Source organism: Onychomys torridus, chromosome 8, assembly GCF_903995425.1.
Source record: "Onychomys torridus chromosome 8, mOncTor1.1, whole genome shotgun sequence".
In the NCBI taxonomy this organism is placed as follows: domain Eukaryota; kingdom Metazoa; phylum Chordata; class Mammalia; order Rodentia; family Cricetidae; genus Onychomys; species Onychomys torridus.
The window spans coordinates 70,996,024-71,267,252 of NC_050450.1; the positions used below are offsets into that span (position 1 = coordinate 70,996,024).

Below are 271,229 nucleotides of genomic sequence, written 5' to 3' on the forward strand. Positions count from 1 at the left end.
ATTCATAATAAATAAAACATAGGCAAGATAAACAAGGTTCTCTTCAAACTTCATATTTGGAGTCCAACTCTTCTAAGTCACTGTTCAACACAGCTGGTATCATTCCTGAATCAAGAGATGGTAACTCAAGATTTCTTGGGAGTCTTACTATATCTCTGGTTTGTTCCCCACTAATGCATTCTTTAAGGGTTGTTTATTTGTTTTTTGTTTTGTTTTGGTTTTGGTTTTTCAAGACAGGGTTTCTCTGTGTAACAGCCCTGGCAGTCCTGGAACTCACTCTGTAGACCAGACTGGCCTCAAACTCACAGACATCTGCCTGCCTCTGCCTCCTGTGTGCTGGGATTAAAGGCATGTGCCAATTCTCTAAGTTTTGATGCTGAAGATGTCTTTGACTTGCCAGAAAATGACAACAGTAAGGCTTTGGTCAACCAACATTCATTTTCCTTCCTCAAATGGTCTGTAAGAGATCTGCCAGGGATTACAAGTGACCAAGTTTAAGAGGAATTAGTAGATGCCATTGTCAGTAGAGTATATCCTAATTACAGAAATGATGAAGTATGAAAAATATGCATGTCACAACTGATGAATATGGTATATCATAACAAATACAGTTTATCTCAGGAATGAAAAATTAGTTTACTAATGCATTAAAATATGCCAGATGTAGTGGCATAAATATGCCCTTAATTTCAGCATTTGGGAGGCAGAGGCAGAGGCAGGCAGATCTCTCTGAGTTCAAGGCCAGCCTGGTCTACATAGCCAGTTTCTGACCAGCCAGTGCTACATAGTAAGGCCTGTCTCAAAAAACCCTATTAAAACAGGTGACCACATTACTACATTAAAGCAAAACATCTCACTGTATGGAGAAAATCACTTAAACTCAAAAAACAACAACAAAAATTCAACTCGTAGCAAAATGGAAGAAACATATTTCACCTTATGTAGCTACCTGCCAATATCTCACAGCAAAAATAGATGGAAGGAAGGAAGGTGTCTTAGTTAGGGTGACTACTGCTGTGAAGTTTTAAGAATTAAAACCATGTAGTGATGATATGACAACAATATAACAGAAAAAAAGGAACAAGAGATTTAAATCAAAACAAACTCAAAATATGAAAACTTAGCTTCCCCAGTGTCTAATGCTTAGGACTGGTGTTCTCTCCAATCATGAAAATCTGATCAAGGTCAATGACTTATCTCCATGGGTAAGGACACCTGCTGCCAGGCCTGATGCCTGAGTTTGATCCTCAGAACCCACGTTGTGGTAGGAGAGAAGTGACTCCCACAAGTTGTCATCTGACCTCCACATGCATGATGTAGCATGCACTCACACACTCTCTCTCCCTCCCTCTCTCTCAATAAGAAAGAAAGAAAGAATTTTAAGAAGAAAAGGTCACGGGCCCAATGGAATACAATAAACCTTGGTATACAACAGGGTGTTGTCACACGTAAGTGGGCAGAAGAGCACTTGGTGGCATCATATCAAGTATTTAGAGTCACATCATGTCATGTACAAAAGCAAATGGGAAAAAACAAACTAATATGAAATATAGACAACTTCTTTATTATTTAAGTAGAGAGAAATTTCTTGAGGCAGAATATCAAATTACACACACACACACACACACACACACACACACACACACACACACATCTTCCCATATCACACCATTTATGATGATTTAAAAAACCAAATGGCCAAGAGTTTATGAAAAACATGTTCAGTAGAATTAGTGACCAAGGCAATTTCCAGATGTGAGATGTAACCATTACCATTCACATTGGAAAAAAAATTAGGATTAGGACTCAAAGGCTGTAGGTACAGGAAATTGCAGAGAGACTAAGAAACTTGAGAAGTTACTTAGTAAATATAAGACTAAACTGACACTTCGCTTCCCAGAAGACATGTACAAAGGACTTCACCATGTGGTTATTAAAGTTATGTAGAATTAGAAATAACCAAAAAGATGAACATGAAACACACTAGGGCACTCCAAAATTCCTAAAATAAATGAATAAATCTCAAAACCATTTAGTGCTGGTATTATAACCCTGCTCTTTTCAGCAACCTCTGCTCTGCCCTGGCTCTGATAGCCCTGACTGGACAACAAGGTAGTCCTCTGGAAAGGCAGGGCTCATTAGCATCGGCTCTATGAGAACATTGCTTTTGGTTCAAATGTAGCTAGTCTATAGATATACAGTCCTGATATCCATCTGTTTAAAGCTCTCCAGTTAATCTGTCATACCTACCATTGGTAGGTTCTTTGTCCATGTTCTTTGTCTGGATCCAAGTTGATAAGATATTAAAATGTCTCAGGTGTGTTCTTGGAACTTGTTTATAGCACTTAGACACTAAGGCAGGAGGACTTTAAATTCCAGCCCAAGCTACACAGAGGCTAAGCAAACTATAACAAACTATATACTAAATAGCTTGGGCTAGGGACTGTGCATGAGAAACCTATATTATTACACATGATGCCACATTCCTAAGAGAGTGGCAGCAGGAAATTACTGAAGGGCTTTGGAAAGAAAAGAGAACATTTATCTTACTACATTTAAGATCTCTGATAAACTGGAAATTGACTTGGATACTCTAAAACCTGTGCCAGAAGGTATAGGCATCATGACACATTTTATTTTATGAAAGCAGAAATAACATATATTATAGGGTGGGGAGTTAAGACTCAGAAAAATATTACCATTATTATTCTTTTACTGGGAAAATTTGTGTGTTCTTTATACTTTGATTAAGTGTTTCTGAAACAGTTGAGACCAGAAGATACACACCACATTTATTTTGTTAACAGTTAAGGCCAAAAGACGGTGTTGGATATGACATGCATGCTCTCTTGTCTTCCAGATGAATTGATCTTGAATTCAATCACTCTCTGAGAGAAGACATCCCCGCTCGCATAATTTCATCAACCAGGAGAATGTTGGTGGCAATCACTGTGCTAAGGATGAGAAGGTGAGAGTGAGTCAAGCCTCCCAGCGCATGCCTGTGTCTCTCCAGCAATCTTCAGGCAGTGCTGGGCACTTTTTCCTTTGGTTATGTTGGTGTGAGAGTTTATGAAACAAAGACATCGTGAACGAATGAAGCATCCCTCCTCACACTGTAATTTTGGCTGCTTTGTTGACTCAGTAGAAGTCTAATTTATACCCCAGCAAAGCTGCGCTTAACTGTCACATGTCACTGCTCCTCCCTGCCACACAGACGGTACTGTTGTAGGACTTGCTGCCTCCCCTCCCATTCACACAGTGAGGGTTAGGTTAGCTTTTCCAGGGACTTACACTGCTGCAGTACTTAGGGGACTGTAAGAAAACAAAAGCTAGTCTCAGCAGCTGGCAACTACAGTGTCAAACACTTCACAATGTCTTCAAAACAAAGATAACAGGAAATGTTCTAAGCTACCAGGTATATCCCTGAAGGTCTTTCTCTTCTTTGCCAATTTACCATGAGTGGAGAAGATGTTTTTTCACACAATAATTATCCCAAACTCCTGCTTCTGCTGCTACCATCGGCTCCCCTGCAAAGTAAAAACAAACCTCTTAATACAGCAATCTTGATATACCCTGTCAATGTTGACTGGTAGAGTCCAACAATATTTAATCTCTTACAGAACTACTTTCGTCAAGATCACCAATGACCTCTGTGCTAAGTGCTATGGGCTCTCGCCAGCCTTATCTACTGCTTGGCAGCTCATCATATCCCTCTGACAACTCCTTCTTGCCTTTCAGACACCATGCTCCCCTTTCTTTTCACTGTGCAACCCCCATCCAGTCCAAGACTCTTCTGTTCTCTCACTATACATACGTCTTAGTCAGGATTGCTATGGCTGTGATGAAACACTATGACCAAAGAAACTTAAAGAGGAAAGGGTTTATTCAGCTTATGCTTCCACACTGTTCATCATTGAAGGAAGGCAGGACAGGAACTCAAGACCCTGGAGGCAGAAGCTGACACAGAGGCCACAGAGGAGCGCTGCTTACTGGCTTGCTCAGCCTGCTTTCTTATGGAAGCCAGGACCATGAGCCCAGGGATGGCACACCCACAATGGGCTGGCCCTCCCCTATCAATTATTAAGAAAATACCCTACAGGGTTATCAACAACCTGATCTTATGGAGGCATTTTTCTTCACTGAGGCTCCCTCCTCTCCATGACTCTAGCTTGTGTCAGGTTGACATAAAACTACCTAGCACAACATATTTCCCAGGAGGTCTCATCCAATTTTCTGGGTTTAAACTATCTACATCCTGATAACTCTCTTACCTCCAACATGTATCTTTTTCTTGAGCTCAATATATCAAACAACTTTTTCCAAAAGACCATAAGTACTTCAAACTAGACTTTGCCAAAACTGAACAGTCCCTCAGTCCACAACCAGCTCTATCTAGTCTTCTCCCACTGTTAGTGCAATTCTAATGTACTAGTTGTTTAGCTAACTCCTCTCCATAGGGTGGAGAGTGGTCGGAGTGATCCTTTTAAATAGACTATGTCACATCACTGCTCAAAATTGCTCCCATGTCACTGCAAGGATTAAAAAACAAAAGCCCAAGTTCTCAGACTTGCCCACATGCCACTGTATCTGACCTATCACCTCTCCTCCCTCCTTCCTTCCCCGTTGGCTGTGCCCTCTCCTGAGAGAGCACTTAAAGCTGCCCCGCCCCCATGGCTAACTCTTCATTTCCTTCAGCTTCATCAGTAGATGTTTTCTTAGTGTATACTGAACAAATGTTGTAATTTTCATCCCTTTCCTACCTTCTTTAATTAGCATTCATGATCATCCTCACTGTGCTCTTTTATTTATTCAACTTTATTGTTCTCTTAGAAGCTAAATAATTTATTTGTTAAAGTTATTGTTTACAGCCTGTTTTCACTCACTACAAGAGAAGCTCTATTTTGCCCAGTGTGAATCCAAATAATAAGCACTCAATAAGTATATCTTTTTAAACATTGGCAAGGGCAGAGAGGACTGGAGATGTAGATAGTTCAGTCATTGACTGTTCTACAAACACAAGGACTGAGTCTGAGTTTGGTCCCCAGAACCCACATTTAAAAGTTCTTTTGTTTCAGGGCTGGTAAGATGTTTCACCAGTTAAGACCACTTGTTACTCTTGCAGAGTACCCGGCCGGGTTCAGGGCCAGTTCCAGAGGATCTGATACTCTCTTCTGAGTTCCATAGGTACTACATGCACATTGTGCACAGACATACACGTAGGCAAAAACACCTAAACACATTAAATATTTTTTGGAGTAAGCTAGATGCAATCAAGATTGATGTAACAAAATATCCCAACCTACCACTCTCATTATAAGATTTGGGTTCTTGAAGAACAATCTCTTGAGTAAAGCTAAGTTTCCTTCAATCTCTTACCTGTATTCAGGTCTATGCCCACAAGCTCTTTTGATTCTGCATGTTCAGTCTGAACTTTTATCAATGTTTCCTGCAGGTCATAACCAGAATTCTGAGCAAGAACCTTCATGAAAAAAACAATAAGTATGTGTGGAATTCCTTTACATATGTATTTGAAAATGAAGTACAAAAGTAAGGTACTACTCTTCAGTCTTGTGAAAACACAATCGCAATACAGTGCTCACCTCTTTTAGAAGAATCCCATGCCCAACCTAAACTAAATGATTGCTTTATCTCCCTAGCACATTTTGTACTTGAACAGCTCCCCTTGTGTACAGAACACTAAGTTCCAAGGACCAGACTTCCCCACTCCCACATATTTTTCAGGCAAGGCATCATGTGGTCCAGGTTGGCCTCAAACTCCTTCTCCCCTCACGGAGCAGGAACCGCCTTGAGCTCCCAGTCCTCCTGCTTCACCTCCCAAGTGCTGGCACTAGGCACATGCCACCACACCCAGCTTCTTTCTTTTCTTAAAAAAGATTTAAGATCCCTCTTGTTTCCCCTGGCCTCTTGAGCTGCATGTCCTCCTGTTCTTCCCAGCACTCGCTAGGGAGAAGCAGAGCATCCACAGCACTGTGTGGCCCTTGGCTTCAGAAGGAGAGCCATGAACTACAGCAGCTTGAATGGAGATGCCTTACTCCATAACAGCCTAATTTCCCTACTAACAGCTGATAGAGATAAGGGCCACTGTGTGCCAGGGCCACCAATTCATGTCAACATCATTACTTAATGACTTTGCTGCTTGGAGGAAAGAAAAAAAATAGACATCTGATTCACAAGCAACCCACAAATTGTGAGTAATTCTGATATAAATTATTTGAGTCTTTGCTAGGATGGTTAATAATGGTTTAATTCATGGTAACAACATGCTGGGAACAGCTTTCTATATTTCTACATGGCTGACAACTAACAGAGGGCAGAGAGGAAGGAAGGACAGTTCTCTATCCTCTAGCTGCCTCTCTCCTTGTCTCGAAATTACAACATATTCAAGCTGGTCGTATTTGGGAACGCTAAACATTTCGAAGTTCTTCTCTTCTCACAACTTAAAGTAATAACATGTTGGATGCCCCCAACAAAACAAGAATCTATGTTAAAAATAAAAATCTCACAAAACTTAAGTTCCAAACTGTTCGTTAGGATTGGTCAGTAATGAACTTTCTGCACTGCCTCTGGACCCAAGGAAAACCTGACTGCTTCAGTCCCCACAGTCGCTCTGCTTCTGGGTTTGTAAAATATTTAACACAACAGGAAATGCAAATAAGTACATTTCTAACTCTGCAAACTGCTGGGCAAGATGGGCAATTTGTAATCAAGGATCTTTCAGCATATCCAGTTGTTATCTGGCCAGGAGACAGTTGTACCTTCGGGATAATAAGTAAGGAATCCGCAAAGGCTTGGATTCCAAGGCGAGTTCTTCCCTGCACACGGTGCTTGTGGTTGACAAGAGCTTCGGCTATTGCGACTTCCACTGCTCCAGCCCCTGGAACCACACAGCCTGCCAGAGGGAAGTAACAGAAAGTTGTCAAGCAAGGAGAGAGAGCGAGAAAAGCAACTAGCTAGAAAAGCAAGTGTGTTTAATTAGTTGACTACCTCTGAAATGTTTTGAATATATATTTAGAGATCAAATAAATTTCACAGTTCAGAAATAACTAGGTTTCCCCATAAAGCATTCTGAAATCAAACAATTAAGCACAGTACAAATTCTGGTCACATACAGTTTGTTTCATGTTTATCCTCTGGAAAATAAAAATGGGATTTCTGGGGTAGAGAGATGGTTCCCAGCACCCACATCAGACAGCCCACAACTAGCTATAACTCAAGTGCATGGAATTGAACACAGTCTTGCATTAATCTGCATTAACATAGTGTACATAAATTCACACAGGCACACACACAAATAAAAAATAAATCTCTTTTTAAGTAGACATCTCTTTTACCTACATCTTACAGTTCTATGAGTACATTGAAAAGTTGTTATTTATAATTTATAGAAGCAAGTAGCTGGATACACTGTCTCATCTAGAAAAATTTAAGAGGCATTAGAATGATGTATTTCAACCTTTGAAAGACAATTAACTGCTAACCCAGACTACTTTAACTACAAAACTATCTCTCATAATTGAAGGGCAAAGGAAAAACTTTCCATGAGTGGATCAGGAATTCATGGTCACTAAGCCCGCTCTACCAAAGATGTTCAAAGGGATCCTGAGGTCTGAAAAGAAAGACATACTCTGAGACTACAGGAAACAACAGGTGATGCTAGAACAGAAGAGAAGCCAGTGAAAGACAGGGCTCAGAAGATCAACAACATAACAGGAGCCAATGCACACCCTTCAATGGGAACGCTGCACATCAATGGTCTCAACTCCCCACAGAGAAGACAGATGGATTTGCAACTAACCAGGGCTCATAGGAGCTCACAGAGACCAAACTGACAACCAGGGAGGCTGCATGGGACTGACCTAGTCACTCTGCATATATCTGACAGTTGTGTAGCTTGGTCTTCTCACAGGACTCCCAACAATGGAAGCAGGGGCTGTCTCTGACTCTTCTGGTTTGGGGGATCCTATTCCTCACACTAGGTTGCCTGACCCAGACTTATTACAAGGCAAGATGCTTAGCCTTACTGCAACTTGATAGTTATGCTTTGTTATGTCCGTGGGAGGCTTGCCCTTTTCTGAATAGAAACAGGGGAGGAGTGGATGTTGGGGGGTTATGGGAGGAGGACTTGGGAGAGAGGAGGGAGGGGAAACTAAGGTCAGGATATACAATAAATACATAAATAAAATAAAAACATGAAGAGAGAAAAAAGTTTTTACAGAGACTGGATTTATAACAGAATCCTCATATTGACAAAATAAACTCCAAACCAGAATTAGTCAAAAGAGATGAAGAGAGTGACTTTATACTGACTAACAGAATGCTCTAATAAGACAATACTAGTGTTGTGAACACATATACACTGGCCACAAGTGCACCTGGCACTACTAGAGGTCAAGACCCAGACGAACCCAATACAAGAATACCGCGTGAGGCCAGTGCCCCACTCTCTTCAGCAGGCAGGTCGTCCCAATGAATCACAGAGAGACATCTGGACTCAGTGATACCTTAGATCACATGGGCCTAGCAGACCTCCACAGAACATTCCGCACAAATACTGCGGAATACTCATTCTTCTCTGCAGCCCATACAACTTTCCATAAGGTAGATCCTATTACAGGACAAAAGCAAGTCTCAGCAAATACAAGGAAATTAAAAGTTTCTTGTATTCTGTCTGACCACAATGAAATAAAGCTAAAAATCAGCAGCAAGAAAACCACTCATTCATGGAAATTAAACAACTGGCTTACTGAAGAAATCAGAAAGGAAATACATTTTAGAGTTAAATAAAAATGAAGACATAACATACCAAAATTATGAGATATAATGAAAGCAGCCCCAGTGCAAAAGGGGGTTTCTAACTACTGCCAATAGGATTCAGAAAGTCCTAAGGACAAACCTTGAAAATGTATATTCCACTAAATTGGAACATCTAAAAGAAATGGATGGGGCTAGAGAGATGACTCAGAGGTTAGCACTGGCTGCTCTTCCAGAGGTCCTGAGTTCTATTCCCAGCAATCACATGGTGGCTCACAACCATTTGTAATGAGATCTGGCGCCCTCTTCTGGAGTGCAGACATATACGCAGGCAGAACACTGTATACATAATATAAATCAATCAATCAATCAATCAATCAATAAATAAATCTTTACAAAAGAAAGAAAAAGAAATGGATGCCTTTCTAGAAACATGTGACCTATGAAAATTTAACTGAAATAAGCAATTTGAATGGCTCTATAACAAGCAATGAGACCAATGTAGAACTAAAACAAACACTCAGTCAAAAGAGTCCAGGGTCAGCCAGAGTGGTGGTGCACGCCTTTAATCCTAGTACTTGGGAGGCTAAGGCAGATGGATCTCTGTGAGTTCAAGGCCTGCCTCTACAGAGTGAGTTCCAGGACAGCTAAGGCTACACAGAGAAACGCTGTGAAGAAGAATAAGAAAGAAGAAAGGAGAAGGAGAAGAGATCCCAGCTCAGATGGATTCACTGCATTCTACTAGATCTTAAAAGAAGTAATACCAATGCTTCCAGACTATTCCATACAATGGAAAATGAAGGAATGCTCCAAACTCACATTTGAGGCCAGTACTACTCTGATACCAAAACCAGATAAAGACACACACATACAAAAGAAAATTATAGGCCAATTTGTCTTATGAACATAGAAGCAAAAATTCTCAGTAAAATACTTGCAAACTGAATTGAATACATCAAAAGAGCATCCATCATTATCAAGGTCACTCCATTCCAGAGATGCAGGGATGATTTAAGATACATAAATCAATAAATGTAATACAGCATATAAATAGACTCAAGGACAGAAATCATGGATTGTTTCAACAGATGCAGAAAAGGCCTTTGGCAAAATCTCACATCTTTGCATGGCAAAACATTGAAGAGACTAGGAAGAGAAGGAACATATCCCAGCATAATAAAGGCCATATATAATAAACTTAGAGCCGGCACCATGCAGAACAGGGGAAAACTCACAACATTCCTATTGAGGTCAGGAACAAGACAAGACTGTCCTCTCCCCTATTCAACAGAGATGGCAGGTTTAGCCAGCGCTTGTAATAAGATAAGAGAGGAAATAAAAGGGATACACATAGGAAAAGAAGTGAAAATATCCTTATTTATAGGGGACATGACACTACAGAGAGACCCTAAAGACTCCACCATAAATTCTTACATCTGATAAACACTTCCAGCAAGACAAGATGATACAAAACATCATACCAAAATCAAGTACCCTTCCTGTACACCAATGGAAGTACCAAAATCAAGTACCCCTCCTATACACCAATGGAAGTACCAAAATCAAGTACCCCTCCTGTACACCAGTGGAAGACACACTGAGAATCAAGGAAACAATATCATTCAAATTAGTTTCAAAAAATAAAATGAAATATCTTGGAATAAACCTAACCAGGGAAACGAAAGATAATGTAAACTTTAAAGCACCACTGAGGAAGACACCAGAAGATAGAAAAACAATCTTCTCATGATCATGGATTGGAAGAATTAATATTGTGAAATGTCTATCCTACAAAAAGTAATCTACAGATTCAAGGCAAATCTCATCAAAATTCCAGTACTATTCTTCATAGAAATAAGACAAAATCTTAAAAGTCACGTGAAAACATAAAATTCCCCCATACAGGCACTGAGAGATGGCTCAGTGGTTGAGAGCACTGCCTCTCTTCAAGATCCCCTGCACCCACATGGCAGCCCATAGCCAGCTGCAACTCTAGTCCCAGGGCATCTGGCACCCTCTTCTGGCCTCTGTGGGCACTGTACATATGTGATACACAGACAAACAAGCAAAACACTCATACACATAAAATGTTTTTTAAAGACCCCAGACAGCCAAAGCAATACTCTGCAACAAGAATAATGCTAAAAATATTACAGAAATCACATGAAAAGGCTTTGACAAAAATCTAACATCCCTCATGATAGAAACATTGAAGAAACTAGAAATAAAAATAATATATCCCAAACAAACAAACAAACCAAAAAAATCCCCAAAAAACAAAAACACGAGTGGGTGGCTGCAGTGCACGCCTTTAATCCCAGCACTCGGGAGGCAGAGGCAGGCAGATCTCTGTGAGTTAGAGGCCAGCCTGGTCTACAGAGCGAGATCCAGGACAGACACCAAAGCTACACAGAGAAACCCTGTCCTGAAAAAACAAACAAAAACCCCCACAAAAATAACATGCATGCAGGCCAGAAGAGGGCACTGGATCTCATTACAGATGGTTGTGAACTACCATGTGTAATTTGCTGGGAACTGAACTCAGGACCTCTGGAAGAGTAGCAGGTGCTCTTAACCACTGAGCCAACTCTCCAGCCCAATATTGTCAAACTTAAAAGAAAAGAAATAATTTACTTTAAAACTACTTTGGAGGAGCTAGAGAGATGATGGCTCAGCAATTAAGATCACTGGTGATTTTCCCAGAGGACCTGGGTTCAAATCCCAGCATCTACATGGTAGATCATTACCACTTGCAACCCCAGTTCCAGGGAATCTGACACCTTCTTCTGGCCTCCACAGACATCAGGTACATACATGTGGTGCACAGACATACATGCAGGCAAAACACTCGTACTCATAAAATAATAATTAAAAAAAAACCCTTAGATTCCATCTCAGCCCCAGAAGAATGGTAATCATTATCAATTATCCAAATAAATGCTAGTGAGGATATGGCCCAAAGGGAATTGTATACACTGCTGTAAACTTGTAATGGAGGTCCTTAAAAAACTAAAAATAGATCTACTATGTGATCCAGCTACACCACTCTCAGTGATGCCTGAAGAGCTCCAAGTCAACATATCACAGAGATGCTTAGGCATCAAGATTTGTTGGAGAACTGTTTACAACAGCTAAGTCAGAGAACCAACCAAGATATCCAATGAGACAAGAATAGATAAAATATGGCATATATACACAATGGAAAAGTTTTCAGTGATAAAGGAGAAAGGTACATCATCTGCCTGGAAATGGGTACTACTATAGATATTCATATTTTCAGTCTCAGACAAATATTGCATTTTTTTCTAATTAGTGGTTCCTAGATTTTATTAGGTACACAAAATCCCATGAGTATACACTGTCAGACAGTGCAGCAGAAGACAAAAACCAAAACTGCACCCAGCAGTATGAAGAATTCTCTTTCAGAGACCTCCATTCAGGTGATGATGAATCCTTGACTTCCCCACAGGGGAAAAAAATAAGACTGAACCCATTTGAAGCAGAAATGGAATTCATTAAGGAGAAAGTTTAGGACCAGCAAGATTGTTTGGTGGGTAAGAGTATGTGACAGCTAATCTTCATTGTCAACTTGACATGCCTGGGAAGAGGGAACCTCAAGTGAAGAATTACCGCCATCACACTGGCCTGTGGGTATGCCTGTGGAGGGTCAGGATTTTTTTTTTATTGCTAATTGATGTGGGAGAGTCTAGTCCACTGTTGGTAATACCACAGCTAGGCAAGTGAGCCTGGACTATAAGAGAAAAGTAGCTGCCAGGTGGTGGTGGTGCACACCTAATCCTAGCACGCAGGAGACAGAGGCAGGTGAATCTCTGAGTTTGAGACTAACCTGGTCTACAGAGTGAGTTCAAGGACAGCCAGGGTTACACAGAGAAACCCTGTCTTGAAAAAGAAAAAAAAAAGAAGGAAAAAGAAAAAGAAGAGGAAAAGAAAAGACAAAAAGTAGCTGAGCATGAGTCTGGGAGCAAACCAGTAAGGAGCATTCCTCCATGATTTCTCTGTCAAGTTCCTGCCTCAAGTTCTTGTACTGGCTTTCCTCAATGAACAGTAACTCGTGATATGAAATAAACCCTTTCCTCCCCGAGTTGCTTTTGGTCATGGTGTTAATCACAGAAATAAAAAAGCAACCTAGAAATCGAGCACTGGCTGCTGTGCCTAATGACCTGAGTTCACCTCTCAGAACCCACATGGTGGGAAGAGAGAGCCAGCTCCTGCAGTTGCCCTCTGATCACCATGCACTCTGTCATGGCACAAGTGCCCCTGCATTTAACACACATATAATAAGTAAACAAACAAACACAGACTTCAGCAAGGGGCTAATAGAAAGAGAGGTTCTTAGGGGAAGAATAAGACACACCCAAGAGCCTAGGCATGAGCTTCTCGAAAGAGTACTGCTTAAGTGTCTCAACAGTTATTATATACTATTTTAGTATATAAATTATAACTCTTAATGGTTGCTATAAAAACTTTTTCCAGGAGTTTTAGCTCAGTGGTAGAGCGCTTGCCTAGCATCCCACCGTGATCACTGGAGGTGGTCAGAGGACAATGTTAGGAAGTCAGTTCTCTCCTTCCACCATGAGGATCCCAAGATTGAACTCGTGTCATCAGCCTTGGCAGCTAGTGTCTTTACCTATTGAGCAGTCTTCCCAGTCCTACCCCACTCTGTATAATAAGTGAGATTATAGGGTAGCTCCAAGGGTGCCTTGGATGGGATTAAAATCTAATAAAGACAAAACCATGAGCCACAAGGGTTGCACAAGGGGGTTAAGACATGTCTTTTATTGTAAATGGAGAGTCTTATGAGAGTTCTAGAAGATTGCAGGTTTACAGATGAGAATGGGAAAAGGTCACCTACACTTTGGCCTCAGGCATAGTCCATTGCTATTAAACACTCTTATTTGAATCACCACTATATAAAAGGAAGACTGTCTCCATGTAGATAACCTTCACAGTGCATGTTTTAACGATGCTGGAACTCTCGACTCTCAGCTGGAAAGAAGCTTCAAGCAGAAAGGGGAAAGGGGAAGGGAGTCCTTTCCCTCTCCACCTCCCCATAATTCCACCATTTCCCTTGACTTTCATCTTGCCCCACATATGACATAAAAGTCTAAATGACACTGGATAGGGGAACAAAGAGGACTGAGGGGAAGGGGGAGGCAGGAAGGGATATGGAGGGAAGTATGTTCAATATACATTATATACTTGTATGAAGTGTCCTTATGTAAGTAACATAGAGCCATGTACAATGAATATGCATGATAAATCTTTTAATTGAAAAAGAATTCTCCAGTGTTTCCTGGAGCTGATATAAGATGTAACAGTTCTGGACCGCTGTTCCTGTTTCACCACAGCAGTTCAGTAGTGACATCCACAGTGTGTCCACACTGCTATTTAACTGAAGCAATGCATAGAGCCGTGCCACCTTGAATCTGCCTGATCCCATGTAATCTCACTGTGTGACTGTCATTGGTGGGAACAATGACTTACTGACAGTGTATTATGTTTTCATTATGCTTTGGAAAGTGATTACATTGTTACATACATCTAGGAACTAGTCTACATAGTTTCTAAAAAAAGAAAAGGAATTGAAGTCATGCAAAATTGTGTTTGTTTTTATTTAAAATCAATTTGAAAGTGTGACTTTTGGACCCTTTCCCTGGGTTGAGTTAGTGGGAAAATGTACTAAAATGAAGGGAGAATTAGGCAAGTAATGTGGCCAGAGATTTTGGTATAGAATTCCTGGGACCCAATGAAGTATTTGTTTTCTATATTGAAGCAGAATCTAGACTGCTGCCCAAGGAAAACATTAGGTGTCCTTTATTCTAAGCCAAGAGCTTTGTGTTAAAATGGACAACCTGGATAAGGCATTACCCCTGCTTGTACAGCTTTGGGTAGTTGTGCTGTGGTGCTGGAGAGTAAACCTGGGCCTTGCTCCTGACAGGCACGGGCTCTACCATGCAACAAAATATCCCAGTCTTGCTTGTATAGTATCATAAGGCTTTGGACTTGTTGAAATTGTTAAATTGTTTTGATTTGTAAGTAACTATGATTGTAGCAAAACAATATAAAATCAATTATTTCTCAGCTCAACATTCTTATTACCACCTTCCTTTTCTGATTCATTTCATAACATAAGTGCTGAAGGAGTTATTCATCTGTAAGTTGGCTATATCCTTATGTGTCATCATGTTTTGAAAAGCTCCTTCCTAAGAAAGAATGCACTCAAAATTAATATTTGCATGTGAGAGGTATAAAAACTAAATATGCAAATAAACACGTGTACCCATGTATGTCCCACCCCACCCATCTTAAGAAAGACATTACTGTACCTCTGAGAGCTTCCCCAGAGCCCATTCCTCATGAAAGCATTTCATAAAGTTGTGGGATGCTGTTGAAGAGAAATTTATACAACTACCTACATTAGGAAATAACAGAGTCCTTAAACCAGAGAGCTGAGAGTCCTCCTTAAGAAACTAGAGCGGGGAGCAAACAGCATTCAGTGTGAGTGAGGGAATGGAAACAGGAGAGATCAGGGTAGAAAACTGAGAGGTAAGAAAACCGACAAATGGAGCTCACACTTGTAATTCCACACTAAGGATATTGGTAAGACTTCAAGGCCAGCCTGGGCTACACTTTGAGTTCCAGGCCAGCTTGAATTAGAGTGAACTCTTGTCTCAAAAAAAATAAATAAATAAAAATAAAAAGGAAGGAAGGGAGAAACAAAAAGGAGGAAGAGGAAATTGCATCCTTACAGATAGAGAGGAAGTAAGGAATGCTATAAACAACTTTATACCAATAAAAGTTGGCAACTTAGATGAGTGCCGGTGAACTTTATGCAAAAGGCCAGGTAAGGGCCAGCAGGATGACTCAGTGGGTAAAAGCACCAACCATGCAGGCCTGAATTTTGATCCCTAGAACCCAAGTGGAAGGAGAGAACCAATTTCTGAAAGTTGTCCTTTGGCCTCTATACGTGCACCAAGGCATGAGCACATCCTCATTCTCTCTCTCTCTCTCTCTCTCTCTCTCTCTCTCTCTCTCTCTCTCTCTCTCTCTCACACACACACACACACACACACACACACACACACACACACACACGATTTTATTTATCTAGGAGTATAGTTAAGTGGTAGAAAGCTTGCCTAGAATGTTCATACCCCTGATTGCATCCCTAGTACTGAAAAAAAAAAACAGTTTAAGCTAGCTAACAACCTAGGTTCTGTGTGTTCTACCATTCCCTTTAAAACTATTTCATCCCACCACTATAGCACAAAACAGTTACAGTCAATACACACAAGGGGGTATGACTGAGTTACAATAAAACCTATTTACTAAAAACATGAAGCAAATCATATTTCATTCACAAGCAATAGTTTGGTGCTCTCAACTTAGATAAGTGGAAATTTTCTTCTTTGGATTAGCACAAAACCAAACACACAAGCTAAGAGAATGGAACAGAGGATCCTGTGCGAAACCCACACTGCAATAGCCACTGCTATAGCTTTCTTTCTTTTTTCCAAGACAGGGTCTCTCTGTGTAACACCACTAGCTTCCTGGAACTCTACCTGTAAATCAGGCTGGCCTCAAACTCAGGCCTGTCTCTGCCTCCAGAGTACTGGGATTAAAGGTGTGTGCAGCCACACCTGGCTACCACCAGCTTTTTAACAAAGATGTCCAAATATATATAAAGGACAGCTTCTTTAACAAATTATTCTGGGGAAACTAGATATCCATATGTAGAAAAGTAAAACTAGATCTTACCTCTCATCATGTACAAAGATTAATTCAAATAGACCAAAGACATCAACATTAAGACCAGGAACTTTGAAACTACTAGAGAAAAAAAAAAAAACCACTCTTCAAGATGTAGGCATATGTCAGGCATGCTGATGCCATCTATAATGCTATAATCTCAGGAGGCAGAGGCAGGTAGATCTCTGGGAGTTCAAGGCCAACTTGGCTATGTGGAGAAACTCCGGTCTCAAAAAAACAAATAAATAAATAAACAAATAAATGGTACAGGTAAAGGCAAGTCTTTCTGAATATATTCCTCAAAGCCCAACCAAATAGCAAGGACTGATACATGTCACTTCATGAAATTAAAAAGCTTCTGTATAGCATAGAAGATGGTAAAGAATGTTAAGAATGGGAGAAAGATTTCCTAGTTACTCCTCTGCTGGGGGGAAAATATCCAGAACATGTAAAGGACTCCAAACCAACAAACAACTAATCACTAAAGAGATAAATGTATCATTTCCAAATAAGTACAAATGGCCAACAAATACATAAAAATGTTCACCATCCTTATCCATTACTGTAATGCAAATTCAAACTATACCCACATTCTCCCCCCCCACCCCGTCAGAATGGCCATCATCACATGACAACAAAGGCCACTCAAGTTGTGGGGGGGGGGGGGGACAAACCTTAAACTCTGGTAATAGAATGTGCTAGTACAGCCACTACAGAAATCAGTGTGTGGAGATTCATGAAAAAAAAAAACGAAAAGACAGAACTACCGTATGGTCCAGCCAGGAGTACCTGTCACCCAACAGTTCTCTCAAAGTTCCAGGTCTTTATGTCCTTGCCAAAGAAGGACACTTAATTGTTATTTAACTTTTGTATTGCAGCCATTGTAGAGGATGTAAAATGACAGGCACCTCCTTGTGCTTTGATTTCCATTTCTTAACGACTGATTTTTGAACATCTTTCCATATGTCTATTACTCAATTTTAAAGGGATGCTTTTATTGAATTACCTCCCTTAACTCCTTTTAGATACAAGCTAGTTCTAAATTATCAATAAATTTAAAATGTTAAACATCCCTTCCTAACCTTTCTTTTTTTGAGCTGCGGATCGAACCCAGGGCCTTGGGCAAGCGCTCTACCACTGAGCTAAATCCCCAACCCAACCTTTCTTACAATTACTCTACACCTGAGGTAAAGGAGTAAGTTCTGAGCTATAAAAGCTCTCTCATGGTTTGAAAAGTAAATTCCTAAATATAAAAAGTAAAAGCATAGTATTAAGTTAAGTGGTTTTCATCTCCGAGAGAGGGGCTAATTAGTAAGGCAACATACCTTATTTTTATTCTTAACAGATATCCCAAAGGAAAATTAAACAATTGTTTAAAGTGAAATGAAAGAATAATCATGTGTACCTTAAAAAACTATACATACCATGACTGATTTATTACTACTTAAAAAGCATGAGGCTGATACCCACCACAGAAAGAGCTTGCTTACCATCTTCAATGGCGTTTTTGACTGCACGAAGTCCGTCTCTTAGAGCATCCTTGATCTGTGTGAGAGTATGCTTGTTTGGTCCTTTGACCAACAAGGTGACAGAGAGAGGATTCACACAGTCCTCAATAAAAGTAAACTTTTCTTCACCCTAACGGGGAACAAGAAGAGATACAGCTGTAAGGCTAGGAATGTAGCTGAGGGGTGTAGGAGGCAGAGCACTTTGCCCAGCACACATAAAACACACACACACACACACACACACACACACACACACACACACACACACACACAGGACAAGTATAACATTTGACACATTGTATTATTACATTCGTATAAAATTACAATGTCATCATGAAATCCAAATTTATATTCTATTAGGATCAAATATTCATGTAAATTTTTCTTATCAAGCATAACTAAAGATGTATTTTAAAGTGGTTAAGTGACCACACCATTTGGGGAGGTTGGATTAGGAAGATGGTTCAAGACCAACTGGGGCTACATAGCAAAACCCTTAACACTTAGTTAAAAAAAATTGTAAACTCTGTCCTGTCAGACCTCAAAATGTAAAATGTGAATTAAAAGATATAAAATACCAAAAATAGTTTAGGAATCATGTTACAACCGCTATTCACAGACATACTCACTAATGTGAGTGCACACCCTTTAATCCCAGCACTTGAGAAGCAGAGGCAGATCTCTGAGTTAGAGGCCAGCCCGGTCTACAGAGTGAGTTCCAGGACAGCTGGACAACACAGAGAAACCTTGTCTCAAAACATAAACATAAAAATAGGAAATACTCACTAATGAATACTCAAATACAAGGCCAGCATGCCCCAAGCAATCTTCATTAAGATCTTCAAAGGAGTTCACAGCTATTCCTCCACAAGTAAGGGCAAGCCTGGAATCACATGGTATCACCTTCACTTTGGTTATGGAAAATACAAAGGCTAAGTTCTCTTTTCCTTTTTTTTCCCCCTTTGGCATGATCTCACTTTAATCCAACCACTAAGAAAGCAGAGGCAGGTGGCTCCCTGTGAGTTCAAGGCAAGCCTGGTCTGTATCTGAGACCCTGTCTCAAAAACACACATCTAACAAGCATAGTTATTTACTACAGTGCCCATGCTGCACAACAAACCCTTAAATATATCTTTCCTCTCTAATGGAAGTGTGTATCCTTTGACCAACATCTCCCAAACTCTTAATCTTCCCTAGCACCTCCAGCCTCCTGTAACTATCATTCACTTGTCTATTCTGAAAGTTTAGTATTTTAAAATTCCATATACAAGTGAGATCATACAGTATTATAGTGTTTCTAAAATCTGTTTTGTGTGGGGGAGGGAATGTATGTGTGCCCATGTACATAAGGGTGCACTCACTCACCCACGCAAGTAGGGGTGGGCAGAGGTTGACACCAGGTTGTCTTTTGTCAGTCACTTCTGTGTCTTACTTTTTTGAGGCAGGGTCTCTCACTGAGCATGAAGCTTGAAGTTTCAGCTAGACCAGCAAGTCCTAGAGCTGGGAGTACAGGCACCCAGTGCTGCTGCTCCTGCCTTTCATGTGGGTTCTGGAGACCAGAACTCAGGTTTTCAGGCTTGTTCAGCAAGTACTTCATACACTGAGCCATTTCCCAGGCCCAAAATCTTATGGGTTTGTCGTTGTTGTTTGGTTGAGGGTTTCTCTGTGTAGCCCTGGCTATCCTGGATCTTGCTCTGCAGACCAGGCTGCCTCCAACTCAGAGATCCCTCTTCCTCTACCTTCCCAGTGCTGGGATTAAAGGCATGCACCACCACACCCAGCAACTGTTTAAGAAGAAAGAAAGAAAAACTTAGAAAGCTTTGGGTTCAGTTCCCAGCACTACAAACAAAAAAGGACAGAGGGGCCAAGAGCAACAGAAAACACTTCGGATACATAATTTGCACTTACCTTTCGAGATTTCTTCTTTTTGCCCTGCGAAGAGCTACGATATCATGTTTTGCCAGCATTTCTAAGGAGAACGGATCAATGCCCTGTAGTCAAGTTAACACAAAAGTTAAGTGGCTTTTGTTTTTGTTCTAGGCAAGTGTTCTACCCCTGAGCTCTACTCTTCACCTTAAAAAAAATTTAAGCTAGTATTTCTCAAGCTCGTTGTTGCTGTTGTTGTTGCTGTTGCTGTTGCTGTTGCTGTTGTTGTTGTTGTTGCTGTTGTTGTTGCTGTTGCTATTGTCTCAGCACCGCTTCACAGTCTTAAAAATCAAGAAGAACCAGGGCTGGGTAGGATGGCACACACCTGTAATCCCAGCACTCAGGAAGCTAAAGAAGGAAGATCTAAAGTTCCAGGCCAGTATAGACCACATAGCAAGCCTAAGCTATATAGTGAGTTGTATCTGTATCATATCCTAGAAACGGGGGCTGGAGAGATAGGTCAGTGGTTAAGAACACAGGCTGCTCTTTCAGAGGTCCTCAGTTCGGTTCCTAGCACCAACGTGGGATGGCTCACAACAGCCTGCAACTCCAGTTTCAGACATACACTCCCAAACATAACTTAAACAGGAAAACATTTTAAAGGGTTTTTTAAAAATCATTAATCGTATGTTTTAAGTGGGTTATTTATTCATGCATGACTTTTTAAAATCATGCGGATTTTAGTCAGTTAGAAAGTTCTGGTTCATTGAGTTGAGCTCAAATGTTACTACTGGCAGCCCACTCTGTGAGCTATCTTCCTTGGAGTAGTAGGATTGTTCCATTTGTTTTTCAGGGAAAAAAAATCCACTGAACATCCAAATCTAGATAACTATAGTTTAACTGTTGGACCTTCTTTCAACTGAAAATGGCTTTCCCTGAAAAAAGTAGCTAGTTTAATTCAAAATCCATTATACATAGGCTTTCTTCAAGACAACCATCATGTTTTGCTATAAAGAAGTGCTTTATGTATATTTCATATTTTATCAAACAAAATTATAAAAAGATGAATCCTTGGGGCTGGAGAGATGGCTCAGTGGTTAAGAGCAGTAGCTACTCTTCCAAAGGATTCAAGTTCAATTCCCAGCACCCATATGACAGCTCACAACTGTCTGTAACTCTAGTTCCAGAGGATCTGGCACCCTCACACACACATGCATGCAGATAAAACATCAACATACATAAACTAAATAAATAATTTTTAAAAAGATGAATCCTTAAGGGTCAATTTTTAATAAAATCAATAGTTAACATTTCAAGACATTCTTTTCTAAATTAAAAAAATTATAGGTGTGGTATGTCTGTGTGTGGATATGTACCCCTGTGTGCAGGTGTGTGGAGGTCTGAAGGCAAGAGTTCCCCCATGGAGCTGCAGTCAGGTAGCCATGAGCCATTCAACCATGAGGGTGTGAGAGCTGAACTCAGATCCCAAAGAGCAGCACACGCCCTTACCTGCTGAGCCACCTTTCCAGACCCACCATCCAGCCACCCCTGAATGAAGCAGCTTCTCCCCTGGTGCTGTGGTAGTGAAGAGGACAAGGGTAAGCACAGCTTGTGCTGCTCTCCTCATGTGCAGGAGGAAGTCAGCAGCTTTACCTCTCCTCACAAATGTCCACACAATACAAAAGGCATTATTACTATGAAAAGAGTTTCCTCCCCAAACTCCCTGAAAATGTCGTAAGGTCCCTTCAGGGTCAACAGCCACACTTTGAGAAATGCTGAAAAACAGTGACAAGCACTTAAGCTGGAAACTTCTCTCTTACCTTTTGATTAACGACAACAAATCCTTTATTGGTCTCAGCACAAACTTTCTGTTTTAGGTCTATTATTTTCTGCACTCTATCTTCAATAAATTTTCTTTCAGCTTTCACCAATTTCTCTTTCTCTTCTACAGTTTTATAAAAGAAACCAGAGCTCACTTCTCTAAAGAATTAATAAGAACAAGTTAGTAAACCAGGTACGGAGGCTAAAGCAAGAGGTTCACAAGTCTGAAGTCACCCGGAGCAATGGAACCTGGAGCAATGGAACCCGGAGCAATGGAAGTCCCTTTCTTAATAACTCAGAAACGGACAAATGAAGAAAGCTAGCAAGGTGGGCGTAGAAGAGAAACAGAAGTTACAAAACACCTTTGGAGAAAAGAGAGCTGGGCATGGTGGCTCATGCTTGTTATCCCAATACTCAAGAGACAGCCAGGAGGAGCATGCATGTTAGTTAGAGACCATCCTGGACTAAAGAGTGAAACTCTTGAGAGAGAGGGGTGGGGGAGCTGTGAAAGAAGGAGGGGGAGATGGAAAAAATAACTTAAACTAAAATTGGGGTTAGAAAGATGGTTCAGGCTAAGGGGACCTGAGTTCAGTTCCCAGCACCCATGTCAGGTGGCTCACAATTGCCTGGAACATCAGATCAGGGGGTGGATGGCCTCCTAGGGCACCTTTATTCACATGGACATATACACATAATTAAAAATAAAAACAAATTTACAAAAAAGAAAAAGAAGTGTTAAAAGAGTTTCAAATGTTAGAAAGACAAACTGACACGCACGTTTTTTCATACTCTAGTGACACATTGCAAATGAGGATAAATGCATCTTGCACTTGCTTCTTCATGCTTGGATGACGGGCACCATGGTCCAAAACCAGTCCTCGAATCAACCTAGTAAAATACATAATGTTTCATGGAATACACATTCTAAAATTAGAATTTCAAAAGCTAGTCAAAGCTAGGAACAGCCAGGACACACATTGTTTCCTTGTATAACTTCAAACCTAACATATAATTAGTAGAATTAGGGAAAGAATCTTTTAACAGCGTGACCATGAGTTAAAATGAAAAGACAGCCCAGAATTACTCTCTAAGTTATACAGCTCCAAACAGGAGTAGCTGACCAAATAACAAAAGGGAGGCACACAATGAATTTCTTAGGGATATTTGTTCAAAATAATTATATAGAATAACTAAAATTGTTAACCTAAATGTCCAGCACAACAGGATATTGTTCAGCAAATAATGGCTCAGCAATTCAATGGTTGTGAAAACCATGTAGCAACATGAAAAATATTTACAGGGATAGCCAATAAGTACAGAATAATATTGTGTGTAAAACATGATTGCAACTATTCTTTTTTTTTTTTTAATGTTGACAATTAAAAGGAAATGTAGCTTGGTTGGTAGACTACATGTCTAGCATTCTTGAGAGTCTACATTCTTTGAATTCCAGAACCACAAAAATAAACATATGAGAGCTAGAGGGATGGCTTAGCAGTTGAGAACACTTGCTGCACTCCAGAGGACCTTTCGGTTTCCAGTATTCATATGACCCCTTATAACCTAGGGATCTGATGCCCTCTTCTGGCCTCTGAGGTCACTAGGCATGCACGTGATACATATACATACCTGCAGGTAAAACACAATACACTTAAAACAAACTTAAAAAGAAAAAAAAAAAAACCTAACTAGATAGCTAGGTAGATAGATACACACATACACACATACACACATACACACATACATACATACATACATATATACATACATACATAATTTCTTTTGAAATTTTTAAAAAGAATTATTCATTGCATGTGTGAGTGTGGGCATATACTTGCCACAGCACACATGTGGAGGTCAGAGGACAACTTTGTGGAGTCAGTTCTCACCTTCCACCTTGAGGAGGCATGGTCTCTCCTGTTGCTTCTGCCACTGAACACCATACTCCTGGCTAACTAGCCTATGCATTCAGCTTTTTACATAGGTTCCAGGGATCAAACCCTGGTCATCAGATGTGTACATAGCTAACACTTTACCTGCCAAGCCCTCTCCTTGGCCTGTAAGAATCTTTTCTGAGTATGTATGGTGCTAGGGATTGAACCAAGGCCTTGTACATTGCAGGCTAGTGCTCTGCCATTGAGCTATACTCCCAGCCCCTTAAGAATTGTTTATACCCAACATTTGCTATGTACTAAACAAATACATTTTAACCAGGAATGGTAGCACACACCTATAATCCCAGTATCTGGGAGGCATAAACAAGAAAATTTCCACAAGTTTGAAGTGAGCCTAGTCTACACAGTGAGTTCCAGGACAGCCTGAGCTACAGAGTAAAATCCTGTTGGAAGGAATGAATGAAGGATGGAAGGAAGGGAAGGAGAGATGGAGGGAGGGAGGAAAGACATTTTTTAAATGTTCAACACAAATATAAAGGAGTTTTCAAGTTTTTAATCTGATTAGAATGCTCTAACTCCCAAATGAAGATAAAGACCTTATTTAGGAAAAAAAAAAAAAAAACCTATACATCCAGTATTTTTTACCTTTCATGTTTGCTCTCTTCTCAACCTCAGCAAATGAATTTCCTGCTTTGAGAAGATAAAAACTGCCCCATCACCCCTCCACAAATTCCCACCAATCTCCAATTCTTTTTTTTTTTTTTTTTGAGACAGGGTTTCTCTGTGTAGCTTTGCGCCTTTCCTGGAACTCACTTGGTAGCCCAGGCTGGCCTCAAACTCACAGAGATCTGCCTGGCTCTGCCTCCCGAGTGCTGGGATTAAAGTCGTGTGCCACCACCTCACGGCAAATCTCCAATTCTTTAAAACAAAGAATTCTCACTCCACCCTCAAGTTTCCTTCTAGCACAGAATGCTGTCCCTATTTCACTGCTCTTGTTTACAGCTACACTCTGAATTGTCTACAGTTGCAATTACACTTTGTATTAGTAAAGGTTTCTCTGGAGAAACAGAACCAACGGGATAAATATATTATTTAAAGAATTTATGAAGTCAGCTTTTGTTGGAGCCCATTTAGGTTTCCTGGTAGCTTTACCCAGCAGGTCTGCATAAAAAGGATGATTAGACCACAGGCCTGAGTACCAGGTGTCTGAAATGATCTGCACTTGGCTGTGCTGAGGGGCAGTCTTATGCTCCAGCCCTTGACATTCCCTTAAGAGCCCTTTGGCAGAGACAATCGGGGGCCGATGGATTAGGATCCAGGCCCTCTCAAGGCTATTTTGTATTTTTCATCTGTTTCTCTCCCCTCTAAATTTTATCTAATATTTCCTTCTGCTCCTGCTCAAGAGTACCCTGAGGAAAAGTTGGGGTGGGATGGCCTCCCACTAGCTTTAAAATAGGAACAACAGCAAAATCACACCCCAGAGCTGGGAACCCAGCAGTTCTTGGTCCTGAAGATTGGGTGCCTGAACCAGGTGTGGTGGCATACTCCTTTAGTCCCAGAGTTCAGGAGGCAGAGGCAGGTGGATCTCTCTGTGAGGTCAAGGTCAGCCTGGTCTACAGACAAGGTTCCAGGACAGCCAGGGCTGTTACACTGAGAAACCTTGTCTCGAAAAACAAGCAAAACAGAAAAAGAAGAAAGAAAGGAATGAAAGAAAGTAAAGAAGGAAAGAAAAAAACAGAGAGAGAGAGAGAGAGAAATACTGGGTGCCTTGGTAGTCAGAGTGGTCTCACTGAGGGGAAGGAAACAACACTGGGTACCTCAGCAGTCCCAATCTGGTACCAGCAGCTCAGAAGGCTTCTGGGAAGCCTCTGCTCCAGTCCAGGATGAAAGCATGGAAACAATTTCTGATACTGGCAAAGACTCAGCAGCTGCAACAACAGGGCAAACTGACTCTGGGGGAGAGGGAGGCCAAGCAAAGGGCTGGATGACCTTCCTGCTGACATACCCTTTCATCTGCACTGCTACCAGAAGGTGCCACCGACAGTCAGGGTGAGGCTTCCCACATCAATCAAAGCGATCAGGACAGTTCTTTAGGAGGGGCTCCCTGCTCAGGTGATCCTCATTTGTGGCAAGTTGGCATCCTGAGCATGCCTTCAGTCTGCCGTCCATCTCTGCCTCTTTACTGAATCAATATAATGATCAGTTTTCAGTTCCCAACAACACACTTCAGCACCATTGACTCTGCTTTGACTCCCCACCTCCCTGGTCACCCAGTCTCATCTCAGTCTCCATCGGTGGATTTTTAATCTCTTTTCAAGTTCCAAACATTGACGTTTCCTGAGTTCAGGGTTTTTTTGTTTGTTTGGTTTTTTTTTTCTTTTTCTTTTCAACTGACTAAGTCAATAAATTAAAATAGTTGACTTAGGCAGCTGCAATAGTAACTTCAGCCTCCGCTCCTTGCTCAATACTGATGGAAGTAATCACTTAACGATCTCAGAAGGACTGTGTAAGTTGCTCAGTCGCCATAGATTCTCATCTGGAAACAATCCCGTGTCTTAGAACCTGCACCACAAGGGGTTTTTCCTGTAGTGGTTACTGTTGTACTGGCTGCCAACCGGTCCTTTCACTTTCAGATTCTTTTCCTTTGCACCTCTCATCAAGTCAGAAATTATTGCACATCATGGCTATGGGGGGATTTGATCTTGGTGGATCACCACCTCCAGTTGTGTGGGTATCCTGCTAGGTTTTTGTTTGTTTTTATGTGTGTGGATTTTTGACTGTATGCATGTCTGTGCACCATGTACATGCAATAACGACAGAGACCAGAAGAAGGCGTTTGATCCCCTAGAACTGGAGTTACCAACAGTTGTGAGCTACAAAGTGGGTGCTGGGAATTGGACCCAGGTCTCCAGGAAGAGTAGCCAGTGCTCTTAACCACTGAGCTGCCTCTACAGCCCCTTTCTGATACCTATTTTTGTAGATCAGGCTGGCCTCAAACTCAGAGATTCACCCTCCTCTGCTTCTTAAGTGCTGGGATTAAAGGTGTGTGCCCATACCCAGTGGTTGCTTTCTGGTACCTTTAAAAGCTACTGCTGCAGGTGTCATACATCAATATTTCCCAAATATGTATTTCTCATCCTGACTCTATTCTGAACTCATACCAGGATCTCCAGCTTATTTCACCCACATATAGAATGGGTCTTCTCTTCTCAGTTAAATCTCTTGAAACACTCTCACAGGTACATTCAGAGATTTGTGTCCTAGGCCGTTCTAAATCCCACCAAACTGACCATCAAAATTAACCATCACATGATTACATTCCCAAAATACCCATCATAAGTTGAAACAATCATGTCATATGCGTTTAATTCACCTAACCTTCCTACCATCATTGTTTAGCAATGCTGTATATTGCAGATATCGGCTGTTTAGTTTTGGGATTGCACAGTTAGCTGTGAGCTATGGCTCACTCCCACTGCTCAGCACCACAAGAAAGAATCATACAATATACTGCTGAGGGAAAATCAAAATGTAAAATTCAAAGTACAGGTTCTCCTGAATGTGTATCACCTTCGCATCACTGTAAAGTTGAAGAACTGTCTGTCAGAATGGTCTATAACTGTAAGCCTAGTTTTATGTACAATAAAAACACCAAAAAGTGAAAATGAAAGCAAATCAACAGTATGCTTCCAGCAGACTATGAGGAGAGGAGATCTATAGGATGGACAGCAAGCAGAGGAAAACACAACAGCGCCCCCTTGTCCCAAAGGAGGTTCCTTAGTTTCAACTCTGGTCTCAGCGACCCACTGTCACATCAAAGTTATGTTAACTATGGAAACTGATGAACTTGCAGAGTCATCCACAGAGCAAAAGGAAAGTGAAAAAGAAGAAACTGAGCTGAATGTGTTAGTGCAGGTATGCTGGAAAGAGCCAGGGAAAAAGAGGGTTGAACACTAGCTGAACCATTAGATAGCCACCGAGAATCCTGGAAAACATCCCCGGCAAATAAGTGGGAGAGAGCTGCAATCTCAAGAGGAAGCTGAGATGCACAAAGCCATAAACATCAAAGCAAGTTGGAATTATGAATATAAATTTTTGCAAACACCATATGAAATAGCAGTAGTATCAAGTGGGATTTTAAAAAACAGTAACAATATCATGCTTCAGGAAGGAGTAAATGGGGATAGTATCCAGAAAAGATATCTAGATATTAAAGCTAGACTCCTATAAGTTACTATAATTACATAATTTCTACTAATCAAAAAATAGTAGAAGTGTGAAATTTGCAAATTAGTAGAAGGGAAAAATATAATGATGAAATCAATAAAATGAAAAGTCGATTAAAAGAAACAGGACAGGGCTGGAGAGATGGCTCAGAGGTTAAGAGCACCAACTGCTCTTCCAGAGGTCCCGAGTTCAGTTCCCAGCAACCACAGGTTGGCTCACAACCATCTGTAATGAGATCTGGCACTCTCTTCTGTATACATAATAAATAAATAAATCTTAAAAAAAAATAAAAAGGGTTGGGGACTTAGCTCAGTGGTAGAGTGCTTGCCTAGAAAGCACAAGGCCCTGGGTTCGATCCTCAGCTCAAAAAAAAAAAAAAAAAGAAAAGAAAAGAAAAAAAGAAAAAGAAAGAAAAGAAAAAGAAAAAGAAAAAGAAAAAAAAGCCAGGCAGTGGAGGCACACACCTGTAATCCCAGCATTCAGGAGGCAGAGGCAGGTGGATCTCTGTGAGTTGGAGGCCAGCCTGGTCTACAGAGCTAGTCTAGGACAGACTCCAAAGCTACAGAGAAACCCTGTCTCAAAAAACCAAAAAAAGAAAAAGAAAAAGAAAAAGAAGAAGAAGAAACAGGACAATGGGAAATAAATAGAAAGTAAAAAGACAGGAGATTTGAAATCAAATATACTCATAACAATGTTAAATGTAATAGATTAGTATTTCAATTAAAAAATAAAGACTATCTGATTAATAATTTCTATTTGTCCCAATATGTCACTTACAAAAAAAATCTTCTAAAATATAAGGACAAGAAGATTGAAAGTAAAACAAAGAAAATATGACAGACATATACTAATTAAGAGAAAGCTGGTGGGAACTGGAGAGATGGTTCAGTGGTTAAGAGCATGTGCTGCTCTTGCAGAGGACCATGATTCAGTTCCTAGCACCCATGTAGTGGATATAACAACAACCTGTTGACTCCAGTTCCAGAAGATTCGACACCCTCTTCTGACCTCAATAGGCCCCAGCTATGCACATGTTGCATGCATATAAAACACTCATAAAATATAATTTTTTAAAAAATCTTAAATGAAAACATATTCACAGTTGAGCAGTGGTGGCACATGCCTTTAACACCAGCACTTGAGAGGCAGAGATAGGTGGATCTCTGAGTTCAAGGTCAGCCTGGTCTACAGAGTTCCAGTTTAGGGCTACACAGAGTCGCCTTGAGTCCCCTCATCCCCCCCCCCAAAAAAAAACCTTAAAAGAGAAAACTGGTATAGCAACTGTATCAATGTGGGATAAATTCTACTTTTAAGACATTTCTAAGCAGATCTGGTAGTACAATTCTGTAATCCCAGATACCTGAGAGCCTGAGAAGGGGCATCAGATATCAAGACCTACTTTGACTACAGAGTGATTAAAGGCCAGTTCTCATAAATCAGTAAAACCCTATCTCATAATTAAAAGTAGTAGCATACGCACAGCATGTGCAAGATCCCAGTTCAATCCTCAATACTGAAATAAAAAGATATTATTAGAGAAAAGATAGCCACTTTTATATCAGTACAAAAAGTTCATTGTGTGAGGAACAAATGCTATGGTAAAAGCTGGTCACACCTAAAGCTGGCCATAGTGATATAAACCTGAATTCTCAGTTCTTAAGAGGCTCAGGCAGGAGCATCCTAAGTTAAAGGCTAGTCCAGGGTACTCAGCAAGACCTTGTCAAAGAGCAGAAACAGCAACAAAATCCTGTATGCACCTAATAAGACAGTTTTGGTTTTTTTGTTTGTTTTTCTTTGATGAGGATAGAACTCAGGGCATTGAAGATATTAGTCAAGGGCTCTATGCTCAGATATATCTCCAGGCCAAGATAGTCTCAAAATATATAAAATATCTAGGCATGGTGGCATAAGCTATTAATCCTAGCATTCATGAAGCAGGTCGATCTCTGTGAGTTCAAGGCCAGCCTGGTCTACATAGTGAGTTCCAGGCCAGCCAAGGTTACATAGAGAGACCTTGTTTTAAAACAAATACATATATGTGTTATATGTGTGTATGTGTATGTATATATATATATATATATATATATTTGATTAATATACATTTAACATATATTAAAGCTTTCAAAACTAAAAGAGAATATAAACAAATCTATGATGATTTTACTATAATATTCAAAGATATCAACATGTCCATTAATTGACAAAATAAGCAGTCAGAATATCAATAAGGATACTAAAGTCTGAACAACAGTATTAACAAAGTTGATCCCTCGATAGAAAACTCTACCTTACAACTACAGCATACCTGCTTTCAAGTACATGAAACATTAAAAATAAGTTCTCACTGGGCGGTGGTGACGAATGCCTTTAACCCCAGCCCTCAGGAAGCAGAGGCAGGCGGATCTCTGTCAGTTCAAGGCCAGCCTGATCTACAGAGCAAGTTCCAGGACAGCCAGAGCTGTTACACAGAGAAACTCTTTCTCCAAAAACAAACAAAAATCTCTTAAGTCAAACATGGTAGCTCACATCTGTAATCCTAGGATTCATGAGACTGAGGCAAGAGGATTACTGTGAGCTCAAGGCCAGCCTGGGCAGTAAGTATAAGATCCTGCCTACCCCCCCCCAAAAAAAATAAACATAAAATAAACTAATTAATTGGCTGTATACTAAGACTTAAAGCAAATCTCAACCAATTTCAAAGTAGTGTAATCTTATAGAATGTCCCCTACCATTATATAATTAAACTGGAGTCAATAACTAGATTCTTCTATTTATTTTGAAATTAAGACACATGTTGAGGGGATGGAGAGATGGCTCAGTGGTTAAGAGCACTGACTGCTCTTCCAGAGGACCTGGTTCAATTCCCAGCACCCACATAGCAGATTACAGCTGTCTGTAATTCCAGTTCCAGGGGACCTGACACCCATGGTAAAACACCAATGCACATTAAAAATTATGGGGTTGGGTATTTAGCTCTGTAGTAGAGTGCTTGTCTAGCAAGCACAAGGCCCTGGTTTCAGTCCCCAGCCCCAGGGGGAAAAAAAACACACACATGTTGAAAATAGAAATTGAAGAGCCCCCAGTTCTCATCCGGCTGGAGCTCCCATCTGGACCAGAGACACCCCCGCCCCCAGTGGACCATACAACCTACACGCCCTGCCCCCACACCCATACCCATCCTCCCGAGACCTCCACCCCCACTTCCTGAGAATTGGAGACCAGCCCCCATCCCCAAGCTCCCATCTGAACCAGAGGTCCCATCGGACCAGAGGTGAGTGTCTAGAGTCATATCCAGGGAGGCCTGGCCCTAGGTCCCATCCCTGGGCACCAGCCGTCCCAGGAAAGACTGGCCCAATTTGGCTCCAGTTGCTGGCCAGTAGGCAGGGCCCCTTCAGGAAGGTTCCCCTTCTCCAAGACCACCCCTCCAGCAGTCCCTGCAATCTATACACCCTGCCCCCACACCCATCTGCCCCAAACCCCTACCACTTCCTGAGACTTAAGAGACCAGCCCCCAGCTCCCATCAGGCCCAGAGAAAGAGAGAGCTCTCATTGGACAAAGAGCTGTCATTGGACCAAGAGTAAACTCAGGAGACAGGGAATCTGCCTGCCCTGGTTAGACCAAGAGTGGCTTTCTGAGAAGCAGAATCCGCCTCCTCTCATTGGACCAAGAGAGGCTTCCTGAAACGCCGAATCTGTCAGCTCTGACTGGACCAAGAGCGCTGATAAGACCAAGAACGAAGATGGGCAGACATCAAGGCAGAAGTACATACAACAACATAAAGAGCAATACAGCATCCCCAGAACCTAGCTCTCCTCCAACAGCTAGACCTGAACATCACAAAGTGGAAGAAGCAGAAGAAAGCAGCCTTAAGAATAACATCATGAAGATGCTAGAGGCTTTTTAAAAAATCAAAAATGAAATTGAGGAAAAGATAAACAAAAAAAATGGAGGAAATCAATAAAGAAAATGAAAAGTCAAACAAAAAATGGGAAGAACACTATAAAAAAAACTAGAGGAAAAGACAAATAAAGCAGAAGAAAACAATAAATCCCTTAAAGAAAACCATGAAAAAGCAATGAAACAGGTGAGGGAAACAGTCCAAGACTTGAAAAGGGAAATAGAAACAAAGAAGAAGACCTAAACAGGGGGAATGCTGGAAATAGAAAAATCTGAGTAAACAAACAGGAAACACAGATGCCAGGATAACCAATAGAATGCAAGAGATGGAAGAGAGAATCTCTGGTGTAGAGGATACAATAGAGGAAATGGATTTGTCAGTCAAAGTAAATACCAATGCCAAAAAATTGATAACACAAAATGTCCAAGAAACCTGGGACACCATGAAAAGACCAAACCTAAAAATAATAGGGATAGAGGAAGGAGAAGAATATCAACACAAGGGCACAGAAAATATATTCAACAAGATCACAGAAGAAAACTTTTCCAACTTAAAGAAGGAAATGCTTATGAAGATACAAGAAGCCTACAGAACACCAAACAGACTAGATCCCCCCAAAAAAGTCCCCTCATCATATAACAATTAAACAACTAAACGTACAGAATAAAGAAAGAATATTAAGAGCAGCAAAGGAAAAAAGCCAAGTGACTTATAAAGGCAAACCCATCAGAATAACACCGGATTTCTCAATGGAGACTTTGAAAGCCCGAAGGACCTGGACAGATAGATGTACTGCAGACACTACGAGACCATGGATGCCAGCCTAGACTAATATACCCAGCAAAACTTTCAATCATCACAGACGGAGTGAACAAGACATTCCAAGACAAAGCCAGATTTAAACAATACTTATCCACAAACCCAGCCCTACAGAAAGCACTAGAAGGAAATTTCCAACCTAAGGAAGTCAGATACACCCATGAAAATACAGGCAATAGATAACACCACAGCAGTAAACCCCAAAGAAGAGAAGTACACACACACTACCACCAAAAAATAACAGGAATGAACAATCACTGGTCATTAATATCCCTTAATATCAATGAACTTAATTCACCTATAAAAAGACAAAGGCTAACAGAATGGATATGAAAGCAGGACCCATATTTCTGCTGCATTCAAGAAATGAACCTCAAACTCAAAGATAGACACTACCTAAGAATAAAAGGCTGGGAAAAGTCTTTCCAATCAAATGGTCTTAAGAAGCAAGCGGGTGTAGCCATCTTAATATCCAGCAAAATAGACTTCAAACTAAAATCAATCAAAAGAGATCAAGAAGGGCATTAGATACTCATCACAGGAAAGATCCACCAAGATGAAGTTTCAATTCTGAACATTTATGCCCCAAACACAAGGGTACCCACATATGTAAAAGAAACATTACTAAGGCTTAAATCACGTATAAAACACCACACATTAATAGTGGGAGAATTCAACACCCCACTCTCACCACTAAATAGAGCTGCCAAATCAAAACAGAGAAATAAAGGACTTAACTGATGTTATGACTCAATGGACTTAATCGATATCTACAGAACATTCCATCCTAACAAAAAAGAATATACCTTCTTCTCAGCACCCCATGGAACCTTCGCTAAAATCAACCACATACTTGGCCACAAAGCAAATCTCAACAGATACAAAATAATTGGAATAACCTCCTGTGTTCTATCAGACCACCATGGTTTAAAGTTAGATTTCAACAACAAAAACTACAGAAAACCTACAATCCAATGGAAACTGAATAATGCTCAACTGAATCACCAATGGGCTAAGGAAGAAATAAAGAAAGAAATTAAAGACTTCCTAGAGATCAATGAAAATGAATATACCACATATCCAAACTTATGGGATACTATGAAAGCAGTGCTAAGAGGGAAATTTATAGCAATAAATGCCCACATAAAGAAATTGGAGAAATCTCACACTAGTGACTTAACAGCACACCTGAAAACTCTAGAACAAGAAGAAGCAAAATCACCCAGGAAGAAAAGGCAACAGGAAATAATCAAATTGAGAGCAGAAATCAATAAAATAGAAACAAAGAGAACAATACAAAAAATTAATGAAACAAAGAGTTGGTTCTTTGAGAAAATGAACAAGATAGACAAGCCCTTATCCAAACTAGCCAAAAGGCATAGGGAAAGCATCCAAATTAACAAAATCAGAAATGAAAAGGGGGACATAACAACAGACAATGAGGAAATCCAGAGAATCATCAGGTCATACTTCAAAAACCTCTACTCCACAAAACTGGAAAATCTAAAATAAATGGATAATTTCTGGATAGGTACCACATACCTAAGTTAAATCAAGACCAGATAAACTATTTAAATAGTCCAATAACCCCTAGGAAATAGAATCAGCCATTAAAAGTCTCCCAACCAAAGGAAAAAAAAAAAAAAAGCTTAGGACCAGATGGTTTCAGCGCAGAATTCTACCAGATCTTCAAAGAAGTCTTAATACCAATACTCTTTAAATTGTTCCACACAATAGAAACAGAAGGAACATTACCAAACTCCTTCTATGAGGATACAATTATCCTGATTCCTAAGCGAAACAAAGATGCAACAAAGAAAAAGAACTACAGACCAATCTCCCTCATGAACATTGATGCAAAAATACTCAATAAAATACTGGCAAACAGACTCCAAGAACACATCAAAACAATTATCCACCATGATCAAGTAGGCTTCATTCCAGGGATGCAAGGGTGGTTCAACATACGAAAGTCTGTCAATGTAATACACCATTAAACAAACTGAAAGAAAAAAAATACATGATCATTTCACTAGATGCTGAAAATGCATTTGACAAAATCCAAAACCCCTTCATAATAAAGGTCTTGGAGAAAATCAGGAATACAGGGAACATACCTAAACATAATAAAGGCAATTTATAGCAAGCCAACTGCCAACATCAAACTAAATGGAGAGAAACACAAAGCGATTCCACTAAAATCAGGAACAAGGCAAGGCTGTCTGCTCTCCCCATACTTATTCAATATAGTACTTGAAGTTCTAGCCAGAGCAATAAGACAATATAAAGAGATCAAGGGAATACAAATTGGGAAGGAAGAAGTCAAGCTTTCGCTATTTGCAGATGACATGATAGTATACAAGAGTGACCCCAAAAATTTGACCAAGGAACTCATACAGCTTATAAAGACCTTCAGCAATGTAGCAGGATACAAGATTAACTAAAAAAAAAAAAATCAGTAGCCTTCCTATATACAATTGACAAACAGGGCTTAGAAGGAAATCAGAGACACATCACCCTTTACAATAGCCACAAATAATATAAAATACCTTGGGGTAACTATAACTAAGCAAGTGAAGGACCTATACGACAAGAACTTTAAGTCCCTGAAAAAAGAAATTGAAGATGTCAGAAAATGGAAAGATCTCCCATGCTCATGGATAGGCAGGATTAACATAGTAAAAAATGGCAATCTTACCAAAAGCAATCTACAGATTCAATGCAATACCCATCAAAATCCCAACACAATTCTACACAAACTTGGAAAGAAAAATACTCAACTTCATATGGAAAAACAAAAGACCCAGGATAACTAAAAGAATCCTGTATAATAAAGCAACCTCTGGAGGCATCACCATCCCTAACCTCAAGCTCTACTATAGAGCTATAGTAATAAAAAGCAGCTTGGTACTGGTATAAAAACCGACATACAGACCAATGGAATCAAATTGAAGATCCTGACATTAATCTGCACACCTACGAACATATAATTTTTGACAAAGAAGCCAAAAATGTACAATGGAAGAAAGAAAGCATCTTTAACTGATGGTGCTGGCATAACTGGATGTCAATGTGTAGAAGGCTGCAAATAGATCCATAACTTTCACCATGCACAAAACTTAAGTCCAAGCGGATCAAAGACCTCAACATAAATCCAGTTACTCTGAATCTGATAGAAGAGAAAGTAGGAAGTAGTCTTGAACGCATTGGCACAGGAGATCACTTTCTAAATATAACACCAGTAGCACAGACACTGAGAAAAACAATCAATCAATGGGACTTCTTGAAACTGAGAAGCTTTTGTAAAGCAAACGACATGGTCAATAAGACAAAGCAACAGCCTACAGAATGGGACAAGGTCTTCACCAACCCCACATCTGACAGAGGGCTGACATCCAGAATATACAAAGAACTCAAGAAATTAGACATCAAAATGCCCAAGAGTCCAATTAAGAAATGGTCTATAGAGCTAAACAGAGAATTCTCAACAGAGGAAGCTCAAATGGCTGAAAGACATTTAAGGAATTGCTCAACATCCCTAACCATCAGGGAAATGCAAATCAAAATGACTCTGGGATACCACCTTACACCCATCAGAATGGCTAAGATTAAAAACACTGAAGACAGCTTATGATGGAGAGGATGTGGAGCAAGGGGAACTCTCCTTCATTGTTGGTGGGAATGTAAGCTTGAACATTTGGAAATCAATATGGCGCTTTCTTAGAAAATTGGGAATCAATCTCCCCCAAGACCCAGCTATACCAGTCTTGGGCATATTCCCAAGGAATGCTCAATCATACCACAAGGGCACATGCTCAGCTATGTTCATAGCAGCATTATTTGTAATAGCCAGAATCTGGAAACAACCTAGATGTCCTTCAACAGAAGAATGGATAAATTAAATGTGTACATATAAACAATGGAGTCTACTCAGCAGAGAAAAACAATGACATCATGAGGTTTGCAGGCAAATGGATGGATCTAGAAAAAAACATCCTGAGTGAGGTAACCCAGACTCAGAAAGACAAACATGGTATGTACTCACTCATAGGTAGATACTAGATGTAAAACAAAGGATGACTAGACTGCTACTCACAACTCCAGGGAGGCTACCTAGTAAAGAGGACCCTAAGAAAGACACAGGGATCACCCAACAACAGAGAAATGGATGAGATCTACATGAGCAAACTGGATGAGGGGGGAGGGGTAATGAAGGGCAAGGGTTGAGGGAAAGAGAGCTTAGGGAAGCAGGAGAGCCCAGCTGGATCAAGAACACAGAAGGAGAACAAAGAAAGAGAGACCATGATAAATGAAGAACTCATTTTTAAGCCAACTTCTCATGACAACAAATAACTTCTGCAGACAGACAAAAAGAGATGCAGAAGGGAAAAAACAAGGAGGAAACTGGACGAGGCTCTAAACAGGAAGAAGCAAAGTGCTAGAGAGGTCCCCAGAAATCCACAAAGATGCCTCCACCATAGACTACTGGCAATGGTCGAGAGAAAGCCCAAACTGACCTACTCTGGTGATCAGATGGCCAAACACCCTAACTGTCGTGGTAGAACTCTCATCCAATGACTGATGGAAGCAGATGCAGAGATCTATGGCGAGGCCCCAGGTAGAGCCCTGGGAGTCTAATCGGTGAGAAAGAGGAGGGATTATATGAGCGAGAATTATTGAGACCATGACTGGAAAAAGCACAGGGACAAATAGCCAAACTAGTGGAAACATATGAACTATGAACCAATAGCTGAGGAGCCCCCAACTGGATCAGGCCCTCTGGATAGATGAGACAATTGATTAGCTTGAACTGTTTGGGAAGCCCCCAGGCAGTGGGACTGGGACCTGTCCTTGGTGCATAAGCTGGCTGTTTGGAGCCTGGGGCCTATGCAGGGACACTTTGCTCAGCCTGGGTGAAGGGACAAGGGGACTGGATCTGCCTCAACTGAATCTACCAGGCTGGGCTGAATCCCCTGGGGACTGCTTGGCCTAAAGGAGATAGGAATGGGGGGGGGTAGGGGGGGGCAGGGAGGGAAGAGGGAGGACAGGGGAATCTGTGCCTGATATGTAAAATTTGATTAAATTATAAAATAAAAAAATAGAAATTGCTCTCTCTTCTTCTTCTCTTCTCTTCTCTCCTCACTCATGTGTGTGCTTCACACAGGCCTGTCACATTCTCTTTCTATCCTATATTAATAAACAGCTCTTCTGTGGATTTGTCGTGTTCGGGACATGTTCCTCACAGGGTAAGAGCACCAAAATAAATTACTAACATTGGTGCTGTGAGGGAACGGGTGCTTCCGGGCGCCCTGCACCTGGAAACCTGGGAACCGGGGATGGAAACTCTGCGCTGCACAAACTGGGAACTCTGCTCTGTTCGTGACAGATCACTGTCCATTAGCCTGGTCGCACAAATCCACATGCAACACCGCTGCTGTGATTGGTGAGTTTTCCCCTTTTCGGCTAGCTTAAACGGATTTCTGAATCCATGAGATAGACCGTTGAGCCTTGCTGGGTATTGTTTAAACCAGGGGAACCCCCGGCCAGCCACGGTCTTCACTGGCTATGGTTGACCCCTATTGCAGGCCCAAATTTCCAGCCACCTCCCGCTTCTGCAGCTTGTGATATTTTTCACGATAGGACCACCACGGTCAGGTGTGTCCTGGGGCTGTGTGAAGCTGGCACGTTCTTCGTGCCGGATGTGGCGGCTGGGCATTAAGGGCTCCTGGGGAGTCTTTGCTTCACATATCGCCCCCCCCCCATGAGCTGATAAGGCGGCTTGTGTCCGAGATCCGTCCGACCTCTGTGAGGTCTTGGCTCCGGATCACGTTTATTTTTTTAATTTTTTACTTTTCTGCCTCTGTGCTGCAGACATGGGAAATAAGGCTTCCAACCCGATCAGTACTTCCTCTCCCTTAGGCTGTCTTCTTGCTTAAAGATTCCTAAGCTTATCCATCTCTGTACTGAGAGATGGCCCAAGTATGCTTTAGAAAATAACAAAAAATTCCAATCTTTTACGGGAGTTATCTAATTCTGGCCAGTGAACAGGCAAAAAGAAAGAGCTGCTCTTTATCTTAGCTTTCTTTCTCTCAATGTTAAACTGTCTCTTCATTCTCTCCTGCTCATGTGCTCCTAGCTATGCCTAAACCAAAAGATTCTCTGCCCCTATCTCTCTTTTTCTCTCAATAAAGCTCTAGAAAGGTTAAAAAAATAGAAATTGGAAAATATTTTAAATGGATTATATTTTCCAGCAAGCTTCAGTCAGCCTGTCTGCCAATGGGACCAACTCCACAGCCACAGGAAAGCATGCCAAAAAAACCTCATTTTTAAGCCAACTTCTCATGACAACAAATAACTTCTACAGACAGAGATGCAGAAGGAGAAAACTAGACAAGGCTCTAAAGCATCAGTTCTCAACCTGTGGGTTGCGACCCCTTTGGGAGTCACATAGCAGATATCCTGCATATCAGATGGTTATGTTACAATTCAAAACAGTAACAAAATTATAGTATGAATGAAAATAATTTTATGGTTGGGGTCACCACAACATGAGGAGCTGTATTAAAGGGTTGCAGCATTAGGAAGGTTGAGAAAGGCAGAAAAGCAGAGGAGGAAAAGAGCAGGGGCAGATGATGATCTGAAACCAGGTAGGAAACAGAAGAGGAAATAGAAGAAGGCACTGTTCCAAAGGCTGGCTGCACTGCTGCGCATGGCTCATGCCTTTAATCCCAGAACTTGGAAAGCTGAGGCAGGAGAACCAGCCTAGGCGACAGAGACTTTGCCTCCAAGAGAGGTTCACTGCAACGCCACTTTCTATTACACCTGTACTTTTAATACTACTCTTGTCCTTAAAACAGTCTTGTTATACCAAACCACTCTTCAGTAAAATCTTTGGAAGGCAAAGAAGAAAGAAAATATTTTAAACATAATTAAAATGCAAATGCTTGTAATTTCAGCACACAAGAGGCCAAGACAAAGGGAACAGAAGCTCCAGGGTAGCGAGCTATGCAGTGAGAGCCAGTCTCAAAGGCAAAAATACATGAATAAAATAAAAGTTAAGGGGTGTAATTAAGTAATACTTGGAGGAAAACTGAAAAGCCTCAAATACTGCTTCACAAAAGCAGAGAGCTAAAAATGAATGACCTGAGTGCTATTTTAAAAAGACAAAAGAAGCAGAAAGCTCCCCACTCCCATAACCCAAAAATAAAAAAAAATTAAAAGGCTTTATGAAAAAAGCAAAAACAAACACTCAAACAAAAGCCTGGGCAAAATTAGATGGAAGGTGGGAAGAGAGAATAGGGGTGGGATAAATCCTTCAAACAGGATCTTTATGACCAATTTGTTCCAAAATCTGAAGATTCAAAAAGAGATGGACAAATTCCTAGAAATACTCATGATTCAAAAAGAATATAGAAAACCTAACTGATCCTAAGAAAATGATGTAAATTGCATATGGAATATGTAGATAGTGTTTGCATCCCAATCAAAATTAAATTCACTGGAAAAACATTAAAACTGAAATATTAATTAAACATATAATATATTAATGAGTTGTATTATTTTAGTTAACATTGATAATATTTATATTATATCTATTTCTAGATAAAATATTTGAAAGTGAAATATTATTTCAAGATTTGCATCCAAATAATCTTGGTTAGTCCTAGCACTTGGGAGGCAGGAGGATCTCAAGTCCAAGTCTGGGCTACACAGTGAGGCCTCATCTCAAATGTGAGAAAAAATACCTGTGAAAAGGAAGATGAAGAGGAGGAAGGGGAAGACAAAGAAGGGAAGAGCATATAGTTGAAATTAGATTGAAAACTGATAAAGATAAACATCAGAGGTGCGTGAGAGATCTCTATACTTGGGGTTGAACATTTAAAGAACTAAATCCATAGTCATCACAGCCTCTCTCAGCTCCTGCCTCACCCCTGACTGCTGCTTCCTCTCACCTGTTCTGCAGCCACTCTGGAGCACTCCAAGCCCACTTCTACTTCCAGATACTTCCAATGACTATTTTCTCTGCTTAGCATGCTCTTTTTTTGACATGGCTAGCTCCCCCATTCAGTTTCTTATCAGAATGCTTCTCTCTGAATGCCATAAAATCACACATGACTACATTTCACCCACCAATTCCATTAGAAATGTAAGTTTCCTGAGGAGTGTGTGTTCGGCTCACTCCTCATTGCACCATCTGAAAGTGACGGGTTCACTGTAGCTAACTCATATGTGAAATGAATACATTGATGTTGATTAAAATCAATAAAATCAATGAAAGAACATTGGAAGAAAGCCAAGTATTTCAGAAACTGTGTATTGCCCAAGTGTGGCTGGTGAGATGAATCAGCAGGTAACAAAACTGACAACCTGAGTTTGGTCCCTGGAATTTACAAAGTGATGAGGGAGACCTTCTTCAAGTTACCATTTAACACATGCGCATGCGCGCGTGTGCGTGCGCGCATGCGCGCGCACACACACACACACACACACACATACACACACACATACACACACACATACACACACACATACACACACACATACACACACACATACACACACACATACACACACACATACACACACACATACACACACACATACACACACACATACACACACACATACACACACACATACACACACACATACACACACACACGGGGGCGGGGGTTGTAAATTTTTGTGATTTACTGTGTATCTGTTTCTGATTTGTGCCTCATCTCCACAATTTCCACCATGAAGAGATCAATAGGGAGACCTGGTCTTCTAACAGCCAGGACAGAATCCACCACAGCCTGAAAGAGAAGTATGGGGGTAGGGAAAAGGCATATTACCCGGACTGAAAGAAACTCCTGGTCCAAGCGACCTATCACCAGACTAACCCAGGAAAGGGCTTCAGGTTTCAAAGCCAAAGGCATGGCCACCAAGTGCCACACTTGGCACATTTGTGTTTCTTAATGCAAATTAATAGCAGAGTGTTCTGTTTCACATGGCACTGCCTAGTGGATTTGGTTGTTGTGGATTTGGTTATTGTGGATTTGGTTGTTGTGGATTTGGTTGTTGTGGATTTGGTTATTGTGGATTTGGTTATTGTGAATTTGGTTGTTGTGGATTTGGTTATTGTAAATTTCTCACTCCTGATTTTGAGAAACAGCAGAGCTGAGGAACAACAATATAGTCAAATGATAAGCACCAGATACAAAGTCTTCCAGAACTGCCCAGGCAGTTTTGTCTTTACATTGCATATAGTTTAACTTTGGTAGTCAATCAAATAAAGATGAGAATCTTATATATATCAGGTCAATCTTGCCACATTAAGGAAGCAGCCCTAACTACAAGGCAATTGCCAAAACAGCCCGCTCATGTGTCACCTGATATAGTCAAGTATAGACCTTTAGGTTTAGCTGAATATATTGTCCAAGAGCTTCCATAAGAGATAAGCCACAGGAAGTCAAGCCTCTCCCAACTTTCAAGTCATGTAAGCACTAATAAGACACCTTAGGAAAATTAGTGTTGTAATCATTTTAAATGCTTGCCTTCTTCTTTTCTATTTCTGAAAAGTCATGTGCAACATTTGGTTGTCTTATAGAAAAGAAGAAGAATATCACCACATGTCTGGCTATCCGTGCTAGACAACAGTGGCTCATATACCTCTGTTAACACGTCAGCCAGTTCAGCATGAACTTTCGTTCGCAGGGATGTTCTAGCCACATCTAAGAGGATTTCTCTCTTCATCTCCTTTTCCACTTTAATTTCATCCAAAACTTCAAGTGCTTTCGTCTTTGCAGCATCAAATCCTTCAGCTATGATTCTAGGGTGCAGGCCCTGGTGTAACAACATAAATACACAAATTACACAGCAACCATGCAAAGTAAAAGGTAGCTATGCTCTCTTTAATAAGTATGTGACCCACAGTGATGACACTAATGTAAGTATGTATCATTCATAAATTATTTCTCAGGCTTCATATCTGAAACAATATTTTTAAATGTATATGAGTGTTTTGTCTACATGTATGTATAAGTATGTATATGCACCATGGGCATGCTGGTACCCATAGAGGTCCAAAGAGGGAGTTGGGCCCCCAGAAACTAGAGTCACAGATGGTTTTGAGTTACCATGAGGGTGCTGGGAACCAAATTCGGGTCCTCTATAAGAGCAACAAGTGCTCTTAGCCACTGGGCCATCACTCCAGCCCCTAAAACAATCTTAAACCTACAGAACAGTTGCCAGCAAAATAATAATAATAATAATAATAATAATAATAATAATAATAATTCACTCATTTGGAGTTAGGGTCTTGATGCATGTATAGTTCTGTCTGGCTTCAAATTCACAATCTTCCTGACTTAGCTTCCCCAGTGCTGAGATGAAAGGTGTGTGGCACAATGCTTCGTATAACAGTCAAAGTATTTTTTCAAAAGTTGCAACTACATGTAGGCACAAAATATTCCTTTGAATGTAGAGGGAAAGAGGCTGCAGTGACTTTGTGAAAAGTGCACCCCAGCAATGGGTCAGATAGTCATCTCATGGCCCATAGGATACATTCAGATCACCACAGAACTGCTCCTGCAGTATTGCCAAAAATGAATAACCTGAGCCTAATCATGAGGAAATGGGCATTACCACGCGAGGCACTATCTACAAAATAACTGACCCACCACACAACTTAAAAGTAGCAATGTCAACCAGGTGTTGTGGCCCATGCCTTTAGTCCCAGAACTACTTGGGAGGCAAAGGCAGATGGACCTCTGTGAGTTCAAGGCCAGCCTGATCTACATAATGAGTTCTGGGACAGCCATGGCTATGTAGAGAGACCCTGTCTCAAAAAAAAAAAAAAAAAAAAGGAGCAATGTCAGGATTGGAGAGATGTCTCAGGAGTTAAGAGCACTTATTGCTCTTACAGACAACCTGGATTCAGTTCCCAGAGCCCACATGGTGACCCACAATCATCCATAATTCCAGTTCCAAGGGTTATAATGTCCTCTTCTGAATTTCAAGGGCACCAGGCACACATGTGGTTGACATACATATATGCAGGCAAAATATGCATATAATAAAATAAAAATGAATAAGCCTAAAGTATTTTTAAGTAGCAATTCCAGGCCAGCAAGATGGCTCAGGAGGTAAAGGTGCTTGCCACCAAGATGGACAACCTGAGTTTGCTCCCAGGACCCACACAGTGAAAGGAAAGAACTGACTCTCACAGGTTGATCTCTGACCTCCACATACAACTAATAAGAGTAATTTTCTAAAGTAGCAATGCCATGAACTATAAAAGGCACTTCAGGAACTATTTCAGCTTAAAGGAAACTAAAGGGTCATGACAACTAAACACAATACATTAGCCTGGAGTTTCCTTTTTCTGTGAAAGACACTCTTATGACAAGTGGTGAAATTTGAAAGAAATCTACAGACTAGATAATAATATACTCTGTGAGCTATTGATGTGAAGACTAATTTCCTCTTTTATATACATATGTTGTGACTATATATGAGAATTCAGTGATGCTAAAAATTATACACTAAGTGCTGGGAGGTCATGGCTGTAACATCAGCACTTGGGAGGCTGTGGCAAGAAGGTGGTGAGTTAGAAGTCAGTACCGGGATTGGAGATTTAGCTCAGTGGTACTTGCCTAGCAAGCACAAGGCCCTGGGTTCAGTCCTCAGCTCCAGAAAGAAAAAAAAAAAAGAAGAAGAAAAAGTCAGTCATTTAATGTGTAATATTAATTATTAATACAATAATAGTTTTTTTGTTTTGTTTTTTTTGTTTTGTTTTGTTTTATGAGACAGGGTTTCTCTGTGTAGCTTTGTGCCTTTCCTGGATCTCGCTCTGTAGACCAGGCTGGCCTCAAACTCACAAAGATCTGCCTGCCTCTGCTTCTGGAGTGCTGGGATTAAAAGCGTGCGCCACTACCGCCCAGCCCCCAATAATGGTTTTAGAAACATGGATAAATGCTATATGCTGATTCTTTGCAATATTCTTGCAACTTTTCTGTGAGTCTAAAATTCTGACCAAAATCAATTTTTCTGAGACAGTGTCTCATCATGAGCCCAAACTGCCCTCAAACTTGTAATCTCCCTGCTTCTGACTCTTGAGTCCTAGAATTGCAGGCATGTACCACCATGCCTGGCTCACAAAATTAAAAGTTTTTCAAATACTGTTGAAACTGAGGATATAGTGTAGGGGTAGAGCAATTGCCTAGGATGAAAAAAGTCCTTCAATAGTCCTTTGAAATAGTCATCAAAAGAAATAGTAGTATTATTTATTCTCTTTTCTTGGTGTGTTTGTGTATATTTTCTATCTTTTATGTATGGTGTATGGATGCTGGTGAATGTACGTGCCACAGCATGAGTGTGAAGGTCAGAAGGTTGGAACCTTAGGTTTTGGTCATTGCCTTCCACCTTGCTTGAGGCAGGGTCTCTTTTATTGCCATACTTTCCAGGCTTGCTGGCCTACGAGTTTTAGGGCACTCTCCTGGCTTTGCCCCATCTCCCATAGGAACACTGGGGTTACAGACACATGTTGCCATGCTCAGTTTGACAAGAGTCGGAAGATTCAAACTCAGGTCCTCACACTGTAACAGCAAGCACTTTACCCACGAAGCCATCTCTCCACTCCCCAAGTGTTGTTTATTTTGCAAAATAATACATAAACATTGTGAAAGCATGAACCACACGAAAGGCATACCCCAAGTTCCTTCACTTCAATTCTTTGCGTTACTTCTATAGTACTTAAAAGGTGACACTGAGTATTTGTGCTGGGCATAATTCTAAGGGCTCTATGTGAATTATCTCATTTGATCCTCCCAACAACAGTATAAAGTGGGTCCTATTATTGCTCTACACAGGTAATGTAATTTGTGTTACATCAGCAAGCAGTTCAGAAATGGAGCCAAGATTTAAATCTGTAAGACCCGAAACTCTAATCCATTTGTATTATCTATTATCATTTGTAAAACTTTCCTCAATCTAGGTCTTCATAATCACTCATCTGGACTACTAGGAGAACCTTGATTGTGGATTCCTTAGAATTGTCCCCAAATATTTAAAATGCCAATCTGTCCACAGCAGTCACTAATATGCTACTGTTTGGTCTGCTCACTATAACAGTAAATCATACACCTCTTGACCAGCTGGTGCTCCTCACCCTCTGAGATTGTCTTCCACTTTCTTCCACAACCTCTTCACTCTCACACACATCCCCTCAAACTCCAGTAACACCAACTGCTTCTAGTTCTGTACCAATTTGAGGGTGGAGCTTTGGCCTGGAACACCATGTGCCTCATATTCCATCCTGAAGACTTTGTGTTCAAGATCCTCACCTGGAAGTTTCCTGGCTATTGCAGGATAACTTAGCATCTCCATGTGTCCCTGGTGTTTCTATCATATACTGTGCCTCACTTTATTAATGTTCAGATATACACTGTGGATCTGGCAACATCTCACCACTGACACTTTCCTTTCTTCCTCACCTAACCCTGATTTTCAGAAGATGTCCATCTTCCACCTTTGCTTCAGGGAAATCTTAACCCTAGCTCAAGCAGTGGAGTCTAGATCAGCCTAATCAACTCTCCTGACAATGGTTATCAGTTTAAGATGAGCAGAAGACTAAGGTTGGCCCAAGGAAGGATTCATATGCTATAGCTGGAGGAATGTCTTTATCTTGACCTCTCCTGCTGAGTCTTACCAAGGGAAATAAGTAGCCCTGACTTCCTCTGATAGTCTGACCTTCAAGATCTAACTTAGAATGAAGCCATATTATGTGCAGAAGTGCTTAGAGACCAAAAGGACCTGGGTACTTGATGGCTGATTGAATTTTTAAATTTACCAATCACAGACCCTACCTTATCCCTCACTGTTCTCTTGTATGAGATGATGATTTCTGCATAGTTTTAGTCGAGAGTTTTAGTCAAGTTTCCACTGTTTAAGCCCCAATCATTCTAAATGAGGTAAGTTACAGACACTGAATGGATAATTCCCAATACTAAATGGAACACAAAGAATCTCACTTTCACCAGGTTATGCTTTGCCAAGATAGTCTCTGAATGAGAGGGAATACTCAAACAATTCTATAAAAGACATGCAGTGTTGAGAAAAGAATACGACTGAACAAAGGCACAGACATAGAAATTCGAATGATGATTCCATAGGCTAATGAAAGAGGAGTCCAGCTAGGTGGTTTATAAAGGAAAGAGGAATTAGAAAATTAAACACATGCACAAGGTGAAAAGCCTTCAGTAATTTTTACCCAGTTAATTTTAAAGGAACATAATTTTGTTTCAACTTTTATTAGTTACATTTTCTTTTGTAAGTATAATCCATGGGTATATGTGGGTTTTTTTTTTAAAACCTTTCTCTACATCTTTAAATATTTTATATTTTTTAAAGTATATAACTGCAATAAAAGCCATTACTTTGACAGAAAATAAAAATCAGTTTCCACTAACAACTGCCTAAGATTATCTTAATTGCAATTAGTTCTTATTCTCTAAAATTGAACTAAAAAAAAACAAAAAACAAACAAACAAAAAAACTTCCTTGGAAATAGTTGAAATTTTAATACCTCAGAAATGTAAAGGTCGGCTTGTTTGAGCAACTCCCCAATGATCAGGACATTCGAGGTGGTGCCGTCTCCTGTGATATGGTCCTGGGCTGCTGCCACTTTTGCTATGATGGAAGCTGTTGGGTGTTGAATTTGCTGTAAAAGGTAAACACCAAATTGAAAAAGACAGAGACTGTGATAAAGAAGGCCACTACAGCAAAGATAACCCAAGGGTCAATAGTAAAATTAAGAAACAAACTTTATGCTGCACATTTACAGGTTTTACATTATCAATATTTAGTAAATGTCAAATTCAAAATTTTAAAGTTGAGAATTAATGAGGTTTGAACATTTTATGAAAGTCTTTGCTTCAAAACGCAATGACATTTCCAAGAAAAGATTAAGCCCTTCAATCTCAAAGATGAATACATTTATGAAAATGGCAAAGGACTTCTCTTTTTCATGATCACAAAGACTATAATGAAGTGCTCCAAAAATATTAAATTGTAAGTATTCTTAAGCTATTAGACTCTCTAAACATTTGAAAATAGCCAAAATTCAGTTTGTTGATGTTTAATCCAACAACCATATCTCAAGACTATAGTTTTTAGCTGATAGCCTTACCATTTTGTTTTGTTTTGTTTTGGTTTTGGTTTGGTTTGGCTTTTCAAGAGAGGATTTCTCTGTGTAGCTTTGGTGCCTTTCCTGGAACTTACTTTGTACCCCAGGCTGGCCTTGAACTCATAGAGATCCACCTGCCTCTGCCTCTTGAGTGCTAGGATTAAAGGCTTGCACCAGCACCACCCGGCACTGATAGCCTTATCTTAAAAAATACAAATTGTGATGCCAGACAGTAGTGGTACATGCCTTTAATCCCAGCCCTTGGGAGGCAGAGGCAGGTGAATCTCTGTGAGTTTGAAGCCAGCCTTGTCTACAGAGTGAGTTCCAGGACAGCCAGAACTACACAGAGGAATCCTATCTCAACCCCTCCACACACACACACAAAAAAAAAAAATTGTGGGGCTAGAGAGATAGCTAGCCATTAAGAGTATTATGTTCTATTCTTCCAGAAAAGTGGAGTTTGGTTCCCACCACCCATTAACAGGTGACTTACAATTGCCTTAAGTCCAGCTCCAGGGGATCTGACACCCTTCTCTGGCCTCTGCAGGCACCAACATACATTTGACATACATTCATATACATAAAATTTAATAATCAATAAATCTTTAAAAATACAAATTATAAGGTTGAAGCTATCCCTTAGTGGTAAAGAGCACTTGCCAAGCATATGCTCAATCCCTAGCATTGCAAAAGTTATTTCTTAAAATTTTTTTCAAGACAAGGTCTTCTGTGTAGTCCTAGCTGTCCTGGAATTCTCTCTATAAACCAGGGTGACCTCAAACTCAGAGATCTACCTGCCTCTGCCTCCTGGCTAAAATATTTTTTTTCTTTCATTTTATATGCATTGATGTTTTCCCTACATGTATGTTTGTGTGAGGGTGTCAGATCCTCTGGAACTGGAGGTACACAGTTGTGAGCTGCCATGTGGGTTCTGAGAATTAAAGCTGGGTCCTCTGGAACAGTGCTCTTAACCACTGAGCCATCTCTCCAGCCCACAAAAAATATCTTTAAATACACTTGCATATGATATACAAAGCATACCCTCCCCCACCCCACAATGTTGAGTCTAGAATCTTGCACATGCTTAGGGGAAGTGCTCTACCACTGAGCTGCACTCTCAACCCATGTGCCATTTCTTAAATTAAGGCTTATTAGAGCCAGCAGCAGCTGGTCATTGTTTGGCATGCCTAAATCCAACAGCCAGGAGGCTGAGGCAGGATGATAAGTTTGTGGCCAGCCATATTCTGAGACTATTCTGTCTCAGAAAAGAAAATGAAGAAGAGCATTAGCTTACCATCTCATGAAGCAGTACATTGCCGTCTTTTGTGAGTTTGATGTCCCCTGCCCCAGAAACAAGCCTGTTCAAAGAACAATGGTACTTATTAGCTCCACAAGTCAAGAATCAAAGAGCACTCACTCCCACTTCTTACCATCCACTGTCCTAAACACACATGGTTGGGCTTGGAAATTCTCCATCGAATGAGGTGATACTGTGGTAATGACTGTCACTTGCATCTCATAGAATTATTTCTCCCAGGTGACCTTCTAATGATTTCATTCCAAATGTAGAATTTATAGGCTTACAGAGTAGCTGATGGGTTATAAACATTGGCTAATGAAAAGTATAAAACAAAGCACAAGTCTGCAAATTTCCTGTGGGTTTTTTATTTTGGTAAATGTCATAATTCAGTCACTGAATTTAGTTGCCTCATTCCTGCATTTATTAAATGCACCAAGCTCTGTCAATTCCACAATTTAAATACCTTTAAATCTTCACCTCTTCTCTCCAATTTTATTATCATTTCTAGACTGCTTAGACAGCCATCTTGTCTCCAAATTTGAATAAACTCTCTGCACTCTATTTTTCTAAAAGGCAATGTGACTCAGTTTCCTGACCAAGAATCATTCAGTGAATTTATGCTCTCCACCATCTTCAGGATAAAAGTCAAAGTAATTTAAGAGTGACATGCTTGGCTTTTCCCCAAACTCTCCTGTTCCATCGATCATCATTCCCACAGTAGGTCTTTCAGTCCCTTTAATGCATTATACTGTTAGTTTCTGATGGATTTACACCACTGGGAAGCCTTTATTCCCTTCACCAACTGCTCAATTCATTCTTCTACAACTCTGATCAAACATCACCTGTTATCTGAGAGGCTTTTCTTTTAGCCATAGGTAATTGGACCTTTTCCTCTGTAAAATTGATTACATCTATCTATAATTGACACACCTGTCACTACTATGTCACCTTAAGAACAGATGCTATCTCAAGGGCTGCAGAGATGGCTCAGTAGTTAAAAGCACTGACTGTTCTTGCAGAGGATCTGATCTTGGTTTCCAGCACCATATCAGATGGCTCACAACTGCCTCTAACTCAAGTTCGGGGGATCTGACACCCTCTGACCTCTGCACACACCTGATGGACATAAACTCAGACAGGTGCACACACATAAAATAAATCAACCTTGTTTAAAGAAAAGAACAGAAACTATCTCATCTGTTTTCCCAGCATCTAGTGTTAAGTGGCCTCATTTTCTATTAATATTAGTTTGCTCATTCCTCTCGGGGTGTCACTTTCCTAAGAGACCTTTTGTTCTTTCCACTCTCTTCTTCCTATGTAAAACAATGGTGCTAAAGAAACCTATGTCCAAATAGATGAATAACTATAAAGAACTCTAGGTACAGAGAGTTGCAAGAACTTATTAAGTACTAACAGATGGAAGATGATAGAACCTGAGTTTGAACCTATGCCTGCCTAGCTCCAAAGTCAGTACAACACACTGCCAAGTCAAAACAATCCTGTCTATGGTGGGTCTGCAGTCCAACGTCGGCTGAGCACGTGCACAGGGTTAAGTTCATCCCCAACAGGACAGGGGTGGAGTGAGCTCCAGAAGCGTTCAAGACTTAACGTTTCCAGTGAGCCACTGTATGAATAGGCTGTTTATGAACCCTACTGAAAAGGGGAGAGTGTCACAGCTTCTACTGGCAGGGCCTTTTCTCCTGGCAAACAGGCTAGAGATCTCAGAGAGTGGAATGTGAGAGGGAGGAACACCGGGCGCCTAAGCGCTGCAGCTCTGCCCGAAGGTCTCCACTGAACATCAGCAGCAGCCTCAAAGGGCGCCCGGACACCCCACACACCCTAGCGGCATCTCACATTTTTAGTGCGCCCTTAGGACCCAAGCTGGGCCGCAGCACATCCTGCAGCCCTCGGGCGGCGCATATGTTCACAGCCAAGGCCGCCTGGCTGCGCGTCACCTCAGCCCCAGGGTTGGCGACTTTGATCGCAGCCATGGGTTCAACGGTTCAGCCCTCCACCTGCCGAGTCAGAACCCTGGCGCCACGCCCACACTCCTGAGCTCCGGCCAATCGACCCCATAACAGGAAGTGACGCTATCACGCCTCGCCGGGACGGAAGCCAGAAGCGCCTGAATCGCCGGCCCAAACATGGCGTCCTCCGCTTCTGCCGGGACTCCGGCGGGGAAGCGGGTGGTGAATCAGGAAGAACTGAGGCGGTTGATGAAGGAGAAGCAGCGCTTGAGCACCAACCGGAAGAGGATCGAATCCCCGTTCGCTAAGTACAACCGTCTGGGGCAGTTGAGCTGCGCACTTTGCAACACTCCGGTCAAGAGCGAGCTCCTGTGGCAGACCCATGTTCTGGGAAAGCAGCACCGGGAGAGAGTAGCCGAGCTGAAAGGCGCCAAGGGAGCAACCCAGGGCCCGTCGGCCAGCGCAGCGCCTCAACCTATCAAGAGGAGAGCGACGGATGCAGAGAGCCATGACGCCAAGAGAACCAAGGCCTCCGTGGGGCCTCAGGTACAGCCCTCCACCTCGGCCTCGCCCGCCAACTTTGAGAAATCAGGAAAGGAGGCTGCTAGGGCAACCTCCAGTAAACCTTCTGGACTCGGTTTACTCCCTGATTATGAAGATGAGGAAGAGGAGGAGGAAGAAGAGGGAGGTGGAGAAGGAAGAAGGGACAGCAGCAAGCATCTTCTAGATGCACAGGGCAAAACCAAAGAACATTCTCTTGCCTCTCCGACAACAAGCAATGTGCTGCCAAATGATCCCTTTAATACAAATCCTCCCAAGGCCCCCTTAGTTCCTCATTCAGGGTCAATTGAGAAAGCAGAAATACACGAAAAAGTGGTGGAAAGGAGAGAGAACACCGCCGAAGCATTACCGGAAGGGTTCTTTGACGACCCTGAGGTAGACGCAAAGGTCCGGAAGGTTGATGCCCCCAAAGATCAGATGGACAAAGAGTGGGACGAGTTTCAGAAGGCCATGAGGCAAGTCAACACTATTTCCGAAGCTATAGTTGCCGAAGAGGATGAGGAGGGACGGTTGGACCGGCAGATTGGAGAGATTGATGAACAGATAGAGTGTTACCGTCGGGTGGAAAAGCTGCGGAATCGCCAGGACGAAATAAAAAACAAACTTAAAGAGGTCCTGACCATAAAAGAATTGCAGAAGAAGGAAGAAGAGAATGTGGACAGTGATGACGAGGGAGAATTACAGGATTTGCTGTCTCAGGATTGGCGAGTGAAAGGGGCTTTGCTGTAAGGTTTTGAAGACCCAAGCTTTCCATTATTCTCCGCTGCCCCATAAAAAGTGCTGTGCTCTAGTACTTGTGTTGCTCTAGCCTTGGGTACCCTGAGTTGTTGAGATAAAATAAGCTAGTGAGCAGTAATACTTCGGGGAAAGTACAGCGGTGCTATTTATTATAAAATGTTTGAGGTAAACCTGTTTTTGACATTTTTGAAATTATAACCGCAAATTGCCAACTTTTTCGTGTTTACAGACTTAATGTTGCTTTTCAGTTGTAAATACTGTGCATAGCTAAATATATATTTACATAAGTCACTGTTTTGAAACTTATAAATAGAAGTCAGACCAAAAAGACACGTTTCTATGACCTTGATGTACATATATATTTTCAAGCCTTAAACTCCAGGGTTTGGAGCTTTGGTAAGGTTGTTTGTAAAGGCTACTCATAAACACATATATTTTTTTCATAAAGCAGTGAATGAGTATTCTGTTTTCAAAAGCATACTTCATGAGATCACTGAGAAAAACATGCCCCAAATGCCCAACCTCCTTAAGCCAACATTTCTTTGGACAAGACCAATGGTTGTCAGAAATGTAGGTCAGTATCACCTGTGAAACTTGATTGTGCATGGAATGTCAAATCACCTATGCAGCATTAGTGCCTGAACCCTAGCCTTAGAGTCCATAAATCTAAAGGGGTCCAGATGACAATACTCCTGAATGTTCCCAGGTTATTCTAATATCTGCCCACATTAGAGAGCAGCTGCCCTAAGTCCAGACCTATTTGTATATTATTTCAGGGTTGGTTTTCCTCTAATATGTTCTGTAAATTTGCTGTACTCCCTGCCCCGCAGTGGTGCTAGGCATCCTATCCAGGGCCATGAGTACATGGTTACCTGCTAGGCACATGCCACCACAGAACTGGTTTTCAAGTGAAGGAAATATTACCTTTTATTTCTACCCCATTGAGGCTGGAATTTGATTTTTGTGGTAAAATAGGCTTGTATTTACAGGTTCTTTCAATTGCAGGAAGATGTTTATGTTGCTAAGAAAGCAATGACAATTGCCTTATACTAACTGTTGATAGTTTAAAGTACTCCACATTTTGGAGGATGAGTTGTTAAAAAAAGGAAAATCAATAGCAGTGTTTTATATACAGCATGTTCAAATTTAATAATAATAATAGCTAAGACATACTATTTGTTCTAAGTATAAGCCAGACAGGATTCTAAATACTTTACATATATTAACCCATTCTAGTTCAGACTTTATAGGGGGAAACACCAAGAAAAACAGTCTGAAAAGCCTTAAAAACTATGGGCTGGAGAGATGGCTCAGCAGTTAAGAGTTCTGGCTGCTCTTCCAGAGGACTCTGGTTAAATTCCCAGCAACCACCTGGAAGCTCACAACTGTCTATTTCCAAATCCATGGGATATGGCACCTTCAAGGTATACATGTAGGCAGAAACACCAATACATATAAAGTGAAAATAAATCTTAAAAAATGTTTTATTCAAACAAACAAAAAAGCTGGGTGTGGTGATTCACACCTGACACTCAGTTTTTGGGAAACTGAGGGAGATGGCTGAAGTTTGGGAAACTCCTGAACTACATGTCCAAAATGGGGGGAGAAAAAAAAAGCCTTAAGTTTTAAAGAATTGTTCCTCCAGGCAACATGAAACTATATGGAGGGGTTTTTTGTTTTTAAACAGAAGATTCTGTGATGATTAGGTGTTACTCTAGTTGTCGTATATGGTATAGACAGAGCACAGAACAAGGAACTGGGAAATTACATAGATACTACTTCCAAAGTAAAGTGACTAAAACTGACTAGTTATGGACGAAGTGGGGGGGAAAGTAACAGAATTCCTCAGGAAAAGCTAACATATTAAAGATGCGTATATTATGTATGAGTGCTTTGTTTTCATCTATACCAAAAGAGGGCACCAGATCTCATTACAGATGGTTTGTGAGCCTCCCTGTGGTTGCTGGGAATTTGAACTCAGGACCTCTGTAAGAACAGCCAGTGCTCTTAACCTCTGAGCCACTTCTTCAGCCCCTAAGAGCTAACATTTTAACGACTAGAAGTAGAAAAAAAAATGTAGAATGTAAAGGACAGGCTGTCAAAGGATCTTTTAGGTGTGGGTACCACTGTCTGATTTGGTATGTGCCACACATTATTAATAATCTCGCTGCCTGTGACACAACTTCTGAATTCTCCAACTGCCTACTGATTAGGGATAGCCATTTCCGTTTGATAATCACAAACGGTGAACCTGCCTCAAATGTATTCTCCCCACACTGAGAATTTTCAGTTTTAGCATGCAAGAAAGTACCTAGAAGGGTTCAAAGGTGAGTGATGATCTGCAAGAGCAGCTTCATTAGAAATACAAAGCTGGCTGGGTGGAGGTGGCGAATGCACCTTTAATCCCAGCACTCTGGAGGCAGAGCTAGGTGGATCTCTGTGAGTTCAAGGCCAGCCTGGTCTCCAGAATGAGATCCAGGACAAGCCCCAAAACTACACAGAGAAACCCTGTCTCGAAAAACCAAAAAAAAAAAAAAAAAAAGAAGGAATACAAAGCTGGGCATGGTGGGTCATATCTATAATGCTAGCAAAAGGATTCCTGTCATTTTGAAGCCATACATTTGACAGGAAGACACTATCTCAAAAAACTGAATCGCAAAAATAAAATATAAGCTATTAAATCTAGTAGCCATTTTAAAAAGAAACAGGTGGTTAGTCTCAATGTTTTTAATTACCCTGCTATTTCCAAAATATTAAATTTCAGTAAGTGATATTTAAAGACTACTGAGTACTCTTGCACACATTTTTGAAATCTTGAGTGTATCTAACAACACACACATAAGTGCCCAGTAGCCATTGGTGACCTATGGCTTCCTTAAAGGACAGCACAGATCTAACATAGGTGAAAAAAGGAAACATGTTGAGGAAGTAGGCATAGAGGGTTAATTCCTGGCATCAGTGGAGGTTAGGTGTGATAAGGTAGTTTATCACTGTATGTCAAGATACAAAGAGTAAGATTGGTTTTTAGTCGTGTGTGTGTGTGTGTGTGTGTGTGTGTGTGTGTGTGTGTGTGTGTTGATGCACATGAACTACTACTAACTTTTAAGAGGGCCAAGAACACCACAATCGGATCTCAGTGGTCCTTATTAAGAACAGTAGGGAAGGACTCCTATCATAACCAGTGCTCAATGAGTCCTTGTTGAATTTGAGACCAATGGAACAGCTATGGGAGTGAGTAGCTCCACACACTGCAAAGATCCTTACATCCCCTGAGCTGAGTCGGAGGTCTGATGTTCAGCTGTGCTGTTCCTTGATAGAATTAGTCCCAAGGATTCCTTCTAGCTGCATCTCTTTAGAGAGGTCCCTAACTCAGCCATCATCACAGTACATAATTATTGTAAAGGGCAAAAGATTTCTTCTCCATTTCATTGAAAACACCCCATTCACCCTAACTTGGAAGAAAAGGAATGCTAATTTAACTGGACTTCAAATAAACATTTGTCCAGTGCTTTACAGTTAGGAAATGCTTTCACCTGTATTTCACTTACAGAAGTAATGGCTGCTTTTCTGGTATTACCGGGGAAAGAAAATAATATAAAATTTAGACCTAAAACCTTTAATAGTAACAAACACCAGATTAATCTGGACTAATAAAGCAAAGCAGTTGGCAACAGAAAGCCCATTTCAAGCTCCTGCTCTACTTTATGTATTTCTTTTGCAGTACTGGGGCTTTAAACCCAGGGCCTTAGGCATGCTGGGCAAGGGTCCCATCACTGAGCTGTATCCCCAGCCTGCTCCACCTTTAAGTGGCTAATGATCTTAGCCAAGTCACCTCTAAACTTCAGTTTGCTCAAGTGTCAAATGAAAACACATAGGTCGTCCTCATGAGTATGCAGTGGGAGTCTATGGGCTCATTCTAAATATAGAATAGAAAATCTTAAGGAAAAAGACATTTTCTTATCAGGATTTACAGAAAAACCTTGTCTCAAAAAACAAAGGAACAAACAAACAAAAAAGTCACAAAAACATTTTCTGTCAGAGAAGCACCAGTTGGCTACAAACTTGGCAGATAATGCAGAAAATCGAGTTTATCAGTGGGCATGATGGTTGGATGGACATTAGTCTTTTTAAGACTAAATGTCTGTGTGATACCAAGAATAGGTTTAGGTTTCAATGGGAGCAAAAGTCATGATTCACTGAATTTCTTTTTTTTTTTTTAAGATTTATTTATTTATTATATACACAGTGTTCTGTCTGCATGTGTGCCTGCAGGCCAGAAGAAGGCACCAGATCCCATTACAGATGGTTATTAGCCACCATGTGGTTGCTGGGAATTGAACTCAGGACCTCTGGAAGAACAGTCAGTGCTCTTAACCTCTGAGCCATCTCTCCAGCCCCTACTCTTTTTTTTTTTTTTTTTTCTCAGAGCTGAGGACTGAACGCAGGGCCTTGCGCTTGCTAGGCAAGCGCTCTACCACTGAGCTAAATCCCCAACCCCTTATACACTTTCTTTTTTTTTTTGGCTTTTCGAGATAGGGTTTCTCTTTGTAGCCTTGTCTCTTTCCTGGAGCTCACTCTGTAGATGAGGCTGGCCTCGAACTCACAAAGACCCGCCTGCCTCTGCCTCCTGAGTGCTGGGATTAAAGGCGTGTGCCACCACCGCCCCACTGAATTTCTTTTCTTGTAGATTTTATTGTATCTGCCTTGTGTTTTCTTATATTTCCACTATCAGCCCATCTTATCCATTCATGTGGGTTTGAATATCTATTACCTTTGTACTGAAGGGTCCAAGTTTATATCAACTTTGACTTTTTTTCAAGATAAGACTTCAACCTACAGCCAGGGCAGAGCTAAGAGCATTACAGAGATGTAGAGCCAAAGCCCTGATCACACCTTATCACACTACCAGTAAATGCCACTGTTGTTTAAGTGCTTGAGAATTCAGTTTCTATATGTAGGTATATTCTTAACTAATGAAATGGTGGGTTTTCTGCCTCTTCTGGTTTACCGCCTTGCCTAACACTGTATTCGTATGTTTTATAAGTGTTCTAAATTTAGTGAATCTCAAAAAGCTTTCATTCTTTCTAAAATTTCTCCTTCACCTCTGGGAAATGGAGCTACCAACCTATCCAGTAGCTTAAGGCAGCCCCTGGGAGTGATCCTTTCCTCATCTTTCAAGTCTAGGGCATTAGTTAGATCTTGTTCTACTCTAAAGTATGCCCAGAATCTCTGCTGCTATCTGCCTTGGTTCTAGCCATCCATATCTCTTAGTCCCTGTTGCCTCGCCCTGCTGCCCAGCCACTTTAACAAAGTATAGTAATCCTTTTTAAATGTGCAATTGTCACTCAAAGCCCTTTATTATGTTTCCATGACATTGAGAAATAAAAGGCCAATCCCTTATTAAGCCTACATGGCCTTAAGGGGTAGCTAAATGTTCCTTACAAATTGACTCAATGAGCCCCTTTGAGGACAGAAGGGGACAGGAAAACATAATTGTCCTACACTGGAAGCAGTAATATAATGAAGTGTCAGTTCTGCATATTGAATGTGTGTGTTAGAGGGTGTGAGTGACTGGGACAAGGGGTGAGAAAAGAGATTTAAATTGTGAGCTAGCTATGAGGAAAGAGAAGGACCAAGACAGAGATAGGTAAAGTGTACAGATTTCTCAGCAAATAGTAGCTTCAGGTGCACAGAAAGAAGTGTGGGTTAGGACAGATGTCTGTAGGGGTTAGATTATAATAAACCTTATGTGCTTCACCTAAATTTAGTATTTAGACTCCTATTCAAAATCAGAATTCCAATGTGGTAAAGAAAAGGGCAGAAACACAATTTTTATCCTCAATCAGAAGACAGTGATACTGAGAATGTGGAATGCTCTCTTTATCTGGACTTCTTGAAGTTAAGGATTGCCTCTCTGGCCACAGCTTCTAAAGCCATCCAGAGGAGATTGGGGGGGAGGAGATAGAGAAGCCTTCCTTTTTAAAGACCCTAATACTTAATTAGGGGAATACCTTGGAATTTCACTTCTAGTTCTAGAAGCTATTTAAGAAGTTTTCATTATGGGGCAGTGGTGGCACACACCTTTAATTCCAGCATCTCAGAAGGCAGAGGCAGGTGGATCTCTCTGAATCTGTCTGTTCTACAGAATGAGTTCCAGGACAGCCAAGGCTACACAGAGAAACCTGGTGGGGGGTGGGCAGACTGGCATAGTGCTGCATGCCTATAATCCCAGAATTTGGGAGGTCCAGATATGAGGAGAATTAGGTGTTCATAGCCAACCTTGGCTATAGAATGAGTTCTAGGCAAAGCCTGGGCTATAGGAAATCCTGTCTCAAAAAACAAAACAAAAAAGTTTAAAACACAAAGTCACAAAGTATTTTACAATGGGTTTACAACACAAACCCAACACTCAAGAGGCAGAGGCAGGCAGATCTCTGAATTTGAGACTGCCCTGGTCTACATAATAAGTCTCGGGACAGGAAGGGCTATATAGTGAGATCCTGTCTTTAAAAAAAAAAAAAAAAAAAAAAAAAAAAAACAACTTCCTAAAACGGATTCAATCTTATTGTAAATAACGTTAAGAGATTTGGTAGGACCCAGGTATTTACTAATCTACCAGTATAGGCAGTAGAAAGAGGGGTAACTATATCATGTTGGCAGGGCATGGAGTGCTGCATGGCTATAATCTCATCACTCAGAAGGCTAAGGCTAGAAGGTCATATATTTGACATTAACCTGGGCTACATATTAAGACACTGGTTTTAAATAAAAAAAATTAATCTAGGGTCACAGTCTCACTTCTACCCTCCCTCACTTGGTTATGTGATATCTACATATCCTCTCTTTGTTTTGTTTTGTTTTGTTTTTGTTGGCCTCAAACTCACAGGGATCACCTGGCTCTGCCTCCCGAGTGCTGGGACTAAAGGCGTGCGCCACGGCCACCTGGCTCTACATATCCTCTTGAAGATTACATTGTCTATGTACTCTCTCAGGGCCCTCCCATATATGTCTATCACCAAGACCAAATGAGGAATTACCACTGATAGGGCAGGGAGAGCACAAGAGGCTGCAGGTCTGGAGCCTTCAACAAGAGCTCAGAGTGGTGGAGAGAGTGGAATCATCAAAACACTGAGGAAGGGGAAGGGCTCTTCAAGTATAAGGAAAGTGGCACCTACAACAATGGCAGAAAGTAATCCCAGCACTCGGGAGGCAGAGGCAGGCAGATGTCTGAGTTTGAGGCCAGCCTGGGCTACAGAATGAGTTCCAGGACAGCCTTCAAACTACACAGAGAAACCCTGTCTCAAAAAACCAAACCAAACCAAACCAAAACAACAAAACAAAACCAAGAAAAAAAAAAAAAAAAAAAAAAGCAGCAGCAGCAAACTCTGCACCCTGCTGATGCTGACGGTGAAGAACAAGGCTGAACTGCATTACCCCATACTCCTGCATGCTGCTGCTCGCTTTTAAATACTTTTCCTGGCAAACCTATCTACCGAATTTCTTTAAAATTTCTTTTAATTATGTGACATTAAGCAAACCAAACTGTAAGATCAGATCTTGCTGCTAAGATTTATGTGACTCATCGAGCAGAACTTATTAAAAAGGAAAGCCACTGAGACCAAACCGACTTCCCAAGTGTCTGTCCTCTCCGGGACAATGGGAAGAGTTCCACTCTAGTACTGTCTGTGGCTTCTAAGTGAGCAACAAATAACAGTCTACACATCTCCCTGTGGGTCCTTGTTTGTTTCTCTTTTCTTTTAAGATCTTTTTTAGCTGGGTGGTGGTGACATATGCCTTTACTCCTGGAAGCAGAGGCAGGTGGATCTCTGTGATTGAGTTCTAGGACAGCTAGGGCTATACAGAGAAACCCTGTCTCGGAAAACAAAACAACAACAAAATCTTTTTATTTTTATGAGTATGTGCACATTGAGTGCAAGTGCCTGCAAGTGGAAATACAGGCACTGGTGGGCTGGCTGCTTTGTGGGTGCTGGGAATTGAATTCAGGTCCTGGACAATGGCACCAAGAGCTCATAACTGCTGAGCTGCCTTTCTAACCCTGTTTCTCTTTAATTAATAGGCTTGATAAGCCTCAACTGGAAGTCAGGGATGGTCATATTAAAGTGAGTGGTGGTGGTGTTAGCTCCAAGACAGACACAAATAAGATCAATACTCTGGAGGATTTGTGACTAGAGTCTGAGGAATGGAGTTAATTGTGGGCTTCTGGGTAGGCAGAATGAGCTGGGATGTTCTGCTCATTATTCACCACTAAAGGTCTTAATATCTCCTGATTTAGCTCAGAGAACTGCTTTAAGACTTTGACCAAAGTCCTCCTCTCCAAAATGCACTCACACAAAAACGTTGATTTTAAAATGTTAGGAGATTCAAAGATGCCCGAGGCCCCCCACAGATCCTCTAGGGGACCATGAGGCCCTGTTACTTCTCCCACTTTCACTTCTGCTAGGGAAGCTGCCCTCCTTTCTCGCACAGGTAATTACTGTTGGCCACCTATCATCTCCTACCTTCTCTACAGGGCAGCCAGACTGACAGGGATCTTGTTAAAATCCAAGTCAGATCATGTCTCGTCCCTGCACAGTACAATCCACAAGCTCCCCATCTCGGCTGGACTAAAAGCCCGTCTTTTTACAATGGCATACAAGGCCCTGCAGGGTATATCTCCTTGTAGGCTTCATTTCTGCTCTTAATCTTGGGCTACTTGAGCCACAGAGCTCTCTTTGCTGCTTTCCCAGCAGATCTTTGATGCCCTATCTTAGATCTGCAAGTGACACTTCCACTCCTTTAAGTCTTCTTCTAGCTGTCACTTGGCAGACGAGACCCTGACAGCTATTAAAAACTGCAACTCTACTTCCAGTGCCCCACACCACGTACCCTGCCTCTTTCTCTCCATGATATCATTCATATCTTACAGTCTACATAGTTTACTTATTTTTTGTTGCCCACACTAACCTGCTAACTCCATGAGGGCAAGGATTTTTGCTGGATTCCAGGTCTTGGAATTTTGTCTGACATACCATAGGCATTCAATAAGTACTCGAGCCTGACTGATGGGATCATTAGAGACACTGCAGTGACAGAGACGTATCCAGGTTTGAGGTGGAAGAAAATGAACATTTATTGAAATAGCTGCAATGAACAGTTTACAAATTAACATTAGTCGTTTGATTTGCCACAATCCTGGAAGGTATTTTTATCCTTATCTCATCATCCCTTTGAATGAAATTTTAAGCTATTATCTAACAAACTGATGAAAAAAAAATCAAAGGACAAATTAAAGGAGAGAGCTTGGGAAATAGCTCAGTCAGTAAAGTGTTTGCCTTGCAGGTGTGAAGACCCAAGTGCAACCCCCAGAAGCCACTCCACTACCCCCAGCCCACAAGCAAGCAAGCATGCCAAGTAATCCTCCAGTTGGCCTTTTTTTTTGGGGGGGGGCAGTTATTTGAGACAGGGCTTTTTTGTGTCGCTTTGGAGCCTGTCCTGGAACTCACTTTGTAGCCCAGGCTGGCCTCGAACTCACAGAGATCTGCCTGGCTCTGCTTCCCGAGTGCTGGGATTAAAGGTGTGCACCACTACTGCCTGGCTGAAAATTCTAAAACAGAGCTGGAGAGATGGCTCTGTAGGCAAAGAGCTCACTGTGCAAGCACAAAGACCTGAGTTCAAAGCCCCAGCACCCATGTAAAAGCTGGTCACAGTGGTGCATACATCTGTCATCTCATGGGGAGTGACAGAGGGGCAGAGACAAGTGGATACCAAGTGTTCACCTACCTACCAGTCTAAAAGAAACACTGAGTTGAGAAACTTTGTCATAAAAATTAAAGTAAACCTTCAACTCCCAATATTTCTGCCCTCTACCTAAACCATGATAGGGTGGTAACAGATAGGAGATGGAGTGGATTAAGCAAAAAAATTAAGGATGTATGAAAAATCCCTATGAAAACCCAGGACTCTGTAAGCAAATTAAAAACAAACAAACAAACAAAAACATTGAAGCCAGGTATCATGGTGCATGCCTTTAACCCCTCAACTTGGGAGTTAAAGGCAGACAGATATCTGTGAGTTCAAGGCCAGCCTGGTCTACATAACAAGTTCCAGACCAGCCAGGGCTACAAAGTAAGACCCTGTCCCCTACCTCCCAAAAAAGGAGGAGTGAATTTGAACACAAAGACCCTGCATGGTGAACCTTAGAAGACATGAGTTATTATATGAAAATCTCAGTACCTAGTAAGGGATACTTCCCTGAGTTACTGGCTGGGGAGGTCCCAGAGGTCCCTAAAACAATACAGGATATTACCATTGTTCTTGGTTCTGGTGGGCAACCTATTGCTAAAGGGTAGACCCTATTGCTAAAGATACAACACTCAGGCTGTAGGACATAGAAACCAAGCTGGAACTGTCCTGAAGACTTCCTCCCTGATGACTGACTACTACCATCATAGTACTGGAAGGGGCTATGCAGGATGCTGAGTGAGAAAAGGCATCAATGGTATCCCTGCAGCCAACCTCACATGGTACAATACTGACCCTCCACTGGTGCAATTGTGGAATGAAGGTTATGGGGGTAACCAACTGCTTTTGGGTTGGATTTGAGACCTGCTTCTGGGAAGGAATTCAGGCCTGGTAGCATCAAACTGGTCAAAGGTCCAAGACTCCAGAGGTCATAGGCCCTACAGGAAAATCTACTACTGTTGTTTTATGAAATGACATGTTGTCCAGCTGCCTTCTAAATACTTATTACCCCCTGATAGTGCTGCCCTCAACACTGGCCAGGGAAGCTTCTCTGTGGTGGTCAGGGGTTAATAACTGGTCAAAATGCTAAGAGTAAGTATCTAGTGAGGACTGGGACCTAAATGGAGCGTGTATATCAACCACCACCCCTCCCACGAAAGCTCAGGGAACACTGGAGAAAACAGGTAGAAAGAATGTAAGAACTGGAAGATGGGGGGCAGTGCTGTGAAATGCTGTTTTCTGGACATGACATGGCTACCGAACCCAATAACTAACTCACTGGTGCTATGGTGATCTCAACACCATCAGGTCAACAAGATCAGTCCATACCCCAACAGGCAGCAGTAACTGGACTAGGTGGGTTACGTAACAAAAAAGGAGAAGACATAAAGGTAGACAGGGATGTGTTGGGGGTTCCTAGGAGGAAGGAAAGGGGAGAGCTAGGGGTGTTGATGATCAAGATGCATTGCTTACATGTATAAAATTGTCCAAAAATAAGATATTCTTTTATTTTCATCTTTTTGTAATTTATTTTTATTTTAAATGCATTGGTGTTTTGCCTGCATGTGTCTGTGTGAGGGTGTCAGATCCCATTACTGGAGTTAGACAGTGGTGACCTGCCATGTGGTAGCTGGGAATTGAACCTGGGTCCTCTGGAAGGGCAGCTAGCGCTCTTTAACCACTGAGCATCTCTCCAGCCCTATTTTTTTTTTTTTAAGGTAGAAAGTCACTTAAGGAAGACATGCTAATATCACCTCCATGTTTGTGAGTGAGCATCCACACACACACATACAATTACACAAATAATAAATAAAAGGGAGAAAACTTTATGCTCATGGAGAGGAAGACTCAAACCTATCAAAATGTCATTTCTTCCCAACTTGATCTCCAATTAGTTCAGTCTCAGTCAAAATCCCAGCAAGTCACTTCGTAGCTAGTAGATTGAGATGATTCCAATGTTTGCATAAGAAAGCAAAAGGCCCACAGTAGCCAACCTAACTACTAATGGAAAAGAACACAGCTGGAGGACGGATGCTGGCTGATGCCAAAAGCTCACTCTAAAGCTACAGAAACCAACATGGTGGTATTAATGAAAGAACAAATACACCAATGACAGAAACACAGAGCCCAGAAGCAGACCTTCACACAGTCAAACGTTCTCTGAAAAGGAGCAAAAAAAAAAACAAAAAAAAACAAAGACAGACACTGCACTTTTCTCCCATATGTGCAACCTAAATTTAAAATTATTCGTATGTGTGTGTTTGTAGGTCATGAAACTAGAAAGGGGATGGGGGCGGGGGAGAGATCTTAACGGTGGGAAACAGGGTAATGGAATACCTGTAACAGGGAAGCAGGAGGGGAAACTGACGGGGGAAGGGATCTGGCTGGAGGTGGAGAGGCGCAAGAAGAGCAGTGGGGAGGGTAACTAGAGAACCATGTATAATCTACACCATGGTGAAATCCCGTACTTTGTACATCAGCCTCACAGAACCCAATATAAAAACGAGATTGACCTCCAACTCAAGAGATCCACTTGCTCCTGCCTCTCAGTGAAAGGCATGTACCACCATTTCCTGCTTTTTTAAAGCAGCAAAAGCAATAAAAGGCAGACAAGACAATCCTTCAAGAATTGGTGCTTGAAGAATCATGTGCAAAGAGAGAAAGGGGCAGGAGGGACATGAACAACAGCCCTTTTACACTCTTCGAAAGAAGCAATTCAATGGATCGCAGATCCAAATGTAAAATGCAGAACTCTCCCAGTTCCCAGGGAAACTAAAACCCAGAGAATAAATTAAATGAAGGTTACACAGATCAGGATAGAACATAATTCAGACCTGACTGTGCTATTATTCCAAAGCCCTATTTCCTCACCAAACTTTTATCTTTCCTTGACGGATCACTCCTCACCCTTTATAAAGAAATGAATGTTTGGCACAGGAGCACACACCTGAATCCCCAATACTACAGGCTGAGGAAGTGGATGGTACATCAGAGACAAACCTATAGCTACAGTGAAACTGCCCATCCCCCACCCCCCCAAAAAAACGCAAAACAAAAGTCACTGCATTTGGATTCATTCTAAATGAAATTCCAGTGTTCTTAACACTAAAAAAGAAAGGAAGAAAGAGACAGAGAAAGGAAAAAAGAATGCAATTGCCAACTTTCATCTCAGTTCTGTTTCACAGCAGGGGGACCCTAGCCAGAGATCATTATGGGTACCATGTACTTCTAATCAGACCATACATTTAGAGCCTGAGTCTGTAAACTTACACCATTGTCAAAAACATAACGAACTTCCTTCTAAGGGTTTTGAGCATTCTTATTATTATCCATTCATTTCATTAGCTCATGAATTTCACTTTTCTAAAGATATGTATTGCTGTTTTGCCTACCTGTATCTGTGTGAGGGTGTCAAATCCCCTGGAACTGGAGTTACAATTGTGAGCTGCCATGTGGGTGCTGGGAATTGAACCTGGGTCCTTTGAAAGAACAGCTGGTGCTCTTAATGCTAAGCCTTCTCTTCAGCCCACGGATTTCATTCTTTTAGAAGTATATACCGGCCGAGTGGTAGTGTCAGACATCTTTAATCCCAGCACTTGGGAGGCAGAGGTAAGCAGATCTCTGAGTTCAAGGCCAGTCTGGTCTACAGAGTGAGTTCCGGACAGCCAGGATTACACAGAGAAACCTTATCTCAAAAACAAACAATAAAGAGTATATGCTGGGTGCCTATTATGTACAGGCAACTTTCTGTACTCTGGAGGCAGAGGGAAGCAGGAAGATCCGGGAGCTTCAGACTAACACTGACTCCAGACAAGAGTTTCAGACAAGCCTGGGTTTTACAGTGAGAACCTTTCAAGATATGGGACACAGAGGTGCAGATATCCGCCGCTTGGTACCAGAAGCTTTAAATCTGTGGAGTGCTGTACTCTAGAGTACAGTGGGAGTCAAGCATACAGTCTCCTATTTTTCTGATGTCACATTTTCAAAAAAGTAAAACAGGTGAGTGACATAAAAATATACTTTATTTAACTCAACATATAAAAAATCACTTCAGCAGATAATTGGCTATTTTACACTCTTTGGGGAAGGGTTGTGAACTTGTCAGTGTGCAGTGGTCACTCACAACATCTCTCGGTTCAGACTGGTAGCCACATTTCCAGTGCTCAGCAACCACATATAGGGCTAGGGGAAAGCTGAGTACGGTTAAATTCTCCAGTCAAAACGTTCATCCTTCCTCACTGGAGGCATTGAACTTCCTAAGCCCTTCTGATTCTCAAACCCAGGTTCATCCAGCCACAAGTTAAGAGAAGACAAAGAGCCTTGGCCTCATTTCAAACACAAGGACCTAGCTGGCCTCAGCACACCAAACACTACCCATCCTTTCACTCCACAGAGCCTCCCTCAGCTCTCGTTCTCCAGGTCTGTAAACGACTTTATTGTCATCTTTATTTTATCAATGGATTACTGAGCATCTCACACAGGTAATTTTAAAGTGTAAATTATTTCAAACATGCACCTTCCTCTCCACCCCAAGGCCACTTTAATATAAAGAACAGCTTTGGAGCGGGTTCGCTTGCCTTAGCATCTCCCCTGACCAGTTTCAACTATAGTTACTATTCTCTAGGTTCTTCATAGGGTTCTATCCCTATGGAATAAAGGCTAAACTCTGTCACACAAAACAGAACTTCGCTCCAAGATCTGCGCTTTATTTATCTAACAAAGCCCAACTGTTTGCCCTTCTTCCCAGACTGAACAAGGCCACTTACCTTCTGGCCTGGATACTTTTATTTTTGTAAAAATTAGCCACCTCAAAATCACAAAGCCGACTTGAGGTTTAGGAGCGGTAGTACACTAAATGACATATAATCGGGGCCACCGTCCCCGTCGCTCCTTCACGGTTCCTAACTACCTTTTTAATTAAAGCAGTCTCTTTTTAACTCGGCAAAACGCGTGTGGACAGGAATACAAACTAAAGGTGCAACGCCTCGATCTTTCCTTCCCTGGGCTCACTGTGATAATTTCTCAATTACTGTCTTCACTCTCTAAGAATCTGAGACATTCTAGGAAGTTCAGGTCCGCAGCGCCCCAAGCCGCCCCTGAACCCCACAACGCCTCAGTTCAAGCCCCGCAGACCGGAACGGAACAGCGACACACGTGGCGGCCGGAGGGGGCGGGGTCGGAAGGCGGAGGCCCGGCTCGGCTACTGCGCCTGCGCGCTGCCACTGGTTCAAGGACCCGTATTTAAAGAGACAGGCGGTCTAGTCATCGTGCGAAGCCCGCGGCCTTGTGGGCTCCTAGTCGGGAGGCCCGTGTGGACCGTCGGAGCCTGGACAGCCGGGAAGGAAGGTGAGGGGCGGCGCGGCTGGGCGCGGGGCGCGGGGCGCGGTGTGGAGAGGGATAGGGCCGGGGCCGAGAGCGGCGTGGCTGGAGAGCCGGTGGCTCCTCCCCCGCCCGCCGCTCAGCCTGGGGGCACACCCTCCATGACGTGGCGGCCCCCGGGGAGCCCACGGGAGGCCCGCGGCCCCTGAGACCCCAGGCGGGCACCGGGGAGGGCAGGATGCCACCCGCGCCGGAGTGGGCGTCCCCCAGGGCTTCGGGGTCCAGCCTTGGCCGGTCCCTCCCCGCGGCGGCGGCTCCCCGGCCGAGCCTGTAGGCAGAGCGGCGTGCTGTTCTTCCCGGCCCGGGCGCCTCCCCGCGCCGCTGGGCCCCGGTGGTTAATTGTCCTGTCCCGGGCTCTTGGGATGGGGGCTGCACTCTGTTCTCCACATTCTGCGGAAAGTTGAACTCCTACCCGCCCCTAGCTCCTCCTCGGCCCTGCGGTTCTTCAGTTGCTTCTCTTAAACGTGGGGCTTGTGTGACCCACTATGAGCCTCCCAGAGTCGTACATCGTCAAATACACAAGTTTGGTATACATTCTCCGGGAATTCAGAACTCCACACCAGCCCGCCCTCGAATTCTTTGTAATTCTCCTAAACACCCCATGCGGTAGTCCTAATGCTGGGGATTCTTTTCATTTTGAGACGGACGGGCTTGCTATGTATCCCTGGCTAGACTTTAAATTTACTAAGTAAACCAGACTATCTGGCTTCGAATGTACACAGCAACCCTCTGCCTTTGCCTTCTGAGTGATGAGATTACAGGTGAGAACCACCATAATTAGCTCGTAGTCCTGTTATAAAAATAAAACTGGGCCCGGGTGTGGTGGCACAATGCCTTTTACCTGCACTCAGAGTGCCACCCTGCTTTACAGAGTGACTTACCGGACAACCAAGGGCTACATAGAAAGATCATGTCTCAAAAAACAAAAAATAAATAAACATAAAATAAATGCAAACCGGGTGTGGTGATGCATACCATTAATCCCATCAGAGGGAGGTGGATCTCTGTGTGTTTGAGGCCAGCTGGTATACAGAACGAGTTCCAGGAAAGCAAGGGCTGTTACACAGAGAAAACCCTGTCTCAAAAAATAGAAAAATAAATAGATAAATAAATTGAAGTTAGGCTTGGTGGCTCATACCTATAATCCCAGAACTGGAGGCAGGAGGATTGGCTGTTTGTGGTCGGCTTGTTTACACAGCAAGTTGGAGGAAACTGAGCCACCTGGTATCTGTCCCCTAACCCACGGCCTCCCATACTATTCCTTCCACAGTACACCTGCTGTGCTGTGTGCTGTGTAACACTGCAGTGAGTAAAGTGGGCTTTCTGTTGACATAATAGCCATTTTGCTTCACAGAAGTGTGTAGACTAAAAATAGTTTCTAGTATATTGGAATTTAAACTATAAAGCTACTTAGTAATTATAAATATAAGAAGGGGTAGGTATAATCAGTTTCCACTTGGATTGATTCATCCATCACTTCCTTTGAGTCTTACAGTTATTTCAACTTTCCCTGATTCAGGTTGCTGAATTTAGCAAGCGAATTGCTTATCCTGTTTCTAAGGATTTTACTCTTAGAACAACTACAGATGAAATAGGAGCAGATGGGTAAAGTACCTTGCTCAGGGTCACACTGCTGATAAATGGCTGAGCAAGGTTTTGAACTCAGGCAGTCAGTCTGATTATAGGCTCTGATGAGTTGCTTCTCAAAGGAGTGCTTCTTCTGAAATTCCAAAGCTGTTATAGTGGCTTAATTATTTTCTAAAGGTGACTCATGTGTTATATTTCATAGGGAAACTTCATAAACACGATGTAATTTTTCTTGGTTATTAAGACAGTGCTTCAGAATTTTGGTAATATTTAAAGGGCACCATCCATTATTAGTATCTCATGTTGTTGATGTAGCATGTCCCTTTGGAAACTGGTGTTTCCTGTATTGGAACTCTATTTTAGCCTAGGTGAATGCATTGGGAAGTGCTTGATTAGTCACAAGCTCTGTATGAGATTATGGCCATTAAGAAATTGGAAGCCTGTCTTCTTCATGTCTTTGTGTTTGTATTCTCACCCTTTCATGCAGCTATATGACTTTGGCGTTCAAGATCCTCTTCCCAAGAAATCTTTGTGCCCTTGGTAGAAAAGAACTGTGCCTGTTCCCAGAACAGGATCACTGGCCTGTTGTTAGACAGTTCAACCAGTGGTCGGAAACAAATCTCCTTCGTGGGTACTGCCTCCTCCAAAGAAGAAAGCCTGTACTATCTTTCCAGGGAGGTCATCTAAGACTGCGTGCCACCCACCTTGTTTTCTTCCCAGGGTCGCATGTGGGACTCTGTACTGGCCCCTGTGAGATGGCAGAGCAACGGTTCTGTGTGGACTATGCCAAGCGGGGCACAGCTGGCTGCAAGAAATGCAAGGAGAAGATTGTAAAGGGCGTATGCCGTATTGGCAAAGTGGTGCCCAATCCCTTCTCAGAGTCTGGGGGCGATATGAAAGAGTGGTACCATATTAAGTGCATGTTTGAGAAACTGGAGCGGGCGCGGGCAACCACAAAAAAAATCGAAGACCTCACAGAGCTGGAAGGCTGGGAAGAGCTGGAAGATAACGAAAAGGAGCAGATAAACCAGCACATTGCAGGTAGGGTGGAGAGCCTGCTTTCCCAGCTTGCTGGTGCTAATAGAAGAGGGTACAAGGAGACTAGTGTCTAGGAGATTTCTTTCTCTGTGTGTCTTGCTTGGACATAATTTCAAATTCACAGAATAGTTATAAGAATACAATTAGTAACAAGAACACTCACATTCTCTTTACACAGATTTCCCTCTTGATACTAGTCAGTTTACTTTATCATTTCTGTATATGTACTTGCTCTCTACATATCTGGCTTGTTTTTATTGAGCCATTCAGAGAAAGTTAGGTCATCAGGCCCAGGAGGTACTCCACCATGTATCGTAAAAAATAGGATCTTCTCTTACATGACCATAGTTTATCTGTCAACCTCAGTAAACTTTACCTTGTTGCAATACTTTCTTAACTGTATACTGTTTTGTCAGTTGACTGGATGCTATAATTTAGTAGTACATTTTCTTCTGTTCCAGGATTCAGGTGTAGAATCAGATTAGGTACTGCATTTAATTGTCATATCTCTTTGGCCTCCTTTACTCTGCAACATTTCCAGAGGGTCTTTTGGGGTTTTGTTTTTTGTTTTTAGATGTATTCTTGCCATGCCGTGTAGCTTGGGCTGGCCTCACACTTGGAGCAATCATCCTGCCTTGTCTCTACAGGACTAAGATTATAGGCTTGTGTCACCAAGTCTGGTACTCTATGGTCTTTCTTTTTAGATGTTGATTTTTTTTTTTTTTTTTTAATTAAGAATAAAAGACTGGCTACCACTATTTTAGCTGTCAACTTGCTGTCTTTATGAACTTGTAGATTACTACGTTTTGTCAGGGACCTAAGTTCATTATGGTACTTAATTGTCTCATATTTGGCTTCTATATCCTGTATACCCTAGTTTCTCCTCTCTCTCTGTCTCTGTCTCTGTCTCTCAGCAGTCTTGCTGGTAGCCCTAGCTGACCTTAAACTCTCATTCATTTCTGCATCATCCTCTCAAGTCCATAAGTTACACACATCTGCCAACCACACCTGGTGCGTCCTTCTCCTTGAGTTTTAGCTAGGTGAGGTAGCACAAACCTGCAGTCCTAGTTAAGGACTCAGGAGTGAGTTTAAGACCTACTGGGCCACATTTTGTAAGTGCTTATGTATTAGGCATAAGAGGATGCTCTTGACTTTCTTCTATATGTCCTCCCCTAGCTGTGGCAGTAGCCATTCCTCTGAGGAGTCCAAATTCCCATTAATGGAAAATAGTTTCAGAAACCAAAATCTGGATACTGTATGTCTCATCATCTTAGGGTATCTTTGCTTCTAAGTCCTTGGAACAGACAACTAGAAAGATATATGCATGCATATACACAAAATCACATATATTTTATATATATCACAACACATATATGCTTACTCCTCTATGCATATCTGAGGACTCTTAGAGTCTCTAAAGTAATAGATCTAAAGGCTGTGGCTCTAAAGATGGACCTCTATTCTTATTCTCAGCCTCTATTACTGACTATCTCATTAAGGGAAGGGAAGTGCAGTCAATAGGCGTTTTCCTCCCTGTGCCAAACAGGCATGCATGGTTCCTGTGCTATCCCACAGAGTTAGGTCTAAGTTTTAGCTACCAAAATGTGATTACTGGGGCTGGAGAGAGGGCTCAGCATTTAAGAGCAAAGGTGGCTTCTTCTAGAGGACCTCAATTTAATTCCTAGAATCCACATGGCAGCTCATAACCATTTGTAACTCTGATCCCAAGGGATCCAATGCCCTTTTCTGGCTTCCCTGGGTGCCAGGCACAGACATATGTGCAGGCAAAACACCCATTCATATAAAAATAAAAATCTTTAAAAATAAACTATTGTTTTCCCAAATCTGTACTTTAAGAAATTATTATATATTAGATAAGAGGTGGGGAATTTTGATGAAATATCAAGTTACCAGTAGAGGCAAATGATCACCAAAATACCCTTTTCTTCTCTCTGTCCAATACCCTTTTTTTACCTTCTCCCAACACTCAAAAAGACCAGCCAGCCTGGGGTCATAGTACAATAGAAATTTACCAACCAAAGATTTGGGAGCTGTTGATAAAATCCCCAAAAGCTTCCTCAACGGTCTTTCTCTGAAGGACATTTTTGTTCTTTGTGGGTCCTGTAGAACTGTCTTCTAAGGCAGCTGGCACACCAAAGAAGAAGACCGCTGTCCAGGCTAAGCTGACAACCACTGGCCAGGTGACATCCCCAGTGAAAGGTGCTTCGTTTGTCACCAGTACCAATCCCCGGAAGTTTTCTGGATTTTCCGGTAAGATGGGTTAGGGTTACTTTCCCTGTTAAGGCCCTCCTTTGCTTGGCGTCTCTCCTGGTAGTATAGCCATAGCTAACTCAGTGCTCCACTGGCATAGCATTTCCTTGTGTACTTTGATCTCTGTTGTAGCAAGGAACATGTTGGTTTTGTCAGTACTTCTTCCACTGGAAGTTACTACCTGGGTCAAAAAGATTTTTCTACCCAGCTCTTTGCTTCTTGGTGTTTTGTTGTTTGATTGCTTGGATTAAGTTGGTTTGGTTTGGTTTTTTGGTTTTTGGTTTTTTTGAGCTGAGTATTGAACCCAGGGCCTTGCACTTGCTAGGCAAGTGCTCTACCACTGAGCTAAATCCCCAACCCTTGGTTTGGTTTTTAAGACTGGGTTTCTTTGTGCAGCCCTGGCTGTCCTGGACCTCACTCTGTAGACCAGGATGGCCTTGAACTAACAGAGATCCGCCTGCCTCTGCTTCCCGAGTGCTGGGATTAAAGGTGTAAACCACCACCGCTTGGCTATTTCTTTTAATGACATAATTCTGAGAAGTTGTTCTCCAAACTTGCCTGAACTGGAGATGGGAGTGTAATGCATAGAACATTTTTCTTTGATTTTTTTCCTTGATAGTCATTGCCTATATATTCTTATGGTGGAGATGTACAAGCTAGGACCCAGAAGGAAAATCTAAACAACAGGTGTCTTGTTCTTTTAGAAGACAGTAGAGCCCAATGATAAAGCAGGTGGACTTGGGAATTAACAGGCTCTGGATTCAGATTCCATCTCCTATCTCTTGTTTATGTCTCAGCAAGATAAAGAGTAATTTGTAAACATACACACACATGGGTAAGTTATTTCTGTTGTATAACAAACCACTGTTCACCGACATGGAATCTGTACAACTTTGCTAGAACCTATACTGCTGATGGGAATAGAGAGGGGCCGTTTATTGGCTATAGGTAAGAGAAAGCATTGGCCTGTGGACTTTTGTTCTTCACTTAACCTGAAGAAATGCTTTTCTATTATGCTCATTATGCTCATTTTATGAATGAACTGAAGTTCAGGCTCACAGTGGAGCTATTATTGCACTGATGTCTGTTTGTCCCAGTGGTGTGTTATTTTTCCTATACACTGTATTCTGTTTTATTGTCTGAGATTTAAACAGTTCTTATGACTGGCTCAGTTGAAGAAAATAATAAAATGAAACCCTTTGGAGTTTCATTTACTTGAGTAGTTTGGAGGTTCAAAGAAGCCTAGATGTGAAGTCAGGAGAATTGAGGTTTGGCCCATGCTTGACAGCTTGGTGCTTTGAGCAAGCCTTCACCTGTTTGAGTCTCTGTGACTTTGGCTGTGAATTAAGACATTAGTCCTGCCATGAGGACTGTGGGATATGTTACAAAAATTATGCCTGGATCCGTAGGAGTTTTGCATGTACACACGGTTAATTTGTTCTGTTTAAGAGAGAGAGTCTTGGGCTGGAGAGATGGCTCACCTGTTAAAGGCTGGACTCACAACCCAGAAATGTAAGAGAAAGGGGTTTCTGTCCAACCTGTTCTGAAATTAAGATCTTCCTGCTTCAACCTTCTGGGTGCTAGAAATAGAGGCATGTCCTGGTCTTTGGCGGTTTTATTATGTAAACACTCAGGTTTGTTTGTTGGTGGTAGTAGGCCAAGTCAGGGCTGCAGAAGAGTCCTGTGACAGTAAGAATGACCAGACTCTTGAAGGACTCTGGTCTTGTGCATGGAGTTTAGAAGAGCTGGAAGGAATAGGGTGCTCTCCTGGAACCTAGCTAAATACTATGCTTTGGAAAGATCCCTGCCCCACAGCAGATGTAGATTCCAGGTCAGAGGTGACAACAGATTTACAATGTACAAAACCCAAACAAGAAGCCTTGTTAACAGCTCCTAACGCAAACAGCTTCTACCTTGGCCTTGTAAAGGGCCACAAAGAGGTGAGAAAGAATCACCAAGGATTCTCTCTCTCAAAATAAAACTGCCTTTTATTTTGATAATAAGAAAAAACAAACTAGAGTGCACTGGTGGGTCCTGACTCTTGCTGGCATCCCTGTCTTGGCTCTTTTACCAAAAAGGTAGGTGGTCTTGAGAGTGTCTGCTCTCAGGCCTTGGTCTCATCCTGAGAGGACAGTGAACTCTAACCTGTCAGGTTTGCAATGCCTCTGACAACCCACAATGGCAATAATTTCAACATGTCCTTTAGTTTCTTCTCCCTTTCTCATCCCAGCTTTCTGGAGTCAGAATCACAGTTGTTCTGAGATCCCCTCGATGGATTGTGGCATGAAGCAGCCTTTGTTCCTATGTGAGATGCTCACATAGGCAGATGCTTCTCAGTCCAGTCTTCAAGCAGTGGTATTTGAGCCAATTACTTGCCCTCCATATCTGTACTTGTGACATGGGTCCAGTACATCTACTTCCAGTGACTCATTGGGAGAATTAAATAAAACTACATACAAAGCCACAGCAAAATTTTCATTTTCTTCCTTCCTCTTTGTGCTTCATAAAAATGAAAAAAGTGAATCATGTGTATTGTTTCTCTCTCTAGCAGCCAAACCCAACAACTCTGAGCAAACCCCCTCAAGCCCTGCCCCTAAGACAAGTCTGTCTGCACGTAAATGTGACCCTCAGCACAAAGATTGTCTACTTCGAGAGTTCCGGAAGCTGTGTGCCATGGTAGCTGAAAATTCTAGCTACAATACAAAGACCCAGATCATCCAGGACTTCTTGCAGAAAGGCTCTGCAGGAGGTAAGGCTGTGAGCATCTGAGTATGTTTTCTCTCTGAAAAGCTCAGAACCATGACCAGCTTTATGGGCATACACATCGGTGTCTTAATTCTTGATAATCTTGAAATGGGATCCTGTAGTTGTAATTGTCACCAGACCTTGCATATTATATAGCCAATTCTGTGCAGGGTGCTTGGCCATTTTCTTCCTCAGCTCTTTATTTTGTCCTCAGGAGGCAGAAGAACCCATTTGCCAGTAGAGAGTCCGCTTGCATATGTGATTAGGTGAACCACATGCTGAGTGTAGAGTAGAATCTCCTGACTGTTTCTTTCATAGATCCAGAAAATTGTCACTTAGTATCTGTTATATCATCACAAATTGAGAGTCAGGGCTTTGCCAGTGGGAGATCATAAGGTAAAAAGGTGAGGCAGACCAAAACCATAGCCACTGACCACCGCTACTAATACATGCAAGGAGTTGTGGGAAGCAGTCCCTGCCCTTTTGTGTGTGTGTGTGTGTGTGTGTGTGTGTGTGTGTGTGTGTGTGTGTGTGAGAGAGAGAGAGAGAGAGAGAGAGAGAGAGAGAGAGAGAGAGAGAGAGAGAGATAGATATTTAGGTAGGGCTGTCCAGGAATTGACTATGTAGACCAGGCTGGCCTTGAACTCACAGATCACAGAGATCTGCAGGCTTCAACCTCCTGAGGGCTGGGATTAAAACTGAGTACCACACACCTGGCAACTCCATTTCTGAATGGAATTTTCCTTCCTTTTGTTTTCAGATGGCTTCCGCGGTGATGTATACCTAACAGTGAAGCTGCTGCTGCCGGGAGTCGTGAAGAGTGTTTACAACTTGAACGATAAGCAGATTGTGAAACTTTTTAGCCGCATTTTTAACTGCAACCCAGATGAAATGGCTCGGGACCTAGAACAGGTCAGAGGCTGGTGTAGGGAGGCCACGCCCCAGGTGGGACTCTGCCGGGATAGCTTTCCCACAGCCAGTTTTAAAAATAACTGAGCACATACTGGTGTAGGGAACTGAAACTTATTGAACACGATTCTGTTAGACTAGGGAAGCTGAGTGTGAGGACACAGCTGTTCCTTTCTTAAGTTTGATAACTGAAAAAACGTACCACTGCCAAGCCACAAAAGGCCTTATTTGAAAAGTCAGGACTTAAGACTTCCTTTTGTATCTCCTGGGGCTATTCTGGGCTTTATTTGCTTGCTTGCTTTCCCTTGTTCTGTGGACTTCCCATTCATCTTTGGCTTGTTTGTGACTCCAGCCTTGGTGCCATGGACAGTTTCTACCCAAACGTCTACTATTGGAAGGACTGTGCCTTAGGTCAGATTCTTAAACAGGAATCAAATTGGCTTAGTGCTATGTCTTTACTCAGCTAAAGCAAGTGGGTGTGGATAGATAGGCCCCTTCTAGGAACTGGCTGGGAGAGAGTTCCTGAGAAATACTTTGGGACAGGAGCTGTGGTTGAACTCTTGATTAGTCCCGAGCTCCCTGGGGTTGCAGCAGTGGCATTTTGGTTTTTGGAGACAGGGTGACGTGTCAGAGACGATCAGAGTCTTCTTTGAGCAGAGCAAGTCTTTCCCCCCAGCTGCCAAGAGTCTCCTCACCATCCAAGAAGTGGATGCATTTCTCCTGCACCTCTCCAAGCTCACCAAAGAAGATGAGCAGCAGCAGGCCCTGCAGGACATTGCCTCCAGGTCGGGGAGCTGCCCTATTCAAACCAGACCCAATGGGGATAGACTGCTCTGGGAAGGAAGGTTTGGGGATCAGAGTTCTTCAGAGATCAAGCAGACTATGCCTCTTCTCTTTAGGTGTACAGCCAATGACCTTAAGTGCATCATCCGGCTGATCAAACATGACCTGAAGATGAACTCGGGTGCAAAACATGTGTAAGTACCATAGCTCCCCTGACAGGCTGAACTGCCAACTTCCTCATTCTCCACTGCTCTCAGGACTTGGGAGACCTGCTACAGATTTGAACCCTAATTGTTATTTCCTGTAGGACCCTAACTCACCTCAACACCCATTTTCTCACATGTAAAGTAGAGATAGCTATCTTTAACACAAAGCTGCTACAACTGAAAGCCTGAAACAGGCTTCTTGCCCATTCCAGCTCCATTCTCTGCCAAGGCTGTACCAAGTAAGGCACAGGGTCTCAGAACCCTGAGTGTTCTGTCTTTTCCTGTGCCAGCTTTGATTTCCAACCTTTTGACTTTTTAACATCTACAAAATTCATGCTCAAGAATTGTTTATTCAAGTTACAAAAAAAAGGAAACTAGAAAAAAACCTTAGTGTTTTAAATAAATTTAACCATTTTGTGTTGGAGCACATTCATAACTCTCTTTGGTTCCATATGACCACTGCTGTAGGTTAGAAACATCTTCAGGTTAAAGGATGGAACAAGAATACTTCCCCAGCATCTCTCCTGTCTGTGACAGACTGCTACCCTAAGCCATAATGTCAGATGTAGAGGTTTGTTTCCTTTCTCCTGTCGCCCTTGGCAGGCTAGATGCCCTTGATCCCAATGCTTATGAAGCCTTCAAAGCCTCACGCAACCTGCAGGATGTGGTAGAGCGGGTCCTTCACAATGAGCAGGAGGTGGAGAAGGACCCAGGCCGGCGACGGGCTCTGAGCGTCCAGGCCTCACTGATGACTCCTGTGCAGCCCATGCTGGTAAGGAACACTGCCTTGTCCCTGTAATTCATGTCTCCAAGTTGCTGGCACCTGAAAGGGGGTGGCAGGCAAGGGCTTTTTCTTGTAGGTTGCCTAGAGAAGTGTGGGAAGAAGAGTGGAGATGAGCAGAGCAGGGCTAGGCTGGGAAGTAAAGGTGCAGAAGATGACAGTGACCTAGTACAACCTCAGCCTAGTGTCCAGCACTGCCACCAGCAAGCCTGGGCGGGGCACCCGGCTTCCTTTTGCACTCTACTTTCCTGTGGGGGTGGCATGTGAGACTGAGTAGTTTAGTATCGTACTTGAAGACAGGGATGTGCTCAGTAGCCCCCACGGCTGTGACCTCCTGCAGGATAGCTCAGAGCTGGCAACAGAGCCAGGCCTCTTGTGGCAGCAACAGCTCATGGAATAAAGCCTCACTCCAGTACATAACTTGGACCTCTGCGCCTTTAGTGAGGATGGCTGTCCCTTCTGTTTTTCTGTGTGCAGCAGAGTCAGCATCTGCTGCTATGCCATTGCTGTGAGTCCGCTTGGGCTGTTCAGGGGTATACAGAGAAGAATTCTTTTTCTTTTTTTTCTTTGAAACAGCCTTGAATACTAAATCCTTGTGTTAGGCTTTTATGTTTGGGATAGGGAAGAATTCTCTTGCTACCAGAAATATAGGATAGCCAGTGCCAGAATAGTGTGGTCTCCATGCCAGGGACAGAACCACCTCCCTCATCTGAAGAAGAGTCTTCTCTGTCTTCTATGGGAGTGCTTCCTAGAGACCTTGTCACAGCCTTGTCTGAAGAATAGTGTGGATTGCATGCTTAGTGTTAGCACACAGGCTTGGGAGGAGGACATATGCACATCTGAGTCTGACTGTTTACTGGCTGCCTGACCTTCTGTGAGTGCATAACCTCCCAGACTTCCTGTTCTCTCCTGCAGCATTTGTCATGTATGGTGTCATCAAAGATGAAATGACATTGTGTTTTGTGGCCTGACAAGAACTCTCAAAATGGTAGTTACTGTTTGGGTCTGGCTGGTGCCAGTATGTGAGTGAGTGTGTCTGTGTCTGGGTATCCTGTCCTATCAGTCTCAGATTACAGTCACCCTGCTAGCCTCACTGTCACCATCACTTACACTGTGATAGCAAGTATGTTTAATAAGCCAGGTGCCTTGTAAGAGCCTAACCATTGAGAAAAAAAATCTTACTTCAGAAGAATTTTATTTATTCTAGAATGGATAGCATTTATCTTTTTCAGAATGCAAACTGTTAAACCAACTCTGGTGATGGATGAGCTATTTTTTATTTGAGACAATCTTGCTGTGTAGGCCAGGATATCAACTGGTGACTTTATAATCAGAATATAGCATTGCCCGGCCTTTTGCAATACCATCACCCCTTCAGCAGCAGTCTGTCCTGAGGCAGTTCTGGAACCCAGTTCGGTCCTGACAACCCCAGCCCCAGGCTCTGCTAAGGAGTCCCAGTTGAAGGGATCCAGCATTTCCTTTCTCCATCCTAAGGCTGAGGCCTGCAAGTCCATCGAGTATGCAATGAAGAAGTGTCCCAATGGCATGTTCTCTGAGATCAAGTATGATGGTGAGCGAGTCCAGGTGCATAAGAAGGGGGACCACTTCAGCTACTTCAGCCGCAGTCTCAAGCCTGTCCTGCCTCACAAGGTAAAAAGCCTGCAGCCAGGACTTTCTCCTTGCCTCTAAGAACCACCAGGCCAGAATCGCGGGGTCTTTCCAGCTGTGCTTTATAGAAGGGAATTTGTTTCTATCTGTAAATGAATGGAGGGAATTCATTCCTGGACCCTTCCAGTTTGAAAGGCTGCTCAGCTGGGACAGCCACAGAGCCCAGACTTGGGTTAGTGGGCAGGAAAGAGCTCCCTGGATGATGCAACGCAGACAGCGAGCTCAGTGCAGATCTAGTGTTTTCTGTGTCTCCTGTGCTCCTGGGCTAGATGGTTCATGTAAAAGGGGCTGTTGTGCTATCATTTGTTAGCTTGCTCAACAAGTATTTCTCAAATGCTATGCACTGTTGTAGTTAGTGGACATATAAACAGTAGTTATACAAACAATAGGTGAAAGTTCTGACCTTCAGGGAGCTTGTAGTTTAAGTACACAATATTGTGGGGCTCTCTGGAATCCCTGATTCCTGCCCTAATCAGAATTGATAGAAATTAGGAACCGCATTCATTCCTCAGCCCTTCTCAGCTCCCAGGGCCAGTCTTTTGAGGTCTATGGGAGAGAAACATCTGGGTTATATGGCCCTAGTAGCTTGTGAGTAAATGGAATTTCTAGCTTTGCTTCCCCTTTCTTTCTCAGTTCTGACTTGGTTTCTCAGAGTCTGTACATTGGGGAATGTGTTGTATGGTCCATTAGAGACCTGTAGCTAGGCCACTTGTTTTATGGGTTCAGCAAGAGAGCTGGGCAGTAGTGTTTCATGGAGCTGTAAGTGCAGTTCATTTGTTCCAAGGGCACTGAAACTGATCAGGAGCTGCTGTGATCAGGATGGTGTTAGGCAGAGCCTCTTGTGACCCTGGGACATTTGAACACAGCCTTCTTGAATATGTCTTCTTTACCTTTCTAAATATTGCAGATTGAACCTATGCTTACAGAAGCTAGGCAAGGGCTTCACACTAAGCTATGTTCCCACCTCACAGTCCTTTGGCTCTAGAAGGGCTGGGTTGGGGATAGAAGGGAATAAGGACAGACGATCAGGTCTTCCTTATCCCACTCCATATCCTAGGCAGTGACTGCTCTCAGCTGAAGAAGTAGACCATTGTCAGGCTCTTTGGTATCCTCTGTCAAGGAATACCTGGGGTTGCAATGGGATCTATCCCACTGAGCAGTCAGAAATTAGGGCTCTGCTTCTGTTAGGAAACATCCAGTCCCAGGGCCCATACTCTGAAGACAGCAGGGGCTTCAGAGCTCCCATTTAGAGAAGACTCTGTTCTCATTGCTCACTGTTTGAGGGCTTTGTTTCCCACATTCCTGTCCTCCACCGATAACACCAATCTTCTGTAATGGACACTAGTCTCTACCTGCCCATTGTTCCTCTTCCCTTTCCTCCCATATTTGTCTACCTCCATGTCCTCCTGACATACTGTTTCTTCCTTTTTCCTCCAAACCGTCTGTATAGCCCATAAACCATGACTCAGAGTAGGCTGACCATCTGCTGGGTCTAGACAGAGGTAATAAACAGATAGCCTGGTCCCCTTTCAGGGAGGACTGACCCAGCCTAGCTGTGCATTTCACCCATTGCTTGGGCTTCCATATGCTCTCTGTACTATTTTGCCTGGGCTTTGATCACTATGGCTTGGTTTTAGGTCCTAACTGCCAAGTCATCCTTGCCAAAGCTACCTTTCTACTTCCAGGTGGCCCACTTTAAGGACTACATCCCTAGAGCTTTTCCTGGCGGTCAGAGCATGATCTTGGACTCCGAGGTGCTCCTGATTGACAACAACACAGGCAAACCACTGCCCTTTGGAACTCTGGGAGTGCACAAGGTATATACTCAGAGTCCTGTGTGCAAAAATGTGCTGTTAATCTGAAAAGGGGGTGAAGGATAAGTCACTTAGGACAGGGCCTGTTCCTTTTTTTGTTCTTCTATAAAAAGGAGTTGCGGGTTGGGGATTTAGCTCAGTGGTAGAGTGCTTGCCTAGCAAGCACAAGGCCCTGTGTTCGATCCTCAGCTCAAAAAAAAAAAAAAAAAGGAGTTGCTTATTAGGAACCAACTTAGAATTGAGTTGGTTTCAGTTCAGCATGTTTTTCCATCACTGTAACAAAATACCAGAGGTAACTATTCTATAAAGGAAAATAGTTCTAGAGGTTATGGTCAGGGAATACAGGGGCCCATACCCTTAGATCTGTACTAATGCAGGACATCATGGCAAGAACGTGTGGCTGAACAAAATCATTTACATCATGAACGGAAGAGCACAGAGAGGGAAAGTGCCACAATCCCTTTAAGAGTACACCCCTCATGACTTAAGACCTTCCCTACTTCACCACCCTGGGGGCCAAGCCTTTAACACTTGGGCCTTTAGGAAATGATGGTGTTTTGAAGTTTAGTGAGCACCATCTATGGAATGTTCTATGGCCCGGGGCCTGCAGAGCACCAAACAGGACTGTCTACTGGGGGCTGCAGAAGTGGACTGCTACTCCCCTGATTCCATGCCCACATGTACCTACTGCCTCATTTCCTCTACAGAAAGCTGCCTTCCAGGATGCTAATGTCTGCCTATTTGTTTTTGATTGTATCTACTTTAATGATGTCAGCTTGATGGACAGGTAAGTTAGTGTTGTGATGTTTTCTGTGTGTGTGTTTTTCATGTTTTGCAGCACTAGGGATGAAATCCAGGGCCTTACATGTATTAAGCATATGCTCTACCATTAGATTTTACTCCTAGGCTGCCATCTTTAAATCCAGACTCTATCTGCACTGGAGATTTATATGATTTGGACCTATAGAAGCTTCAGTTAGGAAAGAGATAGGCTAACATTTGGGCATCTATCAGCTTGTAGGGGATGCCATGAGTGAAGTATCCAAGGGAGAACTGGCAGTCTGGAGTGAGCTGCATCCATAGGCTTAGACCTACACAGCTGATACTTGTCCTTTACGCATTTAAGATGTCTCCTTAATCTTGTTTCTATAGCTGCTGCATCCATGATTAAGAAAGAAAATGGAGAGAATTGATGGAGAGGGGTCTTGAAACCTGTACCAGCCTTGTGTTATGCCCCACACCTATTAGGCATGGTGTAGAAGTGGTGTCAGGCTGTTCACTCAGAGGCTAGCCACCCTGGGGGTTAGGGTAAGACAGAGTGGGGCATTGGCACAAGAGTTGTAACATTATTCAGGTAGGACCAGAACTTGTAGACTGGACTAGAGACTGGTGTTCTCTTGGCTCAATAGAGGAGAAAGCACAGCTATGAACTGGCTGTGAGCCATAACTCACAGAGGTCCATCTCCAGTGTTGATGAGTCCTTGCAACCCTTGACAACTGAACTGTTCATATAGGAGTTTGAATCCATACCTGTCCCTCTCCTGAAGCATCAGTTTGATCATTGGGCACTGACTGTCCTGTGTTAGAATTCCTGCTAGGGGTGGAAGGGAGGCTCTTTCCCTCAGCTCGGCTGTTTCCCTTAGGCCTCTTTGTGAGCGACGGAAGTTTCTTCATGACAACATGGTTGAAATCCGTAACCGGATCATGTTCTCAGAAATGAAGCAAGTCACAGTAAGTGAAGTTCCAATCCTAGGCGGGGATCTGATGGTTTTTAAACAGCAGAGAACCCCATGGGGTGTGAGAGGATGAGGCTTGGGTATTCTTTTGTGGGGTCAATCTATTGCTTAATTGTCTTCACTCTGAAGGGCATGGAAGTCTTTTCCTAGGTAAGCAGTCTCCATCTCAAAGCCATAGCAGCTCTTTAGTACCTTTTCCTTACATCTAAGTACGTTCCTACCTACGTGTATAGAATTGAACACTGTCCATTCTCACATTGTCTGCATGTCTCCTCAGAAAGCCTCAGACCTGGCTGACATGATAAACCGAGTGATCCGAGAGGGCTTAGAAGGGCTGGTGCTGAAGGATGTGAAGGTAAGATGGCTACACCCTTGTCTTCTCCTGCTGGAGATGACAGAGGCACTGGAGGGTGGAGAGAGTTAAAGCTACATGGGAGTCTTTCCTACTTAACAGGGGCAGGCCAGTCCTGGATCTGAAAATGGCTTTGTGTGTCCTGTAGTGCCTGGATACAGAGATCTGGCTGGGCCACAGTGGTGAAAAGACCTACCCTCATGGAATTTCCATTCTCTGTGATCTATTTATTGTGTCCCCTTAGGGTACATATGAGCCTGGGAAGCGGCACTGGCTGAAAGTTAAGAAAGATTATTTGAACGAGGGGGCCATGGCTGATACAGCTGATCTGGTGGTTCTTGGGGCCTTCTATGGGCAAGGGAGCAAAGGTCAGTGGCTTTTGGTCCCTGTGGTGGTACTCTATCAGAAGACACACACTGGCCTCCTTGCTAGCTTGATCTGCTGGTCACGGATTGCTTGGTCCTTGGGATCGGGGCCCTGATCACATCAGGCAGTGATATCTGGGATCTACAGGCTGACACACAGAGGTCCGGTAAGAAGAGCAGATGCCCCTCCTAAACCTTTTACCCTAAATTGATCACTAACACCTACATGGTGCAAGAAGAGAAGTGACTCCCACACGTTGTCCTTGACCTCCACACACACTACACTGAGCACGTTTGAATATGGGCATATGATTGGCTACACACAAGTAGACACTCACAAAAAAATATAAAAATGTTTTAAAAAGGGAAAGTAATGAAAAATGAAGTTGGTCAGGAATACCTTCTGCTGTCCTGACACAAGGAAGCTCAATACCAGCTGTTTCAAGGCCTGACAGCTTCCTCCTCCAAAAACTCAGTTTCCTGACTGGGAAGAAAGATGAGGTCTGAGGAACAGACACTTAAGGTGGTATACCAGGCTGTGTCTGCTGTGTGTTAGGCACTGTCCAGTTCCTCAGAGCCCAGGAAATTATTGAGTGTGGTCACTTTAACACCCCCTTTTTTGGGGAGGATAGAGTTTCTTTGTGTAGTTTTGGAGCCTGTCCTGGAACTCACTCTGTTGACCAGGCTGGCCTCGAACTCAAGAGATCCTCCTGGCTCTGCCTTCTGCGTGTGGAGATTAAAGGTGTGTGCCACCACTGTCCAGCTACTCTTAACACTCTTGATGCTAAGGCCCTTCTCCAACCAGCCTATTATGGGCCCTGCCCATTCTAGCCCACACTCAATTCATGTTCCCCTCTCAGGTGGCATGATGTCCATCTTCCTCATGGGCTGCTATGACCCTGACAGCCAGAAGTGGTGCACTGTCACCAAATGTGCTGGAGGCCATGATGATGCCACACTTGCCCGACTGCAGAAGGAGCTAGATATGGTGAAGATCAGCAAGGTGAGGAAGGCTTTGGGTTGACCCTGGCTCTGACAGTCTTCACTCCCAAGACACAGGCTGTGCTTTGGGGAATGAGGTCTTCAGGTCTCATTTTTAATTCAGTAAGGAGCTTGCTTCTTAGCCATAGGAGCAGGATTAGGCTTTAAAATCTCAGAGATCCTACCTTGTGGATGATGGCCTGTGTCCTGTGGGCCACAGCCTCTCTGGAAAGGAAGGATCACCTGGGGTGAAGGGTCATCCTTTTTAGCTAAGCCACATTTCACAGTGTCTTTTCTCCATCAGGATCCCAGCAAGATACCCAGTTGGCTGAAGATCAACAAAATCTACTATCCTGACTTTATTGTCCCAGACCCAAAGGTATCAACTTGATAGTTTGTGGCCCCCACCCCAGAAGTAGTATGTAGTTCTCCAGTGCCACACGAAGTTAGCCCAGAATGGGACTTGGTTATTCAGCCATCGTTGAGGACTCTTAGTAGAGGAGAAGCAAATTCACTTGTCCAAGGGCCTGTTGTAGAAGGACCTTAAGCAGACATGTCTCCTGGGTGCCAGCGAGAACCTGTGTGCTTTGACCTGGTTGACACTGTTTCTGGCTGCTGAAGACTTCCTTCTTTGCTATAGATAATCGACCTGTTTTATTCCTGACAGAAAGCTGCTGTGTGGGAGATCACAGGGGCAGAATTCTCCAAAGCTGAAGCTCACACTGCTGATGGGATCTCCATCCGATTTCCTCGCTGCACACGAATCCGGGACGACAAGGACTGGAAATCTGCCACTAATCTCCCCCAACTCAAGGTGCTATCTCCTTGGCTTTCTAAATGTCCTCCACCCCACTGTCTTGCTCTTATTGGGCATCTGGCCTATTCATATGTCATTTGGCTTCTTATCTCTGTGACAGAACAAGGAAAGCAGTTAGAGTTGAAACTTCGTCCCACCTCACCCTCCTCAGGTCTCCTAAAAGGCCTTCTAGCTCCCCACAGCCTGTTTAGGAGTTGCCCCAGGCCACAGTCCTACTTTACTAATTAAGAACTGAGGTTTAAGGGCTGGAGAGATGGCTCAAGGTGGCTCAAGGGGGTTAAGAGCACTGGCTCAGCTTTGATTCCCAGCATCCACACTGCAACTTACAACTGTCTGTAACTCATTCTAGGGAATCCGGTACCCTCTTCTGGGCTCTGTAGGCACCAGACATTTACATGGTACATAGACACACATTCAGGCAAACACCCATACTTTTTTTTTTTTTTTTTTTTTTTTTTTTTTTAGAAAAAGAACTGGGATTTAGGCAGAATGTAGTATTGCACACCTTTAAAATTCCAGCACTCAGGAGGCAGAGACAAAGTTTCTCTGAGTTCAAGGTCAGCCTGATCTATATGGTGAATTCCAGGCTAGGCAGAGCTACACAGTGAGACTCTGTCTCAAAAACAAAAACAAAACAAAACTGTGGTTCATCTGAGTCTATAATCTTAGCACTGGAGAGGCTAAGACAGGAAGACCTTAAGTTTAAAGCTAGTCCAAAAAAATAAGGTAAAATAAAATAATTTGGGGGCCACAGAAGGTCACTTGCACCACAATTACTCAGGTTCCAGGGTCCTACTTTGTTCTCCAGCTGCATGTGCCAGGTACCACTCATCTCAGACGCATCAGGTCAGGGAAGGGATGACAGCACCTAACATCCCCCCCACTTCTTAGGAACTGTACCAGCTGTCCAAAGAAAAGGCAGACTTCGCTGTAGTGGCTGGAGATGAGGGGAGTTCCACTACTGGAGGTAGCAATGGCGAGAACGAGGGCGCTGCTGGATCTGCTGAACCCCACAAGGCCCCCAAAGCACCTCCCAGTAAGTCCTCTGCCAGTGGCAAGAAGACCGAACAGAAGCTGAATAACCCCACTAGCAGAGGTGGTAAGTAAGAGGGCCTGAGGTGATGGAGAGGGATGTGGGTAGCAAGAGATGGTAGCGCACAGGCATACATTTTGATTCTGCCATCCTATGAGTAGGTGTCCATTACAACAGACATTCAGTGCATTTCTGGCATGTGACTAGCCATGGGCCAGAAACTCTTTTACCAAGCAGCCACCCCTTAACTATTCTGCAAACCTGAGTGACAGAGTACCAGGGAGAGCTAGGCTGGCTGGGGAATGAGCCACCTTGGAGCTGAAGGGTCTAGCTGATAACCTCCTCCCCCTTTTTTTCATGGTCATAGCAGAAGTGCCTGACCCATCTCTGGGCTCCCCCTGACTTCCAGGACCATCAAAAATTCCCTTGCCCACTTCCTTGTTCTTGGTTTAGTATTAGTTTTGACGATTTTTGTATGGCCAGGTTTCTACACCAGGCTGGCCTCTAACTCACTATGTAGCCCATAATGACCCTGAACTTCTGAGCCTTCTGCCTCTACCTTTTTAATGCTGCTTGGATTATAGGCATGTCCCAGTTCATGCAATGCTAGGGATTGGACCTAGTGCCTCATATATGCTCAGCAAGTACTTACTAATTTCATGCCCTGACCTCTGCTGTTCTGCAGGAAACAGGGTGATTCCAAAGTCTTCCCCAATGAAATCAGGAGACAAGCCGCCCATAAAGTCTTCTCCAGTGAAAGTGGGGGTAAAGAGGAAAGCTGCTCATGAGACCCAATGCCCAACAAAGGTGAGGATAAGAATGGTGCATCAGACAGGCCGGTTTGGTTGGCTCTGGGTCTGGAATTCTAAGTTCCCATGTATGAAGTTGAAAAGATGTCTGTATTGGTCTGGGGGAAGGCTACTGGAGCCCTTCCTTTCCTGTTCTGGGCAGATGAGCAGTTCTGCTGCTCCACCCCATGCCCTCTTGTTGCCTTGCAGAGGCGGCGGGCCAGCCAGAAGCAAAGAGGAAGGCGAGCTGTGTCAACAGGCAGGAGATAGAGCCGGCCTAGCAGGAGAGGCGGCAGGGGCCCAACCAGCTGCCAGTGTTGTTACAGTTCACATTAAAAAAACGAAGCCCAGTCTGGGTGTGGGGTGCAGCAGTGTGTTTGTGTCTCTCGGAGCAGGCCCGCCCAGCAAGGAGAGGGAGAGTGCCATGGCATAGACAACTCCCAGCTAAGGAGCCTATTTTCCCTTTTGTTAGTCCCTGGTCTGGCAACATGTTTAGTCAGAGTCAATGGAGAAACATCAACAGAGATTGCACCCCTGCCCAAACAAAAGTACAGAAGTTGAAATCTCAGGGCCTGAAGCCACTTCTCAGTAGAAATCATTCCCATCTCTCTTCCCTTCCTGAAGCCCTTGAACTCATCCACACTGATGAGCAAGACTCCTAGGCTCTCTATCTAGGTAACTGCAGAGCAAACTCATCTTTGGGAGGTATTTTGCATTGGGTGGCTCCTGGAGACTCCCCTTTTCCATATCCTGGCCTCAGATGTTAGAGCCCATCATTTTTTCTTTTTCTCCTAGTCAGGGACAGGAGGGATTGTCAGACCTGGGTCAGGCAGAGTGGCTAGAGGATGGGTTAGCCATACCTCTGCCTTTTCTTCAGGAAACCATCTCTGTCCTAAATCCCAGACTCTGTGAATCCCTGGCTGTCCTGTATTCTGGTGGTGAAGTCCCACCTGCACCCAGTATAGGGCTCACTCTGCATGGACCACTCTGTTTGCAGGTGCTGTTGGATGTCTTCACTGGGGTGCGGCTCTACTTGCCACCTTCCACACCAGACTTCAAACGGCTCAAACGCTACTTTGTGGCATTCGACGGGGACCTGGTACAGGAATTTGACATGGCCTCAGCCACACATGTGCTGGGTAACAGGGACAACAACACTGAGGCCCAGCTGGTCTCTCCAGAATGGATTTGGGCATGTATCCGGAAACGGAGGCTGATAACTCCCTGCTAGAACTTTGGTCTTTCTCCTTGGACTGTCCTCACTTGCCCACTCTACTGCAGGAGGCTCTGCCTGGATGGTAGGGGCCTCTTTGCTAAGCAGTGTACCTTTTATACCCTCCAACTCTTCACGGTCCTTCTGGACCAGGAGTTAGTTGCTGTGGGCACAAGCAATTCTCTTGCTAGTTTAACTAGATCTTGCAGATCTGGGTGCTAGCTTTGCCTTCTTGCTTAAAAAGAAGCCAATCTTAGTCGTTTGAGGTGCTGATAACCAACCTAGACCCTTATGCATGCCAGGCACAGTGTCCTGCCATTGAACTACAAATTTTATAAGTAAGAAATCTTAAGCCAGGCATGGTAGTGCATGAGGAGCAAGAAGTCAGAGGGTCAGTTCAAGGCTAGCTTTGAACAAAACAAAACAAAACAAAAAACAAAAGCATCCTTTTTCCCACAGTTCCACCTCCAGTTTTCCTCAGTGACTAAGGATGAAGGCTCTCCTTTTCACTTCCATGTGCATTTTTTTTCCTTTTTCTTCCATGTGCATCTTAAAAGCTGTATTTAAACTGTCCTCAAACACTTCTTGTATGTGGCAAACCTTAATTATGTCTGGTCCCATTTGCTAGGCTGAGCCTCATGTGAGAGACAAAGTGGACTTCAATGATTGCAGTTCCCAGGTCCCAGCTCAGAGAGAGAGGCTGTCATCTATAGGAAAAGTGGCCTCCTTAGAGATAGAGGCTCCTTGAAGGAGGATTTGCCTCCTCAAAATCTGGACTACTGTAAGGAGTACAGATCCACAGCCAGGAAAATCTGCACACCCTGCTTACCAAGGCTGGCTCCTGTGACCTGTAGCAGATGTACTTGAAAGGCAAAAGAAAGAGGACTTCTGTGCACAACTGCACATAAAGAGTCCTATTTTACAACAGTGGAAGTGTCCTAAACTAGCCTCATCTGGTTGTCAAGCTCTTGAAATGTGGCACTAAAGACCTCATTTATGACTTCAAATGGTCTCAAGTCAGCAGTGACCATCAGTTTTCCAAGAGGAAGGGGCAGAGGCACTGCTCCTGAATCACGGGACAACTGTCAGTAACCTCAGATGCCTTATGGAACATGAGGCACAGAACCTGGTACAGATGTTATCCGGGAGGAGGCCTGGCTTACCACCTTGCATGACAAAGTTCACACTTGGCTCTGAGCATGGGCTTCTCCAGGTACTGTGGTAGACTGGCTTCCACACCTATGCTGTGCCACCTCAAAGATCAGTTCTCTATTCTTCAGCAGGCTTATCTGTCATCTCCTGTGAGCTCGGTCACCGTGACCAAACAAACCTCTTAAACACTTGTGTGGGCCTCTAAGATACAGACATACCACCCTGTGTATTCCTAATACCCTACTAGGACGTTGCTTTCTAGTCTGGCTTTGCCTTTCACCTACTGTTTAAGATGTGCAGAGGGGAGGACACAGTGAATATAGATGCTCTGACAACTAGGGCAGAGTAGGTACCACTCAGTCTGGTGAGTAAGATACTTTCTAATCCACCCTCAAGGCAAAAGCACTTTTTGCTTTGAGCACTTGTCTGCATACATCTCCAACTTCTTTGGACCAAGCTGCTAGGTAGAGAGCATCAAAGACAACTCTTCCCCACCAACAGGGCCAAAAGTTCAGCCCCTTGCCCCTTGAATGCCTTACTATGTCACTGTCCAGTGTTTGTATGTTTCTTCCAGTCTTTTTGACATACTTCTCTCTGCAGGGAGATTAGACAATGTGTATACCTTTGTATCTTTTCCTGTCTTTCCACCCAACCCTAAGCAATATCACCCTAAACCTCCCCCACTCTCTCCAGCCTTTGTTTACATGGTGCCAGCTGATGACAGAGTGGTCATCACTGGATGCTGAACAGGTCAGCCTTTAGCAAGATTTATTCTCTTTAAGAGATAGGGTAGAATCTTGTCTCATCCAACTCTCCAGGAGATGATGTACTCCTCTCCCCTCCCCTTAGACCTAGTCAGGTAGTTTGGTATAGGCCTGTGCTTATTTTGCTGTCTGCTCTTTAGGCTGGGCCAACCTTTGAGCCATACTTGTCTGTCACAACTATATCTACTTAACTGGCTACCTAGCTGTCCTGGTGTTCCTTTCCACTTAGCTCTTGAAGGCCCTTTTCCAGTGGGACAGTGTGTAAATAATTTACCTGGTGCTTCCCATTTGCTCTTGAGAGTCATCCTTACACTAGCTCCACTTCTAGTCTGTTCCATAATTTCCCCCACACACTCTTGTGATCATAGGCAAGTCACCACACACAGCAGGGGTACCTTGACCAAGACCAGGTGGCCCAAGCATCTCCCAGAGTGGAATGCGATCTTGGAAGAGCAATACCTCTGTGCACGTGGCCTGATGCTTGCCTACTTTTACTAGTACTTTGTGGCCTCTGGCATCATCCCCACACCAGATGGGACAGGCATCTGTATTTAAACTTTATTACAAAATTATAAAGCAGAGCTCTGTAACAAAAAATACACATTTAGGTTTGCTTTTTAACACCCAGGTGAGAAAATCTTAATATAAGCCACTTGGAGTAACACATTCACATCCAAGAGATTAACAAATTTGTACAATATAGACTATTAATTCCTTTACAGCTTATTAGTTTAGAACCGGCTATTCCAACCTATGAACCAGTCAGCTGTCCATCTTTTAAAACTAAGTCTCAACTGAAATCTTGGCGCAGTCCCAGCAAAAGCCACAGAATAGTTGGAAGGATTAGGTGTTTCTATGTTAATTAAGAACAAGGATCCGTGAAAAACAGAAAGGGGCTCAAGTATTTAAAAAAAAAAAAAAAATCAGGTTTTCTATCTGGGTTAGATGCTAACTGAAATGGAATCTTAGAATTCCAACTTTCATTTGGTGTTACAATAAAAAACTTGTTTGACATCTGGTCTTTTTTCCAAAAGAAAATACCAAAAGATAAAAGAGATTTAAAGGTAAGTTCTTTCTTCAAAATAAGTAACATCAGCTGTTACTCGGGTTGCTAACAGGCCATCAGTGTATAATTTCTGTTCCTGTCTAGGAGGTAGGGCGGTAAGGCCTCAGAAGAGAAAGCAGTCTTAAGGAGGGAGAGCCAGCTTTGAAGTCTTGTTAGGTCTTACTGAGCTGCATAATCAGACCTGTTTCACAGTGGTGTCCCAGAGCAGCAAAATCGGTGGGCTGTGCTAAACTGAAGACATTGTAAACTACAGTACCTACTACTCAGAAAGGGAGGAAAGGTAGTCTTTGTGGAGGAATCTCGTGGTTCCTGACACCTGCAAAGGCTTTGACCCAAAATCTAGCCATCTGGACTTAGAATGCAGAGGTAAAGTGGCCTGGTGGCTCTGACAACTACTTCATGTAACTATTTGATTCCCCTAAAGGGATTTAGTGGTTAACGATGGGAAGAAAGCCTAAGTATTCAAATAGCCCCCTTAGAGGTGTCCCTCTGCTTTCCAGGGTCATGAGTGGTTCTTCCAGTCTCACTCAGCTGCACAGTGGAGGGCAGTGGTTTTTATCCAGTGCTGAGGGTGCATCCCACAGAGGAGCACAGCTCCTTCTGTGCTTTGTTGAGCTGTCCCAGCAAACACCACTGAAACCCTTCAGCCATGTCAGTGTAAAGACCCCACGAGGCTGGAATCATGATTCAGAAAAGGCTTTGTTCTGACCTACCCAAAAGGCTGAGAAGCAGCCATGGGCATAGTCCAGCCTTATTCAGCACCATCCAGTGCCTCATACACTGTCCTGCATGTCTGCTCTCCAGGAACAGAGCTCTTTGCCTAAGTTCCTATGCCTTTGGTAAGCAAATTTAAAACCCAAAAAAGAGAAACAAATGGTTTTTTCTTTAAAAAAACAAAAAACAAAAAAAAAACCTTTAGCCTGCTGAAAAAAGGATCTGAACCCAAAGATAAACAGAAAGCTATTGCCTCCATTGCTCTTTCTTCATCATCCAAAGAGAAGCAGTAGAGATGACCCACGTACCACCTCTTAGGGCCTTCCCAGCAGTTTAGGGGTCAGGTCAGCAGACTGATCATTTCCAACCCCAACACTTAACAGAAGGGACTCAACTTAGAAATTTTTCTACAACATTTAGACTTAATTTCTCACCAGAGATCAGCCTAACTGATCCAAATTCTGACCTAGGGAATACTATTGGTCTGGTTAACATATTTTGGTCCATAGAAACAAATGGATTTTAGGCAATGTAGCAGATTTAAAACATGCAGGAAACCAGAAATTTAAATCCAGATGTGCTGGGGGAAGGGAACCATTTCCAGCAGGACTTTTGATTGATGAAGCAGGAGGAGTAGTATATGGGATGTGTGAAATGTGTCTTAGGTTCTCAGGAACGGGGGAAGACATGATCCAAGCTCTGGAAGGTCCTCTTCATTGTTTACCATCACCACCCAATAATCAGAGAAGCAGGCACTCACCCATGTGATCTGAATCAGTTCCCACTGGCTTTGGGCTCTGACATCTTAGAGGTATACCCATGGCAAGACAGGTATGCCAGGTACCTCTGCTTGTCCTGATCTTAACACTGCCAGTTTCTCAAAATAAACTGCCTTTGTGCATCGGACCAACCCTGAGCCCAGACACTTTGGGCTATGTCCTATAAGGCACTGAAGAAGCCAATGCTAGCCCTCAAGACCGGAAGACGTGCACTGCTCGGATGACATACTGCCGGCAGATAGGACATTCGTTCATGCGTTTGCCACACTTGGTACAGGTCACCATATGGCCGCACTCCAGCAGAACACAGTCAATGGGTGAGTCCATGCAAATCTTACACAGGTTCTCCTCCAAGCCAGAAGGCACTGCTCCCCCTGGACAAACAAGGCAGAAAAGAAGAAAAGAATGTGTCTCAGTGTATTAGGGCTACAGGGAGCAAACCATCAAATCCACACTTCCCTCAAACAGAGTGCCTTCAAAACAAACAAAAAAACACAAACCACAACTCAGCACCCAAACCACCTCCAGCTGCTTGTACTCTCAGATCAAAAACATCCCAGGACTCAGAACTATAGGATAGTTCAAACTAGAAAGAAGGAACTTAGGACAAGGAGGCTGTAATATAGTGAGTGAGTAGGACTTAGGTACCACATCCCCTGAGGCAGAATGTACAAAAAAGATAAAACTGGTTCAGAAAAGTTTGGATATAAACAGAACTGTAATGAATGGTTCATTAGAAATAATAAATCTTATCTATAAACAGTCCAAATTTAATAAAGCTGAGAACCATGTACTATCTGACAATCTACCTCTATGCTTCTGAAAAGACTTCCTGATGGAGGGGCATGGACAGACACGCTGTTCCCTTTCCTGTGCTACAATCACTGAATTTTATTCCTACCCCTGACTGCTTATCACTTCATGATAATTCACTTATCTCCCACAGTAGACTAAGAGCTTAATTTAACTTTTCAGCTGACAATCATAAGCTTAGCATTTGCTTTGTGCTCTGAGGTCAGATACTTATCTTTGAATTCCTAAAACATGAGTCACATGGTAGGTATTCTTTAAACATCTGATAATGAACATTCTGCCTAGGGAATGATAACTGTTCACATTGACTAACTGCCTACCATGTGTCAGGCAGGGTCCTAAGAGCTTTCTGTATTAACCCAGAGGTGATGAAGTAGGTTTGATAGATGAGACAACTTGGGCCATAGTGAAGTGGCTTGCCCAAGGACACAGGGCTGCTGAAGCAGCTCACATTCAAATCAGAGACTCATGGGTATGTGGCCTTCTGGACAAGAGATTATCCAGACAGCATTAACTGCCCAGAGTTACCTTTGAGTATACAGAGTTCTCTCTCTCTCTCTCTTTTTTTTTTTTTTGGTGGAGCTGAGGATCGAACCCCAGGCCTTGCTCTTGCTAGGCAAGCGCTCTACCACTAAGCTAAATCCCCAACCCCTCAGAGTTCTCAATAAATACCAACTGGCTAATGCTAGTAGTAGACACAGCTACTATCCTAGTTCAGCTGAGAAAAACCTTCATATTCAGAAGCTCACCTATCTCCAGTGTGTCAAACGAGCCTAAACTAAGCAGCCATAAAACAACTGTTCTCACACCTGCCACCTCTCGCACCTGGACTTCTCCAGGGGAATTCTGTATCTATTGCTTCTAGTCTTTCTCTTCTGTTCTGGACTAGTCTAAAAAGTCACATCACTGAATACACAAATCCTCTCGTACATTGTGTATTGCTAGTTTGGTGATTCTGGAGTATTTTCATGTAGCTATTCAAATACAACTATGTATGAAATACACATCAAGTCAAAGAACACTTCCCACAGAGGTGGCTGATGGTGAGAGTTCAACCTAGGTAAAGCCCCTTGTGGCCTGAATAGAGGTTAGAAAGGTACAGACATACCTAAAACAAGCTTGAGTCATTTACAGAATTGCAGTCACTCATTACTTCACTGAGGAGAGACAATAAATGCATCAGCTCAGTGGTCAGCATTCTCCAGGAAAAGAGAAGAAGGATGGTACCAAGTAGATTAATCTAATCTTGGTATTATCTGGGGTGGGGTTGGGAGGAGGGCTAACCCAGATGATTACAGAACCTAAGAAAAAAAAGCTCAACTGCCCATTCTGCACAGAAGACATTTTTTTTTTTTTTTTGGTTTTTTGAGACAGGGCTTCTCTGTGGAGTTTTAGCACCTGTCCTGGATCTTGCTCTGGAGACCAGGCTGGCCTCGAACTCACAGAGATCCATCTGGCTCTGCCTCCCGGGTGCTGGGACTAAAGGCGTGCGCCACCACTGCCCACTAGGATAATTTTTTTTTTTTTTAAATGCTCGGTAGGCTGTAACACTACTCAGAATAGTTGTGGGAAATCCCCCTCAGCCCATTCCTCAAGTCTTTGAAAAATGTACAATGTGTGTGACAACCCACAGGCTACCAGGGTTCTACAGTGTGCTCTAATGATGTCCCAATGGTGCTCTTTAACACATGGGTGGGTATTACGGTAGCCAGGTGGGATATGCATTTGAAGCTCAGAAGGCATCCACAGAGCACTGCTGCTGTCTGCTGAGCAGCTCTGACTACCATTCAAACAGGATTCTCTTGGGTCACCACCCTTGGTTTTTGACTTGGCTGGCAGAGACTTAAGTGGGCTAGGTGCAGTGAGTGGTATTAAGCCTTTAATTCTGGCACTTGTGATCTCTGAATTTGAGACCAGCTTGGTCTACACAGTTTGAGTTCCAGGGTAGCCAGGGCTACACAGACAGATAAAGACTTAAAAACAAAAAAACTCAGCCAGGTGGTGGTGGCACTCGCCTTTAATCCTAGCACTTGGGAGGCAAAGGCAGGTGAATCTCTGTGAGTTCAAGGCCAGCCTGGTCTACAGTGTGAGTTCCAAGGACAACCAGGGCTGTTACACAGAGAAACCTTGTCTCAAAAAAAAAAAAAGGACAAAACTCAAATGACATCTCTGAAAGTGTAGACTCTCCCTAGACAGACCATATGGAGAGACTGGGCATAGTACTCCCCACACCAGGCATCTCCATCTCCAAATTAGCCAAGACCCTGGGCTGCTGTGGACTTCCTGCATAGGGGTGGGGCAAGGACACTGCCTGATTCTGTGCTTTCCCACACCCTCTCTGTAAGCCCACAAATCTTAGACTGTGAACAGCCATCAGGGTTGCAGGCAGAGAACAAAACTGCTAAGAGTCGAAGCCTATCCTTGACAGAAACAATTACATACCGTTTTGGTTTTCATCACCAGACACTGAAAATGAAAGAAAACATGTGTGAATATGAGTGTGATGGTACAAAGGCAGTTCCCGTGCCCCCCCCCCCCCAATCTTTTCTGCACTCCAATCAGCTCGGGGCTAAGAATGGGACCTGGCTGGAATCTGGACAGACGCTCACCCTCCTCATTCGCTCTGTGTACTGAGAACTCATATGGAGCCCCAGCTGTTTTATCTGCTTTGTTCTGAGAAAAGCAGGTTCCTCTGGTCTACAGTAGCCACTATGTCAGCTGAAAGGACACTGCACATACATGATATCCTTTAATAGTGCCCCTGAAGCCATCATTAAGGTAAAAAGGAATGAAGAATTTGACTATTTTGATGAGCCAAGGATTCCGTCAAAGCTCCCACATGTAGTCCTATTATTGCCAGGCATGGTAGGTACATGCCTATAATCCAGGTACAAGAGGCAGAATAAGGATCAGAAATTCCAGGACAGCCTGAGCTATGTACCGAGAGCCTGTTTTTAAAAACTACAGGGTGGTGGTGATACACCTCTAATCCCAGCACTTGAGAGGCAGAGGCAGGCAGATCTCTGTGAGTTCAAGGTCATCCTGGTCTACAAAGCAAGTTCCAGGATAGTCAGAGCTCTTAACACTGAGAAACCCTATCTCAAAAAACAAAACAAAACAAAAACCACCAGTAGCAGCAGCAGTACCACAGGACAGAGTAGTACACACTTTTAATCCCAAGCACTTGAGGAGGGGCAGGCAGGTGGATCCTCTGTGAGTTTGAAACCAACCTAATCTCCATATCAAGTTCCTGCCCAGCCAGGGATACATAAGACCCAGAATTAAACAAACTGTAACAACAACAACAACAACAGAACTCTAAGGAGACTCTTGAGATAATCCCAGAGAAGACAGACTCTTTGTCAGGCCCCAAGTCTATAACCAATGCAATAAGACTTCTCCTAATTTGGTAAATCTGAGTTACTCAAATTTATTAGAGGAAGGCCTAAAGCTTGGCTTTAACAACCATTTATCATACAAGGAACCAAATGCTCGAAGAGCTCTATCAGCTGGTGATGAGAAATGTCCAGTTCAAAATGGCCAAAGGAAAGGCTAGGGGTACAACTCAGTGATAGAATGCTTGCTTAGCTTGTGGAAGAAGACCCTGGGTTTGATCCTTAGCACCAGGATAGAAAACCCAAGCTATTGCTATTGTGCTAGGGATGCAGCTTAATAATACAGTGCTTGCCTAGCAAAACAGCCAAACATGTTTCTCTTCTGCAGGACTTTTCTGAATTTAATAGAAAAACATCTACAATGAATCAGTGTGAGGACAGTGTAAAAATCTAAAATGACACCATGTAAAATGATTTGGGAAATGAACAAGAAAAAGTCCAAGCCCACTATATGCTAAATTTGCTTTCCAACCCAAAACTGATTCAAATTTAGTACTGTTGGTAGTCAGAATGAGTATGGAGTGTGTACCATGTGGCAAGAAGACAATGGCTTAGGAAATATAAGTGATACTACTAGAGCCTACTGCATAGGCTGCTCTGTGGATTCAATTGTGTACTCGATGCCTGTTCCTAGTCTTGGTACTTGAGAAGTACAAATGTGTAGGCTGGCTTCCTCTGAGGCTAAACACATAGGGATCAGATCAAATCAGCCTGATGCTATCACAAGTTCAGTCACCACCCAGAGAGCCCCTCACCCAGGTGCTGGAGTCCTTTCTGATCCTTGTACAGTCGAGTCACCCTTTCCATCAGTTCCCACTTCTCACAGCAGCCCTTATAGTTGACAAAGTTGCGAGCCAGAATCTCCTTCAGCTGCCGCACTGTCAGGCTTTCAATGTCCTCCAGGTGGGTCAGGTCAGACAGTGAGGCCCTCCGGCCTGGGACGAAGCTATCCTCTGAGCCAATGGACTGCAAAAGCAAAGATGTGATCAGGTGGCTCAGTTCTTGTGTCCTTTAAGCTTTCTTCAAGGAACCCAGAGCACCCAACAAAATGCACTTTGTTGACCAACCTCAAGGAACACAGAAAAGAGGGTACCTAGAACAGTGCTTGGCACAGCAATAGACTGGTCTTTCCCTGCCCCATCATGCTGTACTTTGTGCAGACAGCCACACACTAGAATATCAGTACTATGCATACAAGGAGCACCAGGGGGCCCTGATTCTCAATGCTGACACCTCTACTAAATAGTAGACATTATTTTTCAACATATTTACCATCTTTAGCCTGTTACCTCTCTCCAAAGGAGAGACAGTTGTCCTGACATACAGGATTCCTGTGGAAAGTAAATGTAGCAGTATGGGATACCCCCAGGCTTGGTGCTGGCCTTTCTCAGTAAAGACCTCCCTGGCAGGACTCCACACATGGCCTCACCTAAGCTCTATGGCCCCTGAGAACCATGTTCTGCACTGGTCCCTTGTGTGGCCGAGGCCTGACAGCCTCATCTTACCTCCTTTCCCAACAGTGGCTACTGTACCATAGGTACACAGGACAAGACTTTCACAGAAGCACCCAGAGCGTGCCCTCTGGCAGCTCTTGGTAAGCCAAAAGACAGGGAACACAGTGTAGGCCAGAAGGTTCCCCATCCTCCACTGTGGCCTCAAATCTGCCTGCTCATACTAACAGTAACAAATGTTAATCTGAAATGCTACTACTAAACTCAAGGACTCCAGAACTATCCTCAGAGACTGACCCTTCTTGTTCCACCTGAGTCTGCTGAGGTTCCTAGGAACATCCCAAGAAGACCAGGGAAAGACCAAAGGCAAAAGTGCAGACCGAGCAGAGGCCCCACCTGGGTCTCATCCTCGGTAGGTACTCTGGCTGTGCTCTCCAGGAAGACGGGCTCCTCGTGGTCCTGAGACACATGGCCAGTGGCCTGTGGGAAGAGAAAGGTGCCATCACATCCACAGAGATCTCCCAGTGACTTACATAGTATGGGCCTCTTTCAATTCATACAAATGTCCAACATATATTCCCATCAGCCCCCAGAAACCAAGGCTCCCAAAGCAGTACCACAAATGCCTGCTTTCTAAACATAACTCTCTCAGGCAAAGAAACAATACAAACAGATTTCAATGGATGAGAAGCTGCATCACAAACAAGAGTGCTTGCCGGGCAGGGGTGGCACACACGTCTTTAATCCCGGCACTCAGGAGGCAGGAGATCTCTATAAATTCAAAGCCAGCCTGGTCTACAGAACTAGTTCCAGGACAACCAGGACTACACAAGAGAAACCCTGTCTCAAAAACAAAAACAAACAAAAAACTAAGAATACTCTAATTCTGCCCACCAGTAAGGGTGGCATTAGTCACCATATATCACCAGTTTGCTCTCAACTTGGACAGTTGAGGTGAAAGTTTCTCTCCACAAAATTATCTTTGAACACTATGTCAAATGGCCTTCCCACAGCCTCCACCCATTACCCCTGTTCTGCCTCTGGACCAACGTCTACTAGTTTTCCAAACACCTCATTTACATCCTTAACATAAACCTCCCTGGAGTCCTCAACTGACCATCACCACCCCAAGTCACTTTGCAGCCTCTCACACTCTAGAGGTGTGTTCTAACTAGTAGGGTGCGGTATGACCTACCTGTAGCTGTTCAAATGTGCTTAATGAATTTAAGAACCTAACACCCGAAGACGACAGAACACAAATGCCTCAGCTTGGGTTCCACTCCAATCAGCATTACTTCTCAAAAGGGCTCACTTTTGCCGGAGTGGTCAGGATTGTGATCTCTAACTCTATTAACACAAACCCCTACCTAGCTCCTCTTCACTTCCAGCTGCCCCCAGGCAAAGGGCCTATGTGAGCTCAGAGCAAGAGACAGGTCTGGGCTCACGGGCCTTTCCCCTAGAACCTGGATGAACAGTAAAGAGACAACTTGGGCCAGGCAGTGGTGGCACATGCCTTTTAATCCCAGCCCTCAGAGGCAGGTGGATTTTTGAGTTCGAGGCCAGCCTGGTCTACAGAGTGAGTTCCAGGACAGCCAGGGCTGCACAGGGAAGCCTGGTCTCCTAAAAACAAACACAGAAGACAACCTGTGAGACTAAAGTGACCTGACAGCTCTAGCCATTCATCCAGAGAAGCGAACAATTACAATGGAAATGAAAAGCAGAGCTTAAAGAACCCTAAGTGATGGCAGGGACTCATACACATGCAGACGCAGCCAACAGTGTATGCAGCAGCGCCTCCGGTGTCCTACCAGTTCTATGTAGGTGTGGTACCCACTAGCCACTTGGGTACCGTCACCTTAGTACTACCCGAGGGTCTGCCAGAGCCTAATGTGCTCCTGAGTAAATAGCTTTTGAATGTCTTTTGTTCCCCAGAAAGAGCAACTGGAATCCATGATGCAAATATCTTCTCAGGTTGCCTACTGGGTAAATAAAAATCTATAACTAGTACCTCTCTGTCCACTATTCTGCTTATTGACCATACATGTCCTTCCCTAGGAATACTGCTAGGACATCAAAGGTGAAGAACAGATCCCTGGTAGGGCTATTAGATTTGCATTCTTGTTTGCTGTGATGTAGCATATAGCCAAGTTATTTAACTTCCCCGTGCCTGTTTTTCCTGTTTGTAAAGTTCAGGTATCACTAGAACAGAAGTAAATTGACACCAAAGTCCTCTAAAATCTCAAGAGGAAAGGTATCCAGTAACACACGATATACAGTATCACCTCTTGGTGTAGGAAAATTCTGCTTAGTGACAAAATTCTAAGTTTATAATCTTACATTGAAAATCTGAAGATTTGTTCATTCTCCAACCCCCATGCCCCTCTTCCTCTTTTGAGACAGAATCTCATGCATTGAACTTGCTATGTAGAACAGGCTAGCCTCAAACTCCTGATCCGTGTGCCTCCACCTCCCCAGTGCTGAGATCAAGGTATGCAGCACCATGCCTGACCTGCCTGAAGGCTCTTCATGAAAAAATATTTACTCTGGTTCCTCTCCTTGCTCACTACACACAGACTAGAGTGCTCTAAGAAACCAAGCAAAAAGAGGAATGTATAGCAAGAGGTCAAACCTGTCCAACAGACCAAGAACCAGGGCTTAGAAGAGCATTAATGACCAGCTGCTATCACATTGGCCTTTAAATGTGTTACGAGCTAAGTGAGTGCCAGTCCTGGTCAAGGAAGTAACCCATGAACGAGAGCCACAAGCCACCCATGTCATGTGGGAAAGGAGCTGCCATATTATGCTCCATAAATATACTATGGAAGCTGAGCCTCTCTGCAACTTAGCAAGCCCAAAGGGGTCTCTTCCATTGTTCTAGGCTCAAAGTGTGCCCCAGATGACCAAGGAGTCAGAAACAAAAATAATTGTGGGGTTGGTGGTGTAGCTCAGTGGGAGAGCCCTTTGCCCAACAGCATGCTTGAGGTACCGAGCTGAATACCTAGAACCAAAAATAAACCAAAATCAGCCAGGCGGTGGTGGCGCATCCCTTTAATCCCAGCACTTGGGAGGCAGAGGCAGGTGGATCTCTGAGAGTTTGAGGCCAGCCTGGTCTACAAAGCAAATTCCAGGACTACACAGATAAACTCTGTCTTGAAGAGAAAACATCAGTGGATATGGAGTCCTGATCTAGGCCCCAATCTTGACAGTGCCCATGCCCTGTAACTGTGTGACACTGCCACTCCTGACAAACCCTAGAGTGGGAGTCATGCTTAGTTTCTGTCTCCCGAGGCTTCCTCTGCTTACTACGGACTCTCCACGCTCAGCCTGCTGCTCCTGCCTTACCATTAGACAGCTCTCACACAGGGACCAGGACAGGAGCAAGGCCCTGTCACAGTGCTTCCCATCTCTCCCCTCCCTGCTCAGTCAGGACAGACGAGGCAAAAGGGTAGTAAGCTGGAGGGCAAATTTGAACCAAACTAGAGAAGTAGTTGTGACTTCCTCAAAATATTCTGAAGCAATCTTTTTTTTTTTTTTTTTAAAGTCTAACTATGATATGGTGTTACAAACAAAACCCACAAAAACATGGTACCAGGTCAACCATCCCTGAAGCCAAAGGATAAGCCTGATGACCAGAAAACATCACTTCCAGAATCAACAGGCAGCAAAATTCACACCTCACACTACCTTCCACCCCATTCCCACAATGTAATGAGGAGGAAATGAGCCTTGGAGCAGACCAAGGCTCAACTGCTGACCCACCTGGTTTTCCTGGGCTCGGGGAGCAGAGGTGGCTTGTGCAGGTGCAGAAGGGAGGCCAAGTGAGGTAGGAGGTCCTGTGCTGGTGTGAGGCTGCGGCAGGAAGGCCTGCTGTGCAGGTAAGTCCTGGGACAAAGTGGGAGCGTGAGTCCTGTCCACCTCAGAGATTACAGGCTGCTGGCCAAGCACCAAAAACACCAGCTCTTCTTTCTCCCGGCACATTTCGGTAGAGATGTCATGGAGGCTGAGATAGTCCCTCAGGTCCTTCACCTTCATCTTCATGAGTTCCTCCCGCTGAAAGGCTGTGGCTCGGAACCGTAGGCAGAGGAGGCAGAGGCGTGGCCCATTCCCCTCTTGGCTTGAACAAGTCATGCAGAAATTTTTCTTACAGTCCAAGCAGGTCTGCTGCTTAGAGCAAGAGACAGAGGAGAAAGCATGTTAGCTTGTAAACACAAGTCAGAAAGTGGGACGGGAGCTGCAGGGCCAGCAGGCCTCTTCCAGGAGCTCCTGCTCTACTAAACTATTTCCTATACCCAAGGACTAAAGGCCACTTGGAGGTGGCAGACCGCCTGTGTCTGTACCCACCAAGAGGATACCTGACATTTATATACTATACATAGACACAACACAATCATTTACATTTATAATTTAATTTAAGGCTTATGTAATTTTTTCCCCAGACAGGGTTTCTTTGTGTAGTCCTAGTTGTCCTAGAACTCACTCTGTAGACCAGGCAGGCCTTGAACAGAGATCTGCCTGCCTCTGCCTCTGAGTGCTGGGACTAAAGGCATGTGCCAGCAACACCCAGTGGCTTATGTAATTTTTAATGCACAAAAAACCTGAGGCTATTAATAGTGATGCCATATGTGGAATAAAGACGCTCTGCCTTTTTATTCACGTCTCCATCACAAATGCTGTTCTGAGTATAGGTATGTTACATTGGCCTCTCTGGTGCTCAGTTTCCCTATCTGTAAAAAGTAGGTGAAAACAGGTCATTGTGGAGATACAGAAATAATGCATTGAGGCACACCTGATTCATAACGGGTTTTAAGGAGAGGAGCTGGGGTTTGGCACCTATCTGTGCCCTTTTCTACCTGACTGCTGAGGAAGGAAAGCAGGTGTATGAGGGTTACAGTGGGGGGTTGGTTTCTGTTGTTGGATTTTGTTCATCTTGATTTTGAGTGCTTGACATGACCCAGGACCTTTTGCAAGCTGGGTAAGTGCCATAGTGCTGTGGATATCACTCTGTGTAAATAAAGTTCTGATTGGCCAGTGGCCAGGCAGGAAGTATAGGCGGGACAAGAGAGAAGAGAATTCTGGGAAGTATAAGGCTGGAGAGAGACACCGCCAGCCACGGCCATGAAAAGCAACATGTAAAGACACCGGAAAGCCACAAGCCATGTGGCAAAGTATAGACTAGCAGAAATGGGTTATATTTAAGATAGAAAAGGTAGATAACAAGCAGCCTGCCACGGCCACACAGTTTGTAAGCAATATAAGTTTTTGTGTGCTTTCTTGGTTGGGTCTGAGCGACTGTGGGACTGGCGGGTAAGAGAGATTTGTCCTGACTGGGCCAGGCAGGAAAACTCTAACTACACCATGACACTGAGCTATATCTTTAGCCTTTGGTTTTTGGGGTTGTTTGGTTGGTCGGTTGGGTTTTTTTGTTTTGTTTTGTTTTGTTTTGTTTTTGTTTTTGTTTTGAGACAGGGTTTCTCTGTGTAGTCCTGGCTGTCCTGGAACTTGCTCTGTAGACCAGGCTAGCATTGAACTCAGAGACTGGCCTGCCTCTGCCTCAATTGCTAGAATTAAAGGCATGTGCTACCACTGCCCAACCAGCCTTTGGTTTTTGAGATAGGGTCTTACTATGTAGCTCAAACTGGCCTCCAGTACAGATTACAGATTTCGGGCATGTGTCACCATGCCCAGCAGGCAGCTACTGTTAATACTGGTATCAATAGAATTTATTGTGATGCTACTTTAAGATCTGGCTTATCATTTCATTCTAACGACTCTTAAATTTTAAGTATTAGTGTTCTTCCCTGATTTACAATGAGAGAAACCAAGAATTAGAGAGATCATTATATTCAAGGTCAGAGGCAGAGCCAGGATTAGTCAGTACCCTGTCCACAGAGACTCACAGGTTTCTCTGCTCCAGCAAGACCATTCAGAGTGCTGGGAAGTGGGTGGTACACTCCAAGATAAATATTTAGATAGGACGAGGGACTGGGATGCTACCTTCTGTCCTTTATGAAAGCACATAGTGTCTCAGTTCAGAGCCAAGTGTGACTGACCCGCAAGCTGGCACTGCCTGGTGCAGCTACTCCCGCAGTCACAGAGGGCACACCAAGGCTGCTCAATCTGCAGGCTGTGAGAGTACAGTGACATCTGACTGAGCTCTGCTCCAGCCAATGACAAGTCACTCTTCCAAGAGGTCATTCCTGAACATCCTGGGATCTATTCCAGGGCACATTCTCAAGGTTAGAAACTTTTCATTTCACAGTCACTCAAATGTTACATTAGTTTACATGTTTCTGCTTCCTTTTTTCTCAACATGGAAAGCTGTTCAGCTACAAAAAGAACGCCTGAGACACACACAGAGGTAGGATCAGGGCAATCTTTGTGTGGGGCTGAAGAGTCCACATAGTTAAGCGTTCTGGTTAGTGTTGGTCTACATCCACACAGTCCAGGCAAAGCAAGAAAACCTGGGTGTTGCAAGGGGACATCTACTAGTCCCCTCCTCTACTCAGCTATAACCAGACAGTAAGCTGTCCCGAGACTGAAAAGGACATGTGGCTACACCAGCAAAGAACATTTGTAACCAGCAGTCCCATAAATGGAAAATGGGAGTTCTGAGTATTTGGGGTTCAGCCCTGATGCCTGGCTGACAAGGAAGAGGCTGCAGTGTCATGAAGCTGTGTTCCCCAAGTGGAGTGTTACTTAAATCAATGCAGTTTGACAAGACCAAGCTTGACTCAGTTATGAAGCTTGTGTTGCTCAGTCAGCCATATCCAAGTATCTCGCTTCTTCATATGTGTGTAGCTTCTGGATGCAAGATCAGAAGGCAAGGATGACAACGCAGTTTCTGCTACGCCCGCCCACCAGGGGCTCTGAAGTAAGCCTGCTTCTGAAACAGCTCTAAAGGAGGAGGGGAACACTTGAGGATAAATTCTGAGTGCAGTGGTGGGAGATAACAAAGAGAAAGGAGGAAGGTTGTCAGCAAACAAGAGAATGCGCAAAGAAAAGGCGCAAGAAAATTCTAACAGATGGATCAAAGCAGAACAACAAAATAGCAAGAAAGATGAATCAGAAGAAGTTCTGAGCCTGAACTGAAACAAGAGCTAGCTAGCAGCCAGCCTTGGCCAGGCACCACTCCTTGGCTTCCTCCCCTTTACCAGGCTGCCTTTACTTCCCCAGTGTGTCCTCAACCGATTCCCTGGCGCTGCACAGGCCTACACTCTCATCTTGCTGGCTTCTGAACCACTGAAAAACCAGAGATCGTTTATATAAACTGTCCTAAGACAGACACCTACAGGAAGGCATAAAATTTCTCTCTTAACCCTCTAGTCCATCTCAGATCTCCTCAACACCTAAAACCCACTTCTGCTCTGCATCTGAATACTCTGCCCAAGTACCATTAGCCTCCTCCACCACCTCATAGCAAGAGGCGGGACTCTAGAACTCACTCTGAAACTGTGAGGCCAGCACAAAACTATAGGTGGACATTGCCAGTACAGATGGGACAGTTAGCTTGTGCAGAACTGCAGCCTGTCCCTTCTCTCCAGGACTGGGAACCTGAAGGATGAAGGGAACATATCTTACCTGGATTCTCTCTACAAGTCTTTGCTGTTGTCTTATGCTTTGAACCCAGTCAGCATGTAGAAGATACTGACCACAATGGGAAAAAACAAAAAACACGATGGTAGGATCCATGTAATCAAGGCAATTCAACTACTTCTAGAAAAGCTATTTTAAAAGTCTCTGGCTGGGAAATGCTAAACCCTTAAGAACGCTGATCCACTTAAGCATGAAATTACAAATGAAAAATACTTGCAGCAGAAAACATCCTTAATATTCACAAAATTCACTGTAAATTGCACAAAATTAATTCATAATTTAGAGCAAGAAAATATTGCACCACTATCATCTTTCATCATCCAAATTGGGGTCTGTCTCCCCTGATGGAGCGCTTCAGGCCACAGTGGCTTTTCTCTTGTGTGACTACACGGTGTACTCTGCCTTGATCTCTCTGTCCCTCTGAAAGCTCCCTAAGCAGGGACAGCCTCCTTCATCCCTGTCTGCCTTGCCCAGACCACGTGACACCAGCTAGATCTTAGCACTTATCTCCAATGGGGGAGGAGGGCAATTTCATCATCCCCATGCTGTCCTAGAACTTGCTATACAGACCAAGCTGGCCTCGAACTCAGAGATTCACCTGCCTCTGCATGCACCACCACTGTCCTGCTTTCTTTTTAAACACTAAGACTTTATCATATGTAAAACAGGATTTGTTGGTTTCTAAAACTGAAATAGTTACTGTGAGGATTAAATGAGATTCCCCCCACAAAAAACTCCAAATTAAAAAAAAAAAAAAAAAACCTGCTGGGTAGTGGTGACAAATGTCTTTAATCCCAGCACTAAAGAGAAGGATCAGGCCACCCTGGTCTACCGAATGAGTTCCAGGACAGCCAAGGCTATACAGAGAAAACCTGTCTCAAAAAACAAAAACAAAATAAGGAAAGAAAAAAATCTAAGCAAGGAATAGAGAGTGGCATATCTATAATCTCAGCAGTTGGAAGGCTGAGGCAAGAGGATTGCCTAGAGTTTGAGACCAGCTAGATTAGCATGGTGAGGTCAAGGCTAGCTTAGGTTATAGAGTAAAACTCTTTCTCAAAAACAACAACAAAATCCCCAAACAAAAACTAAAGTCTTAGTAAAATTTTAAAAGTCTAAATTTTTTGCTGTTGCTTGAAACAGGGTTTCACTACATAGCTCAGGGTGACTTCAAACTCACCACATCAGGTATATTTCACCACACTTGGCTAAAACCTTCAACAGTTCCTCTCACACAGTGGAAAGCTTAAAAAGAATTACTTCCCTCTGGTTTCCCAGTGTCACCATTTTATCCTTGAATCCTACCAGCCATTCTGGGCTACAAACCTCTTCTTCTGCAGGACCTGTGCTGCCTGAGGGCACTAACAAAGGGACAGACATACTCCTACTACAGACCATTGCAGATGGTGGCCATGCTAGTGAGTGGGCTCCAGATTCTCTGCGAGGGTTTCCTTGTCTCTCAGGAAGCTCTGACAAGCTTTTGATAATGAGGACAAGGTTATCCTGCAGTCAGGCCTTGTATGCAACAGCTAACAGAGCCAACACCTGCCATGTTTCCAACATGGTGCTGGGCACACTTAGCCTTGTTTCATTCCCAGCACTAGAACAGGGAACTTCACAGCTGGGGCTGTGGTCCAGCAGGAGCAGCTGCTTCAAGTCTATGCTGAGATGCCTTGCCTTCACTTGAACAGTTGTTCTCGAACATTCTATCACTAGGTCAGGCCTGGGTCCCTAGCAAAGCACAGGTAAAAAAGCCAAGTGGCTGGCCTGGGGTCCTGGAGTCATAGTGCGATGACACTTACCTTTCGGGTTGTACTTGCAAAGTGGACCCCACAGGATTTGCAGCTTGGTTCGGAGCCGGTGGGGGAAGGGAAGGAGCTGTATCCAGGGTTGGAATAGGCTTGCGTCCTGGCTCCCTGTGGTGGTGGGACCTCCTCAGGCTGTCCATCCAAGCAGAACCAGTTGCAGCAGGATGCCCACATGATAAAATCTGGTACAGGAGAGGAAGAGGTAAGACAGGCTATACATCTCCACACCTGCTGAGTGTGAGGCCGTGACTCCAAGGGCCATGGAAGGCTTGCCACCTCTTCTACCACCACAGTTAGTGTCCCACCAGAGCAAGGTGAGCTCTAAAGGCTTTGCAAGGTTGCCTGTTCCTGACTTGCTTAATCTGAAATCTCACTTCATTCTTATAATTACAACCAGCTAACAGCCACTTTGTTCAAAGGCATCACCTTGCCCTGAGGCTCAGACAAAACTTTCTGTCACACACACACATTGACCGTGGAGTGCTATGCGATGTCCTGTATGCTGTAAACATATGTTGCTATAGTTGATTGATAAATAAAATGGTGACTGGCCAGTAGCCAGGCAGGAAAGATAGTGTAAGACAAGGAGGAGGAGAATTCTGGGAGGTGGAAGGCTGAGGCAAGGAGACGCTGCCAGCCGCCACCAGAAGCATGATGGAAGATACAGGTAAGCCGCAAGCCATGTGGCAACTTATAGATTAATAGAAATGGATTAATTTAAGATGTAAGAACTAGACAGCAAGAAGCCTGCCACGGCCATACAATTTATAATTAATATAAGTCTCTGTGTGTTTAATTGGGTCTGAGTGGTAGCCGGGTGGACACAAATACTCCAGCTACAATGGAGGGTGAGTATTATAAATGGGCTAACCAGATGCAGTAACATACACCTGCAGACAGAAGAGGAGGGGTAACTTAGGTCTGGGCAACACAGCAAGGTCCTCTCTGAAAAAATAACATAGAGACCAACCAGGCTCAAAGCAGTAGATAGCTAATGCTAGAAACTAAGAGAAACACTGAGACTGTAGAAGTCCAGGTCTTCTGATCCGTACACCACATTATCCTGACTTTCCTTCCCACTAGCCTGTACAAAATACTCTTAATCCACACTCCTGCTCCTCTAAGCTCCTGTGGTTGCCCTGTTCTTTTAAAAGATTTATCCTCTTATTTATGTGTCTGTGAGTAAATGAGTGTGTGCTGGAACTGTGAAGGCCAGAGAGGGCATCAGATGCCTTGGAGCTGGAGTTCGAGGAGGTTGTAAGCTGCCCCACATGTCTGCTAGAACAACTCAGGTCCTCTAGAAGAGCGGCAGGAGCTCTTCCAGCTAGCTAAGCCATCTATCCCTCCAGCGCTGTGGCAGCACTTCTAACAGTTTCCCACTGACCACTTATTTCCTACTCTCCAACTTCAGCTCATCTAGGGCAGGGACCATTTCCTGATGTCTATATTGGACCCTAGCAGCATCGTCCTTTACTAAAGAGTGTTTTATTTATTTATTCCCATCACACATACCAAATTTAGGTATCAAGGACAAAAGAGACTGATTTTTAAGTTCACAGAACAAAAGGGACTGAACCCGTCAAATGTCAGAATGACCTGATAAGGTCTGCTGAACACCAAGCACTGCTGGGAGGCGTGAGTGCGTCCCATGGCAGAGTAAGCAGTCGGCGGCGTGGGCATTCTGAGCCTGAGCACGCGCGTGTGCGTGTGCGTGTGTGTGTGTGTGTTCCTTCAGTAATACACACACACAAATGGATACTTCCTGCATTGTCTCTTTTTAACAATGGCATTTTCATAGTTCAAAGACAGCAAACTGGAAGGAACTAAGAGGAGAATTGGTCCAATGCTGGTCATTTTATAGAGAACACTGTATAAGAGAACAGGGCACAGGCAGGGAAGGGACTGCACCAGGCCCCATGGGTTGCAATTTTAGAATTCTTGATTCTCCCAAGCTTCTTAAGCTTTCTAACATGGCCTCTGACACACTCATGACCCCTGTGAGAAAAGGGAATGTGACAGGACTCAGGCTGTCACACGGATGGCTGAGAAGGGCTGCTGAATAGTCAGACGCCTTGGCTAAGTGCACATCAAAACCATTTGTCCCCACCTCTGAGAAGAGACCACCACATCTGCCATTCTGTAAATTCATGGTACACAAGGCACGATGGTAAAGAACATGTCACACATGCAACGTAAGTTCAAACAGATGAGTCTTTGTGGGTTTTATTTGTTTTAAGGCAAGGTCTCAAGTAGGCTGGGCTGTCCTTAAACTCACTACATAGCTAAGATGTCCTGGAACTCCTGATCTTCCGGCATCCACTTCTCAAGTGCACCACCACACCCAGCATGAACGCCCAGCCTAAAAGGAGTTCTCTGTTGACAAGGCCATGAGTAGAATTTCTCTGGAAAGGGAGTTTCACAGTTCTTTAAATCACATGTTAATATGTCTGAGTGTGTACAGACAGGGCACACATCCTGCCCTGCTCTGCTGCCTGTGGGCTGTGCTGTCCACCTCTTGTACTTCATATGTGTCTTCTGACACTCTCTGGGAAAATAAAGCTCTCAACAAACATTAGCTGCTTCCACCTGCACTGTAAAAATGCCTTTAACTACAATTTCCTTCGGGAAGGCAAAGGTAGACTGTAAACCCAGAGGTTTCATCAGTCACCAGGCAGCTTTCTGGGCCTGTGCGCAGGGGACAAGGGCATGGATGATTTAGTAACTTCTCTGAAAACCTCTCCTTAGCTAGGCATGCAGTACACGCCTTTTAATCCTAGCACTCAGGAAGCAGAGAAAGGGAGATCTCTGCAAGTTCAAAGCCAGCCTAGCCTATGTAGTATCAAGTTAGCCAGACTCATCAAAAATAAAACAAGACTGTAACCAACTTGTTAAATAAGAAACACAGAGCCAATTGCAGAGTTAAAAGCCAAGAGGTCAGAGCAATAGCTGAGACCTGAAAACCTTACCCTTCATTGCTGTTGCTGTCTTTCCTCTCTGCAAGAGGCCTACTTCCTGTGTCCTTTCTTTTTTATAGACTTTCTGTTCTGCCTTCTCATTGGTCGTAAACCCAACCACAGGACCTCCTCATCACTGCCTGTCTGTACAGACCTCCAGGTCTTCTATGGTTGGTATTGAGATTAAAGGCATGTGTCTCCATGCTGGCTGTATTCTTGAACACACTGAGATCCACCTAGCTCTGCCTCTCAAGTGCTGGGATTAAAGGCGTGCGCCACCACCGCCCAGCTTCTGCTATAGCTTGCTCTGACCCCAAGGCAACTTTATTAACATACAAATAAAATCACGTTTCAGTACAAATAAAATATCACCATATTTCCCCCTTTCTATTTTAATAAAAAGGAAAAAAGTTATAACTAATATAAGAAAAACTACATACAAAAGTACAATAACTGTATATACAATATACAAACAATAAATACCTAAAAAGTGTCTCATCCATTCATATTTGACAAATTCAGAGAAAATGATTCCATTATCTATCCTATTTTGGTAAGTCCAAAATGTACCTGATTCACTTTCTATCCTAACTTATATTACTAACAGAACTGTCTTATAACATCTTTCAAATTTATACACTTATATACGTCTTAGTGAAATTCTTTTCTGAAATTCTTAACAAGGAAAACTATAACTAACTGATCTTCAACTCCCTCAGAGACCCAAGAAGGAAATAATACTACCTAATAAAAAAAACAAACAAACAAACAACAAAAAAAAAAAACAGGAAGTGCAAGGAAGCAGCTTCCAAAAAAAAAAATGTGAGTTGACAGAAACAGCCAGCTGCCTGGACAGTCACCTGAGGTTTTTCTGCAGTGTTGGGGCATCATCTTCAGCCTATAGGCTTAGCGTATCTGACAGACACATTCGTGAACTAGGATGTACACGAGGTCAACAGTTTGACATCACATTTGATGAGAGAAGTCCATGTACCAGAAACATATAGATATGAGGTAGATCATAGAATCTACTCTGAGAAAAAAAAGATGAAGAAATAATAGGATAAATGGGTAGATGATTGAATCTACTTTAAAAAGAAAAAGAGGAAGATGACAAAAGGTAGATTATTGAATCTATTATGAAAAGAAAAAGAGAGAATATGGATATAAGATTAAAAAGGGAGATTACGGAATCTACTTTAAAAAAAGGAACTACTTGTTTTAAATAGGGTAAGTAATGAAAATATTTTGTCAGAGTTTATCAAATGTTACTGGACTGGACATTGTTATATATTAATGGAGTTTTTATCTGAATCTGTCAAATGTTAATGGACTAGACATTGTTAATGTAAATCTTGACTATGTATATTGTATATACTTATTGGATATGATTTTTCTTGTATTAGTTATAAGCTTTTTTTTAAATTTTAGACAAAAACAGGGGAAATGTGGTGGTATTGTGTTCCCCAAAATATTGTGCAGGCTAATAAACTTATCTGGAGTCAGAGAACAGGATGGCCACAATATTAAACATGAGGATAGGCAGTGGTAGCACACGCCTTTAATCCTAGCATTGCAGAGACAGAAATACCGATGGATCTCTGAGTTCAAGGCCACATTAGAAACAGCCAGGCTTGGTGACACACCCTTTAATCCCAGGGAGTGATGGCAGAATGTAGAAAGATTATATAACTTCAGGTGTGAAGACCAGAAACTAGAAGCATTTGGCTGGTTAAGCTTTTAGGCTTTGGAGCAGCACAGTTCAGCTGAGACCCATCTGGATGAGGACTTAGAAGCTTCCAGTCTGAGGAAACAAGACCAGATGAGGAACTGGTGATGTGAGGAAGCTGTGGTTTGTTCTGCTTCTCTGATCTTCCAGCATTTACCCCAATAACTGGCCTCAGGTTTGATTTTAATAAGGACTCTTTAAGATTCCTGCTATACAAGAACAACAAAAATCTCCTCATTCACATGCACATGTAACCTTTACTAATGCCAACCCCTTTGTGCTTTCCCAGTGCTCAGTAACCATACCCAGGGGGTTAATGGTCCGCCGGAATTGCCAGCGCTCTAATGGAAGTTTGTACAAAGCATGGTGGTGGTTGGCGAGTGGGGCTAACACAAAGATGGCAGAGGCAGGACAAGAAAAGGGTTCACTCAGGAGGTACATATCTTGATACGACAGCAGGGAGAGTTTACCAGAAAGGCAGGAAGAGGGGCCTTTTCTAGGAAAACCAAAATGATAGACTCCACAGGAGAGAAACAACACAATGCTTAGAAGGGCTAAGGGTGGGGGTAGATGAGGTAAGTAAAAGGACATGAGCCATGGAAAAATCGTGAGTTATAGCGGAGGGAACCAGGACTCTATCGTGACCACCTCACTTGAATATTTGGGTGCCTTGTGGTAGTAAGCACTCTGTGGGACAGACCAGCAAGGGGTGGGTTAGGACAGTTCACTGCTGTAGAAGCAGAGGCCATGGGAAGGAGAGAAGGGGCTGGCAGATCTCTGACAGAATCAGCAAGATATGCCAATGAACTGAAAAGAGAGTAGGAGGAGGGTGCAAGGCAAATGTAAGGGTCTCCTATTTATTTACACACCAGGATAACTAACTCACTAAGGTAACTAATATCCTCAGGAGAGAGTACATGTAGGTGTTAAGATGGTAAAACTGAGTTTCACACAGGTGGGACATACATGTCCATGTGTGCATGTCTAGGCTGAAGATAAGGGTTTGGGAATGCTTGACCTACTGGAAATCCATAGAGCCAGAGTAGGGCAAGAGACGGATGCTGTGGATATCGCTCTGTGTAAATGAAGTTCTGATTGGCCAGTGGCCAGGCAGGAAGTATAGGCAGGACAAGAGAGAAGAGAATTCTGAGAGGTGGAAGGCTGGGTGGAGAAAGACACTGCCAGCCGCCGCCATGACAAGATGTAAGGTAGTGGTAAGTCACGAGCCATATGACAAAGTATAGATTAGTAGAAATGGGTTAATTTAAGATAGAAGAAGTAGATAACAAGAAGCCTGCCACGGCCATACAGTTTCTAAACAATGTAAGTTTCTGTGTGTTTACTTGGTTGGTTCTGAGCGTCTATGGGCCTGGCGGGTGAGAGAGATTTGTCCTGACTGTGGGCCAGGCAGGAAAACTCCAACTACAGACGGACTGAATGCTCTGAGTCTCCCAAGAAGGCTCTGAGAAACAGAAGCAGAGGAAAGCCAACCAGGGAAGGGCAGGTGGAAGGATGCTCACAGGGAGAACCAGAAGAGTGTTGCTTCAAAGAAATCAACAGTGCTGTCAATAACTCAAGGAATGGAACACAGTGAGGACTTCAAAACATCCAAGGGCCTTTGTTTTAACAGAGTTAAACTGCCTAAGCAGTTCGGGAGGAAAGCAGCTGACTGGTGACCACAGGAAAGAGACTGAAAAGTGAGGACCTGCAAAAAGCTGTCTGTTCACAAACTTGACTAGAAGGAAGAGAGAAAGCAGCAGCTGAAGGGGACCCAGGGTCACCAGGGTAAGTGCAGACACACAGACCGCAGAGGAAGGGAAGCCATCAGTGAGGGGAGAAACTCATCTCTTTCACCATCGTGGAATGGAGATGAAGGCAGATGGAATCAAAGAGAAGCTGGTAGCATTAACAACAGAAAAGTGAAAGAATAAAATAAAAAGAGAGGGACAGATTTGGCTACTCAAATTTTTTTTCTGGGGATTCATTGAGGTAAAAGTATTTGGCATGCACAAGGATATACACTCATCCTCATCGTGACAAAGAGATAAGGATTCCTAAAAACAAACATACAAAGAAAGAGGTAAGGGCTCTGTCATGTAAGCAGTAGACCTACACAGTAAGGTACAATCAGCAGGTAAACAAAGGCTGTGCACTGGGATATTACTTTAACAACATCAAGATGTGCTACATTTGTTTATGTTGCTTTTTTGTTTGTTTGTTTTTCCAGACAGGGTTTCTCTGTGTGTAGTTTTGGTGCCTGTCCTGGATCTCGCTCTGTAGACCAGGCTGGCCTCAAACTCACAGAGATCCACCTGGCTCTGCCTCCTGAGTGCTGGAATTAAAAGTGTGCACCACTGCTGCATTTGTTTTATTAGGTAAAGATGTGCTGCTGTTTTACCTTGCCTGCCTAAGGCACTTGACTGGTCTAATAAAAAGCTGAATAGCCAATAGCTAGGCAGAGGAGGGACAGGCAGGGCTGGCAGACAGAGAGAATAAGTAAGAAGAATCTAGGCTCAAGAGAACGAGAGAGGAGAGAACAGGGAGAAAAAAGGGAGACACCAGGGGCCGGCCAGGCATGGAAGAAGCAGGACAAGTAAGACATACAAAATGAAAGAAAAGTAGAAAGCCACAAGGCAAAAACGTAGATAAAGAAGAACAGGTTAAATTAAGTTATAAGCTAGTGGCCAGGAGGTGGTGGCGCACGCCTGTAATTCCAGCACTTGGGAGGCAGAGGCAGGTGGATCTCTGTGAGTTCGAGGCCAGCCTGGTCTACAGAGCTAGTCCAGGACAGGCTCCAAAGCTACAGAGAAACCCTATCTTGAAAAATAAAAAAGTTACAAGCTAGTGGGACAAGCATAAGATAAGGCCGAGCATTCATAACTAATAGTAAGTCTCCATGTCTGTATTTGGGAGCTGGCTGGCGGCCCAAAAGAAAGCCTGCTACAATACTCCACCAGCTTAATAAACACTCAAGAAGTAGCCACTAGGCTGAGGCACTGGGACTGCACAAGCAAGGCCCTCATCCAGAAGAGCTAAGGGCCCAGGACACCATAGCTACCTTCAGTCACCGTGACACTAGATCAGGCCTACTGAGTCCTAGCTTCCTCCATACTGTCTCATTTTCTCCAACCTCAAGGGCCTCTTCTAAACATCTTGGAAGAACAGCCTGTTCAAGTCTTGGCTGCTCTGAAAAGAAGCAGATGGCCCCGTGAGAAGACTTGACTCTTGCTACACTGTGACCCCACCGGCCTGTGTTCACTTGGGTTAACTATGGGACAGAGGTAGCGAGCGGCAAGAGTAGCAGAGTCAAGATAGCTCGGGCCTGCTTAGTCTAACAGAACACAGCTAAGCAGTCAGTGGACTGTGCTTTTGTTCATGGAGATATTTAAGTATCAGAAAAGAAACATCTGACACTATGGTCAGTTAAACGTATTCTCCTATCAAGCTGGCAAGCTCTAAGTAACAACTATATTCACAGTTGGGTTCCCAGAGCAAGAGGTTGTCATGTTGACTAACAATGCCACCATGCAAACTAAACTCTCTTCTCTTGGGAAGGCTCTTCTGATCCCTTAGCCCTAAACAGACACACAAACATCTGATTACATTGCTAAATGACTGACTAACCAGGGAACCATCTATGGGGAATGGGTAAACAGGAGACTTTGGAAAGCTAATCTCTGTCCTGCAAACCCCTTTCTAGATCTTAAAAGAAGACAAGTACCACACCTTTCCTAAGGGCTCAAAAACTCCTCTTCAGCTCCCTCACCTATTCTGAGAAGATGGATTCTGGGGTTTAGTCTTCAAATACCAACTGTACTTTTACTGTGTTTGACTGAAACCTTGCACCCTGCATGAAGGATAGAAAGGTGGGGGGATGTAAGGTGGGGGTGAACAAGAAAACTGTACTGTTCCCTGAAGAACCCTGCAGGAGAGGCAAGAGTGGCTAGTGAGCATGTGGGTTTTGTAACTTTGAGGGATATGCTAGAATTTCTGATGCTGAACAGGGAAATTGTGGTGTTAATAGCAAGGTAAAACAAATTGCCTATTCCAGGTGGGTTTGGTAGAATCCTAGAAGCAAGAGAATAGATAATATGATTTCTCAAAAAAAAAAAAAAAAATCTAGATTCCTAAGTAATTTTAAACTATTTATCCATTTTGTACACCTGCCCAAGGCAAATAATCTAAAGTGGATCACTGGCTATCATGGGCTTGGCCACAAAAGGAGCGGGAATAGAAAGGGAGCAATGATTTACACTGAGACTCCAAAACCACCTCACTGGCCACCAAAAACAAAAGCAGTAATATGGTGATATATTGTGTTTCCTAATAATAAACTTACCTAAGGATCAGAGGACAGAGCCAGCCACTAGATTAGACATAAAAACCAGGCAGTTTGGATCTCTGTGAGTTCAAGGCCATATTGGAAACAGAGCCAGGCAGTAATGGCACACGCCTTTAATCCCAGTACTGGGAAACACACACACACACACACACACACACACACACACACACACACACACACACACACACACACCCTACCTTTAATCCCAGGAAGTGATGTCTGGGCAGAGAAAGGTAGATAAGGCATGAGGAAACAGGAACTCACTCTCTTTAGGCTGAGGATTTCATAGAGGTAAGAACTACTGGCTGGCTGTTCTGCTTCTCTGATCTTTCAGCTTTCACCCTGGTATCTGGCTCTGGGTTTTTTTTTTTTTTTTATTAAAAGACCATCTAAGACTTGAACAACATCTAATGCCCCAAGGTTTGCATGCAATCTGACCTGATTTTAATTAACTGTTTGGTGCACCAAAGTGACTCTGCAACAAGAGCTCCACAGATGTAAACAGCTACATCCGGGAACTAACACTTCCACAGTGAACCCACTGTACACAACCTTACAAAGACCCCTTAAAAATACCTAGTCAAAGTCCCCTCAATTCTCAGAGAAGTGCCTTTTGATACAGCAAATCATCAAATGGCTGAGTCATCTCATTTATCCAGGGGTGGCACACCTATGGCCACTAATGTATTCCTGGAATGGTTGACAGCATCTATGCTCTAAGTGCATAAAGCAAAGTATCCGGTGTTATGGATCGTTAATACAGAATGGGCTGAGTTTCATCTTGTATATTATCCTTAAAAAGCGATTAAAGTCCAATTGCAAAGGCTCGGAGGGAAATGCTGTGGAAGGTCTATCAATATGGCTTAGTCAAGGTTCTCTGAAGTAACCGATGAGTAATTATATATCTGAGAAGGACAGAATAGTCACCAACTAAAAGACTGCTTCTTCTTTGTCAGACACTGAGCTGGGTGCTTCACCTAGCATTATTAGCTCATGCAGTTCTAACAAGTTAGTATGAACTGGTCATTTTCAGGGAAGAAAACCAAGAGAAATAAGTTCCTGAAAGTTACAGAAAGTGGGTAGCGAAGCCAGGCCCTAAACATAGGTCCCTAGATGCAGAAGTCAATTTACCCTGCAGCCTACCCGACTTTGAGTGCTGACTCTATTAGAACTTGTTTGTCAATGTACAGGCATGCTCCAAGATCCCTCAGCTTTTAAAAATGTTTCCTTGTCACAAGGCAAACAAATTACAGGCCAGTGTGTTGCTATCAAATACCCACTGGCATAGCCAAAATGGAAGAGATTCTAACAATTGTTGGTAAGGCCAGAGAGCAAACAGGATTCTAACATTGCTGGGAGAAGTAGCACCCACTTGGTACCAGGTATGTATCAGTAATGACAGGGAAGGGACAATGTGCACATACATGTGAAGAGTATGTGTGTGATATACACAAACACACATTTAATTCCATGGATTTGCAATTCTGCTTCCAGGTATAATACACTCGCCAAAAGAAATGTATTCACCAAAAGAAAGCACACAAGAATATCCAGGGAAGCACTACTGCAACAGCCCCAAGCTAGAAACAGCTAGAATGCTCATCGAGAGCAAAATGGAGAAGTAAATTATGTTTATGCAACTATGAGATAGACACACAGCAGTACAGACAAATCTTATATAGATCTAATGCTCACGGAAAGAAACAGGCACAAATGTATATATACCAAATGATCACGTTCAAAGGGAGCAAAGCCAATCTAGTGTGGAAATTAGGATAGTGAATCCTGGCATGATGGCATATCCCAAATCCCACCTACTTGGGAGACTGAAGCAGTTAAATCACTTGAGTCCATGAATTTAAGGCCAGACTGGCAACACAGCAAGACATAACCAATCAATCAGAACAAAATCAAGAATAGTGGCCATGCTTGAGAATGATAGGTGGAAGGAGGCACAGGGACTTCTGCTAATATTGTTTCTTTTTAAATTTCTTATTTATTTGTAGTAGTATTTTTATTTAAAGCAGGTTGATTATAAATGTGATCTCTTTCTAAAGAAGAAAAGGGGATATGACATAGATATAATAGGATGAAAGGGTAGATTAAGGAACTTACTTCTAAAGAGCAACAACTTGTTTAAAATGTTTTACATTGGTATAGATTTTAGTCTATTGATACAAACCAAGTTAATTTTGTTATACTGTATGTATATTTCTACTCTTGTTTAAGGTATTATGTTTGTACAGCTCATTTAAAATTATAATGGATAATTAAAAATAGATTAATAATTAGTCATCTATGATAATCATACTCGTAGCCATGTTAGTTAAGTCTTCTAGATATACACAGAGATATTTCAGATAGATAGGTAATCTTCAAATACTTCAAAGACCTACAGAATATGGCATTTAAAATATTTTAAAAATTTAGACTTTCTGGACAATGAAACATGTCTGCTCCTGGCAGCACCGGATTTACTTCAGAGAGGAGAATGGGCATTGAAGACACTTCATATGGAGTTTATCTTCACCTTGGCAAAAATAGCCATTTGGACAAGAAACTGTTCTTGCCTGGACTGCTTGATCAACTGGACATGCAGGACCCATAGAAAGATGACCACTAAACTTTGCTTGACAAAATGGTCCTTCAGGTTCCTGCTTCACAGAGGAAACTGCCAGACATTCTACAGGACACTAAAAAAAGTGACCAAGAGACTCTAGCCCTGTGGGCTAAAGACAAATGCCCCAACTTTATAAAGGAACATTAGGTGACTGTCCAGGCTGCCAACTGCCTCTGTCTTCCCTACAAGACTCCCGAAAGTTGCTTGCACCCTTCTCCTGGATCTCAGGTAATATTATATCCTTCTGAGGTCTTTGATATGGTTGAAGATTAGATAGCTATAATTTCCTTAATTATGATAAAAGATAAGTTAGATATAAAACCTTTGACTCACAAATATGATAGATAGGATATCTTCTTTAATATTGTGACTGTAATTCTTGCTTGATAATTGCTTTATTGTATGTAATTTTACTATGTAAAAGTTAAAACCTTCCTTTAAAAAAAAAACAGGAAGAAAGAAAGAAAGGAAGGAAGAAAGGAAGGAAGGAAGGAAGGAAGGAAGGAAGGAAGAAAGAAAGAAAGAAAGAAAGAAAGAAAGAAAGAAAGAAAGAAAGAAAGAAAGAAAAGGGGAAGTGCTGTGGATATCGCCCTGTATAAATAAAATGCTGTTTGGCCAGTGGCCGGGCAGGAAGTATAGGCGGGACAAGAAAGAAGAGAATTCTGGGAGTTGGAAGGCTGGAGCGACGAGAGACTGCCAGCCGCCGCCATGACAAGATGTAAGGTACTGGTAAGCCACGAGCCACGTGGCAAAGTATAAATTAATAGAAATGGGCTAAATACAAGAGTAAGAGCTAGACAATGGTAGGCTTGAGCTAATGGCCAAGCAGTTTAAATAATATGTGTCCATATGACTATTTTATACATGGGTTTTGGGACCGTGGGGGCTTGGTGGCACCTGGAGAGAAGCTCTCCAACTACACTTGTCTGTATGTGTAATGCTCACAGAGGTCAGAAGAGCACATCAAATTTCTTGGAACAGGAATTATAGGCAGTTAAGAGTTGCCAGACATCAGCGCTGGGAACAGACCCAAGGTTTTCCATAAGAGCAGCAAGAGTTCTTAATCACTGAACCATCTCTTCCAACCTCAATGTTTCCTAGGTGATGGCATAGATATGATTTGTAAGAGTTAATTAAATTGCACATACAATTTGTATATTTCTCTTGTGAGGTGTGGATTTTTTTTTTTTTTTTTTTAAAGCAAGGTCATATTGTAGCCCTGGCTGATCTAGAACTCACTGCAGATCAGGATAGTCTTGAACTTGTAGTAATCTTCCTGCCTCTATCCCCACAAATGCTGAAATTAAAACCATGTGCTACCACACCAATTTATACAGGATATTTTAAGCACCTAGTAAAATATATGCAATGTGTAATAACAACAACAAAAACCATTTTGACTCCGACCCTTGTAAAGTTCATTTTCTCTACATCAAAATGCCTCTCAATATTTTACTAGAGTCCCTTAACCTCTTACATCCTCATCAAGCTTCTCCAAACTCCTTGACCCGGGTGCTCCACATAATCTCTCCTAAGTCATCAAAGCCAATTTCAAGTGGCCAGATCTGTCTTCATCTTCTCAATCTCTCAGCATTGCTGAATGGTGGTGACTCTCCCGACTCCAACCATCCCCTAGCCTCTAGAGCTCCACACCATTTACTCCTCTCTTCCCTCCGGAGCTCTTTGCTGGTTCTCAGAGGCCAGGCACACTCCAGAACACCTCAGAGGGCTTTCAGCAACACTCTTAAGCTGAAGAGTCCCATCAGCACCTCCAACACCCTAGCAGCAGTCTGCTTCTTATCCCTTACTTCCCTGTCCCTCCTTAGGTCCTTCAGGTTTCCAGCCTGTCGTCTGCCTGGATAACTCCCTTGAATCTGACCCTGTCTCTGGAATCCTCCCCCATTTAACTGCCCAGATGTCCCCTGCTTCCCTTCACAGCTTTCATAATATGTAACTCTAGACACCAAATTGTGGGATGAAGAGAGTGTGGTCAAACACTACTCATATTTTATCAGCACAGTTTATATGGCAAGTTCTCATTTCTCCTTAGGACCGAAAAGCTCATTCTCAATATTTACAGGGGCAACATGACTGAGAAAGAAAAATTCTTTGTGGACAAATTTAAGCTTGTGTATGTGTTGTCTGTACTTATTACATGGGTGTGTGCACAAGTGTGAGTAGATGCATATGCACATGGTACCAATGTGTGTAAAGGCCAGAGGTTAACATTGTGTGCCATCTTAACCACTCTCCACCTTATTTTTTGAGATGAGGTCTCTCACTAAACCCAGAGCTCATTGATTTGACTAACTGGCTGACCAATGGGCTCTAGAGCTCCGCCTGTGTCGTCCTTTCCAGTGCTGGGATTACAGATGCACAAAACTGCACCTTGCATTTACATGGGTGCTGAGGACCTAAGCTCCGGTCCTTGTGATTTCAAGGAAGCACTATTCCAACTAAGCTGTCTCCTCAGCCCCTACTTAATTTTTAAGTCTGTATACTTCCCAGAGGTAGGCAACTATAGGGATAAGAAGTAACATCCATAAAGTACCTATTTAATGGTGAAATATTTGACGGACAGCACATTAGAGACACTATTAAACTGTGTTACAATTCTAAAATGGCAATGACCTGTGTATTTCAGTGTCTCCTTTCTTTCCTCCCTGGTCACCTGAGGTACTATATGGGGCAGGGCTGCCACACAGCTGGTTGATCACACTGCCCACATGATAAAGAATCCCTGTTTCTTAAGGACTCACCTGAATTTTACAATCATCTCTCAACTTGGAAGACTGCTTGCTTTTAAAAATAAATTGATCAAGCAAGAAACTTGAATTCCCTGAAGCTGTTAGAATCTCAGGGCTGCAACTGGAATTCTCCAGCAAACCTGCCTGGGACATGGAGCCCTGATGTGGGAAGATTTTGTGTGCTGGTGACACAAGGAACATCAAAACTAAGTGATTGCTGCAGTTGTAAACAGGCAGCCTGCAGCGTGAACCGTATTACCAAATGGCCTCACATGCTGGGTGTACAGCAATGGAGCACGTTATCTCTGATTCTCAGATTATTTCTAACATATTTATTTCAGAATAAAGAACTCAGAACCCCTAAGTCACAGAGGAAACAAGAATATGGTGGAACTTTAGAACCCATGGCTGAATAAAAACCCTGCTGAAGTGGTACATGGGCCAGGCACAAACAAGAAAAACTTCACGAGATGGGAACTCATTTCCAAGCCCTTTAAATCCTAAGAGATATACCCACCCTCCAAGGCAGTCTTTTGGGTGGGATAGTGGATAACACAGATTTCCTAAATGAGAACTTTATCTGAGGGATAAAATAAGAGAAGACAAAACAGCTTTTGGGGGGGGAAGGGAGATGTTCCCAAATATGATGTTTTAATTTGGTTTTAGCGTCAGTCAGACTGGTCCTTAAATTCTGGCTGTCATACTGAGTGAGTGCGCTTGAATGTGGTCTTTGGGCTTCAGACTAACAGGAATAAACATCCTCAAAGGCTGGCCACAGAGGTGGTGCTCTGCATGGAGAAATCTTACCTGCACTAAGTTTCCAACTTTCCATAAAGCGCAGAGGGCAATCAGGTGTATAGTCCAAGCCTATAATCCCAGCACTTGCAGGGTGGGAGGCAGGCAGAGGGATCCAGAAGAGTTCAAGGCCTGCACTACTTGAGACCCTATATCTCTTTCTTACACACACACACCTTCTCCCCCCCCCCCACCCCCCCACTACAGCAGAGGGCAGTGCTAGACATAAACATTATTGGGCAAGGGGTTGGTACGGATTAAATGTCTGCCTTTCTCCACACTAGCTTCCAAAGCCTCCATGTATACACATGCACTTGTCTTTAGGACAGTTAAGCTTGGCAGTTCCTTTCTACTACCAAGCTAGATACTTCAATACAAAGAATTGGAGCCTTGGCAGTGAGATATCTCCTGTGATGCTGTTTTGAGGGGCAAAAGGAAAACTGGAAGAATTATTCAGTCTCAAGGTTCATCAGTGATTCAGGAAAGTGATCTTATTTTTTAAGAACAAAGTAAGGCCAGGCAGTTGTAACACAATCCTTTAATCCCAGCACTTGGGAGGAAGAGTCACAAGGATCTCTGTGAGTTCAAGGCCAGCCTGGTCTACAAAGCAATTCCAGGACAGCCAAGGCTACACAGAGAAACCTTGTCTTGAAACAAACAAACAACAACAAAAAAGAACAAAAGAACAAAGAACAATCCAAAACACGTAATGTGTGCTGGGTTGTGGCTGCATTATTATAATGTCTCGTTGAGAAAAAGAACAAAAATCATTCCTGAGGATGCAGAATTTTAACATATATCTAGGAGATCATTTGCTTTCCCTCTCTGTATAGTTTGGCATACTTCTAAAGATAAAGCCTTTAATACCCAAGATGCTGCTCAGTTTCTCCTCCTACACACCTTTGTCCTAGCTGATGAGGCTGGCTGAATGTTCTTCAGGGCCGAGGCTAGACCCTCACACATTCCAGGCAAGCGCTCTACTGTTGAGTTATACACTCATCCCAAGGAGCAGTTTCTGATTTGCCTCAAAATTGCAATTAATGCAATTAATCTACCTATTAATGAGGGCTTTCATTAGATCTACTGAGTAGCAATGGAAATAACTCCTAACACTCAGGATCTCACTCTCCTGTTCTATGCTTGAGCTGCCCTATTTTTCTTTGCCAAATTTATTTTGGTGAAAGCATCATCCTCCAGAGTCCTGAGCCTGGACCACTGTCTCTCCTTCCTGCATCACTTCCTTCTCAGAGACCTTGTCTGTGCTCTCCCTGTAACATCTCATGCAGCTCCCTGTAGCTCTAACTCACTCATCAGAGAATCTGTCAGCACCACTCCCTGCCAACACCACTGGAGACCCAAGAGGGACAGGGGAGAGGCAGCATCTCCAGATGGTTACATCCCAGAGGGTGAGTGGTCCAGCAGCATGGTGTTAAACCCACTCAAAAATTAGTTGTATAATCTCCCAAGTATTTATTTTTTCTCCTTTTGTTGTGGAATGGAAGGTAAGACATGAAGTCGGAGCAGGTCTTCTCACAGCTTTATTCTCAGTATTACTGCTGTATGGAAAGTATCATTGTATCCCTGACTCTCACTAACAATAACAGAACCTTTATTTAAAAAAGTCAGAATTTTATGTTCCGCAATTATGATTTTAAAATGACCAGCAAATTAAGGGCTGACATCCAGGTAGCAGCAGCAGTACCTCTAAGGGATGACCTGAGCCACTAACACTCTTCCAAGTTAAGTAAGTGTCCACTAAGCTCAGATTGGTAAGAGGGAAAGGGGAGGGGGCAGGAGCAGACTGGCCCGAAAGTAACAGAACAATGTTAGTGCTGGAGGTTGTCCAGCAGCAGGAAACCAGAAAGGGGGAGCTGAAGGAAAGCAGGACCATCGCTTCCATTCCTTCCCTGCACGCAAAGGCTCAGAGCCATCTAAGCTCTTTGCCACAGAGCTGTGACAGGAACTGCAAGGTATGCAAAGAAACACAAAAACAAAACACACAGAAGTAAAATAACAGCAGAGAAACCCTAGAAACCAGAGAAGCACACCTCTAGTCAATACACACAGGTCCGGGCGGAGCTTCTCCTGTCCCATCCAACACAGCCCCCAGGCTGGAAGAAGCAACTGTAAAGAAAGCAATAGGACACTAGAGGGTCCCAGAACATAAAGGGTTAAAACAACACTGCCAAGTAAGAATAGCAGGGAGACCACACTTCCCACTAGCAGCAAATGAGCTCTTCCTGAAGTGAGAACCACTGTAAACAACTGAAAAACATACATAATAATCACAAGTTATAAATGTTCTTGGGAACTCCCTGGTTCCAACTAGTCTATGACAAATATCTGCAGAGGGATCTCAGCATCTGCTTCGAAGTTCAAGGAAAAGTAATTCCTACTGATGCAGCGGTGCCAAAATATCACCCCCGGGGTCGGACCAATTAAATGGCTGCCTCTTAGTGTGGCGTTTAGGAGAGATGACAGATTGAACACACTGCAGCAGAAACTCACACATTCATTGCAGCCCAGGCACTCTGCCCCAAAGGGGGAGTCCATCAGAAAACCGAAGCAGTTTGGAGCGAAGTCTTCTAACAAGGCTGAACACAGAATAAACGGGCCGGTGGTTTAATTACTGCAGGATCCGTCTTCTGTCAAAACTGATGACACAGCCCAGAAGGACTGGAGAGACTCAGCTCCTGCTGGCTCTCCTGTGCAGGAAACAGGACTCATCAGGTAAGCTTTTTGGGAGTTTCTGCCTCAAGAAGCTGTTTTCATGGCTAGGTGGTGGTGGCACATGCCTTTAATGCCAGCACTCACTCGGGAGGCAGAGACAGTTGGATCTCTGTGAGTTCAAGGCCAGCCTGGTCTACCAAGTGAGTTCCAGGAAAGGTGCAAAGCTACAGAGAAACCCTGTCTTGGAAAAACAAAACAAAACAAAAGCAGCTGCTTTCACAAGACACTATCATGCTGGAAGACTACAGGTGAGCCAGGATTAAAATAAAGAAGCCAGGGGCCAGTGGAGAAGGCTCCTGGTGCCCCAGAAAAAAAGTAATGCACTAATTCTGATTAGGATCAAATGATGCAATCTGCTTTCCTTCCAAAGAGGCCTCCACAAATGTGGCCAAATATAATAAACAGAACCCTAAATACTGCTTTTGTTTAACTGCTTTAAAACCTAATCTCCAAACAACAGAATCTGCTACATTAAAAGAATCACTGAGGGGTTGGGGATCTAGCTCAGTGGTAGAGTGCTTGCCTAGCAAGCACAAGGCCCTGGGTTTGATCCTCAGCTAAAAAAAAAAAAAAAAAAAGGAATCACTGGAAGGGTTAAAATATGTACTCCAAGGACTTACCTGAGAGCTAAATATAAATGTGCACTCAGGGAAAGGTGGATATAAAGATGGATTTTTTTTTAAACTTTGATTACATTAGAATCAGTCAATTCTCTCCTACCATATGGATCCTGGGGACCAAATTCAGGTCACCAGGCTTGGCAGCAAGCACCTCTACCCACTAAGACTGCTTGCTGACCCCTCCACTTTGTTTTGAAGGCAGCCTCTCTTGTTACTTCTGCAGCTCTGCTACACAGGCACTGGACAAGCCAGATGATCCTCCTGTGTTGCCCTCTCCTCATACTGTAGGAATGCTGGGGCTGGGGCGGCAGGCATTTTCATACAGGTTCCAGGGATCTGAGCCATCTTGCTGGTCTAAACAAATTGCTTTTAAAGCTTTTTACTTTTGTTTCCCAGCTGGAATCTATGTTGCCCTGGTTGGTCTCAAACTCATGGACTCAAGCAACCCTCCCACCTCATAAGGTACATGCCAGTGTACCTGACTTTTCCAGGTTTTTAGAACACAAGACCCCTTTTCTCTGCCTTTTTGCCTCCTTTAGCCATGCCAAAACCTTTACTCCCGTTCCATCAAGTTCTTAGCAAGAGGCTAAATGACCTGTGGCCTTTATCACTGGCTCTAAATGAGTGTGAAACCACTGGAAGAACTTCCTGGAGCCACTTGCAAGTGACCTGGCCTTCCTTGCAGGCCAGACTGTGACATCCCTTCCCGTTTCTAACCCACTGCAGTAAGTTTCAGTTTGTCTTCCTTTCCTGCAGTCCAGCAAACTCACAATCTGGCGCTTTCCTGCCAGGTTCAGGGTAGGACGAACATCCTCACCTCCACGCCGACCTAGAGCTGCACAGCACCAGCACCGCACTGCGCCTGGACACAGCCAGTGGCAAATGGAGGAGGACTTCAGATCAAGCACCTTCTTCCTCTCAAACTTTTAGCTGGTCTGATGCTTGGTCTCAACCTGAAAATTAGGCTGCTGACTTTCTGTAGTACCTTCTGCTCCTGCTGGATGTGATGTGCTGCCCAGCATCCAGCCAAAGAAGCAGAAGAAAATGGAGGTGTCTAGTTGTAACCTTTACTCTAGTTCAATCAAGTTCTTAGCAAGAGGCTAAATGATCTGTGGCCTTTACAACAACAACAACAACAACAAATGAACAACACAAACCACCTTTGTAATTGTACCATATTCTCATCTATTTAATATTATTCTCACCTGCTTAATCTGGCACTCAGACTTGACTTTGCTCCTATCCCATAACAAATTATAAAATGGCTCCTAGTCAACATCCCTTGATAACATCTAGCCCCCAGTGCAGATTTTCAAAGTACAGTCCTCACTCCTTACCTTGCAAGGCCACCAGCCAGCCCCACCGCCATTTTTTTTTTTAAACTTAATTTCTTTATTCATTTGCCCCTTGAGTTATAAAGCAGAAAGATGCAGACTTCTTTACAATGTGGCTGGATACCGAATACAGGAAAAGATGTAATTAAGGCCTTTACCTGCAAAACCCAGGTGCTTGCGAGCATGCTCAGTTTAATAATAATAATAAATAATAATAATAAACCAAGTTTACTGTCAGCACCTTAAAAAATCGACACACAGTGGCTCAGTGTCCTTGGCTGGTTCTTAAGTATCCTCAAACAATTCTCTGTGAAGCAAAAGGAGATGTAGACTTTGAAAGAGTAATAATGGAGCTAGCTCCAAGAGGTGCCTGCCTTAGTAGCCAACAATCCTAGTGACTTAGAGCAATAAAAATATATTTCTTAGTCAAATGATAGTTTAAAAGACCTTTACCTGTACCTAATAATAGCTTGAGACGGCAGAATGGGCAAGTTTTGAAATAACTCAGGCAGTTTTAATAATCCACAAAGATTCCAAGGTGACTCTCTGCGGGTGGCTATCCCATAGCCAATCTGGTCCCCTAATCAAGGCAATAAAGCAGATTTCACAGTAGGAAGCAATGAAAATGGGGGGTAGGACTTAGAAAATAGGGGCTGTTGAGATTGTTTACCAGCTGAGTGACCCCAAGGCAAATTACTTATTTAATGGCTTCTCCAGAGACTTGCCAAAGGGGAAAAGAAACAAATGAGCAGCTACTGTTAGATCCAGCCTCCAGTATGCAAGGAAACTTTCAATGCAAAGATAAAAGGCCTTCACAAAGGCACAAAGTACTTTGTAAACTACCTTGGTCAGAACACACAGAGGTGCTAGGAATCCTAGACACGCACAAAAGGAATCGTTACTCAAAAGTCTGGTGAATTATGTGCTATTTTTTTTTTTTTAAAAAAAAGAGCTGGTACAAACTGAGTCCCACACCTACCAAAAGTAGCAGACCAGCAGCCTCTGATCCAGTACTATTTCATTTTATAAACCATATGTATACAATATGGTGTAAACACCATGCCTGAGACTCCAAAAACAAACAGGCCTGGGCCTCAGAAGAAACACCGCTATGTTCAGAGGATGAGCTGTGTTGTGGTTGAATATGAAACGTCCCCATAGGCTCCTGTATTCGAACACTTGGTCCCCAGGTGATGGCTCTGTTTTGGAAGGCTGAGACTTAAAGGAGATGGAGCCTCCTAGGGCGAAGTCATCACTATGGATGTGCCTTAAGTTTTACAACCCACTTATCTACTCTTTGCTTTCCTATTACTACAGATTCAATGTGACTAGGCATGTTCCTGGTACCACGCATTTCCTACCATGGCAGACTGTATCTCCACCAACTGTAAGCCGAACAAACAAACAAACAAACACCCTTTCCTCCCCGAAGCTGCTGCCATTCAGGTTGGGGTCACAGCACTGAGGAAAGTAATCCATGTGTGCAGTAAATGGCTACTGGCTTCTTTTCACACAAGGAACAGACTTCTCCAGCAAGCTTCAGTACTGAAAGTCTTGGCCTGGACACTCCTTCCTCTGCCTCCCAGATGCTGGAATAATTACAGGTGTGTACCACACCTGGTTAAAGTTTTGACTTTTTACCCACAGCAAGTTTCTGAATGCAAGCACTCAAGCTGCAGTGAAGACAACACATCCTGTTTGAACCTGACTTCCTGTCTGGGATTGTCTGACTGCTTTGCGCTGCAGCTCTCCAGCTCAACAGAACAGGTAACCTTTCACAGCTTCTGACAACCAGCTCACTGGGCAGTAAAATCCACTACTATTTAAAGTCAAAGATTTGCCTAGCAAGCACTCGTAAGTCATGAACCTCTAAGACATTTTCTGGATTTCCCGGGCTTCAAACTGACATCTGACCTCCAATAAGCAATAAAAATACCACAAATGGTGCTGAGATAAGGAAATGAAGTATAAAACAAAACTTGGAATATGAAGGTTAGAAAAAGAGCCACAGAAGTTGGAAATGTTTTAATAATTAAATCTTGGCCCCCTTTCAAATGCAGAAGAAACAGAGTTCTGTCAGCTGGCCCCCATAGAGCAGATTCCCCCAGACGCAGTGTCTGAGACAGTTCAAAGGGACCTTGTGGTACACATCGCCCTGAGCCCAGCCTGCCACCACCCTAGCAGCTACTGTTGAGCACTTCAGTGGTCCCAGCCATCAGAGAGAACTGCATCCCTTACATGGGTCTGGCCTATGGCCTGACTCTCCACTGCCTTCCAAGTGCTGGAGGTTCCCCAGACCACACTCAGTGTTAGGAGGAAACACTGGGCACAACAGCCTGGCTTTTATGGGCAAGTCATTTAGTCTCTTTCGGTCTGTCTCCACATCTGGAAAATAGGAGGGCAGGACTCCACTAATTTCTAGTGTTTCTTCCAGCTGTAGGAAAAACTCAAGAGATTTAAAATTAGCAGTCAGTGGAAGCGCCTGTGGCTTCCTAGATGGTTTCTTTAGTTTAAAAAGATGTCTCTAACATCCCACATCCCATAGTGGGAATATTATGCCTCAATATAGTACCCAAAGACTTTCCCCTCTTCCCTTTCAATGTGGCGTAGAAAACTTCCCACTTGAAAGCAAACTACTGATAACCCTTAAAGAATGTTCTCAATATTCAATCTTCTTATTATGATCTGAATGTAATCCCACTTTGTTCCCACACTAGTCATATGATTTGTGGACAGAAGAGAGGCACAAGAGGGTGGGGGAGAGAGGACCAGCAGCAGGAGGCACACCCACACAGTGACTGTTAATGGGGGACAGAATCGGGCAAAATCTGGGTGAGAAAAGGGAGTGGTGAAGATAAGTCTGTGAGTCGGCACAAGAGCAGCTCACAGCAAGCTTCTCAGAAGAAGGGAGAGGGGCAAATGTCAGTCAGAAGCTCTACTTGTTCATGTGACAGACAGAATGCTTACTGTGTGCAGGGGACAGAACTGGACACCAGGGAAAATGCGAAAGTCAGCACACAGCTTCACTCACAGCACACAGTGAGGTAAAGGCATATGTCCACAGCCACTAAAAGAAGAGGCAGAGAATGCACTGTGAAATAAAGGTGACATAGAAGAGACTTCTGTTATAAGACTCAGGAGGGTGTGAAACTCCCAGTGACACACCAGACAAAGGACGCTTCATAGGAAGGATGACACTCTTTAAGTCATAAGCAGAGCAGAAACAAAGGTGCCTGAGAAAGCAATCAAGGACGCATAAGGACAAGTACCTGGATTTGATTTGAGACACAGGCGACAGGAAGGAAGAGAAGGTAGTCTTAATAATAAACCTAGCAATCCTAGAGCCATGACTAAATTGGACAGCTGGACTGGAGCCAGAGTGAGAATTCAGAAGTCGGCCTTAGAATCTGAATTTAAATGTCATAAAAGAAGAGGATGCTGACAAGCTAGGAACCTGAAGAAACTCAAAACCCTGGCCCATAAAATTAACATGAAGTCTGTGTGCATAGTATGTAAAAAAAAAAAAGGCTCGGATATGGTACAAATATATTAAACAAGGAAGGTGGGGTTGGGGATTTAGCTCAGTGGTAGAGTGCTTGCCTAGCAAGCAGAAGACCCTGGGTTCAGTCCTCAGCTCCACAAAAAAGCAAACAAGGAAGGTGACACTCTTGAGCCAGGGCTAAGATCACGGAAAGGAAGGAGAGGAGGGGAGGGTAGATGGGGGGAGAGGAGGAGGATCTGCTTCAGCAGTTGGATGATGTGAAGGTGGGGCTGCTTCTGGCTAAGGTGACTGACTGGCAGTGCCACATCAAGCTCTCCAAGTTACAGTCAGCCCCAATGAGTGTCTTCATTGTTATTAACCAGACTCAAAAGGAAAACTTCAGGAAAATTCTACAAGGACAAGGTACAAGCCTCTGAAGAAGACTAGAGCCACGTGCCTGCAAGGAGAAGCCAAAGACCAAGAGTCAGCAGAGGAAGGGAAGGCTGTACCAGCTGTTCAAGCGTGTGGTCAAGGCCTGAGGCAGTCACAGCAATAACCACAAGACTGGCTGGAAAAACAAACAAACAAACAAAACAAAGAATGTGGCTATGTCGAAGAGTTGTCTAGAGAGAAACTTGGAAAGATCTAAAAAAATGTTCTCAGTGTGTATACTTTACACCCTGCCCATCTGCCTCCTGCTCCCAAGATGGAGAGCAAACACTTCTTTGCTGATTCCTTCCTTGTCACTGTGACAGTTAATCTTCATTGTCAATTTGACTGGATTTGGACTCACTCAGGTGTCTTCCAGAGTATTCAGGAGATGGAAGACCCACAAACCCACCCTGAATGTGGGCAGCACAATCCCATGATTTGGGGTATAGATGGGGGGTTGGGGGGAACAGACATGACTCGACCCAAGAGGGACGCCAACATCCCCTGCTGTCTGCTCCTTGCTCTTCGCAGACATTAGGTACCCACAACATGCTCCAGCCACCATGTACTCGGCCATGCTGTCCCCATAGACTGAGAAAAGTAATTAATACAGCCACACTCTATTCTCTAGAGTAGTCACAGTGAACATTTATTTAAAGGAAAATAAATAGGCCTCCACTACTTAGTCCTTTCCTGCTTCAAACCTTCAATAATTTTCCATGATGCTTTTGAATAAAGCACAGGTTCCCTTCCCTGTATGGCCCATGAAGGCCCCATGTGACAGTGGTTCTGCCAGCCTTCCACTTACTTTCTACCTCTCCCTTCATTCACCTCACTCTAACCTGCCATCACTCTATTTTCAATTTTTCAAAACCAATAGCATTTTACTACACGTTTGTGGCCCCTTTCTTAGCTGGAATATTCTCACGGACACAGTTCAGGAGGAGGCTCTATCAGTCTTTCATTCACCTTCCCTATAGCACTGCTGTCTGGCACACAGCAGGGGCTCACTGTACTGGAAAGAGTACACCCATGCTGTTCTTTCTGACATCAGTCTCAGCCTCAGTTTCAGGACTGCATTTCTGGAAGCCTGCTAGATCTCCATTGCTCCAATGTGGCAGACTAAGTACAGTAAAGATCAAACCCTCAACTCTTCCAAACCAGTTCCTCCACCTTCTAAAAGCAATATGATCTACACTGTAGACTTCAGAACAACTAACTTCTCATTCATTTGCTCCACCTGTCCAAAATCCTAATCACCTCCGAAACTGCGCTCAATCGACCACTTACCTATTCAACAAAAGCTGAGAGCCTCTAAAAGGGGAAGCACTGTGGTAAAGGAAAAGAAAGGAGACAGTCAAATCATCTTACAAATATTTAATTAGAGACTAAAACACACTGTGACACACTTGACACTAGGACAAAGAAAAAGTGAGTAATGCATCAAGAAAGCAGCTCTGATGATAAGCTGCCTGAATGAGAGAACGTACAAGAGGAAGCATGGATGAAGTATTCCAGCCAGCCCTGGCCAAGTGCAGGAAGCAGCAGGAAGTCAGTGTGGCCGTCTTAACGCACCTACCACGCTACCTTACATATTAAACTTATCTAGACCTGTTCCCCCACCCCCATTCTCATGTTGCTGGTAGTTACCTGAGAGGACACGGTGTCTCTTACAAACTAACACCCCCCAGGAGACACTGAGTCACACGTCTGGTACCTAGGAGTCCAAGCTTATAAATTCCCCCAGGTGACTCAGATACGCTGCCAAATCCATAAGTCATGTGCCTATCCATTCAATGACTGTACACTGATTATTCTCTCATAAAAAATATATAAGGTTAATATGGTAAACTGTCTCAAAATTAGCAGCAATAATCCCAACCATAGCACATATCCTTTTGCAGGGTAACTTCAACACTCTACCCTCCAAGGAGTGAAGTCCATGAACTTGCCTCACTCTGGGCTAGATTTGGCCAAAACAATGGGGCAAAGTGGTCAATTTGAAGAATCTGACCCTGCAGCTTCCATTATGGCCTAGGAGCTTGATGTTGCTCAATGATGAGAGAGACCAAGAAAGAGACAGACTTTCACTGAGGACCACCAAGAAGTTGCAACCAACAAGACTGAACATGTGAATGAAGCCAAATGGATCCCTCATCACACCAGCATCATCACACAGAGCACAGTAAGCCCACAGTGCATAATCAACAACACAGTCATTATCCTATGCTGCTTAAGCTTCAGGGTAATTGTTTACTGAGTAACTGATACATGGGACACTACAAAATTCAAAACTCTCTGTAGCAATCATTCCATTGTTTTCTAATTTTGATGATCTTAAAAAAAAAAAAAAAGCCTCTTCCTCATATTCATCAAAATAACTCCCTCTTTTAATTCAAGGCCATTTAGGTTCATTAAGAACAGAACTCAAGGCCGGGCAGTGGTGGCTCATTCCTTTAATCCCAGCACTCGGGAGGCAGAGCCAGGTGGACCTCTGTGAGTTCGAGGCCAGCCTGGTCTACAGAGCGAGATCCAGGACAGGTTCCAAAGCTACACAGAGAAAACCCAGTCACGAAAAAACAAAACAAAAGAACAAAACTTCTCTTGGCAACCATACTTCTACTTGAAGATGGAAATCAAGCCATCCCTTAGCTTTTGCTTCTCTAGGTTAACAACTTTTTAACTAATTGGACCTATTTTTCAACCTTTTATTCATCTTTTAAGTATAAAGGAACCAAAATTGAATGTCACTAGTACCTAACAGACATTATTTCCTAACCCCAATGGACTTTTCTATAATCTAATTTCACAGTGCAAATATGAGAGCACCCCAAAAGTTCTGACATGCTCCACAAGTGTGATCACTCACTAGAATGTCTAAGCCTTTTCTGCTCCTCACACACTTCACTCCACTTCATGCTTTCTCTCCTCACCTGGTCTCACAACACAAAGGGGAGCATGAACAAACTTGGAATCACAGCAGAAAGCCTGATGGACGGTAGCTCAGTGAAAAAGGGCACGGACACAAGAATACATACTCACAGCCCAAGAAATTGGAGTGGAAAGGTCTCTAACCATAATGGGGGTCTTTCCATAGGGCAGAAGGCCGGATCTCATTACTCCTCCTTCTACCTTGATCATAAAGTGGCCTTGTAAAGAAATGATCCTCAGCCCCTGCCTTCTGAGCAAAGGCACCATTTATATAGAACTGGACAGGGTTTATTTAATTACAAAGAGGCCAGCTAGTTGCTTAATGCTATAAAAGAACACCCCCCTCCAGTTTTATGTGAATAAATACTTCTATATCAGTACCAGCTTTATAATCACTTGTTAAGGGGGGGGGGCAGCAATAAAGCCAACCCAACACAAGGTTATTGTGTGCATCAGATAAAATGAAATACAGAAATAGTTCTGTAATGCACTATAAAAAATGTTAGGCAATGGGGCTGGAGAAATGGCTCAGTGATTAAGACGGCTCTGATACTCTTGCAGTGGACCTGAGTTTGGTTCTCAGCACCCGTATCAGGCAGCTCCCAGCTGCCATCAATTACAGTTCCATGACCTGATGCCCTCCTTTGGCCTCTGAGGGCACCAGGCATGCATGTGGTACAAACACACAATAAAAACACTAAGCCACATGGTGTGCAAAGATTCCAGCAAGCCCTTTAATCTTCAAATAAACTCAGAGTGACCATGTAAGACTCCAGTGAAATAAACAAGCATGAGTCTGAGTTCATCCAACAGGAACCTAAGCATCCATCTAATGAGAGAACATATGGATTGTCTAACAGTTGAAAGAATAATAAAGACATTTAGAAGAATGGTTTGACCCTAGGGATCCATTTCAGCCACTCTGTCTGATGTACCAGGCTCCAGACTAAGGACCAATTTCAGTCAAAGAACAAGATAACTAGAGAATGAGAGAAGAGAAGAAGAAAACAATAGATAGGGAAAGGGAGAGGGAAGAAGGGAGGAGAGGGGGGAGAGAGAAGAGTTGTGGAAACCCAAATAAGGAAGAATAATCAAACTCAGGTCAGAGACTTTATAGATGAGCAAATCTTCTGGGGATGAGACTTTGGCAGTTAGGGAAGGGGCTGCTATTAGGAAAATGATCAATCCCCAATGCAGTGGATCTCAACCTTCCTAATGCTACAACCCTTTAAAACAGCTCCTCATGTTGTGGTAACCCCCACCCAACCATGAAATTATTTTCATTACTACTTTTTAACTACAATTTTGCTACTGTTATGAATCATGACGTAAATACCTGTGTTTTCCAATGGTCTTAGGCAACCCCTTGTGAGAGGGATATTCAACCCCAGGAGTCTCAACCCACATGTTGAGAACCACTGACCTAAAGGGATATGTCATGGCCAGGGAATGGGAAAATGAACAATTCAGTGAAGGTAGCTGAGGGAGACAGAGTCAAGCTGTTTATCAGTAATCATAGGACATTGTCAAGTCTGAAGCGCTTTACAAATCACAGTAAGCAGCAATGATCTTTTTTTTTTTTTTTTTTAAGACCAGGTTGGCCTTGAACTCACAAGAGATCCTCCTGCCTCTGCCTCCCAAGTGCTGGGACTAAAGGCGTGCACCACCACTACCCCAATGATTCTAAAACCCAGGAATGGGAAGATGAGATTTGGCCTTTAAGAAGAAAAGGTTGGCAACAACATGAAGAAGATGTGAGTCCATCAGTATTTACATCGGAGTGGCAGAAGTCCAGCAGAGTTCTGAACAGGACTTGCACCAGATTCTTGCAGGCAAAGCCAGTCTTTGGTATGTCAAATTTTGGGAAAGGATAGTCTCTATTTGAAGGAGGTGGGCCCTGTCTGAAAGTATTCACAAACAAAACTCTAAGCCAGTAAGATGCTTAAAGAAAACAAAACACAGTTGTAGCATGAATCTTAAAAGTTCTTAATAATAAAACCAAACCTGAGGCCAGTTATTTGGGGGGAAAGCTAGAAGACCAGAGCAGAATAAGCCACAGCTTCCTCACCTCGCCAGTTCCTCAGCTGATCCTGTTTTCTCAGACTGGAAGCCTCTGAGTCCTCATCCAAATGGGTCTCAGCTGAACTGCTGCTCAAAAGCCTGAATGCTTAACCAGCCAAATGCTGCTAGTTTCTGATCTTCACGCCTTATTATATGTTTCTGCCATCACTCCCTGGGATTAAAGGCTCATTTATTGGGATTAAAGGTGTGAGTCACCAGGCCTGGCTGTTTCCAATGTGGCCTTGAATTTACAGAGATCCAGAGGGATTTCTGCCTCTGGAATGCTAGGATGAAAGGTGTGTGTTACCACTGCCTAACCTCTATGTTTCATATTGTGGCTGTTCTGTTTCTGACCCCACATAAGTTTATTAGGGTTCACAATATTTTGGGGAACACAATACCACCACACAAAACAAATGTCCGAGGGATGGGGAGACAGCTCAGCAGTTAAGAGCACTTCTAGAGGACCAGGGTTCAATTGTGAGCACCCAAATAGCGACTTACAATCACCTGTAACTGCAGTTTCAGGGGATCTGATGCCCTCTTCTGGCCTCTGCAGGCACCAGGCATGTACATGATGTACATACATACAGGCAAGGAAAACACCCATACACATAAAATAAAAATTAAGGGGAAAACTTTTTTGTCTAACCCCCCTCCCACACACCCCCACCTCCCACCCAGACAGGGTTCACTTGGTAGCTCTGATTGTCCAGGAACTCACTCTAGACCAGGCTGGCCTTGAACTCAGAGATCACATGCCTCTGCCTCCCAAGTGCTGGGATTAAAGGCATGTGCCAGTATGCTTAGCTATGGGGAAAATTTTTTAAATGTCTACTCATCTGTAATTTAATGACTAAGGATGAAGAAAAGCCATATGAACCGTACTCCAATATAGTCATCAATACTTAGCAACCACAGGTCTATCACATTGAGAGGATGTGAACATAAAAATGAATGAAAAGGAAGAGTTAGTGGGTATAATTAACAAAGTTCCACCGTACAGCAATATAAATAGCACCTAAGACAGCGGGTGAGAATGAGTTCAGTTGTGTACCCGATGACTTTAAGAGGCGTTGATAGCCAGGGCCTTGGCTGTATCTCACAGACACAAAGGACAGCTGAGGTTTGTCCAGTTGCCTCTAAGGCTCAGGTCTGAGAAACACTGCTGGGCTAGTAAGATATAACAAGGGTCGCTGAGTTTATGAGCACATCTGAAGGTCTTAGAGGGAAGGGAAGATGGCAAAGCCTTGAACACCTCAACATTTGTGAGATGGTGAAAAGAGAACGAGAAAAAATAACAGAGGACCCTGGGAGAGAAAAAAATGAAGACCGCCAGGAAACTGGCTCAACAGTGTTAACTGCCAGGCCGAGATGGAAGACAGAGAGGGAAGAGGGGTGTGCATGCAGGGTGTGAGGGGCATCAATAAGTAGGGGCTCCCTGCTGAGCTGCCAGGAAGCATGAGCAGGCTGTTAGGTGTGGGATGACAAAGGACAGAGATGAGAAAGTTCAGTGCAGGCTTTTCCACACTCTGCCTTTACTGAAAACCAAGTACCACAGACACACAGTACAGAACAAGTGAGATTCTCACATGCCCATTCCATAGCTGGAATAGATGGAGCCTCACCCAGCCTTGGAAAGTAAGCAGAGGCTTTGAAGAAGTGACTTCTATATACTAAGCAGCTGGCCAGGTGTTTAAGAGAAGGCCCACGTGTCCAAAGCCTTGGAGGAAGGAGAATGTCGAGAGAGAGGACAGTGTCACTCCAGCTAAACAGGTAGAAAGCTTAGAAGCAAAAAACAGGAAAGCGATGGGCATGGATCTGAAGAAAACCAGGAATGAGAGGAGGATGTTCTTCACAATCCCCCAGAGAAAGGACGGCGGGCATGAAGCTGCTGTTACCAGCATCCCAATTCAGCAGCCAGTTACTAGGAAGGAAAGCAAATGTGCCTGCCTTGCTTTCACCATGACTTGGCTTGATCAAAGTGTTTCTCATAAGACACAAACAGAACAGAAAAAAAAAAAAAGGAGACAAAATATGAGTAAAGCTGCATACCTTTTATACAATCACTGGTCTGCTGAGGTCTAAAACACCCAGATCCCCAAAGAAAGGCAATCTATCCCCTTAAGGACCACTTCAAAGACTGGAAGAGCTGGCTTTAGACTCCCAAACTGAGAAGCCGTATATCACATCTGAACGTTAAGGGTTTTCTGGTTTCTACACCCAGCTTAGTCTGGCTTTAGAAAAACAAAAAAAAAAAAACAAAAAACAAAAAAAACCCATCTGGGGTTACCTGCTTTTGCCTGCCTCAAAACACTGCCACAGCAGACAGCAGGCTGCCCAAGGTAGCTGCGGCTGAGATCGCTGGAGCCATGTTCTGATGAGATCATCTCAGGGGCCAACAGCAGCTGCTTTCAGGCACAGTGAATGGTGCCGCCTGGGGACAGATCTTTGGTAAGCAACATTGCAACAGGCTTAGGCTTTACCCAGGACAGTGCTGACTCATGCCAGCAAAACTATTTCCCAAATAACCCGTCCTCAGCAGCAGCAATCAAAGGCAGCCTGACAAAGAGGCACTCCACTGATTGTCTTCAATCAAGGGCGATTTACCTGGGAGGCAGGTAAAGCCGGTCTCCCCCTCACCCCCCACCTGCTGGAGCCCTTACCTGGAAAGCTCTGGTGGCCAGTTTCTGAAATTTCATCTCAGAACAGCCTCAGGCTCTCCACAGCCAGGTGCTACAGGTAGCAGGCTCACAGCTCTGAAGGTTTTCCCAGGAGGGTGATACAAAAGTTGCTTTGCCTTCAGTTATAAAAGGGAACACTTGGGTCAGTGGACTGGGAGAACTAGTGGAGTCACTCAGGGCTGGTGGAATCCCATTGGTGAATTTTTATCAATTCTAACCAGGCTCACTTCTTTTCCCACTCAGCCTCCTCTGACCTCTACTTTCTTAGACAACTAGACTTCTCTCATGAAAACAGACGTAGCAGGATTCTTTTCTAGTTGTCACATGCTAAAGCTAAGTCATCTACCATCCGATCTTTGGATGCCTAAGGAACACAGGAGGCTGCCTTAACAGTTGCCCTTAGAAAGCAAAGTCCCTAAATTATATCAATTCTTTTTTATTAGCCTGTTTATTTAAAAATCAATTTGCGAATGACGGCTCATCAAGAGCTAGTCATTATTATTGAATCAGCCTTGACAGGCTAGGATTGGTATTGGTGTTATACAAAGAAAACAGAGATCAAACCTTGCGGTCTAGGTGCTTTAATTTGTGTGGGGGTGTTTGCTCACATGTAGGTCTGTGCACCACACCTGCACATGATGCCTGAGGAGGGCAGAAGCAGCCGTCAGAGCCTCTGGGACTGGAGTTACAAGATGGCTGTGAGCTGCCATGTAGGTGCTAGGAACCGAACCCTCTGGAAAAGGAGCCACAGATCTTAACCACTAAGCCATCTCTCCAGCCTCTGGATGCTTTAATTTGACAAGAGAGAAAAAGATGAAATCCTTCTATGGTGAAGACATGTGAGTGTTCCCCTCAAACCCACCAGTTATTTCTCAGCAAGGGCATTCAAGGCCACCACATTTCGGTTTCCTCCATCTTTCAAGGTAGTTTTCAGATGGCATGAACTCTAGATGGAGCTGCCAACACAGGCTGCCAGTCAGTAAATGCTAAGTAAATTAAAATGTACAGGCCAACCTCGCAGTGGTGGTGGTGCACGACTTTAATCCCAGCACTCTGAAGGGAGAAGCAGGATCTCTGTGAGTTCGAGGCCAGCCTGGTCTACAAAGTGAGTTCCAGGACAGCCAGAGCTACCTAGTGAGACCCTGTCTCAAAACAAAACATCAACAACAAAAAAGCCCCAACAAACAGAAGTACACACAGACAGAATTTAGGTTTAAAAACTATGCTCCTTCATTCCCTTCCAACGAACGAGTTGTTTCATCCCACTCACCCAGTTCTTCATAACTACACAGTTCCAGAAGGACAGCCACTGTGGAGGAAGGTATTATAAATGCCCCCTGGTTTTTCTCCCAGTCAGTGTTTCCTATTCAGAAAATGGCAGTACTTAAAGACAAGCCTCCCTGCAATGTGTGTTAATTAGTCCTTTTCAAGGATAAAACATCTCTTTAGCAGCTGACAACCATTATCTCATGAACCACACTTCAGAAAATCCTTCTGTAGTTGATGATAAGCCACACAGTCTAACATAAGACAAACTTGAGGTCCACACACAGTTTCCTTTGGAAAAAGCTATGGGGTTGTTACAAAAGCTATTGGCTCCTTCTACACTGGTAAGCTTTTAGGGTGAGAAAATTCTAGGCAGTGCAGCGCGCTGGGAGTTGGTGTAAATCATACCAAGAACTACTCAGGACCAGAAACATCTTAACTTCTCAATCCACTAAGATACCATTCAGCTACGCAGGGCTATCATTCCCCTCTCTTAGATTCTGATAGCCCCACACTATCCCAGTACCTCCTTTTAGACTGGAAAAAGTAAGAGCTTATAAAAGTTATTAAATCTGAACTAATGGCTTAAGACACTTGAGATTTTTTTGAGATTATGTAAAAAATTATGAGACTACGTAGAAACAAGGAAAACAGACTGGTCATGCCATTAAGTTCTTTGAATCTTAAAACTTAAGCTACCCAAAAACTATTAATAGGGTTGTTGTTGTCTTTTTTTTAATGAGTAGTTGCAGAGTATCTATGTACATATAAAAAAAATAAATGGGCTAATGTGGTGGCTCATGTCTGTAATCCCAGCATTTGGGAGGCTGAGACAGGACATGATTTTGAGGCCAGCCTGGCTGGGTACATAGTAAGTTGCAGGCCAACATTAAATTTAGATATTCTCTCTCTCTCTCTCTCTCTCTCTCTCTCTCTCTCTCTCTCTCTTTCTCTCTCTCTCTCTCTCTCACACACACACACACACACACACACACACACACACACACACACACCCATGGAGATGGGTCAGTGGGTCAAAGTTCTTGCCGTGCAAGCTAGACAAGCTGAGCTCTACCCCTGGAGGCAGCGTACATATCTGTATTCTCAGTACTCAAAGGCAGGAATGGAAGAGCAGGCAGGATAATCAGCTAGAGAACCAACTCCCAAGAAGTTGCTGTCTGGTTTTCCCCCTCTCCCCGCCCCACACACACTGAAAATTAAAAATATAAAACTCATATATATCTCAAACATTGTTTTAGTTGGACTAAGGATATGACTTTTTTTCCCCCTTCAATAGAGCCTAATAGTACAAACAGCTATGAAAAAAATAAATATTCATTCCTCAAGATTCTTTAGACCATATAAAATTAGCGGATATGCAAAAAGGGGTCAGATGACAACATGTTCAGGGAGAAAGCTACAATGGGTACCGGGATTAAAAAAGAGACAGGGTTTCTCTATGTAGCTTTGTGCCTTTCCTGGAACTCACTTTGTAGACCAGGCTGGCCTCGAACTCACAGAGATCCACCTGGCTCTGCCTCCCGAATGCTGGGATTAAAGGCGTGCACCACCACCACCGCTCGGCTTAGTAAAAAAAAATTTTTTTTTTTTTGAGACAGTTTCGTATGTAGCACGGACAGGCTTCAAACAAATGATTGTCCTCTCTCTACTTCCTGAATGCTGAGATTGTAGGCATGCCCACCACACTCAGTACATTTCTTCTTTTTAGTAAAATTAATCTTACATCGACATCCTATTGAAAGTGAATCAATAAAACCCAAATTTCCAAAAACCAGTGGCTGTCCTAGACACTGACAAATTCTAATCCTTGGTGTGGAGGGCTTTTATTGCCCCAGCATACCTTTAAAAAAAAAAAAAAAAAAGATTTGTTTTTAATTATGCATGTGTGAGAGGGTGTATGTGTATATAAATGCCCATGGAGGCCAGAAGAGATAAAGCTACATGTGATGTGGGTGCTGGGACTCAAATTCAGGTCTTCTATAAAAGTAATAGTGCTTTTTGGCAGTGGGGAGTTCAAGACAGGGTTTCTCTGTGTAACATTCCTGGCTGTCCTGGAACTCACTGTGTAGCCCAGGCTGGCCTCGAACTCACAAAGATCCATCTGCCTCTGCCTCTCAAGTGTTGGGATAAAAGGTGTGCACCGCCACCACAACCTGACATAATAGTACTCTTAACCACTGAGCCATCTCTCCACCTATAAAAACAAGAGTACCTACTATTTAATAAAAATAATATGGGTACCACCCAAACATCTATCATCTAATCACAGAAATTAAGCAGGAAAATGAAGTAAGCTTTAGGGTCCTCAAGAATCAACTCTAGTGTGGCTTAAGAACCAAGAAGAGCACTTGGGAAAAACCAATCATTTCCATCCTGTCCCTCTGCTGCTCTGAATGAACAGAAGTGGAGGGGCGCCCCAAAATCTGAATTTTAAATCAGCTCCTCCCTCTCTAGGAGGTTTAGACATGAACCAGCCTGGAATAGTGCCTGGAGGTTACTGCTATGAACCTGAGGCATGCACAGAGTAAAACGAAGTGTTTTTTCAAAGACCATCAAGTTGAACAGTAGTCACACAGGTCCTCTTACAAACAAGAATCACACAAAATACAACTGAACTGTTCCTTATTTTCTTGGCTGTGCCATTATTTCTCTCAAGTCTCCAAAAGACAATTATTCTCACTAGTCTTAACCTGCAGTCTGGTTACACTGGGTACAGCACAAGGGACTTCATGGACTTTTATTGCTGAGAAAATTCAAGTTCACTTGACTCCACAGAACAGTCAAATGAAACAAAGGAGAATGTCTCCCCATGGGGACAGGTTGAAAGTTGAGGCTTTTGACTTCCTGATGAGGCAGTTTTCCCAGAAATCCAAACCATGGGATGCTATAGAGCTCATATGTCTTGAGAGCCCAAATGTCAACTTATCGCCACAGTATCAGCCAGTGCAGCTCACTGTAACATTTGGAAGCACAAACCTGCTGTATAAAATGGCCTCTCCTGGGAGAGAGAAGCTGTTGCCATAGCAGAGATCATTCCATCTTGGGGCCAGCAGGACCAGGCAGTCCTTTAATCTTTAACGAGCCACGTTCATGTTTAGATATAGGAACTGGCACAGCTGAGGCTCAAGCTGCTTTTCGGTTCAACAGTGCTTTCTGGCAAACGACCTCAAGCAGAATGAGGGTGTGCCACCCCAGCCTTCCCTCCCCCCACTCCCTACAGCTACCAGAATCTGTTCAATAATGTAATTGTGGGCACTTTATTATCCACCATGGTCCAATACTTCACAGCTCAGGAAAGGTATCCAGTATCAAGAGGCGAGCAACCGCCTACCTTAGCCACAGTAAAATCTAAATTCCTGTATGTCAGTAATTGAAAATGTAGCAAGCATGCAGCAAGAGAAGAAGCTGAAGCTGTCAGGACACAGTCTGAGGTCCTGATGATGGGACTGGGAGAAAGGTCGTTGTGATGTGATCAAATTGCTGTCTTGGGCAGCTCATTTCAGAACCTAGCAATGGAAATCTTGGAGCCATTTGTGGGTATAATTTTCTACCCAGGGCTATTTCTTAGCTCTCTTCCCGAGCTGCTCATACAGAAAAGGGGCAGGGAAGAAGCCCCTGTCATCAAACTCCATCACCCAAACAATCTAATGGCTACATAATGAAGTGACTATGAGGCTCTTGTCCTATTACTTGTCTTACCCCAGTAACCTTCCTCTCAGAGCAAAGTAACTCAATGCTGGACCATCTGAATTTGTAATACCTTACTATACACCTCTGCATTCTTTGCCTCCCAAAATGGCATCACCCCGCCCCCACACACACACATAGTCACACACACACACACACACACACACACACACACACACACACACACACTCTCTCACACTGTCTCTCCAACCCCACCCAATACACACACCCTGTCTCATTAAGTCAAACTTCCTAAACTTTCACTCTGGTTTCCACTAAAAATCCAAAAGCCTGAGTTACCTTTGTTCACATCTCCAAGTCTAGAGGGCCTTTGCCAACACATACTTCATCTTTAAGAGTGACTTCAGGCCAGGGAGACATAGTGACCTACTCTCCTACAGTTAACCATCAAACTGACTTCTGTGGGCTGTGAAAATAAAAAGATACGACGGCACAGCTTGAATGTCTCATCAAAGTAACCAAAGTACCGGAAAAGGGAGAGAAGACAGAAGGAATGATTTCAAAACAAAGACTGAGCTGTACATTTTGGGAGCATTAAGAAAACACTCCATCTGACTAAGCAGCTGAGAAGACAAATACCCAAAGGACTGCACATTCTCTGAAGATGACGGGACTCACAGTCCCCACCTCCCCGAGGTTCAGCAAGAGAGCTCATCACAAATGAGACTTGCATTATTTATAATAAGGAAAAAACACAGCCTAACATCCAGGTTCTATTGATTTATAAGCAAATAAAGCTACAGCCTTATTTCAACTCAAGCCCATATAACAAGGAATAAAACTTATCTTCTTTGGGTCCTTAAAGGTAGGGAAGGAAAGATGGGGAGAAGGTGATAAATGGTTGCTAAACTACAGTTAGACAGGAGCAAGAGGGATGGTGACTGGACACAACGATGACATAATATACTATGTACTTCCAAAAGCTGGAGAGTTTGATCCTGTTTTCCATAAAGAAATGACAAATGTTTGCGAAGACAGATATGACAGAAAACATTACACAGTGTATACATTTTGAAACAGCACAAGGCACTCCATAAATATGTACAATTTTATGATTAGGTCTAGTTTAAAAGATAAATTTAAAACTGGAATCATTCTAAAAAGGGACCTCTCCCACCCCTTGTATAACAGGACATGAGTTACAGCAAGAAAGCTTACCCTCTAACAATGCTTTTTAAACTTTACAAGGAAAACTGTCATCTAATATACTAGCCATCAGGAGAAAACACTGTGACTGGTAGGTGAGAACGCATGCAGACATGGAGCTTATGATGGTCACACTGACACACACATACACATACAAAAGCAGAGAGACATGTAATTAACAAATCTACAACTATTTCAGTTACTTCTGGCAGAGGTGGAAGTCGGCCTTCTATGTGCAATTTGTGCTACTGCAGTATTCCTAAATAAGCAATTCAAATCACTTGACCTTAAGGTTTCTAAAACTACTTGACAAAGAAAACAATTTGAACTGTTTTTATTTGTAGCCAAATTTTGAGGGTATATTCACAGAGGCAGATAGATTTTTAAGAAGTTACCAGACACTTGCAGCCTGGGATGTACGCTCACAGGCAGCACTGTGCTAACAACAGCAAGAGAATGAGCAAGTCTCGGTTCCAACTCTCAGCACACAGCAGCAGGTTCTACAGTGAGCCATCAGACTTCCGCCACAGTGCACAGAGGCAGAATCATAAGGAGGGCTAAAAACACACAACTCAAAACCTGTCTTTGTTGGCCAAGTCAATTTACCTAGCAATCTGATGAATTTAAAAAACAAATGGCCCTGGGGCTAGGAATACAACAATGGCAGGAAGTTTGCCCAGGTTGTAGGAGTTCAAACAAACAGAAAAAAAAAAAAAAAAAAAAAACCCACCAAAACAAAAGGTTGGAGGCCAGCCTGGGCAATACAACAAAACCATACTTGAAAACAATAAAGAAAAAGAAATCTGACCACACACTCACCATAAGGCCCACCAACTGCATTCCTGGGCACTTAACCCAGTGAAATTAAAACTTGTAACCAGGGCCTGTGAACCTGCCAACCTGAGTTTTATACCTGGAACCCACAAGGTAGAAAGAGAACCAAGGCCAGCCAAGTTGTCCTCTGACCTCCGTACCTACACCATGTACAGCACATGCCTATACACAAGAAAATAAATGTAATAAAAGATAAAACTTGTGTCCATATACACACCTACAGCACATGAATATTTACAATAGCTTTATCTGTAACAGCCCCAAAGTGGTAGCAACCAACAGGTGAATGGCCAATGCTGCTCAGCAAGGAAGAACAGACTATTACTACATGCAACTGAGATGACGTGTGTTATGCTAAGGGAAAAATGCAGTTTCAAAAAGTCACATATTCTCAAAAATCCATTTCCCAAATGACAAAGATGATAGAGATTACTATTTGCCAAGAATCAGTGGTGGAGACAGAAGGATGTGTGAGACTCTAAAGAGGGTACCACAAAGAAGGTGTGTGTGTGTGTGTGTGTGTACACCATATCAATTTCCTGGTTTGATGGTGGTTAAACAAATGTAACCATTGGGGAAAGCTGGATGAAGGATGCATGATGTCTTAGGGTTATAATTGCTATGATGAAACACTATGACCAAAAACAAGTTGGGGAGGAAAGAGATTATTTGGCTTACACTTCCATATCACTGTTCATCATTCAAGGAAGTCAAGACAGGAACTCAAACGAGGCAGGAGCTGATGCAGAGGCCATGGACCTGTGCTGCTTAAAGGCTTGGTCATCACAGCTTGCCCAGCCTGCTTCCTTATAGAATCCAGGTGTGGTTAGCAGACAGGCTGCCTCATGCATGGGGTAGTGCAATCAGTTGCTGCAAACAGGTTTACTGACTCTGGTAAGTGAGCTCATGGCATGTCTACAGTGTGAGACTGACCTTCACACTGTGGGTAGTTGCTACCCAGCAGGGCCTTTCACATACGAGATGGAGGGTAGGAAAAAGATAATGACGGCATTTCTATTTCCTGTGATGCTCTCTCCTTGAGTCATGTTACACTTTTCTATGTGACCAGTGCCTTTTAGCAAAATATCTCACTAATATCACCTCCAATGTACAAGCCCATCAACATAGCTCATGTAGGATTCCATCCATGAGGAAGGCAAGATGTAAAGAAACAAGAATATGTGTTCAAAAAAAGAAAAGAAAAATGATCTGAAAACCCTTAGATATTTAGCTTTTCAGGGTGGCTGATTCATACATTTAAAATTTTAGGATTAGGAATAAATGGTAAGACAATTCTTTAGTACTAACAAAAAGTAAGCTAGGAAAATAAAGAACAAATATGTCATTTTTAAGCAGCATTCCACAGAAGGCGGCCCATGTCTCAAAAGAAGTTTTAAGTCCACACACATTATATGAAATGGAATCTATCTGTGAAGGCCTAGTCTTAAAAGTATGTGTAAAGCCGAGCAGTGGTGGTGCACGCCTTTAATCCCAGCACTCGGGAGGCAGAGCCAGGTGGATCTCTGTGAGTTCGAGGCAAGCCTGGGCTACCAAATGAGTTCCAGGAAAGGCACAAAGCTACATAGAGAAACCCTGTCTCGAAAAACCAAAAAATAAAAATAAAAAAAGTATGTGTATTAGATGAGCTGCAAGGGTAGGCAGCAGTGGCAGCCTAGTGCTGAGGACTCAACTGTTGTGGAATGTTGTTTCTTTTTCTTTCTTTCTTTTTTTCCCGAGACAGGATTTCTCTGTGTAGTTTTGTGCCTTTCCTGGAACTCACTCTGTAGTCCGGTCAGCCTCAAACTCAGAGATCCGCCTGCCTCTGCCTCCCAAGTGCTGGGATTAAAGGTGTGCACCACCACTGCCTGGCAGAATATTATTTTAAGACATGCTGTGGAACGTTTGTTTTAATGATGTAAAGATGTGCTGCATTCTTTTATGTTGCATTTGTTTAGCTCTGTGAAGCTGTGTTACTTTCCTGTCTAAAACACCTGATTGGGCCGGGCAGCAATGGCGTACTCCTTTAATCCCAACACTCAGGAGGCAGACCTAGGTGGATCTCTGTGAGTTCCTAGTCTACAGAGCGAGATCCAGGACAGGCACTAAAACTACACAGATAAACCCTGCCTTGAAGAAAAAAAAGAGAGAGAGAGACAGACAACACATGATTGGTCCAGTAACAGCCAATAGCCAGGCAGGAGAAAGAATAGGCAGGCTGGCAGGCAGAGAGAATAAATAGGAGAAATGTGGGAAGAGAAGATCAAGGAGCAAGAAAGGGAGATCGAGGAGTAAGAAAAGAAGGGAAAAAAAGAAATAACAAAAAAGAACAAGGTAAAACCCAGAGGCAAAAGGTAGATGGGATAACTTAAGAAAAGCTGACTGGGGTTGGGGATTTAGCTCAGTGGTAGAGCGCTTGCCTAGCAAGCGCAAGGCCCTGGGTTCGATCCTCAGCTCCAATAAATAAATAAATAAATAAATAAATAAACAAACAAATAAAGTAAATAAAGTAAGTAAGTAAGTAAGTAAGTAAGAAAAGCTGACTAGAAGAAGAATCAAGCCACTAAGGCTGGGCATTTATAAGTAAGAAAAAGATTCCTTATGATTTTTTGGGAGCTAGGTGGCGGTCCACAAAGACCAAAGAACAAAGAGCCAAAAAAGTAAACAACCAACTATACTCAACTACTATACTCAGTTGGTTCAATCTGTTTGTTTGTTTGTTTGTTTGTTTGTTTGTTTTGGAGGGGTAAGAGGCTTTATTCTTTTGGCAGATGTTCTCAGTCATTATAGATACTGCTGCACTGTTAATAAAAAAATATATGCTTCTCTATAAAGCATTAAAAAAAAAAAAAATCCAAGGATGAGATGGCTGAGGTCTCAGCTCAAGTATCTCCAAATACATGTCGTCCATTCCCTGACTGTCCCCTGTGTTATTTCTTGGTTGTTTTCCAAATCAATGCCATTCTCTGTTTGTGAGCTTCTGTGGTGCAAGCTTTTTTATAGGGTCAGATTTCCTCAGAGCCAAATCCTGGGACCCACATGTTCCACTGGCGCTCTGGATGCAGCTGGACATCTTTCACATCTAGGGTGCTGGACTTTCAATGCCGAGCAAGCTGGCAGGCCGCTGTCACCACACTCTCAATGAAATCATCGGCATTCTGCAGCAGCATCTCCTCCACATCTTCATCCAGCTGCTCATTAGGATCCACTTCTCTGACGAAGTCTTGTAATTTCTTCTTGGTCAATACCTGATTGTTTTCAGGGTTAAGACGGCTGCCTGTCCCAGGAGTGCCTGGTATCTTTACCACAGTGGTGCTATTAGCCATGGAGCCTTGTAGAGGAGTGCTGGCTGCCTCTGGTTTTATAGATGAGAAATTGGAGAGGTTGATTAGGGCTGAGGGGCCAAACTGGTTCATAATCTGCCAAACTTTGGACTTGAGCTCATAGAGCTTATCAAGATCCTGCTTCTTTTTGGAGCTGTGAGGACCAAGGCCAATCAAAGGCAGCAGCGTATATCTCCCCATGATATGGGGAGACTGCCCCAATGAAGCTTTCATCTCAGCAGCCAGACAGACTGCGTGGCCCAGATGGTTCAGTTTTAATGTTGGTGGCCTTGGGGTCTGCTCTGGGTACTTGCTCATCTGAGGAACCCAGGTCAGAGCATCTGACATCTGCTGGATGGCCAGGAGGGCTAAAAGGGTTAATGTGATAAAATTCCTGGCACATGCTGTGTGTTTCATTTTGTTCTGTTTGGGTTTTGCAGTACAGAAAGGAACCCACAGTGCCTCAGATATGCTAGAGAAGTGCCCTACTGTGGAGCACTGAGTTGGCACGTCTCATTCAAATAAAATACACCACAAAGAGGCATATTCCACACAGCAAGAGAAACTCCAGTCTTTTGATCACCCTTACACAAAGTTTTAGGCAAGAATAAACCTTTCAGGCTGATCTCTGAGTTTGAGGCCAGCCTGGTCTACAGAGAAAGTTCCAGGACAGCCAGAGTTAGACAGAGAACCCTTATCTTGGGGAGAGGGGAGGCTTTCTCCTAACACCTACTTTAGAAAACATACAACTTCATTCAGAAAATGATCATCTTTCACAATGGAATGAGTAAAATAAACCCTGCTGAACACACCAACCTTCCCAAGCTCCTCGAGTCAACATATGATTCCAATAGGAAGGAGGCTGTTTATAGAGACAGTTTTATTACATCTGTCACCAAAGGAAATGTGACACTCAAGACATCACAGGGCAAGCAGAGAGACTTTTAAAGCCATCTACACCCTTATTCATGGGCCTTTTCTAATGGAAGTTATACTAGCCAAGGCCCACTGTAAGATGGCTCACAACCCACAGCTAGCTATCCAACCAACTAGTCATCAACAGGAAAGAAAGGCCTAAGGTCAAGAGCGGTCCCATAAAGCACTCTTCCTTAGTTGGAGATGCTGTGAGAAAGCCACCTGACAGGAATTACCTGGACAAGAGTAATACCTTTCTCCCCTTTGTAACTTCATCTATTCAGGGGGGAAAAACAAACAAAGAAACAAACAAAAACAAAACAAAACAAACAAACAAACAAAAAACAGAGACATTGGGATCAGAAACACAAACTCTTTCCAAAGTGTTAAGCAATATTCGTACAAAGGCCCCAGCGTGGCCTGAAGTCTAGACAGCTGTGTCAGAAGCCACAGACACCGCATTTTCAAACCAGCTCTGCTTCTGAACAACTGAAACCATCTCCATGCAAAGTCCAGACACAGGAAGCCATGTTCCTTGCAAACATCCAAACAGCTTCATTATTGTTTAACTACCCAAATGCTCCAATAGTCTTTCGAGTTCAAAATCTCATACAACTAAACAATCAGTCAAACCGGAATGAAAAGCATACACAAGAGAGTTTTCTTTACCCAGCCCCAAACAGACACCAATTTGGACATTACAGCCATACAATGACTAACACTTCTTCCCACAATTCTTACAGCTGGAAAGCAGCACAGATGAAGTGCCTCAGACTATACACCTCAAAATTTCATTTTCTAGTCTCTGTCTTTCAGTGTCTTTGTTGGTGGTGAGTTACACATGACAGGCCAAGAAGTTAGAAATGAAAGTACTTGGTCAAAAGAGCTGACTAGCTTCCTGATACAGTTCTACAATTTACTCTTTTTTCAAATAGTTTTTTTTTTTTTGGAGCTGAGGATTGAACCCAGGGCCTTGCGCTTGAGCGCTCTACCACTGAGCTAAATCCCCAACCCTACAATTTACTCTTAAATACATCAAAGGTAATTAATGTCCCTCACCTAACTCTCACATTGCATTTTATGGTTCTGACCTAGGAATTCCCCAAGTGATAGAACATCTCTCCTCAGAAAGGAAAAGGAGTCTTGATTGGTTGCTACAGTTACAGGTATCACTAGAGAGAAAATGTCAGACCCACAGCATCAAATTCTTCAGATATCCTCAGAACCACCTACAATGCTATTCAAAGTGTGCGCAAGACTCATCAAGAGAGAGAGAAAATCATGTAAACACTTAAGATATTTTCACAGCACTCTGACACTGTTGTGACATTCAAGCCCTTGGTTTTTCTGTTCATTTTTCCTCTTATAATTTACAAAAACATTGTTTGGCAACAGATGAGGGTCAGGGTAGGGAGGACCCTTTACAAAGCTGGTCCTTCACCACAGTTTAGGATATGCTAACTTTTTTTTTCCCTCTCCCCCCCCCCCCAACACCATTTTTGTTGTTGTTCTTTTTACTTTGTGTCTGGATGTTTTGCCTGCATGTATGTCTGTGCACCACATGCATGTCTGGTGCCGAAAGAGGGCTTCAGATGCTCTGGAACTGAAGTGACAGAGGATTGTGAGCTGCCCTGTGAGTGCTGGGAACCGAGATGAGATCCCTCTGGAGCAACAATTGCTGCCAATCTCTGAGCCACGTCTCCAGCCCCATGCGCTAACTCCCACCACTAAGTGCCAGCTGGTCATTGCTGTTATCACGGAATCAAAGCGCCCTTGCTCTCACAGCCTCATGGCTTGTGATGTACAGCACAGAAGGCAGGAAGAAAGCAGGCTGCTGTAGTATCAGCTGCTGTAGTATCAGGAAATAGCCCCCATCATCAGGAGACAGCAGACCCAACTCCAGCCCCTTGTTTCTCTGTGCCCTCACTCTCTCCTCTATAAAGACATCAGCACTTACCAACCTTTTTATTTTGAACATGTGAGGGTTTTTTTTCCCCCTCACAGATATACCTTCTTCAAGTGGGGACTAGAGATTAGCTGTATTAGACAGAATGCTACCAACTCACTTCCATGCACCTAGATTCCATAGGCCTGGGCTAGAAACAAGGAATCTATCTGTTTAGGGTCTCAGTATGTGATTCTAGCTAGCCCTGAACTCAGAGATCTGCCTGCCTCCACCTCCTGAGTGTGCTGGGATCAAAGGTGTGTACCACTACATGGGGCTGGAATCTGCATTTAAAGAAGATTTAATGAAAACTAAAATTTGAGATACATAACCTCACTAAGCTCTAGGAGAAAAAAAACCAAACACACAATGTTAGCCAGACAGTGGTGGTGCACGTCTTTAATCCCAGCACTCAGGAGGAGAGGCAAGTGGATCTCTGTGAGTTCCAAGCCAGCAGGGTCTACAAAGGGAGTTCCAGGACCTCCAGAGCTACACAGTGAAACCCTGTCTCAAAAAACAAAAACAAAACAAACAAAAAAGGCGCAATGTCTGTGCTATCTCCGATAAAGATGTTATAGTCAGCATATTAAATAGTACACAAAGTATGTTTTACTACTTTCATATTTTAAAGTATGTTGTAGTAGCAAATTCCACTCCAGCCTGCCCCCCTTTTCAAAAGTGATGCTTGATTGGGGGAGTTAAATACACAGCTGTAATCTCAGTTCTTGGGAGTCTAAGGAAGGACAATGGAGAGTTAGAAGGCCAGCCCTAGTGAGACCTGGCCTCAAAAACAAACATTTAGCTACATGTCACAGCATCAAAGCCTGACTTGACATGATATTCACAACTCTTTAAATTTGTCCTACTTTCCCTCAGAACCAGAAGAGGGGTGTGTGTGTGTGTGTCTGTGCACACGTGCACATACATTCAATACTGCTGGGAACCAAATCCAGGGTTTCCCATGTGCTAAGGCTAAGTGCTCTCCCTCTAAATTAAACCCAAGTTCTAGAGGCTTTTTTCTCCTTAAGAAATTTCATTTTATTTATTTATTCAATGTGAATGTTTTACCTACATGTATGTATGTGTACCACATGCATGCCTAGGTTGGTTGTGAGCTACCACGTAGGCACTGAGAACAGCAAGTGCTCTTAACCACTGAGCCAGCTCTCCAGTCCCTGTACATTTTTTTAAAGTATTTGTATTTCTAAAAATATTTTCACTTTTGATACTGGTTTTAGAAGTTTAAGGCAGGTGTGGTGGTGTGCATCTGTAACCAAAGCACATGGGAGGCGAACTTGGAGGAGAGCAAACAGGAGGAGCTACAAATTCAAGGCCATCCTGGTCTACAGCAAAACACAATGTGGAGTTATAGGGAGAAAGAGGGAGGAGTGGAGGGAAAAGGGGAGAGGGGGGAGCAGAGAAGAGAGAGAAAAATTCCCTCAGACACTGTCAAGGGCCGACTTAGGAGTCTGGTGAAAACCGTCTGAGGGTATAGACAGTGCACTGAGGTAACTGCTTGGCTCAGTCACCACTGCACTGGTCTATACCGGTGTCAGCACCACCACATCACTGGGGAACACTGAGCTGGGCCTGTCACCAGGAGTGTTGAGTCCAACCCTATGACCAAAGGTGACCAGAGAAAGTAGAGGGCCTTTTGTCAAGGTCTCTAGAACTATTCTGCCTCCCCTCTTCCCACCCACTTAGTAAACGCCTGGGCTCTGACACAGACTACCACAGCTCTCCCACAGGTTGGATGATAGTGTTGCCCGAAGTGCAGAATTAGAGGTGGGCAAAGTTTCTCTCTCTCTCTCTCTCTCTCTCTCTCTCTCTCTTTTGGTTTTTCGAGACAGGGTTTGTCTTAGGGTTTCTTTCTTTCTTTCTTTCTTTCTTTCTTTCTTTCTTTCTTTCTTTCTTTCTTTTTCAAAGATTTATTTATTTAGTATACAGAAGAGGGCACCAGATCTCATTACAGATGGTTGTGAGCCACCATGTGGTTGCTGGGAATTGAACTCAGGACCTCTGGAAGAACAGTCAGTGCTCTTAACCTCTGAGCCATCTCTCCAGCCCGTCTTAGGGTTTCTACTGCTGTGAAGAGACACCATGACCATGGCAACTCTTCTAAAGGAAAACATTTAATTGGGGTGGCTCACTTACAGTTCTGAGGTTAGTCCATTATCATCATGGCAAGGAGCATAGTGGTGTGCAGGCAGACATGGTGCCAGAGAGGAGCTGAGAGTTCTTACAACTTGACTCACAGGCAACAGGAAGTGGTCTGAGAGTCACACTGAGCAAAGCTTGAGCAAAAGGGACCTCAAAGCCCGCCCCAACAGTAACAAACTTACTCCAACAAGGCCACACCTCCTAATAATGCCACTCCCCTTGGGAGGCCATTTTCTTTCAAACCACCACAGGGTTTCTCTGTGTAGCCCTAGCTGTCCTAGAAATTGCTCTGTAGACCAGGCCAGCCTCAAATGCACAGAGATCTACCTGCCTCTGCCTCCTGAGTGCTTCTGGGATCAAAAGTGTGAGCTACCACTGCCTGGCAGATTTTCTTTCCCACTCCCTTGCACATATATATATTGCCTCTCTATTCCAATAAAAATCCACACTGTCCAAACAATGGCTACATATCTGCAAAAACCAGAGAACTACACTAAACCATTCCACAGAACAGCTGGACTTCTACTGGCCCACCTGTTGGAGCACTAGAAGATACTGCTCTTTCGCCAAGTGGGTGCATTCACCCAGCATTTTCAAATACAGCTTATGGTCTAGTTCCATGGTTGAGAGAGGCTACAACCCAACCTAACTGACTCAAGACCTGGGGGAGCCTGGAAACCAACGGACGGAGGATGAGGCAATGGTTATTTCCAAAGCAGGTATCTTAGTCTTAGTCATGACTGAGTAAAAGGGGAAGAAAAATAGGGGGTGGAGGACACATTTTATGATACAGTGTGTTGACTCATATTGTCACTAGGTCAGTATGTTCGAGAGATCATCCCAAGCCTGGAAAGTTTCCAAAACAAATGAAGTAGAACAAGAAAGCGGGGTGGGGGAGGGGTGGGGGGAAAGGCTCTTTCTTTTCTTTCAAATCTATTAACATAACCCAACAAATAAACAATGGTGGATAGACTACTAATGAACTACCCTTGACCACTCAGGGGCCAGCAGAGCCTCTAGCTGGCTTGACTTCTGGACACCTGTAGGGATGTGGATGGCTAGGCAGCAATTCCTTAAGGAGGATCCAGACAGTCACAATGCTCGAGCAAACCCTACTGGTTCAAATGGGGGTGATTCCCCTCCTCTTGGAGGGAGCCAGGTTCTGAGTGGTAGGATCAACTAGTCCCGAGGGCTCCACATCCCAGAGGCCATGTCTTCCCTTGCCAGGGTAGTCGAGGGTGAATGTTAAACTAGGAGACAACGAGGTTAGCAGCCAGCCTGACAAAGTCAAGTAACACCCATCCAGTGAAAGCCAAAATTCACAGCTACCAGGCTGCGGCAGGGCAGTCACCTGAACCCACAAGGTGGAGACCAGCCAGGCAGCATCATAAAGCCTAGGCTCCGCCCCAACCTCCTCCAAAACTTCCACTGTGCTCATCTGGAAAGGCTGCTGAGGCAGCAGAAAAGCTGTGCTGTCACCTTTACATAGGAGGGCAATAGAGAAATGACCAGACCAAGGTCACTTTTCAATTCTAATAAATGAAGTAAATAAAGGTTGGCGCCTTAGCACAGATAAAAACCCATGTAGGTCATAGCCACGATAGCAGCCTGATGGGACTCTCCTTAGGAACCCCGTAGGAAATTAAGTGAGGATTAGAATAATTAAATGTAAAGCCTCCTTGAGAGCAAGCTCAGTTGCCGAACACTCAAAGCCATTTCTGTGAAACATACAGGAAAATTATGAAAGGATTTACCGGGCTTCACAGCCTTCCCACTTCCCCATCAACTTTACAAGTGCTATGATCTGAAAGGAACAGCCCGACCCTTCGGGGAGAGAATTAAATACTGCGGCTTATCAGAGAGAACCACTCCCGTCTTCAGGCCGGGAGACAGTCCTGTACTCATGTAACTGTGATATACTTAAGAGTTTCCAAAAATTACACACATTTCCTCAAAAGAGATGTAGGAAAAAATATAATCACGGGGTAAAAGGCCAAACCTTGTCTCTGCTGAATGCTCAAATAGCCAATTATGTGTCTTAATACATTAATTCTATACAGAGAAGGAGACTATTACAGGCAAGTTGAATAAGACATCTTTAAAAATGTACCCTGGGGCCTAAGTCCATTCAACTGACAGTAAAATCACCCTCAAAAAAGCAGTTTTATGCAACATCTAGTATTTTAATTTTCCAGCTGCCAACAGGAATGTATAAAGGAGCAGAAATTAAACTAATTATGTCAGTGCTCAGTGAACAAAACTTTAATTGTATTACACACTAGACAACTACTGAACAATACAAAGGCCCTTAAGGGTAGGGACTTCTACAGAATATAAATGATTCCCAGTCAATATGACAGAAATTAGTCTGTTTAGGCAGTGAACAGATTCATAGGTCACATGCAAAAATTCAGCTGATATGATAATCCAATATAAAAAAACATATACATCGTGTGAGGGGGGACATAGTCTCCAATGGTTCTAATCACCCATGATTTCCATATGCTGTATCATTAGTAGGCCCTTGCAGCCTGCATTGTACTAATCAGCTTCTTTAACACCCTACCCACAAAAGAGCCTATTCATTTCCCTGGGAGACAGGTGTTAGCAAACCAGCAGTGGCATTCTGCCTCTAGTTCCAGGAGCCCAGCCTGTAATCATCACGGCAGGATCAGCAAGTTGAAAGGAAGGGCGGCCTGGAAGAAGGAAGAGCAGGGGAGGGAAGGACAAAGACCCAGAGAAAGGGAAACATGGGAACAAATGAACGCCAGGCACTACTGAACAGGGCCACCCTCAAAGCCTGCTAGCCTAATTTGAGTTTCTGGGCTACTGTCCAAATATACCAAGCAGAATTTGGATAATGTTATTAATTTATTACTGCAGGTAGTAATTCTGGGCACATGCCAACACTCCACTATTTCCAGAAAAAAATTTTTTTTAAAGTGTTGCTAATTGTCCTGTGGTTTCATTTTACTCTCTGGTTCTTTTCTTCTTTCTTTTTTTTTTTTTTTTTTTTTTTTGGTTTTTCAAAACAGTTTCATTGTGTAGCCTTGGCAGTCCTGGAACTAGGTCTGAAGACCAGGCTGTCCTCGAACTCACAGAGATCAGCCTGCCTCTGCCTCCTGAGTGCTGGGATTAAAGGTGTGCCGCCGCCGCCACAGCCACCACCACCACCACCACCCAGCTAGTCTCTAGTTCTTTAGTCCTTGCTCCTCTGTATACTTTCTAGAAGAGCTACCCCCGGGTTTTGTTCAAACAAAGACGTAAGAGGCAGGCTGGATTTTAACAGGTACCTTAGCTAGCTAGGCATGATGTGCTTTTGTAATCCCAGGTAATGGAGAGGCTGAGGCAAGAGAATGACAAGTTCAAAACCAGCCTGGACAACTATCTCAAACTGATGATGATAACTACCTTAGTTAGGGTTACTACTGCTGTGAGGAAAGCCATAACCAGAAGCAACTTGGGGAAGAAAGGATATATTTCACTCACAGCTCCATTTAACAGTTCATCATCAAAAGCAGTGAGGGCAGGAACTCAAGGAAGGCAGGAACCTGGAGGTAGGAACTGAAGCAGAGGCTATGGAGGGGTGATGCTTACTGGCTTGCTCCTCATGGCTTACTCAGCCAGCTTTCTCACAGAACCCAGGACGACCAGCCCAGGAGGATCCCCACCCACAAAAGGCTGGGCTCTCCACCATGAATCACTAATACAGAAAATGCCCTATAGGCTTGCCTACAGCCTGATCCTAGGGAAACATTTTCTCAATTGAGGTTCCTTCCTCCCAGATGACTTTAGCTGGGGTCAAGTTGACATAAAACTAGCCAGTACAATGAGTGATGATGATGGCAGCTCAGCAATTAAGTGCACTTGTTGCTCTTACAGAGGACCCAAGTTTGGTTCCTAGCACCCACATGATGGCTTACAACCATCTGTAACTCCAGCTCCTGGAGATCTCACACCTTCTTCTGACCTGCATGGGCACCAGACATGCACATGGTGCACAGACGTACATGCAGACACAATACTCGTCACATAAAGTAAATAAATCTAAAATGTATATATAAGTAAATAAGTAAAAAGGGTTAGAGATGAAGCTCAGTGGAACAGCACTTGCCTACCATGTTTGAGGCCTTAGGTTGAAGCTCCAGGTACTCCAGGTACCCCTAGGAGGCAGAGGCACAAGAACTGAATTCTAGGCCAGCCTGCGTTATACAGTGAGATGCTGTCTGTCTGACACACACACACACACACACACACACACACACACACACACACAAATATGTTACTGCAAAGCTAAGCACAGTGTAATCCCAGCATTTATGAGGAAAACCAAAGCAAGAAGGATCAACAGAGACCAGGCAAGGTATAGTGGTGCACATCTTTAATCTCAGCACTAAGAAGGCAGTGGCAGGTGGAATGCGTGGGAGCAGCCTGGTCTACACAGCAAATTCTAGGCTAGGCCAGGGCTACATGCAGTGACTTCCTCAAAGCAAACAACAAAAGCCATTCTGGTCCACATAGCAAAACCTTATGACCTACACTTTGAAACCATCTTTCCAAACCCAAAGGCTCTCCAACTGCTTCTGGCACACAGTCTAGTGTGCAATGCACTGGTGCAGTCAGTGCACGGATACAGACCTATGTATCAATGACATAAACCTATATAAATGTGTAACAAGAAGATAGTTTTATCAGCTGCATGAAATCCTACAGAACTTTGAAACTGGGGTTCACTTCTCTGTTTGCTTAACATTTTAAAACCTGAAATGGAACACAATGGATTCTCAAGGAATGGCTGCCTTCTGGGACCTTCTTACAATCAACAAGCTGTAAGGCTGAAATCAACACTAAACATAATGTCCCTTTGATACCTCAGGAGACTTCAGGATCTCCCAAAGCCACTGGGTGTTGCACGTGGCCTTATAATAAAAAAAACCCGGGTTGGGGATTTAGCTCAGTGGTAGAGTGCTTGCCTAGCAAGCGCAAGGCCCTGGGTTCGATCCTCAGCTCCACAAAAAATAAAATAAAAATAAAAGAACCCGGAGCCAGATATTGGGGTAAAAGCTGAAAGATCAGAGAGACAAAGGAACAAGCCACTAGAGAAACTTCTCACCACTACTGAATCCTCAGGCTGAATGGAAGGCAAGATCCTATCTTCATGAATCCTCTGACGGAAAGCCTCTGAGTCCTCAGCCAAAAGGCACTAACTAGTTAGTTCCTGTCTCCTCAGGTCTTATAGACCTTTCTCTGCCCAGCCATTTCACTTCCTTCCTAGTGCTGGGATTGATGGCATGTGTGCTTCCAAATACTGGTAGCAAAGGCTTGAGCTCTCAAGTGCTTGGATTAAAGGTGTGTGACTCCCAAGTACTGTGATTAAAGGCATGTGCCACCACTGCCTGGCTCTGTTTCTCTCCTAGACTGAATCAATCTCATATAGTCCAGACAGATCTCTGCCTTGTGCTGGAGTGCTAGGATTAAAGGTGTGTGCCACCACTGCCTGGCCTCTATGTTGAATCTAGTGGCTGGCTCTGTCCTCTGATCCTTAGGCAAGCTTTATTTGATAGACAATATATCACCACAACTGGGTCAACATTCACTGCTATGAACTAGTCATTGTACTGGCAAAACCAAAAACAAAAAGATGCATTTTAAGAAGGTAGAGTAATCCAATGAGATAAAACTAAAGGGACATTTAAATGAGCCACCTCAATACACAAAGAGAAAAAAAAAATACAAAGAGCATATTTCCTCTTTTAATGTTCATATGCATACTTTCCATCTTTTAATCCATAGAACAATCCCATCAGATACTTTCATTTTTTAGATTAAGAAAATAAAGCTCAGGGCTGGAGAAATGGCTCAGCAGGTAAGAGCACTGGCTGCTCTTCCAGAGGACCTAGGTTCAATTCACAGCACCTACATGGCAGCTCACACTGTCTATAACTCCTGTCCCAGTAGATCTGACTTCCTCACACAGACATACAGATCAAACACTAAGGCATATAACATTTTAAAAAATTTTTAAAAAGAGAAAGAAAATAAAGCTCAGAGGTTCAGTAATTTCCCTAAACAGCCATGAAATGAACAGCCATTTCTTAAACCCAAGTTTGATTCCTTCGTGTATCTAGTGCCTAATGCCGTTTTAACTAAGCTTCTTCCAGGCTTGAGTAACTTTTCTTCTTCCCAGGAACTCAGCACAGTAACCTGTGACTAAAACTTCCTGACAATTTACTAAGCATCCATTAATTTCAGTAAGGGCTTCAGCCATGAGAAATAAAATAACCAGTATGTTGGTTTTATTTTAAAATCTTACACAAAAGCCCCAGGCATCCCTGCCATCCCACACTGATCATAACTACATTCCACTAGCCATTCAAACCTCCAGTTGTTTCCACATTATCGTTCATTTGTCCACTCAGGGGATAAAGAGAGCTACTTTCACCAAAAACCCTCCCTCATGACTCCCAGTAGATAATGCAGTAGAGGGGCCTTGCTGTAAAGCAATGAATATAAAAGTCATAAAAGCTTTTTGTTTATCTGTCACAACTAGATGGACTATTCTAGCAAACCAAACATCCCAGAAAATATCACGATGTTATCAGAGAGACGGCCAATTTACAAAGAATTCAGTGCATCCCATTTCAATTTTTAAAATGTTAAACCAGGAAGGGGGTGGGGTGGGGGAGTGGTGCACACCTTTAATCCCAGCACTCGGAAGCAGAGGCAGCAGATCTCTAAGTTTGAGGCCAGCCTGGTCTACACAGCGAGTTCCAGGAGAACTGAACAACACAGAGAAACCATGTCTTGGGGGAAAAAAAAGTTAAGAAAGCAGAAGTGAACTCCAATTTTCAAAGTTCCATAGGACTTGATGTATGTTATGCTTTTATTGTACATATTTATATACTTATAAATACATACATTCATATCAATTGAATACAACAGTGGTTCCCAAACTAGGCTGTACCTCAGAAGCAGTTGGAAAGCCTTTTGGAAATCAGATGGTTTCAAAATGTAGGTCATCATTCAATGAATCAAAACCTCCAAGAGGTGTGGCCCTGAGATCAGCAACTTTCAAGAATGCCTGGGTTACAAACGGAACCTCTCAAGGAGTGGCTGACTTCTGGAAACTCCTTACAATAAAACAAAGTTGAAAGCTACACTGAAAATAACATGACCTTCCTTTGATGGCTCAGGAGACTTCAGGGTTTCCCAGTACCACTGGGTCAGCACTCACCAACACTGACTAGTCATTGTACTGGCAAAACCAGAAAGTAAGGAAAAGTTTTACACAGATTTCCTAATGGCAGAAAGCTGGAAAAACCAGCTTCTGTTTTACTGTCTGAGTCAAAGAGCCAGGCTTCTCCCAGAAGAAATGCATATTTGTATGCTTGCTTTGTAAAAGGGAAATGTTTTTAAAACACGCAGGACTCTTAACCAACTGCTTAGCTCCACTTCTGATGTAAACAGGCTCCAAAAATGTGGAATATTCTTCAGCCTGAATAAAAGCAGAGGAGGAACTTCGTGCCATCTTATGGAAGAGAAAAGATAATGGGTTTAGACTAAGATCAGCTTAACAGAATTAGTTGTGACCAACTGTTCAGAGTCCAGCAACTGTTAAGTCCTGGGGACAGGGCGGGCTAAGGACAATAAACACAAGAGGTCAATTCCTACCTATCTGAGATGACCTTTATGTAAGCCTGAGAGCCCAGTTGGTTTTAGGATTTTAAAATTCCACGACTAACACAGTCATAAAAAAAGAGAAAGGAACTGGAACATTTCCCTGTTGCAGAATGGGAGTCTGTGCCTGCATATGAAAAGATCGCCCTTACAATTGCCCAATCATTCTTCCATAGACGTCAGGTAATTATCAGTAGCCAAACAAAGATAACCAAGGAGTTATGGCTGTAGTTCCTTGGTACAGTGTGTTGACTATGTGCAAAGCCACTTCAGTTCCACCCCTTACCAGACCACCATCTCTCCAGGGTGCTAATAACCAGCAACCATCACCTCCATCAACTCCAAAAAACAAAACAAAACAAAGCAGCCCCTCCGTTGAGACTTCACTAGCAGCCATCGGAACCATCTATCCTCAGTAAACTCTGAATGAGACTGCAACTCTAGACTGTAGAATCCAGACTCCACAGCAGTTAATCTTTCTCTGTCCTCCCCACACATAAACGCATTTGCACAAGTTGGGTGTCAAAGTCCCTCATCTGCCAGTAAAATAGCAGGTGTATTAAAGACTCCACCTCCACGATAGGAATAAAAACCATGTTCTGAGCTCCCTCCCCAACATTCCTTACGTTTATGTAGATGGTGTCAGAAAGTAGCAGGTAGCACCAGAGCCAGATGTGGCTGCACTGAATTTCACAAGGCTCGCTGATGTACTTGGAAAAGAAGCCATCTTTTTGTTAATGCTGCTGTTTGTTAAACTAGTTCATGAAATTCCCTTTAAGAGGCATTTCTATTAGATGGTACTAAACGCTTAGGTCGACTGGCTGGGTGACTAGGGAGCCTGGGAAGAGTTACGCTTTCTGAGAAGTTTCTCTTTTTTGTTAAGATTTTAGCAGCTGGTTAAACTGGACTTTGCAACTAAACAAGCATTAAAGTGTGTGTCCGCTATCACATGGGCTTCTTTGAACACCATCAAGTTACTAGTTAGACCCTGCCACACCAATCTGCTCCTGTCCTCCACACTACCCACCCGTTCTCAAAGGCAAGACTACCTATAAACAGCCAGGCGGTGGTGGCACACACCTTTGATCCTAGTACTCAGGAGGCAGAGGCCAGCCTGGTCTACAGGGTGAGCTGCAGGACAGCCAAGGATACACAGAGAAACAGCCTTGAACCTCCCCCACCTCTCGCCAAAAAAAAAAAAAAAAAAAAAAAAAAAAAAAAAAGGAAAAAACAACCAAAAACCTGAAAATAAATACACCACAACTTTTGAACGGTACTCTGAATCCAGAATTAGCAAATATGAAAAAAAAAAAAGTTTCAGAAACATTTGCCTGCCACTATTTCTTTGAATGTGAAAGAATGTGGGGGAGGGGAAGGGAAGAATAAATAAATTGCCAGAAAAGAAATATCATGGCCAACTTCAGTCCTAGAACTCTAGAAACTTGGCCCAGGACCAAGTCCCCTCCCATTCCTAGAAAAATGCCACAAAACTCTAACAGCCTTGCCACATTTTAGTACACTAGACTGTCACGGCGAGACACAAGGCTCTCAAAAAAGGGGACAGGGAAGTCTCTTGGTTCTTCAAGACACCAGCCAAAACATGCAGAAGGAGCTTACTGCTTTCTTAGAAGGCCACATGCACCCTGGGGTGTTTGTTCAAGGCCTTTAACCAGGGTACAAGTGAGAGTTGAGGGTAAAGTCCCATTTCCGAGCTAAAAATAATCTTCCTCCGTGGTGGACAGAGGGGAACGTGGTACTCTTCCTTGATTACACAACCAGCACCCACACACATACACCCCCAAAATGACAGCCTAACACAAAAAGGAGAAATTAAGCTGCGGTTCTGTCGTTTCTGCCAGCCTCCAATCAAGCTCTGAGCAGACAGATGCCAGGAAAAGCTGCGGGCTCCCCTGGTCTACCCAGACTTCCCCCATGCCGGGTCAAATGTCTCCTGGGCAGCCGGCTGGAGAGGGGCCCCACTTCCCTCTGAGTCTCGGTCAGGGCCACGCAGTGGCGACCCCACACACACCTCGGGAACAGAGGTCGACCCTCAAGAGGCAGACAGCCGACCCTGGCAGGGAGGAGGGGAGAGCAGCAACCCCAAACTTCCCATCTAACCTCCAAACTCCGAATCTCCAGGGTCCTCCCGGAGGAAGGGAGCCAGTGCCGCCGAAGCTCTGCCTCAGTTTTCTCCGTCCTACAGAAATGCATCCTTCCCCCCGGGGCAGGAGCCAGCAGGACCCGCCGGGCTCTTACGACACTTGTACACAAGTTGAGGACACACGTCCCGGGTTACGGCGCACACTGGCGAAATGCTTTGCGGCACTTTCAATGGGACAGGTGTAGGGTGACCTGGCGGCGGAGAGCTCCTGAGACGAAGGGGCGGCCCAACAACCGGGGCGCAGCGGGAGCCCCCACACCCCCGGGAGCAATAGCCTTGGGAGCAAGCATCGTGTCCTCCGGCCCGACCCGCCGCGGCCACCGCCTCCTCACCTGCCGCGGACGCTGCCCGGCCGCACCTGGGAGGGCAGAGGCCGGATCTGGACCGCGGCCACCTAGGCAGCGGAGCTGCGGGGACGGCCACCGCCGCCGCGACTCCCGGGCTGAGGGGCGCCCGGGTGCGCGCACCACATCCTCACACGCGCGGCCCCAGGAAGTCCACCCCCACCGACCCGGCTCTCCCGCGGCTCGCCGTGGGCCCCGCCCGTCCTGCGTGCGGCCCCGCCCGCCCCACGTGCGGCCCCGCCCCCGCGGGAGCGCGCCCCGCTCCGCCCGCGCCCGCGCCACCATAGAGAGGAGTCTGGGCGCGCGGCGGTCTAGAGCACAGCTTCCGCGAGCGCCCTCTGGCGGAATCCCGGCGGGCTCGGGCTGCAGGGCCCGGAGGGAAGCCCGGCTAGGTGTGGGGTCCAGGGTTCGAGTCTTGGCTGAGTCAATCCACACACCCCGATGTGCGTGGGGTGACCTTGAGCGAGTCTCTTAACACCCTCAAGTTGCTTTTATGTTGAACCCTTGATTTCATGTTTCATTGTACCCGACAGATGACAGTTTTCCAGTTCATGGTGGAAGAAACCCAGACTCACTCAATGTATTAACTCACTTGGAGATGTTAAAAGGCAAGTCTGTGAAGCATCATAACCTTCGCGTTCCTACTTTCGCGTTAGGAAGGCGGGGACTGAGCCAAGAAAGGCCGCAGTACAATAAAAATGACTGCTGGGGCCACCCAACCATCACTCATCAGCTGTGCGCCTTTCGACAGGTATTTAACCTTCCCGAACTCTTTCCCCATCCCAGGAAAGCAGGCCGGCCGATTAAATGAGCTGATGCACAAAGGCCTTAGTAAAGCATGAAACACCTAGGTAGCATAGGGTATCATTAGCCAGTGATCTAAGGAGATGCCTAGTCATGGAAGTCATATAAATGCTAATTCTTCTGCCTGGTGTCTAGTGACATCATGTTCTCAGGCTTCAGGTTCCTATCACAGACCTCTCAGAGATTTCCTGAGCAATTTGTGTTTTTACTTATTCAATATTTTGGTGCTTGGGAGTTTTGTATCGACTAGGCAGGTGCTCTACCACAATAGTGCTCTACCCCTTGTATTATTTTAAAATAAGGACTATCAGAAGGGAGCGGGAGCTAAAAATATTATTTATCCATATCAGGCTGTCACTTTACAAGTGTTGTTACTGTTTCCAGTTCTCAAAACAGCCCAGCAAGCTCTGTACTGTTATTTGCTTGTTATCAAGAAGGGTCTACATTTTCAGTAATTTTCCCACTTTCACACAGAAAAAAGCAGAGCCAGGAAGTGAAACCATTTCTCTCTCCAACCTGAATCCACGGGGAGCTCCGCCTTCTGGGGGCCCCCTGCACCTGAACTGAACTTCCGTGCCTTCCTCTTGCCTGCCTGCCTATCTCTGCAGCTTCGCTTTGCTGCAGTTCACCATTTGCTGCTTCTCTCTGGGCTTTTTCTTCCACAAAGGCGTTTATCATCTCCTTCCTTCTCTGGTTCCTGGCCCTTTGATGTGCCAACATGGTTCACCCTCTTGTGTTTCTGAAATGGGTCTGTGAGCCTTGCTGTAGGCTCACATACTCTCCACCACATTCCCCTCCTCCGGATATGAATTATAGCCACAGATATATAATGGCATATAATAAATCCAGCACAGAGGTGAGATGAGACCCATACCTGGGATTCTTTTTGTTAACTTAGCTCACAAGCAGAGTGCCCAGTTCTGAAAAGGAGTGCACTTACTCCTTTAATTGGACTCAATAATTAAGGCCTGGATTCATGGCATCCCATGGAAATCCTCTTCTCAGGGCCTTCTGGTCCATATTATGGCTAAATCATCCGAGTGCTGCTAACTAATGGGCGGATCACTGGAGCGAGGCCTCGGAGCTGCATTTACCCACACCCCTCCTTTTTCCACCTTCGCGGCGTTATCACCATCACTATTTTTCATCTTTATCGTGCCCTTCCGCAGAGGCATTCAATAATGTACCCATTGTGCAAGTAATCTGAAATCCTTTTCGGCGAGCAATAGTATTTAGTAGTAATAAAACACTAATTTGTCTACCAAGTGACATATTTATAGGAGCTGTTTACTTTGACATATTTTTATTATTTCTACTCATTTGCTAAGTACTTTCCAATACATATTTATGAAGCACATGCCTTTCCCCAAACAGTACTGAAAAAATAAATCACATTATTTCTTTTATTAGTAGCACAAGGCTTCTAAGTCCTAGTGCCCTGATTTCTGTGACTTCTTGCAGGATCCAGAAGAACTAATGGTGATTAAGCACCCTACTATGTGCCAGGCTCTCCGTGAAAGGCACTTTCCATAAATCACCTGTTAACTCCCCTGAGATATGCATTTTACCAGTAAGGAAAATGTAACTCTGTACAACATAGATTTTTACCAGGAAAACACATTATCTTCTCTGAGGAACTCTGCCAGAAAGAGCACAGTAGGGTATTGAGCCTAGATCTTTCTTTGATTCCAAAGTCCTAAACCACCATCCCACCTTACCAGTCACAGACCACTCCAACATCTCAGGATACTCCATAAATACAGTCATAAAATCAGTCAGGCATGGTGGCGCATGCCTTTAGTTCCAGTACTGGGGAAGCAAAGGCAGGTGGATTTGGACAGCGAGGGCTACACAGGGAAACCCTGTCTTGAAAAAAACAAATATATATATATATTCCCTGTAAAATCTAAGGTATTCATGATAAAGCTATTCCCTAAGAAGTCAGCTGTGTCCCCCAGAGTGAGTACAAGAACTGTACCCATTGGCCTCTAAAGGGAGTGGTACTAATGGGAGGTGTGGCCTTGCCGGAGGAGGAGTATCGTTGTGGGGTGAGCTTTTAAGTCTCCTATACTCAAGCTACACACAGTATGAGACCACTTCCTGTTGCCTGTGAGTCAAGATGTAAGAACTCTCAACTGTAAGAACTCTCAGCTTCTTCTCCAGCACCATGTCTGCCTGCATGGTGCCTTTCTTCTTACCATGACGATAATGAACTAAACCTCTGAACTGTAAGTGAGCACCCCAATTAAATGTTTTCCTTTATAAGAGTTGCTGTGAGAGGAAAGAGATGGCTCAGTGGTAAAGAGCACTGACATGTTCCAGAGGACCTGGGTTCAATGCCCAGGCCCTCCAGTGTTTGATCATGCCAGAGTTTAAAAAAAAAAAAAAAAAAGAGTTGCTGTGGTCATGGTGTCTCTTCATAGCAATAGAAACACTAAGACAGAAGTTGGTACCGGGGACTGGGGGATTGTTGTGATACGCTGGACCATGTTTTTGTTTGGAGTAATAGGGACTTTGGGAGTTTGGGATAGGAAAGCAGTGGGATGCTTTAAGCACTGCTTTAATGGGCCACAGTAGTAGGAACATGGAAGACAGTGGTGCTAAGAGTTATTTGAACTGTGGAGTCCTGGCTAAGAGGTTTCAAAGGAGAAGAATATTTAACATGTTGCCTAGACATCGATCTTGTGATATTTTGGTGAAGAATGTAGCTGCCTTTTGTCCTTGTCCAAAGAGTCTGCCCGAGGCTAAAGCTGGTAGAGAAAAATTTCAAAACAGCCTAGGATAGTTTCAGTTGTGTGGTTATTACAACTCTGATGTAAAGATTTATAATGAGCCGGGCGGTGGTGGCGCACGCCTTTAATCCCAGCACTCGGGAGGCAGAGGCAGGCAGATCTCTGTGAGTTTGAGGACAGCCTGGGCTACCAAGTGAGTTCCAGGAAAGGCGCAAAGCTACACAGGAAAACCCTGTCTCAAAAAACCAAAAATAAAAAATAAAAAAAAATAATAATAAAAAAAATTTTAAAAAAAGATTTATAATGAAAAGGAGCAAGCTGAGCAAGGTAAATTACAAAATGTGAAATTTGAGGAGAAAAGGGGCACCAGGAAGGAGAATAGAGCTAAGTCCTGTGTTCATGGAGATAAACAGATTAAGAAATGGTCTACAGAGCAAGTTCCAGATCAGCCAAGCTTAGGCAGTATAGAAACCATTGAAAATAGAAAGTTGGTGAAGATGTAATTTGAATAAGGGGGGCCATGTCCAGCCCCAGTAAGCAGCAGAACTTGGCAGCTTTGGCCACGTAGTGATGGAGTTAAGGATAGAAGAAAGGGGATATGGAATTTGTGATGAAACTAAAGAAGCCAAGTTCTTCCTCTAGTGTCAGATAGCAAGAAAAGAGCTGAGACCAGTTAGTTGAGATGTCAAAAATCCTACTCCTTTACAGAAAGAGAGGAGAGAAGCGTTAATGGTGAGTGTGTTTGTCTGTGTGTACAAAGCTGTTGTACTAGCTATTAAAACCAGGACCGTAGACATGCCAGACAGAGCTCTATTACTGAACTACACCTGGCTGATAATATACCTTGCTCTCATTAAAAACAAAGGTGTAGATGGATTTTTCTTAGGGCCACCAGGGCACACACACACAAAAAATGACACGGAGACTTACTCTTAATTATGAAGACTGAGCCTTAGCTTAGGTTTGTCCCATTAGCTCCTATAACTTAAATTTACCCATATTTTAAAATCTATGTTCTTTTACATGGCTCAGTTACCTTTATTCTGTACTGCCCATCCTGCTTCTTCAACACTTCTTCCCAGAGCTCTCTCTGTCCAGAAGTCCTGCCTATACCTCCCGCCTAGCTATTGGCCATTCACCTCTTTATTAAACTAACCACAGTAACACATCTTTACACAGTGTGAAAGAATATTCCGCAACACAAGGGACTGGAGAAATGGCTCAGTAGTAGGAGGATTTGCTGCTCTTGCAGAAGACCCAAGTTCAGTTTTGGGCACCTACTTAGTGGCTCACAAATCTACAACTCCAGTTCCAGGGGATCCAGCACCTTTTTCTGACTACCATAGGCACCAGGCACATACATGGTACATATATCCACATGCAGAAAAAACATTCACATACATAAAATGAATAACTCTTTTAAAAAATAAAATCAAACAACAAAAGCCCATTGAGTTGGCACAGACCTATAATCCCAGCACTCTAGAGGCTAAAGCAGGATTGAAGGTTCAAGGTCTCACACGGTCAAATTGGCCTCGAATTCAGAGATCCACCTCCCTTTGCCTCCAGGGAATTGGGATTAAAGGCATGTGCCAACATGCCTGGCAAGATCAAAGCAACTCTTATGAAAGAAAACATTTAATGTGGGCTTGCTTACAGTTTCAGGGATTTATTTAATCTATTATCATAATGGCAGGGAGCATGACAGCACACGGGCAGACAGGGTGCTAGAGACGTAACTGAGAATTCTATGTCTGGACCCACAGGAAGCAGGAAGAGAGAGATACAGGGCCTAGCATGGGCTTTTGAAACTTCAAAGCCCACCCCCCAGTGACACACTTCCTCCAACAAGACCACACCTCCAAACCTTCTCAAGTAGTATCACTCCCTAATAACTAAGCATTCAAATATATGAACCTATGGGGGCCATTCTTATTCAAACCACCACAACATGTGTATAGACATAAACATATTTATATGGAATAATATATCTCATTCTCATTTCAGGTGTACACAGACACAGAGAACTGGACAGCTGAAACTCCACCCAGACACCCCCATGCCAGCATACCGTGAAAGCCTAGCAGGCCATGCGTGCATCTAAATCCTTATTTCCTCCCCGCTCACATCTCAGGCATGCACAGCGTGCTGTTTTTCAGCTTTATCCCCCGCTAACCCTTCAGCTCTCTTGCGCACACATGCTATCTGCCTTCCTCTGGAGCGTTTGTCATTCTCTCTTCCCTGGGGAAAATCAGAAAAAGCTGATCAAGTGGGTCTCTGATCTCGCTTTTTACGGCGAGCTCAGCTGAAAGGGGGTTGCAATGTTCAGCCTCAGCTGTTGGGGCAAAATATGAAAGAGAATTTTGTTAAAATATTTACATATTTACAGCTGAAGGCAGCAAGAGGTTGAAAAAAGAGAGTCTGGCATCGGGTGGATTCAAGTTTAGATTCCCATGCTGTCGCTTAAGAGATACATGTCCTAAAACCTCAGTGAGCTCCGTTTAGTCTGCAAGATGAAGTGATTGCCAGTGCCACTCGGCTTGTGCTAAGCCCACCTTGAGTCCTGGGTTAACACACACACACACACACACACACACACACACACACACACACACACACACACACGAGAGCCGGATAGACTCGCCATTGGATGCAATAGGTCCACCTACTGTCTAGCCCGCCCTTACCCCTCCCAGTCCATTTTTAGTAGGCCCACAGCAGGTGCCTCAAGAAAGCTAAGCCGGAGCCCCAACTCCATGGCTGTGTCTTGGTTGGTCTGAGCCCACCACTGAGGCACCATTTCCTTTTCCACTACTGAACTAGACACAGTGCACGAGGCAGTTCTGCGTCAGTGAGATAGGAAGCTGGTCAAGCAGTCATTAGGAGGAAGCTGGAGTTTTCCTTATTCTTCAAAGGACACAAGAAGATGATCCCTTTCCTGTCCATAGGTACTGTCATGTCTGGATTCATGTTCAGAGTGGCTGCAGCCAGGTTTTAATGAGGGCAGCAAGCTTGAAGACAAAACCAACACAGAGAATGGGGAACAGAGATGGAAAGGCCCTCTGTTCTCCACATTGGGCCACTGCATCAACCAACCTTGGCTTCACATTATCAGGGATGAGTAATCTTCCTTATCACTGATGCCTCTCTAAGTGGGATTTTGTTACTTGCTATGGAAAGCAGCTTCAATAATAGATGGATCTTTTTTTTTTTTTTTTTTTTTTCTCCCTGACAGTCTCAGAAAGCTCAACCTCCTGACTTAAGGCCACCAAGCACAAGCACCCAGTAGGTATTTAACATTTGGTCTAATTTCAAATAGACATACGATGACCTCCTTGTATCAAGGTTAAAAAAAGCCAATAAACTGTGGGACCCAAAGACTACCGAGATCAAGGAGGAAACAATCTTACATTGCTCTCTTCATTTTTTCTAGTACTGAGGATCAAATCTAGGGCCTGTGCACCCCTAGACCACCGTCTAAAATTCATTAAAGCCCACGCCTTCACAAGCTCCCACAATGTGGAAAGAACAAGAGAAGATCACACACAGAAGGCCTTGCATTCTGTACAGGAATTGTCACATTTCTACTTGGAGCCTTGGGTTCTCCTCTGCCTGCCTCTGCCTCTCGAGTGCTCAGATTAAAGGAATGTGCTAACATGCCTGGCACATTTTCTTTTATTATTACATTTTTATTATTATGTGTGAGGGGGCATACATACGCCACACAGCATGTATGGAGGTCAGAGGACAATTTGCAGGAGTCAGTTCTTTATGTGGGACCCAGGGACTGAACTCGGGTAGTCAGGCTTGGAGGCAAGCATCTTTATTTACTTAGCCATCTCATTGGCCCTAACTATCAGGTCTTGTAACTCTGGTCCCCCTTTCCTGCAGCTAAGACAAAACTAATCATACAACAGGCTCTCTAACCAAGCGTGAACTTCCTGTAAAAAATGTGGCCCATAAACAATCTTGATCATTTCTTTACTCTGCCTTTTATTTCCCATTGCCTGGTACCATCCTCCCCTCTCAGGCAGAGTTACGACTCTCAGATGGATGGCCACAGTGTTGGTAACAGACAGAGGGTTGTTTTATTCACTAAGACACGAGGCTGTGGTACAGCTGGCAAGACGAGAGGTGTAATTATACTGCATCTTAGAGCCACCAGCAATGAATTTCTGTATAAAAGACGAGATTGGCCATGTATTATTTATGCCAGCATCAATTTTCCCAGCTGGCTCTATTTACTGTGCAAATTCTCCTCTGTCTGTTTATGGGTTAGGCCATGGTTCAGCACCTCTGGTTACTCTAGACTGAGGAAGAGCACCACAGGGCACCATGCATATGAAACAAGTGTCTGGTTCAGTGGAAACAGGTCACATCCTTCCTCCATGGTAAATTATATCCCTGGGACAGCAGTGAGCTCAAGGTCTTACCTAACAGGCTGAGGTATGCAGGTGTGTGAAGCCCAGTCAGCAAGCAGGGAAGAACTCTCATTCTCTGGGAATCCCACGGCAGGAACGAAAAAACAACCTTCTTGGGGGAAAATCTCGTGGCTCTAGGGTTCAGAGGACTTGCTTTTTATTTATTTTAATTTTAATTTAATTTTTTTTTTTTTTTTTTTTTTTTTTTTTTTTGGTTTTTCGAGACAGGGTTTCTCTGGGTAGTTTGGGTACCTGTCCTGGATCTCACTCTGTAGACCAGGCTGGCCTTGAACTCACAGAGATCTGCCTGGTTCTGCCTTCCTAGTGCTGGGATTATAGCCGTGCACCACCACTGCCCAGCCGAGTTATGTATTTTTTTTTTTTCTTTTCAAGACAGGGTTTCTCTGTGTAGCTTTTCGCCTTTCCTGGAATTTGCTTTGGAGACCAGGCTGGCCTTGAACTCACAGAGATCTGCCTGCCTCTGCCTCCCGAGTGCTGGGTTTAAAGGCGTGCGCCACCACCGCCCGGCGAGTTATGTATTTTTAAGAGCAGGGCATACATAAAGAGCCTTACATTTCTGAGGTTGTTTCTACTGAGTAACTCAGACAAAGGCAGTCCCATCTTGCAGGTGGGAAAACAGAGGCCAAAATAAATGGGAATGGGTGGAGCCTTTGCCAAAATAAATGGGAATGGGTACAGCGAAGGCTTCCTGGGTCAATTACTGTGAGAGGGATGGTGACACACAGGGCCAAGAAGCTATTCATCCAGTCACTACTGTGTTTGATGTCCCCAAGCTAGATTGACCTCAACCTCCACTGGAAACATATGGTGGACACAAAGGAAGAAAATTTGAGGCCACAATGGACTACGATGGACTTCTAGGTCCTCCTCCCCACTCCACACCTCCCCACAGCAGCATCCTCTGGCCAGTGGCTCCAGGAGATCCCACAGCGTGAGGCTGAGGAAGCTGAGGCTTGGCTTCTGACAAGCCTGAGATGTCTGCACTGCCCGGTCCCCCTGTGGCAGTGGGCAGCAGCTGACTGAGAAAGAATGCTGTAAGGGCCTGGGAGCTGTCCTTTTCCCAATCAATAGCATCACGTCTGTTTGGCAGGCAATTCCAGGCTCTGCTCCTCAGTCCCCAATGTCCCAATGTCTATCACCTCCTGCAGACCTGTTGGCTGGAAGGAGAGACACCAGAGAAGGGCTGGTAGAATTAAGCAATCTAAGTGATCAGCTTTTGTTTCAGGGTTTCAGCATCAAGGAATCCTTCAATGAGATACCAGCGGGCATGGAAACCACCCTCTCCAGGGCACCAAGATCCCTGGCGTCCCCTGGGTTGGCTCACCTGGCGGGGAGACTTGGTCAGACACACCATGCGTTGGCTGCCACCTAATGTTCCAGCCCCTTCAATGACATCCAGGAGAATCCGGGTACTGGGCACAAAGCTCCAGGAGCGTCCCAGAGCAGGTTTGACTCTCCTACTATCTCTGTCTCGGGTCAAGTGGTTGGTCACCTTCAGAAAGGGACACAGATCCATGATGGTAGTACAGAGGACACCTGTTCCTACCACTTCATTTTACAGACAAGAAATCTGAGATTTCTGACTCTCCCAGGTATTATAACTTATAGCTAAATCTAGAGCTACATCTCAGAGCTCCAGATCCGCACCCAGCTTTCCACAAAGTCTCAGTGCTTTGGGCCTACCACAAAGCCATGGGGCACCTTTATTCATTCTTTCCTTAAAGTGGAGCTGGTGCTGGACTTGGGCCTGCCACAGGCATCCTAAGACCAGTGTACTCAGCCGTTGGTGTCTGGAGTGTGTTGTATGTGGGGAAAAAAGAAGGTTTATATAAGGAGTCCCATTCTAGGACTAGTCTTAAGCAAGCCAGCCACAGAGACCCACGCCACAGCCTCCTGATGACAATAACTATGGCTCCTTCCCTATAGTCCATGTCAGAGACTGGCACCCAAGTCCCCATAAACACTCAGAAGCCCAGAAGCCAGGAGAGGAAGGTCCAGGACCTTGCACTTGAACAAGAGATCAGGGAAATCAATTCTTTCACACTGCCTGCAGGTGCACAGATTAGTGAAATACTTCCTTAAAAGGGGGCAATGGCCTATCTAGACATTTCAAATGCATATAGTTGAGTGTGGTGATGTGTCTGTGGCTGACGTAGGACTAGGACTTCAGTGTAGGAGTTTGAGGCCAGCCTGAGCAGCCTAGTGAGACACCGTGTCAAACACATAGAAGTAACAGGTAGCCCCGGCTCAATAATAGACCCCTCAAACTCCAGCACTCAGGAGGCAGAAGCAGGTGGAACTCCGTGAGTTCAAGGCCAGCTTGGTCTACAGAGGGAGTTCCAAGATAGCCAGGGCTATGTAGAGAGACCCTGTCTCAAAACAAAACAAAACAAAACAAAACAAAAAGGCAGGAAATATGATGTACAGAGTTATGCATAAGAGTGCTTGCTGTTAGGGCTGGAGCAGTGAGTGGTTCAGCAGCCAAGAGCACATGCTGCCCTTGCAGAGGACCACCTTCTGTTCTTACCATGGAGCTGTTTCCTGTCCTGATAGAAGCAGCTTTTTAAGTCTGCATACTTTCCATAAAAAGATAAAAAAGCTACTGGGTGGTGGTGGCACACATCTTTAATCCCAGTACTTGGGAGGCAGAGGCAGGCAGATCTCTGTGAGTTCCAGGACAGGCACCAAAACTACATGGAGAAACCCTGTCTCGAAAAACCAAAAAATAAAAAATAAATAAATAAATAAAAAACCTTAATATTATAAGATTCAAGTTGTTGGAGCTGGAGAGATAGCTCAGAGGTTAAGAGCACTGGCTGCTCTTCCAGAGGTCCTGAGTTCAATTCCCAGCACCCACATGGTGGCTCACAACCATCTGTAATGAGATCTGGCACCTTCTCTGGCATGCAGGCAGAATACTGTATACATAATGAATAAATCTTAGAAAAAGAAAAAAAAAAAAGATTCAAGTTGAGCCGGGGAAGTGGTCGTTCACTCCTTTAGTCCCAGCACTCTCGAGGCAGAGGCAGGCGGATCTCTGTGAGTTTGAGGTCAACCTGGTCTCCAATGTGAGTTCCAAGAAAGGTGCAAAGCTACACAGAGCTGTCTTGAAAAGAAAAAAAAAAAAAAAAATTGAAGTTGTTATCATTCTCCACACCCAAGGAGCCATGCTCATACTTCATCTCTGTAAAATCCTTTTCTTTTGCATATGTGTTTATACAATATGGCATGTTTAGCCAACTTTCAACTTTCTTTTTTTTTTAAGATTTTTTTTAAGACTTTATTTTTATAGTTGGGCAGTGGTGGTGCACACCTTTAATCCCAGCACTTGGGAGCTAGGGGCAGGTGGATCTCTGTGAGTTGGAAGCTAGCCTGGTCTACGGAGCAAGTTCCAGGACAGCTAGCGCTACACAGAGAAGCCCTGTCTCAAAAAACCAAAACCAAAAAGTAACATCTCAGGCCATTTTCTGTGTTCTTTTTTTTTTTTTTTTTTTAAGATTTATTTATTATGTATATAGTGTTCTGCCGGCATCTGCCTGTATGTATGCCTGCACACTGGAAAAAGGCACCAGAACTCATTATAGATGGTTATGACTCACTATGTGGTTGCTGGGAATTGAACTCGGGACCTCTGGAAGAGCAACCAGTGCTCTTAACCTCTGAGCCATCTCTCCAGCCCCATTTGCTGTTCTTACATAGACCCTTTTTTTTTCTATTTTCATTATTGAATGAAGAAAAATAAAATAAAAAGGGAGGCCATGACTGCTCCTAGGTGTGGGTTGAGAAGGTTTATTTTAGATAAAAGGGAGAAAACAGCCAGAGGCATCTGGAAGGGTCTAGGGTAGACATGACCAGCAGACTAAGCAGGGTCATGTGAGGAGAGACGGGGAGAGAGAGTCAGGGAGGAGCCACTGCCCAAGAGAGGCAGCCTGCGCCAAGAGATTGGTGTAGCAAAATGGCTGAGTTATATAGGCACCATCTCGGCCATTTGTCCTGGGTTTGAGACCTAACAATTACCATCTTTTTCAGTTTGTTCCAGTTTGGTTTTATTGAGAAAGGATCTCATTATATATCCCAAACTACCTTGGCTTTGAGATCCTTGTGCCTTAGCCTCTGAGCACCAAGAGCAAAAGCATGCGCCCCTATACCTAGTTCTTTACATAGATTCTTTAAGATGGCCATTTTGTTTTATTTATTTATTTTTATTTTTTGGTTTTTTGAGACAGGGTGTCTCTGTGTAGCTTTGCTCCTTTCCTGGAACTCGCTTTGGAGACCAGGCTGGCCTCGAACTCACAGAGATCCGCCTGCCTCTGCCTCGAGAGTGCTGGGATTAAAGGCATGCGCCACCACGGCCCGGCTAAGATGGCTATTTTAAAGCAAGACATGGGGGCACGTGCCTGTAATCCTAGCACTTGGAGGCTTGAAAAACCAAATCAAACAAAACCTGACCCCCCAAAAAAAACAAGATAGTCCCTAATTCCTGTAGCTATTCATGGTCCAAATACTTCTCTGACCTGTGGAAGCTGAGCTCTGTGCTCTGTCCTCTTCCTTAAGGGCTATTATAGTTCTAAGCTGACATTTAAGAGAAACAGAGTGCTAGCTACAATTAGAAATGATGTTAATAGGAAAAGCCTCCTCACCATCACTGCCACACCCAGCTCCCGGGCCAGGATCTTGAGCTCTCGGGCCAGCTGCATCATCAAGGCCAGGCCTGGGGGAGGAGGAAGCAAGAGATGCAGCAAAGGGCAAAGGACAGAGCTGGGAGGTGAAGTCCCCACCCCGTCTCCGGGCTCTCCTTCCTACTGACCTTCCCTTTGTTGACCTCCCAGAAGTGGGGCGACCACTGCAGTGACAGAATCCACAATCACAACCTTCACAGTGCCTGAAGAAGCCGTTGCCTGTAGGGATGGGAAAAGCAGGTACCATGAACCAGTGACCTCTAGGGGATGCCCGGGGCAAGCTCCTCTAGAAGATGGAGGCCAGTGAGATGGCTCAGCAGTTAAGAGCACTGGCTGCTTTTCCAAAGGTTCTGAGTTCAATTCCCAGCAACTACATGGTAGCTTAGAACCATTCGTCATGAGATCTGGTGCCCTCTTCTGGCCTGTAGGTATACATGCAGGCAGAACACTACACATTAAAAAAAACCAACCAAACAAACAAAAAACATAAACAACCTTTCCTAGCCAAATCCAGTACAGGCCTCACTGGAGCACCTTCCCTGACCTCATAAGCATAACAGACTCCACTGAGGATTTAGTAGACAGAGCGGGTTTAAGTCATAGGACAACACAAACTCTCCATTCAGGAATCCCCATGCAAATTCCAATGGCAATCTCCTTACCCCCAGCCTACTGTTAGCCCCTTCTCCTCTTCTCAATCCCCTCACAGCTGCTCACTTTTACTTAAAATTCCCAAGATGCATTTGCTCTCCACTGAGGAACCCAGGGCCTGGGGCATGCTGGGAAAGCATTCTACCTGAATTACAGCCTCTGCCTCCTTGTCTTCTTTTGTTTCCATCCCCTAGATTTTACCTCCTAAGCCCTCCTCTCCCACAGCTACCATGGTTCCAAATAAAGGCAACTGTTTCAACCAGGCAGTGGTAGTGCATACTTTTAATCCCATGAGGTAGAGGCAGGCGGGTCTCTGAATTCAAGGCCAGCCTGGTCTGCAGAGCGAGTTCCAGGATGGCCAGGGCTACACAGAGAAACCCTGTCTTGAAAAACAAACAACAAATAAAGGCAGTTGTTTCTCTAAGAGCCTGATGCCATTTCTCTGACCATAATCTGGTGTCCTTCCACACATGTGACCGTGGTCCTAGCATCTACGGACCTAAGCTGTCTTCCACACTTCCTTCTTCTCTCCCTTACTCCTCAGATCCCGATTCCGCTACATGTGTTGTTTCCATTTGCCAAGCCTTGGCTATTTGGCATTTCCACTCTGCCTTTCGTGTATCTCAGTTCTAGCCTGGAACTGTGCGCCAGTCTTCCAGCCTCTGACTCTAAGCCTGTTACCAATGCATCTAAAAGAGGACAGCAGAAATGGGAGAAGTTAAAACCAACCAGCTGAGGCCCTCCTCAGCCCTGTCCAGCTAAATGGGACAGCAAGACCTTTGCTTCTTTTGCTGAGGACCTGGGTTTGATTCCCAGCAACCACAAGATGGCTCCCAACCATCTGTAACTAAGTTCCAGAGGAATTCAATGTCTTCTTCTTGCCTGCAAGGGCACCAGGCAAGCACACCATGTACATACATTCAGACACACAGAATACAATTTTAAAACCTTAAAAAAAAAAAGCCAAGTGTCATTCAAAATCTCCTTCTCCTTTCCTTATAAACATTAGTCTGAACATGTTTATGTACTGGGTAGAAATCTCCTGACATCAGTGAGTATGGGCCCAGTGCCCAATTCAAGATACGTATGGAGGTAGAGGATTTGCTTTTGGTTAACTATGGCTGGGGGGATACCTCAGTGGCAGTGTTTGGCTAATGTGTATAGGCCCTGGATTAGATCCCTAGTGTCACAAAAAAGAAAAAAATTATATTTATTTATTTTCGTGTGTGAGGGTGTGTGCATGTGTGCATATATTCATGACCCAGCCTTGGAGTCAGTGGACAACTTGCAGGAGTCGGTTCTTTCCTTCCACCACGTGGGTCCTGAGACTCGGAACTTGGATTGTAAGGATTGGCAGCAAGTGCCTTTATCCAGGAAACATCCTCACCAGATCCTTATCATCACAATTAAAAAAAGAAACCTGGATGGGGTGGTGGTAGTGCATGCCTTTAATCCCAGCACTTAGGAGGCAGAGGCAGGAAGATCTCTGTGAGTCTGAGGCCAGCCTGGTCTACAGTTCCAAAATATCTAGGGCTACACAGAGAAACCCTGTCTTAAATAACAAAAACCCAAACCAACCAAAACAAAAACCAAACCAACCTGGCTAACTCTATGGAAAAAGAAGGAGTCTACTAGAAGTCCTACAGTATGTTGCTGCTGCTTCTTCCCCTTCCTCTTCTTTCTTCTTCCTCCTCCTCCTCCTTCCCCTTCCTCTTCTTCCTCCTCCTCTTCCTCCTCCTCCTTCCCCTTCCTCTTCTTCTTCCCTCCTACTCCTTTTTTTTCTTGTTTTGTTGTTGTTGGTTTTTTTGAGAGAGGATTTCTCTGTGTAGCTATGGCTGTCCTGGATCTTACTCTGCATACTAGGCTGTCCTCAAACTCAGAGATCCACCTGCCTCTGCCTCCCAAGGACTAGCAGTAAAAGTGTGTGCCATCACCACCCAGCTATGTTTTTCTTCTTCCTCTTCCTCTTCTTCTTCCTCTTCCTCTTCTTCTTCTTCTTCCTCTTCTCCTTCTCCTTCTCCTCCTCCTTCTTTTTCTGAGAAAGGGTTTCTCTGTGTAGCTCTGCACCTTTCCTGGATCTTGCTCTGTAGACCAGGCTGGCCTTGAACTCATAGAGATCCGCCTGCCTCTGCCTCCCGAGTGCTGGGATTAGAGGCGTGCACCACCACTGCCTGGCATGTTTTTCTTCTTAATTAAAGGGAAGAGATAAAAAAAAAAAAAAAAAAAAGGCATCTATCGCTTACTTGCTTGAATATGGAGCACATGTGTGCTTGGGGCTACAGCAGCCACTTGCCAATTTTGAATTGAAGAACAGGAGAATCGGACACAGGACTCAGTGCCAGCCTCCAGTCTCACAAAAGATAATCAGATTGTCTCAAGAATCAAGTCATTGTCTCCTAGCCAGATGTGGTGAAGCATACCTTCAATCTCAGTACTCAGGAGACAGGGCAGGGGATTTCTGTAAATCCCAACCAGCCAGGCTACATAGTGAGACCCACCCCCTTCTTTCTCTCTCTCTCTCTCTCTCTCTCTCTCTCTCTCTCTCTCTCTCTCTCTCTCTCTCACACACACACACACACACACCCACACACAGCACACAGTCTCTCTGTCTCTGTCTCTCTCTGTCTCTGTCTCTCTCTGTCTCTCTGTCTCTCTCTCTCACACACACACACACACACACACACACAGACACAGGAGTTTTCCTAATTGATTTCAGCAAGTAATGCTGAGGTGAAGACAATATAATCCTCTACTCAAGGAGCTCACTGTCGTACAGAGCTGGAGAGCCTGTAAACAAGGAAGCACATGAATTATGAATTAAGCACCAAGGAATTCCACCTGGGGCATGGGCAGGTGTGGGGGGAGGGAGGGCTGGCAAACACAGCTGGAGATGTTACACTGGACACACGCATTCCAAATAGTTTGCGGTAGGACACCTGCCGCAATACAGACAACACCTGGCCAGCTGGGAAAAGAAGAAACAGGTAGCTCAGCCGGCTCACCTGCTGAGTCATGGTGCCCCGAAGGTCCTGCAGCATATCCAGCATCTGGAAGATGTCAAAGGCATGCACCACCTGTATCCTCTGGAGAGCACCTGCCTGAGGGGTGGGAAAGAGAAGCAGGGATTTGGAGAGGGGATCCAGGAAAGCGATAAAGAAGAATTACCAAGCTGCAAAGGCGAAGAGGCACTTAGACACAGTGCTGGCATCCAGAGTGGCAAATGGATTCTGCCTAATGGTCTGGATCTCACTGTGGTTACTACCTGGGTGCTGAGCTGTAAGACGTTCAGAATTCAGCAGGAAGGACAGATATGATTGATTAGTGATGCCTGCCCTGACAAGAAATGGGCTGGAAACATAGATGCAGGTGTTTGCCAGCTCTGATTTACGGTATTCGAGGACTTGGAAGTTCCTGGAGAGTCAGTGTGGGTGGCATCCAAGCTGGGGTGATGCTGTTAACACAAGCAGCTCTAAGAATGCAGAGGACTCTCCAGTTTCAAGAAATGATGATTCCCACAGATGGTGTACGTTCTTACAATGTTAAAGAGTCATGAAGTCCTCTAGCATCAGGATTTTAAAGGAACCCAGCCATTTTGCCCCCTACCTGTTTGTCCTCATCTTGGGTTCTAGCCTGTAGTAGTTGGAGGAGGCGGGATGCTGTCATTCCTCCATTGGAATCAACATACAGTACATTCTGCTGCAGGGTGTGGGCCACATTTGCAGCCACACAGAGACATACCTTCAGAGACAAGATGGGGTGCTGAGTAAACCTAAGCCCTTGGAGAAGAGGGAGTGCCACCAGTTTCCCCACCACATCCTGCCCAGATTCCAACAACACACACTGGCAAAAGCCATACCCATTCTCAGCACCCTTCTGTTCTGACCTTGCAACCCACAGGGACACCTGCAAGAACTCCCCAAGGAATTCAGGACAGTGCACCCATCTCCCCCGACTCTCCCTGCTGTTGGCCCCAAAGGTACCTGGGTTTTTCCGCTACCTGGGCCTCCTACAATTTCAGTCACCTCCCCCGTATAGAGGCCAGCATCAAGTAGTTTGTCCAGGCTGATGGTAGAAGAGAGAAGCAGGGGATGGGCAAAGAGAGGAGAGAAGAAATTGAATTAAATTTGCAGATAAATTCAGGAAGTAAGCTGGGCATGGTGACAGATGCCTTTAATCCCAATATCAGGGAGACAAAGGCAGGCCTCTGTGAGATCAATGGCAACATGAGACCCTGACTAATATATATATGTTTTTGGGCATATATTTGGGGAGAGAGCCTAATGGTAGAGTACTTGCTTATCAGATGCAAAGCCCTCAGAGTTCAATTTCTAGTATGGGGGTGGGATGTAGGTTGGGGAAAGTTGGCATTCACTAATATAGAATCTTGTAATCCACGACCACAGAAATTCTCTCCATTTATTTGGGTCACCTTTGATCTTCTTCATCAGCAATTTTAATTTTCAGCATACAAATTATACACAGGCTTTGTCAGACTTAGACCTATGTATTTCATTTCCTTAGATGCAACAGCAAATGGCATTGTGTTTTTAATTTCAGTTTTCACATGTTCATTGTGAGTTCAGAGAAATGCAATTGATTTTTATGTGTTGATCTTGTATCCCCAGACCTTGCTAAACTCGATTATTAGTTCTGGGAGTTTGTAATTATTTTTTATTTGCTTGTTTTTTTGCCTGCCTCCCTCATCTGGTAGGAGCGCCCTGGGGGCAAAGACTGGGTCTTTATCCCTGTTGTGTCTCCAATATTAGCACACAGAGCCAAAAACCCTGAAGGCACACAGTAAATGTTACTGCAAAAATTAAAAGAATAGTGGCTAGACTGTCAAAACTCTGGCTGTGGAAGCCTTGAGATGAATCTTAAAACACGGCCACTTCCTAACCTCAGCTCTGCCCCTGAATCAGGTTACTACCCTCCACGCAAGGCCCAAGATGAGAGCTGAAGTTTCTGTGTTGCAGTCTGGACCAATGCCCGACTGTCATGCACCACCCTTGTTTTCTTTTCTTTTCTTTTGTTTTTTTGAGACAGGGTTTCTCTGTGTAGCTTTGGAGCCTGTCCTGGAACTCACTTTGTAGCCCAGGCTGGACACGAACTCACAGATTCTCCTGGCTCTGCCTCCCAAGTGCTGGGATTAAAGGCATGTGCCACCACCCTTAACTGGGCAATAATAGCCACAGACTGCAAGCCTCTGAAGGGGTTCCTCATGACCAACCATGACCTATGATCACATGACAAGCAGCAACCAGTCACCACCCTACCTACTTTAACTCCAGGGACCACAGGTTTCTGCCAGTCGAAATGTGGTTCTTACTCCAGCCCTGTGGCTTCTTGGAATAACTGGGCAAGCTCTGGGTCTGTTTAATAAGCATCTACTTAATAGATCCCCAGCCTCTGCTTCTGAATCCCGTTCTCCCCGAGACACCGGAAGCCCAGGTCCATTACATTAGTTCCTCTCAGTGTGTTCTCCCAGGGTGGGCCCCAGATCAACAACATCAGCAACACAGACTCTGTTAGACCCTGCTTCTGAACAGAGTTCAAGAACTACACCCAGGTGGGGATTGGGATGGTGGCTCAGTCAATAGAAGTGCTTGCAAGGCATGGGGACCTTAGTTCGAGCCAAAGAACCCACTAAAAAAAACTGAGCAGTTGGCTCCCAACCAGCCAGGACATATGGCAGGACACCTCTGGTCCTGCATTCAGGAACACATTCACACACAAATACATATACATAATTATTAAGCTAAAATAACTTTTAAAAAAGAAAAAAAGACAGCTGTGGTTGTGCACATTTATTGATCTATCTATTTATTTATTTATTTTTTGTTTTTCAAGACAGGGTTTCTCTGTGCAGCTCTGGCTGTCCTGGAACTCACTCTGTAGTCCAGGCTGGCCTCAAACTCAGAGAGATCTGTCTGCCTTGGCCTCCTAAGTGCTGGAATTAAAAGTATGCACCATCATGCTCAGCTAAAATAAAATCTTTAAAAAAAAAAAAAAAGCCACCACATACTGGGCTATGAGGCTCCACCTGCATGAAGTACTTCCAAATCTGCCTCCCAGACAACTTCCCACCCGTGTTTCTTTCTTTCTTTTCTTTTTTTAAAATTTATTTAACTTTATTTTATGTGCATTGATCCGAAAGTGTCAGATCCCCTGGAACTGGAGTTACAGACAGTTGTGAGCTGCCATGTGGGTGCTGGGAATGGAACCCAGGTTCTCTAGAAGAACAGTCAGTGCTCTTAACCACTGAGCCATCTCTCCAACTCTCCAGCACCTCCCCCCACCTCACTTGTGTTTCTACCCCTGGCTCCTTCCACTGCTTTTGAAGTGGAGCACCCTGCAATTAAATCCCCTGTTACCTCTGATTATATAAATATATGTAGAGGGACTCCAACCAGGGCTGCCTAAAATGCAGGGCTTTCTCCCCATCTTTTCCACTGAACTTCCCATCAGCTTTCTTCCAGTCACTCAGACACCTTGCCTTATGTTTCCTGGAGACCTTATTCCAACAGAGATGAACAGACAAAAGCTCCGGCTTGCAAGGCCTAACCAGTCTCCCCCATCAACAGCATTTCCCCTAGTGTGCCACATACTCTGCCGCCCTGAAAAGATTTACACTGAGCCTCAGCACCCCAAGACTCACAACAAAGGACCCTATTTAACGGTTTAATAAGATATTAACAGTCCTAATAGGATAAACAACGGTCAATCACGCATTTCACTAACTTTGACTTACCTCCAAAGTTTCAAAGTTTCAAAGTTACATCCACTATGTAGATGCAGCACACTGTAGGGAAGTCTAAAAACCTAGCAAATCACCTTTTACTCTTCCTGCCTACCACCCTGTCTGACAGGAAAGTCTCTTGTCACAGCTCTCTTTGCAACATGTCTTCCACCATCACAAACCCTGGATCAAATTCACACAACCCATACCAGCAACACCAGATCCCTACTTGACCTCTTCTGAACAGCCCCATCCATCCTGCACATCTCTGCCCCATGGCCTGCAAACGCTTTCACAGTGGCCTCTCACCTCCAGGTATACATCAGAACAGTCCAGCCAGAATGAAGTCCTTAGACACAACCTCCAGTGCCCAATCTACCATCTCATAGCTACAGGATCCTGAGCCGGTCCCTGAACCTGAGTCCCCATTTCTTCACATACACATCGATGATTTCAAGGGCAGTGAACTCTCATTAGGGGTTGTGAAGGACAAACGGAATACATGCCATGAAATGCTGAGCACAGTGCCAGAGTCAAGGTGAGCATTCAGGGCAAGCTCAGTGGTTGTGATCTGTCAATGCCAAGGCTACCTGCGCCACCCTGAGTCCTCAACCCCACCTACCCCATGATGACCGCAGCTACAATCCTGCCAGTGTACCTTCTCACTGCTCATTGTGTGGATGCTGTTTTTGTTTTTGTTTCTTTCAAGACAGGGTTTCTCTGTGTAGCTTTGCGCCTTTCCTGGAACTCACTCTGTAGACCAGGCTGGCCTCGAACTCACAGAGATCCGCCTGCCTCTGCCTCCCGAGTACTGGAATTAAAGGCGTGCTCCACCACCGCCCGGCAGGATGCTGTTTTTATAAGTTCCCTGGGCTCCAAAGCCAATGTGCTTCCTTGCTGTACTCACTAGTGTCCTATATAGACTAAACACCATACTTAAGAGTGGGAGTATTGCCTCACTCATACAGACAGCATCTGCATGCATCTGGCACCCAGTAGGCACTCAGCCAATGTTTGATGGATTGCAAACACAGACCCCCAACCCACAAGAACAAGCACCAGACTGTGCAGACCTTGCCAAGAGAATGTGTTATGGAAACAGCAAGGGCCAGACCAATCCAAAGACCTTTGTGATGGCAGTGTTATTCATCAAACTCCACACAAACAGGCCAGGAGAGAGGTCAGGCTCGCTTGGCCAGAAAATGCCAGTTGTTTTCCAATTCTTTGCCAGCCTGAACCACAGGGCATAATGTAACTGCTCTTTTCAGGGAGTGTGCATGCTCCCGGCTGCTGCCTCCTATTGCAAAGGCACCAGGCTCAGGATTATATATCCCTGGGCTCACCTCTGCCGGCCCCTCCTCTTAGGCTAACCACAAAGGAGGTCATCTCTTTTTTTTTTTTCTTTCATAGCTGAGGATCAAATCCAGGGCCTTGCGCTTGCTAGGCAAGTGCTCTACCACTGAGCTAAATCCCCAACCCCAGAGGTCAACAATCTCTAACAGTCTATGGCAATGGTTCTCAACCTGTGGGTCATCACTCCTCTGGGAAATTGAACAATCCTTATACAGGGGTTGTGCATGTCAGATATTTACATTACAATTTATAACAGTAGCAAAATTATAGGTATGAAGTAGCAACAAAAATAATTTTATGGTTGGTGGATTGGTGGAGGAGTTCATCACAACATGAAGAGCTGTATTAGAGGGTCACAGCATTAGGAAAGTTGAGAACCACTGCTCCAGGGTCAGACCTTAGGTTCAGACTCCCAGGAAATCTCAATCCTGCCTTGAATCCTGAAGTATCAGGGACTCTACTGAAAAATGGGATATTATTGACATCTTGTGTTTTAGGGCAGTGGCTCTTCACTGGGAAATGTTGGCTCCTAGGAGATACTTAGTCGTTTATCTGGAGACATTTTTTGATTGTTATAACTGGGGACAGGAGATGTGATCCTTAGGTGGGTAGAGCCCAAGGATGCTGCTAAATGTCTCTCAATACAGAGGCTATCCCTACCCCAGCAAATGACTACTTGTCCCCCCCAAGTGTCATTAGTGCTGAGGCTAAGAAGCCCTTTCGTTTTACTCTAAAGAAAAAGAACTCGGCAGGCGATGGTGGCGCATGCCTTTAATCCCAGCACTTGGGAGGCAGAGCCAGGCGGATCTCTGTGAGTTCGAGGCTAGCCTGGTCTATAGAGCGAGATCCAGGAAAGGAGCAAAGCTACACAGAGAAACCCTGTCTCGAAAAAACAAAAATAAAAACAAAAAAAACAAAACAAACAAAAAAACACAAAAACACCTCAGATGCCTCTAGGTTCCTTGACAGCTCCAGATGCCCTCATCAACCCTGCCCTTCGTAGTCAGCATGGGAAACTAGGCTTTCACCTTCTTGCCCAGGTAAGCATACAAACCTTCCAATGCCGGTGGACAGGATAGCAGTGGAAGTCTTCAGTTCCTCATAGAGGTCTGCGCCATTTAATGGGAAAGCCGAGAACTGTGCCAGCAATACCCTCCTCAGGGCAACCAGGGCCTGCCAATAGGGCAGACACTCAGTCTCCAGAGAGCCCAGACTGTCTGGCAACCAGCTGCCCCGCAGAGCAATCCAGGTCTAGCGCCCCCTTATCAATTTCGGGGAACTCTGATCCTGCAGCTTGGGGACCCGCTCTAGAAGATACCTTGAGATGGAGCTTGCACATCGTGAGCTCACCTTGTAGGACAAGCCACACTTCTGGGCTACCTCCTCCAGGTTAGCAGCTGCCAGGTCCGCCACTGGAAAGAGACCAAGTGCAACTGATTAGCAACAGGAATGACTTAGCCACGCCACGGTTGCCTTTTCCTCTGTTGGGAAACGGCGTTAAGGTCTTAGTCTACTCCCGATTTCAAGTACGCAGGACCTGATGCAGGACCCGGCGAGGAGCCCAGCACACAGTAGAGCCCTGTCTGGCTTGGCTCCCGAGAACCCGGCCTCCCCAGGGGGTCAGAGTGTGGCCGTCCAGTTAGAGGGAAGCGCCCTGCACAGTCAAGACTGTGGCGCCAATCCCGGTGGTCGTGCCCATGTTGTGTGCTACGAGCCCAAAAGATCACCTGTCTTGATCCTTCGGCCTTTCAGAAGCTGGACGATCTCCTCGGTGAGGCCGGGGCACAGCCCTGCCCTGAGCATGCCCATGTTCCCTGCAAACCTGGGACGCCCCGGGGTCTGTCTGCCACGTGGGTGCCCGCCAACTCCCCCACAATGGGGGTCCCTCGGTTCCACTTCTGGAAAGGGTCCTGATGCGCCAGCGCGGGAGGAGGGGACGGGGAGAGGATGCAGGTCGGGGTGAAGGACACCAGCCCTTCCCGACTCGCAGGACTCCAGCACACTGGGCCCGCCCACTCCCGGCGGACGCTTCCGGGTTCCGCGACTGGAGAGTCTTTTGTGGTCCAGGCCTGCAGCGCCATCTGCTGACCAAGAGGGCAAACGCGGCGGCCTGGCGACTCGCGCCAAACCACCTGCCAGCCTCAGAGCTACTCTCTCTCTCTTCTCTCTCTCTCTCTCCCTCTCTCCCCGTCCCGACCCCCCTCTCCCCCTCCCTTTTCCTCTCCCCTTCCCCTCTGCCCCTTCCCCTCCCTCCCTCCATTCCTTCCTCTCTCTCCCCCATGGCCCTACACCCCCACCCACCCACCCCTGCTTCTGAGAGTCCCTTATATACTAGCCTCCATTCAAACGCTAGGGACACTCTCACCCTACTTACTGAGTGAAGCACACCTGCCTTCTGGTAGCATTCATGTTAGGGAGACAGACAATAAGAAAGAATCAGTTCACATCATTGCAGATCGTATGAAGCACCAAAGTTCACAGAGAACACCTGTGCCCCTGTATTTAAAAAAAAATGTTTTAAGTTGTATCTTACGTATATAGGTGTTTTGCCTGCATGAATGTCTGTGCACCCCTCACCCCTTGCTTGACTGGTGCCCAAGGAGGCCAGAAGAGGGCGTCAGATTCCCTCGGACTGGAGTTAAAGGTGATTGTAAGCCTGTGTGTGTGTGTGTGTGTGTGTGTGTGTGTGTGTGTGTGTGTGTGTGTGTGTGCTGGGAACTCTGGCCTCTAGAAGAGCAACCAGTGCTCCAAACTGCTAAGCCATTTCTCTAGCCCCATATTTTCCAAAGGTTTTTATTTTTCGAGACAGGGTTTCTCTGTGTATTCCTTTCTGGCTGTCCTGGAACTCACTCCGAAGACCAGGCTGGCCATGAACACAGAGATCTGCCTGCTTCTGCCTCCACCTCCTGGGTTTTGGAATTAAAGACATACACCACCACCACCACCTGGCATTTCCAAATCTTTATTTTAGTGAGAGTAGGGGAATGCTTGAGGATTTAGAACATATAAAATATAGTTTACTGTGGAATATTCCTTCACACTGTGTGAATTTATGTTGCTGTGATTGGTTTAATAAAGCAGCTGACTGGCCAATAGCTGAACAGGAGAGATAAGGAGAGCTAGGAGATCCAAACTGGGAAGGCTGGGAGGAAGAAGGGCAGAATCAGAGGAGGAAGGAGCAGTTGCAGAAGCCAGGTGGGCATGCCGTTCTGAGAGCAGGTGGCAAAACACAGATGAGAAATGTTTAATTTAAATATAAGAGTTAGCTAGTAACAAGTCTGAGCTATTGGCTGAGCATTTTAATTAATATTAAGCCTCCCTGTGGGTTATTTGGGAACTGGCAGGCAGAAAAGAAAGTCCGCCTACAGTTTACTATTTTGAAATGTTCTTTACCACATCCAGTGGAAGAAATAAAGCAGTTTCACAAACCTGAGTGAGGTCTATTTCTCTCTGTATTTTTTGTAGTTGAAGGAAGCGGGGCCCAGTGAGACTTTTAGTCTCTGAGTCACACAGGTAGTAGGCACAGAACTGAATCTCAAGTCCACATCCAACTGCAAAGCCAGTGTTACTGGACTTGCTCTCTCCCCATCCCAGAGGTTGTGGGTGTGCTTTCCACCTATACTTTGGCTCTCTCCATAGCAGAGAAGGCTGGCCCATTTTTTTTAGAACCATTTCTCCAGGTTCACCAATGGCCTCGAAATCTTTCAAGGTATTTGGAATTCTAGCCCCCAAATCAGCTACTCTGTGAGCGACACACCACAGTAAGCTTTCACTGTGCCTACGCAACTGGCCACGGTGGGATTTACAGCTGAGATGCCAGGAGAGAGAGCCTCAGCCTCAGTAGGCAAGGGCTTCCTCTTCAATGGCTCCTTGGCTCAGCCCAGGTGGTGTTTCTTTGTCATTTGCCTGCTCCTCCTTCCAGGACAGCTCTAAAGGGTGTCCTCTGAGGAGGACAGAGCAGCTGGGACCACAAATGTGGCCTAGAAGGGGCCATGTGTGCTGGAAGGGGCCATGAAGTTTGTTTCTTGGCTCTGCTCCACTCCAACACAGGCTTTTGGTCTGTCCAGCAGCACAGCAAACCTCACCTCCAGGGGAGGCTGGCCCCTAATTGTTACACTCAGTGATGATTGTGAAGTCAGCTCATTACTCACCCATCCCACCCAAACTAAAGGTGGGACCTTTGCCTCAGTTTTTCTCTCTGCTTCCTGCATGGTGGTGACAGCTCTGATCCCACCACCTACACCAGATGGCAACCGAGGTGTTCTGTGAAGTGGGGGGTGGGGAGGAGGCTATACTGAAGAAAAAGGAGACTCTCAACATTATGAATGTGACTGACCAACTGCCAAAGCCCTGTCTAAACTCCAAGTTTATCAACCGGTCTTTGGCTACCAAAGGCCTCCCGCTTTCCTCAGGACACAGCTTGGTCAACCACTTAGAGGAAGACACCACCAATGTCATGTAAGATACAATTCTGGGTCCTCTTTTCGAAGGCCGGGGCAGCTTTGCAGCCCATTCTGGAGTCCCTCAAGGAAGAACAAGTCAGGAGGTTCCCCATGCATCCCCTGAGCCCCATGTCAGTTCTAAGAGCATGTGGGTTGCCTGCTCCAGGAGGCCTTTCTAGATTAGTCAGTTAGTATGCTCCTTGTTCTGCCAGGTGCTTACCACCAACCCTGCCCATCCTAGGCTTCTCTCCCTCATTTCTCTCATATCATTGTCCTTGCCTACCTTCCAGCTGAGACTCACTGGTCCTCTTAGCAAGTCTGGGCTTCCTCAAACTTCATGCCACAAATCTCTTTTCCTCTCGGTGAGAAATATAAGCTAGTGTTGAGCTGGGAATGCAAGACTGGAAAGCCTAGTACCCTCACTTCAAAGAACATCGGGCCTAGTGTGAGTGATGTTGGTTGTTGGGGGCGTCAGGCAATAAAGAGGGTGGTACGGTACAGCCTGGGAAATACTGTCACAGGACGCCTTGAGAAACCCGAGGGGATTTCAAAGGGCTTGGTATAGTTTAGGACAAGGTGCAGGAAAAGGAGACCTCTTAGAGGAGGTGACATTTGAGGGAGATCTCCAGGGAAAGGGTTTCCAAGGTGATGACTGAGGTAACAGTACAGGTTCAACTGAGGTGACCCAGGAGTGGGTCCTGGGCTTTGCTTAATGTTCTGCTGTCACTGTCTTGAGTCACCACCATATGGGTGCTGGGAATTGAACCCTTGCTCTTAACCACTGAGCCATCTCTCCAGCCCCACTCTTGAAATCCTTCATTATTTCTTAAAAAAAAAAAAAAAGTTTTCATACTTTAGTTCCCATTGGGATCCACAGACTGTGGGCTGGTTTAGATTAGAGAGAGGTGTGTATGTCCATTCTAGGTCACCATTAGCGTGACCTGGATAAATGACTATTGTTTGTAGGAAATTTCATGATTTACTGGGGGGGGGGGGGAGGAAATCTCAGGCAAGGATCCCTGAGTTCAAATCCAAGTTCTACTGCTTAGATACATGGTCTCAGCCAAGTTCCCAGGCTAACACCCATCCAGCAGGGCTGCTGTAGAAATCAAGAAAGAGACAAGTCCAGAAAGCAGTCCAGGATCTAGGGGTCTTCTGTGACTCTTTAGCACCAGCATTTCCAGCAGGGAAGTCTGTTTTGCTGCTGTTGTTGTTGCTTTTTTTTTATTTTATTTTATTTTTTTTTTTTATTTGAGACAGGGTTTCTGTGTGTAGCCCTGGCTGTCCTGGGACTTGCTCTGTAGACCAGGCTGGCCTCGAACTCATGAGATCCGCCTGCCTCTGCCTCCAGAGTGCTGGGTTTAAAGGTGTGCGCCACCACCGCCACACTCCAGTAGATGACTGAAATAAGAGATTCTTAAGGCAGTCTGACTAAACGATGTCAACATCCTGACACTTCAGTCTACAAACTCAGGACAAAACTTAAAGAAAAAGGACATCTGCTCCAAATGTCCTTCAAGGGCTAGTGATGGGGTGAGGGCTGGATGTTTTGGACTGATCCAGATCTCTCAGGAGGTTGGTGGGTTAGAGCCTAAGGAGGGAGCTTCATATGGCCCACAGAGCAAACAGGAAGTAAGAATCTGGACTAGACTAATTGAGATTGGGACCTTTTTACAGGCCAGGAAATCTTAGCTGGTAGAAACCAGAATGAGAATAATGATTAGACAAAGATATTAGACAAAGAATCAGAAGTCCCAGAGCACATCACAGGGGAAGGATCAGTCTGTGATGTTTAGTTTTACTTATATGTATGTGTGGATCAAAGTTGTTCTTTTTAAGGATTTGAAAGCTATTTTTTGGGGGGCGGGGATTGGTGCACTTCATCAGCAAGATAATGCAGGGTCATGTTATTTTCTTTCTTTTTTTAAAAAAAGGTTTTATTTCAGCTTACAGATTTCAGTCCATTATGAAGGGAAGATGGGGTAGGAACATAAAGCAGGAACCTGGAGGCAGGAACTGAAGCAGAGGCCATGGAGAAGGGCTGCTTACTGGCTTGCTCTCCAGACTCACAGTCAACTACTTTTTTTTTTTAAAGTTTTATTTATTTATTTATTTATTTATTTATTTATTTATTTATTTATTTATTTATTTTTTAAATTATGCATACAAGTGTTCTACCTGCATGTATGCAGGCAGGCCAGAAGAGGGCACCAGATCTAACTACAGATGGTTGTGATCCACCATGTGGTTGCTGGGAATTGAACTCAGGACCTCTGGAAGAGCAGACACTGCTCTTAACCTCTGAGCCATCTCTCCAGCCCCCTGTATTTTCTTTGTAACAGCAAAGAATAGCAACAATATACATACACATGCAGGGACTGGAGAGATGGCTCAGTGCTTAAATGAATTCATTGGTCTACCAGAGCACCAGGGTTTGGTTCCCAGTGTCCACATGATGTTATAACCATCTGTAACTGTAGTTATGGGGGATCCAATGTCCTCTTCTGGCCTCTACATGCATTTGGTATTCATACATACATACATGTGGCATACATACATACATGTAAGTAAAACACCAACACATAAAGTAAGTTCAAAAGCAACAACTATTCATCACACACACACACACACACACACACACACACACACACACACCAAAACAAAACAAAAAGTCATGAAACGGACAAAATGGCTGGAGCCTCTGCTACATATATCATCAGTACAGACAAATCAAAACACAACACAGAGCAAAATCCAAGTTTTGGATAGGTATGTATGTGCTGGATGCTACCTCTTATTTATACAGTCTAAAGACGTGCAAAAAATGTCTTGTCTCCAGTTAATATACATATGTAGCAAGCCTAAGATGACACATAGCGAGGGATAAACAGAAAAAAAAAAAATCTTACTCTGCTGGCTGTGTGTACTGGAGGATTTGTAGCGTGAAGGAGGCATCGAGGGGTCTTAGTAATGCCAATAGGTCTTAATTTCTGAGTTTGGATGAGAGCAAAGAAAAGTGTAATATGTTATTCTTGGTGTGGTGTGTGTAAAATACCCCCTAATTAAACAAACAAACAAACAAACAAACAAACAAAAGACTGGGGGACATCTTAGTGACTGTTCTATGGCTGTGAGGTGACACCATGACCAAGGCAGCTTATTGAAGAAAACATTTACTTGTGGGCTTGCTTACAGTTTCAGAGGCTGAGTCCAGTATCATCATGGCAGGAAGCATAGCAACAGACAGGCAGGCATGGTGCTGGAGCAGGAGCTGAGAGCTTACATCTGATCCCCAAGTTGCAGAGAGAGAGAGAGAGAGAGAGAGGAAGAAGAGAGAAAGAGAAGAGAAAGAGAAGACAGAGACTGGGCTTGATGGCAGATTTTTTTTCCCTTTTTTTTCCTTTTGGATCTGAGGATCAAACCCAGGGCCTTGTGCTTGCCAGGCAAGTGCTCCACCATTGACTGAGCTAAATCCCCAACCCCTTGACGGCAGATTTTTAAAAAAGATTTATTTATTTATATTTTGTGTGTATTCTTTTTCCTACACACATGTCTGTGAAGGTGCCAGATCCCCTGGAATTGAAGCTACAGACAGTTGTGAGCTGCTATGTGGTTGCTGGGAATTGAACCCAGATCCTCTGGAAGAGCAGTCAGTGTTCTTAACCAGTGAGCCATCTCTCTAGACCCAGTGCCAGCTTATGAGACCTCAAACCCTATCTACAGTGATACACTTCCTCTAACAAGGCTACACCACCTAATCCTTCCTAAACAGTTCCACCAACTGGGGACTAAGTTTTCAAACATATGAGCCCACGGGGGCCATTCTCACCCAAACCATCATAGGGGATCAAGGGTTTTTTGTTTTGATTTGCTGTGTTTTTATTTTTTATTTATTTTTAAAATTTTATTTTTATTTTTTGAGCTGAGGATCGAATCCAGGGCTCTACCAATGAGCTAAATCCCCATCCCCATTTTTATATTTTTGAGTCAAGGGTCTCATCATACAGCCCAGACTGGCTTAGAGCTTTTGATCCTCACACCTCAGTCTCCTGAATTCTAGGATTACAGGTGTGTTTGTGCCACCACACCCAAGAGAACAAGAGCATTCCTCCAATATATGTATTGCATATAATATGGACTATTAATTTTGTTTTATAATTAATATTGTTAGATGTTATTAGAATGTAAGTAAATACAAATTACATTAAACACAAAGTAATAGAAAATAAATATTAGTAAAGACATTATTAGGGGTTGGGGATTTAGCTCAGTGGTAGAGCGCTTGCTAGGCTGGGTTCGGTCCTCAGCTTCTGGTAAAAAGAAAAAAAAAAGAAAAAAAAGACATTATTACTTTATTAGGTACTTGCATATATTTCTCTTTACTCCGGTTGGTTGCTGTGGTCATTTCCTGGGACCCTTGTACCCCATTTTGGTGTGAGGACTCAAAAGTTTTAGCAGTTTCTCAAATTAAGTGGTTCTTGAAGCACTTAATAATCAGAGCCACCGGAAGATCTTACTTAAAATGCAGCTTTCATCTCCACTGGGGACCAGGAGCTGAGAATCTGCAATTTTAGTGAGCACCTTGGTGGATTTGAGGCCCAGCGGCTGCTGAGCAGTAGCATGTTCCAAGCTGTTCCACAGTTAGGGGGATGCTGGTAGAGCCCCCAGGCCATATATTCAGGGTTCCTCAGGCTGGGTGGATTGGGGTAGCCTCCTTCATCTGACATTCATATCCTTCCCACTCCAGGAAGCAGATGCCAGTGGAAGATTCTGAATACAGCTCAGATGACACTAGTATGTCCCCCATTTCATCCACTCTGATGAACCCCATCAAACTGGCTGTGACTCAGCCCAATAACAGCTTCTTTGCCGGAATGCTGGAGGGTGAGCTAAACAAACTCAGTTTATCGTCACTGACCAAGAACAGAGAAAATGAGAATATGGCCATCTGCTCCCGCTCATCTAGGTCCCAAATAGCCCCCGCGGGCCTGTTGGACCTTGACAACCCTGCACTGGACACAGACACCTCCTCAACACACTCTGAGTCTTCTGTGGTCCTGGATGTGCCAGAGGCCCCCTTCATCTGCGAACACACTGTTGGTGATTCCACAGCTATGGTATGCTTTTCTCTTGGCAAAGGCTTACAGTGTAGGCAGTGAACTAAGCTCCATGGAGAATGTGAAGGCATTGCCACACATTGCGACCTGAAGTTCGTGGTTTAGGGAGGGAGGCTGGCAGTGGAGGGGTGGTCTACAGAGCTTTAGTGCAAGAAGAAATGGGCTCACTGCTTTCCTGCTCAATGCAGAAGGGATTAAGATCAAGTTTCTCAGAAACTCAGAGAAAAGTTACTTCCAGCTGAGCAAGGGTTGGAGCTGGGAAGTGTAGAAGCAAGCAGTGTCCTCAGCATGTTTCTAACCAAGGGCTTCGGACAGTCACATTCCTTCAGGCCACCTTGTTAATACCTAGACTCCCAGGCTCCATTCCTAGAGGAGGAGGCCTGATAATGGGCATTGTTTACATAGTCCCAGATAATGGTAAGTTCCTGAATACGGAGTCAGACTTTTAGTCCATCATTTAGTTGCTATGTGATGGCCTCTCCGCAGGTGGGAAAGGTTTCCATAGGCAGTTTTCCGCTGGCCACTTAGGTCTCTGGAATGAACACCCTATGGTGGGTGGGCCCCTCCTCTTCTCAGTGTTCCTGGGTGGTTGCCCTTTCCTCCAGACTGAGTGAGCTCCAGTAGGAACAGGAGTGGAAGCGCCGCTGTGACCTCTCCCTGCGGGCCAGGCTAGACCTGAGGAAGCCTGGGCTCTCTCTTCCCCTAGATTTCCTGGACTTACGCTGTGGGCAAGCAGCAGGTCAGTTTCTACCAGGTGCTGCTGCAGGAGGCGACCAAGCAAGGCGACAAGGAGATGCCCAAGGTCAAGAACCGCCCCTGGATCTTCAACAAGATCCTGGGCACCACTGTCAAGCTGATGGAGCTGAAGCCGAACACGGGTTACTGCCTTACTGTCCGTGCAGCCAACACAGCGGGGGTGGGGAAGTGGTGTAAGCCTTATAAAGTAAGTCCTGGAAGCAGAAGGCCCAGGGCTAGGGAGGGAGTCCCATCCAGAGAACGAAGGTGCTCAAGGAAAGAACCATTGGCCCAGAGAGGTGAAAAACTACAATCCAGAGACCAAACAGGAGGCAGGAACCCCTCCTCCCCCCCAAACCTCATGTCCTTGCTTTCCTTATGCCTGGGCCAACAAGCATTAACTCTAGACTGCTGGTTTAGGAGTTAAGCTGTTCAGGGCCCATTAGAAATGCAAGCTGATAACTGTAGTAGTATTGCCACAGTGTTCATTTTCTAAAGCTGCGAATTCTCATATACCTCAATTCCAGTAATTGAGAGTGAGGGGAGAAAAGGGAAGAGACCAAAGGGAACAGTGTGTAGGTGTCAGGGGTCTGGGTAGAGAGAACCCCATGATGACTGTGTTGCATGAAGCTAAGATCTCACTTAGCAGCAAGAGGCTGAGAGGAGTGAAGAGCCAGGCTCTAGCCTGGGAAGGCATCCTGAGGGTGCTTGTTTTATTTCAGTTTGCAACCGTGCCTACCGACTTCAACAGCTTCCCTGAGAACAATCCCATCCAGGTCACCGTGCAGCGCAAACAACCTCAGCGGAGAACTGTGTCCATGACGATGGAGGAGATGCGGAGGATGGAGGATCTGGAATACCTATATCCATATTAGAGGGCATGGGTCGAGGCTATCCCTTGCCCACTGTCAGTCTTGGCCCTGGGTCCTCAGGAGCCAGAACCATGAGATGGACTGTACCACCAAGCACCAAGAACCACTAGTTAGCCTGTCAGCCAAGGGCCTGGGGGCAGATGTACTGGAACCTCACCCTTGGGTTGAGGCCAAGGATAGACATAAGCCCCATTCACTGAGACACCTTGGGCTGGGCCAGGCTCAGCCACTGCCCAACAGCTGCTAGGTGCCCTCCTTCCTCCCTGACCTGGCTGGTTCCAGGTCCCTCATTAAAGAACTGAAGGCCCATCCAATACCCTGAAAGTCTGCTTCCTGTTGCCATAAACCTAAGCTGAGCCAGAGCACCAGCATCTTGTCAGAACCAACAGTCCGGCATGAGAATAAGGGTGGCTGGGTGACAGGTGGACACTCGAGACTAAGAGCCCAGCTTTGTGGGGGTGGATATTCCAGCTAAATCCTAGCTCTTCCCTCTTGTGAGGTACCAATAGGTCATTGTCTCCTGGGGCTTGGGTAGCACCTCATCCTAATATGTGAGGCCATTCAGGGACAGGCTCAGGGTCAGGGACTCAGCAGAAGCACTGGACACCAAGCCTCTCCTACAATCCTAATGTGTGAGGGGAGGCTGACCACCACAGCTGGGTGACTGCAAAACTGTAAACACCCCAAATGGAGGTGGGAAGCATACGGATCCAGTGTCAGGCAGACTCAGGAATTCCTCCACAGATGACTGGAGGCCATGAACGGACAATGCTGAGCCCCAGCTAACTATTTACAGCAAGAGAAAAGGAAGGTAGGTTCTTGCAGGGCAATGGTCTCAGTCAAGGCCTGACACACTGGGATACCCTTCATTCCTTCAAGGTCCTGAGACCACAGGTCCTCATCACACTGTGCCCAATCAGCTTGTGTTCCACACCACTGCCCCCTACCCCCAGGTGGAATGGCCCTGGCCTTCCTCTCTAGCCTGAGGGCCTAGCACAGTGCTAAGGATCTGGCAGGGCCTCAGGCAGAAAGGAGAGACAAGCAGCAAGCCTCTGGGTTTGAATACCAGAGTCCCTGTGAGCAGGCTGAGAAGCGTCTCGAGACGTGAGTAACTTCGGTTGGTACAAACAGGCACACGGCCAGAGTGACCCCGTCGGACAGTACAGCCTCAGCCTTTCCTATGGTCACTGTCACACTGCTCTCTCCCTTATAGTGCGAAGGGTAGGTAGGAAGCATGGGCTCCTGTCACACGGTGCAAGGGAGGGGATGCATGGACCTGCTCAGTCCTCAGCTCACCATGGGGTTCTAGGACAGGCACCTGCAGCACCAATATACAATATGTTATTTATTTGGCCACACAGCAGAGGGTCCGGGCCTGTACAGCTGGCACTTTGGAAAAAGGACACGGGGACCAGAGGCCTGGCTTTCCGGTGCCGTCAGCACCAGCCAGAAGTGCCCACAGCTTAGCTCCATGTTGTGACTTCCTGTGACTGCTACATGCAGACCACCTGTCCTGGGCAGGTGGCCACCACGTGCTTTGGTCTCTTGCAGGGCAGGTGGAGGCTGAGTCCAGGTAGGGGTCAGGAAGCTGTGGAGTTCTTCATCTTCTCCATCTGTGGGAGAGAGTCATGGAGGGATCCATGCTTGCCTACAGCTCTGTCAACAGCTTGTCACCTGCTCTAGCTCTGAGACTCAGCTATGTAGTACCACCCTCCAGGGGTCTGTAGTACCCTCCTCCAGGACCCCTTTCTTTCCCTCAGTCCTGCCCCCATGATCCTGCAGTGCCCACCACCCAGCGTCAAGTTTCAGTCACAAGCGGAGTACGTTAGGTGTCAGTGTTCTCCTCTGTGACCCTCCTGTCTAGGAAGGTGCTGTACCTGCACACCGACAGAACCAGGGTCTGAACCCGGGTCCCACGAGTGCAAAGCCTGATATCCTAACAGTGAATTACTGCTGCATTGTGCAGACCTATAAGTTCCTCCAGGGTCTCCCATAAACCCCTAGCTCTATCTCCCATGGAGAATCTGGCTTCCACCTCCTCCCTCCAGAACATAAGAATGCCTTCTGAATTCCATGCCATGGCAAAGAGCAGAGGCCAGGAGACCCGAACACCCCAGTCTTTACTGCACCCCCACTCACATCCTGAGGCACTTGTCTTTCCCGCCGCTTGCTACTCTCTGGCCATCTGGACTCCAGTCGACAGCATATACCTAAAAAGAAGTTGGGCAGTAGAGTGGTAAGGGCAAGGGGGCCAGGGCCAATCCCAGCTCCCCACGGGCTAAGTCTTACCTCATCAGCATGGCCAGGCAGGTCTGTGGCCAGTTTCTGGGCCTTCACGTCCCACACCTTCAGTGTGCTGTCACTGCTACCACTGACCAACAGCCGGCTGTCAGCCGACCAGGCAATCTGGTACACGGCAGCCACGTGGCCACGCAGGGAAGCCAGGTACCTGAGCCAGGGGGAGCCAGGGACGGATATTAGATCTTCATTATGTCCTCCGTACCCACAACAGTGGTCCTCAACCTTGGCTGCCTGCTAGCACTGCCTGGGCCCATGCTCGACCATTTTAATCATCACTGGCCATTACTACTGTGTGAAACTTCTCCAGGTGAGCTGCTTTGAGGCTGCCTCCTCCTGCTAAGCCTCCAGACCCGCATGACTCTGTGTGTCTGAAAACCCAATGTGCCACCTGCTTAGCCCATCTGCCTGGTGCCCCCCAACACAACAGGTGCCAGCTGACAGGTGGCATGGAGTAACACAGCGGGCCAGGCCCAGCTGGAGCATTCAAATTAGCAGAGTCTAGCTGTGACGTCTGGATAAGCCGTTAGGCCTGGGACTGTTTCCTGGTTTTCTTTTCTTCTTCCCCCTTTTGATTTTTCGAGACAGTTTCTCTGTGTAGCCCAGGCTGTGCTGGAACTTGCTTTGTAGACCAGGCTGGCCTCGAACTCAGAGATCTCCCTGCTTCTGCCACCTGAGTGCTGGAATTAAAAGCAGGTATTTCCTGGTTTTCTAAAGGAACTGAATTACCATGTCAAAGAACTGCTGTATGAAAATACACAGCAACAGACATTCCTTCTTTGCTCCCACACACTCATGCCTCTGTTGCACCACGCCCTCTCACACCAGGGCCTCTCAGATGTTAACTGACAGCACAATCACCAGGTGATCTTACAAAATGCAGATCTGATTCACAAGGTCTGGACTGGAGCCACATTTGCATCTTTAAAGATGTATTTATTTATTTTATGCATATGAGTATTCTATCTGCAAGTGCCAGAAGAGGGCATCGGATCTGGCATCAGATCCTACTACAGATGAGCCATTGTGTGGTTACTGGGAATTGAACTCAGGACCTCTGGGAGAGCAGCCAGTGCTCTTACCTGCTATGCCATCTCTCCAGCCCCTCACAATTGCATCTTTAACCTTTAAAAGACATGTATTTTTAAATAAATACATGACTGCAGGTGCCTGTGGAGGCCAGAGGCATAGGATCCCCCTGGAGCTGGATACAGGTGGTTGTGAGCTCCCCGATGTAGGTGCTGAGGAGTGGACTTGGGTCCTCTCCAAGAGCAGCACACGCCCTTAGCTGCTGAGGCATCTCTTTAGACCCCTACATTTTGCATTTCTGTCCAAGTTCCCAGAGATGCTGGTGCCACTGGTGTGTAGCACACCCTCTGAAGACAACACAAGAGGAACAACTCAGTCCTAGCTACTGTTCACCTTCTCTAGGCCTGCTGCATCCCTGGCTCTGTGGCTAGTCCAAACATTTAGTGCTGGCCCTAAAGGTGCCACCTTACCAATCCAAGTTCAGTGTACTTGGTCAGAGAGATGTGTGAGCTGAGGAAATCAGACTCCACCAGTGCCACACAAGTAGCAAGCGGCGACACCAAACTCACGCCACACCCAACCACTGATAAGGGACAGCCCCCACCCTGCACTCACTTGCCGGTCCTGCCGTCCCACAGCTTGATGGACTTGTCGAAGGAGGCACTGGCCACGATGCGGGAGTCAGGAGAGAAGAGCACCTGGTTGATGAGGGCCTGGTGTCCTGTCATCCGTGCCAGGGGCTTCTTGTCCTCTGCTGGGGACCACAGGAATAAGGTGAAGTCGTCTGAGCCAGATACCAACCGCTCTGGGCCTTGGCCCTGGGCAAGAAAGTACACCATGTTGGATGTGGTCAGATACTGGCTATGCAGACAGCAACAGAGGCCAGGACCAGGGATATGAGGCCCGGCAGGGATACAAGCTCACACCAAACTCCAGGTTAGCCCATAAGGAGTTCTGTATGCGTGGAAGGAGTCCTAAGATACAAACCAACGTACAGAATGGTGCTACAAGGGGATGGCTTTTGTATTTTATGTATGTACACTCTGCGCACACAGAGTGTATAGACGGCCATACTGGATGCCTTGGATGCTTCCAGAAGGGATGCCTGACTGGGTGAAAGATGGGAGATGTTTCATGACCTTTTTGTGTCTTTTGAACCTTAGACCATGTAAATGTGTTCCTTAGACAACAAAGAAAAAAAAGGGACAACAGTAGTAAATAAGATAAAAGGGATTGGGGACTTAGCTCAGTGGTAGAGCACTTGCCTAGCAAGCACAAGGCCCTGGGTTCAATCCTCAGCTTCAAAAAAAAAAAATAATAAAATAATAATAAAAGTTAAATGATGCTCAGTCTTTAAGACTTGAAGATTATAAAGGATGAGGACCAAGAACAAGTTTGGGGAATAAAAACACTGAGCTGGGGCTAGAAGGGAGAGGCCTAAGTGACTGTGAAGCTTCTGTGACCAGATGAGAAAGTGTCCTGAGCCAGGCCGTGGTAGCGCATGTCTTCAATCCAGCACTTGGAAGGCAGAGGCAGGCAGATTTCTGAGTTTGAAGCCAGCCTGGTCTACAGAGTGAGTTCTAGGACAGCCAGGGCTACACAGAGAAACCCTGTCTTGGGGGAAAGAAAAAGAGGGGAGGGGGGCTGAGCTGGGGCTGCACGCTGGTGGCACATCCTCACCCGCACAAGGTTGTAGCGGCTCGATGCTCTCTCCTTCAGCTCTTTCACTGTGCAGGCACCAAAGGCGACAGAGAAAGACAAGGCTGGTTAGACACCCACGCACTGGGCTGAAGAACTGGCTTCCTTCCAGACAGCCTGCTCCCCTCCCACCTCTCACTCACAGGACCCCTGCAGGTCTTGGGCATTCACTGTGGCTTCAGCAGGCTCAAAGGCCCCCGTGCGCAGTGCATAGTCTGTGCTGAGTGCCATGGTGTTCACCCAGTGGCCATGACCTTGAAGAGTCCGGCACAGCACACCCTAGGGCAGAAAGAGACAGGTCAGACATATACAGATCCACACTTACACACCCTAAGATCAGGGGAAAGATCGTACCCCACCACGGGATGGGTAACACAGGCCAAGAATCAGGAACCCAAGACTCCATCACTCATGCACGGTCACCTTAGTCAAACCACACCTGGGGGCTCACGCCCCTCTTCATTTGAGAAGCTAGACTACTGGCCTGTTTCTGGGCAGAGAAGTACATCAGAATAAAAGGGTTTACTTAGTCCAATGGGTTTGGGATGCAGTAGGTGGCAAACAACTCCATAACAACCCAGAATCTCCACAACATTGCAGCATTAACCACTGAGCTGCTGTTCCAGAAGGACTGGCGGGACTCCTAATATAATTCTGGAAACACCAGACTCACTGATACCAGGTTTGCCACCAGCACCCGCACCCATGACCCATGAGACCGGTTTCTGAATCTTCCCAGCCCTTACGTCATGGGCCCTCCAGACTTTGATGGTGCGGTCCTGGGAAGCAGAGTATAGAAGCCCATCACCTCCCCAGCGGAGGCAGGTGACTGACTGCGTGTGCCCGGTGAGGATACGTTCACAGCGGCCTGCGGTTGTGTCCCAAACTCGTACGCTGCCATCTTTGGAGCTGCTGGCCACATATCGACACTCGGGGTTCCTGGTCAAGGGGGAAGTGTAAACTCAGATCTGATCTGACCATGACTGCCCATAGCGTGTCTCGTTCCTGACTCAGAGGCTGGGGACAATTTCTTGTCAGCTTTCTGACTGCATAGCCAGGCTGTACTCAAGTCTAGAAGAGCAGCTGCCTCCAAGCAGCAGGGGGTGTGGCCATGGAAGGCCAAGCTGTCACGGATATCTGGATGCTTCTCTCACTCTCTTCCAGAAAATGTCTCACGTCTCGGCTTGGTGTCACTTACATGTGAAGGGGCTCCCAGCTCAGGCCTGTGATCCACTTGCTGTGACCAGCGAGGGTCCTGCCCACCTGCATCCCCGTGCTTGGGTCCCACAGGAGAATCTGAAGGACAGAAGCTCATAAAATAACTTTCTGCAACCTGTCCTAACAAACAAACACCTCCCAGCTACCGCCCAACATGATCTCAGAGGCCATTCTCTGCCCATCCATCCTGATGTCCCCTACCTGGCCATTCTTGCAGCCTGAGGCCAGTGTCTTGCCATCTGGGGACCAGGATATGCTAAGGACCCAGTGCCGGTGTCCTGTGAAAGCAGGGGAAGGAAAGAGGAGCTCCATTCACCTTTATCTCTAGCCAATGCCTAGCGCTGTGTGGCAAACTGCAAATCCTCCTTAACCAACTGCCATATAAATGAACTGAACTAAAGGGGGGCGGGCGGCACAGGCCAGGTGCCACGGCTGTGCAGCTAACTCAGCCACTTTCTAGTAGTCCGTACTTGACACATGGTATGGGGGGTTTCTATACACACCACCCCTTCTTCTACCAGTCCTAGGATTAAAAAGCAAGAACTGCTCTCATTCTCCAGATGCAAAAACTAAAGTTTAGCTAGGGAGCACACCTTGTAGTGGGATCCTCTAGAGGGTCCCCAGACCAGCAGCAGAACATACAACTTCTTAGAAATGGACTCAGGGCCCACCCTCTAGCTGCTGGAAAAAAAAAAAGCTCTGGAGAATTCGGGGTATGGGGAGCAGTTAGGGACCTAGCTAGCATGTTGTATTTCAACAAGGCCTCCAGGTGATTCTGATCTATGCTAAGTCTGAAAACCCTTTTGGCAAAGGTTGACATTAAGTCAGGCTGTCCCTACTACCAACAATTCAGCTCCTTCCCACACACGTTGGTCCATGATCTGTTTGTTTCTAAGTGGCTGACTGGCTTCCAGGGACAGGCAGCCGTGAACAGGATGCTAATGGGTTGGATTCTTCTGAGTCCTACCAGGAGCTACCCGAGCTAACCACTTGGCATGCATAAAGTTCCCTTACGTGGTTAAATGCACACTGACCTTTGCATGTGAAATGCGGTGTCTCGGTGCTGAGATCCCAGAAGCGCACAGTGGTGTCTCCAGAACCACTGGCCAGGTACCTGGGGAAGAGAGGCCACTTGACTGCTGCAGTGGTGGGGCCCACCCTGAGACACTGCACATGTGCATTCCTGATGCCTATTCAACCATCTTCTGGGAACAGACTCTCCTTTCCTGAGAAGGAGAAACAGGACACTGATGCCACCTAGAAAAAACCCCAGGAGGCCACTTCTTTCTTCCTCTTTCCTGGCAGGAACAGCTACAGTTATAACCAGGACTTTGGTTTTTTTTTTTTTCTTTTTCTTGTTTTGAGACAGTTCTGGCTGTCCTGGAGCTTGCTGTGTAGACCAGGATGGCCTTGAACTCAGAGACCTGCCTGCCTCTGCCTCCCAGATGCTGGGATTAAAGACGCGTGCCACCACCCCAACTGCTGGGATTGATGGCATGGGCCACCACACCCAGCTTATCTGTTGAGCTGGAGTACTTGAGAAGAAACGATTCATTTTCACAGGGAACTAACAGATGCAGAAATCTAACTTGTTTAAGTGACATAGCTTGGAAAGAACAGGGTAAATCAAATCTCCAGAGGTCCAAGACAGGCTCTTTCCAGGCAGGAGGTATTGTTAGCCTTTGGGGACCAAACACCAATAAGATTGCAACTTGAATCCAGATCTCAAGTCTGTGGCAGACAGCTTAAGACCCTATGGATCGCCAGCGGTGGTTGCACACGCCTTTAATCCCAGCACTTGGGAGGCAGGCAGTTCAAGGCCAGCGTGGTCTAAAAAGTGAGTTCCAGGAAAGGCACGAAGCTACACAGAGAAACCCTGTCTCAAAAAAACAAACAAAAAAAAGACCCTATGGATTGTAATTCGGGAGTGCTCTCTCCACCCCAAAGGCTGCACCTCTAAATCCCAATGACTTTGCCCAGGTCCTTACTTTCCCGTAGGGCTGAAGGCCACAGAAATGACTGCTTCGCTGTGACCCTCCAATGAGCTGGTGCACCGAGTCACAGCACGCACTCTGAAGACAGCCTGGGGCTGGTAGATGATGTCTATAATTTTCTCTGTCTCCACAGACTGGGACTCCAGTGTCTTCCCCAGTGAAGACACAATCTCAGCATCGTGGACATAGAAAGCCAGGGGTAAGGGCTCCTCCTGAGGGCAAGAAAAATGGAGTAAAGGGCAACTCTGCCATAGAAGGGTGAGCTCCTGTCCTCAGTTGGGGGGAAGCCAGCTCCCCAATGGGCTGTGGGGGGGATGAGGCTGTCGTTTCCCAGCCACCTCTCTTGGGATACCCTCACTATTCCCCACCAATCACAACCTTTTAAAATTACGGAGGAGTAATCCTTGGAAACTCACAGAATTTTGAAGCCCTTTAGCTGCATCTCAGAACACAGGGAAGTAAAGATTAATATCCCCACTTGGTGGATTTTTAAAAAATGCTTAGTGCAAATAAGTAGTTAGCTCAAAGCCCTAACTCTGACGACTAATTTAGGTCCTTGGTATTTTTAAGGTCTAGGATGAGAGCCGATACACAGCATCATATACTGTTTTGGAAATCACCAACATTATGTAAAACGGTGATGGTTAAAGACGCAGACCAAGGTCTGGTTAAATAAGAGGGTGGGGGTCCACCAGCTGCATCTGTAAGCCTCCCCAACAGAGGGCAGCATTTAGTAACATGGTCAGAAAGGTTAAGAGCACAGGCTTTGAATCTGGTCGGACAGATCTGGGTTCCAATGCTCAGTCAATCCAACAACTACTGTGTACCAACTACCACGCGATTAAATTATCCCGCTGGGCATCTCTGTGAAATGGGGATACTTCTGTTGGGCTGAGCCAAGGAGTTACGGAAATACTACATCCGATGAATTAAAAACACAGCCTGTCCGTCCGCAGGTGGGTCGGCATGGAGAGCCTTTTTCCACGGACCGACCCACATCACCATCGGTGCGCAGTGGGGGTCCCCGGAAACACCGCGGTTTCCTCTGGGAGTGCTCACCTGGGCCAGCAGCGCGTTGCACACGAGCTGCAGCTTGTCAGGCGTGATGTCCACGGGCACGTCGAACGGGGAGCCCAGGAGCTGGCCGCCCTCATCCTGAAACTGCACGAGCAGCCGCTGCACATCGCCGGACGCCGCCTCGTCCTGCGGAAACAAGCCGAGAGGCGGTCAGTCCCCCTTCGCCTCCCTCCGGCCTGGGGACCCTACGCGGATACCCGGCGTCCCCGCCCTGTGCGCGTACACCCACCGCCACAGAAGCCGCCATCCTGCGTCCCCACGTGGAGGAGAAGAGAGGCAGAGGGATGGAGCGCCGCGTTCGTGTCGCGGAGGGCAGCCGCCGGCCACAGTGCCCTCTGGTGTTCGGAGGAGAGAGTCCGGCGTGCAAGTGGAGTCACCAGGAGTGGTCACCTCTGCGCGTTCTACTGTATCCCTCCCAGGCTTTCACTCTTCACCACAGCGACTCTTGTTAACTTTAGTAGACCACGGATGCTAAAACGCAAAGAAGTTAATTGATTTGCCCATCTAACTCACAGAGGCAGGAAATGGTGGAGGGTTCCAGGCAGCATCCCTGTTTCCCCTAGGGTGGAAATCCAAACCAGGAAACTGTTAGATGGAGGCGGAAACTTTTATTTATTGGTTGGTTTGTGTTTTTTATTTTATTTATTTATTAATTTATTTACTTTTGAGATAGGCTTTGGGTGTGTAGCCTAAACTGACTTTGAGCTCCGTGATCCTCTTGTCTGTGCCTCCCAGGATGCTGGGATTACAGGATGGGCCACCATGCCCAGCTGTCCTGGCATTTTTCTGAGCTCTTTCAAACTGTGGTTTTTGCATAGGCAGTTTATTCTGTCTGGAACTGTTATTGAGTTGAGTCTCCGCTCCCCTCATGCATAAGTCGAAAGAATACAAAGCCTATACGAAACTAATAAAAGTTAAAGGAGGCCAAAAAGGTAGAGCTCCTAACAGATGGAGTCACTGCCCTCACAAGAGGAAAAGCCTCCAAAGTGCACACCTGGTCCCTCCATTCTCCTTCTCTTTATGTCCACCTCGACCGGGCACACACGGAGGAGAAGCCATGTAAACCCAGAAGATGGCTGTCTGTGAGCAGGGGAGAGCAGCCTCACCAGCAGCCCACCCAACTAGCACCTTGACCTTGTCCTCTCAACTTCAGGGCAGTGAGAAAGTACATGTCTGTTATGAAAGTCTCACCACCTGGGAATTCTGTTGTGACAGTCTCCACAGATCCAGGTAGGAACTAATTCACAGTGTTCATGTCTTGCCTTAAATACACTCATTCATGCATACATTCATTCATCTGACAAAATAAACTGAGCAACTGTTCTCTGCCAGATAGTGTTCTGAGAACTTTCCATAGATTAACTCAATTATCCTTTTTTAAGGAAGCCTTTCCTAGGACGTTGTCTTTCTTGTTTTGTGTTTTCCAAGCATTCTGGCATTCCTCATTGTTGGTCATGTCTCCTGGTGTATAGGAGACACAGAAGAAATGCTTGTGGAATGAACTACTGATTCAGGAATTGAATGTAGGATCCCTTGGTCCAAAAGCTACAGAACCAAAGCGTCTCTGCTGGCAGTGAGATCCTTTGTCACATTGCCTCATTGTTTGGACCACAAATGAGGATCTGGGCTTGGGATCCCATGAGAGCAGGGAATCCATCTACCCACACACTCACCCATTCACCATTTAAAAAATGTGTGTTAACATGGACATGGTGATTCACAGCTCTGGTTCCAGCTGTTCAGGCAGTGAATTGCCAAACTCTAGGAGTTTGAAGACAGTCTGAAGCCAGCTGGGAAAACAAGGTGAGGGAAACAAGAAACAAACTCACATGCTAGGGCTGGGCCTTTTGTTCAATAGGGCAGTGAGACCTGTCCAGGTCACATAGATGTACAATCCATATTCTAAAATCACAGCCCTGCTTGCAGAAGCTACTGTGAGTGCCCCCATTTGCGGCTTTTCTTTGGTATCTTTCAGGCTTGTTTTGAACTATGTGGGAGGTATGGAGAGAATAGAGGTAAGTGGAGCAAACCATAAGAATGAAGGTGTCGGGATGGGGATTAGCTCAGTGGTAGAAGCAAGCACAAGGCCCTGGGTTTGATCCTCAGCTAAAAAACAAACAAACAAACAAACAAAAAACAAAAAAAAACAAAACAAACAAAAAAAAAAGAATGAAGGTGTCATCATCCAGCTAGCCACCCCACCACTATTCATTCATCCATCCATCCATCCATCCATCCATCCATCCATCCATCCATCCATCCATCCATAAAACATGCCCAGGGCACTGTCTGCCAGGCTCCATACCTGGGATGGTGATAGAAGTTCCTGAGCAGCATCCTTGACCTCTATCAGCAGACACTGAAGGAGAGGAGAGTTCTGTCTCTGGGTGAGGACAGCCCTTTAAAGCTGGCTGCCAGTGAGCAAGTAATGCCTGCTCCCAGAGAGACCCCTCTACCATGGTGATTGCTACTTTTGAAGAGGGAGCCTCCTCTTGTCCTGGGAGAGAGATCTGGATCAAAGAAAGGTGGGTGACAGTCCTTGAGCTCAGGGGATTCCAGGTGTGACTTAGTCGTTGCCCAGGGAGAATGAAATCTGATGGAGAGGAAGAGAGCCCACATCCAAGGGAGTCACAGTCAGATGGAGAGCTGAGTATATTCATCAACACAGACAGGGAGAGATAGGAAATAATCGAGCTCAAACAGCAGCCCACCCGTACACACCAAGTCAGCAAGTCCTGCTGGGCTTTCCAAAAACAGGTTCTTTAGAGCAGGGGTGTTGTGAACAAGTATGAAGAGAAGAGAAGAAAGGATTGTCCTCCACTCTGCTCTCCTCCTCCCTCCACAGAGGCATTTCTGGAAGTCTCCAGAGGGACCTGGGCAGCTGCTGTGTGTCTAAGTCTATCAGCCCCTCAGCTGTCACTCTGCTCCCAAAATAGCATTCGTGGGGGGAGGGTTGTTTATCTGGGATGGAGGTGGGGAAGGGGTGTTATAAGTTTGCCTAGGCAGGGCAGGTCTCTCAATTCCTGTCTCTTCTGGATCTTTCTCCCACACTTGGAGGTGTGAGTCCAAAGTCTTGCAGGACTGCCCCTAAGTGGAGTGGGTGCTCAAGAGCCAGAGGGTAGTAGTCATCTCTTCCATGTGGTCATGGATGTCCAGTCCAGGCAGGGGGAGGGCCCTGTATCAATGACAGCTTCCAGGAGCACCTGCCCCTGTGGCCAAATATAGTCTGGAGTCAGTGGCTGGGGTGATAAAGTCTGCAGGGTGGGGGCTGGGAGCTGCAGACAGAAGCTGGCTGAGGTGGGCCACAGAGCTCAGGAGCAGTACCTAGGAGGAGGCATCCCTGGGAGACTGTGAGTTGGCTGGGAGACTGGGCAAGGAGAAGGACCCAAGGACTTTAGGTCTGCAGGGAAGTGTGGGCCTTTGGGAAGGTGGGGGACCCCTGGCTGAAAGAGACAGAGAAGGAAGCACATGGACTCTGACAACCCTCTCAGTGGGGGGTCAAGCTCCAAGCAAATACCAATGTCCTTTGTGGGGGTCAGTGGATTTGGGAGTGCTGGAGCAGATCCTTTCCAGGCAGAATCCCCCCCCCACCCTTCACGGTGGAGAGGGAAACGTGGGGCTCTGGCTATCAGGCTAATAGTCGTGCCCTGGGTATCCAGCAAGAGGCTGACCAAACAGGGCTTCCGGTATCCCACAGATGGCAGAGGCAGAAGCCGCACAGCTGAAGGAGGACGGAAACCAACATTTTCAGCGTCAGGACTACAAGGCGGCCACCAAGAGCTACAGCCAGGCCCTGAAGCTGACCAAGGACAAGGCCCTGATGGCCACACTCTACCGGAACCGGGCAGCCTGTGGCTTGAAAATGGTCTGGGGACAGGACAGCTTGGGTGGGCTGAGGGCAGTTAAGGCTGGAAACGAGATCGTGATGGTCTGATAGAAATGAGCCATCATTCTCTCACTAGGCCGTCTTGACCCCCTGAGTTGGAAACTGTGCTCTGACTGCCCAGGCCAGTGCTCTGGAGAAGCAGAAATCCACCAGTCACAGTTGGTATCGGTGCTTTTCATATGTTGGGCCATTCCGTCGAAGAATAGCCCTTGTCACAGTCCTTCTTATCATTTCCATATTGTAGTCAAGGAACCCGCCGGCCGGGCGGTGGTGGCACACGCCTTTAATCCCAGCACTCTCGAAGCAGAGGCAGGCGGATCTTGTGAGTTCAAGGCCAGCCTGGTCTACAGAGTGAGATCCAGGACTGGCAACAAAACTACACAGAGAAACCCTGTCTCAAAACAAAACAAAACAAAAAAAACCCAAAACCCCAAAAAAGAAACCCAAGGTTCAGAGAGCATGAATAGCTTGGCCAAACTTTGCCAGGAGGAGCCAGCATTTAAACCTGGGGGTGGCCTGATGCCAAGGCCTGCGCTCTTCTGTACCAAGCATGGAGTGTGTCCTGGGCCTCTGATAACCTGTAGTTCTCCAGCTAACTTCTCCCTTCACTTAGAGGACACTGGTTGTCTCTGCACTGGGTCCCTCACTAATGGAGTCTCTCGTTCTTGTTTCTCAGGAGAGCTATGCCCAGGCAGCTTCAGATGCTTCCAGAGGTGAGCTCCACACTTTCCCTTCACCCTGCATGGCTGCCCAGGAGTGTGCTATGGCAGTCTGTGGGTTCTGAAGGCCAAGGGCCAGCTGGAGAAGGGAAGGAAACACCTGGCGATATTTAGCTCAGGGAAGGCAGCTACCGGGTGGGATAGAGAGGGATTAGTTTCACCTTGGGGGCTCCAGGGCCAGACTTGGGGTCAAAGGACAAAAGGACAGGGAAGAGTTTGGATAGGAATAGGGAAAAGTTTTTTTTTAATTTTTTAAAAGATATATTTATGTAGGGGTTGGGGATTTAGCTCAGTGGTAGAGTGCTTGCCTAGCAAGCACAAGGCCCTGGGTTTGATCTTCAGCTCTTAAAAAAAAATTATTTATTTATTATATATACAGAAGAGGGCACCTGATCTCGTTACAGATGGTTGTGAGCCACCATGTGGTTGCTGGGAATTGAACTCAGGACCTCTGGAAGAACAGTCCATGTTCTTAACCTCTAAGCCATCTCTCTAGCCCAGGAAAAGTTTTTGGTGAAGTTTCTTGGCTGCCTCAGAAAGGAGGAGGAACACTCTATTTCTGGAGATATACAAGCTTCCTGTAGTAGAGGAAGCCTTGGGAATCAGATAGAAGTTGGGGGGTGTGTGCTGGTGGGTGCAGGGGGAGAGGACTTTAAAGCTTTCTGCCCACCTTGAGACTCTATGGATCTTTCTCCCTATCAAAATGATGGTATGAGCCAGATAGTTCAAATGGGCATCTCTAAGGAAGATATCCTCCCTGAGCAGTGGAATAGTGAGAGCAGTCTGTAGCCCAGTCCCCTGAGGATCTGCCTGTCTCCTGTCTGCAGCCATTGACATCAACTCTGCTGACATCAAAGCTTTGTATCGGCGATGCCAGGCACTCGAGCATCTGGGCAAATTGGACCAGGCATTCAAGGATGTGCAGCGCTGTGCTACCCTAGAGCCGAGGAACCAGAACTTCCAGGAGACACTGCGGAGACTCAACACCAGCATCCAGGAGCAGGTAAACCAGGCCCTTCCACGGAGCCTTGGCTGCTTCCATACCATCCATAGCGGAAAATGGGCTAGGGAGGTTGAGATGGGATGACAGAGTCAGCCCTGCCTTTTCAACTGTGAGCGGGAGGCAGCATGGAACATGGGTAGTGTCCATTGAACAGCCGGGCAAGTACCTGTGAGAGATGGAGAGAGCTGTGGTGCTGGGTGAGGGCATAATCTACTCACAGCCACTGTTCTTTTAAATTTCAGATGGAAATTTTAAACGGGAATCATAATCACCTATCGAGTCTGCATTGTGACTTTAGGGGGACAAAGATAGTCTGGAATCTGTTGCTAGAGTTTTTCTCTCTGGGTCCCGCCAAGCCTTGGCAGTCCCATAACCCACTTATAAAATAAACAGACAGACACTTATATTATTTAAACTGCTTGGCCATTAGCTCAGGCCTACCATTGTCTAGCTCTTACTCTTATACTCAGCCCATTTTTGTTAATCTATATGTCGCCACGTGTTCCATAGCTTTATCTGCTTCCTTTACATCAAGCTCCCTGGACGGCAGGCTGGCGTCTCTTCCTCTCTGCCTTCCTGTTCTCTAAATTCTCTCTGCTAGTCCCACCTATACTTCCTGCCTGGCTACTGGCCAATCAGTGTTTTATTTATCAATCAGTTATCCACAGCAGGAATCCTTGGGAATCAGGGAGACTGATGAGGGACAGAAGGTCAGAGTCTATGGGAACATGAGATCTTTGCTAGGAATATGGACAAGGCGCGGAGAGCCGGAGCCAGAGAAGAGGAGCCCTCCATCCTCCTCACTGGCTCAGCTACTACTGACTTCTTTCTGATTGTCCCCTAGATGTCTCAGCTTCCTCCTGTAAGAAGAGGAAGGCAATAGCTCATTCAGCCATCTGCTCCAAGACTCAGTAACTCCTGTGTGTCTGGAGCAGCCTGTGGCTGGACCATGGCACACTGTCCAGAGTTCAGACTCAGTGCTGGGGGAGTGGAAAAGAGGAGGAGTCGAGAAAAGGTGTGGGTAAAGGAGGAGCCTGCCCAGGCAGGCAGGGGTGAGGGGCAGCAGCTCACAGCTATAGGAAGCACAGAAGGAGCTGGCCAGATGATCATTTAAGCCACATTGTGAAAGATCCAGAGTGGCATAGGGTGGGACGTGTGAGGGTCCAGACCCCTAGACAGAGTGCTTTCCACTTCCTTGGTGGGGTGCTGGAAAGCCACTCACGTTTTATGAGCCTGGGCGTAAATTTCTACTTTAGGTTCCACTTAAACATCTGGTAGTTGATTGTCTGTAAGATTCTACAACTGGGTTGATGTCTTCCAAGGATAGTGTGATGATTATATACGATAATGACTGGAACTAACTGGACTGAGAGCTTTGTGGATCAAAGAATTGATTTTGTTCACCTTGCTTTCTTTTCTTTTCTTTCTTTCTTTCGTTTTTGAAACCGGGTTTTTCTATATATTTCTGGCTGTTCTGGAACTCACTATGTAGACCAGGCTGGCCTTGAACTCAGAGATCCACCTGCCTCTGCTTCCCAAGTGCTGGGATTAAAGTAGTGTGCCACCATCCCAGCTCCTTGTTCACATTTCTATCCCTGACATCTAGAACAGTGTCTGGCATAAAGTGGTTATTCGGTTAACACTAAAATTAGTATTAGCATCCTCGTTATTATTAATTGTTATTGTTATGGGTGGGCTGTGTGGAGGTTAGAGGAGGTAGAGGTTGGCTCCCCGCCCCCTCTGACCTTTATGAGGGTTTTGCAGATCGCCTCAGGTCTTCCAGCTTGCTCTGTAAATGCCTTTACCAGCTGAGACATTTCACTAGCCTTAGTTACCATTTGCTCAGTGAATAAATGAATGGATAGGCTGGGGTCCAGAGTAGATCTAATATTTTCTGAGTTGCATATCTGAAGAGTAAACAGAAAATGTGGACCAGCTGCCTGCCTCTCTCAGGGATCCTTCCTCTCTCTTCAGCTCCGTGTTCAGTTTTCCACAGACTCCAGGGTACAAACGATGTTTGAAATTCTTCTGAATGAAAACAGCGAAGCTGATAAGCGGGAGAAGGTGAGTGATGCCCCATGCTTGTCAGCAGAGGGCGCTCTCAGCCCGCAGCTCCCGACAAGCGAGTCCTGGGCCTGGGAGGTAATAGGGCGGTGTCATGAATGTGGCGAAAAATTGGCTCCCATTTTAATGTTAATGTTAAAAATAATATTAATCCCATTAGAAAACAGCACTAACCATAAGAAGGGCCAAGGTTGGGGTGAAATCACTGAGGCGAGTGGAACTGCAGGGTCGGATGACATCTTTTTTATCAGATATTTTGTTCAATGTGGAATTTTTGGCCTTTGATTTTTGATTAAAAGTATTTCATTAAACGTAACTTATCTGGATATTGGGCTTTTTGTTGCCTCTTAAAATTTTGTACCTACAGGAAATACCTAACTTGACTCACTATAGTTTTGGTCCCAAGAAACACTAACACATTCAAATAATTCTTTGTCTCATTTAGAAATACTGCAGGTTTGGGGATTTAGCTCAGTGGTATAGTGCTTACCTAGCAAGTGCAAGGCCCTGGGTTCGATCCTTAACTGGAAAAAAAAAAAAAAGAAAAAGAAACACTGCAAAGAGATCATGCTGACATTAAAAAATATTAAAGTATTTACTGGTAACAGTCATTCTTTTTTTTTTAAGACAATGTTTCTCTGTGTAGCAGCTCTGGCTGTCCTGGAACTCGCTTTGTAGACCAGGCTGGCCTTGAACTCACAGAGATCCTCCTGCCTCTGCCTCGGTGCCTCTTTGTTCAGAGTGCTGGGATTACAGGTGTGTGCCATAACTCTCCACTGGCAACAGTCATCTTAACCAAATCTTTTTCTCCTTCTCATGTTTCTTTCTGGTCCTTGAGTGAACATTTGAATGTTTTGCCCGTATTTATGTAAGAGCTTGGCCGATGATGCCTGTGAGGAAGGGCGGTGTATTAGTTCTGTGGTCAGTGAATTCACATGATATAAAAATGTACTTTACAACTCTCTGAGGACCTAATGAGTCGTCCTGGGTAAAGCAGCTTTGCCTGGAGAAGCACAAAGCCCTAAGCTGATAGCAGTGTTCAGGTCACGCTTACCTGACATTTGGGCCGCCTACCTCTCCTGCTCTTTTCTCAGCTGTGGATTCTCCGGCTCTCCTCCTCCCTTGCATTGGGGCCTTTGAAGGCTCACGTATCTCAAGTGGGAAGATAGCAGAGTGAGAAAGAGATGTGGTGGCTTCCCAGTCCTTTAGCTCAACCGCCTCATTTTTTAGATGAGGTATCTGGGGGCTCAGAGAGGTGTTCTGACTGGAGCCAGTCAGTAACAGAACCTGAACTCAAAGCCACGGGCTTTTGAGTCCTGTTTAGTGCACTTTGTGCCCACCATCTTCCACCTTCCCAGAACCCCACAGCGTCAGATTCCCTAGAACAGGAAAACAAAACACGTGATAGCCATGTTAAAAGAAAATGATTTCAACGTGTAAAAAACTTTCATGTTTCCATCTTTTTCTATCCCTTCTCCATTCATAGCAAACATAGTTTTAACACCACCACACACTATGTGTATCTATGACCCCAGTTCCACCTGTCAGCATCGTTTCAGGTGACTTTGTTGTATCTGTGGCCTCCCTCGCTGACTGTGGCATATTTCACCAAGTTGATCCTTATGCAAATTGCTTTGATGATGATGATGTTATTATTATTGTTATTATTATTATTATGTTCTTAGGCTGTTTCCAGGAGTAGGTAGGGCTGTAAGAGGACAGAATATACCAATGTTCTGAAGATGCAGTTGGTTCTCTCCCCTGCCCTAGGTTCATGGTCAAGGAAGGCCTCTATCCACTTCCTGACAACAAGCATTTATTGCTTCTCCTTCAGGCTGCCAACAACCTCATTGTCCTGGGGCGTGAAGAAGCAGGGGCCGAGAGGATCTTCCAGAGCAATGGGGTGGGCCTACTGCTGCAGCTGATGGACACCAAGAGGCCCGAGCTGGTGCTAGCTGCAGTGCGGACCTTGTCTGGCATGTGCAGTGGGCACCGTGCTAGGGTGAGGGCCTGGGGATTGGGACAGGTGGTGAGGGTGGCAGCGGGTCCAAGGAGGCAGAGGGTGGGGGGCACACAGTCAGGGCTGTGGCTGGCATGAATAGAACCTGAGATAGAGCCTAAAGGGTCCCCTGCCTCCCAGCCTGGATCATATGAATCATGGCACAAGAGTGCTCCAGGCCCTTTCCCTGCTCGCTTGGAAGTGGGCTTGATGGAAGCAAAGGTATTGTTGAAAGTGGATTACAGGAAGAGCTGAATTCAAAGCCTTGTCATGTATGATTCTTCATACTCAGCCTTAAAGTTCAGTGTGTCTTCTACACTTACAGCTTGATGAGTCTTACCACGCACACAGACTCAATGCCCCCAGGACTCCAGGATGGGGTGACATAGCTCAGAGTCTCCCAGCCTGTGAGCCCCGCTTCCCTAAAGCATGAAGTAGATCAGACAGTCACCACCCACCTTCTAACCTGGGTGTCAAGCAGGAGGGAGGAGCAGGGCTGCTGACTCTGTTCCTGCTGGGGTCTAGGCCACAGCGATCCTGCACACAGTCCGCATAGACAGAATCTGCAGCCTCATGGCCACGGAGAATGAAGAGATGTCCCTGGCTGTCTGCAACCTGCTCCAGGCCATCATTGACTCCCTGTCTGGGGAGGACAAGCGAGAACATCGAGGGAAAGAGGAGGCCTTGGTTCTAGGTAGGAGATATTCTTCAGTTCTGGTTCATGTGGACTCCAAGACAGAGCCAGTCAGCACCTCACGATGGCTTCTCCTGTGTGCAGAGGTGGCCTGGTTTGATTTTAGTGTGTGTCTCTGGTTCATAAGGGTGAAAGTGGCCTAAGTTACTGAGTATGGAGTTGTTAGTTTGTCCACCTTGGAAGGTGCTGTGGTAGGTGGTGGCAGTGGTTTATACTAGTGTGACTCTGTTCAATGCCACTCAATTTTACCCTTAAAAATAGTTAAAGTGGTAAATTTTATGCTATGCACACTTTATCATAGTGTAACGGATGCTCACGGGGAGACTTGGAAAGATACAGAAATCTGTAAGAAGGAAAAGTATTCTCCCACACCAAACCCTGACTCGTTCAGATAGTCCACGGGATCCCTCTTGTCTTTTCTTACCCATGTCAATATATTTACATAAACTCCATTAAACATTGGAAGTCTGCTGTAGGTCTTTTTAAATTGTCTTCCCGAGCAAGATCAACATTATATGCACTGTGGTTGGAATGTGACATGTCCCCCACAGGTTCGTGCGTCTGCACATTTGCTGTCTGGTTGGTGGAGCTGTTTTGGGAAGTTATGGAACCTTTAGGAGATGGGGCCTCAGTGAAGAAAGTGGGTCATGGAGGGTGGGTCTTGAGGTTGTCTAGCTGTTTCTCTGTCTTTCTTGTCTATGTGTTCCCATCCACTCAGTGAGCCCCCTGCTTGCTTCCTCTCCTGAGGCCATGAGCCACTTTTACAATGCTCTTCCTCCCACCATGAGCCAAAATATACCCTTTTTTCCCACTTCCTTTGCCAGGTGTTCTGACCCAGTTATGAGAAAAGTGATTGATGTACACATAGTTTAATATTCTTCTTTCTTTTTAGGGAGGGCCTCTCTGTGTAGTCCATGCTGTCCTGAACCCCCATCCTCCATCCTCAGCCTCCCAAGTACTGGCAGTGCAGATGTGCACCACCAAGCCCAGCTCATTTAATTTTTTAAAAAGAGATTTTTATTTATTTATTATGTACATAATATTCTGCCTTCATGCCAGAAGAGGGCACGAGATCTCGTTATAGATGGTTGTGAGCCACCGTGTGAATTGAACTTAGGACCTCTGAAAGAACAGCCAGTGTTCTTAACCTCTGAGCCATCTCTCCAGCCCTACCCCCCTTTAATGTTCTTAAAAATTATTTCAATAAATTTTTTTTTTTCTAAAACAAGGTTTCTCTTTATGACCCTGGGTGTTCCAGAGCTCACTATGTAAACCGGGCTGACCTTGAACTCAGAGATTTACCTGTTTCTGCCTCGTGGGTTCTGAGATTAAAGGTGTGAGCCACAACACCTTTCTGATTCCTTTCTGAGAGGAACAGTAGTTTGCGCTCTTGTTATCAAACTCAGGTCTGGAAACCAGAAGCTCCATTCCTCGCAGTGCTGAGGAGAAAGGAAGGCTTTCTTCAGGGGCCAAAGAGTAGAAATTTGCTTCTTCATGCCAAGGGTGCTGAGGGTGGCTAGGTATGAGGTGAAAACAGTGAGGAAGAGAGAGAGAGCAATGGAGGGATGCGATATTCATGCCCCTGAGAATAGGTGGCATGGACTTTTCACTCTTTCATGGTCTGGTGTCTCTCATCACAGCAGCCAGGAGATGTCTTCAGCTTTGACCAGGGAAGTCTACGCAAAGTCCAGGAAGTCCGGGCTATCACTACTGTTGGGGCATCATTGCTTCTCTTGTTTGTAAAGAGGTTTGGGGGTGATGCAGTGCTGGGAATTGAACCTAGGGTCTCATGTTTACTAAGCAAGAACTGTCTTACTGAACCATGTACCAGAGTCCCTGGTGTATTTTTTTGTTTGTTTTTGTTTTTCTTCCTTTCTTTTCTTTTCTTTTTCTTTTTTTTTTTTTTTTGGAGCTGAGGATTGAACCCCGGGCCTTGTGCTTGCTAGGCAAGCGTTCTACCACTTAGCTAAATTCCCAACCCCTGTTTTTGTTTTTCAAGACAGGGTTTCTCTGTGTAGCTTTGGTGCCTGTCCTGGGAACTCTCTCTGTAGACCAGGCTGGCCTCAAACTCACAGAGATGCGCCTGCCTCTGCCTCCTGAGTGCTGGGATTAAAGGCGTGTGCCACTGCCCAGCCCCTGGTGTATTATTATTATTTTTTAAAGATTTATTTATTTATTATGTATACAGCATGTATGACTGCAGGCCAGAAGAGGGCACCAGATCTCATTAAAGATGGTTATAATCTACCATGTGGTTGCTGGGAATTGAACTCAGGACCTCTGGAAGAGCAGTCAGTGCTCTTAACCTTTGAGCCATCTCTCCAGCCCCATCCCTGGTGTATTATTAATACTCACCTTTTAGGGCCTGCGTTCTTGATTGGCCCTAACTTACTACTGTAATAGCCAAAGAGTTGCTTGTCTTTTCTGAGCCAGACTTTTTTAGAAGGTCCAAGATGGCTTCACTTGGATAGTTGCTGGTTAGCTGGAGAGGTTGCTCAGAAGCCTTGATATTTTCCTCCATTGCCTCTCTCATGGATATCTTGGATTTCTATATGATAGGACAGTTGGATTATAAATGGGCCAGCTCAGGGAGTAAGTGCTTTGTAAACCTCTGGTTGTGACAAGTCACATGACCAACTCAGAGCTAGTGTGGGAGAGGGACCACTTAAGACAAGAATGAGCTGCTATTTCAGGACCCATCTGTCTGCAGACAAATTACAGTGTCATCTTGGCCTCTCCTTCCCCATGTGGCACAGTCCCTTCCTCGGCCACTGATCTGACACAGTGTAGAGACCTTCACTACTTGTCTGTCTTTGTACTCTGTTCAAAAATCACTAACATCTTTCTAAGTTTCAGGAAGTTGGTCAGAACAGAGTCAGGAAGAGGCTTTGCTCTTTAACATTTATCTACCCCTGGACAGGGGAGTCCTGGCATCAGCACGTCTGAATCTGCATGAAGTGAATCGTCTGAACGAAGTATACACGTTCTTCCTGGAAAACATTTTTTAGATTTATTTGTTTTATTTTATGTGTGTGGATGCTTTGACTACATGTATGTATATGTACCATGTATGTGCCTGGTGCCTGTGGAAGTCAGAAGAGGGCATTGGATCCCCTGGAACTAGAGTTACAGATGTTTGTGAGGCATTCTGTGGGTGCTCAGAAACTCCAGGTTCCTCTTTAAGAGCATCCAGTTCTCCTAATGCCAGCCCCCTGGAAGATATCTTAAAAAAGAAAAGTTTATAAGCGGGGTGGTGGTGGCACACCTTGAATCCTAGCACTCGGGAGGCAAAGGCAGGTGAATCTCTGAGTTCCAGACCAGACTGATCTACAGAGAAAGTTCCAGAACAGCCAGGGTTACCCAGAGAAACTCTGTCTTGAAAAAAAAGCAACAAAAAAAAAAAAAAAAAGAAAAAGAAAAGAAAGGAAGAAAAAAGAAAAAAAAGTTAATTAAAATCATATAAACTGTCCCTGCCAGTCATTTCCAGGCAATAAGGGGCTTTCCAAGAGTAGGAGCTGTTTGAAGACAAAGGGGATATTGGAGGAGACAATATTCTATGGCCAGAGTGACTCTTGAGGATGTTACTTAGGGATTGCTTTTGTGTGGAGGAGTGAGAGAGGAGCAGCACTGTCTTGGGAAATTCCTATGCTTGGTGTACCAGTTACTTTTGCATGACCAAGACCCTAACATCGGACGATGGCTTAAGGAAGGATCTATTTTGCTCACATGCTCAGAAGATTTATGGCATGGTTGCTTGGTGTCATGCACTTGGAAGAGCACCAGGCATCATGCTGTGGGAATAGGCGTAGGAGGAGGCCTCCTCATGGTTTACAGAAAGGGGAAGGGAGAGGACAGGAAGAGGGAGAGTGAGGGAAGAGGAGGAGAAGGAAGAGGAGGAGGAGGAAGGAGAGAGATGAGAGGCACCACCTGGGTCAAGAAACAGCTCTCAAGGATCTGTCCCAAGTGACTGCCTTCCTTCAATCGGACCCCACCTCCTCTAGTTTCCAGAACCCCTCCAAATAGCACCATTAACTGACAAGCATTCCGCATAGGAGCCTGTCAGGAGGATGTTTCATATTCAAACTGTAACACTCAGAAAACAGTGGGGTTAGTCCTTCCAGAATCCTTCTAGAAGTTTCTGCCATTCTTGATCCTCTCTCTGTGAAATTTTCTTTGTCTCTACTTGCTCTTTTCCTTTGTTCTTCAGATACCAAGAAGGACCTGAAGCAGATAACCAGTCACCTGCTGGACATGCTGGTCAGTAAGAAGGTATCTGGGCAAGGCAGAGACCAGGCACTGAATCTGCTCAATAAGAACGTCCCCAGGAAGGACCTGTCCATTCATGACAACTCACGCACCATCTATGTCGTAGATAACGGTGAGGTGGGGAATGGAGGGACTTGAGGTTCAGTCACACCATTAGGGTAGGCTCAGGACACTTGTCTCTGTGTAGAGAGAAGAGGGAGGTTAGTGTCTGGAGAGTTTATTCAGTCCCAACTAAAGGAGGTGGCAGGCGTGGGTGCATTAGGATCCCCTAGGGGCTATTGAAGTGATTAAGGCTCTGAATAAGGGGCAAGAGAGTTAGCACCCTAAAACATTGGGTAGAGCCACCTAAAAGACAGGGTTAAATGCTTGTAACAAACAGGACTCTACCAACCATGGGGTGACATGCCTGAAGTCTCATGGTTGGTAAAATCCTTAACAGGCCTTCCAAAGGGGAGAAGATGATGATGTCACATGTACTTTATAGCAAGCAAAGTGGAAATGCCCTAGCAGATAGTCGCTAAGTGCAAGTGTGAGTTGGATCCTGAATCAACTCTGTCTGTGCAGGAAAGACACCGTGACTTTAGAATCTGCTGTGGTTAATTCTCCCACAGGTTTTTATGACATATAGCTTATGACTTGTTCTAAAAGGCCCAAGTCAACTTCCATTAGATATTGTTCTCCCCATGTACCCACCCAACACAGTGCACATGCAATTACTTCAGTTTTAACACTAGACCCTAGTGTCTAAGGACAGTTGTCATGCTCCCCTACCCCAGCTGGTCTCTGCATATATTTTGAAAGCTGAGCAGCAACAGTGATCCCCTCTCTGCACTAGGATCAAGTACGTGGTTTATGGGATGGAGTAGGTGGGGAAGAACATTTTTTTATTCTCTTCCATGGTTGGAAGGCACTGAACTGACTAGCACTCAGAGGAGAACAAAATGGATTTAGAAACCCTGATAGGCCAGTGCAAAGCTGCAGCCTGAGACAGGGCAAGGAGGGTGTTGTGTGTGTAGCTCTGACAGAGCTAAGGAGGGTGTTGTGAGGGGATCAAACCTGAATGTAAGTTCCTGGCTTAGGGAAGAGGCAAAGACTGACCAGGGGGAGGCCCTGAGTCATCTAACAAAAGAGAAGCCATAGGGGTCCATAGGCAGGATGGAAGGGAAAAGTAAGAGGAGAATTTAGGGAGGGGGTGGAGCAGGTGCATTGTGGGGAGGTCTTTTTTTTTTTTTTTTTTTTTAAATTTTAGCGACTTTTATTAATTTTTCCTATTTCCAAAGAAAGGCTTTCTGTATAACATTTCATCATTACAGCATAAGAGAATTCCTCTAGAGAATTGAATAACTAAATCATCTGGGTAAAAAGCTATATAAACTCTTGAAGGCATCCACAACATCCCTTGATAACCCGTTCCAAGGCTGCACTATTTCATATCACATACTGCAATATAAAATAGATATGATAAGGGCAAGGAGAGGAAACACACTTCGAGCTAAGTGTGAAGGCTCATCTAAGTCCCAATGGTCATGTTGCTGAGAAGGCAAAATCACGTCCAAATGGTGTGACATACTCTGAGCAAGCTTCATTCAGAAACATGGGGAAAAGGAAATTTCTTGTTTTAAGAGTCTACCAGAAGGTGTTAAAATGGTCAAAAAACAGAGCTAAAATATAAAAATGAACAGCCCTTGAAGTATCCAACTTATTGTCAATTAAAGAAGACACTATTTACTTTTTTAAAAAATCTTTTTGATATTTTATAAAAGTTTTCCTTATTAGAGATAGCAGTACAGACATGCTATGCCGGTTGTGGTGGGGAGGTCTTTGCAAGCCAGGCTGCAGTGTCTTGCCAGGCCCTACCTTAGCAAACCCTAGTGTGTGTGTGTGTGTGTGTGTGTGTGTGTGTGTGTGTGTGTGTGTGTGTGATGTAATAAGAAATACGTGTCTGGGGGCTGGAGAGATGGCTCAGTGGTTAAGAACAGTGTCTGCTCTTCCAGAGGACCCGGGTTCAATTCCCAGCACCCACATGGCAGCTCACAACTGTCTGTGACTCCAGTCCCAGGGGAACCAACACCCTCACACTGATATACATGCAGGCAAAACACCAATGCACATAAAATTAAAAAAAAAAAAAAAAGAAATACATGCCTGGTTTCTGCACCCTCCTGGCACATAATTCATGAAACTGTCGTTCATACTCACTAAGCATCTTTTAGACGCTGAGGAGACTAGTGGCTGGGGTGCCTGTTGGGAGCCTGGAGGGAGAAAAAGGAGGTTTCAGGGAAGCGAGCCATGTGGTTCGAGACTGGAGACTCTTTCTACGCTCTGCCCATCTGCGTCTTCAACCTCAAGCTCTGAACTTAGCGGGAGGGAGGGAGCCAGAGACCGAGGTAATCGCTAACAGATAGTGACGATTAATCATGTCTACATCATGAAGCCTCCATTTCAACAAAGCAAAATGCAAACCTACCCCTAATTGAGAAGGGTCAGAACTGATGGCCTAGTAGGTAAACTGTTCTCCTGAGTTCCATGAGCCATTTTCACGCACTATTGACCTGGCAAGGCGACCCCAAGGTCCCCTGTTTGTAGGCATATTGAGCAGAGGATCAGGGAAAGCTGGGACCCAGCCCTTGGGCCTGCAGTGCAGGCCATCTCATGGGACTGAGCACTCAGTCTGAGGGGTCTGTGCCAATCCCTGGGTAGTGTCAGAGTTGAGTTGCAGGAAATGGAGGCTTTCCTTAAGATGGTAAAATATACCCAGTATCACATTGCTGTCAGTCACTTTCAGTTCCCTCCCAGCACCCAGAACCCCCCACCTCCTGCATTTCCTCTGACTGATGTCACTGATAGCTCTGCACCTCCAAGCTACCTCTGACATTAGATGTCCCAGAGGCTACATGGCTCAACAGTTAATATGGCGGGCTTGACATCAGACATCATGGGAAGGTGTCCTCTCTGTGTGTCACTTGGCTGACTCTAAGATCACAAGTGGCATCCTTGTCTTCTCCAAGTCTGAAAGATGGAACTGGTTGCTAAGAAGTAGGGTGGTTGTTAGGGTCAGCTCAGGGAACATGCACAAGCCTCTTGGCACTAAGGAAATGCTCAGAACAGTCTGCCCCTCACCGTTTGGGGACATGGGAGTCAAATCAGGGCCTTTCCTATGCTAGGGAAGCACCCTCTGTCACTGAGCTCTGTCCTCATCTCCAGTTGCCTCATTTGCACCATTAGCGTGCAGTACCTGTAGACCCTTCCTGCCAGGCTTACACACTCATTTTCCACACTGTGATGAAGGTAGGATAGATAGGGGGCTTGGTTATTAATCTATTTATTCAACGAACATGTGGATCTTGAATTTAGTCTGGTGGAGGAAGCCACTGAAGGTTCTTCAATAAGAAAGTGAGAAGAGGGGGTTGGGGATTTAGCACAGTGGTAGAGTATTGGTTAAATTATTAAGGCCACTCCACGTAGTTAAAAGGGAGGTTTATTTTGTGGGGTAACTTACAAATGAAGGGGTAGGTTGCAGGGTCTGGCAAGGGTATAGCGCAGTCGGGCGGTGTTCTCTGGAGAACTCTGCTCGGTCTACCTCCAGCGTCCAGAGTCCGGGAACCAAGAGACAGAGCTCTTCCCGATCCTTCGTCTTCCGCTTCCTCCTCTGCCCCGCCTTGTGGGCGTGACCATTACCGAAGCTTCAGTGGGGGTTGGAACTTCCAGGCCAATGCTGGGATGGCTACCCACTACAGTAGAGTGCTTGCCTAGCAAGCGCAAGGCCCTGGGTTCGATCCTCAGCTCCACAAAAAAAAAAAAAAAAAAGAAAGAAAGAAAAAAAAGAAAGTGAGAAGAGATAATGATAATAACTAACAAAGAGATGATAGACATTTGCAGAGTGATCACACCTCTGGATGGGTAGTAGGCCATTTCTGTACATTATCTGACTGAGTCCTCAAGTCTGTAAAATAGGTTTTGCTTTTTCACCTTTGTAAATGGAGAAACTGAGGTCCAGGGAAAAGATAATATGATATGAAGTTGTATATAAGGGAGTTCATACACAATCCAGAAACGGCAGCGCTGGTCTAGACCTCTGAGATGAACTAGTGTTGAGTTTAAGTATAGTGGAAGTAAGGGCCCGACAGCAGGTGGACTGTCCCACAGGTGCAGCGTCAGATGAAAGGCCAGGGCCTCTTGTCCCCTCTCCAGTGTCCTGAACTCTGGAGAGGCCATGTACTGTCTGAAGCCATAGCTGGTCAGGAGCCAGCAATGAGACATTTTTGAGGGGGACAGAGACCCTCAGGAACCTTACTCTTGTTGCTACCACCCCTTAGGTTTGAGGAAGATCCTGAAGGTGGTGGGGCAGGTCCCAGATCTGCCCTCCTGCCTGCCTCTGACTGACAACACCCGAATGCTGGCCTCCATCCTCATCAACAAGCTCTATGATGACCTGCGCTGTGACCCAGAACGCGACCACTTCCGCAAGATTTGCGAGGAGTACATCACGTGAGCTCCCCGAAGGCATTAGCCATCTATGGCTGTGTAGTCACCCCAACCTTCAGTAACTTACAGAAATAATAGTACTCTATTACCCCTCAGTAGGATGGGTACTGGGGTCCTGTGTAGCTGGCTTGGGGTCTCCTATCAAGTCACAGTCATGTTGGCTTGGGCCGCAGCCATCCGATGGCTTGACTGGGGTTAGAAGATATCTCTAGGAGGCTGCACTGACATGGCAGTGCACTGGTCCTGGCTGCTGGTGGAGAACTGCAGTTGCCACCATGTGGACCGTTCCATTGTCTGCTGTAGAGTCTCCTTGCATGTCCGTCCTCCCCACCCCCCCACACCCCCACTGCTTTGATGCAGCTGTTTGACAATTAATTCCAAGGATTCTCCAATCTGTACATGGTCCAGATTTCTGGGACACTACCCATGCCTCAAAGCCTGGGGTGTGGCTTAGGAAGCTTCACCCTGGATGGGTCCTGGGTGGGCAAAAACAACACCTTTATTCTGTGTTCTTTCTCTCTTTCTAGGATGGCATACTATTTTTGTAAGGGAAGAGATAGTTTAGATTTTGTAGGACAAACTCATACATTTGTTTTTGTTTTTTTAGGAAAGGTCTTACTATGTAGCTCTTACTGGCCTAGAACTCTCTATGTAGATCAGGCTGGCCTCTAACTCACAGAGCTCAAGTGTCTCTGTCTCCTGAGTGTTGGGATGAAAGGTGTGAGCCGCCATCCCTGGAAAATTCATACATTGCTCTCACTTGTGTGTTTATTCTTTCGACTGCCAAATATAGAGCTACCCTGAGCTCCTGGGCATGCCAGCTCCCTCTCAGCCCTGTGTTCCTGCTAACTCTGACCTTGGCTCTTGATGCTCCTTGTGGTTCTTGCTTATCTGCCCAAGCTTCAGACTGACCCACTCACCCCGGGAGTCCTTCTGTCCTTGGAGCTTGAGTCTTGGTTCCATAATCCCTAGAAAGAAATCTGGAGCCGGGTGGTGGTGGTGCACGCCTTTAATCCCAGCACTCGGGAGGCAGAGTGAGGTGGACCTCTGTGAATTCAAGGCCAGCCTGGTCTACAGATCGAGGTCCAGGACAGGCTCCAAAGCTACACAGAGAAACCCTGTCTCAAAACAAAACAAACAATCAAAAAAAGAAATAACAGTACTATACTCTGTATTTATAGACCAAAAAGCTGAGACTCAGAAAGGTTCAGTGAATTGCCCAATGGCACACACCTCAGGGGTGGAGGCAAATTCAAACCTCTCCACCCCCCATGTCCTACTCTTTCCACCCCTTTGGACTGATTCTCTTGACCACCGTTTTCCTCTGTTTCAGGAGCAAGTTTGATCCCCAGGACATGGACAAGAATGTGAATGCCATCCAGACAGTGTCAGGGATCTTGCAGGGGCCCTTTGACCTGGGCAATCAACTGCTGGGCATGAAAGGTGTGATGGAGATGATGGTGGCACTGTGTGGCTCTGAGCGTGAGGCAGACCAGCTGGTAGCTGTGGAGGCGCTCATCCATGCCTCCACTAAGCTCAGCCGGGCTACCTTCATCATCACCAATGGTGTGTCGCTTCTCAAGCAGATCTACAAGACCACGAAGAATGAGAAGATCAAGATCCGCACGCTGGTGGTGAGTGGGCCCGGGTGCTGAGTGTCTGGGTCACTAGGATGAATGAGACATGGCTCCCATCCTTGAGGTGGGGGTGTGTCTTAGTTAGGGTTACTGTTGCTGTGATGAAACACCATGACTGAAAAGCAAGCTGGGGAGGAAAGGGTTTATTCGGCTTATGTTTCCATGTCACTGCTCATCATTGAAGGAAGTCTGGACAGGAATTCAAACAGGGCAGGAACCTGGAGGCAGGAGCTGATGTAGAGGCCATGGAGGGATGCTGCTTACTGGCTTGATCCTCATGGCTTGCTCAGCTTGCTCTCTTATAGAACCCGGGACCATTAGCCCAGGTATGGCACCACCCACAATGTTGGGTCCTCTTCCATTGATCACTGATTAAGAAAATACCTTACAACTGGATTTTGTGGAAGAATTTTCTCAATTGAGGCTCCTTCCTCTTTGATGACTCTAGCTTATGTGAAGTTGATATAAAGCCAGCCAGGACAAGGGGTTACATACTAGGGACCCCTCAGGCAGGCCCATCCATGCGCCCCCGCAGACAGAGTGAAAGGCAGGGCTGTGAGAAGAGAAAGTCAGGAGGATGGCCCTGCATTTAGCACTAGGAAATTACCCTCTGTACTGTGAAGAGCCAAACACAGATACCATCCAGGAAGCACTTTCAGAGCGGACACCAACAAATTCATTTCTTCAAGCAGCTGCATGCAGCAGAATTAGGTTTTTAATTTCTACTTTTTTCACCTTACTGAATTATTTTCATTCTCTTTTCTTTGCCTCATAAAAAATTACGGAGATTTGATTCATTCACCTGGATCTTAATTCACATTGATTTTTTTTAATAGGTTCTAGCTTACTATGGTAATGTATCCCAAGCCAACTTTGAACTTAAAATTCTCCTGCCTAACCCTCTTGAGTGCTGCTGTAGTTACAAGTTATAGCTCCAGACATTTTAGTCTTATTTATTTATTTATTTATTTATTTATTTATTTATTTATTAATTATTTAGTTTTGCTATGGATCCCAGGCTGGTCTCAAAGATACTATGTATGCCAGCCTGGCCTTCAACTCATGATTCTCTTACTCCCTATGGGCTAGGATTATAGGTCTATACTACTACTATGTCTGGATCATATAATTTTTAAAAATCTCTCTGTCTCTCTCTGTCTCTGTCTTTCTGTCTCTGTCTCTGTCTCTGTCTGTCTCTCTCTCTCTCTGTGTATACATGCCATGGCACATGTGTGGACATTAATGGGCGCCCTGGGTATTGATCCTTGCTTTTTTTTTTTTTTTAACCTTGTTTGAGACAGGGTCTGTAATTCTTACCATTGCATAACCAGGCTGACTGGTCCATAAACTTCTCTCGTTCCTGCTTCCCACCTCACTGAAGGAGCACTTAGCATATAGGCCTGTGTTATGTCCAGCTTCACATGTGTTCTGGGGATCTGAACCCGGGTGCTCATGCTTGCAGAGGAAGTTCTTCACTCAATGAGTCATCTCCCTAGCCCCTCATGTCAGTCAATTTTGTTTGCTTTTGAGACAGGGTCTCCCTGTGTAGCCTTGACTGGCCTGGAACTTAATATGTAGACCAGGCTGGCCTCTAACTCACCGAGATCTACCTGCTTCTGACTCCTGTGTGCTGTGATTAAAGGTGTATGTCGCTATGCCTGGCTCTCATGTCAATTTTTCAGAAACTTTTTTTTGCCATGGGCATGATGGCTTTTCTGCTTCAGAAGACATTGTTCTTTTCCTGACAAGGATCCACCCTCACCCCCCCATTAGATTTTGTATGTGTGAATTTGTTGTCTATGTGATGTGACTTCTTTGCCATCTCATGCCACATCGAGGTTTCTCACAGCGGCTGCAGATATTTAATATGTGTGCAGAGTTTTCCAAACATCTATGAGATGAAAATAGTGAGCATCCTCCCTAACATGGGGCATTGGGTAGGCATCTCAGAAGAGGTGGAAGGGCACAGAGGGGCATCCAGGTAGAGAAAAGGGGACGGTGTTGACCATAGGGCTACAGGGCCTGACTCAGGCCTCAGTGTTGCTGATCCTTCCGTATCCTGTCTCCACAGGGCCTCTGTAAACTTGGCTCAGCTGGGGGTTCAGACTATGGTCTCAGACAGTTTGCTGAAGGGTCAACAGAGAAGCTGGCCAAGCAGTGTCGAAAGTAAGAGACAGGACCCTCTGCTTCCTCATGGCCTTGATGGGAGGTTTCTGGGGTGGGCTTCAGTGATGTCGGGTGAGGAAAGACCCCTTCATTGAGTCACTCTTGGCCAGAGCCCCGGCTCCTCCAGCGGCTTCCCCACTTCTCCACCTCCAGGTGGCTGTGCAACACGGCCATTGACACCCGGACACGACGCTGGGCGGTGGAAGGCCTGGCCTACCTCACACTGGATGCTGACGTGAAGGACGACTTTGTGCAGGACATCCCTGCTCTGCAGGCCATGTTTGAGCTGGCCAAGGCAAGAGTGGTCCTGGTCTCCAATCTCAGGAAAGGGTGCCTGGCCCTGGCCCTCGGGGCTCAGCTGGCTGTGGACTCACCCTGCCTCCATGGTGAAGCTGGATTGGCTCTTTCATTGGATGGCCCTCATCCGCCTGATTGAAGGACTCATGACTCTGTCCTGTCCAGATGTCAAGACATGTCTGCTGCCGGGCGGTGGTGGCGCACGCCTGTAATCCCAGCACTTGGGAGGCAGAGGCAGGTGCATCTCTGTGAGTTTGAGGCCAGCCTGGTCTACAGAGCTAGGCCAGGACAGGCTCCAAAGCTACGGAGAAACCCTGTCTTGGAAAAAAAAAAAAAAAAAAAGACATGTCTGCCTGTGACCCTTTGGCAATGAGATCCTGAGGGAGCCCAGACAGTGCCTGGGCTCTTCTGGAAATGTGGGAGGGGATCCGCAAGGATCAGCCTAGAGGCTTCTACTCATTTATACTAAAGTGATTCTTTTCTGTTTTTCCCTAACCTGGGGGCCTCCAGACTAGTGACAAGACCATCCTGTACTCAGTGGCCAACACCCTGGTAAACTGCACTAACAGCTATGATGTCAAGGAGGTTGTCCCTGAGCTGGTGCAGCTGGCCAAATTCTCCAAACAACATGTGCCAGAGGAGCACCCCAAGGTGGGTACAGGGCAGCTCAGGGGAGGAGCTGTGTGGTCATACCCCCCAGGAACGTGGTGTGGGATGTGTCGTGCGGTTTGACAATGGCAATAGTAGATTTTCCTGCTGGGTAGGGCTCATGGTTCCTGTCTTTTAATTTTCTGCTTGGGGCACAGGAGGGAGGGGGAGGCGGGTGGATGACAATTTTGTAATCTGATTAAACAGAGCCAGATGAACATTTTGCAACATTTGCTGCTGATTTCATGGATACTTGTGTTTCACTTCATGCTTCCAAATCATAACAATGTGATTTTCTGGGATATCTGGACTTAGGGATATGAGTGCTGAGTAGGAACAGAGGAGGAACACAGGTTTCTAATAGCACAAATGTCAAAACCCCTAACACAAGGGTATGTATGGTGGTTACTTCTACACAAGGATATGCTTGTATGCCATTTGTATAGGGATGACTATGGAAAAAACGCTACCAGCTAGTGAGAGCATTTGGACTTTAGAAAATGATAAAAGTCACACCTATGTTACAAAATGGAATGGTGGACAATAAAGAAGAGAACTTAGCTACAGAGGACACCATTTCCACAGGATCACTGCAGGCAGTTTCTTGTGCTATCCACAGGAAGTTTTTCTTTCTTTCTCTCCTCTACAGTTACAATCAGAATGTGAGTGTTGCTTTGTGCCAGACATTGGGAGCATATTCATGTCTCCATCTCATTCTCTCAACTGCTTCATTTCTTTGTGATGCAAGGGTTTGGATTCAGTGCCTCCCGAGTGCTAGGCAGGTGCTCTACCACTGAGCTGCATCCCCAGTCCTTACCACTGGGGTGCGTTTCCTCCAGACGGGGGTGTGGCACACATACATGCCCCACAGCTGTGTGTGAGCTCTGAGCACATTTCCAGAGATTATGCACCGTGCTCCGCTCCGGTCTGCTCCCCACTCAGATGATGCTCTATCATAATGACTCAACCTGGGGCTGCCTGATAACTGGTCCCTTCCCCATGTCCACCCTTTTGTCCCCTCCAGGACAAGAAGGACTTCGTAGACATGCGGGTGAAACGGCTCCTGAAGGCAGGTGTCATCTCTGCACTGGCCTGCATGGTGAAGGCGGACAGTGCGATCCTCACAGACCAGACCAAGGAGCTGCTGGCCAGGTGCAAACAGGGTGGGCTGTGGAGACTGGGAGGAGCGAGCTGGATGGAGGGATTAGAATGGTGGAGACCAAGCGAGGGCTTGGAGAGCATGGGGAAGAGACATGATAAGGTGGGTCACCGCGGTTGAAAATTTGTATTAGGAGGTGACCACTGTCCCTTTTAGTTACCTTTCCTCGGAGATGAAGTGTAGCCTAGAGAGGAGGCAGGCAGATCTCAGTCACAGCACAGTGGTAAATGCCATGACAGGGAAGCACAGAGGACTGGCTGGAGTCCAGGTCCCAATCACCCAGCTAGAAGGTAAGTGGGTGGACATCCAGGAAGGCCTCCTGGTAGAGGTGGTAATTCAACAGAGTCCTGAAGGAAGAAAGGGAGCCAGCTAACTGCATGGAAGGGAAGGGCTTCAGGAAAGAGGGAACAGCAAGTACAGAGGCAGCAAGGATGGCGGGATAAAGGGTAGAGTTTGCAGATCTTATCTATTTCCCCTTCCTAGCGGCATCCATGCCTGAACTGGCCTTCCCCTGTAGTCAGATTGATGACTACCCTAATTATCATCATAGAACCTTCATCCAGTAACTGATGGAAGCAGATACAGAGATCCGCAGCTAAGCACTGGGCAGAGCTTCCTGAGTCCAGTCAAAGAGAGGGAAGAGGGATTTTTTTTTTCTCTTTCTTTTTTGAGACAGGATTTTTCTGTGTAGCCGCCTTAGCTGTGCTGGAACTGGCTGTGTAGAGCAGGTTGGCCTTGAACTCACAGAGCTCCACCAGCCTCTGCCTCCCAAGTTATGCGATTAAAGGCGTGCGCCACCACTGCCTAGCTGAATTTTTTTTTTTATTTAAAATTGTTTTTCATTTTACACACCAACCACAGTTCCTCCTCCCTCCCTCCTACCGCTCCCCCCCCCCCCAACTCATCCACTCCTAGAGGGTAAGGCCTTCCATGGGGGGTCAACAAAGTCTGGCATATCAAGTTGAGGCAGGACCAAGTCCTCCCCATTGTATCAAGGCTGAGCAAGGCATCCCACCATAGGGAATGGGCTCCAAAAAAAAGCCAGTTGATGGACTAGGAATAAATTCTGGTCCCACTGCCAGTGGCCCCACAAACTGCCAAGTCACACAACTGTTACCCACATTCAGAGGGCCTAGTTTGGTCCCATGAACGTTCCCTAGCTGTCAGTCCAGAGTCCATGAGTTCCCACTAGCTCAGGTCAGCTATCTGTGGGTTTCCCCATCATGATCTTGACCCCTTTGCTCATATAATCCCTCCTCCCTCCCTTTGACTGGACTCTGTTTCCGCCCAGTGCTTAGCTGGGATCTCTGCCATCTGCTTCCATCAGTCACTGGATGAGGCTCTGTGATGACGATTAGGGTAGTCACCAATCGGACTACAGGGGAAGGCCAGTTCGGGCACTCTCTCCACTATTTCTAGGAGTCTTAGCTGGGGTTGTCTTTGTGGATTCCTGGGGATTTCCCTAGCACTAGATTTCTCTCTAACCCCACAAGGGCTCCCTCTATCAAGAGATCTCTTTCTTTGCTCTCCCTCTCTGTTCCTCCCCCAACTTGACCATCCTGTTCCCTCATGTTCTCTTCCTATCTCCTCTTACCCCCTCTCCCTCCCAGACCTCCCCCTGCCAAAAAAGAGTAGAGTTTGGTTTCTGCTGTGGTATGTCTGGGGTGTTACCGGTGGTGGTGGTATTACATGGGATCAGGGCCAGATGATGGGGATAGACAGGGAGAGTTTCTGGATTGGGGGAGCAGGGAGCTGTTGGCTGTCTCCAGAAACAGGAATGGGGTGGCTCTTTGAAGCCTTGCTTGGTCTTATTCCCTCCCCTACCACTTATGTGCATGACAGTGTCTTTAAAAGTGGCTCACTCCAGTGAGGGCACATGGTCTACCTTCCCAGGCTTCTACTGTTGTGCTGGGGGTTTCTGGCTGATTGACTGTGTGTGTGAATCCTGGGAATGCTGTACAGGAAGTGAATATTCATTCTCCCTTGTCATTGGCTCTGCAGGGTGTTCCTGGCACTCTGTGACAACCCAAAGGACCGGGGCACCATTGTAGCTCAAGGTGGTGGCAAGGTAATTCGGCAAGATGAAGTCCTGGCTGTTCTAGAAGGCAATCTACTGGGAAGGAGCACACACACAAAGTGTCTGTATCTCTGTGTGTGTCTCTCTGTGTGTGTCTGTGTGTGTCTCTATATGTGTGTGCCTGCACATGCTACATACACATGTATATATGTGAGTCTCCCTTGCCTCACCCCAAAATCATGTGCTTCAAACCTCCTTAACTTCCTGAAATACACTCACCTAGTTATGTGCACTGTAATTCACAGGCCCAAGCTGGTTCCTTCTTGAATTGATGATGTCGGTGTCTACTTTGGAATCTCAGGCTCTCTCCCTGCTATTCTGGCTGGTGTGAAGGCAGATCATGGGCTTCCCCACATAAGCCTTGCAGTGGAGCTTTGCTCTTCTGCTTTTTAGCTGTGCAAACCTGGGCACTTTACTCTCTCTGCACTGTAATTTTTTCTGCAGCAAAATGGAGAGGAGGAGGACTCACAGTCTCACTTTTCAGATAGACATGGGAAGTAGGTTAGATATATTTAGTTCCCAGTAGCTGCTCAATAAACAGTGGCTATTAGGATTAGATTTATCTTGGGCAAAATGTAAAAAAAGAATGTAGTTATTAATTATTATTATTGTTGTTACTATTATGATTTGAGACAGAATCTTACCATATAGCCCGGGCTAGCTAAGTTCATATATATATTATATATATATAAAATCCAGGCTGGACTTGAAACTGTTGTAATCTTCCTGCTTCCTCCTCCTGCATGCTGAGATTTTAGACTAGTGCCCAGTAAAAAAAATCTATTTTTTTTTCCAAAATGGAGGGAGGAGTGAAGGTAAGGGACCTTGATAGTCCCTGGGAACCAGGGTAGTGAATCCTTGACAGGTATTTCATAGATTTATATGGTGCTTGAGTTAGACTTTTGTCTCTGTGACAAATGTCTGAGATGAGAACTGAAGAGGAAGAAAGATTCCTTTGGGTTTATGATCTTAGAGGTTCCGGTCCACGATGGGCTCACTGTGAATCAGTGATGATGGGGCCGAACCTCATGGTGGTGGAGTGTGAAGCCAAGCAAAGTTGCTCAGTTTATGACTCAGGAGTGAGTGGGAGGGAAGAGAGGGAAAGGGGAGGGAGGGAAACAAGATACATCCTATTAAGATCAATCCACATGAGTCTATTCAATGGGTAATAGGGATTTATTCTGATATAAATTGAAGAAATCCACTCAGGAACACAGAATGGAGTAGACAGCTGAAGTCGTCCTCTTTGCTTCCACCTCATAGGCATCAGGGAGCAAGGGCCTATGACCCTTCTCCCTTTCTGCCTCCTTCTGGCCCTATAGCCTAAGGTCATGGGTGGAGCAAATACCACTACAACACCCCTTAAAGTCACACTCCCTCTGACTCCCTTCAGCAGTGAGCTCATCAATGGGCTAATCTGAGGATTAGCTCAGAACTCTCAGGGTCCAGTCACTTCCCCATCACACCGACAGCTGGGGACCAAGCCTCACACACATGAGCCTTTGGGACTTTGTTGAGATAGGAACAGTAGTGCTCCAGAGCTGATTATGCTGTGAATCTCTGATGAGACAGACAGACAGAGGGCAGCTGGAGCTAGAGGAGGGAGAGAGAGGCCTCTGGATGTCTATGACTGGCTAGTGACTGCACTCTCTCTTGCAGGCCCTGATCCCCCTGGCTTTGGAGGGCACAGATGTTGGCAAGGTGAAGGCAGCCCATGGGCTAGCCAAGATTGCTGCTGTCTCCAATCCGGACATCGCCTTCCCTGGGGAGCGGGTGGGTATGGGAAGCAAGGGAGAGGGTTCTCCATTGCTCTTAGGACTCTGTCCCCGTGTCTTTTCTGCTAAGAAAGGGTCGTGGTGTTGTCACAGGGAGGATATTGAATCAGAGACACCTGGACACCAGGCCTGGCTCTACCTTTAGTGAATTGTCCTCCTGAACTCAGTGTTCTCATCTGAACAGTAAAAGGGAACAATTTAGCCTCTCAGGATCACCGTGCAGATTAAACCAGATAGAGTATGGGAGAGAAAGGGCTTTGGGAATGTAAAGCATCAGATGCAAGAGACTGGGAAACGAGGGAATCTCACCTGACCTGTGCATCCCCACAGGTGTATGAGGTGGTGCGGCCCCTCGTGAGTCTCCTGGACACACAGAGGGATGGGCTTCAGAACTATGAGGCTCTCCTAGGACTCACCAACCTGTCTGGGCGCAGTGACAAACTTAGGTAAGTGGGGCAGGCGGGGAGGGCAGAGGTACACAGAGGTGTCCGCAGAGCGTTTGGTTGGAGTTTTGTACGTATCATGTACTGACTCCTCTGCTTGCGTGACTGCATCAGATATGAAACAAGGACAGGAGGCGGTTTGAGCTGGCACCCTATAAAAACACACAGGGAGCCGGGTGGTGGCGGTGGTGCACGCCTTTAATCTCAGCACTTGGGAGGCAGAGCCAGGTGGATCTCTGTGAGTTCGAGGCCAGCCTGGTCTACAGAGAGAGTTCCAGGACAGGCACCAAAACTACACAGAGAAACCCTGTCTTGAAAAACTAAACACACACACACACACACACACACACACACACACACACACACACACAGGGACTGTATAAAGCCGACATCACAAAGGCACAGCCAGGTGGATGGAAAGGTTAATTGGTATCCCTTCTTGGAAGCAGACTGTATTGTGTTTTGGTTTTAAGTAGCAGACAACCTAGCCTAACTGGCTCTTGAATTAAGGAAGTGTACTGACTGGTGCAAATTAAGTTTGGGATAAACCAGTCAGGTGTGGTTTGATGCAGGGATTATGAAATTGCTTACTGGTCATGCAGTCCCCTCCTCTGCCCTCCCCTCTGTTGTCTTAACTTTGAGATGGACTTTTCTCCTCTCTCCTAGTCACAATGTAGCTCTTGACCTCACATACAGCAGGAACAGGAAGAGAATTTCCTTTAATAATAATAATAATAATAATAATAATAATAATAATAATAATAAATGTCTCCTGTGGGGTGACATAATTATCCTGGAGCCCTTTGCTGTGACTGGGAGATATTGTCATGTCATTTAATTTATATCCATTGGTGCCTCTTCTATGGTGGGCCCAGTGTCCCTTACACTGTGTAGGCTAAGGATATGGGAGGGACCCCATGAAGATAGAGGAAGAACCCTGCATGACCAATCTCACATGCTCACTGCTGGGGACCCAAGGCCCTCTGTCCCTTCCCCTCCACTCCAGGCAGAAGATCTTCAAGGAGAAGGCCCTGCCAGACATTGAGAACTACATGTTTGAAAACCATGACCAGCTACGGCAGGCAGCCACAGAATGCATGTGTAACATGGTGCTCAACAAGGAGGTAAGGCTGGGGCTCCAAGGGATAGGGTGACCAAGGTGTGGGCATCAGGCTTGGGATGAGGCTGGGGCTCTAGGGGATGGGGTAACCAAGACATGAATGTTGGCCTTGGGATGGGGCTGGGGCCATGAGATGGTACTAAAGCAACATTTTGATCAGAGAACCCAGGAGTCCCCAGATCACACCTAGATTAGGACCCTCTTTCCCTGTAGGAGTCCTAAGGAAACATTTATGGTGTCATGAAGCTGAGTCTTGGTCTTAGTGAGGTGGAAGGTGCCTTTTTTTCTAAGTTAATTAAGCCTAAATAATGTCATAACAAGGCAGCTGGGAGATCAGGGCTCTTGGAGGTTAAGAGAGGCTAGACCACTTGCCATCACTAAAGATCCACAGGACAGTGAAGAAATACTAAAGCACAGTTCTGAGTCACTTTAGAACACCTCACTATATGAATATCCATGGAACCTGCAATGAACTGTAGCTGTACTTACCACTGAGTAATCATAGGATCTACAAAGAAAATGAGCTGGGCAGTGGTAGCGCACACCTTCAATTCCAGCACTCAGGAGGCAGAGGCAGGCAGATCTCTGTGAGTTCAAGGCCAGCCTGGTCTACAGAGTGAGTTCCAGGACAGCCAGAGTTGTTACACAGAGAAATCCTGTCTCAAAAAAAAAAGAAAGAAAAGTTAAGAAAAGAAAATGAATTAAGGACATACCATAGGGCTTCATGGTCAAGAAACAGGACAAACTATGAACCTCTAATGAGTATCTTCTTCTCATGGTGACTAAGCATCACTGTCCTTGCAGGGTACATCAGGGACATGACAGTCCAGATCTGAGACACTTCTGGAATCTGAGCCCTCATGCAAGGACATGTGAGGCCTGAGATTTTTCACCTCTATACCTAATTCAAGTCTTAGACCCTCTCCTGTTACCAGAGCATCTTATTTACTTTTATATTGCTATGATAAACCACCAGGACCAAGATAACTTATTACAGAAAGCGTTTGATTTGGTGTACAGTTTTGGAGGGTTAGAGTCCATGATGGCAGACCAAGGGAACAACTGGGAACTCACATCTTGACCCACAATCACAATGCAAAGAGAGAGCAGTGGGAATCACAGGAGTCTTGAAACCTCAAAGCCCCCCACCACCTGTGACACACCTCTCCCACAAAGCCACACCTCCCAATCCTTCCTGAACAGTTCCATCAACTGGGGCCAAGTATTCAAACATATGAGCCTATGGGGCCATTTTTATTCTAACTACCACATGGAGGAAAACTCAACTTATGAGAGCTTGCTAGAGTCAGTCAGCAGGGATTGAATCCACCAAGGGGCTGGCCTAAGGCTGATCTAGAACCTGGCAGTTATATGGGAGGAAAAGGATGTGTCCAAGGAGTCAGGAATGGTGGTGGGGTACAAAGAGGGCAATGTGAAAGAGGAGGCAACCTTCCCTGGGTGAATCACCTGCTGCTGCAACAAGAGAATCAACCTACATAGCAAGCAGTCTTAAGGGACAGAAGTTCATTTCTGGTCATGCTGGAGTGCCATTGAGTTGGTGTCTTGTCTACACAGTCACTAGGAATCCTTTTGGAGCATCAAGAAGTGCCACCCTCCTGCCACCCTGTAGTGATCTCTGTTTGGTAGTGAATAGGAACGACCATAGAAGGAGAACTGTGCCACTTACCCAAGGTGGCCTGTCAGTGACACAGCTATTCCACTCCATCAGTGATAACTAGGCCATGGCCACATCAAGGTGTAGGAGAGGTCTGTAGTCCTTGGTGGGACAGCTGCTTCTAGTGGCTTCCAGCTGGGCCCCAGAAGAGAGGGCCATACTGACTTCTTTTTCATACCTCCCCTCTGATGGCCACTACTCCAGATCCAGGGAGATTCAGAAGGAGGCTTTTACCTGAGTATCTATGACCTTTATCCTCTTTCAGAGATCTACAATTTGGATATTTGCTCCAATAGAATGTCCTTAAATTTGACCCGCTAGATTTTTACTGTCATGTAAAGTATGGCAGTAAGATACCATGGGGCCTTAACACCTCTTTGTGACAGGTCAGAGTGTTGGGTAGGAGTCAGGTAGCTTCTGCTTTCAGGTGTTTGGGATGCTGCAGTGTCATCTGGTGGAGACAAGACACCCACTCTCCAATATCAGGCAACCCCCCTAATTGCCCATGCCCCTGTATAAGTCCCCACGCTTTCAGGGACAGCAAACTCATTGCACAGCAGACCACAAAGGCTCAGGGCTGTGGAGGAAGCAGTCTGTATTTCCCAAAGAGAAGTTATAGCCTTTCCTAGAGTAGAGATGCCAAGAGAATGGGCAGAGCACACAATATAGGGGAGGTAGGAAATGGCCCTTTTCTCTTTAGCCTTTTGGCTGCAGGGATATGTAGCCCTCTTCACTCAGGCAACCAGGGAAGAGCTTTATGCAGGAACAACTCAAGGCAAATCTCCCAGAGAGCCTGAGTCAGGGAACATCAGCTGCCTCTTTCTGTCCTTGGGAGGTGCTGTCATGGGACATCTCTCACTGAGTCACACACCTGCCCCGGAACAGGTTCAGGAGAGGTTCCTGGCCGATGGGAATGACCGTCTAAAGCTGGTGGTGTTGCTCTGTGGAGAGGAGGATGAGAAGCTGCAGAATGCAGCAGCTGGGGCCCTGGCCATGCTGACCGCAGCACACAAGAAACTGTGCCTCAAGATGACGCAGGTGGTAAGAGCAGGCTGGGGACAGGAGGGAGCTGGGTGAGGTATACCAGCCCTCAGACTGTACTGTCCCTGCTCATCCAGGGAGGATGGGCTGCAGGGTGAGCTTTGCTAGTTGGGAGTTGGTTCCCGATACCTGAAGAGAGGAGACTGTGCCTGTTGGCCATTACCACCATGGTTTGGACTTCCCAAGTACATTAGCTAAAGTCCTCTTTCCATGGTGTGTCCCACTGTCTTTGTGGGCGCACATAACCCCTATTGAAGAATGATAATAACATGGTGCACATTACTGTTGAGGAGTTCATGAGTTCCTCAGGGAAGTGTGGAAGGGGTTGGGACACTTCTAATGGAGAAACTAGACACAATGGCTCCGGTGGACACATAGTCAACCAGGGCACGTTGGTGACTCTTTGCACGTTTCATAAGTGGGATGCTGCCCTAAGGGGATATGTATATGTATACGACATATATACATATTGTATCATTTAATATTCCCAATCATCCTGGCAGGTAGGGGATTATTAACACATTTTTTTTCCCACTGGGAAACAGGTTTAGAAATGGCAGTAGTAGAAGAACAGTGCCAGATGAGAATCTTGAGGTACATAACTTAGGTGAGGCTGGGCAGATGGCAAGTGCTGAATGGGGCCTGAGGACGGCTCTCTCTGAATCCAAACACATACAGATGTATACAGATGTTGGTTGTACTCTGCTGTCTCACGTGTGTCCATGCCAGGAGTAACTTCCAGCTTCCTCGCTATCTCACAGGGTGGTGAGGGTGGCTGAGCACAGACACACAACAGCCGACTGTCCTCATGATTGTGGACGGTGGGTGGGTGGAGAAGGAATGAGAGAATTCACCGTGGATTCTTGGTTTATTCCAGTAGAAACCAGGGCTGGAGAAAATGTCTGGAGCTCTTTCTCAAAGTGCAGCTGGCTTGATAGAAGAGAGCGTTATCCATGTTCTTCCCTTGAGGACTCTCCTTAGCATTCTGCTCCTTCATTCTGTGGAGATGTTCAGGGAGCCTGTCTTTCTGCTTCTCAAGAAGTTTTAAAAAAAAATAAATGGATGGGGGCAGGGGAGAGAGCACAGTGGAAAAAGTATTTGTTGTGCAGGCATGAGGACCAGGGTTCGGATCTCTAGCAACCATGTAACAACCAGGCAGGCATTGTGGATGCCTGTAATGCCAGCACTCCAGGGACAAATTGGCTAGCTAATGCCCCTGCTCAGTGAGCTCTGGGTTCAACTGAGAGGTGCTACCTCTCCAAATGAAAGTGGACTGTGAGCAAGGCAGTGGTGGTGCATGCCTTTAATCTCAGTCCTCAGGAGGCAGAGGCAGGCAGTGAGGTCAGCCTGGTCTACAGAGTGAGATCCAGGACAACTAGTTCTACACAGAGAAACTCTGTCTCAAATAACAAAACCAAACAAAAAAGTGGAGTGTGATTGAAAAAGGCAACTGACATACATCGATTTCAGGCCTCCAAATACATTCACAAACATGTATACCCGCTTGTATGTGTACCTATATACATGTGAGCATGCATATATACATGCATACTACACACACAAACACAGGCAGAATAAATATTAAAAAATAGATAAATAAGAGGCTGGAGAGATGGCTTAACCATTAAGAGCAGTGGCTGCTCTTCCAGAGGACCTGAGTTTAATCCCCAGCAACCACATGGTGGCTCACAACCATCTCTAATGAGATCTGATGCACTCTTCTGGCCTGCAGACATACATGCAGACAGAATACTATACATAATAAATAAATCTTAAATAAACAAATAAATGAATAAGAGCTGTGGGCCCATTTTAGTTTATTAATATTTACAGATATGTGGTCATAGTCAAGTTATTTAGCTGTGGGTATGGCCGATACCTTCTGTTTCTCTTGGCTGTCAAGTCTTTTTTCTGCCTCCTCACTGATTTCTCGAATCCTTGCTTACCCATTTTCACTCTGCAGACAACACAGTGGCTGGAGATCCTACAGCGGCTTTGCCTGCATGACCAGTTATCAGTGCAACACCGAGGTCTGGTCATTGCCTACAACCTGCTGTCAGCAGATGCTGAGCTGGCCAGGAAGCTGGTTGAGAGTGAACTGCTGGAGATCCTGACCGTGGTGGGAAAACAGGAGCCAGATGAGAAGAGAGCAGCTGTGGTTCAGACAGCCCGGGAATGTCTCATCAAGTGCATGGATTATGGCTTCATCAAGCCGGTGTCATAGAGAGTGGCCCACAGGGATACTGGAGTTGGTCCTGAACTGTCAAGAGTCTTGAGCTGGGGTCTCTTAAAGTATCAGTTCAGCTAAGGATCACAGCACTGGCAATGAAGTCTCATTACAAAGGAAAGACTTGCTTGTCTCTTGAGTTGTGAATCTTCCCCTTGGTCCTGGAAAGGTTTGAGCATTCCTCTGCCACCCTAAATTGGTCAGGTCCCGGAAACTTCTAGGATAACTTATATCTGTGATCAGGAAACAGGAAACAATTCTGTCTCTATTCTGAAGACTAGAATAATGGGCTGTAAGCAGTTTTATTTTTTGTTTTGGATTTTGAAAAAATGTGTAGTGGCAAGGTAGGAACTAATAGATATGTGACCATAAAGATCAATGCTGTCATTCAATTTGGATGCTGATTTCTGCTGATTTTCATGATTTCTCTCCCATATACATTGAAACCATGTGTCTCAGTTGCAGATGTCCTGTTTGAGTCCCATACCCACTTCCTATCACCCAACCTCAGTGGAAACACAGTTTGTGTTAACAGTGGGACATGATTTGTTAGGGAAAGTCTTCCATGAAAGATGGATGTGATGACTATCAATAAGATCAACTCTAAGTCCTCTAAGCAAAACATAAATAAATGTTAATGAATATATACCCAGGGGAAGATCTGACATTATTAGACCCAGCAGTTCAATGTCATTACCAGCATTGTTCTATGTATGTGTTTTTTTCTTCCTCTTAGTTCCACATCTGGTCTTTGCATTCCTGTAAGTTGACCTCATTTTGTGGTGAGCTCTCTGCATATGCAAGAAAAAGCAGACCCTAGCAGCTCTGGATGTACATAGTTGTTATGATTCATTAAGGAAGAAGAGGAAGGACCAGGAGACTAGCAGATCCCCATGAATGACTACTGTACCTAGCTTAGATCCTATTTCATGCATGAACCAATCATATCCAAAGGTGGATGTTCATTGCCACATCTGTGTCCTATATATAAAATTTGGGGATGAGAAGGAGCCTCACCTTTACCTAGCTGACACAGACTGATTAGGATTAGTAAGGAATGTGTCTCACCACACAAGAGTGTACTTTGGGCAAATAAAAAAGAACGTATATTCTGTGTATTATGCTTAGCCACACAAGAGCAGTACACTGTGGAGATCTGTTTCTCTGTTCATATGAACTTCCTGGGATGATTAAGAATGCTACATCAGGGCTGGAGAGATGGTTAAGAGCACTGGCTGCTCTTCCAGAAGACCAAGATTCAATTCCCAGCAACCACATGGTGTTTCACAGCTATCTCAGTGAGAGAGCCTGTATCAAAACACAAGCCAGGAGTGGGAGAGACTGCTCTAGCAGTTAAGAGCACTAACTGCTCTTACAGAAGACTTGGATCCTCACCCAAGCATCCACATGGTGGCTACTGCCAGTAATTTTGATTCCAGGGTATGTGATGCTCTCTGACCTCTTCGGATACCAGCACTCATGTAGTGCATATAAATTTATGTGGGAGCACACAGATGCACATGCATTTTTAAAAATCTTTTTTTATTTTTTTACTTTATGTGCATGGATGGTTTGCATGTATGTCTGTGCACCATGTATGGCCCTGGTGCCACAGAGAACAGAAGAGGGTGCTGGGTCCCATGAAACTGGAGTTATAGATGGTTGTGAGCCACCATGTGGGTGCTGGGAATTGAACCTGAGTCCTCTGGAAGAGCAACAAATACTTAATGGTGAAATTATTTAGGCCACTCCACGTAGTTAAAAGGGAGGTTTATTTTGTGGGGTAACTTACAATGAAGGGGTAGGTTGCAGGGTCTGGCAAAGGTATCGTGCAGTCTGGCAGTGTTCTCTGGAGAACTCTCCTTGGTCTCCCCCCAGCGTCCAGGGTCCCGGAACCAAGCGCGCCTCCCCTTCCATCTCCTCCATCCTCCGTCTTCTGTTTCCTTCTCCGCCCTGCCTTGTGGGCGCGACCATTACCGAAGCCTCAATGGGGGTTGGAACTTCCTGGCCAATGCTGGGATGGCTATCCACTACAAATACTCTTAACTGCGGAGCCATCTCTCCAGCCCCTGCACAAAAATGTTTTAAAAATCTAAAAACACATAAATAAAATTGGGGTGGATGGCTCTTGAGGAGTAAGGACACTGGAGGTGGTTCATTGACTTCCATGTGCATGTGCAATACAAATGCACAGTCACACATGTGTATCCCATTCCAAATGAAAACAAAAACCAGTTTATGGTCTGCAGAGATGGCTCAGTGGTTAAGAACACTGCTTGGAGCTGGGCGGTAGTGGTGCACACCTGTAATCCCAGCACTCAGGAGGCAGAGGCAGGTGGATCTCTGTGAGTTTGAGGCCAGCCTGGTCTACAGAGCTAGTCCAGGACAGGCTCCAAAGCTACAGAGAGAAACCCTGTCTCAAAAAACCAAAAAAAAAAAAAAAAAAAAAAAAAGAAGAAGAAGAACACCACCACCACCACCGACAACGACAACAACAACAACAACACTGCCTGTTCTTCCAAAGGACCAGCATTTATTTCCTAGCACCCACAGGGCAAATCACAACTGTCTCTAAATCCAGTTCCAGAAAACCTGAGGCACATACATACACATAAGCAAAGCATATATACTAAAAATCAACATTAAAAATAAAGAGTTTGTATATCTACAGAATGGTGTGTGTGTGTGTGTGTGTGTGTGTGTGTGTGTGTGTGTGTGTGTGTGTGTTCTAAATGTCAAGGCACACCTATGGAGGCCTGAGGACAGCTTTGTGGAGTATTTGTTTCTGTCTACCTTTATGTGAGCTCTGGTCATCAGGCTTTGCTGTAGGTGCCTTTATCCCTGGGCCATCTTTCTGGCCAGCTGTGACATCTTCATACCTGTAAACATTGTGCTTTAACTGTATCCTTCTCTACTTTTCTTTCCTTTATCTCTCCTTCCTCCTCCTCCACCTGCTCCTTTTTTTTCTAAAACACCTGCAATTTAAAAACAGGATCTCCATGGGCTGGAGAGATGGCTCAGAGTTTAGGAGCATTGACTGTTCTTCCAAAGGTCCTGAGTTCAATTCCCAGCAACCACATGTGGCTCATAACCACCTGTAATGAGGTCTGGTGCCCTCTTCTGGCCTCAGGCATACACGCTATATACATAATAAATAAATAAATCTTAAAAAAATAAATAAAAATATAAAATAAAAACAGGACCCCCCACTGATTCATATGGACCTTAAAAATACTACATAAATCATCATGTCAGACCACTGTGATGCACTTTGCACCTTCATCAACCTGAGGAGGTTCTGCAATTGAGTACCATGCTACCAAGGCCGGCTCTTGATCTTTAGTGCATATAACACAAACAGGATGACTTTGTGCTAGGTAAAGTAAGCTTCCTTTTTGAGTCGTGTGTGCCTTACACACACACACACACACACACACACACACACACACACACACACACGCTGTGGATATCGCTCTGTGTAAATAAAGTTCTGATTGGCCAGTGGCCAGGCAGGAAGTATAGGTGGGACAAGAGAAAAGAGAATTCTGGGAGATGGAACGCTGGGTGAAAAGAGACACCGCCAGCCGCCGCCATGAGAAGCAATATGTAAAGACACCGGTAAACCACAAGCCATGTGGCAAAGTATAGATGAATAAAAATGGGTTAATTTAAGATAAAAGAAACAGATAACAAAAAGCCTGCCACGGCCATACAGTTTCTAAACAATGTAAGTTTCTGTGTGCTTTCTTGGTTGGGTCTGAGCGACTGTGGGACTGGTGGGTAAGAGAGATTTGTCCTGACTGGGCCAGGCAGGAAAACTCTAACTACACATTCACACACACACACACACACACACACACACACACACACACACACACACACTTTAAGATGAATAAATGTCATCCGGTTTTTACTTACAGTTTTACTTACCCTTTAAAGATTATGTGTATGTGGAGGTGCAGAATGTACGCATGAATGTGAGTGCCAAAAACACCTGAGGTCTCAGGTCCCCTGGTGCTGAAGTTATAGGCAGTTGTGACCCACCTAAAGGTGAGGACTGAACTGGGATCTGGAAGAGCGGTGTGCCCTCTACCACTGAACCATCTCTTCAGTTAGATGTTCACGGAAAAATGGATTAGAATGTAGAGTTCCCACATATCTTTTGTCCCCACACAAGTGTGTCTGCCGCACAGTGGCACATTTGTTATGACTGATGAGCCTACATTGGCCCAGCATGCTACACTGGCATAATGTGATCTTTCAAAGTCCACAGTCTATGTTAGGATTCACTCTAGGTCATGTGGCCTGTGGATTTTGACAAACACTGCCAATTGCAGTATACACAGAGCAGTCTCTCACCGCCCGAAGATCCCTCTGAGCACTGCGCCAGCAAGGCAGCTCCTCGGTCTTCAGTGGCTGTGGCACACACAGGAAGTATGCTGGTTAAGCAGCTGGCTTCCTCGTTATTGAGAATTGGAAAGTTTCTCCAGCTGTTACAGGGCCTACCTTTTGTTTTGCTTGATAGCTTCAGAGTGAAAGAAAGCATGTGTGCAGAAAGTGACCGGAAGGGCAAGGAAGGGTGTAGTTAGAGTTTTCCTGCCTGGCCCACAGTCAGGACAAACCTCTCTCACCCGCCAGGCCCATAGACACTCAGAACCAACCAAGTAAACACACAGAAACTTACATTGTTTACAAACAGTATGGCTGTGGCAGGCTTCTTGCTATCTACTTCTTCTATCTTAAATTAACCCATTTCTATTAATCTATACTTTGCCATGTGGCTCGTGGCTTACCAGTACCTTGCATCTTCCCTGTCATGGCAGTGGCTGGCAGCATCTCCTACCCAGCCTTCCAATTCCCACAATTCTCCTCCTCCTTGTCCCGCCTACCCTATCCTTCCTGCCTGACTACTGGCCAATTAGCACTTTATTTATTTTAACCAATCAGAGCAACACATTTGACATACAGAACATCCCACAGCAGAAGGGACAGTCCATTCTTGAGTGGACGCCTTCTAATGTGCCTGGTGTCTCTTCCACGGACTCCTCTGATGCTGATTCAAATCCTTCACTGCCTTGGAAGCATTTTCTCCTCCAGGTTCTAAATTAAAACCTCAGTCTCCTTTAATCCAATCATATCTTAAGTCAATGTGCTTTAACTTTATGAACATCTTTTTTCCTTTTTCCTTTTTCTTTTTCTTTTTCTTTTTTTCCAGACAAGGTTTCTCTGTGTGGCTTTGGAGCCTGTCCTGGATCTTGCTCTGTAGACCAGGCTAGCCTCAAACTCATAAAGATCCACCTGCCTCTACCTCCCAAGGGGATTAAAGGTGTGCCCAGCTCAGCTTTATGAACTTCTTCTTTAAAATGTGTACTTCACAGCTGAGTGATTTCTTTCTGCTTGATAGGTTACAGGAAGAACCATCTTAGTTATACATGTTTATATTATATATATTAATTTTTAAAAATCTTATTTTTATTTTATGTGTATGGGTGTTCACCTACATGTGTATCTGTGAACCATGCACATGCAATGCCCTTTGAGGCCAGAGAGGGCGTTAGATCTCCTGCAACTGGAGCTACAGCCGGTTGTGAATGGCCACATTGGTGCTGAGTCCTCTGGAAGAGCGGCCAGTGCTCTTAACTGCTGAACCAACTCTCCAGCCTCACAAGCAATTGTTTTTTAAATTTTAACAGGAACTTCTTACAAACTGCCAAAAGGTCTCCAACTTTACACTTTCATACTAAGATAGCTCAGAGCCTAGAGAGTTTAGGCTTTCATGACACTCCAAGAAAATAGAGTCTGATTTTTTTTCTTACAGATGCTTTAGCCCAAGCTTGAAGCATCTTTTATATATATCTTTTTTGATATATATATATATATATATATATATATATATATATATATATATATCAAAAGGCTGTAAGAAACGGTTTCATTAAAACTTTCATATTATTTTTATGTGCACATGTAAGTGTGTGTTTGTCTATTCGAGCATGTGCCATTGTGTGCAAATGAAGGTCAGAGGACACCTTGTAGGAGTTGGCTCTCTCCTTCCACCATATAGGTCCTGAGTACTGAACTGAGGTTGGCAGGCTTGGCAGCAAGAGCTTTTACCCGATGAACCATTTTGCTGGCCCCAAACTGCTTTTCTAGTTAAGAACTATGGTATGCCACCTCCCATTTCCAAGGCCAGCAGCTGCCAGGGAGGCCTTTCTCTCACCCCATCACTGTGTTGCCTCCCTCATACTGATAGCATCTTTTTGATTATCATAGGCAGCCAGGGTGAACTCTTATTTATTTATGTTACATTCCTTTAAAAAATTTATTTGTTATTAATTACATTTTCTTGTTTATTTTACTTCCTGACCACAGCTTTCCCTCCTCCTTCTTCCCATGCCCTCCCCTCACTTCCCCTCTGTTCCCTGACCCAATCCACTCCTCCTCCACCTCTGTTCAGAAAGGGGCAGGGCCTCTCACGGGTGCCAACAAAGCATGGCATATCAAGTTGAGGTAGGACTAAGCTCCTCTCCTTGTATTAAGGCTGGGGCAGGCAACCCAGCATTAGGAACAGGTTCCTCAAAGCCAGGCAAAGCATTAGGGACAGACCCTGCAGCCACTGCCAGGAGTCCCACAAGTAGACCACACCATACAACTGCCATGCATAAGTGGAGGGCTAGGCTGGTCCCACGCAGGCTCCCTAGCCTTTGGTCCACAGTCTGTGAGCTCCCACAAGCAGACCAGTTGCTTCTGTTGGTTCCCCTGTGATGGTCCTGATCCCACCAGCTCTTACAATCCTTCCTCCCTCTCCTCAACAGGATTCCCTGGGTTCAGTCCAGTGCTTGGCTGTGGATTACTGCATATGTTTCCATCATTTCCTGGATGAAGGCTCTCCAATGACAACTGGGGTAGTTACAAATCTGATTACAGGAGGTAGCCAGTTCAGGCTACCTAGCCACTATTGTTAGGTGTCTTAGCTGGGGTCATCCTTGAAGATTCATGGGAATTTCCCTTGCACCTGATCCTGAAATGCCACCCCCCCCCATCAAGTCATTTCTTTCATTGCTTTCCCCATCCATCCACCACCCCTCAACCCAATCCCTCATGTTCCCAATACATGCCCACTGCAGTTTCCTCTCCCTCCAGTCCTCCCAGTACTTCATACTCATCCCAGTCCCTCCCCAACCTCCCTCTCCCCCAGATCCACTCCTCCTCCTTTCCCCTTCAGAAAAGAGCAGGCCTCCTAGGCGTATCCAATGAACACAGCATAACAAGATACAATAAGACTATGCACAAACTTTCATATCAAGGCTGGGCAAGGTAACCCAGTAAGTGGAAAAGGGTCCCAAGAGCAGAGATTCCCCCACTCCCATGTTAGGACTCCCATAAAAACACCAGGCTAACTAACCACAGCATGTATGCATAGCATGTATGCAGAGGCCATAGGGGAGACCCATTCAGGCTCAGTGATTGCCACTTCAGTCTCTGTGAGCCCCTATGAGCTCTGCTTAGTTGATGTCTGTGGGCTGTGTTCTCCTGGTGACCTCGACCCCTTGGGCTCCTATAATTCTTCCTCCACCTCTTCTAAGGAGAACTCCATGGGGAGAGACCCAATTTGGGCTCTCTCTCTGCCTGATATTTGGCTGTGATGATGATGATGATGATGATGATGATGATGATGATGATGATGTGTTGTGTGTGTGTGTGTGTGTGTGTGTGTGTGTGTGTGTGTGTGTGTGTTTAGTCCTTGCTGTCTTGAAACTCACTTTGTAGCCCAGGCTGGCCTTGAACTCAAAGATCTACCTGCCTCTGCTTCTTGAGTACTGGGATTAAAGCTGTGTGACATCACCGCCTGGCTGGTGACCTCTGTATTTTATTTTTTTTAAAGATTTATTTATTATGTATACAGTGTTCTGTCTGCACATATCCCTGCAGGCCAGAAGAGGGCACCAGATCTCATTAGAGATGGTTATGAGCCACCATGTGGTTGCTGGGACTTGAACTCAGGACCTTTGGAAGAGTAAGCAGTGCTCTTAACCTCTGAGCCATTTCTCCAGCCTGACCTCTGTATTTTAAGGGCAGTCGATGCACAGCCTCTGTGCATCTACTGCGTTAATTCCCTGCCAGGAAACACCACACCCTTTCTAGTTCTCAGGACTAGGATGTGGACGTGTTTGGAAAGCCACTTCTCTCAGTGGTAACATTCATTCCCAGCAGATGAAAGCTCCTCTGCTGTAGATTCTAGGGACAAAGCCTGAGCCCTGGCACCCTCAATCAGCTGAGCTCAGTCACCTGTCCTTAACACAACAATTACAGGAATAAGTAATGGTGACAAGCAGAGAAATGTGGCCACACTGGGAAAGGGAACAAATAAAGAGGCCCAGTGACCCACAAATCCTTCTTCTAGGTATTGACATGAAGCTTAGATTTAAACAGAGGCAAAAGGTATGCATAGTTGCCGTGGTGTAATCCCAGCACAGAGGCAGGTGGATCTCTGTGAGTTCAAGGCCAGTCTGGTCTACAAAGCTAGTCCAGGAGAGGCTCCAAAGCTACAGAGAAACCCTGTCTCAAAAAAACAAACAAACAAAGAAACAAACAAAGGTATGCATAGTTAAGCAGTCCTGGTCAAGGTGTGGTCTTGCCAGTAAACTGACCAATCATTGCCCAGGCTCCATTAGGTGCTGCCAGATGCTCTGGCAAGTTGTCAGAACTGTGTGAAATCTCTTCCTGAGAGTCATATTCCTCCTCTGGCTGTCACCAGCCTTTCCCTTTTTTCTAGTGTGAGATCCCCAGGCAATTTCAGAGTCCTCAGGGTCCACTGCCTCAGTGGTCTGACAACACAAGGGACAGGCACTTTCTGGAATGTTTTTGCTCCTGTCAGGATGATTACAATCTGAGGAGAAGAGCAGAAAGAAAACTCCAAGCCACTTCCGTTTTCTTGTACCCTCAAGAGCAAATCAAGTATCAGATGGGACTGAGCTCCCTCGGGAAGACATCTACCTCCTGGGATAGGGAAAATGTCAGGGCACTCCTGGACCTGTGTAGGTGCTCTGAAGGTCAGAAAGCAGGATTAATTCTCCCTTCCACTAACTATGCTATGAACTGTTCATTTAAACAAATGTTGATAAAGTGTCAGAATCCTCCTACTTGAACTTGTTTGGAATAAGGCATTATTATACTTTGTCAAATGGCAGACATTGTAAGGAGCATCATAAACATGTTGGGCTGAGTCCCCAACTACTAGAGGGATTATCCACGGTTTTAAGTCTCTTTAACACCTCCCCCATTTCTTTATCTTGCTTCTATTCCAGAGAGAAGGCGAGGAAAGAAGAGGGGCTGGGCGACTTCCCTTGGCTCCAGGGGTTTCAGGGGTTCCAGGGGTTCCAGGGGTTCCAGGGGCTGTCGGTACTTGAGTTGTGAGAAGAGAAATATGTGCTTGTCAGACTATTAAGAAGTGCAAGGAAAGGCAGGAGAGACGACAGGTGGATCAGGATTGGAGCGAACGCTTTAGGAATTCCAAGTGTCACAAGATCAGGAGATCTAGGCTGGACCAGGGTCTCTCCCCACACCCCCTCAGTTGCAGCGTATTGGGTTCTGGATTCTTGCGCACTTTCATGGCCCCGGCTCCCGGCCCAACGCACCAAGTCCAGTAGGAACCAGCGTCTGGAGGGTAGAGCACCGGCAGAAGAAAGCAAGTAGAGACAAAGGAGAGCTCTAATTTTCTGCCTGGAGTTCTCCCCATGTGCCTCCACCGACCCACTCCCTCCATCCCGAGGATCGCTGTCACTTGGTGAAGCCCTTGACGTGGCGATTCCAGCAGAAACCGAGGAACTTCCAAGCCCAGAGGAGAGGGACCCTGGAGCAGTGGAGCCTGGGGTGTCCTGAGAAGAGCCAGATAGGGTCGGGGAGGTTTGGGGGACGTGGGATTACACTGGGTTTCCTTCCCTGAGTGGCGATAAGAACTATAAACTCCCCATTCGAAGTGAAGAATAAGAAAAAAAAAAAGTCCTTCCCTTTCTCCTCAAAGTTAACCACGGTTGTTGGTAGCACGAGGGTTTCCTGGTCCAATCGAACACTGTTTTCTACACAGTGCCCCACCCCGTGCGATGTCACCACGCTCAGTTGATAAAAGGACAAGAACCTTCGGGTAGAGGTCTCCACTCTAAAGTCCGCGGGGACTTCATCTCTGACTCCAGGAGGCGGGCGCGCTGCCAAGGACAGACACTGGCCGGTAACGGGTCCCCGCGGTCCCTTCTACAAGTTTTCTCAAATCCCTGGTCATCAGGGTCTCCCCGGCCCGCTCCACACCACTGCCCTCCGCGCGAGGTTGTGGGAAGGCAGGGTACGGTTCCTGGAATTCCAGAGTTCGCTTCCCACTGGGTGGCCAGGAGTCCGGGGACTTGGGAGGCGGGGAGGCTTGGGAAGGGGACCCCAAACCGTCCCAAACCCAGCCTTGTAAGATCTGTCTTGCTGAACTTGAGAGCAAACAGCTGAATCTGGTATCCGGCGTCCTGAGGACGGAGGCCAAGTGAGGTCCTGCCCCTGGGGATGAGAGGGGCCGTGTCGGGTCTGTCGCCAGAGCCGCCCCTAAGCCCCTGGCCTAGGGTTCACTGACCCAGGGAAGCTCAGTACTGATGACAACCGGGTTAGGTACAATTCAATGGGCAATCCGAAGAAGCAGGTCTGCAGAGAGTGACTGTTTTCCTTTAACGCAGTGTGGTTCTGAAAGCAGAAGCGAGAGAGGAGGGGAGGGGAGAGATGGAGGGATTTGGTTCCTCAGGCCCTCCTCTGATAGGGTTGGGGTGAGGTGGTGGCTGCTGGTTCAGAGGCAAGCTCCTAAGAGAGGAAGTGGGTGCAGTCTCTGAAAGGTAGCCTGGCCCTCCCTACCCAAAAGATCAAAACAGGGCTTGTCCTGATGGGGAAATAGAAACTAATCTTTAATGTAGGGGGGGGGAGGGGTTGGGGAGTAGTCGGAGGGGAAATGAGGGTTCCTGTGGCTCCACCAATACCAGAGCAGCTACTTAGTGTGACAACACCGGCACCAGAAGGAAAGGTTTAAATGCCGGAGGCATTTAAAAACTTGGCGTGAGTTTTACTATCATTGTGCCAGTGCAAGGAGAGAGTGACGTGACCACGGGATTTCCTGGCCGCGTAGGAATTATGCCCATCAGAAAGCGGAAATTCATTTCATAATTATCTTGGTGGGAGGACTTTCAGTAGTCGGCTCTTGGGTCCAAACAACAGTCTCGGAAGTCCTGGTGTCTTGGAGGATTACTTTGTTAGTGATAATGCGACACAAAACAAAACAGAAAAAACTACTCTCAAGTCCCTTGAGGAGATTACATCCCGCTCTTACATAACTGCAAGGGATACTGACAAGCTTCTCTCCTGTTGCTCACAGCTGGGAAAGCCCCCCTTGTTTTCCAAACTACACACAAGTTTTTCACTCAGAGGGGACTTGGTGGGTCTGAGAGGTCTAAACTTAACAACAACCACGGGAACAGGAAAACAAAAATTGGAGGCATCTAAAAGTCCCAAAGTCTCAAAGTGCCTGGTGAGACCTACTCCCTGAATCCCAACACTAGGGAGACAGATGCTGGTGGATCTCTATGAGTTCAACGCCAACCTGGTCCATGTAGTAAGTTCTAAATCAGCCAGGGCTTAAAGAAAAAAGAGTCTCAAAGTGCAGAATAAGAGCCATTGATTCTGATCATAGATTTAGTTTCTACAGAAAAAAATCAGTAGACACGTGAATTTCCTGGTGAGTTTTGACCATTTTGAAATGTTTTAAATTTGTGTCTTCAAGATAATTTATGCATGTAGCCTTGGATAGATTTATTGAGGCATTACTGAATCCAACCCAGGTAGGCTGGAAAAGCAGCCACTGAGCCGTCTCTCTATCATCTCTTTTATCCAAATGTAAAATTGGGCTTTTCCCTTCTTTTCTTTCCTCCCTCCCTTCTTCCCACTCTTTCTCCCTTTCTTCCTTCCATCTTTCTCCTCACCCCCTTCCTTTGTTTAGACGGGGTCTAGCTATATATCTCAGCTCAGCCTAGAAATCCTACCTCCTCTAAGCACCGGGGTTTCAGGTCAGCAAGGTGGTCACCAAGCCCACCTTTTTGTTTTCTGGCTTTGTTTTGGTTTCTGCTGGTGGCGAAGAGCAAATTTGGTCAGGGTCTCCCATGTTTAAGGTAAGTGCTGTGCCACACCACCCTACTTCTTATTTTCTTGTTGCCTTTTGTATTTTCTGAATGTAATTTAGACATGAATTCTTCATCAGATACATAATTTGCAAATATGTTCTTTCAACCAAGTGCTTATATTTTCATTCTCAACAATATCTCCCAAGAAGGGAAATTCTTATAGCTCAGTATGCTGAGCTTTTCTTTTCTATTTTTAAAAAAGATTTAATTGTTTTGGGCTACAAAGGTGGCTCAGCCATTAAGAGCACTGGTTACTCTTCCAGCAGACTTTGGTTGATTCCTCGCTCCCACACGGTGGCTCATCACCATCAGTAACTCCAATTTCAAAAATCTTACTCCCTCTTCTGGTCTCACAGGTACCAGGCACACACATGCACATATGTGGACCAAACACCCAGATACATAAAATAAAAATAAGACAGGCTGTGGTGGCACATGCCTTTAATCCCAGCACTCTGGAGGCAGAGATAGGCAGATCTCTGTGAGTTCGAGGCCAGCCTGGTCTACAGAGCGAGTCCCAGGACAGCAGGAGCTGTTATACAGAGAAACTCCATCTTGAAAAACCAAAAATAAACAAACAAACAAAGAAATAAATAATTTTTAAAAATTTAGTGCTGGAAAGATGGCTCAGTGGTTAAGAGCACTGAATGCTCTTCTGGAGGCCCTGAGTTTTATTCCCAGTACCCACGTGGTGGCTCACAACAACCTGTAATGAGATCTGGTGCCTTCTTCTGGCCTTCAAGGACACTTGCAGCCAGAATTCTGTATACATAATAAATAAATAAATCTTTTTTTTTAAAGACTTATTTTATTTTATGTGTCTGGGTGCTTGACCTGTATGCACATCTGTTCACCATGTGCATGTAGTACCCTTGGAAGCCAGAAGATCGTGTCAGAGCCCCTGGAACTGGCATTACAGACAGTTGTGAGCCACCATGTGGGTCTGGGATTTAAACCTAGGTCCTCTGGAAGAGCAGCCAGTACTCCTTCACTAAGCCATTTCTCCATCCCTTTCTTTTCTTTCTTTCTTTCTTTCTTTCTTTCTTTCTTTCTTTCTTTCTTCCTTCCTTCCTTCCTTCCTTCCTTCCTTCCTTTCTTTCTTTCTTTCTTTCTCTCTCTCTCTTTTTTTTTTTTTTTTTTTTTTTGAGACAGGGTTTCTCTGTGTAGCTTTGCACCTTTCCTGGAACTCGCTTTGGCCACCAGGCTGGCTGGCCTTGAACTCACGGAGATCTGCCTGGCTCTGCCTCCCGAGTGCTGGGATTAAAGGGGTGCACCACCACCACCCAGCCCTTTCTTTCTATGTTAAACATTTAATGTCATTTATATGAAATGTCTGCCTAACCCAAGGGAAGAATATTCAGAGAGAGAGAGAGAGAGAGAGAGAGAGAGAGAGAGAGAGAGAGAGAGAGAGAGAGAGATGGAGAGAGAGAGATGGAGAGAGAGAGAGGGAGAGAGAGAGAGGGAGAGAGAGAGAGAGAGAGAGAGAGAGAGAGAGAGAGAGAGAAAGAAATGATTTTGACCACACTCTGTAGCAACCAGACTACAACCCCTGATTGTTCAAAAGTTGGTTGACTAGTAACTGACAACTTCCCTAATTTTGCCTCCACTTCCAACTAAGGAAGCCAAAAACGTTCTCTCAAATTAATCATGAAGGACGACCCATTTCTAGTAGCTTGCCTGTTTCCCCACTGCCAACAGTCTCAGTAAGACCACACCCAAGCCTTCCTCTGTTGTTTTCACACACCCACTGCCTGCCAATGAAAGTGATGGTGGCTGAATCCCTTGGTATAGATAGTTCAGAACCAATACCATGTTCTCAAATGAGTGTTCATCTTAATATCCACAGTTTCCTGGAGGATCCAACAAGACACTGTCTCACCTCTGGACCCCATCTCATCTTTACATTCCAGCCTTTGGCCAGGGGAGTACCCACAGAGCCTCTTGCACATTGCAGGTAGGCATTTGGTGATTCTGCACTGATGTGGTGAGCGAGCACTGACTCTGAATTCTTTTTTTTTTTTTTTTTTTGTATTGAGCTCGCAGCGATTTACTTTCAGTTTGGAACCTGAGTTTTGTTAGTGGTTCTTGTTCTGTGGAGTCCTTGGTAGAGCCTGCTCATTCCTTTTTATCCCCTTCTCTTTTTCCTGCTGCTCATAACACAGAGATTTGCAGGGCAGAACTAGTCTTACAGATTAATGAATTTGCAATTCTCTCAGAACTGGTGTCCATTTAGACAAAGAATCATAAGTCACTAATACAACCCAGGTATGGTTCCCTATCTGTCTTGAGTTTCTATTGTGAGATTTTAGCTTTGATCCAGAAAGTCATCTGTCTGGTTTACAGCCTCTTGAGGGGACACAGATTGTTGAGTCTGGGGTCCAAGGTTGGAGACATGAGGTGCAGGTGGAGAGATACTTTTCATTCTTTCTGATGATTGACAGCACTTCAGGGTGTTCTAAATCTAGATACCCTGCTCATCTAGAAAAACCCGCTTCTTACATGTGTACTAAGTCACGTACCTTCCTAAATGTCTACAGTTTACATCAAGCTGACGTCCTTATTGTTCCAAATACTCACTAATTTTCTTTAGAGATTTAGAGAACTCCAAATTCTGCCAGGTATAGCTGTAAGCATTCTGTTTCAACCTCCCTGATCAAATTTGCATTGCATGGATATTCTGTGCATGGGTGGGCACACGTGTGTGTGTGTGTGTGTGTGTGTGTGTGTGTGTGTGTGTGTGAATGTGTGTGTGTGTGTGTGTGTGTGTGTGTGTGTGTGTATACACGTGTATGTATATGTGTGTGTAACTTTCATGATACAGTGGAAAACACCTGGATCAAAGGATTCAAAATAATGTGTTCAATAGCAACAATGATAAATTCCTAACAAAATCAGATTGGATTAAAAAAAAATAATCTTAAAAATCCCCCAGTCTCAACTAGTGCAGAGAGGAAAAGAACCAGGAAAGACAATAACATTAGCATACAGCAGAGATTGTGTTTGGCTAAGGAAGCTTCTTATCTAGAACCCACAAGTATCGTCAGAAAATTTCCTGGGTTTTGCAGATGACCCAAGAGATTTTGCCACTCAGAGAACTTGACCAAAATAGTCTCCCAAATCACAGTGTAAACCTTGGCATGATGTTCAGTGAGTAGAGAGGTGCTTACACATGGGCCTGGCAACCTGAATTCCATCCCCAGATATCTCCAGGTGGGGAAGAACTGACTCCTGAGAACTGTCCTCTGGCCTCCACATGTGTATGCTGGTGACATGCACATTCTGCCACACACACACACACACACACACACACACACACACACACACACACACACAGATTTAAAAAGAAAGCAAAATCAGGATGAGCAATACCTTGTGGCCATTTCTGTGGTAAAAATGGGCTTCCTACAGACTTAGCTTCTTTCCTGAAGCTAGCCAGCCTCAGGCTATGTGGGAATAAAGGGCCAACTTCAGAAAGGCGTCCTTACATTTCATTTCCCACCTTCTCATTCTCATCCTATCCTAATGGTTCATTCTATCTTTCCCGCTTTCAGGAAAACATTTCAGCTAAAGGCTGAGAAGATGAGTTTCTCGGCAAATTTGGAATTGAGCTTTGCTGAATGTATCATAAATGGAGGAAAAGCCACCCTTGGAGTCAGGCAAAGGGCAGGAATGGACCCTGCACACCGGATGAGACAGAATGAGGTCATCTCGCAAGCAGTGTGTGCTCTGCTGAATTCTGGTGGGGGAGTGGTCAAGGTTGAGATTGAGAATGAAGACTATAATTATGAGTGTGATGGAGTGGGCTTGGATCTACCGCCATTGTTCAGAAACCATTTAGAAGAGATGGTGCAGGGGGAGCTCTTCTTAATATTTGTGAATTCGTGGAATGTGGCAGCCTCAGGTGTGCGGCTCGCCACTTTGTGTTCCAATTTGTACCACAGATGTGGAACATCTACGGAGGTCATGGATTCTCTAGAAGCTCTACTATTCTTCAGAAGAAGGGTCCAGGCTCTTGGGAATGTTGATGATCCCAACTCATTAAATCCACAGGAATCTCCGGTTGATATTCAGATGACCTTAGCTTCTGCTTTATTTGGTGAACAGCAGCTTCAGTACCTGGAAAAACTCAACTTTACAGAGTCCCCACATGTTGTATTTCAAATGTTCTCAGCAGACCTTGTCCAGGGCATTAAAGAGAGACTCCCCAAGTGTGTTTCTGCACTTGCCAATTCTGAAGGGGGATATGTGTTTTTTGGTGTGCATGATGAGACCCATCAAGTCATTGGATGTGAAAAGGAAAAAGTAAATCATTCCAGCTTCTTGGCTATGATTAACGGCTGTGTCAGGAAGATGCCTGTCCATCACTTCTGTTCACAGACCCATAAAGTACAGTGTGACCTCAAATTCCTTGAAGTGTATGATAAGGGGGCCCTCCGTGGGTACGTCTGTGCAATCAAGGTAGAACGGTTCTGCTGCGCAGCATTTGCCAAGGTGCCTGATTCCTGGGAGATGAAGGACAATCAGACCAAGCAGCTAGCTGTGAAGGACTGGGCAGCTTGGATGACAGAAACTGACTCAGGTCAGGGAACAAGACTGAAATGATAGAATGTTTGCTGGGGTAGGGTGGGAGGGCAGAGAGGAAAGGGAGGTGTGTAATTCCTTGGTATTTGGGGAAAGAGATTAATTCCTATAGATGGTGGGTTACTGCTCTTCCCCCTGACTACTCATCTTTAATACTCTATGTCCAACAGAATGGCAGTCCTATTAGAGGCTGGTGCAGGGGAAATCTGAACTAATTATTTCTATTCCACATCCTTCTTTTCTTGTTTAATTTTGAGTCAGGGTAGCTTCAAACTCAAACCCTTCCTGCTGCCGCCTTCAAGAATGTTGGGTGACAGGCATGAACCACCATGCCTGGCATAGGTTGCCTCATGTGCATGTTAAAACTTCTTCCTTTCTGATACCAGCTTGTATTTAATTATTCACACCATATTAATTTCACTTCACATATCTAGGTATTTTGCCTGCGTGTACATGCAGTGCCTGTGGAGGCCAGAAGAGGGCATCAGATCACCTGGAACTGTAGTTACAGATGGTTGTGAGCTGCCGTGTGGGTGCTGGAGACAGAATCTGTATCCTCTGGAAGAATAGCCAGTGCTCTTAACTGCTGAGCCATCTCCCAAACCATCAAAATTATTCTTAATCTTTTCTTGGAGCTTTTCATGAGCAAACCATAATTTCCCCATTTTCCCATTTTCAGGACACAAGGTAGGATAGCCATAAATGATAGACTAGAGAGCAGGCATCTGCTTTGGAAAAGGAAAGATAAAATGAAAATAGATGAGAGAAAGCCAACAATAACTTCAAAAGTCACAAAACAAACAGAAGGGTCCATTTCAGAACTATGTAGATTCTATACCACTGACCTTCACGTCTTCTACTCACATATACTTAAAATAGTATTCTGAAAATAAAAAAAAAATTTATTTCAATGTGAGTAAATATTAAAGATTTGGAGAGGTGGCTTAGAGATTAAGAGCATGGAGAGCTCTTGCAGAGGACCTGGGTTTGACCTGGAATGGAAATGCAAATAGCTGCAGATCTCAGCTTTGAGTTTAACATGGCTCAGCTAAGAAGCGGGGCCTGCCCTCTGTATACTCAATTCTTGTTTCTTGCTTCCTCAGAGCTTTCTAGTTTCCCTCAGATGGTCATCTCAAGAAGTATGTTAGACACCACACCCCGCAGCAGGACTGTGTACAGACATAAGAATTTGAAATGTGTCGAAGAATTGCAAAAGGATTACTTCCCAGGTAATTGTCATCTCTGGCTGCTTTGGGACATGTTTATTGTTCCTATATTTAGGGGGGGAAACCTTAATTCTTATGTCCATACAAAACCACTTATGGAAAGTTTAGAGAGGGGCTGGGGCTATTCCTTAGCTGGTTTGGTTCCCAGCACCCACATGATGGCTTACAATCATTGCCAGAATGGGTAAGTATTTTGTAATACAGTTACAGAATGGAACATTAGTAGTGCAAATGGGTTCATTAATTGCTATGTGAAAGCACAGGGCTGAGCATAAAGAATGTTCGGGCAGATCTTGCCAGGATCTTGTTCGTGGATTATCTTGATTTTTTCATTGATTATAAAATGTTTCTAAACATTCTAGTGTTTCTAAACATGAATTTTTCTTAGTTTTAGTTATTTCACTATGAAACTTTCTTGCATACAGATAGGACATAGAACAAAGGTATAATTTAATAAGTAATTGTACCATGAAACTTGGGTAACCATCACTTAAATAAAACAAGCAACTAGAACTCTGCAAACACTCTGCTGCTGTTTCTTTTCCAGATTCCCTTCTTTTGAAAAAAACTTCTTTCTTTCTTTCTTTCTTTCTTTCTTTCTTTCTTTCTTTCTTTCTGCCTGCTTTCTTTCTTTCTTTCTTGCTTTCTTTCTTTCTTTCTTTCTTTCTTTCTTTCTTTCTTTCTGCCTTTTCTTTCTTTCTTTCTTTCCTTTCTTTCCTTTCTTTCCTTTCTTTCTTTCTTTCTTTCTTTCTTTCTTTCTTTCTTTCTTTCTTTCTTTCTTTCTTTCCTTCCTTCCTTCCTTCCTTCCTTCCTTCCTTCCTTCTTTCTTTCTTTCTGCCTGCCCTTTTCTTTCTTTCTTTCTTTCTTTCTTTCTTTCTTTCTTTCTTTCTTTCTTTCTTTCTGCCTGCCTTTTTCTTCCTTCCTTCCTTCCTTCCTTTCTTTCTCTTTTCTCTAGCTCTCTTTTTCTTTTCTTTACTTTTTTTTTTTCAAGACAGGGTTTTTCTGTGTAGTCCCTGGCTGTCCTGGAACTCGCTTTGTAGACCAGGCTGGTGTGGAATTTAGAATTAAAGACATGTGCCACAAATCTAGCACCTTTTTCTATTTTAAACAGTATGATACACATTTTTCTATAAATAACTGACATGCTCTAAGGATAAGTTCTGAGGAGTAATGATTGCTTATAAATTTAGATGAAGATTGCCAAAGGGTAATCCAAAATATATGTCCAGACTCATGTTCACCAATGTTGTCTTACCATGGTGATTTTTCTCCTAGAAGAATCTTAGAAGCATTTTGTTGTATCAAAAAGAAAAAAGAAGAATCTGATATAAGTTTGATGGCCAATATAAGCAGTCAGTGAGTTGATATGGAAAAACAATATTGCTAATTAAACTGTAAGTTATGTGACTAGTGAAACATTGAAGTACATTTGCAATCACTGAAATGTGGCATGTATCCCAGTCATTTCAAAGCTTTATAACATTGTTCTTTCATATGATAATATCATCTTTAGAGTGGGTTCTTTTATGAGTATAATTTCTGATGGTGACCTGCCCATTTGCAGGAAAAGCTTAGTTCTTACATAATAAACTTATTAATACAAAAAGGAAAGATAATTTTGAGTAACTTTTCCTATATTTATGCATTTTTATTTCTTTAGTTTGTTGGTTAATTATTCCAAACACAATATTAAGTTAAAATAATAGTAGAAAAAAGTGCAATAGGATACTACTGGGTTCAGTCTAGCATTTTTCTTAACCCAGACAAACTTTATTGGTGTGTCCAAGTTGTCTGTATATCTAGTTTATGGTGCCAGTCATATGACCAACTAAGCATCACTACTGTTATGACAACCTCCCATTTTTCTTTAGAATCTGCATAATGCTCTATGTAAGTACTTTAAAAATTAATTGTTCAGGGGCTGGAAAGATGGCTCAGCAGTTAAGAACACGTGTTGCTCTTGCAAGGCCTCCCTAGTTTGATTCTCAGCACCCACATGATGGCTAACAAACATTTGAAACTATGGTTGCAGGAGATCAGATGCCACCTTCTGGCTTCTGCAGTAACTGTACACATACAGTACACAGACATTCATCCAGACAAAACACCCATGTACATAAAAAAATAAGCAAATCATTTTTTAAAAAAAAGGAAAAAAACTGTTCAGAATTCTATCACTTGGAGTGTCTATTGTCCATTCAATCAAACACAGAAATATGGACTCAGCCTTGGTTCTGCTTTGTACCTTGAATTAGAAACACAGATTTTGGGTTTATTTTGATTTTTTTTTTTTTGGTTTTGTTTCTGTATTTGTTTTGAGACAGGGTCTCACTATGCTGTCCTGGAATTCACTAACTATGTAGATCAGACTGGCCTTGAACTCACAAGATCCATCTGCCTCTGCCTTTCAATTGTGAATTTGATTTTTTTGAAGAGTATTCATAGTTTGAGTTAGATTCCAATCAGGGTTTATAACCCTCCAAATATATATATCCAATAGGTATACATCATTTATTAATAGTATACATCCAAATAGTCTTTGTAGGTGTCTTGCATCTTTATATATACTCATACATATAATACATAAAAATATTTTTAAAGAGTTTTAAAAATCAACATTAGCACTCGGGAGGCAGAGGCAGGTAGATCTCTGTGAGTTTGAGGCCAGCCTGGTCTACAAAGCGAGTTCCAGGACAACCTCCAAAGCTACAGAGAAACCCTGTCTCGAAAAACAAAACAAAACAAACAAACAAACAAACAAAAATCAACATTAACCTACATGAGGCAGACATTCCTCTTGTATAGTTATGGATGTTATCACACCCATAGTTTAGTGTACCTATCATCACAGTCAACATACAAAACCGTTCCATCATTCACAAAGGAAACCTCCCTCATGCTGCCTCTCCTGTAATCAAACTGCCCTAACTCATAACCTGTGGCAGGTTTGATCTGCTCCCCAAACCAGCCAGCATGTGGCTTTTGCCAAGTGTCCAGGTGGCTTTTGAATGCTTTCCCTATGCCACCATCTCCCTTTCTTTGTCTCCCGCTTTTGGAAATACAAACTATATGGAGTTATCTGAATGGACTGTGGAGTTTGTTGCCTCTATGTTTACACACACACCTCTACTACAGTCTTACCGTGTGACCCTGGTTGACCTATAACTCAACAGAGATCCATTTGCCTCTGCCTCCTGAGTCCTGCCTGGTTTTAAAGATAAGTGCCCAAACTCCCAGCTTATGCTTCTCCTTTGATTATTTCTCTATTCTCACATGCTTCCTCTGGCTAACTAGATGGCACCCTCTGAGGTTCAGTTGAGCTGTCTCTTTTCCATAAAGACTTGCAACTGTCTTTCTTTGCTAAGCTGTATTTTCCACTAATATTCACACAGTCCTAGTGAGGCTCTTTCTTGCTGCCTTTTCTACTTTGTATTCAGAGTTGTCTGTGTCTATGGCAACTGTTTATGGGCTTCCCCAGACACAGGATTGCTTATCTTTTTGTTACTAACATAAAACTTATCCTTGACACATGGTAGCGCCCAAAGGTTGGCAGGATCTGCATCATGTAATGGTGAAGTAGAGTAAGGTAGAAGAGACCAATTGTTAGATACTTATTTATCAATTTATTTAATGATTTACTTAAAGTGCTGCTTGTACTGCTTGCTTGCCAAGGGTGACTTTGCTTGCTACCTGAAACAGAGTGCCCTGGAGAAAGAGCTGAAACAATGGGGCATGGCCCTTAAAGTCCTGCTGATGGCCCTGTACCCTTCTGTAAAATCTTGCTTGCTTGCCCACTCTACCTCGTAGTTTTAAAGTATAAAATGCAAATACGAACTGGACCTGGGATTTGAAGGCTTTCGGGAGCTCTCCTGGTGACATCGCCTCTTTTCCACTTTCATTGGTGTCAGAGTGGTTACTCCAGAAAGATTCTCACAGTCATGGTGATTATTAGCTCGTCCTGTGAGTCTCTAATTCATTTGGATTCTTTTCTTGTCTAGTGCAACCTGACAGGATTACATATACCCCAGAGAGCATCTACAAGGACCTCATCTCAGAACACAAAGGACTAAGAAACTTAATAAATATGGAAATGCGCTCTTTCTCTCAAGGGACACTGATTTTCTCCCACAGCTGGGCTGTGGACCTGGGTCTTCAAAGGAAGCAAGGTGTCATCTGTGATGCTCTTCTAATTTCTCCAAACAATGTCCCAATCCTGTACACCATTTGCAACAAGTGTGATCTGGGATACAGGCGGTATTCTATGACAGTTGCCCGTACCCTGAAGCAGAGGCTGGTGAATATGGGTGGATACCCTGGGAGATTAGGTATCATTCCCTTGGTCTGCCAGCTGGCTCCTGATCAAAGAGTAAGGACTGGTTTAGAAATGCCCATTTACCCTGAATCCTACAACTTCACAACTGCCCAGCAGATGGAAGCTCTGTTGCAATCCCTTGTGATTGTCTTGTTTGGGTTCAGATCCTCCTTAAATGGAGAGTTAAACTCTGAGGTGGTTACCTTACTCACGGAACAACAGTATCAGTTGCTTTTAAAGGATCTTTGCAAGAGCAGAGAGCTGTTTGTTCATGGCTCACCTGGATCAGGGAAGACTACTCTTGCTCTCAGGATCATGGAGAAGATTAGGAATGTGTTCAGCTGTCAAGCTTACAACATTCTGTACATCTGTGAGAATCAGTCTTTGAAGAAGTTTGTGAGGTATGCAGTCTGACTCCACTTCTTTCGGCTGGGCCATTTTAGTGGGCGTGGCTTTCACAGGCTAAGCTCTGGGTTATAGTAACTATGTTCAGGGACTATAATTATAGGTTGTGTTGACTTGCTTGGCTTGGATGAAGAAACCTAACTGTTTTTCGTACACTTTCAGCAAGAGAAACATCTGCCAGGCAGTGACACGGAAAACCTTCATGAAAAATACCTTTGCTAACATCCAACACATTGTCGTGGATGAAGGTCAGAATTTCCGAACCGAAGATGGGGACTGGTATATGAAGGCGAAATCCATCATCCAGAGAAGGAGAGATGATCCAGGAGTTCTCTATGTTTTTCTGGATTACTTTCAGATCAACCACTTGTGTTGCAGTGGCCTCCCTGACCTCCAGCAACAGAAGCCAGTCCTGAAGCTCACGAGGCTGCTCCGCAATGGAGACAACATAGCCAATTACCTACAAGATATAATGCAGCAAATCAGTGAAAACCCTCCCCCGAATGTGCCCCCAGAGGCCCTGAGGATGAGCCAAGAACTTGAATGGGCTCCAGGTGTCACAGGCAATTTAGAGATAACTGATGACTTGAACTTGGAGCAGATGGCAATCTTCGTAGCAGAGAAGTGCCAGTGTCTCTGGAGGTCTGGCTATTACCCCAGGGATGTTGCTGTTCTTTTCAACAAAAGCAGAGATATAGAAAAGTGTAAAGAAAAGATTCTTCTAGCACTGAGGAGGAGGACCATGTCTCAGTTCAGTGAGGAATCCAGTTTTCTAGTGCAGGTCAGGGAGGAGTTGGATGCTGTGGGTAATCATATCACATTGACTAGTGTCCACCAATTTGCGGGCATGGAAAGAAGCATAGTGTTTGGGATCATCCCAGTGGAATTTCAGACAGCCATTTTCTACAATCTGTTGCTCTGTCTGGCTTCCAGGGCAAGAACCCATCTGTATATTATAAAGGTTTTACTTTGATAGGAAGATACCAGTTTTCAATTAGGTAGAGTTGGTCTCTAGATGGATTTGAAACTCTTTGATCTAAACATTTAAATACTGAAATATTTAATATACAGTCATGCTAAGTCATGTACTCTACTTGACACTAGGGGCAACTACAAGTGTGAAGAATTCAGACAGTAGTAAGAGACATCAGGGTAATTAGCTGGCATTGAGATCTCTCTCTCTCTCTCTCTCTCTCTCTCTCTCTGTCTCTCTCTCTCTCAGTGATGTGTGTGTGTGTGTGTGTGTGTGTGTGTGTGTGTGTGTGTGTGTTTGTGATGGAAGGCATTATGGATGGAAGGCATTGTGGTGCACACTTTAATCCCAGCACGTGGGAGGCCAGGCAGGTGGATCTCTGTGAGTTCCAGGCCAGCCTGGTCTACAGAGTGAGCTTCAGGATGGTCAGGACTCTGTAGAGAGACCCTATCTTAAAAGAAAAGAAGAAGAAAATATTGACTAATTAAAAGCATTGTAGAAAAATTGACAAAAAACTTGGGATGGGGTGCACACCTTTAATCCCAGCACCTGGGAGGCAAAGGCAGGAGGATCTTCGAGTTTGAGGCCAGGTTTGGTCTACAGAGTGAGTTGTAGGGCAGTCAGGGCTACACAGAGAAACCCTGTCTTGAGAAACAAACAATAACAATAACAAAAAGACAAAACGGCTAAGAAACAATGTGCTGGGGAAATGCTGGCAGCAAATGTCATAAATAGTTTTTTTTTTCCCTCTCTAAAGTTCCTATGCATGGTGGTTTAACCCCAGCACTTAAGAGGCAGAGACAGGTGGATCTCTGTGATCTTGAGGTCAGCCTGGTTAATAGAGTGAGGTCCAGGCCAGACAGGGTGGCAGAGTGAGACCTGGCTTCAAAATTTTTTTTCTGCACATAAAAGAAAATTTCCAAGATCAAAAGAAAGTTGGACAAACAATGTGATGGGTGGAAGGTCACAGGAGTTCAAACAGTTCCTATACATGGTGCCATTACTGATGGTGGCAGGCATGTGACATAACCAGCATGTGTGATGGATGACATGCCGTTTGGTGGGAAATCTGCCAGGTATTGTATCTTCCAGAGGGATCTAGCAATGGCCATGAAAAGCTTGAGTGCTTACACATTTTTAGCGTGGGATTCATCCCTAAGGAACTTATTCTACACAGACAACTTGTACATGTGTAAAAGACTTCTGGGTGGAAGTGTAGAGCTTTGCTTCTAGTAGCAGAATGCAGAATAATGGTAAATATTCAAGTGGATCAAAGCGAGTTTAAACATCCATCGTACCATGAAGCCATTGAAAAGTGAGATCTTCATTGTATCTATGTGGGGCCATCTCTAAGATGTTTTGTGTTGTGAACAAAGCATCATCCAAAACCAATGTCTATCCTATGCCTCTGGAGTTGACACATATGCTTGTAGACACATTAAGGATTGCTAGAGATGCTGCTTAAAATTGGTAGCAGTATTTGACTCTGGGGAGGGAAAATTGTTGCCGAAGGGAGTCCACAGCTTCGGCTTTTTTGGACTCTAGATTCTGTACCATATAATACTTGATGGGCTTCTACCTGGCATGTGTTTTTACTTATGAATGTAATGGTTTTATGAATTACTTTCTCAGTTTTTATCAACCTGTATACTGGATAAACATTTCATAATCATAGTGAATATTGATAGATAGTGAATGGGGGGATTTGAAAACTATACAACATAATAGATTTTTTTTAATCACCTAAGATTTGGAAATGCTGACTCATTGTTGGATTTGCTTCAAGCTTTTTTTTTTTTTTTTTTTAAAGACATAAATTATTTCAACTAAAATGGAATTATTCTTTTTTCTTTTGCATCTTATTGCTCTCTTCTTCCTTCCCTCAAGGATAATGACAATCAGGTCTTTGAGATATTTGTTAGTGTTTCTCTCTCTTTCAAACACACACACACACACACACACACACACACACACACACACACACACACAGGCATCAGACTACACTAGCCATTAGAATGAAGGTGGAAGGCAAGACATTAGGAATTCAAATGACTGGCTAAGTAATTCTAAAGACAGTAGAGGGCTGGGGAAATTGCTCAGTCAGTGGAGTGCTTGCCATGCTCAGTTCAAACCCTAGAAACCATGTAAAGAAGTGGGTTGTGGTGATGTACACACAATCCCAGCACTGGGGAAGTGGATACAGGTTCCTGCTCTATTTGAGTTTCCACCCTGTGTAACAGAAATTGTTAGAAGGTTTTATTAATAGAAACAAACCTGGAGCTAGTTATTGGGGTGACCGCTGGAAGATCAGAGAAGCAGAACAAGCCACAGCCACCTCACCTTGCCAATTCCTTAGCTGATCCTGTTTCCTCAGACTGGAAGCCTCTCAGTTCATCCAGAATGAATCTCAGCTGAACTGCTGCTCAAAAGCCTAAAATCTTAACCAGCCAAATGCTCCTAGTTTCTGGTCTTCATGCCTTATATACCTTTCTGCTTTCTGCCATCAGTCCCTGGGATTAAAGGCTCACTTCTTGGGATTAAAGGCATGAGTCACCAAGCCTGGCTGTTTCCAATGTGGCCTTGAACTCACAGAGATCCAGAGGGATTTCTGCCTCTGGAATGCTAGGATTGAAGGCATGAGTGCCACCATTTTCTAGCCTCTGTATCTAGTGGCTGTTCTGTTCTTTGACCCCAGATAAGTTTATTAAGGTGCACAATATTTTGGGGGAACACAATACCACCACAGCCCTGACTTTCCCAAGTGATGGTCCAGTACCTGGAAGTGTAAGCAAAATAAACCCTCTCCTCCCCAACTCGCTTTTGGTCATGGTGTTTCATCATAGCATTTAAATCCTAACAGTGTGCTTGGCTTACCAGCTCTGGTGCTGTCTGTTCTTCATGCAACTAGCTCAGCTCACTCCTTTCTTGATTAAAGACCACAGGCATAGACAAATAAAGCCAGGCAAGGCTTTATTGGGGTCCCTGCTGTAACACAGGAGGGCAATGCCAAGGATCAAGGTTTCCTGGACTTGCACATGCTGATAATGGGGACGAGGCACTGCTTAGACAACCCTCTGGAGCGATGGTGGCTGTCCTAGAGTCTCTTTAGGCTGCTGTCATCATGGTGGCCTTGCTCTGAAACAGATAAGGTGGTTTCAGCAGGAGCTATGCAAGGACTACCATGGTTTCTGTGACCTTCTGGAAATTTCCTTGCAGCATGTGCTGCTGAAACCAAGCCTCTTCAAGTAGCTGTGGGCACTTAAGGCAGCGGGAGCTGTCCCTTGAAGAAGGAGTTGCCTGCCTGCCAGCATCTGTAGTTTTCACAAAAGTAAATGGTGGGGGATGCAAGATAGCCCGGCAGGTAGAGGCACTTGGCACCAACCCTGATAACTGCAGTATGATCCCTGTAACCCAAACGGTGAAAAGAGAAAGCAGAGTCCACAACTGTCCTCTGACTTCCAATGACTGCTTTGGCACACATGCCTCCCCGACACAATACATACATACATATGATTTTTAAGCATTAAACAGTCTGGGGTTGTGAGGATGACAGTAATGTTTCTGGGACCTGGCTCTTCTCTCCCTTACTTTAGGTTGTTTCAACAAGGTTTCCTTCTGTTATGGGATGCCTTTCTCTATGCTGTTGCTCTGATTGGTTGATAAATAAAGCTGCATTGGCCTATGGCAGGTTAGGTGGTACATTCAAACTGAAGACAGGAGGAAGAAGGGTGGTGTTGAGACGCCAGCCTGCCGCCCAAGGAGCAGCAAGCTGCCAGCAGACCGGTGTTGCCATAGATTAATAGGAATGGGTTGAGTTAAGTTATGAGAGCTAGGTTGTAAGAAGCTGACCCATAGGCCATACAGCTGTAAGTAATAGAAGCCTCTGTGTGTTTACTTGGGATCAAGCAGCTTCAAGATGCAGGTGGGAGAGATTAGTCCTGGCTGTGTCCTGACTGAGGGGCTGGGCAGAGAAACTCACGGCTACATCCTTCACTCACAGTTTCGGTTGTTTGAAAGAGAGATCTGTTAGTCTTTGTAACAGAGATCTGCCAGCTCCCTAAGAAACCCAGGACAAGGCTCAGTCAGTACCTCTGGGTCCTCCCAGCACTTCTCACCCCGCCCCCACCTTAACCCTCTGAAGCCCATGGGCTTTGCTTCCCTTTGCCCAGCTTCTTATTTCTCTATTAACCCTGCCATTTCAGCCATGCACTCTCTTGGTCCTAGGCTCCTTTCTGGGTCTGCCTGTCCTCTCTCTTCTAACGCCCCGCTCCCTCTCTCATTCTTCCCCGCTTTCCTCTCATGGCCTGCTTCAGTCTGGAACTTTCCAGATGCCTCTGGCTGTACTCTCCCTCAAATCTACAATAAAAACTTTTTCCTCAACAAAACCTAGCATCAGCCATGTCCTCATTTTAATTCAAGATCTAAGTAACATTAAATACTTTTTCTCCCACTGTGGACTTTATCCAGTATTTAACTCCTAGCCAAATAGAGATAGTATGCCTTTGTAGATAGTATATCCCCTTGGGGAAGGTTAAACTTTTCCAATCTGTTCCAGAGAGACACACTGGGCAAGGTTCCAAGCCTGGGGCAATTGTGTAGTTTCACTGGATCAGAGACAACAATTTCTCTGCTATTCTCTGTAAAACAGTCTTTAAGTTAAATTAATTTAAAGTTAAGGCAAAATGCACAAAGATTCAAATCAAAAGTAGAGTTCATAGGGCCACCCTGCCTCGCCTCTTCCCATTTTGGCAAAATAATTTAACACTGTAACTGACAGAATGCTGGAGTTCAAATCCTGGTGACTGCAAAGTGTAATCTGCTGGATCCTGGGACTCCCAATAATGGGGGACAAACCACCAAAGTCTATTAAATCAGAAGCAAACTTTATTTAAAAAAAAGAAAGAAAGAAAAACGAGAGTAATTTCCAAAACAAGGTTCTTCTCAAACAGAAGTAGTTCAGGGGTCCCGTGGCCACTCATATAGGGGTGGGCCTGTGCTGGTTACTTCCCATTGCTGTGCCAGAACACCATGACCAAGAACAATTTTTTAAAAAAGCATTTAATTTGGGGGCTCACAGTTCCAGAGGGCTAGACTCCAAGGCCATCATGGTGGAGAGCATGGGAGCAGGCAGGTGAGCATGAGTGAATGCTAAAGTTATTTTGAAGTTTAAACTACTGTGCTTAACACACACACACACACACACATACACACACACATACACACACATACACACATACATACACACACATACACACATACATACACA

General features: G+C 44.8%; 9 protein-coding genes and 1 pseudogene across 19 annotated transcripts; 5 read left to right on the plus strand and 5 right to left on the minus strand.

Moving 5' to 3' along the window:
* Positions 1–2,766: 2,766 nt before the first annotated feature.
* On the minus strand, positions 2,767–51,132 carry Cct6b (chaperonin containing TCP1 subunit 6B). Its single transcript, XM_036197426.1, has 14 exons — positions 50,901–51,132; positions 49,041–49,104; positions 47,147–47,281; positions 42,232–42,405; positions 41,272–41,375; positions 22,515–22,625; positions 21,737–21,896; positions 19,959–20,041; positions 18,837–18,933; positions 18,033–18,180; positions 6,777–6,910; positions 5,377–5,479; positions 3,455–3,527; positions 2,767–2,954 (listed from the first exon to the last, which is right to left on the minus strand). The coding sequence occupies exons 1-14, from the start codon at positions 51,035–51,037 to the stop codon at positions 2,882–2,884; spliced, it is 1,596 nt and encodes a 531-aa protein (XP_036053319.1). The 5' UTR covers positions 51,038–51,132; the 3' UTR covers positions 2,767–2,881.
* A 35-nt stretch (positions 51,133–51,167) lies between these two features.
* Znf830 (zinc finger protein 830) lies at positions 51,168–53,476 on the plus strand. Its single transcript, XM_036197427.1, has one exon. The coding sequence runs from the start codon at positions 51,191–51,193 to the stop codon at positions 52,301–52,303; it is 1,113 nt and encodes a 370-aa protein (XP_036053320.1). The 5' UTR covers positions 51,168–51,190; the 3' UTR covers positions 52,304–53,476.
* Positions 53,477–67,225: 13,749 nt separating this feature from the next.
* Lig3 (DNA ligase 3) lies at positions 67,226–91,449 on the plus strand. 2 transcript variants are annotated; one of them, XM_036197428.1, is made up of 20 exons: positions 67,226–67,399; positions 69,507–70,060; positions 72,185–72,328; positions 74,877–75,077; positions 75,834–75,985; positions 76,601–76,767; positions 76,882–76,959; positions 77,575–77,743; positions 79,247–79,402; positions 81,106–81,237; positions 81,942–82,021; positions 82,878–82,965; positions 83,248–83,325; positions 83,567–83,690; positions 84,548–84,690; positions 84,973–85,047; positions 85,336–85,482; positions 86,377–86,584; positions 87,204–87,325; positions 88,304–91,449. In XM_036197428.1, exons 2-20 carry the CDS (start codon positions 69,511–69,513, stop codon positions 88,535–88,537), a joined length of 3,048 nt encoding a protein of 1,015 aa, XP_036053321.1. In that variant the 5' UTR covers positions 67,226–67,399; positions 69,507–69,510; the 3' UTR covers positions 88,538–91,449. The 2 variants fall into 2 exon arrangements, with proteins under 2 accessions (XP_036053321.1, XP_036053322.1); XM_036197429.1 differs by having other exon boundaries at positions 74,880–75,077.
* On the minus strand, positions 90,979–165,120 carry Rffl (ring finger and FYVE like domain containing E3 ubiquitin protein ligase). 5 transcript variants are annotated; one of them, XM_036197431.1, is made up of 8 exons: positions 164,997–165,039; positions 139,121–139,264; positions 108,046–108,233; positions 102,413–102,814; positions 99,050–99,133; positions 97,958–98,168; positions 96,250–96,273; positions 90,979–93,368 (listed from the first exon to the last, which is right to left on the minus strand). In XM_036197431.1, the coding sequence occupies exons 2-8, from the start codon at positions 139,215–139,217 to the stop codon at positions 93,187–93,189; spliced, it is 1,188 nt and encodes a 395-aa protein (XP_036053324.1). In that variant the 5' UTR covers positions 139,218–139,264; positions 164,997–165,039; the 3' UTR covers positions 90,979–93,186. The 5 variants fall into 5 exon arrangements, with proteins under 5 accessions (XP_036053324.1, XP_036053328.1, XP_036053325.1 ...); XM_036197435.1 differs by lacking the exon at positions 139,121–139,264 and having other exon boundaries at positions 164,997–165,120; XM_036197432.1 differs by lacking the exon at positions 99,050–99,133 and having other exon boundaries at positions 164,997–165,040.
* Positions 149,333–149,899, minus strand: LOC118589821 (annotated as a pseudogene).
* An 876-nt stretch (positions 165,121–165,996) lies between the features above and the next one.
* Rad51d (RAD51 paralog D) lies at positions 165,997–188,413 on the minus strand. Of its 4 annotated transcripts, XM_036196536.1 has the most exons (12): positions 188,133–188,413; positions 187,756–187,817; positions 187,460–187,578; positions 182,297–182,378; positions 181,920–182,054; positions 181,319–181,414; positions 178,834–178,836; positions 177,794–177,884; positions 177,627–177,697; positions 174,311–174,478; positions 167,979–167,983; positions 165,997–166,606 (listed from the first exon to the last, which is right to left on the minus strand). In XM_036196536.1, exons 1-12 carry the CDS (start codon positions 188,212–188,214, stop codon positions 166,438–166,440), a joined length of 1,083 nt encoding a protein of 360 aa, XP_036052429.1. In that variant the 5' UTR covers positions 188,215–188,413; the 3' UTR covers positions 165,997–166,437. The 4 variants fall into 4 exon arrangements, with proteins under 4 accessions (XP_036052429.1, XP_036052430.1, XP_036052431.1 ...); XM_036196537.1 differs by lacking the exons at positions 165,997–166,606; positions 167,979–167,983; positions 178,834–178,836 and adding an exon at positions 173,446–174,143; XM_036196538.1 differs by lacking the exons at positions 165,997–166,606; positions 167,979–167,983; positions 174,311–174,478; positions 178,834–178,836 and adding an exon at positions 173,446–174,143.
* Positions 188,414–190,651: 2,238 nt separating this feature from the next.
* Fndc8 (fibronectin type III domain containing 8) lies at positions 190,652–197,574 on the plus strand. The gene is made up of 4 exons (XM_036194880.1): positions 190,652–190,863; positions 195,595–195,964; positions 196,671–196,907; positions 197,422–197,574. The coding sequence occupies exons 1-4, from the start codon at positions 190,652–190,654 to the stop codon at positions 197,572–197,574; spliced, it is 972 nt and encodes a 323-aa protein (XP_036050773.1).
* Positions 197,575–198,909: 1,335 nt separating this feature from the next.
* Positions 198,910–207,161, minus strand: Nle1 (notchless homolog 1). Its single transcript, XM_036196342.1, has 13 exons — positions 207,115–207,161; positions 206,868–207,011; positions 205,803–206,020; positions 204,849–204,928; positions 204,016–204,092; positions 203,795–203,892; positions 203,343–203,535; positions 202,740–202,875; positions 202,579–202,625; positions 201,514–201,716; positions 199,861–200,020; positions 199,711–199,781; positions 198,910–199,184 (listed from the first exon to the last, which is right to left on the minus strand). Exons 1-13 carry the CDS (start codon positions 207,130–207,132, stop codon positions 199,172–199,174), a joined length of 1,458 nt encoding a protein of 485 aa, XP_036052235.1. The 5' UTR covers positions 207,133–207,161; the 3' UTR covers positions 198,910–199,171.
* A 2,967-nt stretch (positions 207,162–210,128) lies between these two features.
* Unc45b (unc-45 myosin chaperone B) lies at positions 210,129–242,913 on the plus strand. Of its 3 annotated transcripts, XM_036197334.1 has the most exons (20): positions 210,129–210,235; positions 210,583–210,750; positions 211,448–211,484; positions 212,318–212,493; positions 214,468–214,557; positions 216,392–216,559; positions 217,082–217,250; positions 221,458–221,628; positions 225,833–226,004; positions 227,335–227,635; positions 229,710–229,804; positions 229,958–230,099; positions 230,612–230,752; positions 231,774–231,901; positions 233,910–233,976; positions 235,645–235,758; positions 236,091–236,206; positions 237,210–237,327; positions 239,884–240,039; positions 242,003–242,913. In XM_036197334.1, the coding sequence occupies exons 2-20, from the start codon at positions 210,583–210,585 to the stop codon at positions 242,261–242,263; spliced, it is 2,790 nt and encodes a 929-aa protein (XP_036053227.1). In that variant the 5' UTR covers positions 210,129–210,235; the 3' UTR covers positions 242,264–242,913. The 3 variants fall into 3 exon arrangements, with proteins under 3 accessions (XP_036053227.1, XP_036053226.1, XP_036053228.1); XM_036197333.1 differs by lacking the exon at positions 210,129–210,235 and having other exon boundaries at positions 229,958–230,105; positions 242,003–242,560; XM_036197335.1 differs by lacking the exons at positions 210,129–210,235; positions 229,710–229,804; positions 229,958–230,099 and having other exon boundaries at positions 242,003–242,560.
* A 9,635-nt stretch (positions 242,914–252,548) lies between these two features.
* On the plus strand, positions 252,549–266,185 carry Slfn5 (schlafen family member 5). The gene is made up of 6 exons (XM_036197180.1): positions 252,549–252,605; positions 256,313–256,420; positions 258,018–259,045; positions 260,151–260,276; positions 264,272–264,986; positions 265,153–266,185. Exons 3-6 carry the CDS (start codon positions 258,046–258,048, stop codon positions 265,961–265,963), a joined length of 2,652 nt encoding a protein of 883 aa, XP_036053073.1. The 5' UTR covers positions 252,549–252,605; positions 256,313–256,420; positions 258,018–258,045; the 3' UTR covers positions 265,964–266,185.
* The last annotated feature ends 5,044 nt before the right edge of the window (positions 266,186–271,229 follow it).

Bases quoted from the DNA above. Each gene is read 5' to 3' on its own strand.
- Cct6b (XM_036197426.1), bottom strand. From the start codon at position 51,037: ATGGCTGCGATCAAAGTCGCCAACCCTGGGGCTGAGGTGACGCGCAGC. The intron at 18,934-19,958 runs GTAAGTGCAAAT...ATGTGATTCCAG, and splicing joins AAAAGAAGAAATCTCGAAAG to GCTTGCCCTTACTTGTGGAG. The intron at 3,528-5,376 runs GTAAGAGATTGA...TTTACTTTGCAG, and splicing joins GGGCATAGACCTGAATACAG to GGGAGCCGATGGTAGCAGCA.
- Znf830 (XM_036197427.1), top strand. From the start codon at position 51,191: ATGGCGTCCTCCGCTTCTGCCGGGACTCCGGCGGGGAAGCGGGTGGTG.
- Lig3 (XM_036197428.1), top strand. From the start codon at position 69,511: ATGACTTTGGCGTTCAAGATCCTCTTCCCAAGAAATCTTTGTGCCCTT. The intron at 83,326-83,566 runs GTAAGATGGCTA...GTGTCCCCTTAG, and splicing joins TGGTGCTGAAGGATGTGAAG to GGTACATATGAGCCTGGGAA. The intron at 83,691-84,547 runs GTCAGTGGCTTT...TTCCCCTCTCAG, and splicing joins CTATGGGCAAGGGAGCAAAG to GTGGCATGATGTCCATCTTC.
- Rffl (XM_036197431.1), bottom strand. From the start codon at position 139,217: ATGATCTCATCAGAACATGGCTCCAGCGATCTCAGCCGCAGCTACCTT. The intron at 96,274-97,957 runs GTGAGGGGCTCT...TTTCATTTTCAG, and splicing joins GAAAGGACTCCAGCACCTGG to TGTCTGGTGATGAAAACCAA. The intron at 93,369-96,249 runs GTATGTAATTGT...TTGTTTGTCCAG, and splicing joins TGGTGATGAAAACCAAAACG to GGGGAGCAGTGCCTTCTGGC.
- Rad51d (XM_036196536.1), bottom strand. From the start codon at position 188,214: ATGGGCATGCTCAGGGCAGGGCTGTGCCCCGGCCTCACCGAGGAGATC. The intron at 187,579-187,755 runs GTGAGCTCACGA...CCCTATTGGCAG, and splicing joins AGTGTGGCTTGTCCTACAAG to GCCCTGGTTGCCCTGAGGAG. The intron at 181,415-181,919 runs GTAGGGGGCAAA...CCCACCCCTCAG, and splicing joins CCCAAGATGAGGACAAACAG to GCAGGTGCTCTCCAGAGGAT.
- Fndc8 (XM_036194880.1), top strand. From the start codon at position 190,652: ATGGCAACCGAGGTGTTCTGTGAAGTGGGGGGTGGGGAGGAGGCTATA. The intron at 195,965-196,670 runs GTATGCTTTTCT...CTCTTCCCCTAG, and splicing joins TTGGTGATTCCACAGCTATG to ATTTCCTGGACTTACGCTGT. The intron at 196,908-197,421 runs GTAAGTCCTGGA...GTTTTATTTCAG, and splicing joins AGTGGTGTAAGCCTTATAAA to TTTGCAACCGTGCCTACCGA.
- Nle1 (XM_036196342.1), bottom strand. The intron at 204,929-205,802 runs GTAAGGACCTGG...TCTCTTCCCCAG, and splicing joins GCCTTCAGCCCTACGGGAAA to GTACCTGGCCAGTGGTTCTG. The intron at 203,893-204,015 runs GTAGGGGACATC...TCTGTCCTTCAG, and splicing joins CAGGCTGCAAGAATGGCCAG to ATTCTCCTGTGGGACCCAAG.
- Unc45b (XM_036197333.1), top strand. From the start codon at position 210,583: ATGGCAGAGGCAGAAGCCGCACAGCTGAAGGAGGACGGAAACCAACAT. The intron at 214,558-216,391 runs GTGAGTGATGCC...CTTCTCCTTCAG, and splicing joins AAGCTGATAAGCGGGAGAAG to GCTGCCAACAACCTCATTGT. The intron at 227,636-229,709 runs GTGAGTGGGCCC...CTGTCTCCACAG, and splicing joins TCAAGATCCGCACGCTGGTG to GGCCTCTGTAAACTTGGCTC.
- Slfn5 (XM_036197180.1), top strand. From the start codon at position 258,046: ATGAGTTTCTCGGCAAATTTGGAATTGAGCTTTGCTGAATGTATCATA. The intron at 259,046-260,150 runs GTCAGGGAACAA...TTGCTTCCTCAG, and splicing joins GATGACAGAAACTGACTCAG to AGCTTTCTAGTTTCCCTCAG. The intron at 260,277-264,271 runs GTAATTGTCATC...TTTCTTGTCTAG, and splicing joins GCAAAAGGATTACTTCCCAG to TGCAACCTGACAGGATTACA.